This window comes from Kogia breviceps, chromosome 1 (assembly GCF_026419965.1).
Source record: "Kogia breviceps isolate mKogBre1 chromosome 1, mKogBre1 haplotype 1, whole genome shotgun sequence".
Taxonomy (NCBI): domain Eukaryota; kingdom Metazoa; phylum Chordata; class Mammalia; order Artiodactyla; family Physeteridae; genus Kogia; species Kogia breviceps.
In genome coordinates, this window is record NC_081310.1 from 86,070,853 (window position 1) to 86,315,365 (window position 244,513).

A 244,513-nucleotide genomic window follows, 5' to 3' on the forward strand; every position below is an offset into this window, starting at 1 on the left:
AAGGTAGAGAAGTCCAGGTGTGGTAAGTGAGGAACTATGAGTACATGATTAGTTGTGGCTGGAGTGGAGGATTCTGGCAGCAGTGTTAGGGAGGTTGATGGCTTCAGTAGGCCAGCTAAGAAACCTGTACATCACTCCAAGGCAGTGGGAGCCATTGAAGGGTCTGGTGATAATAGGCTTGCTTGTTTTAAATTTTAGACTTAAACAGCTCTCTGACTGCTGTTTGGAGAATGGAGCTGGAGAGGGTTGTCAAGATTCAGGCACACCAGTTAGATCATATGCCAGTGGTCCAGAGAAAGAGTATAGAGGCCTAAATGAGGACAATGGTAGTGGGGTTGAAGAGAAAGATAAGTGGAGTGGTGGGAGATACAAACACCAAACAGGTTTTGGTGATTGATTGGATGTAAAGGCTGAAACAGCCTGGATTTTGCCAGGAGCAACTGGGTGGAAGGTGATGCCATTTACCACTATAGCGGACACAAGGGGACTGGTTTGGAGGGTTAAGATGAGTCATTTAGTTTGCATATGTTGAATTTGAAGCACCAGAGAAGTGCAAATTGCATCAAATAAGCAGCTAAAGAGTGGATTTGGAGCTCAGGAGAGGGCTGGGGCCCCAAATAGAATCAATATGTTGATAGATGGTCCCCATGTCTCTTCCAGAGCCCAACTGATGTTTACTGAGCTGAACCAACAGGGACATACCATACAGTGGGAAGGTGAGGCTGGGGACAGCTGGGCATCCCTGCCTCACTTCAGCCCAGCATCTCCCTCTGGCTCCTCACAGGGCAGTCCGAGCTCTCTGTGACCACAATGCTGCCGGACCTGACCAGCTGAGCTTCCGGCATGGGGAAGTGCTGCGTGTCATCGCCACCGTGGATGAGGACTGGCTCCGCTGCAGGAAGGATGGAGTGGAGGGGCTGGTGCCTGTGGGGTACACCTCTCTTGTTCTCTAGGCCTAGGACCTTTTCCTTTCCTGCACCTCTCTCCCTTCTGTCACCTGGGAATGGGATGGCCTGTGAACACTCCTCCATATAAACTGATCATGCTCGAAGTACTTTCCCTGTCTACAAAATGACACTTTCCTCCCACATCCATTTCTGCTAACATGTAAAATAAACTTTCTCCTTCCCTCCCATACCCATCTATAAGGTGAAATCTGTTCTTCTTCCAAATGTATAAAAAGGCATTTCCCTCCATGCAATCTCTTTTCTCTTTCCAATCCGCAGTAGGGAATAGCTCCCTATCTGCAAAATGGAAATCTAGCCCTCCTCTATCTTTTTCATCTCTAAGTAGACTATGCCAGTACAGTATATGCCTCAGTTTCCAAGACTAGAAGGGCCTCTAGGCTTCTTCCTGTGTATGGAAACTTTCCCCACTTCACCCATCCCATGTTGCCTGTATTTATGATATACTCATGCTGTACTAGGTGCTGAAGTCTGGACACCCCTGGCGGGTGGGCCTGTGGTGTTGGTCTGCCTTCTTCCTTTGTCCCAATAAAGAGTGGGAGTTGAACGTGTCTGTCACTGTCGGTTTCAGGACATAGGCTAGGGGGGAGGGGAGGGAGGCCATGTTATGGGGGAGCCCAAGGGAGATGCTTCCTTCCTAGCCCAGGTCTAGTTCTTTCTGTTCCCTTAGGAATGGTGAAGTAGCCCCCGATTGGTGCCTGACTTGCAGGAAGTGCCTCTCTAGCCTGAGACTTGATATCTTTGGTGAGACTGATACGGTAGGAGCCTGAGGAGAAATGGGAGAGTTGGGAAGACTTAGTCCATGAAACTGTACTTATCAGACTCCTATCTGAGGTGATGGGAAGGATTAAAGGGTTTTAAGAAGGGACACATTTTTTTCTATTTAATATCACCATTCTGTGGTGCTATAATTTTAGGAAGGAAGCATAATAACTTGACATCTATTACTTTGTTAGGAGTTAATGAGTTTCAGGCTTTTGAAATGAGAATAGCTAAATGCTCTAGAGCTTGGAGGATGGGGCTGGAAATCACTATAAATGATTGCCTAGAGGAGAATCACTAAAAGGTTAGAATAGAAATCTGTAATTATAACCAGGCAACAGGAAAGTTAGGGAGAAGCTGAGAACTATGAGGTGAAACAGAGGAAAGAAATTTTAAGTTTTCCTTCATCTTTGGGAACTTGGTTAAAAGCACAATGGGCTGGTGTTAGGAGAAAGGACTTGAGGAAATAGAAATCTTAGATCCGAAGCTTTGGAAATAGAGGCAGGGTTGGTTAGAATCGGATGTCTCATACTTTTGCCTTTTTCTAAGATTTAATGCTCCCCATTCCTGGCCAATTTATGTTATTCATCTGGTCCTTGCTTTAATTTTGCTTTTTGTGTTTGGCGGCCCTCTCAGTTTTGGACCTCAGTTTGCATTTCAGGTGTTTTCTAGGGTGATGTTTTTCAAACTGGATTCTGAGAGCCTCTGGGAATAAATTATATTCTTAAGAGCAGGAATCCTCAGGTTTATGATGCTTCTTCAATTGCACATTACTCCTGCAAAAGAAGTTTTAGTTTTATAAAGTTTTAATTTATAAAAGAATAGATATAAAAGATGACTTTGGGACCAATATTTCTTAAAGTGAGATCTACAGAGTAATCTTTTGGGGGGGCATGATTCTAAAGTTTCAGAAATCCTTTACTGATATAGAGCTTTCATTTCCTGTGATTCAACTTGCCCTCTCCTTTTCCTGACTCCTATCCCTATGTGCCTGGTTTTATAGTGGGTAATCCTCAAAAGTGGGAGGAGTCCTAGAAAAATACTGTCAGAGCATCAGTGAGATATGGTGATATTGGCAGTTGGAGCCTAATGGTTCTCAGGTAACAGAACAGGGGACCTCCTTGCAGGACATCTTGAGATATGACAAACATAGATATGAAATTAGTTTTCTACTACTATCATTACATATTATCTAGAATAGAACAGCTGTAAGTAGGTATTAAAGGGATATTAAAGGTTAAAAAATTAAAGATTAAAAAAACTACTAATGTATTGTTTTTGCAGCCCTGAATAGACTGTGTAATAATGGGACGAACCCCAAGTACTTGTAGGAGTGGAGATTGAGCTCTTGCAGTCAACTGTCTTGATGCTTCTGAGCAACTATATTCTAGCTGACTCAAAGCCTAAATGTCTGACTCCTGTCTGGGGCAAGATTTTGTTAGGTCTTTCGGCTGTTGGTAGGAATGGATTTATCTTCCTTAGTAGGATCATGCTTTGGCTATTTCTGACACTTTCCGATTTGCAGATGAACATAAAGATTTTGGAGTTCTGGCTCCAACACTAGTTACTAGGTGATCTCTGGCAAGTTATACTTAACCTTCCAGAGCTTCTGTTTTTGCTTCTACAAAAATGGGTGTAACTACAGAGGGCTATTATGAGGATTAACTAGCTACAAGATCTTGCGTGAGTTACTTAACCTCTCTGTTGCTTCAGTTTCCTCATCCATAAAATTTGGTTTTGGTACCAACCAAAAAGGCTGTTGTGAAGACTAAATAAATGAATACATGTAAATTGCTTACAGTGGAAACGGTCTAACATAGTGGCCTAGAAAATGGAGCATAAACTTATGATGTCTTTGTGTTACAAGGGGTAGAGGTGTAGAAGATTATTATGTTGATTGGCTAGGCTGGGCCCAGACCAAAAATATTGTAATATTGAGGAAATGGCTTTATCCTATGGTCAACAGCAGTTAGCGTGCCCATGTGGGGCCCAGGATGCTGATGATGTGGTTTTAAACAGATCTCTTTGGAAACACGATGCAGAAGATCCTGAAAGACAAATGGAGAATAGGAAAGAGGGAAAAAATAGCAAGCTCACCACTCTGTAGTTAGGAAAAGTTTTTTCCATTTAATACTAGACTTTCAAGGATTGAGATGCAAGCTTTTTATGCAATTACATCCAATGTTAAAATTGGTAATACATAATTTACAAAGATTAACATCAAAACAATCATCTATTTAGATATGCTTTTGTAAAAAGGAAATATATTAGCAGCATTTATATTTTCCGCAATCACACAGCCTACAGACATGCAGACTAACTCTGTATCTATTTGCAGTGATGTAGTGCTTTGCCCCGCATTTCAAACACCAAAACCCGCCTGGCAGCTAGGGGGTTCTTTTTATTCGTTATTATAAAACAACCGAAAAATAAAAAAAGGCATTAATTTCTACACCAGTAAGAAAAAACAAGTTTTTGCACTTACCTAACATTTGATTGTCTAAAAAACATTTGTTTTTAGTCTTTCAACAAAAGAAAGATAAAATGACAGAGCGTAGTGTCTTTTGCTTCTGTTCTCGCATTTTACAAAGTTTTTTTTTCTTTTTTCGTCTTTTTTAAAATTTTAGTGTTTAACACTATTAAAGGAAATATTGAATTTTAATCTCTTTCTTGTCATTTTCCTGCTTTGACTAAAAGGAGACCCCCAAAGTGCCCCTATTCCCACCTCCCTCCCACCCGGCTCCCTGCAATGAAAACCAAAAGAAACCACTCAAACGGGCTTGGACATGCGATTTTCCCAGCTTCACACGTGAGTATCTTATACCCAGGTCTCTTAGTAATGTACAGTGCTTCTCTACAGTAAGAAAATACTCCAAACTATTTTCTTAATTCTCTTTTTTCTTTAATAAAATATTTATTCTGCTTTTTCTCTGCTCAAGGGGATCTTTGGCATCCCCTGTCTCTTTTGTTTTTTTTTTTTTTTTCCTCAAGATTGACACAGAAAGGAGAAAAAGAAAGATTCAATGGAATGGAAGGTGGTCAATGTTTCTACCTAAACAAGTCAGAGCGTCGTCATCATAAGAGAAAATGTACAATTAGGAGAGCATTGGTCCAATATTAGAAAAAAGTAATGGGAAAATGTTAACTATTGTATTGCTTACTAATCACGCAGCAGATATATATATATATATATACATACATATATATATACACACACAACTTGGCACATTTAAAAACCATCTTTTCTCTTATTAGAACACCTAAAACGTATATGCATATGTCTGTCTGAAAAGACAACAAAGCAAAGCTTTTTAAATTTTATTTTTAAAGAGACAGTATTATCTGGTAACTTCTGGTCAAGAGAATGGGAAGGAAGGTGACACCCTGGATATCCCTCCTGAAGATGAAGTCATCAGGAAGGTGGAGGAAAGATGGAACTAGGGGTGGGGAGAATACACTGTCTCTTTAAGAGATGGACATTGAAAACTGTACAAGTAAAACAAAAAGTAGTGTTTTCAATTGATAATCTACACTCACAACAAATACTCTGATAGGTGAATACTGCTCAACAGTTTATGTAGTGACTTTTGTTGGGGGGTGGTTAGAGTTCATTTTTATGTAGGTTTTAAAACGATTTTTCTTTGAAATGAATCTCCATTCCCACAGCACAGCAGACACACAAGAACCATAGCGCATAAACACGTGTGCTGGCGGGGGCCTGGGCTTCTCATTAGAAAAAAATATGTTCGGCAGATTATGAAGGTTAAAACAAAAATAGTTACAATAAGTACGGTGCCCTTCTGACCCCATGGGGGCCTTCCCTATTCCATGATTCCATTTGGGGGAGTAGAGGTAGGGAGAGGGGCAGCAGTTACAAGTGCTTTGAGTTGTCAACTCACATTTTACTTTGACCTGTTTGGGCAAAAGAGGAGAGAGACTTTTCCTAGTCAGGGATTTGGAACAAGGCCCAGCTACTGTTTCTGTTTTACGTCTCGGGTAGCTCTTGGAGCCTATAGAGAACAGACAGGGTAGGGGTGGGGATCCTGGCCCTATCCCTTTGGAGTTTGAGTTATACCTGGGTATAGGAAGCAGCTTCTTAGCAGTGCCTGCAGGATCAGAGGATGACACAGAAAAACCCAAGCTGTGGGGAGGGGCAAGTGCTGTAAAGTACCAAAAGATTCTGGTCATCCCCAATGTGCTCTGCCCTCCACCCTACATTATTAACCCTCAGGGTGAAGCAATGGAGAGGAAAACAAGTTAAACTGAACTGTTTAGACAGATCCCCTTCCTCTTCCTCTCCACTAGCTCCAAGGTTTACTAAGTACCTAATGTCAATGACATGGCCCCATTCCCCTTGCTGGACGGACCCTTCCCACCCCTGTCTACACTCAGAGAACAGGAGGCAGGACTGTAAGCTCCACTGGATCCCAGATACTTGACGTTCGCATTCTTTGAGGTTCACTTCCGAAAGCTGTTTTCTGGGATAAACAAAGTACGTCTTCGAAGTTTCCTGCCTGATCCTTCCTCCAGCAAGTAGGTCACATCGATGGCTGAAAACAGAACCAAGGAGGCTCATCAAATACTACCTTCCCACTCCTTATTCCAGATTTGAGCTCTCAGGAGATCACAGAAATTCAATGGTTCCGTTTCTGACCTATAAGCAATTTAGGCCTTCCTCCAGCCCCTAATGAAATAAGCTGGATCCTCTCACCTCCCAGTTTCATTCCCAAGATATAACTAAACACGGGTCCATGGAAGAACTATCATTTTTCTGGCCATGCTGGCAGCATGTGGGATTTTAGTTCCCTGACCAGGGATCAAACCCATGGCCCCTGCAGTGGAAGCGCTGAGCCCTAACCACTGGACTGCCAGGGAATTCCCAAGAACTGTTCCTTCTTTTTTTTTTTTTTTAAATTTATTTATTTTGGCTGAGCCGGGTCTTAGTTGCGGCATCCATGTGGGATCTAGTTCCCCAACCAGGGACTGAACCGATGCCCCTTGTACTGGGAGCACGTAGGCTTACCCACTGGACCATCAGGGAAGTCCCAGAACTGTACCATTTTTAAAGAATATTTTCCATTCTAAGCAAGTAATTAGAAGTTGCTCTTTTTCATTCTCTCTCTGCTGATTTCCCATTTATCTTAAACCCTAGAGATGAGCTTGATTCTCCTTACCATTTTTCCCAGGGATTTTTTCAAGGAGATTGAGCAAGATCTGGTTGAGTCGTTCCCGTTGACTATGCCGTCGTTCCTCAGGGGTACAAGCTGCTTGGGGTTCTTGCCTACTTTCCTCTGTTTTTTTTTCACCCTCACTGACTTCAGCAGTGGCCCCCTCCCGTTCTGGCTCCTCCAGGCTGGGCATCTCATTGGCTGCTTGCTCCTGACTGGCCAGAACCTCTTCAATCAAGGGCAGAGCATCATCGTCCTGGCCCAGGTCTTTTAGGGGTGGCTTTGAGCGCTCAGACTTCCAGGATGATCTGCCAGAAAGATATGTGAATTTAGAGAGGAAGGCTAAGCAGGGCACTTGGGGATGGAAGGGGAAGGAAGGGAAAAGACCTCGAGATGGCTTGAGATCCTGCAGTCTAGCTGTTAGAGCCTTGGCTCAAAAGGTAAGAAACTTGGCTATGGTCTTCACTTTATTATTTTTTGAAAAAAACCACTACCTTTCTCTGAAATTTAATTTATATTTACAAAATTCAATTTTTCTTCTTTCCTTCAGGAATCTACAAAATAGACCAGAGCTGGTAAAACATTTAGCCAGTTCTGATTGCTTCATGAGTACACAGAAGTATGGCACAACCTTGTGATACCAATAGTCCAACTAAAATGAGTATTTAAATAGAGTTTTTACTTTTCCTAAATTTCTTCTCACATCTATTATCTGGTATTTTCTTTTTCTAATATTGAAATACAGTTGATTTCCTTATGGTAAGCTATTGATGTAGGTAAAGTGATTGTTACGCTACCGTTCAACAGAAAAGGAAATTGAAGAAAAGCCTTCGGTACTTTCTCTAAGAATACACCTCTTGTGTACAAAATAGCACAAATAAAAACTATAAGCCCAAACTGCTCAGTTAAAACCGTGCACTTCTAGCTACTTCTTTTTTTTTTTTTTTTTTTTTTTTTTTTTTTTTTTTTTTTTTGCGTTACGTGGGCCTCTCACTGTCGTGGCCTCTCCCGTTGCGGAGCACAGGCTCCGGACGCGCAGGCTCAGCGACCATGGCTCACGGGCCCAGCAGCTGCTCCGCGGCATGTGGGATCTTCCCGGACCGGGGCACGAACCCGTGTCCTCTGCATTGGCAGGCGGACTCTCAACCACTGCGCCACCAGGGAAGCCCTCTAGCTACTTCTGTTCCTTGACAGAAGTCCTAAGAGCTGATACACCTTGGGGTAATAGGGAAAGCTTGCAGAAACCTAAAAAAGATTTTTCCAAATCTGTCTGGAGTTCTGTTCCAAATCCTTCCCTTTCTCTATCTGTAATCTTACAAATCTCCCTCCCTGCCCCAACTAAGGCTCCATAACGAGACCACACCTACTGAAGCCTAGTTCTTCTATATTACTGTTGGCACGATATTGGGCTACTTTGTCAGAGACTCCCCAATCCTAGGTGTGGGGCTGAGTGGGTAGGTGGTCATTCTCTTGCTCCATTCAAGTTATTGTTAATCCCTTAGGCTCCTTACATCCCCCATGGGACTCACCGCCCTCCGTTCCTCTTGTAGTTGTCTGGGACATAATGAGGCTGCAGAGAAGAAATGGAAGTGGTAAGTGTACTGCAGAAGCTGGCAAAGCTGATACAGATGATCTGGGGCAAACTCAGGATAAGGGAGGTTGGGAGGTGGGGCGGTAAGGAGATAAAGAAAGAAAACAACTGGGCTATTGGGCTAAAACCTTTGTTAAGTTGGGTGACTGTGTTAAAGTCAGAAGTTTAGTCCTAATAATCTGTAGGCCACAGTGTAAATTTTTACCATTTTTAAAGCCTAGAATGATAGTAGAAGGGATAGGCTCAAAATTCTTTTTGTCCCATCCCAGTTTTTAAGAAGTTAAGGTTGGGGTTTCAAAGCTGATTAGTGAGCTGCTGACTGAGCAAGCAAGATCAAAGAATTCTAGATGAGAGGCAGGGCTTGGTGGTGGGCAGAAAGAATATAAAATAAATATGATTTAGAGAAATCCAAAAATAATACTAGGAAAAATAGGAACATAAAGGTTTGCTTTCTGGTCAGACTATTTCTAAGCATTCCAGGATGACAGCTCTGAATCCTGACAGGCTCACTGAAAAAAGACTCATGGATGAGGAATTTAGTCCAGCGTTTCATTATAGCAAATACATGGATAACCAAAACCTTTATGAAATGATGACAAATGGCACAATATAACTGAAGGAATATGTTCACAATTTGAAAGAAAAAATAACACATAGGGAAAGGGCTGAAAATGAAAATGTTAAAACAGTGATTTTCTGTGTAGTAAGGTAAAAAACAATTTTTTCTTCTTAATGCTTCTGTACTTTTCAAATTTTATAAGATAATGTCTTATATTTTAAATCCAGATATAAAAAAGAAAAAGCACTGAATTATTTTCACCAAAGGTTTCTCAATGGTACTGATATTCTTTTTGTTTCTCAATATTATGGGTGTGAAAAACATAACAAAAAACTATGCTATGGGGATCAAGGGCAAAGACTGTAAAGAGGTGAGAGAGAAAAAAGAGGAAAACCTAACTGAAGTATAACAACAATTCCCTGAGGCACAGCCCATGCCAGGAAATGCAGAATAAATGCATTTTTGCTGCTCAAACATTTTCCAGTTTGGGATGGAAACAGGATGAAGAAGCAGAGAGCCACTTGAAAATTCTCACTCTGTGAATTCCATGCATGAACTAGATTGTCCTGACATGTACAGTGAAGAGAGGAAGGGGACTTACTGAAAAATCTCTTTTAGGAGTGAGCTTCTTGGGGAAGTGATCAAAGGCATAGGGTTTGGTGCAGACGGGATAGCGGTTCCGGTGGATCTTGTAAAACAGGTGTGCTGACTTGTCAAGCCGATAATCACAGATGTACACATCTTGCTCCTTCACTCCTTTGGGTCTCCCTATGAGTCCAAACACTGTTAAAGAACCCTCCCTACTTCCCCTTCCCTCACCCTGAGCTGCCCCTCACATACCATTGGGAGAGCAGTGAGACCCCTAAGAGGGAAACATGGTAGCTGTTTTGAGAGGTGGAACAACTAAGCATTTGGTGACTTCAGAAGAAAGGAGACATTAGTGTCAAAGAAAGGGGAAAGGGAATCTAAGAGTTGAAAGGCATTCTATAGGATGGAAAGAAACCAGAAACGTAGACTGAGTGCTGCAGGAATTTTTGAGAGAACATTTCGAAGGAAAAACAGAGCACATTTTGGGGAAGTTATCAGAAAAGAATAACTGTATAAATGAGGGAAGCACATTTGGTAATGAACACTTTATAGAGTAGGGGACTGAGGAGTCATCATGGGGCTTCAAGCAGTTAGTTTTTGCATGGAATATATATTCTCCTGGACTATTTTGTTGTGATACTAAGAGAAAGAGCTAGGCAACTGAACTTACTTATAATGATATCTAACACATACTGAGTTTTACTGTGAGCCATAAACTGCGCTTAGTGCTTTTGTAGATTATTTCATTTAATCCTTACAAAACTCTCTAAAATAGATACTAATCCCTATTTTTAGTAGGCTAAGTAACTTTCCCAAGGGCATACGGGTAAAAAGTGGTAGAGCTGGTATTTGAAATTAGATTGTCTGATTCCACTGTTAACCACAAACCTTATGAAACTATTGTTTTTGTTTGTTTGTTTGTTTAATGTAGAGAGTTGATGATGGTCGTAAGGATTTTGGAATGGGGAGGTGAAGTAACTTATCTTCCCACAAGTACTAATAGAGTGCTAATTACGTACTTTGAAAAAAAATGAATTAACAAAAAGAATTAACATTTATTAAGTAACAAAAGCACTATGTAAAAGAAAGAAAGAATATTATATAGCTCTCTGAAGCTTCATAGCTAACCTTGGATAACCTTTTATCAGAGAGAGACTACATGAACAGAGTGGGCAGTTGTAGATCAATGAATAGCAGACAGGAGGTTTTTTTTTTTTCTCACCGTACGAGGGCCTCTCACTGCTGTGGCCTTTCCCATTGCGGAGCACAGGCTCCGGACACACAGGCTCAGCGGCCATGGCTCACGGGCCTAGCCGCTCCGCGGCATGTGGGATCCTCCCATACTGGGGCACGAACCCGTGTCCCCTGCATCGGCAGGCAAACTCTCAACCATTGCGCCACCAGGGAAGCCCAGGAGGTCATTTTTTAAGTAGTCCACATCACTTACCTTTACAATATGTATACAGATCCAATACACAGCAGGTCCCCACTACAGCCTCCAAGGGAATGATCTCATAAAGTGGCACCCGAAATAGTTCATTGTGATAGAACCGACGGGATGGAGAGTGGTGGGTTTCATGGGGACGAAAATAATGGTGACCAAAGGCAAACCGTTCCTCTCTAAAAAAAGAAAAAAAGGAAAGGGAGAGGTTTAGTTAAGTAGCATGATCCTAGTGAATATTCAGCTCTGTGCTGGTAGGGTACAGCTGAAAGAATAGAGATAGGACCTCAACACATACTTTTCATTCTTCCAAAGCTTCTCAATGCGGAATATGTCAAGTTTATCTCGGTTAATGTGAGACAATAGTCGATAGGACTGACGGACTGGGTGGCCATCAGGGGTGCGCCGACTATCCCTCATCAGATATACACAGTCACCTAGGAAGGCACAGGAGAGGGTTAAGACACAGAAGGCACAGAACATAGGAGAAGGTTAAAATGATTCCTGCATAAATTCTGTTAGGTATCCCTTAGTCTGACCCAAGGTACATAGAAAGAAGTTAAAAACTAAAACAATAAAAATATAACTACACCAGCAGTCTAATGGTGATGACAATCAATTCTAGACTATGAGAATGACATGAGGGAGGTCCTCCACCTCTTGGAATCCTATATGTCTTTCCCAGTCTTAAAATTAGCTTTATAACACCCTGGTCTCTCTAATTTCATTTTATTTGGTGGAGGTAAATGTATGTAAGCCTAAGGACTTGAGGATATAAAAAAGGTATATTCTATTGCTGCTAAACGTCATATGGTGACAACCACTATTATGCAGACAGCAGATACCCTCTACTGTTCAGAATGGTCACCTTTGGCAAGTAGAGTAAGCTTCTGTGTACGCACCTTGACGAAGCAGCAAGTCATCTCGGAGCAAACAGATGAAGTAGACACAGCCAGGTTGGGCGTAGTGGGGCCGAGGGATCATGGGTACCTCCTGGTAAGAGCAGAAAGCCGATGGTAAGGGCTGGGACTATTGTATCCAGCCTCTCTATTCAAGAGAAAAAGAACTAAAACCTAGAATTCCCAACCAATTAAGACTTACTGTTTAGTCGTTTCAATACAGCACAGATATTAAAAAAAAGATGACAGCAACTAGAGCTGTTAAACTTGAAAAAGTGAACGTAGAGGACAAACCTGACAGGCTAAGTATCCCAAACTGTACTCTATGAAGCACTAATTGTGTGGTTGCTTTGTGCCATCTAAAGGGCATCTGAAAAGGTGTGAAGGGGGACTTAGTCACAATGACTGGAGGAGGCTACTAGCATTTAGTGCCCAACGGCTAAGAAAGCAAACATTCTGCAATGTATCCCTCACAACACTGAAGAACTGTCCACTCAAACTGACAACAGCACCACTGTTAAGAAATACTGCCTAAATACCTCCTTTTATAGAAGATCACACATATAAATATGGCAGAGCCAAGACAAAAACCCATTTAATAACCTGAGCAAGATACCCGACCTACCAGCTCTCCTAAAAAATGAGCCTAAGACTAACCTTTGTTGACTCCGAGTCCAGTGCTCTTTTCACTTAAACACTGCTTAACATAGGTGATATTTAGAGTACACAAGTTCTAAACTTTATAAGTTACTTCTGTCATGGATAGTAGTGTTTATAAAAACCATGGTTTTATAGAGTAGATTCTTTCTGTAGATTTCTAAGCATTCTCCCTTTGGTCTCAATCAAAAGGGAAAGGGAAGGGCAGAATTATTACCCTCAATGTAAAGTGTAAGAAACTGAGGCCTAGAGAGGTTGAATAACTTATCAAAGGAAATTCAGTGCATTAGGAGCAGGGCAGATAAAATACCATGTGCCACATCTCCTACTTTTAGATTAGACTGTTATCAGAGGGCAACTTACTCTGTCCACGGGCCTCGGGTCACACTGCTCACAAAGGTAGTGCTCCACGTCTGAGTTCACTCCCATGCAGTCACAGTGCTGCCACACCTGTAGAAAAAAAAAGTGTGTGTGTATGTAGGGGGTCAGACTTACTGAGAGAAGTCCTGGGGGCTAAGAATAAAAAAATGTGTGGGAGTTTCCTGGAGGTCCAGTGGTTAGGACTCGGCGCTTTCACTGCTGGGGCCTGGGTTCAATCCCCAGTCAGGGAACTAAGATCCCGCAAGCTGTGGCAAAAAAAAAAAAAAAAAAAAATAGAAGCAGTAGGACAGGGTAAAGTAAAACAGGAACTAAGGATGTTAAGGAGGTAAGTGAGAAATTAGAGATAAATGGTAAAGTAGGGGGAAAAAAGAATGAGGACTTATCTGAACATAAATATACAGATTGGTTCATAATACATAGATCTGGGCAAACAAAATAAGGAGGTGGATAGAGAACAGGAGGATGAATGAATACAGTACCAAGCTATTAATTACAAAGTAATATATATCAACAATATGGCCACTGTGAAAGGCTTTATAGTTATGTTTTGACTTATCCTTATCTAATTATATCCTCCCAACAATCCTATGTGTTACTCATAACTCTACTTTCCATAAGGTAATGAGTGCAGATGAATCAAATGGGGATACTAGGGCTCAAATACAGGCCTTGACTCCTTCATCAGGAGCTCCATATATTGCATTCCATCTGTATTAATGCTATATAGAGTGTAGTACCTCTAATGTTTTTCAGGTAAAGCACTATATTATCATTCTTCTTGATCCAGATTACATTAGAAGTGTGCAGTGGAAAGTGGGCAGAAAGAATGGGAGGTAGAAAAAAGAAGAGAAGGATAAAATAAAAGGGGGAGATATCAAAAAGGAGAAGGACAATTTGGTGAACAGTAAGGGATAACAGAAACCAAGGCAAAGTTAAGGTTTATAAAAAGCCCGTCAAGCCACGGCAAAAGAGGCAGGGGCTGCTGCTTTGAATATAGTCACCATGCTCATCAGGACTAGGCTTCTGCTTCACCTCCTGACCCTCACCATGCACTTCTCACATTGGATCATGAGGCCTTCGTCCTTGTAGAGGCCACAGATACAGCGGATAACATCATCGTCTTTCTCATGACCGTTCTCCTTCTCAGAGACTGAGGTCTCACTGCTGTCTGCCTCACTTGCTGTCTCTCCCACAATCTCATCAATCTGGGCTGATGCCTCGTGCCGGGCATTGTAATAGGCCTTCCGTAGGCGGCAAACATCTCTTCCAACTGGCGATTTACGTCCATAATACTTCTGAAGAAAGCAGAAGAAAGAAATCATGTTTGTCTTCTCAATATGGCTTAAAAATATACCTGAAGAGGTAGAAGGATTTTCTTTACCCTCCCATTTGGTTAGCCTATTTTTAATCCCAACAAATATAGGTGCCACAGTTGAAAACAACTTAAACTGAACTAAAATGAATTAAAATTAGAATCTGCATGGTAATTTTCCCATTTGCTCTGCTGCTCTGTTATTAGACTCCTATCATAAACCTTATTATCCATTAGGATCAAAAACACAGTGGCCATGGAACATGATTAAGTACTGCAAGCATAACATGGAGAATCTCTCCGTTTACCTTTGTCTTATAGTTACTAGGGACAAAGCTACAAGTTTAAATATATTTGAAAGCTGGGTTTCAGGAGAAAGCATGTTAAAATTCAAAATTGCTATAATTTTTCTCACACTTGTCTGTTTTTCTCTCATTTCTTGTTTTCAGTCTCAATTCCTCCCTTCATCTAGTAGTCTCTTTTGTCCTTCAAACACCTCTCCAAGGTATTTCAAAATCACTGAAGGATATCCTCTCTTCTACACATCATACCCATCCTCTCCTCTACACATCATACCCATCCTCTCCTTTAAATCAGTTCAAGACCACCTTCTCTCCAATGAGCTTCACCTATTCTGCAACCTATTAGTGTAATACCCCTCAATTCCATGCGTAAGATATATTTATTTGCCTATACATATTTCTGTGTATTTCACATATACTTATTGTCTCTAGTAAAGAAACTACAGATATGACTTAAATGTAGTAAAATGTCTATATTACATAAACATAAAGGTTCAGCACTAAATTAGGTTTTTACAGAAATTGTTTTGGGAGTATGATTTAACCTTCCATTCTGGTCGTATCACTGCCTTCATTTATTATATTTCCAATATTTAGTAAACTATAACCCTTATCATAAGGGTACTCAATAAAAATTGTTGTCTTTCTTAATCAGAAATATGAAGGTTGCTAGGAGAAGAGTGTGAAAATCTTAAACTTCTAGAATAGATCTCTTCAGAACAAACTTCTTAATCTGTGTTTGAAGTCAGTGAAAAATACCTCAGCATTCCGAAACACCTTGAGCATGTCAGCATCAAAAGCCTCCACTGTCTTATAATAACCAATGAGGATCTGCTTCTCTATGGTGGAAAGATCTAGGGGATCAGAGATCTTCTCATAATAATCAGCATTCCTGGAACATAAAGTCAGGGTGTCAATCTGGTACACTTAGGACTTTTCTAAAACTCAAATGATTCCCACATATGTAAACTTACTTTTTCTTTGGGGGTAGGTTCAAAAGTGGTGCTGCCAGTGACTGTCGGGAAGAATCTGCAAGAGAATGCAAGGTTTAGTAGAAGGCCTGACTATAAGAAACAAGGAAGGCAAGTATTAACTCCTAACTGAAAAAGTAGAATCCCTAAAATTTAAAGTTAGGAAAAAAAAAAATCTACGTTTTTTTTGAGGCCAGTGAAAAATGCAAGGACTTTTCAGAAATGTGGGCAGTCAAAGGCAGAGATCAGAAGATGCTTTCAGGATTACCTGGAATATGAAAGATACAGTGTATATAATTGAAATGTAAAATAGAACAGTGTTAGTTGGGTAATGAAAACTTTCTAAGAAGAATGAGAGATGGGAACTTACTGAAGTAGCTAGGGTGCTTAGGGCAAATTCCTACTCAACAAAATTTATTACATCAAAGATCATCTCATCCAAAAAATGTTTTCTAGTTCTCATTAATTGCCCATAGTTAATATTACTCTGTTGGTTTAGATTCAATTAAATTCAAGATAATGAATAATTCAGTACTCTAAATATTTTCTGGAATCCATCTTCTTATAACAGTTGCTCTGTATTATGAAAATAGAATTCATGGTGTGGGGCTGCTTCTCACTTGCTATCTTACTTTCTAACAACTCACTACACAGAGAGAAAAAGCCTATTGTTTCATGCCCAGAATTCAGTGACATATAGATACATCTACTGCAGTTTCACACTAGATCAGATGGGGCTGGTTGAGAATACAGAGTGTGATCTTTAGGGAATGTAAAGGGAGTAGGCGCCACAAAACTTTACGTATTAGGACAGGCTGGTCTCCCCTTTCTTCTTTCCATCCTTAGGTTAACAAAATGGCAAAAACCCACTAAAACATGACGATAAATAGTAGAGAAAGAAAACCAAATTCCTCAGAATTTAGGGAAAGGAAGGAAGCAAAAGTTGATGGCTGATTATAACAACAACAAAAAAGACTCATAGATATGGAGAACAAATTAATGGTTACCAGTAGGGAGAGGGAACTGGGGAGGGGCAAGATAGGGGTGGCAGATTAAGAGGTGCCAACTATTATGTATAAAATAAGCAACATGGATATATTACTGTACAACTCAAGGATATAGCCAATATTCTGTAATAACTATAAAAATTGTGATAACAAAAATTTATAACTTAAAAATTGTGAATCACTATACTGTATACCTGTAACATATAATACTGTAAATTATACCCTCAATTACAAAAAAATAAAACAGACAAAAAAGCTGATGAGAAAAGCTGTAATTCTTTGTTAAAATCTCTCATTTTAAATATCTACAAATTTCCTGGTCAGAAAAAGTCACGTACATTACCAAACTACCTACCTAAAATTAAAAATTCTCTCCTCCACCCTCACCCCCAATACAAATCCAAGAGATGTGTCTTAGAAGAGGAAAGGAGTGGGGTAAATATGTTTGCATGAAAATGCTTCGTAAGTAATTTTTTTGCAACTTTATATCCTTTTCCTTAATGTAGAAGTTAGGGCCTGTGAACCTTCCAAAATATATGCAAAATTATGTACATAATATTTTTCTGGGGTAAGAGTCCACAACTTTATTCTCAAAGATATCTGTCAATCAAAACAGGTTAAGAACCACTGATGTCATACATTCATAATACTTTTTTCTTAAATTGCTAATTCATTGCCTCATTCAGGAAAATTATATCCAAGGCAAAGACCTACTTCTTTCTATCCTACAGCTAAAAAATGTGATTTCTAAATAGTACTTAACTATGATAAAATTCCAATAAATACAAAAAATTAACCTAAAGACCCAGGGATTTAGAGACAATAATCCCCGAAGACTATAATCAGTCCTATAATTCTATACTCTGACAAAGGAAGAACTAAGTAAACCACCTAAATTCCTAGCCCTAAACTGTCATGTGTTCTTGGTCTTGGATATCTCAGGTGAGGTAAGTGATATAATTTTTAAAAAAGCTAAGGAAGAAGAATTTGGGGTAAATATGGTCACCTTTATAAGAGATTATGCCATCACAGATCTCTTTGAAGATCTGGGCTAGGCGGGCTGCCCGAGCTACTTCAATGTTTTCCTCTGCTGCTGCCAACCGTCTTGTTCGAACAGATCGAGCCGTCTGCAGGGCAGAGAACTGGGTCATGAAGACGTCTGGAAGGATAAAGTGAAAATTAGTTTCAGGAAAAGAGGAGCTCTTTCTCTTCTGTGATGGATTCCTGCGATTTTTGCTACTTTCCTTGAAGTGACTAAGTAATTAGTGGTTATGGAGTTGTTTCTCTCCTCCTTAAAGAAAAATCAGAAAACACTGGAGTTTACCAGAGAGACAAATCCTGCAATTTAAAGGGACTTACTAATGGCCAAATGCTATAGAGTAGTTGCAAGTCTGGGTTTCAAAACGAGTCTGTCTGCTTTTGAATTCTGATCTCACTGCTTACTAGCTGTCTGATTTTGGGAAAGTTACTTAAACTCTGTGTCTCAGCTTCTCAACAGTAAAATGGGAAGAGTGGTAGTACAGGCATACCACGGAGATATTGCAGGTTTGGTTCCAGAACACTGCAATAATGCGAATATTGCAAGAAAGGGAGTCACATGGAGGTCTTGGTTTCCCAGCACATGTGAAAGATATATTTACTTTATACTGTAGTCTATTAAGTGTGCAATGCATTATGTCTAAAAAAACAATGCACATACCTTAATTAAAAAATACTTTATTGGGCCTTCCCTGGTGGCGCAGTGGTTGGGGGTCTGCCTGCCGATGTGGGGGACATGAGTTCGTGCCTCGGTCCGGGAGGATCCCACATGCCACGGAGCGGCTAGGCCCATGAGCCATGGCCGCTGAGCCTGTGCATCCGGAGCCTGTGCTCCGCAATGTGAGAGGCCCGCGTACCAAAAAAACCACAAAACTTTACTGCCAAAAAGTGCTAACCATCATCTGAGTCTTCAGTGAGTTGTAATCTTTTTGCTGATAGAGGGCTTTGCCTCGATATCGATGGCTGCTGACTGATCAGGGTGGTGGTTGCTGAAGGCTGGGGTGGCTGAGGCAGTTTCTCAAGACAAGGCAGCAGTGCAGTTTGCTGCATCTCTGACTCCTCCTTTCATGAATGATTTCTCTGCAGCATGCAGTACTTTTTTTTTTTTCTCTCGTGCAATGATCTTTGATAGCATTTTACCCACAGAACTTTTTTCAAAATTGGACTCAATCCTCTCAAACCCTGTCACTGCCTTAGCAACTAAGTTTATGTAATATTCTAAATCTTTTGTTGCCATTTCAACAAAATCGTCACAGCGTCTTCACCAGGAGTAGATTCCATCTCAAGAAGCCACTTTCTTTGCTCATCCATATGAAGCAACTCCTCATCCTTGAAAATTTTACCACAACAGTGCAGCAGTTCAGTCTCACCTTCAGGCTCCCCTTCTATTTCTAGTTCTCTTGCTATTTCCACCACATCTGCAGTTACTTTCTACACTGAAGTCTTGAACCCCTCAAAGTCACCCATGAGGGTTGGAAACGACTTCCAAACTCCTGTTAATGTTGATATTTTGACCTCCTCCCGTGAACCACGAATGTTCTTAATGGCATCTAGAATCTTTTCCAGAAGGTTTTCAATTTCCTTTGCCCAGATCCATCAGAGGAATCATTATCTGTGGCAGCTGTAGCCTTAAGAAATGTATTTCTTAAATAATAAGACTTGAATGTGGAAATTACTCCTTGATCCATGGGCTGCAGAGTGGATGTTGTGCTAGCAGGCATGAAAACAACATTAATCTCATTGTATATCTCCATCAGAGCTCTTGGGTGACCAAGTGCATTATCCATGAGCAGTAATGTTTTGAAAGGAATCTTTTTTCCTGAGCAGTAGGTCTCAACAGTGGGCTTCGTCAACAGATGTGCTGTCGTCCAGGCTTTGCTGTTCCATTTGAAAGAGCAGAGGCAGAGTATATTTAGCATAATTTGAAAGGACCCTAGGATTTTTGGAATGGTAAATGAGCATTGGCTTCAACTTACAGTCATCGGCTGCATTAGCCTCTAACAAGAGAGAGTCAGCTTGTCCTTTGAACCTCTGAGCCAGGCACTGACTTATTCTCTCTAGCTATGAAGTCCTAGATGGCATCTTCTTCCAGTAAAAAGCTGTTTCACCTACATTGAAAATCTGTTGTTTAGTGGAGCCACCTTCATTAATGATCTTAGCTAGATCTTCTGGATAACCTGCTGTAGCTTGTACATCAGCACTCGCTGCTTCACCTTGTACTTCAATGTTAAACCTCATGAACCAACCTCTGCTAGCTTCAAATTTTTCTTCTGCAAGTTCTTCACATCTCTCAGCCTTCACAGAACTGAAGAGAGTTAGGGCCTTGCTCTGGATTAGACTTTGGCTTATGGGAATGTTGTGGCTGGTTTGACCTTCTATCCAGACCACTCAAACTTTCTCCATGTCAGCAATAGGGCTGTTTCACTTTCTTATCATTTGTGTGTTCACTGGAGTAGCACTTTTAATTTCCTTCAAGAACTTTTCCTTTTCATTCACAGCTTGGCTCAATAACTGTTTGGCACAAGAGGTCTAACTTTTGGCCTGTCTCGGCTTTAAAGCGCTGCCTTCCTCACTAAGCTTAATCATTTCTAGCTTTTGATTTAAAGTGAGAGACGTGCGACTCTTCCTTTCACTTGAACTCTTAGAGGCCACTGTAGGGTTATTAGGTGGCCTAATTTCAATATTGCTGTGTCTCAGGGATAGGGAGGCCTGAGGAAAGGGAGAGAGATGGGGCGTTGGGTGGGGGGTGGGATGGGAGACGGGGGGGCAGGGAATGGTTGGCTTGGTAGAGCAGTCAGAGCACACACAACATTTATTAAGTTCACCGTCTTATATGGGCATGGTTTGAGGCTCCCCCAAACAATTAAAAGAGTAACATCAACAATTACTGATCACAGATCACCATAACAAACATAATAATAATGAAAAAGTTTGAAATATTGTGAGAATTACCAAAATGTGACACAGAGACATGAAGTGAGAGAATGTCCTTGGAAAAATGGCGCGGCAGATTGCTCCAAGCAGGGATGCCACAAAACTTTCAATTTGTAGAAAACACACTATCTGCAAAGTGTAATAAAGTGAGCACAATAAAATGAGGTATGCCTGTACTTCCCTCAAGAGGTAATCTGTGTAGATCAAATGCGTTAATGCTTTAATGTGTTTTAGCTCGGTGTCTGACCTATAAAAATTACTCAGGAAATAATTATTGCTATTATCAGAAGATTTGAACTAAATGGAATATAAGATCAGAGAATTTATGCCAATCAAATCACTGAGAAGATATAAGATTCTGGGCAAATTTCTAAATAGATCTAGTCCTCACTCAGCATGTTGCCTCATACACCGTGCAGACTACTTCTACTTTTGTTTTGCCGCACCCCTCGGCTTGCAGGATCTTAGTTCCCCAACCGGGTATCGAACAAGGGCCCCGGCAGTGAAAGTGCCGAGTCCTAACCACTGGACCTCCAGGGAATTCCCCTCATGTTCTTCTTTTATCCTTTCCTATTTTCCCTCAAAAAGTAGAAGCAGGGAATTCCCTGGTGTAACACAGAGCACCCACTACCCATCTCATGTCTAGTAACTTTCAGGGTGTAGGTGATGTTTGGGAGGCTGATGGAAGGGGGTTTCTTCCTGTTCCTTAGAGTAGAGACAAGGAAGTTGAAGAGCTGGGATGGATAGGTTATTGCTGACTGATACTTGTATGTTTGGCTCTTAACTTTTTTGGTCCAGACTAAACGGAATCTTTGAATAGACCGTTTGAAAATAAGTAAAATAATCACTTTTGAGGCAACCTTATGGAATTAACAAGAATGTTTCTCAGTCCTTACCAGACTTAATGTTCCCGTCATCTCGGCAGATGCCATTCCAACGGGTATATAATGATGCTGAATGAATATTATCACTGGTGTGCTTTACTTCCTCCTGTTTCTGCCGAATCTTCTCCCAGTTTCGAACCAAGAACACATGATGCTTTAATACGAAGTTTCTGTAAGGAAGGAGGAAAGGAGCTCCTTTATTTATCAATTCAATAAGCATTTATTATCTACTAAGATAAATGCTTATCTACTATAAGCATTTATTTATCTACTCTATGTAAGCCACTGTTTTGATGACATATATGAATACTTATCAGTGAAATCAGCTATTATAAAGAGAATTACATATGGAGAAACATTATTCAGTTTTTAATCTTGATTTATTTCACATAACACAAAACATTTCTCTGTAATATTTACAAATATGTGACAAATACCACCTAAAAGCTGCAACAATTTTGGCAACTGAAATGGGCTGACTTGAAGGCAGAGCTTTATGGAGTATGTTTACAAATTCTAAAGGAAGTTGCCAAGATGAAGTATAGACTTAGGATCAGCTATAACAAGGAGAACTGGAGTGGCAGATAAAGGCATAGATATTTAAGATGGATATGCACTGGGCAAACCATGTTAGGTAAAGTGCCACCACATGGATCTCTAAAGTTAAATGAGTTATATGTAACTTGATTAACCCTACACAATTTTGATGATTCCATAATTTGATTTTCACCCTAGCACACATATAAACAGATGTGACCCTGAATAAGTCTCAAACTATGTGCCTCAGTAAATGGAGATTAGACTAATTTTATAGTTCCTGACTTTGGCTGCACATTGAGATCACTTGGGGAGCTTTATAAACTACTGATACCTGGGTTCCAACTCTGAAATTTCTGATGTGAGTGGTTTGGAGTGTGGCCTCGGCATCAGGAGTTTTAAAAAGCTCCCTAAGCCACTGTGGAGCCAAAGCAGAGAACCACTGGACTTCTCTGTTTTACTGAAGTTTAAAATTTCTATGATTCAAAGTGAAATAGAATGAAAAGGGTTAAAATTTAGGAAAGTTATAAGTAAGGATGAACTTTCTAAGATATTGGAGTGTGTAGTTAGGGAAGATGTAGGAAATGTCCCAAGACAATTTGAAAAATAGGACATACATATTTACTTCTCTTCTGACACGGACAAATATTATCTCAATATAGGGAAAAGCAAAGATGACCATTAAAGATCCTTTTTATTGCTCTGTTAATTTATCAACAAAACAGGGATTCTTAACCTTTTCTGTGGCATTCATTCCTTTGGCAGTTTGGTGAAGCCCATGTAACCCTCCTCTGAACAATGTTAATTAAAAGTGTTTAAAATTTTAAGTAACTTTAGGGACTTCCCTGGTGGTGCAGTGGTTAAGAATCCACCTGCCAATGCAAGGGACATGGGTTTGAGCCCTGGTCTGGGAAGATCCCACATGCCGTGGAGCAACTAAGCCTGTATGCCACAACTACTGAGCCTGTGCTCTAGAGCCCGCGAGCCACAACTACTGAGTCTGTGTGCCACAACTACTGAAGCCCATGTGCCTAGAGCCCATGCACTGCAACAAAGAGTAGCCCAAACTCGCTGCAACCAAAGAAAGCCTGCATGCAGCAACAAAGACCCAACGCAGCCAAAAATAAATAAATAAATATAGAAATATAGAAATAAATACATAAATGAATGTTAACTAACTTTTAGTACACAGGATTAAAAGGAAACTGAATAAACTGAAATACAGTTTTCAGAATATTAAACAAAAACCTTGAAATTGTGATATAGAGATGAACCTTTATTTTTAACACATGACAAGATCTAGTGCTGGGTTTTATAACCATAGTAATTTTAAAATGGAAGTGAGTGTAAATGATATTTTGGTATCTGTAATACCTATAACATGATATGAAAGTATAAATATTGGTGACAAACTCATGGAAACTGCAACTACTACACACACACACACACACTTATACACATCTTTTGCTTACAGTCACATTTGAAGGAAATGCTAAATTTCAGTTAGAAATTAGGGAAAAAATACTTTTTCCCCCCACTCAAGTTCACCCCTGAATCCTTGTTTAAAGCCTTCCTGCACAAAAGAAATGTCTCAACTATAAAGATGTTTAATAATTTTTAAATTGTCAAGCAAGTCACATAATTTAAAGAGTTTAGGTAAGCAAATCTCCTTTTTACCTCTCCCGATTGGACATTGGCTTCATTTGTAATTGGGGGGTCAATCTTGTTGGAGTGTTGATGTTTTCACTGGGTTCCTCAGAGAGGTGGCCTCTCTAAAAAACAGATGGATCAGATTGCAGGAAAAACAAGATAAATCATAAATCACCTCAAAGAATATTAAAACAGCTCTAAAGATGCCACCCTTTGGTATTTCCCTTATTTCAATAATTGCCTCTAAGCAGCTATTTGGGGAAAACCATGAGATTATTCACCCTTTTCTTCAGCTTGTGCTTAGACTTCCTCTTCTCTTTTGACCGTCCAGACTTTTTATGTGTGGTCACTGGCTGGCTACTTTTGTTGCTGGTGAGTCCATTCATGCGTTGACTCTTGCCTCCAATGATTCCTCGACATTTCTCAAAGCCGCACTTACACAGTTGCTTTGAAGGTAAAGAAAATAATGCTTTTAGCCTGCAGTCTCATCTAAAAGTTCAAATAGAATGCCTGAGCATCTGGACACCCAACAGTAAGTTTAAGTCAAGAAATTTTCATATAGAGGAACATAACTGATTGAGAATAAAATAAATATAAATGGGTTTCTACTGTAGTAGAAAGGAAAGATTAAATTTTGGGAAAACTTCACCAGAAAAATTAAGAACTGACTGGAGACAAAAGATGATTGAGCAGTCTCTTCTACACAGTTCTGAAAGAATAACTGTGACCTATGTATCCTAGATAACTGGAGTAAAGAGTGAAAAACTGTCTTCTCCAATGTGACTTCTCAGTGGCTACAAATCAGTAACGTTCACTGAAGGCCCATGTTATAAAGAGCACTGTGACAAAGGTCATACACTCTTTTCCATTTATCATTCTTACCTGTTTTTCAACATTGAAGGAATGAAAGTTGTAATCATAAGTGAGTTCAGTACCAGCTGGCATATCTTTAAGAGCATATAGTCCAATCCGGTATACTCCATTAACAGACCTATAGAGAAAGGAATGAGTTAAAGGCAGAGATTCATAATACCATGCCCCAAACCCAGAAAAGCTGGTATACGGATTTCAAATTTGCCTGTGTTTCTGTATCCAATTACTCAAGTCTCCTGGCCAATCACTCCGTCTTTAATCTCTCTTTTCTTCTATCTAGCCTATACAATACTGACAGACTAACAGTCCTAAATCAGTTTTCTGGAAAACATGTTTTATGTTGTCAAAGGTCTTAACTTTTCCTGCTTGGTATTCAAAGTCCTTCTAACACATGGCTTTATCTACTTACTAAACAAATTAAAATTATTTTCTATGAGCTACCTATAAAAATCTAGTTCTTACTAATCTCCATCTTTCTAACCTATACACAAGGGTCTCTTTTGTTCTATTTTACCTGTTATTAATGAGCGTTCATGTACTGTTTGTTCTAGATGCTTTATATAATAACATATAATTACAACTAACATTTATTGAGTGCCTTTTTTTCATATTCTTTTCCATTATAATTTATTACAGGATACTGAATATAGTCTCCTGTGCTATACAGTAGGACCTTGTTGTTTATCTATTTTATATATAGTAGTCTTTATCTGCTAATCCCCAAATCCTAATTTATCCCTCTCCCACCCCCTTTCCCCTCTGGAAACCGTAAGTTTTTCTGTCTGTCTGTTTCTGTTTTGTAAATAAGTTCATTTGTACATTTTAGATTCCACATATAAGTGATATCATATGGTATTTGTCTTTCTCTTTCTGACTTACTTCACTTAGTATGATAATCTCTAGGACCATCCATGTTGCTGCAAATGGCATTATTTCATTCTTTTTTGTGTCTGAGTAGTGTATATATATATACACCACATATTCTTTATCCATTCATCTCTTGATGGACACTTAGGTGGCTTCCATGTCTTGGCTACTATAAATAATGCTGTTATGAACATTAAGGTGCATGCATCTTTGATTTAGTGTTTTTTCCAGATATATGCCCAGGAGTGGGATTGTCGGATCACATCTAGTTTTTTAAGGAACCTCCATACCGTTTTCCACAGTGGCTGCATCAATTTACATTCCTACCAACAGTGTAAGAGGGTTCCCCTTTTGCCACACCCTGTCTAGCATTTGTTATTGGTAGACTTTTTAATGATGGCCATTCTGACCGGTGTGAGGTGATACCTTGTAATTTTGATTTGCATTTCTCTAGTAATTAGCAATGTTGAGCATCTTTTCATATGCCTATTGGCCATCTGTATGTCTTCTTTGGAGAAATGTCTGTTTAGGTCTTCTGCCCAATTTTTGATTGGGTTGTTTGTTTTTTTGTTACTGAGTTGTATGAGCTGTGTGTATATTATGGAAACGAAGCCCTTGTTGGTTGCATCGTTTGCAAATATTTTCTCCCAATCTGTAGTTTGTCTTTTCATTTTGTTTATGGTTTTCTTTGCTGTGCAAAAGCTTATAAGTCTGATTAGGTCCCATTTGTTTATTTTTGCTTTTATTTCTATTGCCTTGAGAGATTGACCTAAGAAAACACTGCTACAATTTGTGTCAGAGGATGTTTTGCCCCCGTTCTCTTTGAGGAGTTTTATGGTGTCATGTCTTATATTTGTCTTTCACAGTGCTTGTTATATTAGTTATAACTTACTTAGTCCTCCTAACAACTATATTGAAAAAGGTAGTATTATAAACCCCATTTTCTAAATGAAGAAGCTGATGAACAGTGAATGTAAGAAATTTGCCCAAAGTTACACAGCTAACAAGTGGGGGAATCAAGTTTCAAATTAAGGCAGTCTGGGGGCTTCCCTGGTGGCGCAGTGGTTGAGAGTCCGCCTGCCGATGCAGGGGACGCGGGTTCGTGCCCCGGTCTGGGAGGACCCCACATGCCGCGGAGCGGCTGGGACCGTGAGCCATGGCCGCCGAGCCTGCGCGTCCGGAGCCTGTGCTCCGCAGCAGGAGAGGCCACAGCAGTGAGAGGCCCACGTACCACAAAAGAAAAAAAAAAAATTGTAAGGCAGGCTGGCTTCAAAGTCTTTGAACCACTGTGCCACAATTGTAACAGGTTATCTCCTTAATTCTCAGAACAACCTTATGAGATAGGTATTATAATCCCTATTTATACATGAGGTAGTTGTGTATTACAGTTTGTTCACAGTCATATAGCAATTAAGTTGCATTAAAAATCAGGGGATTAAGGACTTCCCTGGTGGCGCAGTGGTTGAAAATCTGCCTGCCAATTCGGGGACATGGGTTCAAGCCCTGGTCCGGGAAGACCTCACGTGCTGCGGAACAACTAAGCCCATGCGCCACAACTACTGAGCCTCTGCTCTAGAGCCCGTGAGCCACAACTACCGAAGCCCATGCACCTGGAGCCCGTGGTCCGCCACAAGAGAAGCCACTGCGATGAGAAGCCTGCACACCTCAACGAAGAGTAGCCCCCATTCGCCACAACTAGAGAGAGCCTGTGTGCAGCAACGAAGACCCAACACAGCCAAAAAAAAAAAAAAAAAAATATATATATATATACCCTTATGCTCATAGCAGCACTATTAACAATGGCTAAGACATGGAAACAACCTAAATGTTCACTGACAGATGAATGGATAAAGAAGATGTGGTACATATATGCAATGAATTACTACTCAGCCATAAAAAAGAATGAAATAATGCCATTTGCAGCAACGTGGATGCAACTAGAGATTATCATACTAAGTGAAGTAAGTCAGAAAGAGAAAGACAAATACCATATGATATCACTTATATGTGGAATCTAAAATATGACACAAATGAACCTGTCTAAGAAATCTAGTCAGGGACACAGAGAATAGACTGATGGTTGCCAAGGGGGAAGGGAGTGGAAGAGGGTTGGAATGGGAGTTTGGGATGAGGAGATGCAAACTGGTATATATAGAATGGATAAACAATGAGGCCCTACTGTACAGCACAGGGAATTATATTCAATACACTGTCATAAACCATAACAAAAGAATATGAAAAAGAATGTATATATATATATATATATATATATGTATAACTGAGTCACTTTGCTGTACAGCAGTGTATAGGTAATTCAACTATCCTTCAATAAAAAATCGATAAAAAAAATATTCTGCCATTTTTCCATCTAGAAAGGTGATTGTTTCAATAGTGATATTTAGGTCTAAGATTCATCTTAGATTAATTTGTGTGTGTGGATTGATGTAGGAGCCTACTGACTCAGCACCACTTATTAAAAAACCATCCTTTCCTCATTTCTTTAAAAAAAAATTATTTATTTATTTGGCTATGTCGGGTCTTAGTTGCAGCAAGTGGGATCTTCGTTGCGGCATGTGGGAACTTTCATTGCAGCACGCGGGCTTCTCTCTAGTTGTGGCACATGGGCTCGAGTGCGCGGGCTCAGTAGTTGTGGCGCACTGGCTCAGTAATTGCAGCATGTGAGCTCTCTAGTTGTGGCGCACGGGCTCCTGAGTGCACGGGCTCAGCAGCTGCAGTATGTGGGCTTAGGTACCCTTGCAGCATGCAGGATCTTAGTTCCCTGACCAGGGATCGAACCCATATCCCCCGCATTGGAAGGTGGGTTCTTAACCACTGAACCACCATGGAAGTCCCCATCCTTTCCTCATTGACTCACAGTGAAACCTTAGTCATAAAATAAGGTGACAGTACATTTATGGGTCTTCGCCCGGACTCTCTATTCCATCTGTCTATTAATCTAGCCCAAGCAAATACGTACAGTTTTAATTAGTGTTCTTTACAGTAAGTCTTGAAATTGGTAGTTTAAGTCCTTAAATTTTGTTCTTCAGGATTATCTTACCTTTTTTAGGTCTTTTGCAATTAATTAGATATATGTTTCAGAATCAGCCAGTCAATTTCCATAAAAATTGGATTTTGATTGGATTTGAATTTATAGATCAAGTTGGTAAGATGTGACATCTCAAAAATATTGAGATTTCTAACCCATAAATATGGCATATTTCTCCATTAATTGTCCTTTTTCCCAATAATGTTTGGTGGTTTTCAGTATAGAGGTCTACAAACTTTCATTAAATCTATTCCTAGGTGACTAATGTTTCATGAAGTGAAACAGAAGTGGTGATAGTGGACACCCTTATAGAAAGTTGTTCATACTATTCTATTTTTCTTTAACTATGTTAAAAGACATGTAACAAAGTTTATAATCTTAACCATTTAAAAATGTACAGTTTAGTGGTATTAGGAACATCCACATTGGAATTCCCCGGTGGGCCAGTGGTCAAGATTCCGCACTTCCATTGCAGGGGGTCGAGAAACTAAGATCTCACATGCCACGTGCAGTGTGGCCAAAAAACAAACAAACAAACAAACAAAAAGAACATCCACATTGTTGTGTAGTTATCTCCACCATACAATCCCATAACTCTTTTCATCTTGTAAAACTGAAACTCTATACCTATTAAACAACAACTCCCAACCTCTCCTCCCTTCAGCCCCGTACAACCACCATTCTACTGTCTCTATGATTTTGACTACTTGTAAGTATCTCATATAAGTGGATACAGTAGTATGTTTCATTTTGTGACTGGATTATTTCACTTAGCATAATGTCCTCAAGGTTCATCCATGTTGTATCACACTGCAAAACTTCCTTTTAAAGGCTGAATGATAATTCCATTGTATGTAAAAACCACATTTTCCTCATCCCTTCATCTATTACGGACATCTGGGTTGCCTCCATATTTTAGCTATTATGAATAATGTTAATAAAATACGGGGGTGCAGAGACTACCCTAGTAGTTCAGTGGGTAAGACTCTGCACTTCCAATGCAGGGGACGCAGGTTCAATCACTGGTCAGGGAACTAGATCCCACATGCATTCTGCAACTAAGATCCCGCATGCTGCAACTAAATATGCCACAATGAAGATCCCACATGCTGCAACTAAGACCCGGTGTAGCCTAAATAAATAAATTATTATTATTATTTTTTTTAAAAAGGAGTTCCCTGGTGGTCCAGTGGTTGAGAATCTGCCTTCCAATGCAGGGGATGCAGGTTTGATCCCTGGTCAGCAGCCTAAATAAACAAACAAACAAACAAACAAATAAATATATATATATTTTTAAAAAAGGAGTTCTCTGGTGGTCCAGTGGTTGAGAATCTGCCTTCCAATGCAGGGGACGCAGGTATGATCCCTGGTCAGGGGACTAAGATCCCCACATGTCACAGGGCAACTAAGCCCATGAGCCACAACTGAAGAGCCTGTGTGCTGCAACTACAGAGCCACACACTCTGGAGCCCGCGTGCTGCAACTAGAGAGAAGCTTGTGCACCACAATGAAGAGCCTGCGTGCCGCAACAAAAGATCCCATGTGCAGCAACTAAGACCGACGCAACCAAAAATAAATAAAAATTAAAATATGGGGATGCAAATATCTCTTTGAGAACCTGCATTCAATTCTTTTGGGTATATACTCAGAAGCTGAATTGCTGGATCATAGGGTAATTTTATTTTTAATTTTTTGAGGAACCTCCTTACCCTTTTACACTGTGGCTACACCATTTTTAGATTCCCAAGAGAGCACAAGTGTTCCTCTTTCTCCACATCTTCGTCAACACTTATTGTTTTCTGTTATTTTCACAGTAGCCATTCTGAGGGTGTGAAGTGTTATCTCATAGTTTTGATTTGCATTTCCTTAATGATTAGTGATGTTGAGCATCTTTTCATTTGCTTATCGGCCATTTGTACAATCTTTGGAGAAATGTATATTCAAGTCCTTTGTCCATTCTGAATTGGGCTGTCTTTTTGTTGTTGAGTTTCAGGGATTCTCTATATATTCTGGATATTAATACCTTATAAGATATATGACTTGCAAATATTTTCTCCCATTCTGTGGGTTGCCTTTTTACTCTGGGAATAGTGTCTTTTTTTTTTTTTTTTCTTTTTGTGGTACGCGGGCCTCTCACTGTTGTGGTCTCTCCTGTTGTGGAGCACAGGCTCCGGACGCACAGGCTCAGTGGCCATGGCTCACGGGCCCAGCCGCTCCACAGCATGTGGGATCTTCCCGGACTGGGGCACGAACCCGTGTCCCCTGCATCAGCAGGCAGATTCTCAAAAACTGCACCACCAGGGAAGCCCAGTGTCTTCGTTTTATAAATAAATAAATAAACTTATTTATTTATTTATGACTGTGTTGGGTCTTCGTTGCTGTGTGCGGGCTTTTCTCTAGCTGGGGTGAGAGGGGGCTACTCTTCATTGCGGTGCGCGGGCTTCTCATTGTGGGGGCTTCTCTTGCTGCAGAGCATAGGCTCTAGGCACACGGGCTTCAGTAGTTGTGGCACGCGGGCTCTAGAGCTCGGGCTCAGTAGTTGTGGCGCACGGGCTTAGCTGCTCTGTGGCATGTGGGATCTTCCTGGACCAGGGCTTGAACCTGTGTCTCCTGCACTGGCAGGTGGATTCTTAACAACTGCACCACCAGGGAAGCCTGGAATAGTGTCTTTTGATTTAAAATTTTTTATGAAGTCCAATTTGTCTATTTTTGCTTTGGTTACTTGTGCCTTTGGTGTCATATCCAAGAAATTATTGCCAAGTCCACTGCTGTGAAACTTTTGTCCTATGTTTTCTTCTTCAACTTTTATTGGTTTAGGTCTTACATTTAGGTCCTTGACTGATTTGAATTAATTTTTGTATACGGTGTTTGGTAAGGGACCAACTTCACGCTTTTGCATGTGGATATTCAGTTTTCCTAGCACCATTTGCTGAAAAGACTATATCCCTTTTCCATTGAATGGTGTTGGCACACTTGTAAAAAAAATCATTTGACCAAATATGTGAAGGTTTATTTCAAGGTTCTCTACTCTATTTCATGGGTCTATGTGACTGTCTTTATGCCTATACCATACTGCTTTGATTACTATAACTTTGTAGTAAGTTTTGAAATAAAAAAGTGTGACTCCTCCAGTTTTGTTCTTTTTTAGGACTGTTTTGGTTATTTGTGTGTGGGGGGGGTCCCCTTGAGATTCTATATGAATTTTAAGATGGGTTTTCTATATCTGAAAAAAAAAAGTCTTTGGGATTTTGATAGGGATTGCATTGAATCTGTAGATCACTTTGGGCAATACTGACATTTTAGCAATATTAAATCTTCTAATCTATGAACATGGGATGTGTTACCATTCATTTATATCTTTAATTTCTTTTAGCAATGTTTTATAGCTTTCATTGTACAATTCTTTCACCTCATTGATTAATTCCTAAGTACTTCATTCTTTTTCATGATACTGCAAATGGAATTGGTTTCGTAATTTCCTTTTCAGATTGCCCACTATATATAGAAACGCAACTGCAAGAGACTGTACAGAGAAAATTTTATTCTTCTTTTCCAATTTGGATGCCTTTGATATCTCTCTTATCTAATTTTTCTGGCTAGAACTTCCAATATTATTTTGAATAGAAGTGAGGAAAGTGGGCATCCTTGTCTTGTCCCTGATCATAGAGGAAAAGCTTTCAGTCTTTCACCATTGAGTATTATGTTTGCCGTGGGTTTTCATATATGGCTTTTATTATGTTCAGGTAGTCCTTCTATTCCTATTTTGAGTACTTTAAAAAAATTTATTTATTTCATTTATATTTATTTTTGGCTGTGTTGGGTCTTCGTTGCTGTGCGTGGGCTTTCTCTAGTTGCAGTGAATGGGGGTTACTCTTTGTTGTGGCATATGGGCTTCTCATTGTGGTGGCTTCTCGTTGTGGAGCACGAGCTCTAGGCACGCGGGCTTCAGTAGTTGTGGCGTGTGGGCTCTAGAGCAGAGGCTCAGTAGTTGTGGCACACACACTTAGTTGCTCTGCGGCATGTGCAATCTTCCTGGACCAGGGCTCGATCCTGTGTCCCCTGAACTGGCAGGTGGATTCTTAACCACTGTGCCACCAGGGAAGCCCTTGTTGAGTACATTTATCATAAAAGGGTGTTGAATTTTGTCAAATGTTTTTTCTGCATCAATTGAGATGACCATGTGATTTCTTTTCCCCTTCATTTTATTGATGTAGTGTACCACACTGTCAATTTTCATATGCTGAACCATCTTTGCCTTCCAGGATTAAATCCCACCTGGTCATTGTGCATAATCCTTTTAATATGCTGTTGCATTCTGTTTGCTAGTATTTTGTTGAGGACTTTTGCATCAATGTTCATAAGAGGTATTGGTATCTAGTTTTCTTGTAGGGTCTTCACCAAACTTTGGTATCAGGGTTATGCTGGCTTCATACAGTGAGTAAGGAGGTGTTTCCTTCTCTTCAACTTTTTAGAAAAGTTTGAGATGGGTTGGTATTAATTTGGTAGAATTCACCAGTAAAACCATCAAGTCAAGGGCTTTTCTTTGTTGGGAGATTTCTGATTACTGATTCAATAACCTTACTAGTTATACGTCTATTCAGATTTTTTATTTCTTCATGATGTAGTTTTAGCAGGTTTTTTGTTTCTAGAAATTTGTCCATTTCAACAAGATTATCCAATTTTTTGGTGTACATCTGTTCATAGTACTCTCATAATCTTTTTCATTTCTGCAGAATTGGTAGTAATGTCCCCACTTTCATTTCATTTGTTTTTTTTAAAAAAACATTTATTTATTTATTTGGCTGCTCTGTGTCTTAGTTGCAGCACGTGGGATCTTTCAGTTGCAGCATGCGGGGATCCAGTTCCCCGACCATGGATAGAACCCAGGCCCTCTGCACTGGGAGCACCGAGTCTTACCCACTGCACCACCAGGGAAGTCCCTCATTTCATTTCTGAGTTTAGTAATTTGGGTGCTTTTTTCTTTGTCCATCTAGCTTTTTTTTTAAAAAAAATATTTTCTTTCTTGTTTATTTTTTTGGTTGAGTTGGGTCTTAGTTGCAGCACACATGGTCTTTGTTGTGGTACATGGGAGCTTAGTTCCCCAACCTGCATCTCCTGGATTGGAAGGTGGATTCTTTTCTTTTTTAATTAATTAATTTTTGGCTGCGTTGGGTCTTCGTTGCTGTGTGTGGGCTTTCTCTAGTTGTGGCGAATGGGGGCTACTCTTCGTTGCAGTGCATGGGCTTCAGTAGTTGTGGCTTGCGGGCTCTCGAGCACAGGCTCAGTAGTTGTGGTGCATGGGCTTAGCTGCTCTGTGGCGTGTGGGATCTTCCCAGACCTGGGCTCAAACCTGTGTCCCCTGCATTGGCAGGTGGATTCTTAACCACTGCACCACCAGGGAAGTCCCACAGTTTGTTGACTATGCTTATCTTTTTGAAGAACCAACTTTTGGTTTCACTGATTTTCTCTATTGTTTTTCTATTCTCTATTTCACTTATCTCTGCTCTATATTATTTCTTCCCTCCTTCTGTTAACTTTAGGTATAGTTTGTTCTTTTTCTAGGTCATTAAGTTGTAAAGTTAGGTTGCTGATTTGAGCTCCTTCTTGATTTTTAATGTAAGCATTTATAGCTATAAATTTCCTACTTACCACTGCTACTGCTGCATTCCATAAGTGTTGGTATATTGTGTTATCATTTTCATTCATATCTAAGTATTTTCTAATTTCCTTTGTGATTTTCTTTTCTGACCAACTGGTTGTTTTAAAAGTGTGTGAATTTCCAGTTTTGTAAAATTTCCAGTTTCCTTTATGTTACTGATTTCCAACTTCATCCACTGTGGACAGAAAAGTTACTTTCTATGATATCTTGGTTTTAAAATCTATTGAGACTGAATTTGTGCCTAACATATAGTCTACCCTGGAAAATGTCCCATGTGCACTTGAGAAGAATGTAAATGCTATTGTTGGGTGGAGTAGTCTGTAATATCTTTTAGGTCTAGTTGGTTTATTGTGCTAAGTCCTCTGTTCCTTACTTATCATCTTTCTCTTTGTTGTTTTCATTACTGAGTGGGGTGTTGAAGTCTCCAATTATTACTGCAGAATTGTTTATTTCTCCCTTCAATTCTGTCAGCTTTTGCTACATATATTTTGAGGTTCTGTCATTATGTGTGTAAATGCTTACAGTTTTTGGATCTTCTTGCCGAAGCTTTCTAAAAAACACATGTTCTTCTTTGTCTCTTGTAACCTTTTTGGGTTTAAAGTCTATTTTAGCCATTCCTGCTCTCTTTTGGTTACTATTTACATGGAATATCTTTTCCCATCCTTTCACTTTCAACCTGTTTGTGTCTTTGGATGTCAACTGAGTTTCTTATACACAGTATATAGTTGGATCATGTGTTTTTAATCTATTCTGCCAATCTTTTATAAAAATTGAGGTATAATTGACATAAAATATTATATTAGTTTTAGGTATAACATAATGATTCATTATACGTATATACTGCAAAATGATCACCACAATGAGTCTAGTTAACGTCCATTACCACACATGGTATCAAATTATTTTCTTGTGATGAGCTCTTTAAGATTCACTCTCTTGGGCTTCCCTGGTGGCGCAGTGGTTAAGAATCCGCCTGTCAATGCAGGGGACATGGGTTCAAGCCCTGGTCTGGGAAGATCCCACAGGCCATAGAGCAAAAAAGCCCATGGGCCACAACTACTGAAGCCCACATGCCTAGAGCCCATGCTCCACAAGAGAAGCCACCACAATGAGAAGCCCAAGCACCGCAATGAAGAGTAGCCCCCTGCTTGTCGCAACCAGAGAAAAGCCTGTGCGCAGCAACAAAGACCCAATGCAGCCAAAAATAAAATAAAAATAAATAAAATAAAATAAATTTATATATATATAAAAAGATTCACTCTCTTAGCAAGTTTCAACTATACAATGTATCATTATTAACAATAGCCACCATGCTGTACATTTCATCCTCATGTCTTATTTTATTTGGACCACCTTCACCCATTTTTCCAAGCCTCCAAACCCCTAACTCTGGCAACCACCAATTTGTATCTAACAGTTGTTTTTTTTTTAAGATTCTGCACGAGTGAGGTCATGTGGTACTAGTCTTCCTGTTTGATTTATCTTATTTAGCATAATGCCCTCAAGGCCCATTCATGTTGTTGCAAATGGCAGTATTTCCTTCATTTTTATGGCTGAATAATATTCCTTTGTAGATATACACATTTTCTTTATCCCTTCATCCACTGATGGATACTCAGGTTGTTTCCATGTCTTAGCTACTGTAAATAATCATGCAATGAACATGGGAGTACAGATATCTTTTTGAGTTAGTGTTTTCGGTTCCTTCAGATAAATACCCAGAAATAGAATTGCTGGACTGTATGGCAGTTCTATTTTTAAATTTCTGAGGAACCTCCAAACAGTTTTTTGATAGTGGCTGCACCAATTTACATTCCCACCAACAGTGCACAAGGGTTCCCTTTTTTTCACTTCCTAACACTTCCTACTTCTTATCTGTTTGATAATAGCCGTTCTAATAGGTGTGAGGTGATAGTGGTTTTGACCTGCATTTTCCTGATGATTAGTGACATTAAGCACATTTTAATGTACCTGTTAGCCACCTGTATGTCTTCTTTAAAAAGATATAAATTCAGGGACTTTCCTGATGGCCCAGTGGCTAAGACTCTGCATTCCCAATGCAGGGGGCCCAGGTTCAATTCCCAGTCAGGGAACTAGATCCCACATGCTGTAAGTAAGAGTTTGCCTGCCGCAACTAAAGATCCCACCTGCTGCAATTAAGACCTGGTGTAGCCAAATAAATAAATAAATATTGAATAAAAAAGATGTATATTCAGATTCTCTGCCTATATTTAATTGGATTTTCTTGCAACTGACTTGTATGATTTCCTTATATACTTTGAAGATTAACCCCTTATCAGATTTGCAAATATTTTCTCCCATTCTGTAGGTTGTCTTTTCATTTTGTTTATGGTTTTCACTGCTGTATAGGAACATTTTAGTTTGACTAGTCTCACTTGTTCATTTCTGCTTTTAGTGCCTTCCTCCTGGTGTTCAAACCAAAAAAATATCATTGCCAAGACTGACGTCAAGGAGCTTACCCTCTGTTTCCTTCTAGAAGTTTTATGGTTTTAGGTCTTACATTCAAGTCTTTAAGTTGATTTCTGTGTATGTTGAAAGATGGTGGTCTAGTTTCATTCTTTTGCATGTGGCTATCCAGTTTACCCACACCCTTTATTGAAGAGACTGCCCTTTCCCCATTGTATATTCTTGGCTCCTCTATAATAAATTGGCCATACACGCATGGGTTTATTTCTGGGCTCTCTATTCTGTTCCATTCATCTATGAATCTGTTTTTCTGCCAATATCATACTGTTTAGAGTATTACAGCTTTGTAATATAGTTTGAAATCAGGAAGTGTGATGCCTTCAACTTTGTTCTTTCTCAAGACTGCTTTGACTATTTGAGGTCTTTTGTGGTCTCACAAAAATTTTAGGATTATTTGTTCTATTTCTGTGAAAAATGCCACTGGAATTTAATTTTTATTGCACTGAATTTGTAGGATGCATTGGGTAGTATGGACATTTAAACAATATTAACTCTTCAAATACATGAGCACAGAATATCTTTTCATTTATTTGTGACTTCTGGAAGTTCTCTCATCAGTATCTTACAGTTGTCAGTGTACAGGTCTTTCACCTCCTTGGTTAAGTTTATTCCTAGGTATTTTATTCTTTTTGTGCTATTGCATACAGGATTTAAACAAATTTTTGATAGTTATTAGCGTATGGAAATGCAACTGATTTTTTAAAAAATATGCATTTTATTTTATTAACTATTTATTTATATTTTAATTAATTTATTTAATTTGGCTGCGCTGGGTCTTAGTTGTGTCATGCGGGATCTTTAGTTGTGGCATGTGGGATCTTTAGTCGGCAGCATATGGGGTCTTTAGTTGTGGCATGCGGGATTGTTAGTCGCAGCATGTGAACTTAGTTGCGGCATGTGGGGTATAGTTCCCAGACCAGGGACTGAACCCGGGCCCCCTGCATTGGGAACATGGAGTCTTAGCCACTGGACCACCAGGGGAGTCCCTGCAACTAATTTTTATATCTGACTTTGTCTTCTGAAACTTTACTGAATTCATTTATCAGTTTTAAAAGTTTTTTAGTGGAGTCTTTAGAGTTTTCTATATGTAATATTATGTCATCTGCAAATAGAGACAGTTTTACTTCTTTTTCAACTGGATGCCTTTTATTTATTTTTTCTTGCCTAACTGCTCTGGGTAGGACTTGCAGTATTATGTTGAATAGAGGTGGCAGTAGTGGGCATCGTTGTTTTCTTCTTGATCTTAAAAGAAAAGCTTTCAAACTTCCACCTGTTGGCTTGTCATATATGGCCTTGATTATGTTGAGGTACATTCCTTTACCCACTTTGCTGAAGAGTTTTTATTATAAATGATGTTGAATCCCATTCTCTTCTGGAGAGTTTAATCTATTTGCCTTTAAATTAATTATTGATAAGGAGGGAGTTATCTCTGTCATTGTGTAATTTGTTTTCAATATGCCCTATAGCTTTTTGTCCCTCATTGCCTGAATTCCTGTTTTCTATAGTATTTAGTTTTTTGGAGTGAAATGTTTAAATTCCTTCTTAATTTCCTTTTGTACACAGCTGTAACTATTGCATTTGTGGTTATCATGAGGCTTACACTGAACATCCTGAAGTTATAACACTATAATTTTAACACTATAATTTTATTTATAGCAGCTTAACTTCAATTAACATATAAAATCTCTGCTCCTTTACAGCTCTCTTTCTACTCCTTTCAGTATCACAAAATTACATCTTTATAACTGTGGGCGCAAAAAAATAAACTAATAATTCCTTTAAATGCATTAGTCTCCTAAATTATGTAGAAAACAAAAAGTACAGTTAGAAACCACTGTTAACAATTCTAGCTTTTATAATTGCCCATGTATTTACTTTTATTAAGATTTTTATTTATCCATATGGCATGGAAGTACTGTCTATAGTGTCCTTTCATTTCAACTTGCAGGAGACCCTTGAGCATTTTTGCAGGGTAGGTCTAGTACTTAAAAATTCCCTCATTTTTTGTTTATTTGGGAATGTTTTGATTTCTTCCTCACTTTTGAAGGACAGTTTTGCCACATACAGGAATCCTTTTAGCATGCTGCATACACTGGCAGTGCCCACTGACTTCTGGCCTCCAAAATTTCTGATAAGGAATCTGCGAACTTTCTTACTGAGGATCTACTGTATGTGATGATTTGCTTGTCTCGTGCTGCTTCCAAGATTTGCTCTTTGTCTTTTGAAAGTCTGATTATACTTGGTATGTGTCTCTTTGAGTTCCTCTTACTTGGAGTTTGGGAAGCTTCCTGGATATTTATATTCACATCTTTCACGAAATTTGGGAAATTTTCAACCATTATTTCTTTGAATATTCTCTCTGCCTCTTTGTATCTGTCTTCTCCGTCTGGAACATCCACAATGCGTAAGGTTGTTCTGCTTGATGGTGTCCCACGGGTCACTTAGGGCTCTCTTTTCTTCAATCTTTTTCTTATTCCTCAGGCTTGCTAATTTACATTGTCCTCATCTTCAAGTTCACTGTTTCTTTCTTCTGCCTGCTCAAACCTGCCTTTGAATCCATCTAGTGAGTTTTTCATTTCAATTACTGTACTTTTCAGCTCCAAAATTCCTTTTTGGTTTCTTTTTAGGCTTTCTATCTCTTTACTGATATTTCCATTTTGTTCCAACATCATTTTCATGACTTTCTCATGAAAGAAAGTTTTTTTCAAGACAATTTCCTTTAGTTCTTTGAGCATGATTAGGGCAGCTGTTTAAAAGTCTTTGTCTAATGTATCTGCCATTAAGTCTGTTTTAGGTTCAGATTCTACTGAATTATTTTTTTGCTTTGATTGGACAATACTTTCTTGTGTCTTTGTATTCCTTGTGATTTTTTTGTTGAACACTGGACATTTGAGTCGAATAATGTGGTAACTCTGGAAATTAAAGATTCTCCGTCCAGTTTGCTGTTGTTATTATTTTTGTTTTTTTTGATTGCTGTAGGCTGTCTCTGTGCCAAGGATCAGCCTTAGGTGTAAACTTAGTATCTTATGTCTTTTCCAATCCTTTTGTTGGATATGGGCAGTCACTGTCTATTCCCCCTTATATATGCAGTTGTTTTTTAACATCTTAGTCTTTAATTTCTGTCCCAAAAGGGGAAAAGCAAAAAATGAAGGTGGCAAAAAGAGGGCACCCGTAAAATCTCCTGGGAGTCACTTTAGCTGGAGGGAGAGGGACTTGCAACAATGGTGGAGGTACACAGTGGCTGCCTGCTTCTTTGCACCTCTGTGATCAGAAGAAGCAATTAGAGCATAGGTACCTAATATTTGGAGAACAGGGTCCTTTTTATCCATGCTAGTATCTGCAAGTTGTATGCAAGATATTTCAGGAACACTTGCACAGCTGCCTGCCATGTGGCTGTGGGTACGGATGAGTAGCTGCTACTATGCTAACACCTCAAATTGACTGAAATGATCCACAACTGACCATCTAAAACTTCCCCTGGACGTTACAAGCCTTCAACAGACCCCAAAGTTCCCAAAGAGCTTTATCAAACAGATTCTGCTAGTGCAATTGTCTAAAGGGAGACAGATTCCTTGTGCTTCCTACTCTATCATCTTCTCAGAATCCTCTCCTAACATGTTATCGTTTCTAAACTATTTTTTAGATGCATTTTTTCATTCTCAATTAGATTCTAATCTATTACTTTTATTTCTCATTGTGACAAATCCAGTGAGGATGTGATAAATATGCTAAATGCATGGATGTGAGAAGAACCATGTAACAGTGCTTGGCACATAGTAAGCAGTCAATAAATATTAGGTATTATCACACACACACACACACACACACACAAAATATTACATTCTTCTGGGAGTGAGTAGTTACGATGAAGTGTGAAGAAATAGTATGAGCTTACTCTCTACCTGGAGGATCTGGTAATAATAGGGAATTGCCTGAGCTGCTTTGTGTAAGCTGACTAAAATTGTGGAAAGATCAATCTCTGGATGTCCTCAAAGCTCTCTGCTCTGTTGGAGTCTTGTCTTCACCTTCCCCTGCTTTCTTACCATTTCTGCATTTCACAATTTGGGTCACAGCTGTGGTTGATGAATCGGGCCTCATTTCCCATGCGGTAACTGTCAATCACCATCCCACTATCCAGGTTCAGACAATAGTGATCACTGTGATTATGATACTGCTCAATCATCCTATTCCTAAAGAGAAGAGAAATGATTGAAAGTCAATTAATGATTAAGTTGAAAGTAAATTTCAAATATTTCATTTTCCATACTAATCTGGTAACTTTGCCATTTTACTGGAGTATCATTTACCACTGTACCTGAACTCCTGTTCACTGACAACCTCCCCTAGGTATTCAATGATGAACTGCCCAGCTTTTAGGGGTTCTTTGGTTCTGATTCCCCAACCTTTTTCCTCAGCTCGAAATCGTTCTAGACATTGCACCCACTCATGCCTCTGTATCCTCTGGTTACAGCACTGCTCACCACAGGGGCAAGTGTTGGGGGAACACTCAGCAAAGATCATTCTAGAAAGAAAAGGAATAATTGTATGTCAATTAACACTATATATAACCTTCATGAACCCATTCTTTACACAGGAATTTAAAAAATGAATGCATAAAATTAATTTTTATTTTAATAAGGTTAGATTGGTTAACAAAGTTAACAAGGTAATAATATCTAAGTTCAAAAATAATACTGAAAATTTCCAAGTCAAGTTGCAAACACTGATGCTTCTTATAAATTAATGAGTTAATTGTCCACTCAGCATCCTGGGTAAACACTATCATCTTTAGTTCTGGGCTAAGAATATATGAACTGTAACCCATAGAGGAATTAATAATCTGATGATTACACTGCACTATCGTTTTGAAGTAGCTCATAGCCATTTACAGATTTTTTAAAACATTGTGGTAAAATACACATAAAATTTACTATAACATTTATCATCATAACCATTTTATTTTTTAATAAATTTATTTATTTTTGGTTGCGTTGGGTCTTCGTTGCTGCGCGCAGGCTTCCTCTAGTTGTGGCAAGCAGGGACTACTTTTCATTGCAGTGTGCAGGCTTCTCATTGCATTGGCTTCTCTTTGTTGCGGAGCATGGGCTCTAGGCATGCGGGATCAGCAGTTGTAGCATGTGGGCTCAGTAGTTGTGGCTCACGAGCTCTAGAGCACAGGCTCAGTAGTTGTAGTGCATGTGGGATCTTCCTGGACCAGGGCTTGAACCCATGTCCCCTGCATTGGCAGGCGGATTTTTTTTCTAATTTAAAAAAAAATTATTTATTTATTTATCTTTGGCTGCATTGGGTCTTTGTTGCTGTGAGTGGGTTCTCTCGAGTTGCAAAGAGCAGGGGCTACTCTTAGTTGAGGTGCGTGGGCTTCTCTTGTTGCGGAGCATGGGCTCAGTAGTTGTGGCTTGTGGGCTTAGCTGTTCCATGGCATGTGGGATCTTCCCAGAACAGGGCTTGAACCCGTGTATCCTGCATTGGCAGGCAGATTCTTAACCATTGCGCCACCAGGAAAGCTCACAGTTTACAATTCAAAGTACTTTCAGAGCTGTCTGATTTATTCTTCAAAAAGATATTATCTTGGGCTTCCCTGGTGGCACAGTGGTTAACTATGGGCTGTTTGCCCTTTAGATAAAGATAATATTTTTAAAATAAATTTATTTGTTTTATTTTTATTTATTTTGGCTGCATTGGGTCTTTGCTGCCCACAGTGTCAAATCACATAAATGAGCAGTAAGCAGAGAAAGTATCCACTGGACTATTCTTTAAGACAATCAGGGAGTTCCCTAGTGGCTCAGTGGTTAAGAATCCACCTGCCAATGCAGGGGACACGGTTTCAAGCCCTGGTCCAGGAAGATCCCACATGCTGCGGAGCAGCTAAGCCCATGTGCCACAACTACTGAGCCTGTGCTCTAGAGCCTGCGAGCCACAACAACTGAGCTGGCATGCCACAACTACTGAAGCCCATGCGCTTATAGCCCATGCTCCACAACAAGAGAAGCCACTGCAATAAGAAGCCCGTTGGGCTTCCCTGGTGGCGCAGTGGTTGAGAGTCCACCTGCTAATGCAGGGGACGCGGGTTTGTGCCCCCGTCTGGGAGGATCCCACGTGCCGCAGAGCGGCTGGGCCCGTGAGCCATGGCCACTGAGCCTGCGCGTCCGGAGCCTGTGCTCCGCAACGGGAGAGGCCACAACAGTGAGAGGCCCGCGTACTGGGGAAAAAAAAAAAAAAAGAACCCCGTGCATAGCAATGAAGAGTAGCCCCCCTTGCCACAACTAGAAAAAGCCCACGTGCGGCAATGAGGACCCAACACAGCCATAAATAAACAAACAAATAAATAAAAGAATAAAAATATATTTAAAAGCTTTAAGACAATCAGTTTAACTTGTAAAGACACTGCCTTACTGTCAAATTCACCACAGTTTTTCTTTGTTTTGCTGATTTCTTTGCTGCATGGATATTGATGAACACCCCTCCTAGAACTGTCCTCCTATTTTGGGCTTTGTTGATCTTTTATGATAATGGACTTCCCACCTTTACAATAACAATTCCTGTCTTTTTTTTTTTTTTTTTTTTAAACAGGAATCCTTTTCTCCTCTCTACTTTCCATGGCATATTTATTGCTCCTCTTTTCTTCAAAAGGCTTATTCATTTTCATGGCTTTTAAAAATAATTAATTAATTTAGTTTTTGCTGCGTTGGGTCTTTGCTGCTGCTCTTCGTTGCGGTGCTCGGGCTTCTCATCGCGGTGGGTTCTTTTGTTGTGGAGCATGGGCTCTAGGTGCGTGAGCTTCAGTAATTGTGGCACATGGGCTCTAGAGCGTAGGCTCAGTAGTTGTGGTGCACAGGCTTGGTTGCTTTGGGCTCTAGAGCGTAGGTTCAGTAGTTGTGGCGCACGGGCCTAGTTGCTCCACAACATGTGGGATCTTCCTGGACCATGGCTCGAACCCGTGTCCTCTGCATTGGCAGGTGATTCTTAACCACTGCACCACCAGGGAAGTCCTATTCTGTTTGTTTTGATAAATGACCAAGACAAGCCCTTTAGCTGTATAAAAGTAAAACATGTTTCTATTCATTGTCTGGAAAACATAACTATAAACTTACCAAAATCTGAAAGTGGATGCTGCAAACTAAGATGGGAAGACTCTGATTTAGCAATGTAAATTGTCATTACCTGTAGTCATAATGCCCTTGAAAAATTAAGAGAATTTTTCCCCCCTCTAAATATAGATCATCTGATTGCTCTTTCTCTCACATGGTAAGATTTAAGGTTAAACAATCATTGAGAAATGTACTAATGTGATTGACTTCACTAGCTATGGAGGTCCGAATGGAAATGTGTAATGGAAATGTGTTTTCACTCAAATGAAATGAATGTTCCTACTATGAATCATGCTAGGTAGGAAGGAGTAACCCTTGGAGGCAGGGGAGAGGATCATTCAATCCCGACTTTTTAGGACCAAGAATTTGAGGAACAGGGTTCTTCTAGAGCAAAAGGTGAAGGCTCCTAGAGATTCTCATTGGTGGGCAAGTAGAAGTGAACTGCTCTCAACAAAGTAGCATAGACAGACTCTAATAGGGAGTTAGACAGGGGCCCTGATGTTCACTGCTGGTGGCATAAGTCTCACCAGTAATATACATTTATCTTCTAAGTATTCAGTTTTGTTACACACCATGTCTGTCCTTTTGGAGAGCTGAAGGAGTGGGTTCTGTATGTGCTATGAGCAAATGGGCACAGCATTAAAAAATAGCTTGAAATGAATGACAAGACTCTGTTCCAGGGAAAGAGGAATGTTCTGGAGCAGCAATGGGTTTGATATGGATGGTGTACAGAAACAAATATCCACCAAGGAAGATCTATAGTATTTATAAAGTGTTGGTGATTCCTAGAAATTGTTTGGAAGAAAGGAAAACAAGTGTTTAAAGTAATTGTAAAACCCCATTATTTCTTTTAAAAATAGTCCTGAGACTTCCCTGGTGGTACAGTGGTTAAGAATCCGCCTGCCGATGCGGGGGACATGGGTTCGATTCCCTGGTCTGGGAAGATCCCACATGTCGCGGAGCAACTAAGCCCATGCACCACAATTACTGAGCCTGCACTCTAGAGCCCTCGAGCCACAACTACTGAGCCCATGTGCCACAACTACTGAAGCCCGTGTGCCTAGAGCCCGTGCTTCGCAACAAGAGAAGCCACTGCAACGAGAAGAACGTGCACCGCGATGTAGGCCGGGCTTCATGCAACTAGAGAAAATCTGCACTCAGCAACGAAGACCCAATGCAACCAAAAATAAATAAATAAAAATTTAAAAAATATAGTCCTGAATCAAGTGTTCCCTCGGCTACTTACAAGTAAGTACAGTTCTACATATGAGTCTTGCATGGATGTGAAAGTGGATCCTGCCAATCCTTTAACTCCCCCACCCCCTTAAATATTTACAGAACTTTGAATACAAAGACAGGTAAGACAAAGCCACCCTACATTTTAGATAGCTCCATTTAACTGAATCTTTATGAGGGTTACTTTTAAATATACAAGGAAGCACCCACCGAATAACATATTTTAATTTTTCTTAGTTATACATTTATCACATTCATTAGACACATGATGATGTAGTGCTCATATTCTCATGACACAAAGTTGACAGTACTGTGTCTGAGTGTTTGTTTATTTCTTATTTAGGGGTAAGTTTTGGTTTTTTTGCGAACAATGACAACATAATGGGAAGGATAAATGTGACACCCATACTAAATGATGTAAGGCAACCAATGTTATTATGTAAAGGTAAATGTTCAAATTTCAATTTTTAAGAGATTAAAAGACTATCAATACGTATACAATAAGCAGTGTGGTACAGTGGAAAGAACATGACTTTTGAATCAAACACATGTGGGTTCAAATTCTGTCTGTCACTTGTCTTATGTAATGTGGAACAATTTACCATCCAAAAATCTAGGTTTCTTCATCTGTACAATGTAAAACTATCACCTACCTCTTTGGACTACTGTGAGAAAGAGAGAAAATAAGCAATGAGGCAGCTATATTGTAGTAACTTTCATAGACAATAAAATATCATACAAACAAGCACAGAAAGAGATGCACATTTAAACAACTTTAAGGACATACAATACTCTAAAATACTAAAGCACTAGAAATAAAGTTAGATGTTAATAACTAAAGGCGGTGGAACTATGGGGAAATAAATATATTTATATATTGGTGGTGATACCAAAAATTAACTCAATATTTCATGACAGCTATTGGATAGTATACAGTAAAAATTATATATATGTCCTTATAGTTTGTACAGGTATTTCTTCTTTTGAGAATACACTCTAAGGGTTAAAAAAGAAAGGAATCTACACAAAGAGTTTCATAGTAGTGCCATTTTAAATAGCAAAACATTAAAAATAACTTGAATAATGAACAACAGAAGGGCAAACTGTGACATACTAACCTAAAAAGGATGAGCTTGTGGATCACAATGATACATAAAAGTGCATATATAAAATATCTGTGAGTAAAAAAAATCAGCTATCTATAACACCAAGCTATTACTACTATGTACAACTGTATGTATGTATAATGACAAGATGTGAATTTACAGTGATGTACATAAGGGAGAATTCCCCAACTGGCATGCTAAAGCAGAAATGCTGATTCCCTCAGCCCGCAGGACAGTTGACTAGAGATGGAGACTGGGAAAGCAGCTGTCTTTTTCTAGGAAAGCTATCTAGAACAAGGAGCATTGATAGGAAGTTCATTAATTCCTTTTTTGCTATAAATATGCTTATGTTACTAAAAACCAACAAATTCTATCTCTACTCCTTTGTCTCAATTAGACATTTCCATTTTGAAATCTCAATGTCATTTAAAACTCAGTGGTCCCAAATCAAAATCATAATTTTTATCACCAAACCAGTTAGATTCCACCTTTCTATCTCTGACAATAGCATAACCATCTCTCATTAGCATCACTGACTCAATCATCATGTGTATATCTGCTATATGCTAATGGTTTATCAACCTAGTTTCCCCCCCGCCCAAATATATCATGGCCTCTTTCTTCTCTTTCACTGCCATCATCCTACTTTTACTCCCTCATTATGGCTACCATATACTGAGATCTAGGAAGGTTTCTAGAACCTGTGCTTAATGAATTATAAACATTGTTTCATATAATCCTCACAAACCTCTCCATAAAGATGGTACTATTTTTATTAGAGGGGTTAAATAACTTTCCTCAGGTCACTTAATTAGTAAGAGGATTTAAACCTGAGGACATAAGACTCTAGATCACATTGTTTTCTGTTACTCTATTTAGCCATGTTATGGGCTGAATGTGTCCCCTCAAAATTCATAGTTGAAGCTCTAGCCTCCAGGGAGACAGTATTTGGAAGTAGGGTCTTTGGGAGTCAAATAGGTTTATATTAGGTCAGAAGGGTGAGAACCTCCTAATGGGATTGGTGCCCTTCTAAGAAGAGGAAGAGAGAGAGAAATCTCTCTCTCTCTCTTTCTCTCTACCATGAGCATGCACTGAGGAAAGGCCATGTGAGCACACAGGGAGAAGGCAGCTGTCTATAAGCTAGGAAGTGGGTCCTCATCAGACACTGAATCTGCTGGCAATTTGTCCTTGGACTTCGCAGCTTCCAGAACTGTGAGAAATAAATTTCTGTTGTTTAAGTCTATGACATTTTGTTATAGAAGCCCAAGCAGACTGAGACAGCCCAACAATTAGGTTTTATATACTATCTTTGTGCAACTTCTTGCGGGGAAATCAAAGAGCCTATTTAACCTTTCCCTCTAAATGAAGTGACTTTTTTTTTTTTGGCCACGCCCCATGGCTTGTGGGATGTTAGTTCCCCAACCAGGGATTGAACCTGGGCCCTTGGCAGTGAAAGCACGGAGTCCTAACCACTGGACCGCCAGGGAATTCCCCTAAATGAAGTATCTTACAGATCGTAAAGCCTGTGCTTACAGAATCAGTTTAGTACAGTACCTATTGAGGCAGTCATCCACACAGCCCTTTTTGGTGTCATCATCCGGTTTCTTACAGTTACAAGTGGTAGCCTCATAACCAGAAAGGGGTTTGACATCAACGTAGACATCTTGAGAGAAGACAGCAAAGAATAGTTTGTGAATATATAGGATAATTTTTTAAGTACCAGGCTAAGAACACTGATTGTATGGAGGCAGAAAAAATAGCTCCCACGTTACTCACTTGAACGGATTTTTTTATATAGTGGGACATCTGGTTTCTTGTATAGCTAGAAGAAAAAACAGAAAAATCTTGATATAGCGTTCAACTTCAAATGCCAGAAAACAGTATCAATCACTAAAAATAGAGGAAATTATCCACGTACTCTACTCATATGGAAACACTTACAAGACTTTCTGGGTTGGATAATTTGAGGTAAACTTGGTGTGATCACTTTTTTACCCTGAAATAAAAGGTGACTTACTAGATCAGGGTTTAAGAGAGAACTAGATTCAACAGAAGCAATACTAAGTAGTTTAAAGAAAATACATTTTTTGTTAGATGTTTCTTCAGCAAGTTATTAGACAGACGTAAATGAAAATCACACTGCAGATCAAAGCTTTACATTTGGATAAATTAAGGTTGTATCTGCCGCTATGAAAAGAATGGAAAACTTGCACAGGGCTTGTTTAGATGGGCTGCGTAGGTATATGAAATGAAAAAGATGAGAACCCTTGGCTTTTTTAGGGTGAGTGTTGTAGGGAAACACATTTCACGTTTTAATTAAATCAATTAATTTAGTGAACAAAGGGGAGATGGCAGGCAGGATAATGGTGCTCTCATACTGCAATAAAGAATGCATTAGGAAGAAAATGTATTAGGTCAGTCGGTCAGTGTTTTGCCATAGAAGACAGTACCCCCCCAAAAAAGGCAACTTGGTTTAAGCTAGAGTGTACTAATCTATAAGAATAATCCCACCATCATTTTTCAGTCGGTATAGATTCAAAACACTATCTCCTTCATTGTTATGAACTCTCTGAGACAAATATCTAACATACTGATCCTCTTAGAATTCAAGAGAGGCCACCAGAGAAGAGAATGTAGACGGGAATGTTCACTGCTTTTGGCTTTTCAAAGTCAAACTTTGGTGGAATTCTGGCAAAACTCAGGAGCCTATTTACCTCATTTGCATGACTATTTCTCAATGGTTGTTCTCAATATGAATTCTGGGGGCTTTAGCTTAATATAAAAATAACTAGGGGAAACATTTCAATTAGGTAAGCAAGAGAGAAAACCAGCACCTTCCCATTTTTAGTTCCCAGTATATTTAAATATCTTTTAAAAGTACAGGAGTGTTAAATATTTTCCCTGTTTCCTTTGGTAGAAGACTCTCTTTTACATATGAAAAATAAATTCCAAACTGATGGGAAGGAGCCAACAAAAATAAAGCTTGAAATTTCTTAGCACTGCTGGCAGTACATCTAAATTCCCTTGAGACCTGCATCAAACAGGATTCTTACAGAACAGAATCTTTGCCACCAAAATAAAAGTCCAGAATAATAACAGAAGGTTTCCTAAGGAAGCAGGAACTTAATGCTATTTTGAAGTATGAGTAAAGGCAAAGAGGTCACATTAAATATGGATGCAAATTCATTTTTCTTAGTCTCTAACCTTCACAGGGACACTTCTCTATACTTCCTAAGATGAGAGCATAACAAGGAGGCAGAGAAAAGGACTTGCACCCCCCTTTCCCCCATTTACCACTTATGAATGAAACATGGTAAGATACGCTCATACCTGATTATGTTTCCACTGCCAAAGGATGTCATAGGGAAGCTGAAAATCAATTCTCTTTTGCCTTAGGTATTTTCCTGAAACAAAAAAATACTATCAATTTCAATATCTAATTTATACAATGGGTCAAATAGCCACAAGATTTAATATGCAGTGACTAAAAAAATAAAGATTTAATTTTTAATTTTATGAATTTTCCATCACTAATTCTTAAGTTTAGCTACTCTTTTCCACTGTGCACCATTTGGTATAAGCTAAAGATGTTTTAATAGTAGCTTATATAAAACAACTAGCATAGCAAATTTACTACCAAAAATAGGTCATTATGAAGCAAACTAAATACTAAGAATTGTTCAATCGTTAAAATTATTAACCAGAGCATCTGTCATCTACTCTCCTTCATTATGTACATAACCTTAGGTTGACTATAAAAAGAAGTATAAGAGTTTTCTAAAATAGGCAACCCTGAATTTATATAACTCGAGTATTTACATGCAAATTTATGATCTGTTAACATATTTTCCTACCTATTGAAATACTACTACTTTTTTTTTTTTTTTTGGCGGTACGCGGGCCTCTCACTGTTGTGGAGCACAGGCTCCGGACGTGCAGGTTCAGCGGCTATGGATCACGGGCCTAGCCGCTCCGCTGCATGTGGGATCCTCCCGGACTGGGGCATGAACCCATGTCCCCTGCATCGGCAGGAGGACTCTCAACCACTGCGCCACCAGGGAAGCCCACTATTACTTTTAAAAGCCAATTTTAGAGCCCCTTTCTACCTTAAAGAGGTCCTTTCAATTTCTTTACTCTGTATCTTTCTGTTAGTGAAGGACTATAATGCTCAACTCATTTCTTGCAGGACTTAGACTTTTCCTTGTTATCTGGATTTTTGCCCTATCATGGTCTCCAGACCAGCAGTTCTCAAAGTGTGCTCTGCTTACCCCAAGGGATCTAGGAGGTCAAAGCTATTTTAATAACACTCTATAAGATATTATATGCATTTTTGTTGTGCTGACATTTGTACTAATGGAGTAAAAGAATGGTGGGTAAAACTGCAGTTTTAGTATGAATCAAGGCAAGTGGCACAAAACTGTACTAGAATGAAACTAGTAGAAATGAACTATGCCAGCATCATCTAAGAATGCTCTTAATAAAGTAGTAAAAATATTAAATCTTGACCCACAAACCAAAATCTTTATTCTGCATGACACAATGGAAGTATGCAAAAAGCACTTCTGCTGCACACTGAGGTATGATGGTTATCTTAAGGGAATGCACTTGTGCAAATATTTGAATGGTGAGCTGAACTAGTTGCTTTTTTCATGGAACACCATTTTTACTTAAATGAACTGACAGACAATGGTTATTCTAACCTAGGAACTGAAAGTCAAGTGAACTTGTTACTTCAAGAAACCCAACTGAAAATATGTTTCCAATGACAAAATTTAAGTTTGAGTGAACACTGGAATTTTGGAAAACTTGTGTCCATTAACTACCATGAGATTTTCAGTTTTTTAATACTTGTTTTTCTCATGAAATAAGTGGCAATTAACAAATGTGAATTGTTTTGGATACATACAGAAAATGGAAGAGCAATATAATACAGTGAATTAATATTTTTCAATGACCAATGCAGGAAGTGATAAAATCATACATGGGTAAAAAATCCATTTAAATTGCAAGAGAGACCAATGGATTTTAATACTCCATTGATTTCATACTCCAACACTGCAGTGCTAAGGAACTATTACATTTATTAATTTATTTTGCTGCAGTATCAAAGAATATCTACAATTATCTGAAATTATTAAAATCTTCCTCTCTTTTACAACTTTTTACCTATGTGAGGTCAGATTTCTTCATGTATTTAAACCAGAATAACATCACAACAGATAGAAGGCAAAAATAGATGCAGCTGTCCTATACTTAAGCCAGACATTAAGGAGATTCACAAAAATGTAAAATAAAGTCACATTTCTCATTAAAAAAATTTGGGGGGAAAGTTATTACCACATCCAGACTAAAATGAAAGCATAATAAAGTTGCCCTCAAAAAAAAGGGGGGCTGTGTTATTTTTCATAAAAATGTGATTTGTTACATGCAATGAGTTTATTCATTTGACAAATCTGATGATACAGCAGCATGGATTACAGGTATATCTAAGGGGAAATAACTTATGGAGGTAGGGTAATATAACAAGTTTCTGTCTGGGGTTACATCTGGTAGAAGACTGGAGTCCACCTGTTGATAGGGAACCAAAGCTGAATGAATAACTACAAAGTCTGTAATGAAAAAGTGTAAACAACTTAAAGGTTTATCAACAAGGAAGTAAACTTTGGTACATTTAAATAATGAATATGCAGCTATTAAAACGAAATGAGGTATATACTTACTCATATGAAAACATATTCTCCAAGTTGCAGAATAGTATTATAGCAAGGGCTGATTTTTAAAAATACTTAAAAAAAAAACCATTAGGGCTTCCCTGGTGGCGCAGTGGTTGAGAGTCTGCCTGCCGATGCAGGGCACACGGGTTCGTGGCCCGGTCCGGGAAGATCCCACATGCCACGGAGCGGCTGGGCCCGTGAGCCATGTCTGCTGAGCCTGTGTGTCCAGAGCCTGTGCTCCGCAACAGCAGAGGCCACAACAGTGAGAGGCCTGCGTACCACAAAAAAACCCCACAAAAACAACAACACATTAAATAGCTATATATGGTGGGGGCTGTCTAGGAAAGGGCATGAGGGAACTTTCCGGGGTGATGATAATGTTCTTGAGAAGGGTCTGGGTTACAGAGATGTATGAAAATTTAAAAAAACTGAGCAAAAGTACATTTAAGATTTGTGCATTTTATTTTTTAAAAATTATATAACCTAACTAGCTATTGATGTTACTCTGAGAAGATTGATTGATTTATAATTTTTAAAATTAATTAATTAATTATATTTTAGGCTACGTTGGTTCTTTGTTGCTGCACGCGGGCCCTTCTCTGGTTGCGGCGAGCGGGGGCTACTCTTCATTGAGGTGCACAGGCTTCTCACTGTGGTGGTTTCTCTTGTTGCGGAGCACGGGCTCTAGGTGTGAGGGCTTCAGTAGTTGTGGCTCACGGGTGCTAGAGTGCAGGTTCAATAGTTGTGGTGCACGGGCTTAGTAGCTCTGCGGTATGTGGGATCTTCCCGGACCAGAGCTCGAACCCGTGTTCCCTGCATTGGCAGGCGGATTCTTTTCTTTTTTATTCACATACATTTTTAATTGTAGACTTCTTTTTATGCTTCTATGAGATCTTAGGAACAGAATTTCTCATCATTTTAAAAAACTTTTCTTACTAGAAGAATTATACGTTTGCTACAGAAAACAAGCAAATAACAGAGGACAAAAAAAGACTCTTAAGTCATCATGTTGCACCTATATTTTGTAATTTACCTTTTCCATTTAAATATCATAACGCACCTTTCATTCTAACAGATGCTCTCTTATATATAATGGTTACAGGAAATAGATGTACCCATAATTTACTTTTTGGTACAATGTTTGCAGAGTTCACTATTACAAACAGCACTCTGATAAACACCTTTGTTGCTAAATGTCTATGGGTCAGTTTTCATTACCTTGTTAGGATAAATTCCAGAATTGCTGTGTTGTAGGGCAAACAGATTTTAAAGATTTGTTGATACATACTGCCTTTTTGCACAGTGTAGGGAATCTCGAATACAAGAAGATTCTTCTCAACCATTGAAGAAGTTTTTCCTGGAAATGAATGAATTTTTCCTTTCTCGGCAATCTTCTTTATTGCTGTGCAGAATGTGTTCAGAGCACTGTCTCCAACATCCTTGAATATCTCATTCTTTCCATAACAGATGCTTTTCTTCTGGATTGGATTAAGAGTTCCTCAGTTGCAGATACTAATGTCTCTCGATTTTTTTTCCCTATGCCTGATGAAAAAGGGGAAACTTTGGGAGAAGATCCAGTCACTGACTTTATTGAGGGATGAATGTGATGCAGAAACAGAACGGCCAAAGATGGCTGCCAGTGAAGGGAACGTTCCACCTATGATCCCTGTAAATCTTCAAGAGATGGTCAGGGTGGTTTTCCATTGTGCAAACTCTTCACTTGTTAGTTGTTTCCTCATTTTGCCATGATGCTGGTCTTGGAGAGGGCAGGAGGATTCTTAACGACTGAGCCACCAGGGAAGCCCTATTTTATTTTATTTTTAAAATTACATAACCTAACTAGCTATTGATGTTACTCTGAGAAGACTGATTGATTGATTGATTGATGCATGCATGCTGCACTGGGTCTTCACTGCTGTGCCCAGGCTTTCTCTAGTTGTGGTGAGTGGGGGCTACTCTTTGTTGCAGTGCGTGGGCTTCTCATTGCGGTGGCTTCTCTTGTTGTGGAGCACGGGCTCTAGGCGCATGGGCTTCTGTAGTTGTGGTGCGTGGGCTCAGTAGTTGTGGCTCGCAGGCTCTAGAGCACAGGCTCAGTAGTTGTAGCGCATACGTTTAGTTGCTTCGTGGCATGTGGGATCTTCCTGGACCAGGGCTCAAACCCGTGTCCACTGCACTGGCAGGTGGATTCTTAACCGCTGCACCATCAGAGAAGCCCTGTGCGTTTTACTGATGGAAAATTCACCTCAAAAGAAAAACCCTATAAGCAAATACTGAGATCTTGATTCTGATATGATGAAATATTTATGGGGGAAGTATATCAATGCCTGCAATTTACTTAGCAGCAGCATGTCCAAAAATAGGATGGAATAAAAGATGGATAAATATATGATAAATCAGTCAAATATTAATGAAAAAATCTAGGTGATGGGATATTTTGTGTTTAGTTTTTCCAAACTTCTGTATGCTGAAAAATTTCATAATAAAGTGTTGGAAAAACCTGCTATATGTATATAGGAAAAAGTTTGAAAGGGTGTATGCTAAACTATTATATTTCCGGGAAGGGGAACTTTACCTTTTAATTCACATCTTTCTACATTAAAAGGAATATTTATGAGTATGTACTATTTCTAACAACAATAAAATAAATATAATTTTTTAAAAAGTCAAAATTGCTTCTCAGAAGACAGGACTCAACACTGCTAATTATGAGAGAAATGCAAATCAAGACTACAATGAGATATCACCTCACATGGTCAGAATGGCCATCATCAAAAAATCTACAAACAATAAATGCTGGAGAGGGCGTGGAGAAAAGGGAACCCTCCCACACTGTTGGTGGGAATGTAAATTGGTACAGCCACTATGAACAGTGTGGAGGTTCCTTAAGAAAACTAAAAATAGAGCTACCATATGATCCAGCAGTCCCACTCCTGGGCATATATCTGGTGAAAAAAAACATGGTTTGAAAGGATACACGCACCCCAATGTTCACTGCAGCACTGTTTACAGTAGCTGACACATGAAAGCAACCTAAATGTCCATCGACAGATGAATGGATAAAGAAGATGTGGTACATATGTATAATGGAATATTAGTCATTAAAAAGAATAATGCCACTTGCAGCAACATGGATGGACCTGGAGATTATCATACTAAGTGAAGTGAGTCAGACAGAGAAAGAGAAATATCATATGATATCGCTTACATGCAGAATCTAAAAAAAAAAAAAAAAAACCAATACAAATGAACTTACTTACAAAACAGAAACAGACTCAAAAACTCAGAGAGTAAACTTACGGTTACCAGGGGAGAAGCATGGAGGGGAGGGATAGATTGGGAATTTGGGATTGACATGTACACACTGCTATATTTAAAATAGATAACCAAAAAGGACCTACTGTTAAAAAAAAAAAAAGACAAGGACTTGAGTAGACATTTCAGTAAAGAAGATATACAAATGGCCAGTAAGTACATAAAGAGATGCTCAACATCACTAATCATTAGGAAAATGAAAATCAAAACCACAACAAGATTCTGCTTCACACCTGTTAGGATGGCTATTATGGAAAAAAACAGAAAATGACAAGTATTACCAAGGATGTGGAGAAACTGAACTCTTAAGATTTGCTGGTGGGGACGCAAAATGGTATAGTCTGTAGATGTACCATATGATAAAGCAATTACACTTCTGGGTACACACATAAAAGAAGTGAAAGTGGGGGTCCTCAACAGAGAATTCTGTAAGCCAATGTTTAGAGCAGTATTATTCACAATTGCAGAGAAGTGAAAACATTAGAAATTGTCCATTGACAGATGAATGGATAAACAAAATGTGTGCGTATGCATACATACACACAAAGGAATACTATCCACCATTAAAAAGAAATGAAATTCTCATATATGCTGCAAAATGGAAGAACCTTATGTTAACATAAAAACATTATGTTAAGTGAAATCAGGAAGACACAAAAGGACAAATATTTTAAGATCTCGCCTATATGAGGTACCTAAAATATTCAAATCATAGAGCTAGAAAGAACAGTGGTTTTCAGAGGCTGTGGGAAGGGGAGAATAGGAAATTGTTATTTAATGGGTACAGAGTTTCAGTTTGGGATGATGAAAAAGTTCTAGAAATGCACAGGGGTGATGGTTGCACAACAGCATGAATGTACTTAGTGACACTGAACCTTATACTTAAAAATGGTCAAAATGCAAAATTTAAGTTATGCATATTTTACCTCAAGTTAAAATTAATAATGTAATATACCAAAACCACTGTGTGCTTTAAAATGGGTGAATTGTGCCTCAATAAGCTGTTAAAAAAAGTACAACTGTGTTAAAATTTTTTGCTTCATCCATTAAACAATTACTTAGAAGACTCAAAAGGAGAAGGAAAGCCTATTGTAAATGCCCATATTTTTGCTTACTGTATTCTTTCTGCATTCCTGATGTTCCAAGGTTCCTTCTTTTATTTCTTTCTGTTTAGAGAACTTCCTTTACCCATAGGATAGATTTGCTGGCAATAAACCTAAGAATCCTTTGCTCCTCTCAATTCCTGAAAGAAGGGTATTTTCATTGGGTATAGGATTCTGGTTTGACAGTTCTTCATTCAGTACTTGAAAAATGTGCCACTTACATGAATTCTCAGACGTGAAATCCACTGTCATTTGATTTGTTTTACCCCTATGGATATGGAGTCATTTCTCTCTCATTGTTTTAAAATTGTTTTGTCTTTAGTATGCTGAAGTTTGATCATGTGTCTCAGCATGGATTTCTTTGACTATACCCTGTTCCGGGTTTGCTCATCTTCTTGTATCAGAAGGTTTATGTCTTCTGCCAAATTTGGTAAGTTTTCAAGCCATTATTTACTCAAGTACTTTTTTTAATCTCTACCTTCTTTCTTTTCTCCTTCCAGGACACCAAGAACATAAATATTAGCTCTTTTGTTATGGTCCCATAGCCTCTGTTTTTTTTTTTTTTTAATGTCTATTTTCTCTTTTGTTCAGATTGGGTAATACTCGTAACACTCCATCACCTAGTTCACTGATTCTTTCCTGTATATCTTTCATTCTGCTATTGAGTCTATCCCTGAGCTTTTAATTTCAGCTACTGCATCTTTCAATTCTAAAAATTATGTTTGCTTTTCCCTATTTTTCATTTCCTTGCCAAGGCTTTCTATCTTTTTTTGTTTTAAGCATGTTTATAACTGCTTGTTGAAGTGTTTTTAAAAAATCATAACTGCTGTAAAATCTTTGTCAGCTAATTCTAATATCTTGGTGTTGGCATACATTGATGCCTTTTAAAATTCAGTTTGAGATCTCCCAGGTTCTTGGTATGACACGATTTTCAATTCAAACCTAGACATTTTTGTATTATGTTATGAGATTTGGGGATTTTATATACACCTCCTGCCCCTAAACATGCATAGCCTACCCCATTATCAACATCTTCCACCAGAGCTGTACATTTGTTAACAACTGAAGAACATATACTGACATATCATTATCACTCAAAGTCCATAGTTTACATTAGTATCTTAGCATTGCATATTCTATGGCTTTGGACAAATGTATAATGATATGTATTCACCATTAAGGTATCATAATGAATAGTTTCATTGCCCTATAAATCCTCTGCGCTCTGTAGATTCATCCTTCCTTCCCCTCAAATCACTGGCAATCACTGATCTTATTAATGCCTCCACAGTTTTGCCTTCTAGAATGTCATTTAGTGGGAATCACACAGTATGTAGCCTTTTCAGATTGGCTTCTTTCATTCAGTACTATGAATTTAAAATTCTTCAATGTCTTTCCATGGCTTGATAGCTATTTCTTTTCAGTGCTGAATAATATTCCACTGGCTGGATGTACCACAGTTTATCCATTCACTTACTGAAAGACGTCTTGGTTGCTTTCAAGTTTTGGCAATTATGAATAAAGCTACTTTAAACATCTGTGTGCAGGTTACTGCAGACTTAAGTTTTCAACTTCTTTGGGTAAATACCAAGGAGTTCAATTGTTGGATTGTATGGTAGGAGTATGTTTAGTTTTTTAATACTTTTTATTTTTGGTGGTACACAAGCCTCTCACTGTTGTGGGCTCTCCCATCGCGGAGCACAGGCTCCGGACGCGCAGGTTCAGCAGCCATGGCTCACGGGCGCAGCTGCCCTGCAGCATGTGGGATCTTCCTGGACTGGGGCACGAACCCGTGTCCCCTGCATTGGCAGGTGGACTCTCAACCACTGCGCCACCAGGGAAGCCCTACGATTGATTTTTATATACTGATATTTTTTCCCCAATAGCCTTGCTACTAGTTGTAGTAACTTTTTAGTGAATCTCTTTGGATTTTCTACATACACAATCATGTTATTTGCAAACAGAAAGTTTTACTTTTTCCTTCCTCATCTTTATGACTTTTATTCATCTTCTTGCCTTACTGCACTGGTAGAACATCCAGAATAATGCTGAAAAGAAGTAAATAGAGTGAACATTTTTACCTTCTTTCCAATTTTAGAAGGAAGCATTCAATATCCTATCATTAAGTATGATCTGCTTTTTATTCAATATAACACTAAGGAAATTCCTTTCTAGTTCTAAGAGTTTATAATCAATTTTGTTCTGTAGTTGTTTTTTTCAACTAAAGTCTTTGTCAGGTTTTCTATCAGGGTTACACTAAGCTTATGAAATGAGTTGGGAATTGTTTCTCCACTACTTTCACAAAGTGTTTGTGTTAAGACTGGTGTTATTTGTTTCTCAAATATATATAAGAATTCACAAGGGAAAACCGTTTAGTTCTGGAATTTTTTTTTTTTTTTTGGCTGCATTGGGTGTTTGTTGCTTTGCTTGGGCTTTCTCTAGTTTGGAGAGTGGGGGCTACTCTTCCTTGCAGTACGCAGGCTTCTCATTGCAGTGGCTTCTCCTGTTGCACAGCACAGGCTTTAGGCACACAGGCTTCAGTAGTTGTGGCACGCAGGCTCAGGAGTTGTGGTTTGTGGGCTCTAGAGCGCAGGCTCAGTAGTTGTGGTGTGCAGGCTTAGCTGCTCCGCGGCATGTGAGATCTTCCTGGACCAGGGCTTGAACCCATGTACCCTACATTGGCAGGCAGATTCTTAACCACTGCACCACCAGGGAAGCCCCAGTTCTGGAATTTTTCATGTGAAAGATTTAGTAAGGAACTCAATTTGTTTAAACAATTATAGGATATTCAGATGTTTAATTTCATTTATAAATTGTATTTTATAAGGAATTTGCCCATTTCATATATTGTTAAATGTACCGGAGTAAAGTTATTTATATTATTAGCCTCTTAATGACTGTAGGACCATTATTATGGATACCAGTAAACTGTGTTACCTCTTCCTTTGTCTTGATCAGTGCAGTGAGAGGTTATTAATTTTGTTGCTGTTTTCAAACCTTTGTTCCCTTATTGTCTGTTTAATATTTTACTGATTTCTGTTCATTATTATCTACCAGTTTTCTAGAAATAGTGGGATGGCTTTACTCTTCTCACTGACATTGAGTACGGTCAGTCCTCCATATCTGTGGGGTTCTAAGCATCTGTGGATTCAACCAAACTTGGATCAAAAATAAATTTTAAAAAAATTCCAGAAAATTCCCAAAAGCAAAACTTGAATTTGCCCAGTGCTGGTAACTATATACACAGCATTATAAGTAATCTAGAGATGATTAAATGTCTACAGGAGGATGTGTGTAGGTTATATGCAAATACTATACCATTTTATATAAGGGACTTGAACATCCTTGGATTTTAATATCTGAGGAGGCTCCTGGAACCAATACCCCACGGATACAGAGGGACAACTTTACTTGGTCACAGTAAACCAAGGAGAGGGGGTATCCACTCTGTGTTAATTATTTCAAAATAAATATCATTTAATCCTCACAACTCAGGTTGGAAACAGTCTCAATATATAGGTGAAGATGCTGAGATGTAGAGTAGATAATTAACTTGTTCAAGATCACCTAGCTACAAGAGTGTGAAATAAAAAGAGGAGTCTCTTGTGTTTGAGTCCAAGGTGTGTCGAGGGTCCCCAAGACCACCTTCAGGTCTGGTGACTCACAGGACTCAGCATACAGTCAGACTCATGGCTATACTTTAGTATAGCAAAAAGACACAAAGCAAAATCCATAAAGAGAAAAAATACATTGGGCAAAATCTGGAGGAAACCAGGCACAAGTTTATAAAAGTTCTCTCCCAGTAGAGTCATGCAAGATGCAATCTTTGGCAATGTACTGTGACAATACGTGTAAAATGTTGGCTATGAAGAGAGCTCATTAGAAACTCAGCACCCAAGGTTTTAATTGTTGGCTGGTCATTTAGGTACCCTTTGCCTAGGATGTACCAAAATTCCATTCTCTTAGAATGAAACCAAGTGCTCAGCAGAAACCATACAGTTTATACATGGTAGGCACAGTAAGACTCTCTTACCATTTAGGGAAAGTTTTATAATAGAGGGAACTGTTTATTATTCAAGTTTCCAGATGCCAGCTAATGGTCTACCTTGTAAGCAGGACTTTCTAAGAATATAAGTCTTAGGTCTGCTATTTTAATTCTTTCCTGCACATAAGGCCTATGTTCTTTCCACTGTATCAGGAAAAGCAATCAAGATTTGGCCTAAGTCTGAATGACTTGTAGGGGCAAATGACAAAAGCTATGTTGAGAAGGATTCTGAATTCTTTTCTGAGGTCAGCAGAAAAGGGTATCACGATATATTTCACAACAACTGTCAAAGTAAAAAGGAGGAGGGCCTAGGTACTAAGTAATGGATTCTTGCTGACTGATAGTCTACTGAAAAAACAGCTTCAATTCAGTAATTACCAGTTATTGAATGATTACTGGCGTTAGGTACTATGCTAAGTATTTTACATGCATTATTTTATTTAATATTCATACTAATTTCTATTTTACACTAAAGAATTTGAGGCCTTGAGATGTGTCAAGTTGCCCAGGGTCACACAGCTAGTAATTGTTGGAGGTGAATTTGACTCAAGCCCTAACTAATGCCAGAAGCCAAATGTGAAAGCCTATGTCTTCACTTTTTTTGCTCTCATACTCCCCAGAAGATTTTTGAAAAACTATGAATCTCCTCATGCATTTTTAAATGTAAAGTTTAAACAGTTGCAAATGATGTAATATTTGGTTATAGCATTTAAAAATGATGAACCTGCATACCATAGGGATTTAATACTTATCACTATTCATTAAAAAAGGAATACTCCCTTCTTTAACATTTAGAAAATTAAATCATTTCTTTTTAATCCTTGAACATTATTTCTATTTCACTTATGCTGGGGAATTTTATCTTAATATTATATGTTTTTTATGCTTGAAATTCTTTTATTGAACAATCATCCTCCTACTCTAAAAAAAAGTGTTTAAATTAACATTAAAAGTAGCTGTGAACGTAAAGCTCAAAGCATTAAAATTTTTCTTTTGCATTGTATAATCACTGTAATTTTTATAAATATATGCCTGACCAAACCAATATAAATAATATATATTTTCAAAATTACAGCTTTATTGGGGCAAAATTCACATACCATAAAATTCAACTTTTTAAAATGTACTATTCAGTGTGTTTTAGTATATGGAGTGTGTAGCCATCACTACAGGATGGTTAATTTTATGTGTCAACTTGGCTGGGTCACAGTACCCAGATATTTGGTTAAACATGATTCTAGATGTGTTTGTCAAAGTATTTTTTAGATGAGATTAACATGCAAATCAAAAGATTCCAAGGAAAGCAGATTACTCTCCATAATGTGGGTAGAATTCATCCAATCAGCTGAAGGCCTCAAAAGAATAAAGACTGACCTCCACAGAGTGAATTCTGTCAGTAGACTGCCTTCAGACTCCTTGAGCTGCAAGATCAACTTTTTCCTGGGTCTCCATGCTGCCAGCCTACCCTGCAGATTTTGGACTTGTTAGCCTCCACAACTGCATAAGCCAAGTCCTTAAAATAAACCTTTCTCCCTATATATCTTATTGGTTGTTTCCTTAGAGACCTCTGACTAACATAATCAACATTATTTGGGAACATTTTCGTCATCCCCCAAAGAAACCTTGTACCCATTAGCAGTCACTCCACATTCTCCCCTACCTCCAGTCCCTGGAAACCATTCATCTACTCTGTGTTTCTATGTATTTGCCTATTCTGGACATTTCATATAAATGGAATCATAAAACACGTGGTGTTTTGTGACTGTCTTCTTTCACAAAGCATAATGTTTTCACGGTTCACCCATGTTGTCGCATGTCTCAGTACTTAATTTCTTGTTATTGCCCAATAACATTCCATTGTGCAGATATATCACATTTTGTTTACGCACAGCATGTGGGATTCCAGTTCCCTGACCAGGGATCATACACACCCTCCCCCTGCCCCAAGTGGAAGCGCAGAGTCCTAACCACTGGACCACTAGGGAAGTCCTTTGGATGTATGTTTTCAATTCTTTTGGGTATGTATCTAAGCAGCAGTATTGCTAGGTCTTATATTAAATCTGTGATTAACTTGTTGAGGAACTACTAAAATGTTTCCCAAAGAGGTTTACACCACTTCACATTCTTACCAGCAATGTATGAGGGTTCCAGTTTCCTCACACTGTCATTAATCCTTTAATTAAAGCCATCCCAGTGGGTGTGAAGTGATAATCTCATTATGGTTTTGATTTCCATTTCCCTAATGACTAATGATGTTGAGCATCTTTTCATGTGCTTATTTATTTATTTAATTTATTTATTTTTGGCTGTGTTGGGTCTTCGTTGCTGAACGCGGGCTTTCTCTAGTTGTGGTGAGCAGGGGCTACTCTTTATTGTGGTGCGTGGGCTTCTCATTGTAGGGCTTCTCTTGTTGCAGAGCACAGGCTCTAGGCACACGGGCTTCAGTAGTTGTGGCACGTGGGCTCAGTAGTTGTGGCTCGCGGGCTCTAGAGTGCAGGCTCAGTAGTTGTGGCGCATGGGCTTAGTTGCTCCGCGGCATGCGGGATCTTCCTGGACCAGGGCTCGAACCAGTGTTCCCTGCATTGGCAGGCAGATTCTTAACCACTGCACCACCAGGGAAGCCCTTCATGTGCTTATTGACCATTTCTATATCTTTTTTTGGAGAAAGATTAATTCAAATCATTTACTCATTGAAAAGATTCTGTTGTTTGTCTTTTTTTTTTTTTTTTTTTGTGGTACGCAGGCCTCTCACCCATGGCTCAAGGACCTAGCCGCTCCGCGGCATGTGGGATCCTCCCAGACCCGGGCATGAACCCGTGTCCCCTGCATTGGCAGGCGGACTCCCAACCACTGCACCACCAGGGAAGCCCTGTTGTTTATCTTTTTATTATTGAATTCTAACAGTTCTGTATATATATGGGTTTCTGGATACAAGTCTCTTATTTGATATATGATTTGAAAATGCTTCTCCCTTTCTGTGGGTTGTTTCAGCTTCTTGATGGTGTTCTTTGAAGCACAGAAGTTTTAAATATTGATGAAGTTCAATTTGTCTCTTTTTTGTTGTTGTACATGATTTTGGTGTCAGACATCTAAGAAATTATTACCTAATCCAAGGTCACAAAGATTTACTCTTATGCTTTCTTCTAAGAGTTTTATAATTTTAGCTTTTATATTTAGGTTGATGATCCATTTTGAGTTACTTTATCCTTTTGTATGTACATATCCAGCTATCACAGTAACCGTCTGTTGAAAAGACCATGCTTTCCTCATTGAACTGTTGTGGCACTGTTGTAAAAAATCAATTGACTAAAAATGTAAAGGTATAATATACAGTTTGATAAATGAGTATTTATCATAAAAAGTAAATTTTTTTGAAGTGCATTTCTCTAAAGAGATAAAGAAACCTGATTTCATTAAAAATTAAAAAATAAATGTTACCTTCCATTTATTGAATGACTCCATTGATGATAAGATGCATTATTATTTTATCTGTATAACTGTTTTATTCACATAACTAGTATCACAAAGACAGAGATGAACCTAGGTCTGGCTGACTCAAAGTCATGCTCTTTGTTTACATGATACTGGAAGTGACCTGTTTGAAACAGCTGACTGGTCTCCCTCCCTATCCTAATCATAAATTATTATCTGAACAACAAAACAGCACTGTCCAGAAAAAAAATTTTTATCCTGTAACAGCTGATGTTATGTCTCGTTTCACAGGAAAAAAGGCCCACTACTTGGATAGGTTTTTCCATTATTTACTTAATTTGCAGACCACTGAGTACAGATTAGTCTTAGTAAGAGACTAAAGTGGGGATTTAGAGAGAGAAAATCTTTATTTAAATTAAGGGATTTCCATTCTGGACCTCTTAACCACTATTCATGCCAGATATGTGACAGAAATATTGGCCTATCCATTATTCATCTCACCTCCCTTGGAATTAACTGACTCTATCACCCCCTTGAATAGTCAGCGCTTCTTTCCAAAATTTGAGTTATGAATTAGCCAATTTCCCATCCAGAGCAAAACCAGTGAGACCAAAATGGTCATGTTTTCCTTTACACAGAACTTTTAAAATTACCTCTTATTTTCAAAGCCTATTTATCATTAGCATGTTCTAGGAAATAGCTAAATCTGCTGAGAATCTTCTTCTACTGCTATGACCTCACTACTAAAAACAAAAGGCTCTTTCAAAAGAACTTTGGCACTAAGCCCAGAGAATACGGAACTTACTTTTACCTTTCTTAAGTAAGCAAAAGTACAGTTATCTAACTGAGAATAACCTTGTAATGCTATGTTGTACTTAAACTATTCTCTAGCCACCCAATACAGAATAATTAAAGCAAACAAATCTTTATTGCAGAACTTGTCTACCCCTGTTGCTTTAAATACATTGCTGGTGCTGGGCCCTCTGGGGAGAAAAAAGGAACTAGATAATCATAACACACAGAAAAGCCCCATAGTCAAGAGAGTCAAGAGAGTCATAGTTGAAGAGAACACTAGAAGCACCGGATCAGCATCACTACATAAGTAAGTTGTTCCTGGAAAAAAAAAAATCTCATCCTATATTCAATTATGTATTCTAATTTTTCCTTTTCTTTCATTGTATAACCAGTATTTGTTAAACTTCTATTATGTACGAAGCACGGGGAAATCAAAGGAGAATAAGAAAGACAAATGATCCTGTGCTCCTAGAGCTTATTATAATCTGGTGGAGGAGACATTACTAAATGAGTAAACAAGTACAGTAATTATAGATTATAGAAAGAAGTAAACAGGGTGCTGTGATACAGACTTGATATAGAGGGAGGAACCCTCTTTGGTAGGATAATCAGGAAAAAAGTTTTAAAGAAAATAATATTTAAGCTGGTACTGACACTTAGCTCATCCTCAAAGGATGAGAAGAAATCCACCATGGGAAGTTTGAAGAAGAGCTTTGCAGGCAATGATAGTAATAAGCATAATGATTTTTTGGTTGGAAAGAGTTTGGTATGGTCTAGAATCTGAAAGAAGGCCAGCATGGCACACAATACAGTGATTAAGGGAAATATGGGAAACAGAGGCAGAAAAATGAGGTAGTCAGGAACCAGATCATTCCCAAGATTTGGGGTAAGGAGTTTATAGTTTAATGGTGAGCCACTGAAAGGTTTTAAGTACGATTTAGTTTAAGTCATTTCCCTTTTTACTGTGTGGAGAGCAGATTGGAAGGGAGCAAGAATGGAAGTGGACAGATCTGTTAGAAGGCTATTGCAATGGCCTGAGCAAAAGATAATAGTGGCATGGACTTGAATAATGGCAATGGAATTTGAAGAGAAGTAGGATATATTTCAAGGATGAAAATAACAGAACTTGGAGATGGATTGGATGAGGCCAATCCAGGAAATCCAGGTTGTCTTCTAGGTACACTTTACTTACCTGATAAGCTCAATAGTATGATCCTGGAAGATATTATTATTGAAATGCTAAACAAAGACTTGAATTTTCTCCAAAAATAAATAGAGAGATAAATCTTGATCAATTTTCAAGCATATAAACAATCAGAAAAAGCAGTGGGTCCTTTTCCTTTGATTATTACATATCCACAAATCATCTCCCTTTGAAAACAGAAAACACTTGAAACTGAAGTCATGAATAGTTGGGTTTTCCTAGATGACTTACTTAGAGAATGAAATGTTACAGATATAGTGTTGTTTATTGAAACTCCAGTGGATAAGATTTACGTCATTTTGACCCCCAGACGGCAAAAGGGTTTGCAAAATTCTTCAGAATAACTATAATTAAATGGTAAAGACCTGACCTCACTGGAGATGTAGAAATAATAAGAACACAAAGACATTTCACCCAAACTCAAGAAATACCATTTATTCTCAGTAATATATTGTGTATATGGGGTACTCACCGACATGAATGGGGGCTGGGAATAATCCATATTCATGCTCTCCTGGAGTGTATTCCAGCTTCTCTTTCTTTAATTGGATCAATCGGCTCTTTGGGCTGTGATTAGAAAAGAATAGAAAACAGTGAGAGGAATGAAATTTCCTTTTGCGGTAAAATAGAAAAAAAAAAATCACTCTATTGAATATTTGTTTTAGTGGTGATCATTTTGTAATGTATAGAAATATCGAGTCACTATGTTGTACCTCTGGAACTATATTAATTATACTCAATTTAAGAGAATGCGATATTATTTTGAGTTAAAAGTCACCTTTATAAATATAATAAGGAATGAACTTGGCTTCACAGTAATTTATTCAAAAATACTGGGGGGCTTTAATTAATTACAAAATGTTTATGTAATCCAATTGAGCTATAGATAAGATTTCATAAAGTAGCAAAATTCCAAATTCACAATTTAGAGTGATAATTTTTTTAAAGTGTAGCTACAAAAGTATGTTATTTTTCTATAATTCTGATCCCAAACTAGTCATTTCATGTGACACTCATAAAAAAGGACAAAGAAAATTAATAATAACAAATGGTTTATGTGCATGAACTATTTCATGTGACTTGTTCTACATGTCAAAAAGAGTTGACTTATATACATATCTGGTTTGTAAATAAAATTGTGAATGGGGAAAAAAAGTATTCGTTTTAACAGTGGCTTAAATCTTAAACCCATTTTTTTGGGCGGGAGGGATACTAAGTATTTTCATATATTTTTAAATCTGAATTTCTGGAATTGCCTTTTAGGAATTATACATAAGATGCATTCTCCAATGCATCTCCAATGCACTAGCATTCTCCAACAGTTTTGCAGAAGGAACCTAAATTTCAGATCTGATCATAATGACTGCCTTATATTTGGTTAATGATTTATAGTTTATAATGTACTTTCACATATTATCATTTATGTCAATCCCGTGAAATAGGTAAGAAATGTTAACTCTAGTTTACAGATTTGAAAACTGATGCTCTCTCTACAAGGCTAACTGACTTGCTTTAATTTTTGTAGCTGGCAAGGAGATTCAAGATGAAAACCTTAGTTTCTTGCTAAACTCCTATTCATTTACTATTCTTTTTATTTTATTCCACCATGTCCCATCAGCTTTTACCTCTTCCACTCATCTTACTGGGTCTGTGTTCCTAATGTTTGTTATAAGATCAAAACCTGAAGAGATTTCACAGATACATAAAAGGAAGGGAAGAAAAGAAGGGAGGAAAAAGGAAATGAGAAAAAGAGGAGAGACTCATTCAGTCGACTCTGATTTTATTTTGGCTTAAAGTTCCAGTAAACAAAGCAAGGTGGATATATTTCTTTCATGAATTATGACATACTGCCTTTCAAAAAACAAGTCTAGTCTATTATATCTTGTAACAAGTAGGTATGTTAATACACACTTTGCAGATGAGAAAATTGAGACCCAAAGAAGTAAGTTATTTGTAGAACCTTTAGTTCTTATTTGAAGACTGGTTCTTTGTAGTGGATCATTCATTTATTTATTCAACAATTACTGAGCACTCATTAAGTCCAGGCCCTATTCCAAGTACTAAGAAACAGTGGGGAAAACGTTAGTTTACTTGGGTAGATATACAATAAGGAAATAAGAAAAACTAAGAAAATGAAAAAAAACCCAGAAAATAATAAATGCTAGGCAAATAATTAAAATGTGATGAATAGCAAGTAATTTGGGAAGGCTGTTCTAAGGAAGTGACATTAAGCTAAAATGTAAATGTTACTGATACTCAGGAGAGGATCTGGGAAATGGAGGAAGATCAGGCAGAGGAAATAGCTGGTTTAAAGACAAAAGTTTAAATGAGATTGGAGAATTAGAAGAAATGAAAGGAGGCTGAAGCAGTCCAGGTAAAGTTAGAAACTAAGTCATGTAAAAGTTTAAAGGCAGTGGTAAGTAGTTTGGGGGACAGTTACAAAGAAGGAAAGGAAAGATGCTAGACTGTTCTACTTATATCTAAAGACCACTTTTCTCAGTTTAAAAAAATGGCCCCCCAAAATGATTGTGAACACAAAGATGAATTTTTTAACCAACTAAAAACTGTATTTCTTCATCATCAAAGTCCAATAGATTAAGAAAACAACTGTGTATAGAACCAAGCACTCGGCATGAAAGAAAATTTGGTCTACACCTTACTAGATTCAAGACATATCCAAACTACTTCAAGAAATAACATAAAAGTTTTCATTTAGCTAACATAGGAATGGAAGCAAAACTGGTATTTTACCCTGGTGCCAACAGGGTAAGCAAGCATATAGGGGGCAGTAGTCGCAAAAGAAAATACCTGGCGCCCTGAGGTGAACAGACAAGCAAAACCACAAAAAAATTCAGGGTCACCTGCATAGTTTTATGCCCTCAAGTAAATGAAACCTTGAATATCTCCTATCAATTACCGACTAATTCCCTAAAAAACTCAAATTTATCCTTGATTTTGCAATGCTGATACTTAAGACGCATGACATCATTATGGATATGATAATCATGTGAGAAACTGTTTTCCTAGTTCTTAGCCAAGTCTGACTTTGGTTCTAATTTAGACATAACCATTTATTTCCCTGTTGGTTACAACAACATGGAAAGCTCTCTCATTGTTTTAAATACTCCATTCTGTGTGAGCTATGAGGAGTGGTATATTAAGAGAGAGAATTTGGTTGTCTCTGTCAGTTTGTCTTGGAGATTCTTTTTTTTTTTTTTTTTTTTTTTGCGATACGCGGGCCTCTCACTGTTGTGGCCTCTCCCGTTGCGGAGAACAGGCTCCAGACGCGCAGGCTCAGCGGCCATGGCTCACGGGCCCAGCCGCTCCGCGGCATGTGGGATCTTCCCAGACCGGGGCACGAACCCGTGACCCCTGCATCAGCAGGCGGATTCTCAACCACTGCGCCACCAGGGAAGCCCATGTCTTGGAGATTCTGAACATTCCTGGCATTTTCTGTGGTATTCATTTGTGTGCCACTATCAGTTCAAATCACAGGAGAAAATCTTTATACCTGTAAGAATGAAGAGTAGCCATTTCAGATACAAAATTGCCATAACTTACAGTAGGCTGGACAGTAAAAAAAAAAAAAAAAAAAAAAAAAGTTGCTGTGACAGGTGTTTACTCTGGCCTATGGTTGAAGTTGCAAAAATGAGACTACTAGTACTATATATAAGTGTGTAAATGAAAAAAACTCTTTTGCCTTTATTGTCAAAAGAAGTGGGCTTCCCTGGTGGTGCAGTAGTTGAGAATCTGCCTGCCAATTCAGGGGACACGGGTTTGAGCCCTGGTCTGGGAGGATCCCACATGCAACGGAGCAACTGGGCCAGTGAGCCATAATTACTGAGCCTGCGCTCTGCAACAACAGAGGTCGTGATAGTCAGAGGCCCGCACACCGCGATGAAGAGTGGCCCCCACTTGTCGCAACTGGAGAAAGGCCTCGTGCAGAAAAGGGGACCCAACACAGCCATAAATAAATAAATTAATTAATTTTTAAAAAATGCTGTCTTCTGTTAAAAAAAAAGTTAGTTTGCCTTTCACAATGTTCTATTTATAAATGTAACCAATTCAGTATTTGTGGTCAACTTTCTCTTTGGTAGATTATTAGTTTTAAAGATTTATCATTGGGATGGGAGGATATCTAATTAAAACAGGCAAATCCACCATCATATGGGAGAAAAATATATGATTATTTAAGGAAAAATATAAAAAGTTAGTGTTCCTAATAATCATTAATTGCTATTATGCAATTAATGCTATTATGTTTATCTTAAATATTGTCTACAGTCATTTCTTGGCTTTAGGTATTGACCATCTTATTTTCAAATCTTGTCAACTCTAATCTAGGCCCAAAACTCAACATAATAAAACTATTAAAATGTCTTTTATACTCAAACTATCTTAGAAGTTTCCCAGACAGCTGGTAAGTCACACCAAGGACTTACTCCCACACTTGGTTTTTTTAATTTATTTTTTTTGCCACACTGTGTGGCTTGCAGAACTTCCCTGACCAGTGATAGAAGCTTCACCCACTGCAGTGGCATTGTGGAATCTTAACCACTGGACCACCAGGGAAGTCCCTGACATTTTTTTTTTTTTTTTAAATAAAGTGAATGCTGTTTTTTTAAAAAAATTTATTTATTTTATTTTCGGCTGCATTGGGTCTTTGCTGCTGTGCATGGGCTTTTCTCTAGTTGTGACAAGCAGGGGCTACTCTTCTGTGCGGTGCACGGGCTTCTCACTGTGGTGGCTTCTCTTGTTGCGGAGCACAGGCTCTAGGTGTGTAGGCTTCAGTAGTTATGGCACATTGGCTCAGTAGTTATGGCTCAAGGGCCCTAGAGCACAGGCTCAGTAGTTGTGGCATACAGGCTTAGTTGCTCCGCGGTATGTGGGATCTTCTTGGACCAAGGCTCGAACCCGTGTCCCCTGCAATGGCAGGTGGATTCTTAACCATTGTGTCACCAGGGAAGTCCCACTGTGTACTTTTAAGACTGGAGAAAAGTACACTAATGTTCTTATACTTGATTGGAACAGTAACTGTCAAAAACTTTATCCTCTTTATCAAGAACTTTTTTTTTCTAGGTTTGAAATCCTTGTCAGTTAGTGACAATCATAACATACATTTTATTGGATGCATTAGAAGAGTATGGAGAATTGTCAGTGTCTTACCTTTCTATAATGTTTTCATTCTCTGAGCAATTTTTTGTTAAATCTTTATGACTAAGACTGCTGGAAGAAGTATCAAAAAACCCTCAGTAAATGATAATCTCAGTTATTTTTGACTAATGATACTAGTGGCAATAAGATTATGGGTACAGATTTCCCTGTACGTTATAACTCATAGCATCACCTTAAACAGATACTTGTTAGACTGTAAAAGGGACAGAGCTAGAACTTCCAGGAAATTTTTAACTAGGAAACAAATGATTTTGTGAAAGCAGACTGTTTAACTCAAGATCAGCAAAATAAGAATTACCTAGGACTATAAAATTGATTTAACTGTAGTAAATATTATACATTAATGAGTGTATAATAAAGACCTTTTCTTTCTTCTTAATCTTTCTATATAACCCTGAAGTTATTAGGTGATCACTGTACACACTGGAATTAAATACCTTTTAACTGGTATACTGTTCCAAAGCCTTAAATAAAGAAAAAAAAATCCTGTAAATGTTCTTAATATAAATTATAAGCCTACATGAGAACTTAATAAAATTTCTGTTTAAAAAAAAAGATACATGCTGATTGGTCTAACCTAAAAAACTGTTCACAATATTATATACACAGTCACACCTTACCTTATTTTACTGCACTTTGCAGGTACTGTGGTGTTTTTTTTTTAACAAATTGAAAGTATTGTGGCAACCCTGCTTGGAGCAAGTCTACAGTGCCATTTTTCCAAGGGCATTCCCCTTACTTCATGTCTCTGTGTCACATTTTGGTAATTCTCACAATATTTCAAACTTTTTCATTATTATTATGTTTGTTATGGTGATCTGTGATCATTGATGTTACTCTTTTAATTGTTTGGGGGAGCCTCAAACCATGCCCATCTAAGACGGTGAACTTAATAAATGCTGTATGTGCTCTGACTGCTCTACCAGCTACCCAATCCCCGCCCCCCATCTCCCATCCCCCCCACACAACGCCCTGTCTCTCTCCCTTTCCTCAGGCCTCCCTATCCCTTGAGACACAGCAATATTGAAATTAGGCCAACTAATAACCCTACAGTGGCCTCTAAGAGTTCAAGTGAAAGGAAGAGTCGCACGTCTCTCACTTTAAATCAAAAGCTAGAAATGATTAAGCTTAGTGAGGAAGGCAACACTTTAAGCCGAGACAGGCCAAAAGTTAGACCTCTTGTGCCAAACAGTTATTGAGCCAAGCTGTGAATGAAAAGGAAAAGTTCTTGAAGGAAATTAAAAGTGCTACTCCAGTGAACACACAAATGATAAGAAAGTGAAACAGCCCTATTGCTGACATGGAGAAAGTTTGAGTGGTCTGGATAGAAGGTCAAACCAGCCACAACATTCCCATAAGCCAAAGTCTAATCCAGAGCAAGGCCCTAACTCTCTTCAGTTCTGTGAAGGCTGAGAGATGTGAAGAACTTGCAGAAGAAAAATTTGAAGCTAGCAGAGGTTGGTTCATGAGGTTTAACATTGAAGTACAAGGTGAAGCAGCGAGTGCTGATGTACAAGCTACAGCAGGTTATCCAGAAGATCTAGCTAAGATCATTAATGAAGGTGGCTCCACTAAACAACAGATTTTCAATGTAGGTGAAATAGCTTTATACTGGAAGAAGATGCCATCTAGGACTTCATAGCTAGAGAGAATAAGTCAGTGCCTGGCTCAGAGGTTCAAAGGACAAGCTGACTCTCTCTTGTTAGAGGCTAATGCAGCCGGTGACTGTAAGTTGAAGCCAATGCTCATTTACCATTCCAAAAATCCTAGGGTCCTTTCAAATTATGCTAAATATACTCTGCCTCTGCTCTTTCAAATGGAACAGCAAAGCCTGGACGACAGCACATCTGTTGACGAAGCCCACTGTTGAGACCTACTGCTCAGGAAAAAAGATTCCTTTCAAAACATTACTGCTCATGGACAATGCACCTGGTCACCCAAGAGCTCTGATGGAGATGTACAACGAGATTAATGTTGTTTTCATGCCTGCTAGCACAACATCCACTCTGCAGCCCATGGATCAAGGAGTAATTTCCACATTCAAGTCTTATTATTTAAGAAATACATTTCATAAGGCTACAGCTGCCACAGATAATGATTCCTCTGATGGATCTGGGCAAAGGAAATTGAAAACCTTCTGGAAAAGATTCTAGATGCCATTAAGAACATTCGCGGTTCACGGGAGGAGGTCAAAATATCAACATTAACAGGAGTTTGGAAGTCGTTTCCAACCCTCATGGGTGACTTTGAGGGGTTCAAGACTTCAGTGTAGAAAGTAACTGCAGATGTGGTGGAAATAGCAAGAGAACTAGAAATAGAAGGGGAGCCTGAAGGTGAGACTGAACTGCTGCACTGTTGTGGTAAAATTTTCAAGGATGAGGAGTTGCTTCATATGGTTGAGCAAAGAAAGTGGCTTCTTGAGATGGAATCTACTCCTGGTGAAGACGCTGTGACGATTTTGTTGAAATGGCAACAAAAGATTTAGAATATTACATAAACTTAGTTGCTAAGGCAGTGACAGGGTTTGAGAGGATTGAGTCCAATTTTGAAAAAAGTTCTGTGGGTAAAATGCTATCAAAGATCATTGCACGAGAGAAAAAAAAAAAAAGTACTGCATGTTGCAGAGAAATCATTCATGAAAGGAGGAGTCAGAGATGCAGCAAACTGCACTGCTGCCTTGTCTTGAGAAACTGTCTCAGCCACCCCAGCCTTCAGCAACCACCACCCTGATCAGTCAGCAGCCATCAACATCGAGGCAAGGCCCTCTATCAGCAAAAAGATTATAAGTCGCTGAAGACTCAGATGATGGTTAGCACTTTTTGGCTATAAAGTATTTTTTAATTAAGGTATGTACATTGTTGTTTTAGACATAATGCTATTGCACACTTAATAGACTACAGTATAGTGTAAATATATCTTTCACATGCGCTGGGAAACCAAGACCTCCGTGTGACTCCTTTTCTTGCAATATTCACTTTATTGCAGTGGTCTGGTACTGAAGCTGCAGTGTCTCTGAGGTATGCCTGTGTACATATAATGTAAACTGCTTTTTATGCCCCTGTTTCGAAAAACCCATTTTCCTTCCTATGTGCAAAACACCCAGTTCTTCCCTACTGTGAGTTTCTTTCCTGTGTATCACCTTACTTTTACACAGAACACCTGACTTCTGACACTTCTGCTCATAAAATGTGTGGAAGTTTTTTACTACGTCAACCAATTCTCTTCACACCAGCTAGGTGTCCTAAAATTTAACTCAAGTCTAACACTACCTACCTGGAGACACTGTCAGATCCCACAGGTTAAGGGCTCAGTCTCACAAGACTGCCTCCACTCTACCTCAGATGTCAACTGAAAACAGTAAGTCCCCAATTTATCCACAACTTATGTCCTACAAATTGGAGGTTCCCATTACCCCCTCTCTCAGGTCTGATTAATTTGCTATAGCTGGTCACCAGTCACAGAACTCAGGGAAACACTTACTTACGTTTACCAGCTTATTAAAGGATATGATAAAGGATACAGGTGAATATCCAGATAGAAGAGATGCATAGGCAAAGTATGTGGGAAGAGGTGTAGAGCTTCCATTACCTCTCTGGGTGTGTCACTCTCCTTGTACCTCCAATTGTTCACCAACCTGGAAGATCTCTGAACTCTGTACTACTGGAATTTTATACAGGCTTTCTAACATAGGTATGATCAATTATTAACTCAAATTTCCAGGCCCTCTCCCTTTTCTGGAGGATGGCAGGATGGGGCTGAAAATTCCAAACTTCTAATCATGGTTTGGACTTTCTGATGACCAAGGGCCATCCAGGAGCCCACCCAGAGATGCCTTTTGAAAAAAAAAAAAAGATGCTCATAGAGCTCTTATCACTTAGGAATTTACAAGGGTTTTAGGAGCCTTGTGTCCGGGATAGAGTCAAAGACAAATATTAGAACAACAGACACTCCTACATTTTCCTATCCCTTAGGAAATTATAAGGATTTTAGGAGTCCTGTATCAGAACCTGGGGGCAAAGACCAACAAATACATTTTCTATTACCTAACGGTTTCCATGCTTTTTATGACCATGTAGTTATATTATGTAGGTTCAGTATGATATATAATTGGATAAACCAAATTTGTAACCATGAAAATCTTATTTAATTTTATATGACAAGATCACTAATAAGGACAAGATGTACACTTCATAAGCGTAAATGATACCTATACAGTCCTCTCAGGAAACTGGCCTGCTATTTATTCTATGGCTTATGGAATCCCATAGTTTAAAGGGAGTAAGAAATGTCACTCTTGGCAGGTCAGGAACACTGACAAACATGGGGATTTAGAGTAAGAGGATTTTCCTACAGGGACTTCCCTGGTGGTCCAGTGGTTAAGAATCTGCCTTCCAATTCAGGAGACACGGGTCTGATCCTTGGTCGGGGAACTAAGATCCCACATGCTGCGGGGCAACTAAGCCTGCACACCACACCTAGAAAACCCGTGTGCCACAACTACTGAGCCTGTGTGCTCTGGAGCCTGCACGCCGCAGCTAGACAGCCGGGGTGCCACAACTAGACAAGTCCGAGCGCCGCAACGAAGACCCAGCGCAGCCACATAAAATAAAACAAAATGAAATAAAATAAAATAAAATAGGACTTTCCTACAGTTATAGGTCTCCCATGTGAAATTTGATAGAGGAGAGTTGGAAGGTTCCTCATCTTTGTAGGTGAGTTGATAAGGGCAATAAAATACTTCTGACAGAAAAGTAAATTAAAACTTTTATAAAGGTTTCCAACCAGCAGCTGATTCTGAACCCTTAGAAAAATGTTGCTCTAGTTGCTATAATCATATTACAAGGAGATTTTTGTATGTTAATTAATATTATACTGTATATATCAATATATGTAAATACAATGGGCCTTATTTTACATCAAATTAATGATACTTAATCAGAAATCACTAAACAAATGTATGTGGTAAGAGATATACACCATGACCAAGTTGGATTCATTCCAGAGTCACAAGAATGGTTCAACATACTCAAATCAACCAATGTGATACACCACATCAACAAAAGAAAAGATAAAAACCACATGATCAACTCAATAGATGCAGAAAAAGCATTCAGTAAAGTTCAACACCCACTCATGATAAACACTCTTACCAAACTGGGTACAGAGGGAATATATCAACATAATAAAAGTTATTTATGACAATCTCAGAGTCAATATAATACTCAACAGTGAAAAGCTGAAAGCTTCCCACTAAAATCTGTAACAAGACAAGGAAGCCCACTCTTACCACTTCTCTTAACATAGTATTGGAAGTCTTAGCCACAGCAATCAGACAAGAAAAAGAAACAAAAGGTATTCAAATTGGTAAAATTGTCCTTAGATGCACATGACATGATACTATATACAGAAAATCCTAGGACTTCCCTGGTGATGCAGTGGTTAAGAATCCGCCTGCCAATGCGGGGGACACAGATTCGAGCCCTGATCTGGGAAGATCCCACATGCCGTGGAGCAACTAAGCCCATGTGCCACAACTACTGAGCCTGCGTTCTAAAGCATGAGAGACACAACTACTGAGCCTGCATGCCACAACTACTAAAGCCTGCGTGCCTAGAGCCCATGCTCCGCAGCAAGAGAAGCTACCACAATGAGAAGCTCATGCACCGCAACGAAGAGTAGCCCCCGGTTGCTGCAACTAGAGAAAGCCCGCGCACTGCAAAGAAGACCCAATGCAGCCAATAAATAAATTTATATTAAAAAAAAAAGAAAACCCTAGAGGCTCCCCACAAAAACTACTAAAACTGGTAAACAAATTCAGCAAGGTGGCAGGATACAAGAATTTCCAAAATATACAAACAGCTCATACAACGCAGTAACAAAAAAACCAAACAACCCAATTGAAAAATGGGCAGAAGACCCAAATAGACATTTTTCCAAAGAAGACATACAGATGGCAATAGGCAGACAAAAGATGCTTATCATCACTAATTATTAGAGAAATGGAAATCAAAACTACAACGAGGTACCACCTCACACCAGTCAGAATGGCCATAAATAAAAAGTGTACAAACAATAAATGTTGGGGAGGGTGTGGTGAAAAGGGAACCCTCTTACACTGTTGGTGGGAAGGTAAACTGGTGCAGCCATTATGGAAAACAGTATGGAGGTTCCTTAAAAAACTAAAAACAGAGTTGCCACAGGATCCAGCAATCCCACTCCTGGGCATATATCCATACAAAACTATAATCTGAAAAGATACATGCACCGCCTATGTTCATAACAGCACCACTGACAATAGCCAAGACATGGAAACAACCTAAAGGTCCACAACCTAAATGTCCACTGACAGATGAATGGATAAGGAAGATGGGGTGTGTGTGTGTGTGTATATCTATCTATCTACACACACAATGGAATACTACTCAGCCATAAAAAAGAATGAAATAATGCCATTTGCAGCAACATGGATGCAACTAGAGATTATCATACTAAGTGAGTAAGTCAGAAAGAGAAAGACAAATACCATATGATAAAAACTTATATGTGGAATCTAAAATACAACACAAATTAACATATCTAAGTAACAGAAACAGACTCACAGACATACAGAACAGACTTGCGGTTGCCAAGGGGGTGGGGGTCGGGGAGGGAAGGATTGAGAGTTTGGGATTAGCAGATGCAAACTAGTATATATAGGATGGATAAACAACAAGGTCCTACTGTATAGCACAGGGAACTATATTTAATACGCTGTGATAAACCATAATGGAAAAAAATATGAAAAAGTATATATATAACTGAGTCACTTTGCATACAGCAGAAATTAACACAACTGTGTAAATCAAGTGTTTATATTTCTATAAAATTTTTAAAAATTTATGTGGTAAAATCTCCATCTTAGAGTGGTGACTTAACTACAAAGAGGAACTGAGAAAGTAAAACTGATACCTTGCACAACAATCATTTTGGATAAGTTATTGAATCTGTAACAGCTGTTCCCCTAATTTTTGCAATGCTGATGTTTGAAGAGATGTAATGTTATGATCTCTGTGAATATGATAATCATGTGAGAAAACTGCTAGATTTTCCTGCCAAGAACAGAAAACTGTATACTTAGTACTCTTATGTATGGATTTCACTGAAAAACCTATTGCATTTTTCATATGAAGAATACTTAAAAAAATTTTTTTTAAATTGGGGTATAGTTGACTTACATGAGTAGAGTTCTCTGTGCTATACAGTAGGTCCTTATTAGTTATCTACTTTATATATAGTAGTGTGTGTGTCAATCCCAATCTTCCAATTTATCCCCCTCCTCCCTTACCCCCCTGTAGCCATAAGTTTATTTTCTACAGGTGTAACTCTATTTCTGTTTTGCAGATAAGTTCATTTGTAGCCTTCTTTTAGATTTCACATATAAGTGATATCATATGATATTGTCTTTCTCTGTCTAACTTACTTCACTTAGTATGACAATGCCTAGGTCCATCCATGTTGCTGTAAATGGTATTGTTTCATTCTTTTTTATGGCTGAGTAATATTCCTTTGTATATATGTGCCACATCTTCTTTATCCATTCCTCTGTTAATGGACATTGAGGCTGCCTCCAACTCCTGGCTGTTGTAAAAAGTGCTGCAATGCACACTGGGGTGCATGTATCTTTTCTTTTCTCTACTTTTGAATTTTATTCTCTTATACAGCAGGTTCTTATTCGTCATCAATTTTATACACATCAGTGTACACATGTCAATCCCAATCGCCCAATTAATCACAACCCCCGCCCCCCACAGCTTTCCCCCCTTGGTGTCCATACGTTTGTTCTCTACATCTGTGTCTCAACTTCTGCCCTGGAAACCAGATCATCTGTATAATTTTTCTAGGTTCCACATACATGCATTAGTATATGATATTTGTTTTTCTCTTTCTGACTTACTTCACTCTGTATGACAGTCTCTAGATCCATCAACGTCTCAACAAATGACCCAATTTCGTTCTTTTTTATGGCCGAGTAATATTCCATTGTGTATATGTACTACATCTTCTTCCATTCATCTGTCGATGGGCATTTAGGTTGCTTCCATGACCTGGCTATTGTAAATAGTGCTGCAATGAACAATGGGATGCATGTGTCTTTTTTTTTTTTTTTTTTTTGCATGTGTCTTTTTGAATTATGGTTTTCGCTGGGTATATGCCCAGTAGTGGGATTGCTGGATCATATGGTAATTCTATTTTTAGTTTTTTTGTTTTTTCTTTTTTTTTTGTGTGTGTGTGTGTGGTATGCAGGCCTCTCACTGTTGTGGCCTCTCCTGTTGGGGAGCACAGGCTCTGGACGCACAGGCCCAGCGGCCATGGCTCACGGGCCCAGCGGCCATGGCTCACGGGCCCAGCCACTCCACGGCATGTGGGATCTTCCCGGACCGAGGCATGAATCTGTGTCCCCCGCGTTGGCAGGCGGACTCCCAACCACTGTGCCACCAGGGAAGCCCTATTTTTAGTTTTTTAAGGAACCTCCATACTGTTCTCCATAGTGGCTGTATCAATTTACATTCCCACCAACAGTGCAAAAAGGTTCCCTTTCCTCCACCCCTCTCCAGCATTTGTTGTTTGTAAATTTTCTGATGATGCCCATTCTAACCGGTGTGAGGTGATACCTCATTGTAGTTTTGATTTGAATTTCTCTAATAATTAGTGATGTTGAGTAGCTTTTCATGTGCTTCTTGGCCATCTGTATGTCTTCTTTGGAGAAATGTCTGCTTAGGTCTTCTGACCATTTTTTGATTGGGTGTTTTGTTTCTTTAATATTGAGCCACATGAGCTGTTTATATATTTTGGAGATTAATCCTTTGTCCGTTGATTCACTTGCAAATATTTTCTCCCATTTTGAGGGCTGCCTTTTCGTCTTGTTTATGGTTTCCTTTGCTGTGCAAAAGCTTTGAAGTTTCATTAGGTCCCATTTGTTTATTTTTGTTTTTATTTCCATTACTCTAGGAGGTGGATCAAAAAAGATCTTGCTGTGATTTATGTCAAAGAGTGTTCTTCCTATGTTTTCCTCTAAGAGTTTCATAGTGTCCAGTCTTAAATTTAGGTCTCAAATCCATTTTGAGTTTATTTTTGTGTATGGTGTTAGGGAGTGTTCTAATTTCATTCTTTTACATGTAGCTGTCCAGTTTTCCCAGCACCACGTATTGAAGAGCCTATCTTTCCTTCATTGTGCATCTTTGCCTCCTTTGTCATAGATTAGTTGACCATAGGTGCGTGGGTTTATCTCTGGGTTTTCTATCTTGTTCCATCGATCTATGTTTCTGCTTTTGTGCCAGTATCATATTGTCTTGATTAATGTAGCTTTGGGGCTTCCCTGGTGGCGCAGTGGTTGAGAATCCGCCTGCCGATGCAGGAGACACGGGTTCGTGCCCTGGTCCGAGAAGATCCCACATGCCGCGGAGCAACTAAGCCCGTGAGCCATGGCCGCTGAGCCTGCACGTCCGGAGCCTGTGCTCCGCAACGGGAGAGGCCACAACAGTGAGAGGCCCGCATACCGCAAAAAAAACCAAAACAAAACAAAAAAAACAAAATGTAGCTTTGTAGTATAGTCTGAAGTCAGGGAGTCTGATTCCTCCAGCTCTGTTTTTTTCCCTCAAAACTGCTTTGCCTATTTGGGGCCTTTTGTGTCTCCATACAAATTTTAAGATTTTTTTTCTGGTTCCGTAAAAAAAGCCATTGGTAATTTGATAGGGATTGCATTGAATCTATAGATTGCTTTAGGTAGTATCGTCATTTTCACAGTATTGATTCTTCCAATCCAAAAACATGGTATATCTCTCCATCTCAGTGTCTTATAGTTTTCTGCATACAGGACTTTTGTCTCCCTAGGTAGGTTTATTCCTAGGTATTTTATTCTTTTTGTTGCAATGGTAAATGGGAGTGTTTCCTTAATTTCGCTTTCAGATTTTTCATCATTAGTGTATAGGAATGTAATAGATTTCTGTGCATTAATTTTGTATCCTGCAACTTTACCAAATTCATCGATTAGCTCTAGTAGTTTTCCGGTGGCATTTTTAGGATTCTCTATGTATAGTATCATGTCATCTGCAAACAGTGACAGTTTTACTTCTTCTCTTCCAATTTGTATTCCTTTTATTTCTTTTTCTTCTCTGATTGCCATGGCTAGGACTTCCAAAACTATGTTGAATAATACTGGTGAGAGTGGACATCCTTGTCTTGTTCCTGATCTTAGAGGAAATGCTTTCAGTTTTTCACCATTGAGAATGACATTTGCTGGGGGTTTGTCATATATGGCCTTTATTTTGTTGAGGTAGGTTCCCTCTATGCACACTTTTGGAGAGTTTTTATCATAAATGGGTGTTGAATTTTGTCAAAAACTTTTTCTGCATCTATTGAGATGATCATATGGTTTTTATCCTTCAATTTGTTAACATGGTGTATCACACTGATTGATTTGCATATATTGAAGAATCCTTGCATCCCTGGGATAAATTCCACTTGATCATGGTGTATGATCCTTTTAATGTGTTGTTGGATTCTTTTTGCTAGTATTTTGTTGAGGATTTTTGCATCTATATTCGTCAGTGATACTGGTCTGTAATTTTCTTTTTTTGTAGTATCTTTGTGTAGTTTTGGTATCAGCGTGATGGTGGCCTCACAGAATGAGTTTGGGAGTGTTTCTTCCTCTGCAATTTTTTGGAAGAGTTTGAGAAGAATGGGTGTTAGCTCTTCGCTAAATGTTTGATAGAATTCACCTGCGAAGCCATCTGGTTCTGGAGTTTTGTTTGTTGGAAGATTTTTTTTGTGTGTGTGTGTGGTACACGGGCCTCTAACTGTTGCGGCCTCTCTTGTTGCGGAGCACAGGCTCCGGACGCACAGGCTCAGTGGCCATGGCTCACGGGCCCAGCCGCTCCGCGGCATATGGGATCTTCCCAGACCGGGGCACGAACCCGTGTTCCCTGCATCTGCAGGCGGACTCCCAACCACTGTGCCACCAGGGAAGCCCTGTTGGAAGATTTTAAATCACAGTTTCAATTTCATTACTTGTAATTGGTCTGTTCATATTTTCTATTTCTTCCTGGTTCAGTCTTGGAAGGTTATACCTTTCTAAGAATTTGTCCATTTCTTCCAGGTTGTTCATTTTATTGGCATAGTGTTGCTTGTAGTAGTCTCTTAGGATGCTTTGTATTTCTGCAGTGTCTGTTGTAACTTCTCCTTTTTCATTTCTAATTTTATTGATTTGAGTCCTCTCCCTCTTTTTCTTGATGAGTCTGGCTAGTGGTTTATCAATTTTATCTTCTCAAAGAACCAGCTTTTAGTTTTATTGATCTTTGCAACTGTTTTCTTTGTTTCTATTTCATTTATTTCTGCTCTGACCTTTATGATTTCTTTCCTTCTGCTAACTTTGGGTTTTGTTTGTTCTTCTTTCTCTAGTTCCTTTAGGTGCAAGGTTAGATTGTTTATTTGAGATTTTTCTTGTTTCTTGAGGTAGGCTTGTATATCTATAAGCTTCCCTCTTAGAACTGCTCTTTGCTGCATCCCACAGGTTTTGGATCATCGTGTTTTCATTGTCATTTGTCTCTAGGTATTTTTTGATTTCCTCTTTGATTTCTTCAGTGATCTCTTGGTTATTTAGTAGCGTATTGTTTAGCCTCCACGTGTTGGTGTTTTCTATGTTTTTTTCCCTGTAATTCATTTCTAATCTCATAGTGTTATGGTCAGAAAAGATGCTTGATATGATTTCAATTTTCTTAAATTTACTGAGGCTTGATTTTTGATCCAAGATGTGATCTATCCTGGAGAATGTTCCATGCACACTTGAGAAGAAAATGTAATCTGCTGTTTTTGGATGGAATGTCTTATAAGTATCAATTAAATCTATGTGGTCTATTGTGTCATTTAAAGCTCTGTTTCCTTATTTATTTTCATTTTGGATGATCTGCCCATTGGTGTAAGTGAGGTGTTAAAGTCCTCCACTATTATTGTGTTACTGTTGATTTCCTCTTTTATAGCTGTTAGCACTTGCCTTATGTATTGAGTTGCTCCTATGTTGGGTGCATATATAATTGTTATATCTTCTGATTGGATTGATCCCTTGATCATTATGTAGTGGCCTTCCTTGTCTCTTGTAACATTCTTTCTTTTAAAGTCTATTTTATCTGATATGAGTATTGCCACTCCAGCTTTCTTTTGATTTCCATTTGCATGGAATATCTTTTTCCATCCCCTCACTTTCAGTCTATATGTGTCCCTAGGTCTGAAGTCGGTCTCTTGTAGACAGCATATATATGGGTCTTGTTTGTGTAACCATTCAGTAAGCCTGTGTCTTCTGGTTGGAGCATTTAATCCATTCACATTTGAGGTAATTGTTGATATGTATGTTCCTATGACCATTTTCTTAATTGTTTTGGGTTTGTTTTTGTAGGTCTTTTCTTCTCTTGTTTCCCACTTAGAGTAGTTCCTTTAGCATTTGTTGTAGAGTTGGTTTGGTGGTGCTGAATTCTCTTAGCTTTTGCTTGTCTGTAAAGCTTTTGATTTCTCCATCGAAATCTGAATGAGATCCTTGCCCGGTAGAGTAATCTTGGTTGTAGGTTCTTTCCTTTCATCACTTTATCTTGCCACTCCCTCTGGCTCGTAGAGTTTCTGCTGTGAAATCTGCTGTTAACCTTATGGGAGTTCCCTTGTATGTTATTTGTCATTTTTCCCTTGCTGCTTTCAATAATTTTTCTTTGTCTTTAATTTTTGCCAATTTGTTTACTATGTGTCTCAGAGTGTTTTTCCTTGGGTTTATCCTGTATGGGACTTGCTGTGCTTCCTGGACTTGGGTGGCTATTTCCTTTCCCGTGTTAGGGAAGTTTTCGGCTATAGTCTCTTCAAATATTTTCTGAGGTCCTTTCTCTCTCTCTTCTCCTTCTGGGACCCCTATAATGCGAATGTTGTTGCGTTTAATGTTGTCCCAGACGTCCCTTAGGCTGTCCTCATTTCTTTTCATTCCTTTTTCTTTATTCTGTTCTGCAGCAGTGAATTCCACCATTCTGTCTTCCAGGTCACTTATCCATTCTTCTGCCTCAGTCATTCTGCTATTGATTCCTTCTAGTGTAGTTTTCATTTCATTTATTGTATTGTTCATCTCTTGTTTGTTTGCCCTTTAATTCTTGTAGGTCTTTCTTCAACATTTCTTGTATCTTCTCGATCTTTGCCTCCATTCTTTTTCCGAGGTCCTGGATCATCTTCACTATCATTATTCTGAATTCTTTTTCTGGAAGGTTGCCTATCTCCACTTCATTTAGTTGTTTTTCTGGGGTTTTATCTTGTTCCTTCATCTGGTACATAGCCCTCTGCCTTTTCATCTTGACTTTCTGTGAATGTGGTTTTTGTTCCTCAGGCTGCAGGATTGTAGTTCTTCTTGCTTCTGCTGTCTGCCCTCTGGTGGATGAGGCTATCTAAGAGGCTTGTGTAAGTTTCCTGATGGGAGGGACTGGTGGTGGGTAGAGCCGACTGTTGCTCTGGTGGGCAGAGCTCAGTAAAACTTTAATCCGCTTGACTGCTGATGGGTGGGGCTGGGTTCCCTCTCTGTTGGTTGTTTGGCCTGAGGCAACCCAACACTGGAGCCTACCTGGGCTCTTTGGTGGGGCTAATGACAGACTGTGGGACGGCTCACGCCAAGGAGTACTTCCCAGAACTTCTGCTGCCTGTGCCCTGTCCCCAAGGTGAGGCACAGCCACCCCTAACCTCTGCAGGAGACCCTCTAACACTAGCAGGTAGGTCTGGTTCAGTCTCCCAGGGGAAGGAGCAGGGGTTACTGCTCCTTCCCCTGGGTCCTGATGCACACACTACTTTGTGTGTGCCCTCCAAGTGGAGTCTCTGTTTCCCCCAGTCCTGTCGAAGTCCTGCAGTCAAATCCCACTAGGCTTTTAAGTCTGATTCTCCAGGAATTCCTCCTCCCGTTGCCAGACCCCCAGGTTGGGAAGCCTGATGTGGGGCTCAGAACCTTCACTCCAGTGGGTGCACTTCTGTGGTATAAGTGTTTTCCAGTCTATGAGTCACCCACTCAGCAGCTATGGGATTTGACTTTACTGTGATTGCGCCCCTCCTACCATCTCATTGTGGCTTCTCCTTTGTCTTTGGATGTGGGGTATCTTTTTTGGTGAGTTCCCATGTCTTCCTGTTGATGATTGTCCAGCAGCTAGTTGTGATTCTCGTGTTCTCACAAGAGGGAGTGAGAGCACGTCCTTCTACTCTGCCACCTTGGTTCCTCTTCGTCGCATGTATTTTTTTTTGAATTATGGTTTTCACCGGATATGTGCCCAGGAGTGGGACTGCTGGATCATATGGCAGTTCTATTTTTAGTTTTTAAAGGAAACTCCATAGTGTCTGTATCAGTTTACATTCCCACCAACAGTGTAATCACTTGCTTTCTCTTGCATTCCTATACACTAAAAACAAAAGATTAGAAAGAGAAATCAAGGAAACAATCCCATTTACCATCGCGTGGAAAAGAATAAAATAGGGACTATCCTGGTGGCGCAGTAGTTAAGAATCTGCCTGCCAATGCAGGGGACACGGGTTCGAGCCCTGGTCCAAGAAGATCCCACATGCTGTGCAACAACTAAGCCCGTGTGCCACAACTACTGAGCCTACGTTCTAGAGCCCACATGCCACAACTACCTAGCCTGCAAGCCACAACTACTGAAGCCCACGTGCCTAGAGCCTGTGCTCCACAGAACAAGAGAAGCCACTGTGATGAGAAGCCCATGCACCGCAAGGAAGAGTAGCCCCCACTAGCTGCAACTAGGGAAAGCCGGTGTGCAGCAAAACAAAGACCTAACGCAGCCAGAAATAAATGAATAAATTTATTTTTTTAAAAAAAGAATGAAATACCTAGCAATAAACCTACCTAAGGAGGTAAAAGACCTGTACTCAGAAAACTACAATATACTGATGAAAGAAATAAAAGATGACACAAACAGATACAGAGATAGACCATGTTCTTGAACCGGAAGCTCAATATTGTGAAAATGACTACACTACCCAAAGCAATCTACAAGATTCAACGCAATCTCTATCAAATTACCAATGGCATTCTTCACAGAATTAGAAGAAAAAATTTTACAATTTGTATGGAAACACAAAAGATCACAAATAGCCAAAGCAATCTTGAGAAAGAATAATGGAGCTAGAGAAATCAGGCTCCCTGACTTTAGACTATACTACAAAGCCACAGTCATCAAAAGAGTATGGTACTGGCACAAGAATACTTCTTTTAAAGCCTTGATTTGCTTATAAAACTTTTAATGGAATTATATAAATATATATATTTGTCTCTAGTCTTCCTTTAACAAAGATAAGCTTCATTAAGCTTAGTTTTGTTGTAGTTGTTGTTGGTTGATTATAGAAATGACTCATAGAACAAGTTCTAAATGCTCATGGATTAGGTAGATATTGTTCATAGCAAACAGCTGAGAAACAACTTGGGAACAAACTCACAGATTAGAACATGCACTTAAAGTTTTAAGTCACTTTAGTAGCAAAGGGAGCTTCCACAGTGTAGCTGGAATTCCAAAAGGAAATGAAAGCTCTTCCTAGCAACTGCACTGTATTTTCAGTGAAAAGTCAGCCACTAAAATTCTGAATACGATTGTACAATCTTTGTTACATTAGCTAAAGATAGTATTACTAAAACATTAAAACACAAAACAAAGTCAAGCAGAGTAGACTTTTCATTGAAGACAAAATGGACGAAGATTAAACGTGGTAAATCTATTGTAAATTCCTAAATATAAACACTGGAGAGCTAAGAAATCAAAAGCTATGCTTGTCATAACACTATTCACAAATTTACCTACCCATATTAATAGTCACTGACATATAAAAACTATGAACAAATCACTCATATATGAGAACTATAAACTAAAAGGCAATGAATGCTATGTTACAGAGTTGCTGGGAAGAAAAAAAGTAGCTGGATTTATAGGTGATCTTTAAGAAATAAAATATTGTTCTTGTAAATTCTTTCACTTGGATTCAAGGAGGAAAAGAAACTTAGCATGGTATACATCACAAAATCAGAATCCATGTTAATTTGGCTATTTCTCATTTCAGTCAAACATTTTTCCCATACTAACTTGCAACAAAATTGGTATAAACATGATGCTTCAGGCTCATCTTGTGCATTCCCTGATCCACCCCGAATAAGCCATTTCTCCAAGGAGCATTACTTCCTCTCAGTGGGAAATGGTATTTAAAAACCAAACTCTAGGGAATTCCCTGGTGGCACAGTGGTTAAGAGTCCTCCTGCTAATGCAGGGGACACAGGTTTGAGCCCTGGTTCGGGAAGATCCCACATATCGTGGAGCAACTAAGCTCATGCTCCACAACTGCTGAGCCTGTGCTCTGGAGTCCACAAGCCATAACTACTGAGCCCGTGAGCTGCAACTACTGAGGCCCGTGCACCTAGAGTCCATGCTCCACAACAGGAGAAGCCACCTCAGTGGGAAGCCTGCGCACCGCAACGAAGACCAACGCAGCCAAAAAATAAATAAATAAAAAATAAATGTTTAAAAATAAATAAATAAAAATAACCAAACTCTATACACTAAGTGTGCTCACCACTGGTGGGATATCACTGTTTCTAGGCGCTTTCAGGTAACAGAGTTGGAGAAAAATGGGAATTTCAAAGGTTCAACAATAAACAAACAATGTATGTAGGCTTCTGTTCAAGATGGAGATGAAGGAAGATCTTGAACTCACCTCCTCCCAGAGACACTGTGAACCTACAAGTTACATGCAGAACAATTTCCTCTGAAAGAACCCTATAAGTAGCTGGGTGACTCGTACACATTGGGCTAACAAGAAAAAAACCATATCGAAACTGTTAGGAGAGGCTGAGATCAGTCTCACTGCAAACCTCATCCATGGAACAGCAATCCACAATCAGGAAGGCCCTCACAACTCCAAGCTTCTCCCTGAGGAGCAAAGGCTTTGAACCCCACATCTGGTACTCCAACTTTTAAGACCTCCAGCTGCGATATGGGCCCCCAAAACATCTAGCTCTAAAAGCCAATGGGGCTTGTGTCCACGAGACCCAAAAGACTATACAGCAAACTGAGAAACAGTTCTGAAAGGGCTTGAATGAATTCACTGTGGCTAACCTCCCAGCACACAGTGCAGAGGGAGGTGACTGAAACACACCCAGTCTTTCTGTGAAAGAGGCCATTTGATTATCTTAAATCTCTGACCTGAGGGGCAGGTATCTAACATAACACACATCTAGGGGGGCAGACTAAGATATTCTCCAAAGACTGCGGAGGCTGGTAGATGACAGCCTCTGCACCTACCAGCCTCCAAGTCTTTGTATTATCCCTCTGCCTCACTCCAGGTCAATGGTATTGCCTACAAAGGAGCTTGTGCACATGTCTGGAGCCCTGGTTTTTGCAGCTGCCAACCTGAGGACATCCCTTGATCACCTGGCTCCGGTGAGCAGCGGGGCTTAGGATCATAGGCCCCATAGCACTGTACAAACAGAGAAACAGTTCTTAACTAGCTACCTCCCACCCCCACCTCAGGGCACAAAGAAGAGGCAGCAGACAGAAATGCCCAGTCTTTCTATGAAAGAGGCTTATTAGCTTATTATCTTCGTAGCTGGCCTCAAGGGGCAGGCTTCTAATTAAACACACCGAAGTGGACTTAACAGATATATACAAAATATTCCATCCCAAAGAAACAAAATACATATTATTCTCAAGTGCACGTGGAACATTCTCCAGGACGGATCATATGTTAGGTCACACAAAAAAAATCTTAATAAATTTAGGAAGACTGAAGTCTTACCAACCATTTTTTCCACCATAATAGTATAAAAGTACAAGTTAATTACAAGAAGGAAACTAGAAAATTCACAAATATGTGAAGATTAAACAACAATGCTACTCAACAACCAGAGGGTCAATGAAGAGAGATATAAAGCAAGTCTTAAAACAAATGAAAATGCAACATACCAAAATTTATGGGATGCCACAAAAGCAGTTCTAAGAGGGAAGTTCATAGCGATAAATTAAGAAACCAAAAAAAATCTCAAATAAACAACCTAACTGTACAACTCAAGGAACCAGATAAGGAACATACTAAGGCCAAGGAAGGAAAGAAATAACAAAGATCAGAGTGGAAATAAATGAAATAGAGACTAAAAAGACAAAAGATCAATGAAACTAAGAACTGCTTTTTTGAAAAGATAAACAAAATAGACAAAGCTTTAGCTAGACTCACCCAGAAAAAGATAAGACTCAAATAAACAAAATTAAATGAAAGAGGAGACATTACAACTGATAACTCAGAAAAACAAAAGATCATAAGATACGACTGCAAACAATTATATGCCAATAAACTGGACAACCTAGAAGAAATCGATGAATTCCTAGAAACATACAACCTAACAAGACTGAATTGTGAAAAAAATAGAAAATCTGAGCAGCCAGATAACTAGTAAGGAGATTGAATCAGTACTCAAAACCTCCCAACAACAAAAATCCAGGAACAGAGGGCTTCACTGGTGAATTATACCAAACAATAAAGAAGAATTAATATAAATCCTTCTCAAACACTTGCAAAAAACAGAAGAGAAGGAAACATTTCTTGACGCATTTTATGAGGTCAGCAACACCCTGATACCAAAACAACATAAGCACACTACAACAACAAAAAAAATTACAGACTAGTAACCTTGATGAAAACACATGCAACAATCCTCAACAAAACAGTAGCAAACTAAATTCAACAATATATTAAAAGGATTGTACTTTATGATCAAGTGGAATTTATTCTAGGGATGCAAGGATGGTCTAACATCTGCAAAATCAATGTGATATACCGGAACAACAAGATAAAGGATAAAAATCATATGATTATCTCTTAGTTTTTAATTTTATTTTTAATTTTTTAAAATAAATAAATCTATTTATTTATTTATTTTTGGCTGTGTTGGGTCTTCGTTGCTGCACGTGGGCTTTCTCTGGTTGCAGCGAGCAGGGGCTACTCTTTGTTGCAGTGCACGGGCTTCTCATTGCAGTGGCTTCTCTTGTTGTGGAGCACGGGCTCTAGGCACGTGAGTTTCAGTAGTTGCAGCACATGGGCTCAGTAGTTGTGGCTTGTGGGCTCTAGAGTGCAGAGTCAGTAGTTGTGGCACATGGGCTTAGTTGCTCCACAGCATGTGGGATCTTCCCAGACCAGGAATCAAACCCATGTCCCCTGCACTGGCAGGCAGATTCTTAAACACTGCGTCACCAGGAAAATCCCATGATTATCTCTTTAGATGGAGAAAAACCATTTGACAAAATTCAACATCCATTTATAATAAAAATGCTAAACAAAGGGACTCCCCTGGTGGTACAGTGGTAAAGAATCCGCCTTCCAATGCAGGGGATATGGGTTCAACCCCTGGTCAGGGAATTGAGATCCCATATGCTACGGGGCAACTACCCTGCGTGCCACATATGCTGAGCTTGCGCACCTCAATGAGAGAGACCACGTGCTGCAAACTACAGAGCTCAAGCTCTGGAGCCCATGTACCACAACTACAGAGAGAAAAACCCACATGCCACAACTAGACAGAAACCCGTGAGCTGCAACGAAAGATCCCAAGATCCTGTGTGCCGCAGCTACGATCTGATGCAGCCAAAAAAAAAAAAATTAGGAAAAAAAAAAAAAGCTCAACAAAGTGGGTAAAGGAATGTTCCTCAACATAATAAAGGTCATTTATGACAAGCCCACAACTAACATCATACTCAATGATGAAAGAATGAAAGCTTTTACTCTAAGATCAGTAACAAGACAAGAATGCCCACACTCACCGTTTTAATTCAACATAGTACTGGAGATTATAAGCAGAGCAATTAGTCAAGAAAAAGAAATAAAAGGCATCCAAATATAAAAGGAAGAAGTGAAACTGTCTCTATTTGTAGATGATATGATATGATACAAAACCCCAAAGACTCCACCAAAAAACTGTTAGAACTGATAAACAAATTTAGTAAAATCAAAGTTCAAAAATCAGTTGTGGGCTTCCCTGGTGGCACAGTGGTTGAGAGTCTGCCTGCCAATGCAGGGGACACGGGTTTGTGCCCTGGTCCAGGAGGATCCCACATGCCGCGGAGCGGCTGGGCCCATGAGCCATGGTCGCTAAGCCTGTGTGTCTGGAGCCTGTGCTCCGCAACGGTGGAGGCCACAGCAGTGAGAGGCCCGCATACCACACACACACACACACACACACACAAAATCAGTTGTGTATCTATACATTAATAACTATCAGAAAAAGAAATTAGGGACTTCCCTGGTGGTGCAGTGGTTAAAACTCCGCAGTCCCAATGCAGGGGGCCTGGGGTCGATCCCTGGCCATGGAACTAGATCTCACATGCATGCTGCAACTAAGAGTTCATGTGCCACAACTAAGGAGCCTGTGTGCTGCAACTAAGGAGCCAGTGAGCCACAAATAAGGAGCCCACGAGCCGCAACTAAGAAGCCCACCTGCTGCAACGAAGACCCAGTGCAACCAAATAAATAAAGAGAAACTAAGAAAACCATTGCATTTGTAATAGCATTGAAAATAATAAAATACCTAGGAATAAATTTAACCAAGGAGGTAAAAGACCTGTATGCTGAAAACTATAAGATGCTGTTGAAAGAAATAGAAAAAAATACAAATAAATGAGAAGATATTTCATGCTCATGGACTGGAAGAATTAATATTGTTAAAATACCCATAACTGTGCAAAGCAATCTACAGATTCAATGCAATAATAAAAAAAAAATCCCAATGGCATTTTTCACAGAAAAAGAACAGACAATCCTAAAATTTGTATGGAACCACAGAAGACCCCGAATAGCCAAAGCAATCTTGAGAAAGAAGAACAAAGCTGAAGGCATCACACTTCCTGATTACAAACTGTATTACAAAGCTAAAGTAATCAGAACAGTATGGTGTTGTCACAAAAAACAGACACACAGATGAATGGAATATTACTTAGCCATTAAAAAGAAGGAAATCCTGTTATTGAGACAATACAAATGGACCCTGAGGGCATGATGATAAATAAATAAGTCAGATAGAGAAAGACAAACACCGTATGATCTCACTTATATGTGGACTTTATTTTTAAAAAAAAGACCAAAATAAAAACAACATCAAACTCATTGACACAGAGAATAGATTTGATGGTTGCCAGAAGTGGGGGGGGTGGGGAGGGATGAAATGGTTAAGGTGGTCAAAAGGTACAAACTTCTAATTATAAAATAAATAATTCCTGTAGATGTAATATATAGTATGGTGACTATAGTTAATGATATTATATTGCATATTTGAATGTTGCTGTGGTTGACATCACAGTGACTGAATGATCACAGTTAATATTATCAACTACACAATGATATCATGTGCTTCCTGATTTGATTCACTGAGAAGAAAACATTACTTTTGTGGTATTCCTGACAATCTTAATCTATTCGTGAAGAAACATCAAACTCAAATTTACGAACTTTCTATGAAACAACTCCTCTGTACTCTTAAAGAAATGTCAGTATGATGAAAGACAAAGGCTGGAGAAGTGTTCCAAATTAAAGGAGAATAAAGAGACATGGCACCTAAATGCAATGCATAATTATATATTGGATCCTGAATCACTGCAGAAAAAAAATGTTATAAAGGACATAATTGACACAATTAGTGAAATTTGATTATTAACTGTGTATTAGATAATAGTATTGTAGTGATGTTAAGATTCTGAAGAAAATGTCCTGGTTCATAGGAAATACATGCTGATATATTTCTGAGTCACTGGTTAAAATGTCTGTAACTTTTTATCAAAAAACTGAGAAAAAAAATGTCTGTGTGTATAAGAGAAAGAGAGCAGGCAGGAAGGGAGTACAGAAAGAAATGTGGCAGAAATCAACATTTGATGAATCTGGGTGAAAGGTATATAATGCTTCTGTAAAATCTTGCAATCTTCTTTAGGTTATCACCCACCATACATAAAAATAAATAATAAATATATGATATGCTTTGGGAAAATATTAAACCAAGTTTTTGCAATAAATTAATTTACTTTGATAGTAAAAACTTATTTAGATTAATGTTTAAATAAGAATAAATTTCTTTAGCACCAAATAACCACAGGGAAAATAGGACCAAAATCATACTGAAAGGTAAGAAAAACTGAATTGGAGGAGTTAAAACACTGTTCTACTGGAAAACATAGTAGAACATATTTGTAAAGACTGTTGTGATTTTAATCTCTAAGAGTTTAGGACTATGACTTAGTTGTGCTTAAATATAAATGACAAATAAAAACTATGTAAAAGATCTTGGTAAATGTCAAGGGAGTATACAAATTATCATGTAATAATAGTTGATCACAGAAACAATGTTTTTCATACACATACACAACAAACTTTTTAAGGATAAATTTGGCATTTACTATATTTTGGAATGTCTTTCTTGGGTGAAAATGAAAAGGATAGACAAATAATAATTTCCTCACATATTTGTTACCAAATAAGAGGGCAGACGCTGCTCTTAGCATTTAAAATTTTTCTAAGGAAAATTTAAGTCACACATTTTTTAGAAATTCAGGCAGTTGGTTACTTCTTTTTCATAATATAGAAAATGGACTGATAGTTTCAAGACACATGGGAGGAACAAAGCATACTCATTGCCAAAAGAAGCTTACAGTCTGGTGGAGGAACAAACATGTATGCCTATATGCCTAGTTTAAATATTAGAATGTGATGAAACTCTTAAGGTGCTACTAAGCTTTACAAAAGGGAAAAGAAAAGTAAAATTAATCTCAACTACAGGAGAATTAAGGCAACTTTTATTTAATGAGGGAGTATTTCATATCTTGAGTAAAGTCTGAATGGCCATTTGGCAAGTAAAAGGCTAGTGGGCAGGTAGTTTATACCACTTAGAGCAAACACCTAGGACAAGCACCAAGAGTAAAGTGGAGGATGGAGAAACTGGGGGAAATTATCAGATGCTGTAGTTAAAGGAATGAGTATTTCAGGAGTGTAACTGGAGATAAGACTAGAAAAACAGGTTATACTAGATCATGGTGGGTCTTAAATATTATTGAAGAATTTTGGATTCTATAATGTAGGAAATAAGTGTACAGTTGGCCCTCCCTATTTGTGGATGCAGAACCTGCAGATATACAGGGCAGACTGACTGTACTATACCGTTTTACATAAAGGAACTGAGCCTCTGTGCATTTTCGTATCTGTGGGGTGGGGTCTGGAAGCAATTCCCCACAGATACCATGAGACAACTGTATCTCAAAGAAAATCTGAGTAGAGGAATAACAATCCTGAGGATATCATATTACTGTATTCAAGAGAAAGTCAGTCTTATAAGGGTTAATCATTTAACCCACAAACTCTATGAAGTAGGTACTTTTCATCACGCCATTTTTTTAGATGAGGACACTGAGGACATAGGTTCAGTAATATGCCCCAATTCATGTAACTAGTAAGTGAAGGAGTAAGGATTTGAGTTCTATAACCACAACTTGATGCATTACCCTTACTGGATTTAAGAATCACTTGAATCTAGCCTCTTTCTCCTTAGACAATCTATTCTGTATTCCACTGGTAGTTAAACTTCTGAAAATAGTATTTTCATAAACTACCTTGCTGAAGATGTTAACGTTTCTCTCAACACACTTTACCAACCTACACTATTTTCTGTAACAGATTTATTTTATTAATTTTATTTAGATTAACACAAATTTACATGATCTTAGCACAACCAACTATCCATAGGGAGAAATGGCCCAGAATCATATTGAAAGGTAATTAAGATCATACCAGGGTTAAAATATTCTGAACACCATCTACAGACAACCGGAGCATAAACCCCTTCAATGTTCCTTCATGAACATCATGGCAGAACTTTTGTCCTGGGGATGTGAAATTTATAGAGGGAGGATATAAAAGCATGTTTTTTTGTAATGTCAAAATGTAATGTAATTTCCCTAACCCTCCAATTGAAACTAGTTTACCTCACAATTTAAAACCTTTGAGGAGCATGACATTTTTAGATAAAACAGAAGTTAAAATTATATTTCCAGATTACTAAACTTTATCAGCCCTAATGTCTTCTCTCATAAAGTATGTAATGTAAAATATACATGCTTATCTAGAGTGAACATTCCATCTAAAGTAGAAATTAATGAAATGTTCCAGACAAGTCAATTTTTTTTTTTAACAATCAAACAGTATTTAAGTTAGGGGCAAAGTGGCAACAGGTTTAAGTGTTGCAGCTAATTATTGCCCAGATACAAATATTAGCTATGTCACCTACTAGCTGTGTAACACTGGACAAATTACTTACTCTCTCTAAGGCTTAGCTTCTTCAATAACAGTATCTGGTCTTTCACAAGATTAAATGAGATAATATATGTAAAGTGCTTAACACAGCAACTGGCACATAGTGGGCACTCAATATGGACTAACTCTCTTCAGTTTACCCAATGAGTACAGCCTAGCCTAATACTATATACCAGAAATATTCCAAATAGATCTGGGAACTAGATGTAAAAATCAAACTTAAACAATTACTAGAAGAAAATAAGGCTGAATTTCTTAGTTCTTTTAAAACCTGGGTGTAGGGAAGCTTTTCTAATAATGATCCAAAATCCAGAAGCACAATACAAACAAAAACAAAACAAAAATTTGACTACATGAAAATATGGACCTTTGTATGATAAAAATCATCATCATATGCAAAGTCCAGAGTCAAGCTACAGAATCCATTAAAATACTATTAGGACTATTAATTGAGTTCAGCAAGGCTTGCAGGATATAAAATCAAAATACAAAAATCAAGTGTATTTCTATATACTAGCAATAAACATATAAAATGGAATTTTAAAATTCCATTTACAATAACATCAAAAGAATAAAATTCTCAGGAGTATGTTTAACAAAAGTACTTACGAGACTTACATACTGAAAACTAAAAAATACTGTTAAAAGAAATTTTAAAAGAAATGAATAACTAGAAAGACATCTCATGTTCATGGATCAAAATACTTAATATTGGTAAGATCTAAAACTCTCCAATTAATCTACTTTTTTTTTTTTTCAAAATCCCAGCTGGTTTTTTTTGCAGAAATCAACAAGTTGATCCTGAAATTCACATGGAAACAGCAAGGGACCCAGAATTAGCCAAACAAAGTTGGAAGAAGCCAGAATAGCCAAAGTTAGAGGCATCATATTTCAGTATTCAACGCAGTATGCTACTGGGATAACAAAAGACATATAGCCAATAAGCACAAAAGACAAATAACAAACTGACAAAAAAACAGTTGCAATTTATATCACAGAGAAAGGGCAAATCTCCTTAATATATAAGGAACTCTTAAAAATCAAGGGAAAAAAAAAGACTAACAACCTGATAGAAAAATGGTGGGAAAAACACTGAAGGCTAAGGCTTGCCTTGAGCTTAGAGACTTAAAGAAGCAGACTCTCTTTCTTAGTAGCTTAGAAGAAGCAAGACACCACTGAGTTCTACAACTCCAATAAAATGAATATGAGCATGGATAAGACCTCAAGTCTCAGATGAGATCACAGATTTGGCTGCTACCTTGATTCCAGCCTTGTGAGACACAGAGCAGAAATGTCTAGACTCCTAAAATTCCAGGGAATCCGTGAGATAATAAATGGGTAATGTTTTAAGCTGCTAAAATTGTGGTAATTGTTACACAGTAATAGAAAATTAATACATGTATGTGTGTGCATATATATACTTATTTATTTCCTCGTTCTGAAAGAGCCTAAAAGCATTGCTACACCTCAGGAACAATGATAACCTAGTAGCAGACAGCATATCAAGTACCCAGATTTTGATTTCTAAATAATTCCCATTAAAAGAAACCAGGGACTTCACTGGTGGCACAGTGGTTAAGACTCCATGCTCCCAATGCAGGGGGCCTGGGTTCAATCTTTGGTCAGGAACTGCATGCTACATGCACGCCGCAACTAAGAGTTTGCATGCCACAACTAAGGAGATGGTGGGCCACAACTAAGGACCCCCCTGCCACAAGTAAGACGCGGTGTAACCAAATAAATAAATAAATATTTTAAAAAACAAACCAAAAAAAAAAAAACAAAAAAAAAAGAAAAGAAAAAGAAACCAAAACTTCTTGAGTGAAATAACTGATTCCTGATCTGAGGCAAGGAAAGAACAAGGTAAATCTGATAAACAACAGCAAAGAAATAAAAATAAATACCAAAACAAAACAACCAGGATGAATGATACCTTTCTACGACAGAAAGCAGGGAAATACTCAAAGATGAATGAGGTTATGTCTAAAAGAAACAGGACCCAGCTTAAAGTGTCTTCTGTGATTAAAATTTGGGAAATCTGAGCAGATCTCCACAAAACGATGGTACTGGATTATGATATATTAAAATTTTTTATGAGTCCATACGATACTCAAAAGAAATGAAAAATTCTGAGTGTGTAAAGGGAAGAAAAGTCAAAGCTCATCTTCCCAGAGAAATATCAGCTAATAAATGTTGAAGAAATGACAGAATTAGAAAATTACCAGTTTGCAACTAACAATGTACTCACCAGTTTAGTCAAAGATCATAATGGATGCTAAAATATTAGATTAAAAAAAAAGACTACTAGAGAAGAAGCCACAGCCTCAACCATCACCCCATGATTTACTAATTTACGATAGTAAAAATGTATCTTTACATTGGAGAGAGCTGGTGGATACCACATCTTAACCAAGTGATCAAACATGGCATAACCAACAGTGAAACAGTAAGCGGGATGCAATTAGAAGTACGAAATATCACATATGTAATACTCCCGCCAAGATTTAACCTAAATCTAATCATGAAGAAATAATTTAAAAATTGTGGAATGTAGCAAAACAAGCTTAAGTTCCTCAAAAAGGATCAATCTCATAAAAAACAAAAGATAGGGAATATTCTAGATTAAAATAATACACATAGCTAGCAATCAGGTGCTAACACATGTTATCTGTTTGGATTCTACATTAAAAGAAAACAAAATAAATTGAAATAAAAGATAATTTTAGGACAACAGGGAAAATATAAGTATGGGCTGTATATTAATGATATTACTGATATACTGCTTTTAAAAAAATAAATTTATTTATTTATTTTATTTTTGGCTCTGTTGGGTCTTCGTTGCTCTGTGTGTGAGCTTTTTCTAGTTGCGGCAAGCAGGGGCTACTCTTCGTTGCAGTGCATGGGCGTCTCATTGTGGTGGCTTCTCTTGTGGCGGAGCATGGGCTCTAGGCGCACAGCCTTCAGTAGTTGTGGCACGCAGGCTCAGTATTTGTGGCTCGCGGGCTCTAGAGCACAGGCTCAGTAGTTGTGGCACACAGGCTTAGTTGCCCCGCAGCATGTGGGATCATTCCAGACCAGGGGTCGAACCCGTGTCCTCGGGCAGGAGGACTCCTAACCACTGCACACCAGGGAAGTCCTACTTAGTTTCTTAGATATGATAATGGTATTAAGATTAGGTAGGAGAGTATCCTAGTTCTAAGGTGATAACTTCTGAAATGCATAGGGGTGAATGTCTGCAACTTACTTTCAAAATTTTCACTGGACAAAAATTTTTTCCCATGCAAAAATGTAAATGTGTGTATAGAGAATTAAAGCAAATGTGGCAAAATGTTAATAAATTTAGGTAGGGTATATGGGTGTTAATTTTGCCAGAGATTTGAGTATTTTCAAATAAACAAACAAAAAAACAAAAACATTGTGAAAAAAATAAAAGTTTAATCTGGTAAGGTAGTCCCATTGTATGCAAATGCAAGATTTATTGATCTAGGGCTTAAGAGAGGTGAATTATGTAATTTCTAAGATATGTTCAGGTTGGAAAGTGCTAAGACTGTGTTTTTACAGAGAAAACATGACTACGTGTCTATTAAAAAGTATTTTAAAGAAGTATTATTTCACTTCCCTAATTTCTAGTTTACAATAATACCATCATTACTATAGCAATTATGATGTCATTTGTAATTTCTACACTTTAAGATATGTTAATTCTCAATTTTCATCACAAAATTGTATTTTCCTAACCTCTTCCTTGAACTCTGATAGTATTTACAGTTTGAGACACACATTTCCTAAGGGAAGGCTGTATCATTTTCCACTCTCAATAACAGAACAGAGGGATATCTCAGAACTTGAGGTAACAGATCTCCTGCAAACTTTTCCTGGTAAATATATATAACATACAATTTCCCATTTTAACCAATCTTAAGTGTGCAGCTCAGTGGTATTAAGTACATTCACACTGTTATACAACCATCACTATCAGCCATCTAGGAACACTTCACCTTGTAAGACTGAAACTCTGAATCCATTAAACAATAACTGCCACCAGCCCCTGGCAACCACCATTCTCCATTCTCTCTCCATGCATTTGACTACTCTAGGTACCTCTTATAAGTGGAATCAAACAGTATTTGTCTTTTTCTGACTGGTTCATTTCACTTAGCATAATATTTTCAAGGTTCATCCATATTGTAGGAGGTGTCCAAATTCTTTCTTTTTTAACGCTGAATAATATTCCACTGTATGAATGAGATATAATTTTTGAAGTATCTTAAATCTTGTTATTTATTAAAATATATTAAATCTTGTTATTAAAAGTCCATCAGGCCTGTATTAAAGAACAGTCAAGGGGCTTCCCTGGTGGCGCAGTGGTTGAGAGTCCGCCTGCCGATGCAAGAGACACGGGTTTGTGCCCTAGTCTGGGAAGATCCCACATGCCGCGGAGCAGCTGAGCCCATGAGCCATGGCCGCTGGGCCTGCGCGTCCAGAGCCTGTGCTCCGCAACGGGAGAGGCCACAACGGTGAGAGGCCCGCATACCGCAAAAAAAAAAAAAAAAAAAAAAAAAAAAAAAAAAAAAAAAAAAGAACAGTCAAGTGAGAAATAGTAATTGCTACTGAAGCCATTTTATTATCACTAGAGGGAGCTAGAGCAAGAGCTGCTGCCAGATACAAACATTTTCCTTAGCCATAAGACTGGACATAACCAAGCTTCTATAAAAAATAGAACGGAATGTAAATGTTGTTATGGATTCCCTCCCAATGCTTCTCCATTTCTAAGTGGCAAACTGAACTTTCACTGAACTTTCATAAATCATGATTTATAATTCCTGACAATATACAGTGATGGCCTGATATGTTCTACTCCACATTAGGAGCCAACTTACATGTGGAAAGTTCTTTAATCATCTCAGTTAATGCAATCTTTATTTTTTATTATTATTAAAAAATCACTTTTGGGACTTCCCTGGAGGTCCAGCGGTTAAGACTGCGCTTCCACTGCGGGGGCCACTGGTTCAATCCCTGGTCGGGGAATTAAAATCCCACATGCCGTGGGGCCAAAAAACAAAACAAAACAAAAAGACTTTTATTTTTTTCTAGGAAAAAAACAGGCAAGAGGCTCTTAGTTTAATCATGATGGGTGACTGCAGAGAAAAGAGTATAGAAAACAGGATTTAAAAGACAAATGCAGTAACTTCCCTGGTGGCACAGTGGTTAAGAATCTGCCTGCCACTGCAGGGGACACGGGTTTGATTCCCAGTCTGGGAAGATCCCACATGCTGCGGAGCAACTAAGCCCATGCGCCACAACTACTGAGCCTGTGTGCCACAACTACTGTAGCCCATGTACCTAGAGCCTGTGCTCTGCAACAAGAGAAGCCAGCACAATGAGAAGCATGTGCACCACAATGAAGAACTGCCCCCACTCACCACAACTAGAGAAAGCCTGAGCACAGCAATGAAGACCCAACGCAGCCAAAAATTAAAAAATTTTAAAAAAGACAAATGCATAAAAAATAATTATAAATATATGTTTTAGGGCACAAAATGAAAAAAGATGTAATTTGTAATATCAATAATATAAAAGGAAGGCATGGAGCTTTACAGGAATAGCATTTTTCTATGCGACTGAAGGTAAGTTGGTATCAATTCAAATTACAGAGTTAGGGCTTCCCTGGTGGCGCGGTGGTTGAGAGTCCGTCTGCCGATGCAGGGGACACGGGTTCGTGCCCCGGTCCGGGAGGATCCCACATGCCGCAGAGTGGCTGGGCCTGTGAGCCATGGCCGCTGGGCCTGCGTGTCCGGAGCCTGTGCTCTGCAATGGGAGAGGCCATAACAGTGAGAGGCCCGCATACCACACACACACACAAAAATTACAGAGTTATATCTTTAGGAAGTTATATGTAATCTCCATGGTAACCACAGAAAAAATAGCTATAGAATATACACAAAAGGGAATGAGAAGGGAATCAAACAGGTAACTACAAGAAGATCAGCTAAGTACAAAAGAAGGCAGTAAGGAGGAAATGAGGGACAAAAAGCTATAACACACATGGAAAACTAAATGGCAAGCATAAATCCTTTCTTATTAGTAATTACTATAAATGTAAATAGATGAGACTTTCCAATCAAAAGATAGAGAGGAGCAAAATTAATACAAAACATGATCTAACTACATACATGCCGTCTACAAGAGATTCACTTTAGATCCAAAGATGGGAACTGGATGAACATGAAAGGATGGAAAAAGATATTCCATGCAAATAGTAACCAAAAGAGAGATAAGGAGAGTATACTAATATCAGAAAAGGAGACTTTAAGTAAAAAACTGTTACAAGAGACAAACATTAAAAATTGACAAGACAGTCCATTCACCATAAAGCTATAACAATTATAAAAAAATATTCACCAAACATCAGAGGACCCAAAATATATGAAGGAAACACTGACAGAATTTAAGAGAGAAATAGACAGTTGTACAATAACAGTTGGCAGAACAACCACACAGAAGATCAGTAAGTATTAGAACAACATTATAAACCAATCAGATCTAACAGAAGTAGAAACAACACTCTACCCAACAACAGCAGATTACATAGTTTTCTCCAGTGCACATGGAACATTCTTTAGGATAGACCATATGTTAGGCTACAAAAGAAGTCAATAAATTAAAAAGGATTGAAACCATACAGAATATCTTTTCTGATCACAAAGGAATGTAACTAGACATGAAGGAAAACTGAAAAATTCACTTATGTGTGGAAATTAAACAACATACTCTACTCTTTTTTTTTTTTTTTTTTTTTTTTTTGCGGTATGCAGGCCTCTCACTGTTGTGGCCTCTCCCGTTGCGGAGCACAGGCTCTAGACGCGCAGGCTCAGCGGCCATGGCTCACGGGCCCAGCCACTCCACGGCATGTGGGATCTTCCTGGACCGGGGTACGAACCCGTGTCCCCCACACCGGCAGGCGGACTTTCAACCACTGCACCACCAGGGAAGCCCAGAGGAAAATTTTTATGTGAAAACACATAAATTAAAAGAGAAGAAAGATCCCAAATCAGTAACTAACTGTACAATGAACACTCAGTGGTACAGCCACTGTGGAAAAGTTTGGTGGTTCTTTTAAAAGCTAAATGTATACTCATGCTTCTCTTTATAATCTAATGAATATTTTGGCTTTTACTAAAGATTCATCTGGGGAGGGAAAGGCATACTGCTGCTACAATTTTTTGAGGCCTTGTGGGGATAAACAAAAGAAATAAAAAATAAAATAAATAAATAAATAAAAGCTAAATGTAGAATTTCTATACGGTCTAGCAATTTCACCTGTAAGTTTATACACAAAGGACTGAAAACAGGAACCTAAACAGATAAATATATGCCAGTGTTCACCGCAGCATTGTTCACAATACCCAAAGGCAGAAACAACCAAAGTGCCTGTTAACAGAGGAACAAAATGTGCTATGTACTACAATGGAATATTACTCAGCCAGAAAAAGGAATGAAGTTCTGATACATGCTACAACATGAATGAAAGTTAAAGAGATGTTAAATAAAATAATCCAGACCAAGAAACACAAATACTGTGTATGCTTTCATTTACATGGGGTATCCAGAAGAGGCAAATTATAGAGACTGAAAGTACATTAGACCTTATTATGTGCTGTGGAGAGTTTTAGAAGGAGTGGGGAGTTTTTGCTTAATTATTATAGAGTTTCGGAGTGGGGAGTTTTTGCTTAATTATTATAGAGTTTCTATTTGAGGTAATGAAAACATTTTGGAAATAGTGGTAAATGTTGTACAACACTGTGAATATAATTAACGCCACTGAAGTGTAACCTTAAAAATAGCTAAAATGGCAAATTTTATAAGTATTTTACAATTAAAAAAATTAATAATGTAATATAAGAAAAACTATTGACTTGTACACTTGAAATAGGTTAACTGTATGATATGTAAATTATATCTCAATAAAACTATTTATTTAAAAAAAGAGGATAGGGGCGTCTCTGGTGGCGCAGTGGTTGAGAGTCCGCCTGCCGATGCAGGGGACACGGGTTCGTGCCCCGGTCCGGGAGGATTCCACATGCCGCAGAGCGGCTGGGCCTGGGAGCCATGGCCGCTGAGCCTGTGCTCCGCAACGGGAGAGGCCACAACAGTGAGAGACCCGCATACTGCAAAAAAAAAAAAAAAAAAAAGGTATAAAAAAAAAAGAGGGTAGGAAACATCTTTTAGGAGACAGGAAACAACTCTTTCGGAGAGTGAGACGCAGAAGAAACAACTAAGATTTACTCTGAGTGCCTATTGTATGCCAGTGGTTTTACATATGTCATCACACTTGCATAGCGAGGATGCGATACCAGAATTCATACTTTAGAAACAAAACAATGCATTTTGAGATGACGAAAAAGTTCTGGAGGTGGACAGTGGTGATGTCTGCACAACAAGGTAATGTACTTAATGCTACCGAATGGTGCACTTAAAATGATTAAAATAGTAAATTTTATGCCATGTATATTTAACCACAATATAGTTAATTAATTAAAAATTTAAAACATGAAGCTACTCTTGTTTTAAAAAATGTTACTCTGGACATTGGTCCTGGCAATGATTTTTTTGGATATGATACCAAAAGCAAAGGCATCAAAAGCAAAGATAAGCAAACTAAAAAGCTTCTGCACAGCACAGGAAACCATCAACAAAACGAAAAGGAAACTTACTTAACAGGAGAAAATATCTGCAAATTATATCTGACAAGGGGTTAATATCCAAAATTTATAAAGGACTCATACAACTCAAGAGCCAAAAACCCAAACAATCTGATTAAAAAATGGGCAAATGCTCTAAATAGACACTTTTCCAAAGAAGACATACAGAAGACCAACAGGTACATGAAAATATGTTCAATATCACTAATTATCAGGCAAATGTGAATCAAAACCACAATGAGCTATCACCTCACACCTGTCAGAATGGCTATTATCAAAAAGACAAATAACAAGTGTTGGTGAGGCTTGGAGAAAAGGGAACCCTTGTGGGCACTGCTGGTGGGGATGTAAACTGGCACAGCCACTATGGAAAGCACTATGGAGGTTCCCCCAAAATTAAAACTAGAACTACCATACGATCTAACAATTCCACTTCTGGATATTTATCTGAAGAAAACAAAAAAACTACCTTCAAAAGATATCTGCACCTTCATGTTCACTGCAGCGTTATTTACAATAGCCAAGATAGGGAAACAACCTAAGTGTCCACTGAGAGATGAATGGATAAAGAAAATACTATGTATGTAAGTATATACACACAAATACACAAATACACAATGGACTATTATTCAGTCATACAAAGAATGAAATCTTGCCATTTGTGAGAATATAGATGGACCTTGAGGGCATTACGCTAAGTGAAGTAAGTCAGACAGAGAAAGACAAATACAGAATGATCTCACCTGTATGTGGAACAAACAAATGAGGGACTTCCCTGGTGGTCCAGTGGTTAAGAATCTGCCTTCCAATGCAGGGGATGCGGGTTCGATCCCTGGTCAGGGAACTAAGATCCCACATGCCGTGCGGTAACTAAGCCCACGCGCCACAACTAAAGAGAAGCCTGCATGCCGCAATGAAGAGCCCACATGCTGCAACGAAAGATCCTGCATGCCGCAACAAAGATCCCTCATGTTGCAACTAAGACCCGATGCAGCCAAAAATAAATAAGTAAATATTAAACAAATAAACAAAAAGCAAAGAACAAACAAACAAATGAACACCCCCCCCCCTACACACACACGCGCGCGCACACACACACACACGCACACACCGGCAACCAAGCTCACAGATACAGAGAACAGACTGGTGGTCGCCAGAGGCAAGAGGTACAAAATGGGTGAATGGAGTCAAAAGCTACAAACTTCCAGTTATAAAAGAAGTAAGTCATGGTAATAGAATATACAGCATGGTAACTATAGTTAATAATGCTGTATTGCATATATGAAAGTTGCTAAGAGAGTATACTGCAAAAGTTATCATCACAAGAAAAAAAGTTTTGTAACTATGCATAGTGACATAGTTTAACTAGACTTACTGTGGTGATTATTTTGCAATATTCACAAATACCTAATCATTATGTTGTACATCTGAAGCCACTATAATTTTGTATGTTAATTATACTGCAATAAATAAATAAATAAATAAATACTTCACTCAAGTTATTTTCATCATTTTCTTGGTGATTGAGATAAAAGCAGATAAACTGAAATTTTCACCTTGTTTTGCTAAAAATGATCTGTGTGACTTGAGCAAGTTATTTAACCTTTTATTAGCTTCAGTTTTCTCATCTGTCAAATAAAGGGTTAGGTCTAGCTGAAATGAGGGAGGCTGAGTGTGGATGGGGACAAGGGACATATGGGAATCCCTGAACTTTCTGCTCCACTTTGCCTAAAACTGCTCTAAAAAATAAGAGTTTATTAATTAACAAATAAAAATTCAAAACTACTTCATACAAGGAATGGTGTGAGGTTCAGCATTCATCCAGTCCACACTCCTATATTTAAATTGAATTTAGAACTTAGAATGTTCCTAAAGCATTTCAGGGGAAAATTAACCATATTCTGGTGTTTAATACAACCTTAACCACTAGATTATCTATAACAAAGAAATTTTAATCCACTACCCTTTGAGCCTCAGTTTCTGACAAGCAGCATGATTCAGTGGTAAAACGAGTGGTGAGACCTCTAAGTGTTCAAAACCCCAGTAATGATTTCGATGATAAATTTTATAAACTTAATAAGATCCTTAACTTTTCTGTGTCAATTTCTTAAACAGTAGATAGTAACCCTTACTTTACCATTTCCCACAGATTTAATATGAAAGCATTCTGAAAATTTAAATAATATATCATATGTAAGATGGCATCATGCTTTCTTTTTATTTCCAAAGATACATACTATTTTGAGGAAATGACAGCTAAGTGTAAACATTATGTGTTATACATGTAATATAAATAATAATATAGTGTTATATAACATATAATACATCTATATTTTACATATATAATTCTCATGCAAACAAGCAATATTCTGTAAGCTTGAAAATTACAGTTATCCCATTTCCTGTAATAGATTTAGTGCTCAAAAGTAGCCTATAAATCAAAGGAAGTATATGAGGAGAGTTTCTTATTTTAAAAAACTTAGAAGTCACAGTATCTGAGAGCCAGGATAATCTTAAGATATGAACTGTTCAACAGCTTCACTTTTTATACATAAAGCTTCATTTTTACCACTCCCAGAGAAACTAAGTAATTTGCCCAAAACATTACACGACAGTGGCAGTACTTTTAGGAGTACTAAAAGTAGAAACCTTCCCCCACAAACATAGAACTAAAAGCTCCCTTCAAAGTACTGTTAATTTTTCAATATTTCGCTATTCACCATAATGTATACTCTAAAGTCTGAAGTTCACTCTCCAATTCACCTGATTTATATCTGATATTTCATATTCTTTAAAACTCCTATTAGATAAAATTTAAATTCCAAAAGTAATATAGCATTTTTATAACTTCACGCAATAAAGACACACAGAAAATAAGAAGTAAAAACCTCATTACCCCATTCCAAACCCTATAACCTAGAAGGGTATAGCAGGCACAGTAATATGCAACCCCCTCCCCAAATCAAAATCCCCAGAAGCTAGGAATATGTAGAAGAAATTAAGGTTTCTAATCTGTTCATTCTGAGATACGGAGATTATTCTGGATTATCTGGCTGGGCCCAACTTAATCACAAGGGTCCTTATAAATGGAAGAGGAACAAAAATGAGGCAGTCAGTGGAAAAACAAAAAGTGAAAACAGAACCAATGTTGAAGTGATTTGATGTGAAGATTCAACTTGTCACTGCTGGTTCTGAAGACAGAAGGGGCCCCAAGCCAAGGAATGCAAGTAGCCTCTTGATTCTGGAAAGGCAAGAAAAAGAATTCTACCCTAGAGCCTCCAGAAGGAACACAGCTATGTTAACACCTTGATTTTAGCCTAGAGAGATCGATTTTGACTATAAAATAAATTTGACTTGCTTTAAGCAACTTAAATAATTTATTACAGCAGGCATAGAAAACTAATACACAGGTTAATAGTTTGATGACTATAGTACTAAGACATTCTTTGGTGCCTATATACATGTACATAGTAACAGAGGTTTTCTTAAACCAAGGAGTACTGGCTGTACCACTTTTATCTGGTATATTAGTTAATGACATCATCATACACCTAGGAATACAAAACAAAACATCAGGATCATCACTGACTCTAACCCAATCCTTTACTCCGTACCATCCAATCAGTCTTTAATTCATTTCAATTTTAATGTAAAAAATGTTCAAGAGTCCACCCTTTCCAACATCCAGCCACCTTAGCTATAACCTCAGCTCACAACATGACTTCTATCCTGGAAAACCACAAAAGTGTCCTGCTTCCTAACTGGTCTTCTAACTTCTAATATTTCCTCATCTAATTAATTTCCCATACTGATACTGCAGTCTAATCTTGATCCAATTTTAACTGAATCACACATTCCCCTCACAGTTTTTTAAAACCTATAATGATTTATATAAAAAAGAGTAAACTTGCAATGTCTTTGTACCATTCTGTGACCCAAAAAACAAATTTCCCTAGCATGGAGGACTTTTAGGGCAATGAAACTATTCTGTGACACTACAGTGGTAGATACATGTCATTATACATTTACCAAAACCCATAGAATGCACAGCACCAAGAGTGAACCCTAATGCCTACTACGAACTTTGGGTGACACTGTGTCAATACAGGTTCATTGATTGTAATAAAGGTACCACTGTGGTGCAGGATGTCCATAGTAGGGGATGTTGTGCATGAATAAGGACGGGGTATATGCAAAATCTCTATACTTTCCAACAATTCTGTTGTGAACCTACAACTGCTCTGAATAATTGTTTATTAATTAAAAAAACAAAACAAACAATCCCCAACCCAATTGCTACCAACAAAAACCAGCCAGCCCACAAAAATATATTGGCTTCACAGTTTGTAAGAATGCACACGTGTATTATTTGATTTATGTTTAAAAAAATATTCCAAAATAAACCATTTTCTTATTTATTTCTATGAGATGAAGAGCTAGTTCTAACATAAACAAGGTCCTTTTCAGAGTGAAAGACTTTTATCTGACTAGAGACATTTTAAAACACTAATGTAGTTGATGATACTGATCTTCTGAGGCACAGTCTGATTTTATTATTAATCTCTCATTTTTAGGAATTTAATCCAGAAGAAGTACATTAGTCAAAAAGTAGAAGTAAAACTTTAACTACAGTGAGTTCCCTGGTGGTCCAGTGGCTAAGACTCTACACTCCCAATGCAGGGAGCACGGGTTCGATTGCTGGTCAGGGAACTAGATCCCACATGCCGCAACAAAGATCCCGCACTTGGCAACGAAGAACCCACACGCCGCAACTAAGACCCGGCATAACCAAATAAAAAAAAGAAAAACACCCCAAAAACAAAAACTTGAAATATAGTTTTTAGCAGAGAACTTTATACCTGCTTTTCTATTCAGCAAAAACATTCCTTTAAAATCGTAACTGTATTAGATCTTCCCAAATTTTCTCATTTGTAGTGACAATGTTAATTTTTTTTCAGGCATTGTCACCTGGAATAATGGCCATTATTTCTCAGCCTTCCCTGTGGCTGAAGTATGATGATTACACGACTATGCTTCAGTCAGTAACTGTAAATGAGGTTTTGAAGTTTCCTTTCTTAGTCAGATTAGCTGCTATAATTAATTACCATAGACTTGGTGGTCTAAGTAACAAAATTTTATTTCTCACTGTTCTGGAGGCTGGGAAGTCCAAGATTAGGGTTGGGTTCTAAGTGAGAGCCCTCTTCCTGGCTTGCAGATACTGCTTTCTTGTTGTATACTCACATGGTAGAGAGAGAAATCATCTCTCTCTGTGTCTCTCTTTACAAGGATGTTAATCTCATTCAGGAGGGCTCCACCCAAATAACCTATAATTATTCAATACTTCCCAAAGGCCCCATCTCCAAATATCATCACACTGGGGATTAGGGGTTCAATATATGAAATTTCAGGGGAACACATTCACTCCACAATGCTTCCTTACAAAGAAGGTACAATGCTTGTTTTTTACTCCCTTTTCCTCTTTTATCCTCTCTGTAATGAAGACCTTATGGCAGTTATGTTGGAACAAAAGGTAACGATAGGAACGCAAGCTTAGTGTTCAAATGGAAGAACAGAAAAAAAGGAGTCTAGGTCCCTGAAGACACTGTGAAGATACCATGTTAACTCTGAACTGTGTACTTCACAACGTTTTTTAAATTAAAGGAAAATAAATGTGGTGTGTGTGTGTGTGTGTGGGGGGGGGGGGGGGTATGCGGGCCTCTCACTGTTGTGGCCTCTCCTGTTGCGGAGCACGGGCTCCGGACGCGTAGGCTCAGCGGCCATGGCTCACGGGCCCAGCCGCTCCGCGGCAGGTGGGATCCTCCCGGACCGGGGCACGAATCCGTGTCCCCTGCATCGACAGGTGGACTCCCAACCACTGCGCCACCAGGGAATCCCTAAATGTTTATCTTTAAAAAGTCTTGGTTATTTGAGAGGATTTCCTATCATTGGCAGCTGAAACTAAGTCTAACTAATAAAATATTTTCATGACCCAAGAAGCAGAAATGGAGTACAAAGAGTTTATGTGATACCTACCTCAGTGGCAAATTAATGAAAGATCTTTTCAATGCAAAATAAAGTGTTGTGGTTTATATGGTGATCACTTTAACCATACCAATGCAGATGTATCTCTAAAACGTAACTGTTCCTCTTTCAATTTCATTCTTTTCTTGCCTAAATTCAAGAATTCCTCATGACCTTTTGATAGATACTGTGAATTTCTGCCATTAGTACCTTCTCTTATTCATTTTCCACTCTGTTGCCAGAGTTACCTTAAAACACAAAATTGTACTTTGCACTTCCTTTTCTAAAAATAGTATTTTAAATTTCCTATAGCTTAGTGGGATAAATATCTTAAGAGTCAGTAAAGTCCACGGTCCCTATTACACAATGCTTATTTTCCACAACACCACTACATTTCAAAAAAAAGTGAACTTCTGAGTTGTTCTAATATATGAAAAGTCTTTGCATCCTACTATGTGCCTTGGTACATGCTATCCTAACTGGAATGCCCTTCTCCATCTTGCAAACTACTGCTGAATGTCCAAAACCTAACTCAACTATACTCTGTGAACTACTTCTTACTGAATGATATAGTGAGTTGATAGCTCTCTGGGGTTTTAAAATGTTTCCATCAGAGGACTTATCAAGCTGAACTTTCCCAAGGGAATATGAAGTTCTTAAAAATAAGAAGTATTTTACTCATCTGGCAAAGTTTGGAACACAGCATTTAACAAATGAGGAATGAATGTAGAAAACCATCAAGATCATTTTAGATACAAGCAGAATGTCCCTTTTCTTATTTTCAATTAACAAAACAGGTATCATTAGAATCCAAACTACAGAAATATAATCTAGAAAGGCAGAGAGAAGATAATTAGGGAAAATAATTAGCCCCAAACAACATATCATGAGTACAGTGAACACTGAGGTGTTTGTGATGAGATTTGTATTTGCACATATTACATTTGTATTGTTTTTTTTCATAGTCAAAGTATTATTTAAAACATGGAAGAATGACAGGTCTTTAAAGGATGTCAGCTGATCGGTACCACTACTTACTCTGTAGTTTTGTAAACATCAGAATACAGCCCTGCTTTCTGATACTTCTTCTTTGGGGGACGTGGGGCCTTCTTTTCTCTTGGGATGAGAGAAAGCACAGGCTGCAAGGTACTTTCAGGTTCGGGAGGTTTGGCTGGGGTTTCAGGAGGACTGGGAATCTCAACTGCTGCTTCAGTAAAGCTAGAAAGAGAAGTTTAAAGATAATTTTATGGTGAAATTTTTTTCCTACAAATAATTATCTACTTATAAAAACATCAGAGCAATTATAAAAAGAGACATGTGGACTTCCTCATCTGGTCATGCTGAGTAACAGATACCAGATTTGTCCTCCTGACAGAAACTAATAGAAACATGGCAAAGTACAATAAACTTGGAGTAAGTTTATGAAACAATTATCAGACACTGGACAACAGTGACTGTAGCTATGTGATCCCTGAGAAAATTGGAAATAAAATAGAAAGAGATGATTCCTATAACCACTTTGCCTTTACAAGAAGGACTGAGGTGGAGGGAGAAGAACCAAAGCAGAGAATGGCCAACTTAATGAGATGAAAAGAGAGATCAGAATATGGAGAGGCTGAGGTCATTAGAATTTGTGAGGCAGAGTACTGGAGTGGAGAAAGCTATGGAGAAAAATAACTCTAGAAATCTGTGTAAGGGTCTCCCCTTCAGTACATTGCTAAATACTAAGGTTTGTGTATGTGCAAGGTGAAATTCCATAAGGCTGGACAAAGAACCACCAGAGTATTATAACCTAAACAATTTCCAGAGCTCCCACATGATGACAGATACTCAGATTTCACTAGAGAGAGTGAAAGACACTGCCCAACACTGTGGGCATTCAATAGAGATCCCAGAGGGTAACATTATCCATTTTTGTAGGGCTCAACTATCTCTGGAATAAAAGCCAGCTCTAATAAAGCTTAAAAACTATCTTCAAAAGAATCCAAACCAATCCACAAGTAACTTAACTGCCTACCAAAATAAAATCGAACATATAGAAAAGAACAAAAAACATACACACAATAATGTGACATTTACAGTATTAAAAAATTCAAAATGAAAGAAAAAAAGCAATGACCAAAATTTTTCTAAATTTGATAAAAAGTATAAACCCAAAGTTCCAAGAAGCTAAACAAACCAGAAGCAATATAAACTAAAAAAAAAAAATCAAGTATGGCATATCATAATAAACTTTCTGAAAACTACTGATGAAGAAAATAAAAAGAGCCAGAGAAAAAATACAGTCTATACAGGAGTACAAAAATAAGAATGAATGCAGATTTCATGTCTGAAATAATAAAAGCCAGAAGGCAATGAAAAGACATCTGGAAGTGCTAAAAGGAAGGGGAGGGGAGGAGCCTGTCAGAAGAGAATTCTAAATCAATCAAAAACATCTTTAAAAATTAAGGTGAATATAGTTCCAGGCAAAGGTGGAATAGACACTTCTACCTATCCTCCAGTACAACTAAAAACCCTTGAAGTTATATATAAAATAAACATAAGCATACAGATTGGCTAGGTACCTTGGGACCTAAGCAATGACATAACAGGGAATTTCCTAGATTTTCTTTTTGCCTCATACTTAATAGTGAAAGACTGAATAGTTTCCCTAATATCAATGATAAGACAAATGTCTGCTCTCATAACTTAAATTCAACGTCAGAGTTAAAGGTCGTAGCTAGTGCAAAAGGACAATAAAAAGAAAAATACAGAAGTGTGAGTCCTCCAATTTTGTTCTTTTTCTTCAAGATTGTTTTGGCTATTTGGAATCCCTTGAGATTCCTCATGAATTTTAGGATGGATTTTTCTATTTCACAGAAAACATCACTGGGATTTTAATAGGGATTGCACTGAATCTGCAGATCACTTTGGGTAGTACTGATATCTTAAGTCTTCCACCCCATAAACACAGGCTTTTCATTTTCTTGCCTAACTGCTCTGGTTAGGAATTTCAATACAAAATTGAACTGAAGCGGCAAAAGTGGGCATCCTTTCCTAGTTTCTGCTAATAGTGGAAAGCCTCTGTCTTTCACCACTGAAGTTGTCAGCTGTGGGTTTTTTACATATAGCTTTTATTAGGTTGAGGTAGTTTCTTTTTATTCCTAGATTGCTAGCTCTTTATCATGAACATGTGTTAGATTTTTAAAAATTTATTTATTTATTTATTTATTTTTGACTGTGTTGGGTCTTCATTTCTGCGCGAGGGCTTTCTCTAGTTGTGGCGAGTGGGGGCCATTTCTCATCGCGGTGCGCAGGCCTCTCACTGTCATGGCCTCTCTTGTTCCGGAGCACAGGCTCCAGATGTGCAGGCTCCGTAGTTGTGGCTCACGGGCCCAGCTGCTCCGCGGCATGTGGGATCTTCCCAGACCAGGGCTCGAACCTGTATCCCCTGCATTGGCAGGCAGATTCTCAACCACTGCGCCACCAGGGAAGCCCCTGTGTTAGATTTTTGTCAAAAAATTTTCTGCATTTACTGATATGACCATGTGATTATTTCTTCTTTAGCCTGTTAATGTGATGGATTACATTAACTGATTTTCAAATGCTGAACAAGTTTTGTATAACTGGGATAAATCTTACTTGGTAATGAGATGGATGGATTGGTTTCATATTTTATTATTTTTTTCCTATTCTCCTTATAGACAAATTCATTTTTTCTGTGCCTTCCCTTATATTTCTTCCTCCTACAATCACAAATGTTTTCTGCTTTCCTGCTTATATGTGTATGTATATATTCTACATATATAAACCCTTCAAGTACCATGTTTCTCCAAGTTCTGTCTATAGACCATATATATCAGAATCACCTTGGGGGCTTATAAAGAAAATACAAATGCCTACTCACAGAATTTTTAAAATTCCTATTAAGGAGATCTGAGATGGACACTTCCTAACCTTGCTGGTCCCTAACATCCCACACTGTGCACTCTCATTACAAGAGCATCCTTCTTATCCCACTCGGGCTCTGACACCGTAGGCGGGGTTAACATTCCCTCACCCTCATCCCATAACTGAACTCTTCACCTCATTAAGCCTCCAACACCCAGCTCAGGGTCACCATCCCATACAGATACCTACCAAATGGCTTTAAGATTGAATTCTTCAGGAAAGAAAAGAGAAAGAAGAAGAGGTAAGGTATTTTAAAATATGGCTTTATGGGAATTCCCTGGCAGTCCAGTGGTTAGGACTCAGCACTTTCACTGCCATGGCCCAGGTTCAATCCCTGGTCAGGGAACTAAGATCTCGCAAGCCACGTGGCGCAGCCAAAAAAAATTAAAAATTAATAAATAAAATAAAATATGGCTTATGATATATTTATCTACATTTTTTGGTGGCTTTTTTTTGCTTTATAAAAACAAAATCAGTTAGTGTATCATTTTTAGGGTCTTGTTTCTTTCACTTAATCTTGTCTCTAAGACTCATTCATTATATGTCAGTTATAATTCATTAATTTTTATTACCATATCATATTCCATTGTACAAAAATCTACAATATACTTACTCCTCTTCCTGTTAATCTGGGATATTTCCAGTTTTTATATATTATAGTCAATCTTGCTACTACCTTTCCAAAAAATGCTTTCTGGTGATCACTGGGCAGGAGTTTTCCTAAGCTATGTGAAAGGTAAATGCTGGATCATACTGGGTTGTTTTGAAATACTTTTTTGGTTACATACTCTGGATACCAAAAATGTATAAATTATATCTTATAAATTTCTTCTCCGAGTTTGCAGCAAGTCTTCATACATTTATTTGGATGATGTTTGATAGACGGAAATTCTTAGTTTTAATGATAATGCAGTATTATCAATCTTTACCTGTATGCTTACTGCTTTTGATATCTTGTTTATGAACTCCTTTCTGAGAAACAAGGTCATAAAGTTTTGCTCCTCTGTATTAGCCTTTAAAAGTTTGAAGGTTTGCTTTTTACACTTATGTATTTATTTAACCAACTGGGAACTGATTTTTTTTTTTTTTGCGGTACCCGGGCTTCTCACTGTTGTGGCCTCTCCCGTTTCGGAGCACAGGCTCCGGATGCACAGGATCAGCAGCCACAGCTCAAGGGGCCCAGCCACTCCACGGCATGTGGGATCCTCCCGGACCGGGGCACGAACCTGTGTCCCCTGCATCGGCAGGCGGACTCTCAACCACTGCGCCACCAGGGAAGCCCTGGGAACTGATTTTTATACATGGATTAAGACAGAATCCAATTTCATTCCCATTCCTATGCAATATCAACTTCTGGGGCACCATTTATCGAATATAATTTTATTTCCTTATTGATATGTAGTGTCACCTCCATCATATAGCAAGCTTGCATGTATGGATCCGTTTCTCTTATCCAATTCTATATTCAGTTCCATGCTAGCTCAATATACCATAGCTTCAAATTAAGTCTTCGGGCAAATCCATTGTTTCATTCAGTGATTCCATTCCTAGGTATATAGCCTAGAGGAATTTGCGTCCATATCCACCAGTGAACATTAGAGGAATGTTAAGAGCAGCATTTTTGGGTAACAGTGTCAAAATGAAAATAACCCAACAGTAAAACAGAAAAACTCTATATCTGCATCAACATGGATGGATCTAGAGATTATCATACTCATCAAAGTAAGTCAGAAAGAGAAAGACAAATACCATATGATATCACTTACATGTGGAATCTAAAATATGACACAAATGAACCTACCTACAAAACTGAAACAGACTCACAGACATAGAGAACAGACTTGTGGTTGCCAAGGGGGAGGAGAGGTGGGGAAGGAAAGGATTGGGAGTTTGGGATTAGCAAGTGCAAACTAGTAAATATAGGATGGATAAACAAGGTCCTACTGTATAGCACAGGGAACTATATTCAATATCCTGTGATAAACCATAAATAGAAAAGAAAATGAAAAAGAATATATATATGTATAACTGAGTCACTTTGCTGTACAGCAGAAATTAACACATCGTAAATCAACTATACTTCAAAAAAAATTAAAAAAAAATAAAAACTATTACATACAATGGATAACTATAAAATAACAAAAAGGAGGTAACTACAGTAACATGCAACAACAGAGATGGTTTTACATTTATATGCTGAGCAAAAAAGGTGAGGCACAAAAGCATATGTCCTGTATAATTCCATTTCAGTGAAGTTCAAAAAGGATAAACTAAACTATATTGTCTACATTGAATACTTAAATGGTATGAAAAAAGGTAAAAGTCAGGAGATTGATTATAGCTACTGGCAAGGAAGTGGTGTATGACTGGGAAAGAACATGGGATGCTACCAATGTTCTGTATGTTCACATATTCTGTATCTACGTGGGTGTTAACTTTATAAGCCCCAAAATGTAAAGGGCTTACAAAGTTAAGGGCTTCCCTGGTTAAGAATCCCTGGATTCTTAACCACTGTGCCACCAGGGAAGTCCCACCGTTTTTAAAATTTCTTAATTGGACTCTTTGCAACCAACGAGGGCCCTATGGGGTCTTCCCAGGACAGACCCCTCCCCTATATCCTCTGCTTTAGTTCCTCTCTGAAGTACCTAGATAATAGAATCTGATGCACATTTCCTGAAGTTGCTTTACAGATGCTAAAACCAAATGGAAGAAATTAATTACTTAATGATCATAAGCAACACAGACCTACTGGCACCTAAGGATTGATAATCTTAACCTCTGTGACACCACCCTGTTACCTCACCATCAACCAATCGCAGATTTGTGCATGAGCTGATCATATACCTGGGACGCCCCTCCCTCACCTTGCCTTTAAAAATGCTTTCATAAGCCCAGAGATAAACCCATGCACTTACGGTCACCTAATCTATGACAAAGGAGGCAAGAATATACAATGGAGAAAAGACAGCTTATTCAATAAGTGCTGCTGGGAAAACTGGACAGCTACATGTAAAAGAATGAAATTAGAACACTCCCTAACACCACACACAAAAATAAACTCAAAATGGATAAAAGACTTGAATGTAAGGCAGACACTATAAAACTTTTAGAGGAAAACATAGACAGAACAGTCTTTGACATAAATTACAGTAAGATCTTTTTAGACCCACTTCCTAGAGTAATGAAAATAAAAACAAAAATGAACAAAAGGGACCTAATTAAACTTAAAAGTTTTTGCACAGCAAAGGAAGCCATAAACAAGACGTAAAGACAGCCGTGAGAATGGGAAAAAATATTTGCAAATGAAGCAGGTGACAAAAGATTAACCTCCAAATTATACAAACAGCTCATGCAGCTCAATATGAGAAAAACAAACAATCCAATCAAAAAATGGGCAGAAGACCTAAATAGACATTTCTCCAAAGAAGACATACAGATGGCCAACAAACACATGAAAGGATGCTCAACATCACTAATCATTAGAGAAATGCAAATAAAAACTACAACGAGGTATCACCTCACACTGGTCAGAATGGCCATCATCAAAAAATCTACAAACAGGGCTTCCCTGGTGGTGGAGTGGTTGAGAGTCCACCTGCTAATGCAGGGGACACAGGTTCGTGCCCCGGTCTGGGAAGATCCCAAATGCCGCGGAGCGGCTAGGCTCGTGAGCCATGGCTGCTGAGCCTTCAAGTCCAGAGCCTGTGCTCCACAACAGGACAGGCCACAACAGTGAGAGGCCCGCGTACTGCAAAAAAAAAAAAAAAAAAATCGACAAACAATAAATGCTGGAGAGGGTGTGGAGAAAAGGGAATCCTCTTGCAATGTTGGGAATGTAAATTGATACGGCCACCTATGGAGAACAGTATGGTGGGTTCCTTAAAAAACTATATATAGAACTACCATATGACCCAGCAACCATAACTGAAAAAGACACATGTACCCCAAAGTTCACTGCAGCACTATTTACAATAGCCAGGATATGGAAGCAACCTAAATGTCCATCAACAGAAGAATGGATAAAGAAGATGTGGTACATATATACAATGGAATACTACTCAGCCATAAAAAGGAACAAACTGGGTCATTTGTAGAGAAGTGGATGGACCTAGAGACTGTCATAGAGTGAAGTAAACTCAGAAAGAGAAAAACAAATACCGTATATTAACGCACATATGTGGAGTCTAGAAAAATGGTACAGATGATCTTATTTGCACAGCAGAAACAGAGACAAAGACGTAGAGAACAAACGAATGGATACCAAGAGCGAAAGGAGGGAGCTGGGATGAATTGGGAGATTGGGATTGACATATATACACTATCAATATCATGTATAAAATAGATAACTAATGACAACCTACTGTATATAGCTCAGGGAACTCTACTCAGTGCTCTCTGGTGATCTAAATGGGAAGGAAATCCAAAAAAGAGGGGATATATGTATATGTACAGCTGATTCACTTTGCTGTACAGCAGAAATTAACACAACATAGTACAGAACTATACTCCACTAAAGATTAATTTTAGAAATTAAAGATAAAAATGTTTTCCTAAAACCCATCAGGGAGTTTGGGCTTTTCAAGCACTACCTGTCCTGAACTCCTTGCTTGGCATCCTGTAATAAATGCTGCACTTTCCCTCTCCACAACCTGGTGTCATTAGTTTGGCTTTACTGTGTACCGGGGAGCAGACACAAGTTTTGGTTGGTAATATCTTCATTCAGGGCTTCCCTGGTGGCGCAGTGGTTGAAAATCTGCCTGCCGATGCAGGTGACACGGGTTCGTGCCCCGGTCCAGGAAGATCCCACATGCTGCGGAGTGGCTGGGCGCATGAGCCATGGCCGCTGAGCCTGCGCGTCTGGAGCCTGTGCTCCGCAATGGGAGAGGCCACAACAGTGAGGGGCCCGCGTACCGCAAAAAAAAATATAATAATAATAAAATAAAATATCTTCATTCATAAATTTTCAGCATTCTTGAAAATAATATAAGAATTAATGGCTATGAATCTCCCTCTAGGTACCTCTTTATATACATCCCACAAATTTCAATATGTAGCACAGTATTTACTCAGTTCTAAATATTTTTAATATTTTAATTGTAATTTTATTTTTTTACATGAGTTAAAAAAAATTTTTTTTTCCTTTTAGATCTAGGATTTGAACCTAGGTTTTTCTGAGTCTAGAACCCAGCTCATAATCATTACAATATTCTTTTGCATTCTGGTTTGTTATTAATCAATGAATAGTGATCAAACTCTTTAACATGTTGTACAAGGACCTCTGCAAGATCTGGTCCCTACCACCTTTTCTCTAGACTCATTTGACACCATACTACTCTAATTAACGTGTTTTGGCCACAAAATGTTTCTTTCATTTCCCTGAACCTGCCATGCCTTTTCATACTTACCAGTCTAAAATGTATGCTCTGGCGTTGCTCCTCTAAATAACAAATAAAGTCTGCTCTTAAGATTTTACCTTAGTCATTACTTCCACAAAACAACTGAGTCAATTACCTCCAATATAAGCTCATAAACCTAAATAATTCTTCATAATAGTTAGAATGTAAGAACCATGAGGATAGGGAATATTTCTATATTTGCTTACAACTGTATTTACATTCAGCACATGAAATAATTTTGCAATAAATACTTAATTTAGAAATAAATGAAGAGGGACTTCCCTGGTGGTGCAGTGGTTAAGAATCCACCTACCAATGCAGGTGACATGGGTCTGAGCCCTGGTCCAGGAAGATCCCACATGCTGCGGAGCAACTAAGCCCGTGTGCCGCAAATACTGCGCTGTGCTCTAGAGCCTGAGAGCCACAACTACTGAGTCCATGTGCCACAACTAGCCTGCATGCCTGGAGCTCATGCTCCGCAACAAGAGAAGCCACTGCAGTGAGAAGCCCGTGCACTGCAACGAAGAGTGGCCCCTGCTCACTGCAAGTAGAGAAAGTGCGCAGCAACGAAGACCCAACGCAGCCAAAAATAAATAAATAAATTTATTTTAAAAATAAAATAAAATAAAGAAATAAATCAACAAACTCCTGCTATATAACAACTGCTACAGTAGGTTCCAGTTCGAGAAAGGTGAAAAGCTGTTGCTATCTCTGGGAACTGACTGTGCCATGTCCTTACCTACACAATCTCTTGAGGGTGGAAACTGTATCTTTCTCTTTATAATCTCCTCAAATTCCAGAATATAATTTTGTGGAAAATAAGTGTTTCTGACTAATGCTACTAGAACTTGTTGGAACAGAAGGGCTTATCTGAAATAAAGCCTTTTCTCTGAGGCGCATTTTTAACATGACCCTTCCTAAAGTGAATGGTTAAGATGTCTCAAATTGTCACTTTCTTACTATAGCGAAGGCAAAAGTCATTCTCTTTGTAGATATTTTTAAAGCCTCAGTAATTAAAACAGAAATAACAGACTGATAACAAAACAGACTGATGGGAAGAGAATATAAAAATATAAAAGAAGACCCCCTAAGACCCAAAGATATTTAAGAATTTATTATATGATAAAGGTATCATTTCAAACAAGTAGGGAAATGACGATCAATTAATAGTGGTAAGACGACCATTTAAAAATTCAAAAAATTTAAATCTCTTAATTAAATTTTTTCCCCTTTCAAAAAAAACCACAAAACTTCACAAAAATCCAATGGGAATATAAATTATAGACACTACATATAAAACAAAAATGCTTACAAATCTACAACCTTGATAAATAATTGGGAATAAACATAGCACTAACTCATACCTTATACAAGAGTAAATTTCAGCTGATTTAAGACCTATATGTAAAAAAGTAATATGTAACCCTTTGAAGGAGAATAATTAAATTATGATATATTCTTAACATGCAATAAGGTAATTCTATATGTACTAAATGACAAGATCGCCAAGATATATAAAGAGAAAAACTGTTACAAAATTAAGTATAATATGTATGTTACCACTTATATAAAATAACACCTTTGCATATGCATGTATCTGTAAATGCATAAGAAAAGTATCAAAGGATACACAATATATTGTTAACAGTCTTACCCATGAAAATAGGATTTGAGAAGAAATGAGATCATGTGAAGAGACTTTAACTCCTGAATCAATAAACTTCTAGTTTCACTGATTTATTTATGAGCGTGTATTCTCAGGAAAAAAATTTAAATCCCATACATTCTCTATTTAAAAAGTATTTTTTCATAGATGTATGCATAGAGAGCTACAAAAAACTTCTATAAACAGAGGTGGTCCAGTGGTTAAGACTGTGTGCTTCCACAGCAGGGGACATGGGTTCCATCCTTGGTCAGGGAACTAGGATCCCATATGACACATGGAGAGGTCAATAAATAAATAAATAAATAAAATAAAAATCAAATATTCCTTCAGGGAAAGAATCTGGTTGGATATATAACAAAAGGATTAAATGGTCTTCTCGGGGGTGGGGGTGGGGGGTGATTTTTGACTTCTGCCCTACACCTTTTGGTGAAAAGTAAAAATATAAAAAAAGAAACTATTCAAAAACAATCTAGGGCTTCCCTGGTGGTGCAGTGGTTGAGAGTCCACCTGCCGATGCAGGAGACGTGGGTTCGTGCCTCGGTCTGGGAGGATCCCACATGCCGCAGAGCAGCCGGGTCCATGGGCCATGTCCACTGAGCCTGCACATCCGGAGCCTGTGCTCCGCAACGGGAGAGGCCACAACAGTGAGAGGCCCGCGTACCGCAAAAACAAAACAATCTAGGGGCTTCTCTGGTAGTGCACTAATTAAGCATCTGCCTGCCAATGCAGAGGACAAGGGTTCGAGCCTTGGTATGGGAAGATCTCACATGCCGCAGAGCAACTAAGCTCGTGCACCACAATTGCTGAGTCTGCATTCCAGAGCTGGCGAGCCACAACTACTGAAGCCCAAGCGCCTAGTGCCCGTGCTCTGCAACGAGAAGCCACGACAATGAGAAGCCACGCACTGCAACAAAGAATAGCCCCTGCTCGCTGCAACTAAAGAAAGTCCACGCGCAGCAAAGACCCAACGCAGCCATACATTAATTATTTAATTAATTAAGAAAAAAAAATCTAACACGCAGAAAGACTTAAAAAATGTATTTGATGACAGGGATGAAAAGTTTTAGAGCACAAAGGAGGTAAGATAGTGTGACAGTAAAAATAATTCCACTCATATTTATACACTGGATAAAACACACAATCTCTCTGGGTCTTGATTTCCTCATCTGTATAGTAAGGGCCTTGTGTTAGATTGTTACATTCCCCCTTGCTTCTTAATTATTTATAATTTTGGACAGTCATAAGTAAGAACACTTAGAACAGGTCTTACATAGTAAAAGGTTGTTAGATTAAATGAACAATTCAGCTGCACAGATATGCTACATTTGTACATAAGCTAGTTTCCTCTACTCAAAACATTAAAACAAGAAATTACCTTTTAGTATTTTCTTGTTGTTCTTCTTCTGGGAATGGCTTCTGCTTTTTCTTGGTCTGTTCTTCCAACAGCCAACTTTTCCTCTTCAATCCCTTTTTATGTTCTGAGTTCAGGTTTACACTCTGAACAACAGCTTCAATGACATCTGTAACTGTATCAGGGCCAAGGTGCAGTGCTGTTCCTTCTTCACCTTCATTTAATTCTGGGCCAACAAATTGGGCAGCTTGGAATGCTTGCATTGATACCACAGCCTGGAGGGGACATTTCCGAGGTCGACCTGGTCTGCGTTTCACAAAGTTATTCCCTGTCCTGGCCTGTCTTTGAAGTTTTTTGGCTTTTAAAATTTTATTGACGTGGTCTAGGTTTTTCTTGGTGGCCAAGATTTTGTCATAATTGCACATTTTCCGAGCTTGGCGCTGCATAGCTTCTACTACACTTCTCTTGATATGATGGGGGGAATGGCTGCTGGGCAACTTTTCAGAAAGGAGTGAGATGTTGCTACTGCAAGAGTCACTGGGGACTGCAGGCACTAGAAGGCTGTCTGGTTTTCCCAGGGTTCGGTCCTTGCTGTGGCTATGGACTGGACTGGAGGAAGGTGGCACAGAGGCAGATGCAATCACAGCATCAATATTTTTCTCCAGGGGCTCTTGGTCCTCATGTTGTACCAACCGCTGCAGCAGACTATCCACAGAGTCATCCCCAGAAGAAACCAATCTTGGACTTCGAGACGGAACTCCATTCACTAAATAAGACACAAATCACACACGATAAAAACTGAACACAACTGGTTATTTAAATAACTTTACAAAGGATAAAAGACAAGGAATACCACTCTATTTTTCATAGCAAGATTAAATATCATAATATTGGGTTGGCCAAAAAAGTGCCTTCGGTTTTTCAGTAAAAATAAAAGACACATTTTTCATTTTCACAAAGAACTTTATTGAACAATGTATTCACCCTTTTGTTCCACTACCTTCTGCCATTTTTCAGGCAACTTCATAATTCCATCTTCCCAAAACTTTTTATCTTTTTGAGCAAAGAACTGTTCCAGGTGCCTTTTACAGCCTTCCAGGGAATAGAAATTTTTTCCATTAAGAGAATTTTGTAAAGACCTAAATAAATGGAAATCCGAAGCTGCAATGTCTGGTGAATACGGAGGATGAATCAGAACTTCCCAGACAAGCTGTTAACAGTTTTTGCCTGGTCATCAAAGAAACATGTGGTCTTGCATTATCCTGATGGAAGATTATGTGTTTTCTGCTGACTAATTCTGGATCATCAACTGCTGCTTTCAGTTGGTCTAACTGGGAGAAGTATTTGTTGGAATTACTCATTTTGTTTTCCAGAAGGAGTTCATAATAGAGGACTCCCTTCCAATCCCACCATATATATAACATCACCTTCTTTGGATGAAGACCGGCCTTAGATGTGGTTGTTGGTGGTTCATTTCGCTTGCCCCATGATCTCTTCCATTACACATTATTGTTCAGTATCCACTTTTCGTCGTCCATCACAATTTGTTTTGAAAATGGAACACTTTCGTTATGTTCAGTAGAGATTCGCATATGGAAATACGGTCAAAAAGGTTCTTTTTCACTTAACTTATGTGGAACCCAAACATCGCAGTGATTCATATAACCAAGCTGATGCGAATGATTTTCAACACTTGATTTAGATATTTAGAGTATGGCGGCTACCTCCCACATGGTATAATGTTGACTGTTTTCAATTAATGTCTCGATTTGATCACTATCAACTTCAACTGGTCTACCCGACTGTGGAGCATCATCCAGTGAGAAATCTCCAGCATGAAACTTCATAAACCATTTCTGACACGTTTGATCAGTCACAGCACCTTCTCCAACCATTGCACAAATCTTTTTTTGCATTTCAGTTGTTTTTACCTTTCTTGAAATAATAAAGCATAATATGTGGAAAATGTTGCTTTTTTCCTTTCATCTTCAATATTAAAATGGCTACACAAAAATTCACCAATTTTGATAAGTCTTTTTAAATTTTTTAAAGAATTTATTTATTTTTGGCTGTGTAGGGTCTGCGTTACTACATGCAGTCTTTCTCTAGTCGCGGCAAGAGGGGGGCTACTCTTCATTGAGGTGTGTGGGTTTCTTATCGCGGTAGCTTCTCTTGCTGCAGAGCACGGGCTTTAGGCACACAGGCTTCAGTAGTTGTTGCACACAGGCTCAGTAGTTGTGGCTCGTGGGCTCTAGAGCACAGGCTCAGTAGTTGCAGCGCACGGGTTCAGTTGCTCTGTGGCATGTGGGATCTTCCCGGACCAGGGATTGAACCCATGTCCCCTGCATTGGCAGGTGGATTCTTAACTACTGCACCACAAGGGAAGTCCAGATAAGTCATTTTTAAATGTACGCTGATATGACAACTGTCACATACAATCTAACAAAATTGTTTTGAATGAAGTTAAAGACAACTAAGTGCTACTAGAGCCATCTTGCAGAAAAAACCAAACGAACCTTTTGGCCAGCCCAATACCATATGCGTTTGTCTTTCACAGGCAAGTTGATAGTTTCCTTAATAAGGTACATTACAGTACCCACAATAAATTCAAAGTTGGCCCATGTTTTCCTAATAATACATGGTGGGTCAAAAAAACAATTCTCACTCTCTGAGGAGCAGAAAGAATAGAGCTTACTTCTTTAAAAATGAAGGTCCAGTTAAGAGACTCAACAGCTAAATACTGAATAAAGAACTAAACTTTAAATACATATATTTCTAGTCCAGTGTTTTTTCTGACAATGTTTTAAGCGCAAAGGAATAAAAGTGAAATTCTCACCAGGGAAGCCCAGTTCAGTGGTTAATTTTGACAGATTTCTTAGGAATTTTTCTATAGATCATATCATCTGTAAACAGATATTATTTTCTTCTTCCTTTCCTATCTGTATGCCTTTTATTTCTAAAAATCAGGTTTTTAAAAAAATAAAAAATGGATGTTAGATTTTGGCAAATGTTTTCTCTTTACCTAGTTAGATGATTATGATTTTCTCACTGTTAATTTTGTAAAATACACTAATTGATTTTCCAATGTTAATCCAACCTTGCATTCCTGAAATAAACCCATGTGGTCATGGTATGCTATACATTCAACATACTGGATTCAATCTGATAATATTTTGTACCGTTTGCATTCATGCTTAATAGTGCATAGTTTTCTGGTAATGTGTTGCTTGGTTTCAGAATCAGGGTAATGCTGGCCTTCATAAAATGAGTTGGGAAAATGCTCCTACTTTCTGGAATAGTTTTTATATACTTAGTATTATTTTTTCCTTAAATAGTCATGATTGAAGCTATTTGGGCTTTGAGTTTTCACTGCAGAATGGTTTTAAACTGCAAGTTGAATTTCTTAAACAGATATAGCACTCTTTAGGCTATTTATTCTTGAGTTTTAGTAGCTGGTGTTTTTCAAAGAATGTGCTCTTTTTTATCAAATTTATTGGCATAAAACTGTTCATTATGCTCCCTTATTGTCCTGTTATGGTATGTAGCAATTGCACAATCCTCTCTCTTTCATTCCTGATACTGCTAATTCAATTTCTTTTTTCTTAATCCTTTCAGCTATAGTTCTCCTTTAAAAAATTTTTTTTTCGATAAACCAGTATAAGCTTTCATTGATTTCTCTATGTTTTCTGTTTATTTTTGCTCTTATATTTATCATTTTTCTTCCATCTAATTTGGCTTTCATTTTTTCTACTGTCTTTAGCTTCCTAAAGGTGAGAATTTGGGCTTAGACCTTTTGTGTTTAATAATGTAACTCTGTAAAGCTAAAAACACAGACTTAGCTATACTCCATAAAATTTTTATGTGTTTTCATTTTTATTCAATTTAAAAAATTTTCTAATTTTGTCTGTGATTTCCTCTTAGACTTATGTGCTATTTAGAAGTGTGTTGTTAACTTTTCACTTACTTGGGGAATGTCAAGATATCGTGTGTTACTGAATTCTAATTCAATTCCATTGTGTTCTTAAAATATATTCTGTTATGATTTCAAGTCCAGAATATGATGTTATCTTGATATAATTCCACATGAACTTCAAAAGAATATAAGAAAAGGGTGTTTTACATTTATTTACTGAAAATTTCTGGAACTCTTCATTCCTTTGGTAGAGCCATGTTTCCATCTACTATGATTTTCTGTTTGAAGAACATTTCTACTACTGTAAACCTGCTGGCAACCAATTCTTTTTTTTTTTTTTTTTTTTGTGGTACGTGGGCCTCTCACTGTTGTGGCCTCTCCCGTTGCGGAGCACAGGCTCCGGATGCACAGGCTCAGCGGCCATGGCTCACGGGCCCAGCCGCTCCGCGGCATGTGGGATCTTCCCGGACCGGGGCACGAACCCGTGTTCCCCGTATTGGCAGGCGGATTCTCAACCACTGCGCCACCAGGGAAGCCCCAACCAATTCTTTAAGCTTGTTTTTCTGATGTTTATTTTGCCTTCATTTCTGAAGGGTATTTCACTGGTTATAGAATATTAAATTGGTAGGGTTTTTTTCCCCTTCCAGCATTTTAAAGACATTATTTTTATCGTCTTCTGTCTTACAACATCTCTGACAATCCATCTGCTGTGATTCGTTCCAGTGTTCCTCTGTATACTACGTGTTTTCTTGTCTCTTTGCTTTTGCTGGTTAATTTTTTTTTTTTTTTTTTTTTTTTGTGGTACACGGGCCTCTCACTGTTGTGGCCTCTCCTGTTGCAGAGCACAGGCTCTGAACGCACAGGCTCAGCGGCCATGGCTCACAGGCCCAGCCACTCCACAGCATGTGGGATCTTCCTGGACCGGGGCACAAACCTGTGTCCCCTGCATCAGCGGCGGATTCTCAACCACTGTGCCACCAGGGAAGCCCCTTGCCGGTTAATTTTAAGATTTTCTCTTAACCACCAGTTTTAGGAAATTTGATAATGATGTCCCTTGATTTCTGTATGTTTGTGTATCCTGCTTGGGATTTGTGGGACTTCATGGATCTATGGGTTGACAACTTTCATTAAGTGTGAAAAAGTTCTGAGGATTATTTCTTCAAATATTTTTTATTCCTCCTTAGAAGACTCAGATCCTATGTATGTTGGCCCTGCTGATACTGTATCACAGGTCACTGAAATTCCATTCATTTTATATCAGTCTTTTTTCCCCACCTCTACACTTCATTTTAGATAGATTTTATTAGTATTTCTGCAAGTTCAAAGATCTTTTCTTCTGTAGTGTCTAATCTGCTGTTACCTCATTCAGTGAAATATTCATTTCAGATATTTATCACCTAAAGAAGTTAACATTAGATTTTAAAAATATCTTCCATTTTTACTATTCGATATACTCATGTTTTCCTTTAAATTTTCAAAGATAGCTGTTTTAATGTACTTGTCTGTTAATTCCATCACATGTTATTTCTGTGGCAGTTCCCACTGACTGATTTTTATTCCACTAAGTCATACTTTCTTGCTTCTTGGCATGTCTATTAATTTTTGATTGGATGCTGGACACTGTAATGATACACTGTTAAATGCTCAGATTTTGCTGTCTTCCTTTTTAACATGTTAAGTTGGAGAAACTGAATATACATAGTTTCTGGTTGATTTATTTGCCTTTCAATTGTAAAATAAAGGCTGCCATTCCTTGGCTGCTGGAGTAAATGAGAATGCTAGGTCAACCAAGATGGAGGATACATTGATCAAGAAAAACTTAGCTTTATACTGAACAGAAATTAAGCTCGCCTTTGGCTCTGCAAGGCAACTGGGGGCACGACCAACCTAAAACAAATTTTAATTAATTTTTTTCTTTGTCTCACAGGCAATATAAATCTGCATGAGATACAGAAGGTGAGTATGAGCTTGTGTTCAGAAACTCTTTTTTCTGCTCCACCCAAAGCTAAAACTGACACAAGGATCTAGCTTATGTGATAGATTTGTTTCTATTTGCTCTTACACTGGTGTCACCATTAAGGAGTTACACATTTATGCAGGGAAATCTGATGTGAACTTCTGTCTGCTGGAGTTCTAGGCTTTGTCCGTTGTCTCTTATACCTGTATGTGTTCCAATAACCAAGCTCTATACCACCAGGACTCAAGCAGATGTCAAGTAGCTCTAATGTTCTTTATTTGTGTTGAATCAAGCTTTCTGAAAGTTTCTGGTTTTCTATTTACGTATTTCAAAGTTCAGCAAATGTTTTAAGAAATGTTTTGCACATTTTATCTAGTATTTTTAGTTCTTGGTACCAAGAAGTTTTTTTCCTCTGCACATCTAATCTACCACACTGCTGGAAATAAAGAGGTCTAATCTAGTCCAATGGTACCTAAATTCTAACAGTCCCCTTTCCTCATCTCAAGCTCCAAATTGCTCTAACTTTACCTCTACCTGCAAACTGTTTTAAAAAATCTTTTCCCCGGGACTTCCCTGGTGGCGCAGTGGTTAAGAATCCGCCTGCCAATGCAGGCGACACGGGTTTGAGTCCTGGTCCGAGAAGATCCCACATGCTGTGGAGCAACTAAGCCTGTGAGCCACAACTACTGAGCCTGCACTCTAGAGCCCATGAGCCACAACTACTGAAGCCTGCATGCCTAGAGCCCGTGCTCTGCAAGAAGAGAAGCCACCGCAATGAGAAGCCCGTACTCCACAACAAAGAATAGCTCCTGCTTGCCACAACTAGAGAAAGCCCGCGTGCAGCAACTAAGACTCAATGCAGCCAAAAAAGCCAAAAACCACTTTTCCCCAATCATTTCACACTTTCTATCCAAATCTTTCTTGACCTCTTTATGACGTCTGGCATTAAGAGACTTCTATGACATGTACTCTTTACTTTTTTTTATTAAAAAACTATTTAAAAATTTTATGTCATTCACTGACATCTTTTCATCCACTTCCCTCTCAAATCTAATGCATCTTAAATCTCCAACTCTGTCATCTTTTCAAATTACACTTTCTCCCTGGGCAACCTCATTCACTGCCAAATTCAAGTTTATCTACATACTGCTAGATCAGTATCTCTACCATAGGTGTCATAAACTATAAACCACACCGTCCAAATGGCTATCTAATACCTCTACCTCAATAGCCCAAAGACAGCTCAAATTTAATATATCCAAACCTGAAGCCATTATCTACTGTCTTCACGCATTTCTCTTGCCACAGTCCATTCTCCATATTGTAATGTCCTGCATTTTTCTAAAATGCCTATGTGGCAGACTATATTATTATTCATAAATATTTGCTGCTCCTCCCTTGATAGGATTATACTTCCCATACTTCCTTGATATAAGACTTAACCATGTGACTTGCTTTGGCACTGAAATGTGAGAAGTAACATATGTTACTTCTGGTAAGAAATTTTAAGAGCTATTTAGTGCTTTACTGTGGCCTTTTACTCTCTTTCATAAGACAAACAACATTCCAGATAGATAGAGGCTGCTCCATCAGACAGGATACTAGAGGGAAGACAACATGGAGCAGATCCGTCATGGTCATATAGCATGAATAAAAAATAAGCCTTTGCTGTTTTCAGTCACTGAAATATTGGGATTTTTTTTAGCACTGCAAAATCTAGCCTATCCTCATTGATACAATATATGAAATAACTTTCATCTTCCCTGTTCAAAATCCTTCACTAGCTCCCAACTGCATCTACAATAAAGTTTCAATTCTCTCAAATAAAAAAATACACCATATCTGATATAGTCCATTATTACTTTTACAACTTCATGTCCTTGGTCCCACTTGTCTACTCAAATTATAGTAGTATATATATCACATTTTCAGTATGTCAGTGGTTAGTGCTTGAGTTCCTCTGTGTGTCATAACATTCTGTATACTGGCCTGTTATAGAATTTAACACCCTTTTTAATTGGTGAATATGCCCAAATTCTTGAGGACAGGAACCTTATCTTATTCATATTTGTATCCCCAGTGCTCTGTATATACAGTAACTCTAAATAAATAGTTTACTAAAGTAAAACATTTTGGTGATTTTTCTTCATAGATATGTCTGTTATTGAAATCTCATTCATTTTTTTCGGGGCTTGGCAAACTTCTTCTATAAGAAGAGAGATAGTAAATGTTTTAGGCTTTTGAGGACACACACAATTTCTCGCATATAATTTTTTCTTTCCCTTTAAAAAAACAGAAACAAAAAATAACCCTTTAAAAATGTAAAATCAATTCTTAGCTTGAAGGCTGCACAAAAAAGAGGCCTTGGACAACATTTAGTCCACAGGCTATGGTTTGCTGAACCCTGGTCTAGGCTGACACCATCAAAATTAGTCAGTCATTGCATTAGTCAGTGTAAAGACAAAGTACTATGAGAGACAAAACTACCATTGCTGTTTGAATTCCACTGTACCTTTGGCACAATGGTACTAATAAAAAGCTTCAAATATGGTGAAGATAATCATCATATAAAAATTAAACAAATTTACCATACTGATACAATCTGACAGTGAGCCCTTGAATACTGACGAAGAAATTAAATTTTCTGACCGTAAGTCATAAGTGATCTCCTAATTAAAACCACATGGACAGAAAGCTAAGAAGTGATATGTGACTTCCTTGCTAAAACTTTCAAAGGCTTCTAAGTGTTATCAATAAGGCTCTACATGACTGGTCCCTACCTGCCCTTCCAGCCTCATATTCAGTCACTGCCTTTACTCCAACCACACTGGCTCTTTTATTTAATTTCTTGAACTCACTATTCTCCTCTTTACATATATTACTCCCACTACTGGGAATGAAACTACCGCTCCCCATTTCTCCTGATGATACTGATAAATTAAAAATAATTTCCTACTCTCTAATCCCCGGTAAAGGCAGAAGATATATATCATTATTATTACTATTTTTTTCTTTGGTAAACACATATACTATCAGTAAAAAGAAAACTGAGGGTATAACCTAAAGCTAAATATAAAGTATACAGATATGTTATACTGTATGAAGAGGTTATATATATTTAAAATATGTAAACATTACAAATTTTAAAAGTTGATTAGAAAATAAATTTTAATAGAGGTTCTTCTTACAACCTCAAATTGTTTTACATATCTCAAAGATTTGTAAATGCTACTGGAAACTATCACTTTACTAAATAATTTTATATATATCTAAGTCTTTATTAAATAGCTCTAATCTACACTCCCCTATTACACTACACACCCCATTACCTCAATTCGCTTTCAAAATCTGTATTTTTGTGTGTGCCTACCCTTATACCTATTCATTTTGAATTATCCCTTCTGAACTATATTAAAATCACTATACCTCTACAAACTTTCAGTTATAGGATAAATTAAGTACTAGCGATGTAAGTACAACATGATAAGTAAAATTAACACTGCTGTATATTATATATTAAAGTTGTTAAGAGAGTAAATCCTAAGAGTTCTCATCACAAGGAAAAAAATGTTTTTCTTTTATTTTATATCTATATGAGATGATGGATGTTCAGTAAACTTATCGTGGTAACAATTTCACGATATAAGTCAAATCATTATGTTGTACACCTTATACAGTGCTGTATGTCAATTGTATCTCAATTAAAACTGGAAGAAAAAAAAATCACTACACCTCATAGAGTATGCTTAACTGGACATGAAAGGGGTAAAAGGTGAACACTATTTTATTGTTTCAATATACATTATTATTCTCACATTACACGACCACTTTTGTTTGTTTTTTCTAAATATTATACTGTAAGCTAATAAATTGTAATCTATAGTGTAAAGCTATTATAAGGGAGTTCCCTGGTGGTCTAGAGGTTAGGATTTGGTGTTTTCACTGCCATGGCCCAGGTTTAATCCCTAGTCGGGGAACTGAGATCTCGCAAGCCATGCGGCACGGCCAAAGAAAAAAATCTGTTTTCAGTCTGTTCACAAGTAATAGTTGGGAAATTATCTTCAAAGTCTGTTAAAACAAAGAGCACTTGCCTGTCGAAGAAGTACTCTCAGATGAAGACCTCTTTCGTGTAGGGCTACAGTTTGTGCTCTCTGATGGTCGCTGGGAAGACTTATCTGAAGTTGGCTGGGAACCTGGAGAGACAGGAAAAGACAGAAATCATAGGAAAACCAAGTCTAAAAATAAAGTTAAACCATTCTGTGTTAGAACTGTAATATTTTAGCTGTTGTCACTGCCATTCTCTGTAATAATATGACTTTCAAGCTGACAATAAGAGGACATTAAGCGAAGGACAAATGACACTAGATGATGCGGACAGAATTCCACAGGTCTCATACATAATTTCTCCTGTTACATTAATAGAGGAAAAACTAGTTTTAGTGGAAGAATGAAAAAAATATATGATTTAGTTTTTATGTATTGCACTATGAAACATATTATTAAGATATTTATTGATAAAAATTACTAGCAATAATCTAATCAAATCTGTTCTTGACTACTGACTCAAATTCATCATATAAACTGACAAAACCTACAATGCAATTAATTAGGAACAACTGATATGAGAAAAGCAGGTCCAACCTGCGCATTTTATTTAATAGAATCAGAGGTGAAAATTAAAAGAGGTGAAACTTAAATCCATACATTCCATATAATCCAGAGAAGACTCTGAAAGAATTTGTTATTAATTTATACATGGAATAGAATAAGCCTCCTTTAACGCTTACTTAAAGTTCCTTGGTTGTATACACAGAAGTTCATGAAGACAAAGAAACTCAATTTCCTTTAAAAAAAAAAAAGTCTCATACTCTTACCAAAACCCCAAATAAATGCAGCATAATTTAACACAACTCTTACTCAAGGGAAAAGTATGTTGTTCAGGAAAGACTATTTCCTGAATAAAATATACTTGGCTCTGATATTAGACTCCTTATACCCTAAAAAGCCAGCTGTTGAGAATACATAATGAATGTCAACCTGTTTGTCAAAAAACTAGTAGCACTCTGAAATGTTCACTCTTTACTTGAAAAACATAACAAATAAAAAGCCTTACATATAAACTGGAGGCCCAAAAGGTACCATAAATCAAATACTTGAAGATGAGATTTTTTAAAGTTCTGCCTCTAAATGAGAGTTAACTCCTTAATGAACGGACTGAATGAAGGACAACTTGGGGACAGAAGAACTCAGTGGAGCTAAGTTTCTAATATTTCCCTTAATAGTAAACCATGAGCTTTGTTTTAATCATGCAGTATCTTAAATCACATCACTGTAAATACTCTTTTAGCAGGCTCTTTTAGTGTTGATCAGGTGAGATATAAGACTATGTGTTGCCATTCAAGAATAACAAATTAGATTTTGGGGAAATTGATGTGATAGTACCTCCTACTTTGGAAACACAGTGATGACTACAGTAAGATATAATTAAGAAGCAAGACTGTTTATTGTTGAATCTTAAAAACAGATACAAAAGGGATTTTAAAAACAATAAATCCCCCTAGAGTGTGGTTCAGATAAGATTTCCATTAAAGAGCTAAATACCACAATAAAATATCTAAGAAGTAAAAGTCCAGGCATCAGTGAAGACATAACTTTAAGTATTAATATTGAAAAATTCATATACCGAACAGATAAATATTTCCTACTCAGACACACAGCCAAGACAGAAGACAACAGTGGCCAAGAAGCTTGAGACATCACTGAACTCCCTTTATCATGACTCTCCTGACGAATGGACAAACAATCTTAGATTAAGAACTAGGGAAAGAAGGGGTTGGAGAGCACTTTTTATAAAGTCTTCTCTCTCAGCCATAAACTAACATTTATTGACTACAGTTTATATGTTTGGCACTATGCTAGAGAATGTGGAGGTGGGGGGGGGGAGAGACATAAAAACAGTATAATAGTTTCTGCCCTCAAGGAGCTTATTTAGGGTCTTGTATGTTATCATGTATTACACTTCAGGTGGCATTTGTGCCATCCATTCTTGAGCTCCATCTTCAGTTTCTAGGCTATCTGGCAACGTTTCCCAAATTTCTTGGTCATCTTCAAGAAAGTCTTGATGAAGGCTTCAACTATACCTTTGATCATCAGGATATCCTGAGAATCACCCTGCCTGGCCTCACCCACCTCAGGGTAAAAGAGGGTACAGGCACTTTCTTCAAAGCTCCTTCTTTTGGTGGCATCTGGAGCTGCAGAGGAGGCAGTGGGAGGTGGAATGGGGGTCAGATCCCCGGAGATCGTTATTGGCAGCTTTGTACAGCAATTCCTGAGAAACTGAAACAATTGAGAGAGAGATGGCTTAGCTCACTTAGCTTCTGAGCCATTTTTCATTTCCTGAAAGTAATGGAGGCCAGCAGCCTATTCTTAGGATGTAATAGGAAACTGGAATAAAACTTCATTCAGGAGGGTTCTCCTTTTTCATTTCAAAAAGTCTGTTTGAATTCCCTGTTCATACAGAGCAGAGCTGTTCTTAACAATTTTCCATATTTAAGGGGGAATAAAGTTGTATCCCTAAGATACAGATCTCTAGGGCTTGATAATCAGCAGATCTAGACCTTTATTTCACTTAAAAACATTGCTTATAGGAACAGTAAGAGGATGAGAGAACACCTGAAAAAAAACATTAACTAATGATGTAAAGCAACCAAGTTTAAGACTGGAAAATGATGATATAAACTCATATGCAAGAGGTAATAACCTGTTAAAGATGTTCAAAAGTATGTTAAAACTGGCCTAATAGCTGAAATCATATGAAATCGGCAAACACCATCTCTAATACTGCCAGAAACATACTGTTTTATAAGTGCCATTATGCAACTGGGTGGATGGGGAAGAACAAGATATTGCCCAGAGAACTATCATGTCCATTTCAAAAGAGACCAATATATTTATGCTTCAAAACCTAAAACAGAATGCAATGCAGAGTTGAGTGTAGTAATGTTAAGTACATGAACTATGGAGTAAGGTATCCTGAATTTGATTCCTGGCTCTGCTATGAAACATATTCGAATGTATATAAGTAAACATATTCGAATGTTGGTTTAATAAAGGACTCTTAACTAACACGGTTGTTGTGAGTTCTGAAATAAGGTAATATAAAAAATTCAAAAGGTTTTCATAAATGTTATACTATTATACATAAATTGGCTCCTTAGGTTTATCATAGAATTTTTAGACCCTAAATACTTAATCATGTCACTGACATGCATAGGCAACCATTCAATATTAAAATAGAAATTTAAAAAGGACAGGGACTGGAACTAATCTAGAATATCAAGCATTTATCTTAAACATAAAGAAGTACTAGTAAAGTAAGTACCTCTAATTAAGAAGTACTATTAAGATAGGTACCTCCAAGGCTGGTAGGTAACTGCAAAGGTTGGAAAAAACTCCTCTAAAGTGAATCTTTTAATCCATTGACTCTTCATCATAGCTTCTCCAGGGTTGGGATTATGCTCTGGATTATATCAATAAAATAAGATGTGCCCCAATGATGAGTCAGAACCAGAAAGTGTTTAGTTCTCTGTTCAGCTCTGTACCAGGGCAAAAAGTAGTTTTCTGCTTCCACTGTTTGGCTCTTTGGTTCTTCTAAATCATGGTTGATTGTTTAAGGGAGTTACTGCTTTGTTACTGTCTCCATCATATGATGTTTGTTCATGTGTAATCAGTGGTCATTTTATGATGAGACGAGATCGGGCTCATTCAGGGTGGTATGGCCGCAGCATCAGTGGTCCATTTAGATCTGCCTGGAGGGATATGTGAAGACTCTCCACTCCTTGTAAGACAGGAAGTTTGTATGTATTCCAATTCAAGAAAATCTGATACTTCCTCAAAGAATATACACAGAGAACACATACAATTCTAAGTATCAGAGTTCCCATTGAAATGAGTTTCCATTTCTCATTTTAATACAGTATAAAGCTGAATAATTAAGTACTCCAGAATAAACAGAGAATATTAATGGGAATCCCTCCATTCAATATTTGGTAGAAATCCTACTGCGTGTCTGATCACACAGATGACAGCTTCAGAAACAAGTTTAGAAATTCTATACATATAAATGAAGGAAACAAAACTTAAAGATAAGTCACAAAAGAACTATCTAAATAAAACTGGACTTTAACATAAATGTAAGGTAATTACCACAAGTAAATTCTTTTTCTTCAGTTGAGGCCTTCATGTAAAAAAGAAGGCAGACTACTCCAAAGGAGGGAAACTGAAAAAAGAGAATACCATTAATTGGGACAATAAAGAGGGAATTAAGAATTTAAAAAAAACCTTGGAAATGTGAGGGAGCCTTGGAAGTGGTTTTGATTGTAGGATCTCTGCGTTTTTATTGGATGAGCTTTTAAAGAGAAAGACAGGTTTTAGGGAAACATTTGTGTCAAATTAGACAAAAAGGAGGAAAGATGGTACTTTTAGAGCAAAACCATAAGATGAAACCATGGATAAGAGTGTCAGAAAGTTGAGAAAACAAAAAAGAACATAACTAGGTTTAAAAGAGATAAGAATCTGGAAATCTTTATATTATACACAAAAATGGGTGGAAACCAAAAAGCTCTTCTGAAGTTGATTTGTCACAAGAGATGTTGACTGATATCTATAGAGGAGGAAATGAAACAAATCTAAGATAAAAAAGAAATAGTACATTTACAGATGCCTGGGTGTGAGGACAGTCATATGGGCAAAGCTATCAGCGTAAATAGAGAAAATTCCCACTGATAATAGTGTGGGGGAGAGGTGGAAGGCATCGCAAAGAAAACACTGGAAAAGATTCAACCTAACTACTTCACTGAAGCCCTGAGTATCCTAGGCTAAAAAATGAGGAATTTCCAAATGTAAATTAGCAAAAGAACATAGCGAATGAAACCAACAACTGGTTGGATAAAACATGCATTTCTTTAGTCTAAATCCACTATTAAAACTTTAATAACAATATAGTTACGAGTTTTGGTTACACCCTGCTGGGAGTTCAACACTGAAGACCCAAGGAACTAGGGAATGGTTTGAATGAGCAAATTGTCTGATGTTTCTAATGCTATAAATATAAGCTATGGAGAAACAGATTAAGTATGCTAGACATGGAAAGACACTGTTAATCAGTTCATAGATGATATAAATTTATTTTAAAATAACACATTTAAAACTAATTTCTAACATTTAAATTGCTCCTTCCCACCAAAACTAAAGCATGTTACAAAATTTTAAGAAATTCCTCTTCTTTTATTATTTATAAGTCAAGACTATTGGCAATGTTTGTTAAACAGTGACTGAATCAAAACTGGTTACAATTAAAATGGATACCATAGTAAAATAATGTGAACGTAAAACATCAACTACGTGGAAATCTCTGATCAAGTTGTTTTGTTTCCAGATCTAAGTTCTGAATCCTCTGCTATAGTTCACAGATCATAAGAGCTCTGGAAGCTTCTTCTGAATGAGCTGAATGCTGAGATAAAAACTGGTTCCTCGATAAAAACAGCTGTTTCCAATTGTGGGAAATATATTTACTGAAAGCAATACATTTCATCTGACTCACCAATTAAATGCAGTACAAGAATGATTCAGAGACTGCGCTGGTGATTTTGAAGCTAAGAAGTCTGTGTTTTTCTCCTTCCAATCAGGGTATTTCTCATACTGCCCAAATCAGATAATTCGCTGAAATGGAATTCCTCTGGAAATTCCCAGAACTGTACTAACTACCACAATAAATTTTCTGATTTCATCTCCACACGGTCACACTTCACTTATGGGTGTATCTTATACACCACCCTAGAGAAACTGTCAGAAATCAGAAAATTCTTTTTTTTTTTTTTTTTTTTTTTCGGTACGCGGGCCTCTCACTGTTGTGGCCTCTCCCGTTGCGGAGCACAGGCTCCGGAAGCGTAGGCTCAGCGGCCATGGCTCACGGGCCCAGCCGCTCCGCGGCACGTGGGATCCTCCCGGACCGGGGCACAAACCCGTGTCCCCTGCATCGGCAGGCGGACTCTCAACCACTGCGCCACCAGGGAAGCCCAGAAATCAGAAAATTCTGATCAATGCTTATATTCTTCAGTTAAAAAGGAAATAAGACTCAGATACTGTGCTTCAACCATTATGCTTCTACTATAGTGAATAAACTTTTTCCAAACAAAAAAGATTTAGCCCTAATTTATTCTTGGGGGACAAGATAACTATTTATATATAGATATATAACTTTTTTTCATTCTATAATTTGTAAGTTATAAATGCAAAATAATCCATGTGACTGCTCTCCCTATTTCTGAAATCAGGTTGCAGGTTCTGGCACATGCAGCTAGCCATGAATTGAAAATGCTGAAAAGCAGGGATGGAGAATCTGACACTCCAGGTCAGAAACTCTTCCTCACCGGTCCTATTACATGTCTACTTAACAAAGATACTTAAATAAACAGAATTAGTTATCAGAACTGGGTGAAACCAGAAAACCTGGCCTCATTTAACAGTATAATTTTATTACAATTTTATTAGCATCAAGCTGATTTTAGACTGTTAGTATGTAACAGTATAGAAGAGTATATAAGTTAAAAAATAAGCTATCACTTATAAAATGATAAAATGCACAACTACTTATAAAATGACTAGACCAGTTTTCTTTTTAAAGCTTTATGAGATTTAATTCAAAACTGCTGAAGTGATTAAGTCAGTTTGATTTCCCCACCTATGAAACAAGGAAAGGTTAAATGCCCTGTTCCGGACTACATATCTATCATTTCTGCCTGTGCCCCTGATCTAGCTTCCTCAAATTTACATCAACATAATTTATCAAACATGCCTGTTTTATTCCAACTAACACTTATGATAAATCTACTCAATGCAAACAGTAAAGAATATTTTTTATTTTTTCCTTCATCAGTTATCAGTTTGAGATTGGTTTCACTTGACAATGAGTACTCTGCTTTTTAAAAAAAACTAACCTGATCGTTTTGGAATAATTTTAAATTTACAGAAAAGTTGCAAAGACAATACAGAGCAAAAATTCTCATATACCCTTTACCCAACTTTCCTTAATGTTAATGTCTTACTTAACTATGGTACATTTGTCAAAACTATGAAATTAACATCAGTATAATTTTTTTTACTTATGTCCTTTTCCTGTTCCAGGTTACAATCTGGATATCACATTGTATTTAGTTGTCAAGTCTCCTTAATTTTCTCTGATCTGTGATGGTTTCTCAAGCTTTCCTTGTTTTTCCATGTCTTTGATACTCTTGAGGAGTATTGGCCAGGTATTTTATACAATGTTCTGTCCACATTGGCTAGGTATTTTATACCATGTTCTGTCCACTCCCCTTTTTTTGATGTTTTCTTATGATTACACTGGGGTTATGGGTTTTTGGAAAGAACACCACAGGAATGAAGTTCCCTTCTAATCACATTATATCAGAGGGTACATACTATCACCGTGATTCATCACTGGTGAAATTATACTTTCACTTGGTTTAAGGTGCTGTCTGCTAGGCCTCTTCACTGTAAAGTTAGTACTTTTCCCATTCCATACTCTGTTCTTTGGAATTAGGTCACTAAGTCCAGCCCATATTCAGGAAAAGGGGAATTAAGTTCCACTTCCTTGAAGGGGATAGTCTACATACATTGTTTGGAATTCTTCTGTAAGGATGATTTGTCCCTTTCCTCTATTTATTTATTTAATCAATCATTTATATCAGCATGGACTCATGGATATTTACCTTATTATTTAGGTTATAATCCAATACTGTCATTATTTATTTTGTTGCTTAAACTGTTCCAGCTTTGGCCACTGGCCAGCTGTTTCAGGATAATACTGTCCCGAAGGTAACTGACAATTTTGGAGTACATGGTATACTAAATAGTTTTTTGGACATTTTAACAGGAAAGCAATTTATGTAAAATGAATCTATCTCCAAGTTATGTATGGAAAAATTCACAACTGAAGACTGAGAAGGTCAATTTAAGATAACATTAAGTTCAGTTATGCTTTTTATACTTTAAGATGGAAAACTATGTGACACTGAAACAATTACAGATGGAGAAGATGCAGTTATTTCCTTGACAGAATACAAAATTATAAGGAAAGAGTACATAATAAACCAGTCAGAAATGCTACAAAATTTAAAGCTGTAAGAATTTTAATCACCTGCATTTCCTTATTATTTCCCATTCATTCCTTAACCTCCAGAAATCTAACAATTGCCACTGTAGCAATCGCTCTTAGATCACAAAAGATAATCTGCTAAAGCAAACTGTCTACTTTCAGTCCTTATCTAAATGATCTCTGTACACCTGACACTCTTGACTACAAACTCCCTTAGGAAACCCAGTGTGTTTACCCTACATATTATCATTCCTTCTCTTAATTCCTTCGCTTAAACAACCACTTATCTAAAACTTTTACCTGCAGATTTGATTTCTCTTTTGAGCTACAGATCCATATATCCGCATATCCCACTAAACAGCATGAAACTCCATTTTCCATCTCCAGTCGCCACCTTTCACTTAATCACATCACCATTCAACCAACTGCCCAAGAGAGGTATCTTGGAGACATACTAAAATCTTCCCTCTTTCTTCACCTCTTTAAAAAATCTATTTATTTGGAATATTGTTTTCTCTATCACTACCTTAGTTCAGGCCCCCATATATTCTGCTGAGACAACATCCAAACTGGTCCACCTGATCTTTCTCTAATCCATCTATCATAGTGCTATCCATATAATCTTAGCAAATCATTCTGCTTTAAAACCCTTAACTTCCCACTGCCTATAGGGTAAACTCCAAACTCCTTGGTATCCTATATAAACAAGAGGCTTTATGATCTGTCCCCTGACTATCTTTCCAACCTCATCTCCTGGTCCTATATCAGGCTATTTACAGTTACCTAAGTATAGTATCATGTCTCCAAAACCCTAAAAAGCTTATTTCTCTATAAGAAATAGTCTTCACCCTTTATTCTTTGCACACTAAACTCAAAACATCTTCCTGGCTCCTTTAAAGTGAGTCCCTCTCTTCTCTGTTCCTCAAAACACACTGCATCTCAATTTTAGGAGCTATCTATCAATAACTATTTGGATACATATTTAAGTACTCCACTGAACTATAAATTCCTTGAAGGCAGAAATTATATTTTATTCCTTTTGCTTGTATTCCTTGTACCTGGCAAACAAGATACAAAATAACTAAAGGGACAGCTACCATCATAATAGTTAAGATTAAAAAATCAAGTTCATGGGCTTCCCTGGTGGCACAGTGGTTGAGAGTCCGCCTGCCGATGCAGGGGACACGGGTTTGTGCCCCAGTCCGGGAGGATCCCACATGCCACGGAGCAGCTAGGCTCGTGAGCCGTGGCCGCCAAGCCTGCGAGACTGGAGCCTGTGCTCCGCAACGGGAGAGGCCACAACAGTGAGAGGCCTGCGTACCGGGAAAAAAAAAAAAAAAAAAAAAAATCAAGTTCATAAAGCTTTGCCTAAACAAAACAAATTCTGATCTTGAAAGTGACCAAATTAGAAGATATCCCATGATTTAGCACTATTTTCTTATTATTTTCCTTAACTAAAAATCTTTTTCTCAACTGGTTTTATGTGGATAAGTAAGCCAATTTTCATGTCTACCTGAAAAAAATTCCTATTAGAAAATCAAGATACATTTCTACCTACTTATCAAAAGAGTAACTGTGAAGAAGACAGAGAGATTCCAAGGTACAGATCAATTAACAAAACAAGTTAAATTAGACTTGTGATATAATGAAGAATATATCTGATCTTTGATTCCTGGCACAGAACTTCAAAAACCTTGAAATTTCCTGATAGTAGTATCTTTGTTATGCCAAAGAGGTGACTTAAGGTGGAGGCTGGTCACTAGAGACCAACCACATGATTAGAGAGTTGAAAATTTGGGTGAGCCCGATCTACAGAGGGTGGAGATGGACCTGAGATTGAATTCAATCACATGGCCAATGATTTAATCAATCACACCTATATAGTGAAGCCCCAATCAAAATTCTGGACACAGTGGCCTGGTGAAGCTTCTTGGTTGGTGAACACAATGATGTGCTGGGAGGATGACACATCCAGATTCCACAGAGAGGGTATGATAGCTCTGTGTCCCCTTTCCCGCCCCAGCTATTGCCCTATGCATCTCTTCAATTCCTGATCTGTGTCCTTTATAATAAAACTGTAATTGTAATTATAGTGGTTTCAGTAAGTTCTATGAGCCATTCTACCAAATTATCAAAACTGAGGGGTTGTGGTAGGCCCTAAACTTGTAGCAGGCTGGGCAGAAGTGTGGGTGGATTGGGGACACTGAAACTTGCAGCTGGCATCTTAAGTGGGGGCAGTCTTCAAAAGACTTTGCTCTTTTTATTTATTTATTTATTTATTTTTGCTGTGTTGGGTCTTCATTTCTGTGCAAGGGATTTCTCCAGTTGCGGCGAGTGGGGGCCACTCTTCACTGCAGTGCACGGGCCTCCTACTGTCGTGGCCTCTCTTGTTGCGGAGCACAGGCTCCAAATGCGCAGGCTCAGTAATTGTGGCTCACGGGCCCAGTTGCTCCCCGGCATGTGGGATCTTCCCGGACCAGGGCTCGAACCCGTGTCCCTCCCAACCACTGCACCACCAGGGAAGCCCAAGACTTTGCTCTTAACTTGTAGGGTCTTCTCCAACTCCAGGTGGTTAGTATCAGAATTGATCTAAATTGTAGGAAACTCGGTTGGTGGCAAAGGATTGGTGTCAGAACAGTGACTTCAGAGAGGTCTTAATGTTTTTGTATGTTATATTTTTAAAGGAAGGGGGAAAAAAAAGGTTCTTATTCATACAGCAGGTATTTCTGCATATGTTAGCTTTCCCTGCTATCTCATTCTCCAAGATCCCTGAAACCAGATTCAGATTCATCCTTTCCACTCTGACTCCCATAAATGGCCTCTTGGGTGACGTTAATGTCCATGTAGATGATACATTCAACAACCTAAGCTGTCATTTCACTTTACCTTCACCTCAATTCCCCCACTTCTTTTAAGCGCCTTCCCACAACTCTTAAATTAGGGGCCTCAGGGTCAATATTCCTTGGAGCCAGATAAATCTCTTAAATAGTTGAACTGGGCCAGATGTAACATACAACAGGACACTGTGAGGACTGAGGAAAACTGAAGAATGTATGTCCCAACTAAAGATTTGGGGAAGGGGGAGGGGCGGCCACTATTGAGACCTAACCTTGATGTCATCCAGGAAATACGGATTAACTGTTGTCAGATGTTCTGATTTCTTTTCAAAGAAAAGCAGAATTCTGCATGTTTATGTAAAATCTCCAGATTTTGAAATTTTAGCAATTAAAAAACAAACAAGCTGTAGAAATCATCACAAAGGGTCATATATAAACCAAAGCCTGATGGTTTTTAATCACTACTTTAAATACTGAAATTCCTCAAAGCTGTCCAAGGCTCTTTTCTTTTCTCACTCTATAGTCTCTGTAGGGAAATATCATCTCTCTCACAACGATAGGTAGATAGATAAACAGATGATTCATAGATGTATAGTCTATTTTGTTAGAATGTTTCTGTAGAGTGAAACAGCTCACATACAATTGATAAACAGAATATCAGAATGACATGGAGTTCAAACGTGATTTTTCAGAGTACATTAATGTTTTGAAGCACCAAGTTAGCAGCTAAACAAAGAATACTCTAACACAAACTAAATGCAGTAAACCATTGAACAATGTAGTTCTGTTCAGAATGCCCATTCACCCTCTTGGCTACAACTGGTCACAGATTTTCCTACAAGTGCTTATTGTGTGGTTCCCCCAACCTTCATGAGAAAGAGACAAATAAGGACAATAAACCAGAACCAGCTATATCTGGCATCACTTTATATTTATGATATGCTTTGTGTCTACAACTGAGCAGCTTCAACCCTTCTTTATATCTGTTTCTATCCAGCTACCTTCATCTTCTCCTAAAGAGTCCTATGTTTATTGTAGTATTTCTTTACTTATTAAACAATTTAACATGTATTTTTACCTCCTGCTGGTATTTTCTAGAATGACTTTTTCTTGGTGCTCTGGTTACAAAGTTTCATAGGTTTTGAGAGCCTGTTCCCAAATCTATCTTTTCCAGACATCCTTTTATTTTTAGTGAATAATATCACCAGTTTTTCAAAACCTCATAGTGAAATGCCCTTATCTCTAGCCCAAATATCTCTCTCGAGCTCCAGAACTAGATACCCAAATGTCTGCTCAACATCACCACCTGAAGTTTTTAAAGGCATCTCAAGGTTTATATATAATAAAAAGCAAACTTGTACTCTCCCCAAATTTCTCCTCCTCTAGTCTTCTCTGTATCAGGACACTGCACCAATGAACCTCTCAAATATTCATGAAGGAGTCTGCCAACACCCTTAAGTATCATCATTTTATCTAGACTACTGCAATTGTCTACTAATTGGTTTCCCTGTAGCTATTTTTGTCCTCTACAATTCAATGTTCACACATGAGCTAGAACAATCTTTTAAAAATGTAAATTTAAAATAAATACTTCTGTCTTTTTGCTTAGTATAAAATCCAAAATCTTTAACATATGGTCTGACTTCTTTCTTTCACCACAAGTCTCTCACCATTCTCTCTTTTGTATTCCCTCTCCTACCACAATGAACCTTCTGAGCGCTCTCCCGCTTTTCTAACATCTAAGCTCCCTTCCAGTTCAGGATCTTCAAAAGTGCTCTTCACCCAATCCTCAACTTGAGAAGCTTGGTGGTTTCACATCCTCAAATTGCAACTTTTTATTCTTGGGCCATAACTAATAACTCTATCAAAATAGGCACCCCTCTCCCCTTAGTTATGTACCCTAACACTTATATTAATTTGATAGCATTTTTATCAATTATGCCATTATTTATGTGCTTACCACTCTATAGTTTGTCTTCCTTCACCAACCTGAAAGTTAATGAGGCCAGATATCATGTCTTTACTCTCTACTATATACCAGTGACTAGAAGAATGCTACATGTTTTGGAATTCAATAAATAAATGAATGAGTGAATGAATGAATAAATGAGTAAGTGGAATTCTGTTCACCTAGCTAACTAAGGCTCATCCTTCATTCAAGTAACAGTCTAGGGTCACTTTCTCAGGGAAGCCTTCCTGAGTTAGGCCCTCATTTCATACTCACATAGAACCCTGGACTTTAAAAATATATATATATTTATATACCATTTGTCACAATTTTTATGACATTTAATGTGCAATTTTTTTTATTTCCCATCTTCTCCAATATTCAGATCCATGAGAACAATGAACCTGTGTGCCTTGTTCCCTATTATATCACAAGGGCCCACAAAGTACAATGTCTGGCTGACAGGAGATATTCAATAACTGTTGATTAAATTTTTGTCAAAAAATTTGCTGAATGAACCTAATTAGAGTTTAGGATTTTTTCCCTCTTTATTACATTGTTAAAAACTAAAGAATGCTCAGCTTCTCCACCAAGATAGCTTTTATTTTTCAAAAGTTCACAAATAATTAAACTCAGGAAAAAACACTCTTCTCTTTGAGGGGTTTATCATTTCCTCTAATGCACAAGTTTTTAATATTTGGGGGGAATAATATCAATTAACATTTGTGTGCTTACTATGTGCAAATCATTTTAATAAACACTAAAATCTCATTTACTGTTTATAATAACCCTACTCATCCCATTTTATAGGAAGAGATATTGAGGCTTACAGAGTTCACTTGGAGAATCTGAAAAAATATTATGGATTTTCTCCTGAAAAATACACACAAGCATACATACACATAATTTTACTCACAACATCAGAGGTTTTATAGACTTTCTAGAGTTAATTTACAAACCCGTAGGGTTGAGATCTCTGATTAAGAACTTCTGACTTAGCGATATCTTATACATAAATAGGTAATGCTTCCTTTTTGTTTTCTATCTTCTTTTCAATTCTTAAAAGACACTTTCTAGACATTACAAACGCATTACCTAAATTTGCTTCATGTCATTTTATTCAACCTAAGCAGCTTTTATGAAGATACCTACAGGTACTCTGAAAAATGAAGTCCCACTAAATACTGAGTTAAATTTTACAAAGTTGATAATTTTGTTTGGTTTTGGCTGCACCACATGGCTTGTGGGATCTTAGTTTCCCAACCAGGGATTGAACTCGGGCCTGCAGCAGTGAAGTCGTAGAGTCCTAACCACTGGACCGCCAGGGAATTCCCCAAAGTTGATAGTTTTGACTGTTTTGATTTTTATTATGAGACACACAGTTAACAACATATTCTTCCTGTAACACAGAAACACTTATAAACTGGATCAGTATATATTAAAAATCCTGCATAGCTATTAACAGATACCCACAACACTGTAAATCAACTATACTTCAATAAAATAAAAAGAAAACCCAGATATCTATGAGTCATTTCTCACTAAAGAAACTGTGTTAATAGCCTTTTTGCATAAGAAAATAATTTTTCCTGATTTCCAAAAAGTTGAGTATTATGTTTGTTTTGATAATGATATCTCTTCTCAAAATTCAAAATTAATGCAAAGACATGCCTTATCTTACTTCTCACATCTACTGAAAATAAAAACTTGGAAGATAACATTTTAAAATACATTTATAAAAACAAAAACACTAGAGCTATTAAAAGTTCATGTACACGTATCAGGCAACCAGTAGGCAAAATACACCATTTCTCTAACACAAAACAATAGACAACAAAATAACCCTCTTACCTGTCAAGGTCTGTACTGCCCTTTCGCTGGAAGGCAGCGGCTCCTTTCTGTGAGGCCGATTTAATGAAGTGTCCTGTGCAGAAAACAGTCCAGGGCTGTCAGTTAATTTCTTTCGGCCACTGGAGTTAGGGTTTGAAACTCTGCAGCTCCCTATTGCACTTGTGAAAAGGTTTGTATGTTCATCACTGCTGGCCAGATCAGAGTTGGGAGTGAATCCCCCAAGGGATAAACTTGGAGAACTTTCTGAACAGTCAATCTGTAAAGGTGTCTGCAATCCCAAGGCCAATGGACTAGATTCTGAAGGCTCTCGGTGGACCCACTGCTCTTCTCTGTTTATTAAGCTTTTTGAAGGAGAGAGATGAGGGCAGGACATATGACACCGGTGCTTTTCCTTATGTTTATAGCGCTCTCCAACAGTATCCTTTCCAAATCGATAGCGCTTCAAAGATTCTAGGACGGATCTGGAAGAGCCAGTGTCCATGGAAACCTGTGGTTGCTCAGAAGAACGGTGTTCTCTGTGTTTGTGACGGTGCCTGTGTTTGTGCTCGACCATCCAACCATAGGCCATCTCCGGAGGGACGCTAGGGTAGGTACTCATAGAAAGAAGGGGAGTCCTGCTGGTTGTAAGAAAGGCTTCCTGTCGAAGTAGCTTATGCTTTTTCTTATGGTATTTGGTGGGATTGAGAAGTAAATGACCAGCATGCATATAGGAAGGAGGTGGAAGTGGAGTGGTGAAAGATGGAGATGGAGGAGGTGGATAAAGAGTTGGGGGATACCTTCCATAGTAACCTAATCCTATGGGAGCAGCTGTAAGGGGTGAGGGAGAGTAAGGCATGCCATAAGAAGGATAGAATCCAGTACTAGAAAGAGGAAAACTAAGGCTGTGCATAAAAGGCATTTCAGCCATTGCCTCCCTCATCTTAGGGGGTCTCCCTCTCTTCTTTTTTAAGTCAGGTTTTCGAATGTAGTGCAAAGGGTCTAAGGGGAAAGAAGGATGTGTATAGAAACTATTAAAGTTGATTCGAAAAATAGTTGGCAGAAGGTCTCGGGGGATAAAATGATGACTTCGATGAGTGATTCGAATTTCACTTAGGCGACTTATTAATTCCTCCAGATCTGCAATAAAATCTGGATCCTGTCTATTTCGGAGTTGGGGATATTTCTTTTTCCGTTTTCGTTTTTGCCTTTTCATCTTGTCGTAGCTGAGGTAATCATGATTCCTGCGCTTACATTTATGTTTATGTTTTTCTTTAAGACTGCTTAAGACTGTAGAGGTTTCAGGGGGAATCAGAGAAACATGCTCAAAAGAATGCCTCCTCTTTTTTTGCCCACAAAATTTCTCTGCCCTGTCTGATGTGCTGTTATTATCTGTTCCAATTCCACTATCACTGGGAATGGTCTCATCACTATGAGACTCACTAATAGGAGAAGGAGTAGCTTCTTTCAGAGATGTGAGTTCACTCAAGTGAGAAGGAGAATTTGGCAACAAAGTAGGAGGAGATAACCGCCTCCTCCCCTTTGAGGCCTTCTTCATTGCAAGAGTCTGAATCATACTGCCCTGTCTGGAGTGTAAATGCAAATATGGCACTGAACTGGGTTCAACAAAGCCTGCATCACTACTTACAGGGCTCTGACCTCCACTAGTCCCAGAAGACTGAGAGCAAATAGGTGATGGAAGAATCTCAGAACTACTAGCAGATGAAGGCAGTAAAGGTGGAAGAATCTGTCCTAATGCTGACCCAGCTGCCTGCTGAGCTGTTTGTTCAAGAACAGCAAGGCTGGTAGGGCTACCAGAAAGAATGCCATTTAAGACAGTTTTTGGTTTTCGACCCCTCCTTTTTCCTATGTAAATGGTTCCTTTCTTGCTGACATTTATCTGTTGGCCCAATTTAGAGCCAAATGTGGCGGCAAGACTTGACACTGTATTATGGAGTTTGGATTGCACTTTCCCTTTATTACTTGATTCTACAGAGCTTGAAAGAATCTGATTCAACAGTTTCTTTCTCTTTAAAGTCTTCATTTTATTTATTTTGCGGATAATTGTTTTCATTAACTGTCCATTGTTTCTCTTCGTAATTTTTTTATCTGGTTCCATCTCAAGGTCACTCATACTACAGACAGTTGGCCTGTGACTGTCATCTAGATCATCTGGATCCTGAAGCTGATCCTCACTCTCAAAGAAATCACTGCTACTTCTATGGTTGTCACTTTCAGACTCAAGCTTGCTTGGACTTTCAGTGGCAACAAATGGAGCCACTGATAGTACAGGTGGCTTCATCTTGACTGGTGACCTCATTTGCCTCTTAGGTCTGCCTCTCTTTTTTGGAAAAGGAGACACAGATAGACTTTGTTTGAAGGAAGGAATTTCAATTTCTGGCTGTAAAATTGGGGGTTCTTGTTCTTCCTTAGACTGCAAAGAGAAAACTTTAGAGGCAGGAATTTTTAAAGTCCTTTTAGGTGGACCTTCCAGTTGAGGCATCTCCTTAGATTTAGGTCTTCCTCTTTTGGGTTTATAAATATCAGACAAAAGATCACTAGACACACACATACCGGAGGATAGTTTGTGAGTAGCAAAAGACTTATGAGATGGTTTTTCACTATCAGTTAAGAGAGCAAGAGATGGAGTTGTAGATTTGCTCAACTTTGGTAATCGGCGTTTAAGGAAGTCATGATCTACAAATGAAGATGGTCCAATGTTTTTCATAAACTTGGCTGGCTCGGAATTACTATTTGATAGTGAACTACAAGAAACATTTTTAAAAAGCTCTGATCTTTCTAATTCTAGCCCTTTTGGAGACCGGCATGTGCTTCTTGCCACCACTTTAGTCCACCGAGGTTTTCTTCCTTTCCTTTTTTTTAATGGTTTGGACTGCAAAGTAGTGCTTAGGCTTTCAGTAACTTGGCAGTGTTTGTCGGATGCAGTTACTGCACCAAGTTTTAGAAAGGGCTTGTTACTAAATAAACTAGTGAAGTTAACAACTGAAGGCGTAATTGTATGAATACTGGATTCAGAAGTCAAACTTGGCTTTTTTCCCAGAGAAGAGCTTATTCTTGGAATATCTATATGTGTAGTTTTGGAATCATTTACCTCTTTATCAATCCCTTTGCATTCAATATTCATGCTATGACCCACAGACCTATGACCAATGTTCAAGTGGGTACTTTCAGAAGTAAATTGGTTCTTTCCAACAGATTCAGAAATTTCTTCCATTAGTTCTGTGGTAGGACTTAAAAGTAACGGATTAGGAGCCATCTGTGAAGACGTTTCAGGGGGACTTCTGGTTAAAGGATTAACAGATACAGTAGGTGACGGGGAAGGGAGATTGCTTTCTCCTACTGCACTAAAAGGGGATTTTGCTGTAGATGCATCAGAAGCAACTCCCATTTGAAAGTCCGGAGAAGTGCAATATACGGGAGGTTGCTTTTCATGCTTTGAGGTTTCATAAGACCCCCTTTCACTGGATGAGAAACTGTCTTGCTGAATGCATGTTCCTTCATTAAACATTTCTTTCTCCAAATTAATGATTTCCTTTCGAACTGAGAACTTTTCCAATATGCTTTCTTTACTCTGTCGTATAACGTTCTTCTCAAAAGTTTTGCTGGTGGCACTGTCTTTCAGGGATTCAGAAAGTTCCTGACTTTCACGACTATTGATGTTTGTACTACAAGAAGCCTTAAGTGGTTCCTGAGTGGGGAGCAGTGCTTCCGCTTTAAGGTTTATGGCATCTTTACTGACCAGTCCTGCCATAGGACAACTCACTAGTTTCTTTCCAATGTCCTTATTAACTAATCCCATTGTTGAATTTGCTATAATCTTCTTCGCACAGTCCTTGGCCACTAGGCCAACAGTAGAACCCAATTTCTTTCCCAAGTCTTTATTAACTAGTCCAACCACAGTGCCAAGTCCTAGCTTCTTTCCAGGTTCCTTATTCACCAAACCTGGAACAATACCAATTCCTAGCTTCTTTCCTGAATCTTTGCTCAGCAGTCCTACTGTAGTGATATTCCCTGGCTTTTTGCCTAAGTCTTTATTAATGAATACCGCTGTAGTGCCAGTTCCTAGTTTTTTCACAGAGTCCTTATTGACCAATCCTACTGTTGCATTAAACACTGGCTTTTTCCCAGGATCTTTAGTTACCAATCCAACCGCTGTGCTGATAGTTGGTTTTTTTATTAAGTCCTTATGTATTATTCCAGCTACAGAGCCAACGCCTGCTTTCCTGATCAAATCCTTGTTAACCAATCCCGCAGTAGTGCCAGTTCCTAACTTCTTAGGTTTTGTCTTGGAAGACTTGGAGGGAGGACAAGTTGCAATGAGCTGTGCCAACTTTTCCGTTACACTCGTTCCTCCATTAAGTAATGCCCTGTCCTTTAAATCAGGATCCTGGCTACCAACAAGAGTAGATGATGCTGCATTAATGTAATCTGTCATTTCTGAGTGTACTGGAGAAAGCTTCTTAGACAAAGGATTGTTTTCTCCCTGTGAATGAAGATGGATGCTCTCCTCAGACTGGCATTCAATGGCTGCAACATCACCTGATTTCTTGTACAACTTTGAAGGATCCTAAAATTTGAACAAGAAAAGGGTTTCAGAGAGAGTAAAGCTTATATACCATTTCAGTTTAGCATTACAATCAAACAAACTAAATGATGACAAATGAGATATAAGATAGGCAACAGTGTTTTAAAAAACCTAACTAATGTTATACTGTCACAGTATGTTAGTTCCTCTACTGCTATGTCAGAGGCTATCAAGATGTAAACTTTGTTGACTTTCAACCATATGAACATACATATTATTGAGTATTTAGAAATATCCCTATGGCATTTTTTGACATTGTTTTAAAAAGGCAAATTAATAGTCTACTTTCTCCTTACATGGACTAAATATACATTAGCATATGAATGCACTATTTTTGAAAAGATATTGTTAGTTATAATATCCCATGGTCCTCATTTAAAATAATGGTTCTTTGCCTACCACCTTATTTGATTTCAATGATTTCAAACCAATGCAGGACAATTCCTGACCAACTTTTACTTCTTTAACACATTCTTAATTATAATCTTGAATGAGCAGTCAAGTTCTCTCTTCATGTGAGAAGAATAGAAAAGACAATAAAATATGTTCATATTTTCTTTAGAATGTGTTTTTATATAAAATCTTAGAGTTGGAAGTAACTTTTAAGTCACAATATAAATTGCTATCTAATGTATGAATCCTCATTATATACTTTACAAATGAATTTATCATTTCACACAACAGTCCGTTTTACTTTTAGATAACAAAGATTTTTTTCTTCTTCAAGTTTCAGCAAAGTTTTTTTTTTAAGGTATAACTGACATAAAGAGTCTTTCTTAACTATAAAATACAAATGAAAGACTTGAACAAATGTAAAGACATACTGTGTTTGTGGATAGGAAGACATGAAGCTGACAATTTCCCCTAAGCAAATTTATAAATTTAATGTGATCCTAATAAAAATAACAAGATTCTCTCAGGAATAAGAAAAGTTATAACATTCACTGGGAAAAATATATAAGCAAAAATACCTAGCAAAATCTAAAAAGAAGGGGATAACTATTAAATATTAAATTAATTTTTAAAGCCTCTATCACGAAAACAGTATAGCACATGAAAAGACAAAAGATCCAATGGGCCAGGATACAAAACCCAAAACCAAATTCATGCATATATGGAAGTTTTGTACGTAAAATGGTATAATCCCTACAAAATAGGAATTGGCAATAACTAGAAAAATACCACATGCATTTATTCCTTCGACCAATTTTAGGGGATCTACCCCAACACACATGGGCAAAAAATCTAATGTTTGCAAAACGCTAAAAATGTACCACCATTTTAATAGCAAAACCCTAAAACAGTCTAAATGATTATCTACAGGGGATTGGCTGAATAAATCAAAGTATATCTGTACAATGGACTGCCATAAAACTGGAAAAAAAAGAGAAGATATCAATATATTGCTATCGAATGCTCTTTAATATGTATTATTAAATGAAAAAAGCAAGAATTTGGACAGTGGTTATAATATGCTATCTTCTGTATAAGAAGACAGGAATATGAATATATATACATATCTGGTTATATTAAAAATGGAAGAATAAACAGAAGATTAATGAAAATAGTAACCTATGAGGGAGGAAACACAATACAACCAATATTTGATTGACTCAAAATTAAGGGGACTATCTCTTCTTTTGGACTGGACCCTTACAATTTTGCCCAAGAGGAAACTGGCTTTTCTGACAGTCTCATATTCAACTGACATATATTAAGCTTGCGATTAAAGAAACACATTTTCTTCCCATATTGTTAAAGAAACAATATTCCCGTTTTGTATTTTTACAGTTACTTTTCAAACTTAAAAATTAAAAGGCTTTATTAAGTATTTTAAAATATATTTATAACTGTAAATTGTGACACTTCCATTTTAAAACTTACCTTTAAAAATCTGTCTGAACAAACTATGACTATGTACCATAGCATAGATAATGCTCACAAACAAGACTAAGTGAAAGGATACAGAATAAAAGTGTGTACTATATAACTCCATTTATATTAACTTCACAAACAGGCACAACTAATTATGATATTTAAAGTCAGGAAAATGGTTACCCCTGGTGTAGGGCAGTGATGAGAAAGGAGCACAAGATCTTGGTGGGTGCTGGTAATGTTCCATTTCTTAAATTGAATGCTGGCTACATGAGGTGGTTGAGTTTGTGAAAATTCACCGAGTTGTTACATTTATATTTATGTTATACTTCAATAAAAGTTATTTTAAAAATTCTGTCTGAAAGAAAAGTAGAAACATCCAGCTCCCTTAACATGCTTAAAAGACTGTACTGAAATCTGGTTTTTCACCTTTGACGAAAATGAATATCTCAGGTTAATTAAAATCATCCTAAAATAGTTAGTATCCCACAGTAAATGGTCTATGATTAAAGAAGGAAAAAATAAAAATAAAACAAAAAAACGCAGATAATTTGATTTTGGTTTCAAAGATTTTTTTCTTCCAAATCCTGACACTGAATAAACTGAGTAAATGAGATAATATTAATAAGATGTTGAAAGCTACACTTGGTACTGGTAATATTATTCTCTTACCTTTCTAAGAACCTCTTAAAATAACAACCAGTAATAAGAGGTATCATTTTTAAGAGTTTATTAGTTAGTCAATGAAAAAGATATTGTATCAAAACATCATTTTAGGCATATAATTTTCTTCAACTTGAAAACAAAGATGAAAGTATGCTCATTAGAAAACAGGGAAGGTATAAACACTACCATCCATAAATAAACAATTTTACATTTCAGATACTTCACCATATACTCAAATACACGGACATTCTTTCATAAAAATGGGGCCAAAAATGCTTGCTGTTTCATAGCCCACTTAATACAAGGAAGACACCTTTTTCCACAAATAAATCGAATCAGACTATCAATTCAATGGTTTCATAATAGTTCAAAATTCATAAAATCAACCTCATACTGGTTGCTTTTTAAACAGTGCTGTGAGGCATGCAGGATCCTAGTTCTCCGACCAGGGATCGAACCTGTGCCCCCTGCAGTCTTTAACGACTGGACAGCCAGGGAAGTCCCAGTTTTTGGCTATTTCTTCCTGTAAGGAATATAATGATGAACATCCAATTATATAAATCTTTGCCTATTTGTCCAATTATTTCCTTCAGATCAACTTCTAAAAGTGGAATTGCTTGATCAAAGGGTATATACAATAGGGACTTCCCAGGTGGTCCAGTGGTAAGAATATGCCTTTCAATGCGGGGTACGTGGGTTTGATCCCTGGTTGGGGAACTAAGATCCCACATGCTGCGGTGCAACTACTGAGCCTGCATGCACGCCGCAACTACTGAGCCTGCGTGCTCCGGAGCCCACGTGTCACAACGAAGAGCCTGCACACCACAACTAAGACCTGATGCAGCCAAATAAATAAATAAATTTTTTTAAAAGGGTATGTATAATAAGTAGTTACACACGTAGGAAAGCTCTGCATCAAGAAAGACATTTTTAATGGAAAAAAGTTCATTATAAAAATTCAGAGTTTATAAACAACACTACATTTCTGTAACCCAAGGTAATACCTTGTGACTTGTGATATTCTACATTTTTAGGCAATGATATTCTTATGGCAGAAACAGTAACTGACAACCTTGCTTCTGACAATTTTGAAATGAAACATCAGACTAACAGTATTCATGTCAATCTTAATGTTCCCAAACCTTGACAATTGGGTGATTTGATTATAGTTATCTTCAGAAAATACGCTCTCTCATTTACTGTTCCAATAAACTCATTGAGTTTTCATTTCAAATGCCATTATTTCTAGGATTAATTACTATTTGGTTCATTTTCAAATCCACTTGTTATCGTCCTCTTTTTATCAAATGGTTATCTTTTTGCCCATTTTAACCATTTCAAAATCTTTCAGATGGTTTCAATATTTCCAGATCTTTGGTAGTGAAGTCTATGCTCATCTGTTGACTCTTTCCCTCCTGTTGGTCTGTGTTATACGGCTTGTAATGTTTTCTCATTATGCTATGTGAGTTTTATTTTTGTGAATGTCAACGTTCTAAATGTGAAGAAAATTTTTTTTTTTTTTTGTGGTACGCGGGCCTCTCACTGTTGTGGCCTCTCCCGTTGCGGAGCACAGGCTCCGGATGCACAGGCTCAGCAGCCATGGCTCACGGGCCCAGCTGCTCCGCGGTATGTGGGATCTTCCCGGACCAGGGCACGAACCCGTGTCCCCTGCAACAGCAGGCGGATTCTCAACCACTGCACCACCAGGGAAGCCCAGGAAAATATTTTTTATTCCCATTGTCAGTGTTTAAGACTTCACAACCTATAGATACACTTTTGGGGCATTTCTATTTACATTTCACTTACTGCCTGGTATTATGAACAAGACATCCTGTCACATGATTTTACAGGCCTTGTATATTTTTTCAACAGTGTAATAGCTGTTTGAGGTCCATGTCATTTTTCTGAATTGTGGAGTTTATCATTTCTTATTTAGAAGAGCCCTTAATATTTTTGAAATAATATTTATTTCTCTCATGTTGCACATCTGTCTCCCAATTTACTGGCTGTCCTTCTACTTCCTATTATTTTTCTTAAAAAGAAGTTAAATGTACTCAGAAACATATGAAAAACTGTACTAAGTACCACACATATTCTGTGATTTGATCCTCACAACAACCATATGATGTGGTTAATGTAATTATCCTCATTAAATTTATTTTTTTTTAAATAGGAATAGTTTAGATACTAGATTGCCTGGTCAAGGTCACTTAACCATTAGGTGATTGAAAGTATGCTTTAAACATAGTCTGATTTCATAGCTAAAGCTCAACCATTATACTAGATAAAATAATCTCTTTAGTTTTATAGTTGTTTTCATAGCATAATTGGAAGGATCACATCCTCCTAAAGATGACAATCTTCACCACATTTTCAATGAATGTTTTTATGGTCTCATTCTTACTTTTAAATTATTTATCTATTTTGAATTTTTAAAACATAATCTGTGGGTAGAGAAGCAGCTTTTACCTGAAAAGGTTTTGTCCGTTGTTCTAAGAGTTTTTCCATTTCTCATTTCACATTCACTGATTTGAAATACATTTCTCACGTATTTTTATTGATATTTGGGTCTAAGCTCTCCATTTTGCTTCACGTACATTTATGTTTATTCCTGAGCCACTAATAATATATGGACACCTTACAGTATGTTTTAATACTTAAAAAGGCTATTTTTTCCTTTTTGTAATCCTATAGAAATTCCTTATTTTATTTATAACAACTTTATTGAGATATAATTCACATAACCATAAAATTTACCCTTTCTGAGCACAAGTTCAATGGTTTTTAGTATATTCACAGAGTTGTGCAACCATAACCATTAACTTTAGAACATTTTCGTAAGGCTCCCTGGTTGTTTTTGCGTATGTATACTTCTAGATGACTTTAAGGTTCATATAAAGTTTTGAAAAACTCCACATGGCATTAACTTTATATATTAAAATAGGAAAAAAATATATCACAACATTAACTTTAGCTCCACAATAACAAAGCAAATGTTATCTACTTAGTCAAGCTTTTTGGTGTTACTATTTATAATTTTATCCATATAGATCCTAAACACTTGCTGTCAAGTTTATTTTTAAATATTTCATAAATACTATTACTTTTGTGAATAATTTTTTGCTACATTTTCTAACTCTAAACTGATGGTATTCAAGAACACTACTGATTTAATTTACTTTATAATCTTGAATTCTTGCTTCGTCAGGAATTCATTTTTTCAACAAATAGTTTTAAGTACCGATTGTTTAAGTGCTAGGAATAACAGTAATGGGAAAAAAAATCTCCTTCACTGCCGAGATTTTATTCTAATGCATGATAGGGGTAGAGGCAATAAAATGATAGGTGAAACATTCAGTGTATCAGATGGTGAAATAGGCTATGGAGAAAATCAGAGAGCATAGAAGAAGGGGAAAGACTAGGATTGGAAAGGATTTACAATATTAAAACAGGTTGTCAGGGGCCTTCCCTGGTGGTGTAGGGATTAAGAATCCGCCGGCCAATGCAGGGCACACGGGTTAGAGCCCTGGTCCGGGAAGATCTCACATGCCGTGGAGCCCGTGCACCACAACTACTGATACTGCGCTCTAGAGCCCGCAAGCCACAACTACTGAAGCCCATGTGCCTAGAGCCCGTGCTCTGTAACAAGAGAAACCACCGCAATGAGAAGCCCACGCACTGCAACAAAGAGAAGCCCCCACTCACCGCAACTAGAGAAAGCCCACGCACAGCAACGAAGACCCAACGCAGCCAAACAAAAATAAAAATTAAAAAAAAATTAAAAAACAGGTTGTGAGGAAAGTCCTGATTGAGGTTACATTTGTGCAGAACCCCAAAGTCTATGTAGCTGCCTGAGAAAAAGAACAATACTAAAAAGAGGAAACAGCAGGAGCAAAAGTCCTGAGGCAGGAACTTACCTCATATTGATAAATTCAAGGAATCCAGGTTTGCCAGAGTAATCAAGGGAAGAGTGGTCAGGCAGAAGGTAGGGGGACTTTTTTTTTAATCCAAGAGAGGGGAAGCCATTGGAAGGTTTTATGTAGAGGAGGTATGTGACCTAATTATTCATTCAACAAATATTTATTGGGTGCCCACTCACTGTTGGAAATAAAACAAAGAACAATAAAGACAAAAATCTCTACTCTCACAAAGCTTACGTTTTAGTGGGAAAGACAATAAAGAAAAACAATAAACTTTTAAAATATTACTTGTTGGAAGGTGTTAATTGCTATGGGAAAAAGAAAAGCCAATTGAGAGCACTGTGAAAGAGTTTGCAAAATTGAGTTAGGTGACTGGACTAGGCCTCAATGATCAGGTAACATCTGAGCAGACATGAAGTGAGAAAGTTATCTACAGGAACATCAAGAATGCTAATGTGGCAGGACTGAAGCAACTGACTCAGGGAGAATAGAATATGTGATCAGAAAGAGCTATTATTATCATGGAGGGCTTTTAGGCCATTATAAAGGCTTGAGCTTTTACTCTGAATAAAATGGGAAAGCACTAAAAGATTCTGAACAGAAGAGTGATATTTCATTTACATCTTCAAATATTCCCTCCCTCTAGCTGCTCTCTTCATAAAGCTATCAGGATTTAAGGGTAATAGCATGGAGTCTTGTTAGCAATCTATTACAGTTTTCTAGACAAGAGATGATAGTGACTTGAACTAGGGTAGAAACAGTGGAAGTGCTGAAAAGGTAGCAAAGACTGTAGTTGGAGGACAGTTGAAAATGACTATGAGGTGTTCTTTTGGACATGTTAAAACTGAAATGTGTTCTAAACATCCGAATAAAGAGGTCTGAACAGGAAGATTCAAATTTGAAAGACAACAGCTTATATAGATATTTAAAACCTTGAGCCTGGTTCACATAACCAGGTGAGGGTTGATCAATGGAATACTTATAAATGGAGTATTTCCTGTCATATCAATAAACAAAGGATGTCACAGTCACCAATGACTGCAGCCCTCCAACGTGAGCTGGTGAGCCCTGAGGAGACTCAGGGCTGAAAAGAATACCTGCCATCTAGAGCCACCAGACTGCAGCCACTGCCTGTGGTGAGCCCTGAGGAAACTCAGGTTGTGAAAATACAGGCCCCAGATAGCTCAGGTGCTATCAAAGGAATGATTTTAGTGAGCCCAGACTCTTGCATCTTCCCATATATAGAAAAGCACTAAATTCCTTAACTTGAGATATCTGGTTTTAACAATTATCTTTTGACATTCCCAATTACCTGCTCTTTGTTGCAAAACTCCTATATATCCTGGCTCCTCCCATCACCTCCTTGGAGCAGTAGTTTCTCAGTTATCTGAAACGCTGCAGTCCTTGTTTTGCCCCAAATAAAACTTAACTCTCACGTTGTGTATATATTAACTCTCACATTGTGTATATATATTTTTTAAGTCAACAGGGTGAATATAAACAGAAGAGTAGAGGACTAAAGACTAACTAACATTGAGGCATTACAACATTAAAAGATCAAGAAGATGAAGAACTAGCAAGACTGAGGAGGCCAGAAGGTAGCAACAAGAGGGGGGGTAAAAAGGCAGAGTGAGTGAACGTGTGGTACCTTGGAAATGAAGTAAAAAAAGTTATTTCCAAGAGTGATGACTGCCAACTGCCGCTGACAGATCAAACAAATGAAAACACATATGTTTGTTGGATTTAGCATTGTGGCATGGGGATGGTCACTGGTAACCATGCAAAGGCAGTTTCTATAAAGTACAAGAGCAAAAACATGGGAATTCCCTGGCTGTCCAGTGGTTAGGACTCCACACTTCCACTGCTGGGGACCTGGGTTCAATCCCTGGTCGGGGAACTAAGATCCCACAATAACGTGATTGGAATGGGTTTAAAAGAGAATGGGCAGAGAGAAATCTAAAGAACAGCAAGGAAACAGAGAAATAAGGAGGCAGAGCTAGAAGATAAAGTGGAATTAAAGTAGTTGGGTTTTTTTTTTTTTTGCGGTACGCGGGCCTCTCACTATTGTGGTCTCTCCCGTTGCGGAGCACAGGCTCCGGACACACAGGCTCAGCGGCCATGGCTCACAGGCCCAGCCGCTCCGCGGCATGTGGGATCTTCCCGGACCGGGGCATGAACCCGTGTCCCTTGCATCAGAAAGCGGACTCTCAACCACTGTGCCACCAGGGAAGCCCAGTTGTTTTTTTTTTTTAACGTGGAAAATAATGGCATCTTTTTATTCTCAAATGAAATATAGCAGTGAAAAAGAAATGAAAAGCCATACAGCCTTTAAGTTTAATACATATGTGTGTATGTATATACATGAAATCATTTCATCATTCATCCTCTGATACAAAATACACTTCTCGTACTAAATTCTCGTACACACTTGGTTCTATTGCTAGATACTCCATTCTGGGTCATTAATTTTCTCTGTATCCATGCATCAATACCACAATGTTCTAACCATTTTAACTTTAATTATCTGCTAAGTCTTATTCCTACATGTTACTGTTCTTTTCATAAGTGTCTTGACTACTCTTGCTTATTTTTCCATATAAATTTTATAAGCAACTTACCTGGTGCCAAAAAGTATGTATTACTTTAATTTTGACTGTTAAATTTGCAAACACCCTGAAGAAGTGAAAGGCGGGACTTGAACAGATATTTGTACACTGATGTTCACAGCAGCATTACTCACAAACATCCAAAAGGTGGAAGCAATGCCATTGACAGATAAATGATAACATGTGGTATATATATGTACAATGGAATATTATTCAACTTTAAAAAGTAAGGAAATTTTGACACATGCTACAACAGGGATGAACCTCAAGGACATTATGCTCAATGAACTAAGACAGTCACAAAAATTCAAATACTGTAAGATTCCACTTGTATGAGATACCTAGAGTATTAAGTCAAATTCAAAGAGTCAGGAAGTAAAACAGCTGTTACCAGGGGCTATGGGATGGGGGAAATAGGGAGTCACTATTTAACAGGAATTAACAGAATTTCAGTTGGGGAAGACTGAAAAAGTTCTGGAGATGGATGGTGATGATGGTTTTCACAACAATGTGAATGTACTTAGTGCTCACAGAACTGTACATGTAAAAAAGGTAAATTTGATGTTATGTATATTTTACCACAATAAAAAAAAGTGCAACTAAATTTTGGGACAATGGACATCTTTATGATTTTTTTTACATAACATTTTAAGCTTTTCTATTTGTTCAAAATTCTCTAGTGTTTTGAAGCTTTCTTCCTTTAAATATTAAACCCTGATAGTTAAGTTTATTCCTAGATATTTCATCTCTTTCCTAATGGAATCTCTTCTTCTCTTTCAACTTCTGTTTATTTGTATGAAGGCTACTGATTTCTCATTTATTTCTCTATTAGTCAATTACCTCACTGAATTCTCTTATCATTTTTTTTGACTGATTCTCTTGCGATTTCAAGGTATGTAACATCACTTGCAAGTAACAGTAATTTTACCTTTTCTATTTTTATCCTTCTAATTCCTATTTTCTAATTTTATTAACTAGTATCTCATTAACATTATTCAATACCAGTGACAAAAACGGGCATTCTTTTCATCGACAGTCCATTGAGAATGCCCTGGTGTCCCCTCATTAAGCATTATACCTATGTGTATACATATATATGTGTACATATATATATTTCTATTTTTACATACATTATACAGTTTTACATATTTCTATTTAACACATTAAGGAAATATCCATTTTATTTTTTAACTATTAATATAATTAATTATAGTAACACATCTCCTAGTATTGTACTACTTTGGATTCCTGGGGGAAAAACACAGTTCATAATGGTATATAGCTCTATTGTAGATTCACATGTAATTATATGAAACAGAGGTCCAGTATACCCTTTACCCAATTCCAAAAGGATTGCTTGTGTTGTCCCTTTATAATGCATAGCTCTTTTAATGTGCTGCTGAAATTGTATGCTGATAGTTTACTTAGCATTTTGCATCATTATGCCTACATATGAGGAAAACAAAATTTTAAGCCCATATTCTTTAACTCAAAGAAGTATAACTGAAGTCAAAGATTGTCAGCCTTAGCTATCAGTTGTTAATGACATGGAATGCCTTAAGAAGACAAGCACAGAGATACCACAACACTCAGTAAAGTGAATATTTATGAACTTGTTTCTATAAAATGTAAAGCAAATCTATTCTGTATCTTCCCAAATTGAGATATGCTTAATTAAGCTTTTTTGGTAAGACAGGCAAAAGACTTTGCTCTGACATTTAAAGATTTAAAGTTCCAAGGAACTATTTGTAACCTTGAGACTAAAATGAAGTCATTATAGAACTATACAGACTGTTTACTATAAAAAATATTTTTATCACTAAAAATTATCGATGTATATTCTTAAACAGTGGTATAATTAAATAACACAGTAATATACCTTCAATTAATTCAACAAATATAAAAGGGACTGTGTGTAGTCCTCCTTGTGTATGTATTTAAAAGTAAGCTAGGGGCTTCCCTGGTGGCACAGTGGTTGAGAGTCCGCCTGCCGATGCAGGAGACACGGGTTCGTGCCCCGGTCCGGGAAGATCCCACATGCCGCGGAGCAACTAAGCCCGTGAGCCATGGCCGCTGGGCCTGCGCGTCCGGAGCCTGTGCTCCGCAATGGGAGAGGCCACAACAGTGAGAGGCCCGCATACTGAAAAAAAAATAAAAATAAAAATAAAAAATAAAAGTAAGCTAAAGTGAACCTTACCCGTATTCAGAAGAACCTGAATTTTTGTTTAAGCAAGGTTATTTTGTAGTTTCCCTTTTTGTGCTATCTTTGTAAATTTTTAGGATTAATTTTATACTCACTTTCCTTCCTTTTGTATGCTCTGAAACATTTAAATCATTTTGAAATTCTCTCTCCCTGAAGTTTAACAGAATTAAACTAAAGCCATCTAAGACCAGCATTTTTTGACAACAGCAGTAGCTTTTTGAGGGACTTCTCTATTATATTTATGGTGATTGGTCAGTTAAAATTTTCTGATTTCTGAACTCAGATTCAGTAAATTATTTTTTAAAAAATCATTTTCACTTTTCACATTTATTTGCATATAATTAAAAGCAGACAAATTTCTTATAGTTTCCTTTTTTTTTTTTTTGGCGATACACGGGCCTCTCACTGTTGTGGCCTCTCCCGTTGCAGAGCACCGGCTCCGGACGCGCAGGCTCAGCGGCCATGGGTCACGGACCTAACTGCCCCGCGGCATGTGGGATCTTCCCGGACCAGGGCATGAGCCCGTATCCCCTGCATTGGCAGGCAGACTCTCAACCACTGCACCACCAGGGAGGCCCTATAGTTTCCTTTTAACTTCTACTGTATCTGGAATTATTTGCCCTTTAGCACTACTTATTTTACATATTGTTTTCCCTCATTTTTCTTTATTTCCAGGTTAGACTTGCTAAATATGTTTCATTTCCCCCCAAAGGAACCACTATTTGGAGAGTTACTGCCTTTGTTTTCTAGTTCACTTCTGCCTTCAGTTTTTTCAGTCTCCTTTTCTTAGAATTATTTTGTTCTCTTGGTAACTACTGAGTTGAATGATTTATTGCATTTATTTGTATTATTTTCCTTTTAATTAATATTTAAAGGTATCTTCCCTTTAAATACAGCTTTCCATGAAAATCAAAAGTTTTGTTTATTTTCTACAAATTCTGAGATCTGGTAATTTCCAGACCATAGTTTTTACTATGTTTTTTTATTAATTTCTAGTTTTTCTGCATTGTAATCAGAAAATATTATTTTTACTTCTTGTGGTAGCTTACTGTATGTATGTTCAGTTTTTGTGAGTGTCCACCTGTTATGGACTGAACTGCATAACCCCAAATTCAAATGTAGAAGCCCTAATGCCCATGTGACTGTATTTGGAGAGAGGGCCTTTAAGGAGGCCTTTACTTAAGGTTAAATGAGGTCATAAAGGTGGGGCCTTACTCCAATAAAAATGGTGTCCTTATAAGAAGAGTGAGAGAGCTCAGGTATCTCTTGTTACACTTGGCCATGGGAGGAAACAGTGAGAAAGTGGCTGTCTCTAAGCCAGGAAGAGAGCCCTCATCAGAAACCAATGCTGATGGCAAACTGATCTTGGACTTCCAGACTCCAGAACTGTGAGTTCCGTTTCCTGTTTTTAACTACCTGGTCTGTGATATTTTGTTATGACAACCCTAGCAGACTAATAGTACACTGTCATATTTTGTTACTTTAAAAAAAAATTTTATTGCAGTATAGTTGATTTACAATGTTGTGTTAGTTTCTGCTGTATAGCAAAGTGAATCAGTTATACCATATTTTGTTACTTTGACCTTTCATAGCCTGAACATTTTTTTAACTAAGTGGAATGTGCTTATTTTTTTGCTGCATTAAAAAATCTGGAACATGTATATTTCTGTTCTAGAGAAGTTCAAAAGACTTATAATATACTTAGCCTTCAATATTTGCTGACTCTACTATTAGCAGTGATTAAATTACCATATTCTTCCTGTTGCTGCCTCACTATCCAATTAGACATATTCTTTTTACTGTATCATTTTACTGTATCAGTTTTATCAACTTCAAATGACACTGACTCCTACTATAATAAATTAAGAAATCAGTATATACTTAAATGACTTGATTTTCTCTCTCATTTCCACATTGTTTATTAATTTACAAACCAACAGCAGTCCCTTTGTTTAGCCTTTCCATTCCTCTGTGGCGAATAAAAAGATTAAAGGTTATTTTCTAGAGTTTCTTGAAGAATGAGAAAAACATTCCCTGATTTCAAGTGTTCAAAAATGTTTGTCACTATCATTTTGGTATAGATGAACTGTCCAATTTGAGGACATTATGGATTTTGCTCCACCGTTCTTTGGTTCTGGATTTTGATGTTTGAGAACATCTTGAATTTTATCCTTACGAAGTAATTTGATCCTTTGACCTGGCTCACAAAGAGATTCTTAGCTTTACTGATAAAGTCTAATAATACAATAATTGTTTCCATGAATTTTGATATTTGTGAAAAATGCCCTTACAATATGGCTTTAAGACTGATCTAAATCAAAATTTCTGCCTTCTTCTTTAAAGATATCAATTATGCATATGTTGTAGTTTCTTTTTTTTCCCCCCATATATATCACACTTCTCCCACCCTTTTGAACTTTGGTCATTTCCATTTTGTTCCTTCTTTCTCACTGTTTTCACATGTGCTGCTTCTAATTTTACTTTTATATAATTGATTTTTTTCCCTCTATGTCTCCTTGGGTGCCTTTAGAGGTCTCTCCTGTTTCCTAAGCTCTTGTATTGTTGTTTTACCCTTCATCCTTTTCAAGAAGGTGACTTTATGTTTTTATAATTCCCAGCAAAATATCTGGAAACAGTATCTTACTAAATCTGTAATCTATTCTGCTAAAACATGTTGAGGAAGCTCTATTATGAATTGGCAGTTATTTCCTCTCAGTATTTGAAGATATAATTGATTTCCTACTTTCCTTTAATCGATGTTTGAAGGCCTAATATTGGCTTAACTGTCATTCCTTTATCTAATTCTCATTTTGGGGGGATTTTTTGTCTTTGATACTCTACAGACTCACTAAGATGTGTCTCAGTGTACATATAGCTTTATTAATCCTTTTCAGAACTTGTCCTTCATGAATAATCAATTCTGGAAAATTACCTGGCAAATATTACATCCCATCAATTATTCTTCAGGACTCCATTAGAACGTACTGGACTTCCTATTACCATCCTTTATCTTCTCTTTATTCTTCCTATCAAATTTGACATCTCTGGATCGGCTACATTCTAGGTAATTTTCTCAATGCCATTTTCTAGTTCACTATTCTCTCCATAGCTGTGTCTAAATTGGATGCTTAAACTAATTATTCACTGTTTTTTAAATGTCAATGAATGCATTTTTCATCAAGAAAACATAGTTTTCACATCTAGAATACATATTTCATTGGCTTCTTTTTGAAAATCTGCCTGGACATTTGTGTGTGTGTGTGTGTGGCTGTGTTGGGTCTTCGTTGCTATGAGTGGCCTTCTCTCTGGTTGCAGGGAGTGGGGGCTACTCTTCGTTGCAGTTTGCAGGCTATCCATTGCAGTGACTTCTCTTGTTCCGGAGCACAGGCTCAGCAGTTGTTGTACACAGGCTCAGTAATTGTGGCTTGCGGGCTCTAGAGTGTGGGCTCAGTAGTTATGGCACACAGGCTTAGTTGCTCTGCAGCATGTGGGATCTTCCCGGACCAGGGCTCGAACCTGTGTCCCCTGCACTGGCAGGCAGATTCTTAACCACTGCGCCATCAGGGAAGTCCCTCCATAACTTTCTTGTTTTTTCATTTCGAATTGTGAGCTCTTCTTAAGAGGTGGCTCACTGAGGGTATAGACCCTGAAGGATCCTAGTCCCAAATGCCCACCTTGAATAGGCTTAGAATAAACTGGAGGTAAATTTTTAGTTCTTCTCTAGGTAGGGGTAATTTTTCCGGGAGAAAGGTAACAAGAAATATATAAAGGAAAAGACTGAGATGTAGTTTTTTAAAAAAATAACAACAAAAAAAACCCTCCAATATCTCAAAAATAAAAGAGCAAATATACGGGCAGATAATTCAAAGCAAAGAACTGAATAGTAGAACAAGATAAAAAAGTTCAAACTCACTAGCAAGGGAAAATATATGTATTTTAAAAATAGGGATTTCAATATTTTGCCATTATTATGAGTGACTGACAAGAAAAATAAGAAAATAAATGAGACCTCTATAAATATATTCACAGAATCTAATTAAAAGGTAAGCTACAAACACGGAGACAGAAAAAAATAACAAGTAGAAAAATATTGTAAAATGTCTCCTTTTAAAAGATATTATGGGGGCTTCCCTGGTGGCGTAGTGGTTGAGAGTCCGCCTGCCGATGCAGGGGACACGGGTTCGTGACCCGGTCCAGGAAGATCCCACATGCCGCAGAGCGGCTGGGCCCGTGAGCCATGGCCGCTGAGCCTGCGCGTCCGGAGCCTGTGCTCCACAATGGGAGAGGCCACAACAGTGAGAGGCCCGCGTATCACAAAAAAAATAAAATAAATAAATAAATTTAAAAAAAAAAAGATATTATGGGGACTTCCCTGGCAGTCCAGTGGTTAAGATCCACTCTTCCACTGCAAGGAGAATGGGTTTGATCCCTGGTTGGGGAACTAAGATCCTGCATACCACATGATGTGGTCAAAAAATAAATTTAAAAAAGATATTATGAATTAATACTTGAAGGCAGATTTTTTTACCAAGTTCAGCTTCAGTCTCAGGAAAGCCAAACCACCAAATACTTATTCCTGGGAATTCGCTGGCAGTCCAGTGGTTAGAACTCCATGCTATCACCGCCAAGGGCCACGTGGCATGGCCAGAAAAATAAAATAAGTAAATGCTTATTCCCATGTTATTTCTGGCATCACAAAACTTGTGAATAATCAACATGATAGAATAGATCACTACCAATTATAATTAGTTTAACATTGTTAGTAATACAAACAAGGCATGCCACTCAGATTTATGGTATTATTTGAATTTTCACTTTCAAATACAGGTGAGCATTCTATTTGAAACATGGAGTGAAGAATTTCCTTACGGTTATCATGTGGTAACATTTAATAAAGAAGTTGAGGTATAGGTGTTACTGCAAAACTATAACTAGTACTGAAATACTTATGATTATAAAGGCTGTTAATTTCATGGTCTAAAATTAAAACTATCACATAGTTAAATAAACACAGAAACTGACTGGCAATATAAATATTAAGAGTGTGTTATCTAGATGTGTATAAACATTTTCTTAAGAGTAAGTAAATATATGCTGCCGTGAAGCAACTAAGCCCGTGTGCCACAACTACTGAGCCTGCGCTCTAGAGCCTGTGAACCACAACTAATGAAGGCCACGCACCTAGAGCCCGTACTCTGCAACAAGAGAAGCCACCACAGTGAGAAGCCCACGTACCACAAAAAGAGTAGCCTCCGCTCGCCACAACTGGAGAAAGCTCACATGCAGCAATGCCAAAAATAAATAAATATATTAAATAAGTAAATAAATGCTAATAAAATTTAAATAATCATATAAGACAGGATAATAAGAACTGCATTTATATCATAATTTTTATGATTTATTATTATTATTTTATCTGTGTCAGGTCTTAGTTGCAGCACGTGGGATCTTTTTATTGAGGAACGTGGGATCTTTCATTGAGGTGCGTGAGCTCAGCAGTTGTGGCGTGAGGGCTTAGTTGCCCCATGGCATGTGCAATCTTAGTTCCCCAACCAGGGATCGAACCCGTGCCCCCTGCATTGGAAGACAGATTCTTTACCCCTGGACCACCAGGGAAGTCCTCTATATCATAATTCTAATCTTCCTAAACTTTTAGTATACTAAGCTAAATAACATTATATGTATTAACCTTTAAGTGAAGTATTTTACTCTCAGCAATTCTTGAGTCTTTCAAGAAAATTCCTATTGGGGAATTATTCACATTGTGTGAAAATTAAATAAAAGCAAAATGTCAATTTAGCTCAAAATTTCACAAGAGAAACTCCAAAATAAATCATCTTTATCCATTATAATTCAACTTTAATCTGGACATAATAAGAAATAGTACAAAAAAGAAGAAAATGTTAAAGGAGAACAAAACATCTAAAACAAGGGTTATTCTCATTCCATACAAAAAAAATTAAACGCCTTAAAATGTCTTTATGGAGACGATTCATGAGGTGTAAAATTTGAATAAGCTTTTTGAAGTGTTTCTACAGACCGCCAATCATCCTCTGTAGTAGATGACGAAAAAAATTTGAGATTTGCTCAAGTTGCAAAGTTCTTTTGAGAAAACATTTTGTTGAAAAACTTGTTCCTACTATCTCACTCTGCTGTGAACAAAATGTTAATGATATAATTAAATATGCTACTTCTATATCTCACACATCAGACATGCATGCTTGACAGCAAGGGATGATAAAATTAAAATTCTGTTTTGATTGTTTGCTGAAAGATATCTGCAACTCACATGCCATAACAAGAGAATGAATCTGACTGAAAAAAAAATTTGTATAGAATAGGAAAATCAGTTTTAAAAAAAGGAAAAATAATTTAAATTATTATTTGATACTAAGAACAATCATAGTGAAGTTTATGAGCTCCTAACTTATGATTTGGGAATTAAGAATAGGATGTTTTGCTCACGTCCTCAAGTTGTGTGTTTACAGAATTATAGCATAGAATTTCAGTTACAGAATTAGTCTGTAAACAGAAATACAGTAGGCTTGTTATACTAAGAGATTCTGAAATTAACTTGCCATGTACTTAAATTAATGAAACAGGAAGGGACAGCCTTATTACATGTTAAAAAAGATCACTTGAACACAGGAAAGCTTTAAAGTTACACTATAGATAACAATATCAACACAGAAAACTTATTCAAAGTAGTTTGTTTACTGGAACCCACTAAAACAGTGATGTGCCTTATATATTTGTTTTTACATGATATGTGCTGGAAAGTTCCTCTTATCATTGTATTATTACGTGGAAGATTTTGAAACTAGTCTGCATGCAATGAAAGCTGAGATATAGATGGAAATTCACAATTTCGTCCTCTTGTAAACCAATTATATACAATTCTATTGCAATGTTTGTTGATTACAAGTTTATGGAGAAGCTTGGGAGGTTACCATTCTGTCCTAACAACAAGTGAAAAGTTAAACAAACTGAAAAATCAACCATTTATATCCATAATAGAAGTGAGGTCACAGGGCAAAATACTGCCACCCAAACTGCAGTGAGTAACAGAGAATCATCATTTACCAGAGCAGAAACCCATGAGCTGAGACCCTGATGGAATGGAGTGAGTGCTAGGGTAGGGAAACCTGAACTCTGACAAACTGCTGGAGGCTCAATGTAGACAAGTTTGAGAGTCGAAAACTCCAGGAGGACTCAGTTATTGTGATTCCCCCACAGTTTTATGAGTTTTATCTCCTGGATCTCTAAGAGGTTCACAAAATGAGAAATGTCCCCTCTTAATTCCCACTGTGGGAGGGGAAAACCAACCACTTTGAAATATGCCAGGCCATCTGGTTCCCAACAAGGTCTGCCCTCAGGAGAAACTACTAACCAGAGCCTAACCTGCTGGGATTTAACAAAGCCTAACTGATCTGGGGGGAGGAAATGATCCAACTCTAGCCCACTCTAGCTATCCTGTCCTACCTAAAAGGGGAGGGGGCACCGAGAAGTATCTGTGAAGTTTATAGTCTAGAGGTACAGGCTAACCAAAAGACTGAGACCTAATCATAGGACTAAAGACTGTCCTCTTAGGTACAAATGAGCAAAACTAAGAATTACATCCAACTTCTCCTCGGAAACCATGCAAGCAAGAAGAGAGTGGAGTGAAATATTTAAAGTGTTGGAAGAAAAAAAAAATACTAGAATTCTGTAACCTGGGAAATTATCCTTTACAAGTGAAGAAGAAACAAAGACTTTCTCTGACAAACAAAAATTGAGGGCATTTGTTGCCAGTAGACTTGTCTTGCAAGGTATTAAAAGAAGTTCTTTAGAGAGAAGGAAAATGACATAGGTCAGAAACTTGGATCTACATAAAGAAAAAAAGACCACTGGAGAAGAAAAAGTGAAGGTAAAATAGAAACTTTTATTTTTCTTATTCCCTTTTTTTGGCCGCACCGCGTGGCATGTGGGATCTTAGTTCCCCCACCAGGGAATGAACCCACGCCCCCTGCACTAGAAGCACAGAGTCCTAACCACTAGACTAGACCACCAGCTAATTCCCTACTTTTCTAATTCTTAATTGATCTAACAGAAAACAGTGTATTTAAAATAATAATAGCAACAACATATTCAATAATGTATGATGGGGCTTCCCTGGTGGCGCAGTGGTTGAGAGTCCGCCTGCCGATGCAGGAGACACGGGTTCGTGCCCTGGTCCGGGAGGATCCCACATGCCGCGGAGCAACTAAGCCCGTGAGCCATGGCCGCTGGGCCTGCGTGTCCGGAGCCCGTGCTCCGCAACGGGAGAGGCCACAACAGTGAGAGGCCCGCATACCGCAAAAAAAAAAAAAAAAAAGTATGATGTATATGTATATCCCTGTGTATAACTGAAATGAATGACAATAATGATATAAGAGACAAGGAAGGAAAGGGAGGAATTTGTGTTATTATTAATCAGGTATCTGTGAAGCAATAGTGTTATTTTAAAGTGGACTTAGATTAGTTGTAAATGTATACTGCAAACTCTAGACAAGCACTAAAAAATGTAAAGAAAAATGCTTATGGACAAATTTTTCCCAAGTGACTGTATGGAACATAAATTACTTGCAAAACTATGTTAAAAATTAGAACTATAAGTAAGGTAAGAATCTTAAGTCTACTTATGAAAATATTCAGAAAACATCTTTAAGAAATGTGCAAAGGTTCAGTTTGTGACATACAATCAAAGAGAGAACCAAAACATCTGAGAATGGGGGTTGGGGGAGGAGTCCCAAAATAAATTATTAAAGAAAATTTAACATATAGATAATTAAGTATTTTAGTATAAAATCACAAAATTTTTCTTTTCAAAAGCAGACCACTATGGGCTTTTTTAAATTACAAAATCATTAATTAGGTGCTGCACTTGAACTCTATATTCTGGACTGAAGCCCAAAATCAAGCTCATTCTTATTATATCACCCCTATTACAATCAAGAGTCAACCAAAACATATTACTACAGGAAGTTTAATTCCTTCAGAAAATATTATAGTAAAAGAATAGTAATAATAATATGGTGTAGCTCTTCTTGCTACTGAATATAATTTAAGGAACATTAGATGCCAATCTGTCCCAGGTATCAACAGCAGAGGAAACAAAGTCTTTAAATTCTTCTTTACACCTAGTTTATTCCTAAAGTGTAAAATCACCACCATAGCACATATCTAAATTAATCTATACTCTTTCTCTCAGGATTTTGCCCCCAAATCCCTATCTACTAATTGGGAAAGAGGGGCAATTTAGAATAATGTCTTCAGTGGTTTAGACTCACAAAGTGAGGTCAGGCAGGAAAAAACATCTCTTTCATCATGTGTTCAACCTTTTGTCCCTATTCATGAAGTTTCATAAAAGCTCCGGGTTTGTTATCTCATCATATAGGGCCTTTAATTCTGATGTCTCCCCAAAACTCTTCATTCATTTCTATGCAGCTGTACCTCAGAATTTATTAGCAATGTGCACATATGGAGCAGTCTATATGTGAGCATCTCTGGAATGATTTACAGTCATTAAAATGAAATAAAGATATGAACAGACAACCATAAAAGAGCAGCATGTGAATTAGTGAGTCAACGTGATGATACTAGGCTTAATTCTCTGGTACTAAGGAAGTTATGCCTTCTATTAATTTGTTTCAATAATGACTTTTTCCATTAGCAAGATCAACAATGAAATGAGAAACATTCACATTTACCATACCTCATTATGTACACCATTAAAACAAACCATAATACAGACTCAAGCACATATTCCTAACATGCTACACTTTAAAAGAAAGTGAACTGCTCAATCAGCCAGAAGCAGCACTGATTAGAGAAGTTTCTACTACAAAATGAAAGCAAGAATTGAGGCTGAACCTGATGAAACTAATTATGGTACTTTTAATCTTCCTGGTACATTTATAACAGAAGCCATACAGTGCAAAAGAAGGGATCTACTCTTCCCCTCCATTTATGGAAGCATATGCTTCTACAATTGATGGTACTTTGGGAAAAGAGTGGCACCTTCCTTGTTTTGTCTCCAAAGCTTAGGGCAGATCGTGGCTGCCCCCTTAGCAGTCTGTTTTGTGTGTTGTTAAAAGGAGAAAAGAAGGCTTTACTGAAATGTGAAGATCTGTGAGAATTTGCATAATAGCCTCTGCCCTGGAGAAGCTGGGCTCTATGCCAACCGTTCTCTTCTTCTCTACTACAAAATAATTCTAGCTCAAGCAGCTTCCAAAGCAAACAATCAGTATGAAGGTAAGACAACAGAATTCCAGTGGGATAATGTGGACTTATATTCTGGACATTTTCATAAGTTGGTATAAGAAAGACTACACTCATAGATGGCACTCAGCTCAAAAGTTACAGGTAAGAAGAATGTGACCATCTTCTATTTAGCAAGTCTCAAATTCACTGATAAGAGCTAAGGAGCCTAAACACAAAGAAAACTGGTTGAAAAAAAAAAAGGCACTGAAAAACATAAACCAGATAGCAGTAAGAATAAAACAGTTTCACGTGGGCTCATCTGGAGACAAAGTCTCCCTAAAACCAAGTTCATACTGAGTTTATGACTAATCTCTCTATCCAAAACTTTATTCCCTTTCTTGTCCTGCCCCTGTTCCCCTCAGGACTGAGGAGTACCAAAGAAAAGGGGATACTGAAACCAAGCAAGACCCTGTGGAGCCCTCCTGGGTACAAAAGCACCTCCGTGTCCCTGTTTCTTGTTTGTAGGAAAAAAAAGTCTCCTAGGCTTCCAGGAGTTCCAAAGAGTAGGCTCAAGCAGTTAACGATTAGGGGAATAGGGTCACAGGATTCCTAGTTCCTCCTGAAGGGACAGAGATAACAATCTGGTGTATATCTTTGAGTTGTTCTTTAGAGAAACTAAGACGCCCCACCCAGGTGGAAGATGGTTGACTACCTGTTGACCACAAGCATACAGACCCCCCAGATTGGTTGGAAAAAGAAGGCTGGGATTCCCGAACATCACCCTGTTACCTTATCACCAACCAATCAGAAGTCCGTGAGCTGCTCATTCTCCTTGCTTGGGGCCCTGCAAATAAACCCTTACTTTGTTGCAAACACCTGCTGTCAGAGTTTGGTTTCCTCTGTGGGCACAAGAGTCCTTGCTTGGTAACAATCTGGTATCATCTTTAAGTGGATGAGTCACTAAGATGTGCTAAATGCATTCAAAAGGTATTTGAGGACTAAAAATGTTTTCTTAAACTAAGAGCCTAATGTGGGGTTGTTTTTAAATGAAGATAACATAGACAACTCAGTTCAACACTCTGTGTTGTGACAAAATACTTAAAGAAAAGTTTTTGTTTGACCTATTATAAGGGTAGTAACCAAAGTTGTGCCTTACCAGGAAATTCATGAAACAGCCACAAGTCATAGCATTACTACCAATAATACTTACTTCTTAAAATTAACCATAGGTTGTTTTGAAAAGACCTAAAAGTTTTAACATACACTTTCAGTAAACGAAAGAAGAGAAAACATTTATGAGTAGTCCAGTTATGAAAGTTATGTATACAAGCACCATCTTAGGACTAGGCAAACAAATTCTCTTATCCCCAAGCTATATTTTAAGGGCAGTATTTTTGGTGGTGGTGGTAGTATTTGTTTTATACTTACAGATATAAACCCACAGTCCATAATCTTACTGAACTTTTTTTTTTTTTTGGCTGCGTTGGGTCGTTGTGGCACGCAGACTTTCTCTAGTTGCAGCAAGTGGGGGCTACTCTTCGTTGCGGTGCGCGGGCTTCTCATTGCGGTGGCTTCTCATTGCAGAGCACAGGCTCTAGGCGTGCAGGCTTCAGGCTTCAGTAGTTGCAGCACACGGGCTCAGCAGTTGCGGCACGTGGGCCCCAGAGCACACAGGCTCAGTAGTTGTGGTGCACGGGCTTAGCTGCTCTGTGGCATGTGGGATCTTCCCGGACTAGGGCTCGAACCCATGTCTCCTCCATTGGCAGGCAGATTCTTAACCACTGCCCCACCAGGGAAGTCCCTTATTGAACCATTTTAAAAGCATGTTCTGTGTTGATCATGAAATGCAAAAACTAAAAAGGTCACCTTGACATTTAAGGAGCATTCACTAGTCAAAGAAAGACAAATTAATAATTACAATATAATGTGATATGTGTTAAAAACAGAGAAATATATGCAATGGAAGCACAGAGGTTAGAGTAACTCTGCCTGCGAGGATTCAGGAAACATGTCAAAGAACTGGGTGACATCTGAGCTAACTCTTTCCACTCCCTCATCCTACTTCCTCTCTCTACTGTATACTGAAACTTCTTTCTTTTTGCTTGTTATTTAGGAACTTAGTAACCTTAAATTTATTCTTCTAATTTCTCATCTTTATCTTCGAAGCTGCAACAGAAGAAAAATATGTCACCAAGTATGCCTAGGAAAATTTCCACTTGTTTGAGAATTCCTAACGGTCATAATTACCAAACAAGAGAAGTTACCAAGCTCCCCTGCCTTTGGCTTGTAATTTTCAGTATCTACCTGTGATTTCTTCAGCAGTCTTCTGTAGCTCCCTACCCATGCAATCAAGGGCTAGACAAGGAACTACAAGATAATCACAGTCAGCAATTTTGCCAAAAACTGAAAAGGTGGGGTTCAGAAGCAGATTCCACTTGTTTCACTGTTTTTACTGTGAAAGTTACTACTGAATCCTGCAGTTATTAGGATCGTCTTTTTGCCTTCACATATATACTCAGATGTTAGTAATTCTATGTAGCTTGGCTTAATACAGCTAAAATATTCTAGTATATATATTTACCATCTGTGAATTTTTGTCAAAATGCTTTTGTGCACCTCCTAAACTCTGACTTCCTAATATAGTAGCAGAACTTTATTGCAAGCATGTATACTTGACTTTGAAATGTTTTCCAAAAATGAAGGTAAAATATACATAGCAGATCAGGACTTGGCTATTAAAAAATAAAGAGCAGAAAAAGACCAAATTTAACAGTTCAAAACCTATTTTGTTTAAAGAGTGAGTTCTCATCACTATTTCGCATTAACATTACTTATTTCTGACATCTTTGAGACATTACCTTCTTTTACTGATTGGTAATCCCTCAATTTAGCTAACAGATTTTGGAGAAACCAAAGCCTTTAGGAACACCATAAATCCAGCTTGGAGAAAGAGTCATATTTATATTAAGGGGTTCCAAGGAAGCCACAGTTAATATGCAAACTATTGCCCCTTTCCCTGGTAGGTCTTTACCCAATCATATATACATACCTCTCTTAACATATAACATTAGGCACTTGCTGGTGCAAAGTGATACTTATTTATAATGAAGAAGCAAAGGCTATATTAAATAGATCTTGTATGACACCTTCATATTTTTCTAGCTTTTAGGTGGGGGAGGGAAGAAGGAGTTATCAGGCATACAACAAAAGTTTCCCTTTCTTCTTGGAAGAGAATTCTTAATTGCTAGATTTTGAAATAGTTGGTTTCAAAAAAAAATACACATATACCTTTAAACAGACCAACAACACCCAAGGATCATTATGAGCTTTGCCAGCTGCACCCTGAATCCTCAATGTACCTCACTTCCCTTCCCCCCTTAACAGTTAAATCCCTGCAACTCATCCTTAAACCTGATCTCTAATGCCATCTGCTGTTGCAGTTCTGTGTCCTCAAAAAGCTCTACCAATCTGCTCCAATATTATTCCTGCTTGACTTTCACTACTGTATGAAGACCAAGGTAGTTCACTATTAACAGATTTATAAAATAAAATTCAGGTACTATAACTTTGGTAATATTTAACATTACAGTTATAAATGATAGGGTTCCTACTTAGTACAAGTAATCCTAAATTTCTCAAACAGAAAAACTTTCCCCAAAATCAATTTTAACTTTAAAATGTTTCCTCTTTCTAAGAGGAATACTAATATAAAACAGGATCACAAAACTTTAAAAAAAAAAAAAATCCCATGAACAAATCGGTATGGTCATGCAATTTCTGCTTTAAAAACTTATAGCATTGGGCTTCCCTGGGAGCAGTGGTTAAGGATCCGCCTGCCAATGCAACGGACACGGTTTCGAGCCCTGGTCCAGGAAGAACCCACATGCCGAAGAGCAACTAAGCCTGTGCGCTACAACTACTGAGCCTGCACTCTAGAGCCCGTGAGCCACAACTGCCGGAGCCCGCACGCCTACAGCCCGTGCTCCGCAACAAGAGAAGCCACCGCAATGAGAAGCCTGTGCACCACAAGGAAGAGTAGCCCCCACTCGCTGCAACTAGAGAAAGCCCGCGCCCAGCAACAAAGACCCAACTGAGCCATAAATAAATAAATAAATAGACAGATAGATAGATAAAATCTTATAGCATTAAAAGCAACACTTTATGATTTTAAGATTAAAACTTACATTGTAAGTCAGATCAGAGAAAAAAACTTCAACCAAAGATCTGATACAAAGAAAAAGTAGACAAAAAGTGAAGTGGAGGTTCCCTAAATTTTTGAGTGCAATACGAAGAGGTGATAAGTTCCCCACCTATCTTCCATCCTTTATTATTTTCTTAGTACTCACCTACACTAAAGGGTTGTCAAATTCTTGTTTTACAGCACAACTGACAAACATCTAGGAGACATGCTAAAACCGCCTTTGCCCTTTACTATTTACTTTGCCCCCAGAGTCCTTCTCTTTCTAGCAATTTCTAACAAAGATGTCAACATCTAATTTTAAATATGAGTTCCTCTGTAAAGCTTTCCATGCATATTCTCCTGCTCATCACCTTCTCCTAACAATTCTGATTCCATAAACACTCCATATGTATTTCTATTATGGAAGTTATCATATTACATCATAGTTATTCATTTACTGCACATGACAGGCACTCAAATATTTTATGGAAGAATAAATAAATAAAAGAATGTTATGAGTCTAGACAAGAGATTATGTTCAAAATTAAGTGATACAAAATTTGACCCTCCTTTGTGAAAAGTACGAAGTAAAATATTAGTCCTAGGATTAGTTTTCTAAAGTGTAACAGACAAAATAAAAATACACATTTAAGGTAATGAAAATGTTCTGAAATTAGTGCACACCTCTGTATGTAGCTAATATACTGAATATACTAAAAACCTCTCAACTGTACACTTTAAAAGAGTGAATTTTATGGTATTTGAATTGTATCTCAATTAAAATTATATATTTCATCTAAAACCAGGCTAATCTAATATAGGGCACAATTTAAAGGAACTACTATATGCAGAAAACCTAATAAATTACTGCTGTTTAACAGATATGCCAAGGAAAGAAAAGCCAAAACCTAAGTAATATCAAACCCATTTTTTTCCTCAACATTTCATTTCAAAACAGTTGTAATTTGTGTGAAACAATTTAAAGACTGCTAGGCAAATTAACCATACTGAGCAAGAACAGAGATAACTGTTATTATCTGTATATTTTCTTACTAAAGAATCTATATTAATCTATCAGTTCTGTAATTTAATAAAAACTTAGGCCAACAGACCTTAATTAGAACACTTGGATTCACTGAGGGTTTTAATAATGCTCCATAAAAATCACTTCACTGAAACTCAAAATTACATCTCCAAAGGACTGTTTCTTAAATAATCTATTAAGTCAGCACACTCATTTCTTTCCTACACAGAAAACTATCTTTCGGCAGGGAAATTATAATTACAGCTGTAAATTTTAACACTGCCTCTTCTCCTTTTAAGTTGGTGTGTGATAAATACAAGTAAATATAGTGACTTCCACCCCTACTTTCACTTTCTAAAATACTGCAGTAGATGAACGACTAGACCATTCTGACAACTTATGAAATGACACAGACACAACATGAAGTTGCAAGACAGCCAAACCCAAATTTTTACAGGAAATTTAAAAGAAAATATGCATTTCCACCGTAGACAAACAAAAACGAGACAGGAAAATCTATTTTAAAATTAATAATGAACGTATTTCTTATAAAACAATCAGGTGATTTCTACTCTAGCCGTAAGACAGGCTAAATAGCATAAAGGTCCGTCTACTACAATAAAATAACTCAATCCAGCATAAGATGCCAAGTTTGTTGCACTGTGGCCTCATAGGAAGTAAGAAAAATCTCCAAGGGTACCAAAAGAAAAAGTACCAAAAGTAGGCGTAGTTGCCCAGAGGGTAAATGTACCAATCCATGGCCTAGGAGTAAAATGGGGCTCTCCCCCAGGAAAGGTGTTACTAACACACCCTAATTCCTGGCAAAGCTAATTCAGAGCTTCTGAAGGAGAACCAATTAGGTTCCAAGTTTAACCACAGATAAAGATGAACAAAATATGAACTTTATAATCAATTGGACAAGTTTTGGAAAAAAGTTCTATTTTTATTAAAAATCACATAAAGCTTATAAACTAATAGACAATAATGCAAGGAACACTCTTAAATATGAGTAATGAGGAAGGATTAACCCTACCAGATATAAAACATAATAATTAAAACTATCATGCTGGCAAATAGAGACCAATGACACAAAGTGGGAAATCAGACCAGACTCAAGTACACATGGAAATTCAGTGTATGGTAAAGGTAGGGTCTCAAATCTGAGGAATAAAAAAAAATTCTTAATAAAAGGGTTGAGGGGGCTTCCCTGGTGGTGCAGTGGTTGAGAGTCTGCCTGCTGATGCAGGGGACACGGGTTCGTGCCCAGGTCCGGGAGGATCTCACATGCCGCGGAGCGGCTGGGCCCGTGAGCCATGGCTGCTGAGCCTGCGCGTCCGGAGCCTGTGCTCCGCAACGGGAGAGGCCACAACAGTGAGAGGCCCACGTACCGCAAAGAAAAAAAAAAAAAAAGAAGAAGGGTTGAGACAACTTGCAGCTACTTGGAAAAAGATAAACTTGGATCCACAACTCATATCACACATCATGATAAACACCAAATGGATCAAATATTTATATATTTAAAATGAAACACCAGGGAATTCCCTAGCAGTCCAGTGGTTACAACTTGAGCTTTCACTGCTGTGGACCTGGGTTCAATCCCTAGCCAGGGAACTAAGATCCGCGGCCAAAAATAATAATAATAAAAAAGTGAAACGTTTAAAAAGTCCTATTAAAAAATATAAGGAGATCTTTTATAAACTTAGAGTGAAGGCCCTTCTAGTTATATGTCAAATTCTAGATGCCATAAAAGGAAAGATTTATTAATTAAATTCAGTAAAAAACTAAAGACTTCTGCATGGCAAAATAAAAAATAAGCAAGGTCTAAAAACAAATGACAAACTGGAAAAAAAAATATTCGTCACCCATATTTCAAAGGGCTAAAGAAGCTCTCTTAGTTTCGTAAAGGAAAATCCTCCACAATACACTAACACACTATTTAAGTGGAAAAAACAATGACACAAAACAGTGTATAGTACCATTTATATTTTTAAATTGGGGGGGTTGATTACTTGCATTTGCTTGTATATATATATATAATATATTTCTGGGAGATATCAAAGGCACTGATGTTGTAGTTATGTTCCTGGAAGCTTCTTTGCACCAATTTTGGTTCCAAACAACTTGCTCTTATTTATTTTCCAAGTAAGACAATTTCAATACAGAGAACAGTTTTTCTTCATTTTGGTTGAGAAATGGTTGTTCTGCTTAGCTAGTTATCATAGTTAGCATGGGGCTGTCACATGATTGCCTAAAAGGAGACTCCAAAATGGATTTGAGGGGAGAGAAGGATAATGATGGTAACAATGTTTCACTGTTTCCTTTTTTATCTTTTAAATTTGGAATCATAGGAGTGTATTACCTAATCAAAATAACAGTTGCTAGTCCAATATCCATACTCTTATACATTAAATTTTTTATATAAGTTTCCCATGTCCAAAGTATCTCTTGTTATCTTAATCAGTTTCTGAATTCAGAGAGCAAGTTCAGGGTGAGAGGGATACCTGAAAATCTCTCAAAGACCTAAACGTAAGAGCCAGGACTGTAAAACCCTTAAAAGACAACATAGGGGAAATCTTCATGATGTTAGATTTGGCAGTGATATCTTGGCTATGACACCAAAGCACTGGCAATAGAAAAAAAAAAAAAAAAACACAGACAAATTGGAGTTCATCAAAACTGAAAACGTCTATGCATCAGGACACTATCAAGAGAGAGGAAAAAGGCAACCCACAGAATGGGAAAAAAATATTAGCAACTCATATATCTAGACTATATCTAAAACCCTGAAAACTCAGCAACAACAAAAAATCCACAATTCAAAAGTAGTCGAAAGATTTAAACAGACATTTCTCCAAGGAAGATATACAAATAGTCAATAAGCTCAAGAAAAGATGCTCAACACCATTAGTCATCAGAGAAACGCAAAGCAAAACCACAGTGAGATACAACTTCATACCCCTTAGGATGGCTATTATTTAAAATACACATACATACACAAATATACACAGAGAGAGAGAGAGAAAATAAAAAGCAGTGATGAGGATTTGGAGTAACTGAAACCCCCATGCATTGCTGGTGGGAATATGAAATGGTATAGCTGCTATGGAAAACAGTTTGGCAGTTCCTCAAAAAGATACAGACTTATCACAGTATCCAGCAATACTACTCCTAAGTATATCACCCAAAGGAATAGAATGCAGGAATTCAAACAGATGTCTGTACACCAATGTTCACTGCAGCATATTTTCCAACAGCCAAAATGTGGAAGCAATCCAAGTGTCCAGAGATGATGAATGGATAAACAGAAAGTGGTATAAACATACAATGGAAAATTATTCAGCCATAAAAAGGAAGTAGTTCTGGTACATGCTACAACATGGATGAACTTGAAGACATTATGCTAAGTGAAATAAGCCAGACACAAAAGGACAAATATTGTAGGATTCCACTTATATGAGGTACCTAGAATAGACAATTTCATACAGACAGAAAGTAGATTATAGGTTACCAGAGGCTTAGTGGAGGGGCAATACAGAGTTATCGTTTAATGGTTACAGAATTTCTGTTTAGGGTGATGAGAAGGTTTTGGAAACAGATAGTGGGGATGGTTGCACAACACTGTGAATGGAATTAGCAACACTGAATTTACACTTAAAAATGACCAAATTGGCAAATTCTGTATTAATATATTTTACAACAATTTTTTAAAATTAATAATTTAATATATCAAAAATCACTGAATTGTACAGTTTAAATGGGTGGATGGTATGATATGTGAGTTATATCTCAATAAAGATATTTTTAAAAATACCCAGACATACTGAGTCAGAACGAACAAGAACGTATCAGGAATCTATACTTCTAATAAATATCTTACACATATATCTTGGTATATACTTGCAAGTATTCTGTAAGATAGTTTCTTAGAAGTGACACTGCAGAATCAAGGAATTGTCCGTTTTTAATTATGACAGATACAAGCAAACTACTCTCAAAAAGTACCGCATCCGGGACTTCCCTGGTGGCACAGTGGTTAAGAATCCGCCTGCCAATGCAGGAGACATGGGTTCGAGCCCTGATCCGGGAAGATCCCACATGCCATGGAGCAACTAAGCCCGTGTACCACAACTACCGAGCCTGTGCTCTAGAGCCCGTGAGCCACAATTACTGAGCCCACATGCCACAACTACTGAAGCCCACGTGCCTAGAGCCCGTGGCTCCACAACAAAGACAAGCCACCACAATGAGAAGCCCCTGCACTGCAACAAAGAGTAGCCCCTGCTCACTGCAACTAGAGAAAGCCTGTGCACGGCAACGAAGACCCAACACAGCCAAAAGTAAAAAAATAAAAAAATAAAAAATAAAAAACGTATGGTATCGGGACTTCCCTGGTGGTCCAATGGGTAAGACTCTGTGCTCCCAATGCAGGGCGCCCAGGTTCAATCCCTGGTCGGGGAACTAGATCCCACATGCATGGCACACTAAGAGTCTGCATGGCACAACTAAGAAGTCCACATGCCGCAACTAAAAAAGACCCAACATGCTGCAACTAAGACCAGGCGTGGAATGAATGAATACATTTTTTTTAAAGTACAGTATCAATATACTCTCCAGCAACAGGGCATGAGAGTGGTTGTTTCCCCTATATTCTTGACAACATTGAATGTTATGAAATTTTTTAGTTTTGCCAAAATGTAATACAGAAAGATAAATCTCAAAAGTAATTAAAAATAAACCAAATACATCTTAAACAGTGCTGTATGTCAATGATATCACAATAAAACTAGGGGAAAATACATTAAAAAAAACCCAAAAATCAGACCCTTAAAATTGATAACTTATATGACATGAAGAGCATCTAATACTTCTCAAAAGAATAAACTAAACTTTAAACTTTAGTTATTAACATGCCAGTTACTAAACTGTGGATCGAAATTTTTAAAAAATAAATGACATATTTGAATCACTCTAAATAACAGAATCCATAAGTAAACGACTATAAATTTAACAATATGTCACATAATTAAAGAAATGGAAAATTTCACTTTTGAAACTGAACTTGAGTTTTGTCATTAAAAATTACATCAACAGTTAACAATGAGTTAGTACTAACCAGGATAGCAAATTATTTTTTCAGAGGGTCTTGTTTTTGCCCTCTGAACATTGCTGAAAGAAAAGTTCAATTAAGAAATAAAATATATGATCTATATTTCTATGTTTTTACTAGAAATTTAAGGCTTAATATTTGCTTTAAAAGCAGCACTGACAGACTTCGCTGGTGGTGCAGTGGTTAAGAATCCGCCTGCCAATGCATGGGACATGGGTTCAAGCCCTGGTATGGGAAGATCCCACATGCTGCGGAGCAACTGAGCCCACAAGCCACAACTACTGAGCCCGCGAGCCACAACTACTGAAGCTTGCATGCCTAGAGCACGTGCTCCGCAACAAGAGAAGCCACCACAATGAAAAGCCCATGCACCGCAAGAAGAGTAGCCCCTGCTCGCCACAACTAGAGAAAGCCAGCGCACAGCAACAAAGACCCGACATAGCCATAAATAAATAAATAAATAAATAAATAAATAAATGCACGGACAAAACCCAACACTTTTTGAAGCACTGGGGGAAAATGTTTTGGTTGCTTTAAAATAAATAAAACAAAACTCCCAAGCTTTCCTCATAACAGTGCATCTTTCCCTCCTTAGCCACTGATGCTTAATCTTTTTGGAGTCATGAACCCTTTAGAGAAGCTGGTAATAAGAACTATGTAAAAACGCATGCAAACAAACACAAAATTCCTCACAGACCATATATGCTGAAAGCAAGCACAGATAACCAAACCCTTCCAGAGATCCCTTGTAAAGCAATACCTTAGGCTGTAAAAAGAACATTCACAAGAATCTACCACATGCTAAATACTATATATAAATTCAATTCTTTTTTTAAATTGAAGTACAGTTGACTTACAATATTGTGTTCATTTCAGGTATACAGCAAACTGATTCAGGGTTTTTTTTCGTATTATATTCCATTATAGGTTATTACAAGATATTGAATATAATTCCCTGCTCTATATAGTAAATCCTTATTGCTTATCTGCTTCATGTATAGTAGTTTATATCTGTTAATCCCATACTCCTAATTTGTCCCTCTGTCCCTCTCTCTCCCCTTTGGTAACCATAAATTTGTCTTCTACGTCTATGAGTCTGTTTCTGTTTATATAAAGATTCATTTATATTATTTTTAGATTCCACATATAAGTCATACCAAATAATATTTGTCTTTCTCTGTCTGACTTACTTCACTAAGTATAATATTGTCTAGGTCTATCCATGTTGCTGCAAATGGCAATATTTATTTCTTTTTTATGGCTGAGTAATATTCCCCTGTGTATGTATGTATGTATGTATGTATGTATGTATGTATATATATAAAAGCATATATGTATATATGCATATATATATACACACACACACATCTACCTACATACATACGTACACACCACATCTTCTTAAGCTAATCATCTGTTGATTGGTACTTGGGTTGTATGTCTTGGCTACTGAAATTTAATTCTTTATATACCCATTTAATACAGGCATTAATAGTCCCATGTTATAAATGAGGAAACCACAGCTCAGTTAAGATAAACCAAATTGCCTGTATACAGTTATTAAGCCAGGATTTGAATTTGGTTCTGACTCTGTAATTCATGCTCTTTCCATCATTTATGAAGAACTAATTAAGAGGGCAGTAATATAGTCAACATCCTATGCTAAAGTAACTGTTGGAAAAATAAACACCTAACCCATTACCAACAATTTTGTAAGTATACAGATAGCTTTCCCCAGGAACCACAAACTATATTCTGCTACAAATAATATAAGTGGGATATAAACTACTTATATATTAAGAATAAGTATGTATTGTGGGTGAAATCCTTTCAGTACAAAACCTCATTATTAGCAGTATTAAAAAAATACTATAGAAAGATTACTAAAGACAATCATCTCAAAGCCCTTTAAAAATTAGCTGTGTAAGACAAGCTCTAACATTGTCTCAAGTAAAAAGGTCTAGATAAAAATTTTTTAATCCACCTTTCGAAAATTCTTGAGGTCAGCAGGAATAGAACCATCCTGAAAGGTAGGTGGTTTTGTAATCATTTAACATCTTTAAGCCTCAGTTTCTTCTCTATTAGTTTGTCTGTAGTCACATTGTTAGTAAACAGGAGCGGCAAGATTCAACTCTAGGTTTCCTAACTAAAAATCCAATCAATATTCTTTCCACTAGGCCATGTAGGAGCAGCAATCTGGATATACCCCATTTAAAATATTTGCCGTAATTTTACAAGTACATACATGATTATACCATCATTCACATCTCTGACAAGCCTCAAAGCCTGTTTTGGCTCACAAAACAGACTATCTGGAAATAACATAAAAAGATTAAAATCAAAATTCCTAAAATATGTACGTAGGTTCGATAAAAATTAATAGAGAAATCCAAATATTGTAAATGATTACATACTGTTGGGAATTCTACTTACCCGCTTTGAAGGACAGTGCTCATTCTTTTCATCTGTCATCTTCCCACTTTTAAGTGCTTTCCTTGGGTGCTTGATAGTTGTTTTTATGGCAGGTCGACATACATAGTTCTCCAAGTTCTTTGGAGGTTTTTTAGTTCTCTTAGCCTGAAGGCCAATTTTCAATTTTAAATTTCCCTCTGAAAAGTTTGTTTCTTTCACTGAAAACTGTTGCTGTGCATCAGTCAAACCATCATCCTTCCCTGCTTCGATGGTTCTTTCCCGATTCCACTTGCGAAGGTCCTCTTCCTCCTTTGTGTTGTTCTCTAGCTCTACTTCTCTCTTGCTGACCAGTGTACCAGTACTGATGGCAGAGGAACTCTTTCTTGAAAATCCTTCGGAATCAGAACCCAATCCTAACATAGCAGTATTTCTAGGGTCCATCACAAGTGTATGTTATTGCCAAGGAATCTTATGAAAATTTTACAGAACTGTGTTCCATAAAAAACAGGGATCTCCAAAACTGGCAACCAGCATCTCTTTCTCTGCAGGATAGACCATAACAAAAAATTTATCAGAACAGAGGCAATTATTAGCATGAGAAATGGGTATAGGGGGAGGAGAACCAGAAGATCAGGAAGAACCGAAAATCAGTTAAAATGAATCAAAATGCAGTTCAAAACGGATTTAAATTCATTTAGTTATAAATAAATGTAAATTTCAAAATAAGTTTATTATTCTCCAGATATCATAAATAAGCTGTAGTGGTATGGGGCAAATCAATGTTTAAGATCCACTGTTCTAACTCAATCAACAAGCTTCTGCAACTGACAGTAAAGCAAACACAGTCTAAGATAAAAATAATATCGTATATTTTAACACTCCTCAGTTTCAAAGGAATATATTTCTTACATGTAAGAAATATATTTCTTACAAATAAAATGAATTTCATTGAAGGTAAAGAACCATGTTTTGGGCTGGTTTCAGCACTCCAATATTATTTATAAGAGGTGGTAGACTTTGTTTTTTTGCAGTACGCGGGCCTCTCACTGTTGGTGGCCTCTCCCGTTGCGGAGCACAGGCTCCGGACGCGCAGGCTCAGCGGCCACAGCTCACGGGCCCAGCCGCTCTGCGGCATGTGGGATCTTCCCGGACCGGGGCACGAACCCGTGTCCCCTGCATCGGCAGGCGGACTCTCAACCACTGTGCCACCAGGGAAGCCCCGAGGTGGTAGACTTTTTAGGTTAGGATTCTCAGGCTGGAATTATCTCTATTGCTGGTTTACAATTCAACTCTGAATTCCTTTACTCATTCATTCATTAAAAAATATTTCTAAACACCTATCATGTGCCAGGCATTGTGCAACACCCTGGAAATACAGTATTCAACAAAACAGATCCAGTTCCTAAACTTACAAGCCTTATACTCTAGTGAGAAAGACAAACATTAAATAATTATATAAATGATTTAGAAAAACAATGATTTTATTGTTATAAAAACTCTAAAAACCAGAAATATATTTTCACAAGTTTTCCCAATAGCAAATAGTCAGCTGTTATGCTTCAATCCTCCAAATCTATAAATTATTTTAAAACCAGAACGTAGATTTATTATTTTACAATAGTTGGTACACCTTAACAGAGAATCTGAACAATCCACACAGGGCAACCCCTTTCTCATAAATAAAGATCCTCAGGAAACCATATAGGATTGGCATATAATCTAGTGACTAGAAAATATAAAACAAAACCAAAATTATTCACTATTCTTGAGGACTGAAAGACTAGTCTTATTTCAAGCATATATCCGAATCAAGATCCAGGACCAGTATCTGGAAAAAAAAGAACATCCTATCCCTTAGAAAGTTCCATTTATGCAGTAGAATATTTTATAGTTTAAACTATGTACCTTAAGACTTTTCTTTCCAACAAGATAATAAGAGTTACAAAGGCAAAGATCATATGATACAACGTTTACAACTCCTACAAGAAATCTAAGTAGAATGCATAGCCCAATGACTGGCACACAGCAAGGCTCAATAGAAGGTGCCGACAATTTTACTAGCAGTGCTAGCAGCATTTTAAGTAGTTACTCAACAAATACTGGCCAACTGACTAAACTAAAGTGTATTCCTATTCTATTCATTCACACAAACAGCTGAAAGAGTAATTTTCAAATCAACTGCATATGACAATTATTCTTGCTGTCTACCACTTCATATATTAACACTTCACAATGGCATTCAAGGCTCTTCATAATATGGCTCTAACTTCTCAAACTTGTCTTTCCTTACTTCCCAACACACATCCCCTATGATTTAGTCAATTCAGTTTTCTTCAACTTCCCTGGTGCTCCAGTGGAGTGGCTAAGACTCCAAGCTCCCAATGCAGGGGGCTCCAGGTTTGATCCCTGGTCAGGGAAGTAGATCCCACATGCTGCAACTAAGAGTTTGCATACCTCAACAAAGATCCCGCGTGCCACAACTAAGACCCCAGAGAGCAAAATAAATAAATAAATAAATAAATAAATTTTTTTTAACATTCTGTTTTCTTTACTGTCCCTAACAAATCATGTTCATTTCTGCTCTGTGCCATGTGCTTTCTTTCCTTTAAAAGTACAAAGTCCTATCTTCCCCATGATGTGTGCACATCCTGAAATTCAAAACTCTGAAAATCAAAAGTTTTCTCGTAACACCCTAGCGACAAAATGTGACCTGACCTGATCTGGATCTATTTTGGTCTTAATTATCACAATTTCTATGAACAGTCATACACTTCAAGTCAAACACTTGCAGAAGTACTAAAGTGTTTGATTAAGGAGTCTTTTTTGCCAGTTCTTCTTTTTCTCCCTTAACTCTAAACACTGGAGTGCCCCCAGGGCATGCTCTTTCCTTTTCTATCTACACTAACTTCCTAAATGACCAGATCCAGTCTTTTGAATTTAAATGCCATCTAACACAGATGATTCAAAAATTTCTATCTCCAGAGACAGCTGAGACCCCTCCTGGAACTCCAGATTCATATATTTAAATGCCTACTTGACACACTGACTAGATAGTTAATAATTAGGCACTTCAAGCTTAACATGTCCAAAGTCAATTCACCTTCGCCAAGCTCCCCAAATCTGTTCTTCCCACAGGCTTACTCATCTCAATAAATGAAACTCCAACCAGAAATATTTAGATCAAAAATTTTGAATCATCTGTGATTCCTTTCTTTTTCTAATGTCCCATATGTCCACTCGGTCAGAAAAGTCTTCTTTACCTTCAAAATATATGTGGAACCTATTTCTCACTAATTTGACAGCTACCAATCAGATCCAACTGATAATATCTGCCCTGTACTATTTATTTCAATAACCTCCTAACTGGTTCCTCGTCTCAGCCTTTGTATCTATAGTCTTCTCAACTCAACAGCAGGGTAATCCTATTAAAGCCTGTATCATATCATGTCACTCCTCTGCTCAAAAACCCTTTCAATGGCTTCCCATCTCACTCAAAGTAAAAGCCAGTCTTTACAATGGTCTAAACTCCCTACAATCCCCTCTACTTCTCTTCCATCTCCTACCAGTCTCCCCACTTAGTTCCAAGAAGGGGGGGGCGGGCACAGGTATTCTCCTTCTGTTTTTCAAATTCAACAAAAATACTCCTACCTAAGGGCCTTTGCACTTATTATTCTACCTGACTAGAACACCCTTTCCCCAGATCACTGCATGGTTTGCTCTGTCACTTCCATCATGTCTTTGCCTAAATATAACTTATAGAAGAGGCATTCCCTTTACAAAATAGAAAAACACCCATCCCACCTCTTCTCACACTCTATCCTGTTTTATTTCTCCTGTGCTCTTTTCACCATCTGGTGTACAATATATTTATTTATTGTCTACACACTTCCACTGGAATGTAAAGTCCACATGGAAGTGGATTTTTGTCAATTTGGTTCAATGTACTATTCCAGCATCAAGAATGGTACCTGGCACATAGGTGGTAGTCAATAAATATTTAAATTAACTCCATGCCTTATGTGGGTTACATGTTATTGGCTTCAATTTGTTCCTTGTCTAGTTTTTTCCCTCCTCTTTCTTTCTTGTTTCTTAAATTCAAATGCCCATCCAGGGTTTTGCGTTACTAATGGTGAACTGATGGACCTGCCAAATATCTTATTGGTTAGTTATTAAAAGAAATCCTTTTTGGAATAAAAAACAAATAATAATTTATACAAAAACAACTACTTTTACATACACTACTCACAAGTACACACATTTTAAAATTTCCCTATAATTTTTGATTTTCATAATGAAAGAACTACAGAAGTCTTAATGTATATTTATAAATATTTAAAGTAGAATTTCCATATTTCTTCCAAAGGACTCAAAGCGTTTTTTACCAGCACTTACTCACTCTTAAAACATTACAGAGAAGGGTTTGGAGAGCATGATTCTCTTCATTTTAAAAATGGAAAAAACTGAAACCAAGTGACACAGATTATTAAATAATAGCAGAGTATCAATAAACTGAAAAGGAAATTAATTTGAAAATACTGATCACTACCCTAGACATGTATGTAGGAATAGAGAAATATAACGTTTCCTTAACTTGATCAAGGAGAAAAAAGAATAGTATTCTTAGGGCATATTCTGTGAATCCACTTAGGCAGTAAGACTGGAAAATCATGATTGGCAAACTCCACATACCAAATTTAAGTGTTTCTAGTAAAGATAAATCCAAGTTCTGAAGATACTTCACAACAAAGAATGCTTTTATCTGCTAAATGTAAACTGCCTGAAAAGCAGTCCGTAGAGCAGCTGCCAGACGTTGTTTTTGAATTTTCAAAGCAATGTTCTCTGTGAATGATATTCTTTCAGCTTTTGGAAAGATGTATCTATACAATCTAGGTTTTCCATCCAGGAGCAAGGATGCTATGTTGTTACACAACTTATTCTGGTTCCTACTATAATACATTCAATTTAAAACACAGTTGCAAGGAGAAACACAGAACTAAGAATGCTAGAATCTCTTCATTCACACTCAAAGAGGCAAATTCAACATTCATCTCACGTGCAACTTTGGGATTCACATTTTCAAAGCATTGAAACAATCCAAAACAGTCTAGTCCAAATTCAAGGGAAACTAACATTAATCTACAGCATGAAGCCCTTTTTCCCAGATCATTTTTGTTACGAACAAACTTTTTAGAAAATTGCTAATTACAGTTGACCCTTGAGCAACAAGGGTTTGAACCGCACAGGTCCACTTAAATGAAGATTTCTTCGATAGTAAACACTACAGTACTACATGATTTGCAGTTGGTTGAATCCACAGACGTGGAGGAACTGCATAGTCTGACTGTGGGTTTTCGACGGCTTGGAGGGTCTGCGCCCCCAACCCCTGTTTTGTTCAAGGGTCAACTGTATATATTTTCTAAGTACTACAAATATTGAGTCCTTACAGTGGGTTTAGCATTAGCAATTTAAAAATAACAAAGGGCTTCCCTGGTGGCGCAGTGGTTGAGAATCCACCTGCCGATGCAGGGGACATGGGTTCGTGCCCCTGTCCGGGAAGATCCCACATGCCGCGGAGCAGCTGGGCCCGTGAGCCATGGCCGCTGAGCCTGCACGTCTGGAGCCTGTGCTCCACAACGGGAGAGGCCACAAACAGTGAGTGGCCCGCGTACCGCAAAAAAAATAAATAAATAAAATAAAAAATAAAAATAATAAAAATACCAAAGTTTAACTGAGCTCTTAATATGTGCAAAGCTGTATGCTAAAAGTTTTATACAGATTATCTCATTTAAGCCTCACAATCACCATGAGGTAGTTACTATTCCTTCTTCTCTTTTTAGAGATGAAAAGACAAGTTAACAACCAATAAAAGGTAGAGTCTAGGTCTGCCTGGCTCCTCTTAAACACTATGTTATTCTGCCTCCCAAAGATCATTTTTAGTCCTGATCTTATTACTCCTCTCTGCTACATTTGGCATATTTGATATTTGAAACTCTCACCTGGCTGCTATGATCACACATTCTACTGGCTCTCCAACTACCTCTCTAACCAGTCCACCACTTCCTTTATGGATTCATCATTCTTAATCTATCCCCTTCATCCATTCAATAAATATTTTCAGTCTCTAAATATGTTTTGAGAATTGTGATACCCACGGTAGATATAGTCATAAGTAATACAAATATAGTCCTTGGTGTCATGAACTTTAAATTTAGCGGGGGAGACGAATGACTGATCATACAAATATATATAACTTCTAATAAATGTGAAGGTACTACTATGTGAGGTAGTATATCAAGGAAACTTGGAGGGACGGGGAACATATCTTAGAAAAACATGTTAACTATAAGCTGAGACCCAGTATGAGCAGGCAATAGCCAGGCAAAAATGTGGAGGTGAAAATGATCCAAAAATAGGGAACAGTGGGTGTAAAAACTCCCTGAGACTGTAAAGGTTAACAGTAGGTAAACCAAATGGAGAACAGCACAATACAAAAATGGAATGTTAAACGAAAATAGCTTGCAGAAGGCCTTGTTGGCCTACATGAAAGATATGGAATTCAAAAAGAAGCTCTGAAAAGGAAAGTAATGATACAATTTACATTTTAAGAAAACTTCTCTGGTTGCTGTGGAAGAATGATTAGAAATATAGTAAAAGTTGATTCTGGAATAACATAAGATCGACAGATTAGGGTAGTAGCACTGGAAATTTTTTAAGAATGGATGGATTAAGAGATATTTTAGAGGTATAATAGATATGATTTGTCAATAAGAAGTAGGAGGGGAGGGAAATAAAATATGAAGACTTGAGCAATCATAGAATTGTACGGTGGTACCATTTAGACACTCCTTAAACAAATATTTACTAAGTGCCCATTATGTAACAGAAACTTACATAGCACTGCAAAAAAACACAAAAATCCTGCCCTCATGGGGCTAGCATCCTATAAGTTGTCTGCCAGAATGACACAGAAGGGGAGATCAAGAGTTCAGTAATAAACTTGTTTAATTTTAGATGCCTGTGAAACATTTAAGTAGAAAGGTCAAGTAGACAGATGGAAATATAGGCACATGATATATACAGAGGGAGGCAGTATGACAATTTATGAACATAAAAGGAGTTTTATAAGTTTTAGTTTTAACAGGGTAAGAAAGGTAATTTATCTTATTAACTTTCCCTAATATGTAAAAGTAACATTTTTTTTTTCTTTTTGGATAAGTACATATCTAAAATTACCACAATGCAGACTGAACAATGTTTGCAGATTTTTAGCTTAAAATAAGTAAAATCTAGCTTGACTCATCTATGATAAATTTTCATTTTCCTTTGTTGTCTTTATTAAACATAGTTAGAGACTGTAATCATTGCTGTATTTCTCAACATTCAAAACCAGATATAAATTAACTATACAAAACTTTTAAAAATTCATAGCTCATTATGCATTTTAATTTGTCCTGGGTTTCATGCTCTTTAAAATTCTTATAAATGACCATAATATTTCTTAGAACATATCATATTAGCTAAGTAATCACAGTATCACCAGTAAGTCAGAAATGTGGGGATCATCCTTGACTTCTCAACCTAACACCAAAACCTGTGAAAACCATGTAAACAATTTTTGATTACACACCGTTCCAATTCCACTGCCACTGAGTTGTCCAAAAAAACAATTCTTACCCAGAATATAGTAGTGGCCTTCTAACTCCTTTGTATATCCACCTTGCTCTCCTCCAGTCCCTTCCTCCAGCCAGAAAGATGATTTTTAAAATAATCTAATTATGTCATTTTTCCACTTAGAATCTTTGGATGCTTTCATACTGACATTTGGATATAAAAGTCCCCTATCCTAACAATAATTTATAACTTAAATTTTCACTATGGTACAGTAGTTAAAGACACAAACTCTGGATCCAGAATGCATAGGCTCAGATCCCAGTTCTGGTATATTAATTTTGGGCAAGGCACTCTATGCCTTGTTCTCTCATCCGTGAATAGAAACTGTTGTTAGGGTTCAATGAACTAATACATTAGTACTTACAAAAGTACTTCACACACACACACACAGACACACACACTAGTGTTTACGTTTACTTTTTGTTATTATCAGCCCCTACCTAACTCTAGCCACATCATTTCCCACTCTTCTATAAGCATAGCAGGGGTAAATAAAACCCCAAAAAAGCAATAACATATGTGTGACATACAAGTGTTCTAAGTACTTTTCAGTTACCCAAACGTCTCTGTCTTCCTCCCTCTAGGAGAACATAGTTACTTCTCTCTGCCTAGTACTCTTTTCTACCTGCTTCTTTGATGACTTCTACTCATCCTTTCCATCTCAGCTTAAAGGTCACTTTATCAGGGAGACATTTCCTAACCCCCTAGACCAGGGGAGATCTCCCTGTTAGGGGGTCATATAGTATACTGTAAGTCCCTTAAAACTTATCATACCAGTAAGCTATATGCTTAATATCCATATTTTACACTAGACCATTTGTTTCATGAGAATAAGAATCCTATCTGCCTTATCACTGATATATATATCCTTAGTAAAGTTCCTGGACCATAAAAGGTATTCAATAAATATCTACTGACTGAATAAGCCAACATGCATATTACTATATTTTTAATCATGTATATAGAGAATAGACAAAATGCAAATTGAAATGTTAAAGAACTGATATTTTAATTGTCTTTAAACACTATTTAATCTTATACTGTTTTTACAACTTAAAAAATAAGCTCTATGTATATCACCAGTAAAAGAGTAAGCAGTGTCCTAACTGGTTTAAGATGTTTTACATTAAACCACTGAATCACTGATGTTACATAAGTCACTGAAATCAGAAAAAGCTAAAATATCTTCATGAAGATACCAAAAAAATTTGAACTATGTCCCTAAATGACTTATACAACATAAACTACACTTAAAAAGCTGGACAAATTAAGCTTTTTTACTCAGCTACAGAACAACCCTTCATTTAAAAGATAGGGACAATCACCAACAATTCCTAACTTTCAAAGTACTCATCACCAGTAAATCTAGTTATTTTTATATTTATGTATTGTATATATTTCTTAAATTCCAAGATGCCACTGATTTTAAGAGGCTTCATGAATCAATGACCGCATTTTCAGGGGGAAATATTTTTATAAACCACTACCACATTAAATGTAATTATCAATTGTATTATTTCCTAATTTCAGAAACATTAAACTGGGAGTAAAGAATGTGTCTCATGACCAAAGAAATACTGTATTATACCAACAAAGAACTTCAGAAACTCAGAACAGGAAAGTGAAATAGCAGACATAAATTATAACTAGTAAGCCACAAGAGGAAAATATACACAGAAAGAATTCCCAAAGCTAATCCTGAGGAAAAAATTATACTCATCGACTGTCAGACAGATAATCTAATCAAAGCTTACTTAATTCTTCCTGACAAGCAAAGTTAACACAAATCGAATATATATAACTTCAATTGTTTTTGAAAAAAGGAAGGATGGGAGGGCTTCCCTGGTGGCGTAGTGGTTGAGAGTCCACCTGCTGATGCAGGGGACACGGGTTCGTGCCCCGGTCCGGGAAGATTCCCACATGCCGCGGAGCAGCTAGGCCCGTGAGCCATGGCCGCTGAGCCTGCATGTCCAGAGCCAGTGCTCTGCAACGGGAGAGGCCACAACAGTAAGAGGCCCGCGTACCACAAAAAAAAAAAAAAAAAAAAAGGAAGGATGGGGACTTCCCTGGTGGTCCAGTGGGTAAGAAAGAGTCCTCGCTCCCAATGCTGGAGGCCCAGGTTCAACCCCGGTCAGGGAACTAGATCCCGCATGCATGCCACAACTAAGACCCAGAACAGCCAAAATAAATAAACAAACAAATATATTTTTAAAATAAATTAAAATAAATTTAAAAGGAAGGATGGGTCCATGGTTGCAAGGAATATGTAGGGACACTGAACTCTATCCCTAGGGAATTCTAAAATGGCAAAAGGAGGGAAGCAGAAGTTAACAACAGAAAGGTTTTCTCATTAGTGAATTATTACACTTTGACCAGGATTAAGGGCTGTCAACTCAGGGCCAATCCACTTGGTTATACACTAAACAAGAGAGTCGTTTCCAAGAGGGTACCATTTACTTTGTAAATACATTATATTTAGTTTTCATAAAACTTTTCTGTGGAAAAATTGGAGTTGGAATGTAAAATGGTGCAGCTGCTTTGGAAAACAGTCTGGCAGTTACTCAAAAGGCTAAACAGAGTTACCACATAACCTTGCAATTTCACTCCTAGGCATATACCCAAGAGAAATGAAAACATTTATCTTGGACTTCCCCTGGTGGCACAGTGGTTAAGAATCCACCTGCCAATGCAGGGGACACAGGTTCGAGACCTGCTCCGGGAAGATCCCACATGCCGCGGAGCAACTAAGCCCGTGCGCCACAACTACTGAGCCCACATGCCACAACTACTGAAGCTGTGCACCTAGAGCCCATGCTCCGCAACAAGAAAAGCCACCACAATGATAAGCCCGTGCATCGCAGCGAAGAGTAGCCCCCACTCACTGCAACTAGAGAAAGCCCAGGCACAGCAATGAAGACCCAATGCAACCTAATTAATTAATTAATTAATTAAAGAATAATTGGATTTAAGAGCTATATGTACAAATAAAAGCACTTGAAGAGTACTGGTGAATATTTCTATAGCCTATGATTAAGAAACCTTATGCAAATCAGGAAACTAGAAACCATAAAGGAAAAAAGTGACCAATTTGATTACATAAAAGCATTACATACTATAATGTAAGATGTAAACAAAATCAAGGACAAACAATAGATTGGGAGAAAATATAATGAACATGAAAAAGGATTAATATCTCTAACATACAAAGTTATTCTATAAACTAGTACATAAGAAAAGACATACAGGAGATATACACAGGAAATTACAGAAGAGACAGAAATAATTAGAAACATAAAAAGATGATCTACCTCACTGGTAGGGAGGTGTGAATTAAGATATTTTTCACTTATCACTTTGGTTGAAATTTAAGACTGATAACAACTAATACTGGCAAGGTGGGAAAGAGGGCACTAGTGGCCACCATCATTTTGGAAAGTAATCTTTTCTATTATAGAAAAATAAAAGCACCAATAAAAGGATACTTATTATAGCAGTCCTTGAGGTGCTGCATACACAAAAACAGTTAAATATATATATACTCACACACACATGTATGCTATTTTTAAGTAAAAGTGCAAGCATGATTTCATATTTGTAAAGAGTAGAAAAAAAACATGTATTTGTATGCACAAAGAAATAAATATGGATGATTATACATCAACTGATAGCACTGGTTACTTTAGGGGAAAAGGTTTGGAAGTAAACGGGAAAAATCTTGTTTATAAATATTTTTTTCCTTGACCTGTTATAGAATTTGTGTAAGTTTTATAATTAAACACAAATCCAATAAAAACATATTTTTAAAAGATTTGAAATATACACAGGTACTATATGCACACACCTCTGAAGTCTTATTCATATATACATGAAATTGAGAAAACTAACCCAATAGCTTTTGGATGTACTTTTTAACTCCATTATCTTAATACTGACTAGCTATTTTCTTAATATATTCCTCTCCTTTTTGTTTCCATTCAATAGACTGCCACCTCTTTATCTTTTATTTGTGTCTTTATCTTTTTTATTATTTTGTTTTATTGTGGTAAGAACACTAAACGAGATCTACCAAATTTTCAAGTGTACAATATACTATCGTTGACTATACATACAATGCTGTACAATAAATCTCTAGAGCTTATTCATCTTGCTTGACTGAAACTTTATGCCTATTAATAAGTAATTCTCCATTTCCTCCTACCCACAACTACATGCCTCTTCAAACTAGATCAGGGGAAAAAAAAAGACAAATGGGACTTTATGAAAAATGAGAACTTCTGTTCATCAAAAGACACCACCTAGAGAGTGAAAAGGGAAGCCATACATTGGATGACGATATTTGCAACGCGTATATTTGAGAAAGGAATTGCATTCAGAATATATATTAAGAGCAGGTTCTTCACAAGAGGATGTCCAAACATCCAACGCACACATGAAAAGTTACTTAAACTCACCAGTCATCAGTGAAATGCAAATCAATACCAATGAAATACTATTACCCACCAAAATGGCTAAAATTAAAAAGAATGGCAACACCAAAAGCTGGGGAAGATGTGGAGCCTGATAAAGTTATAAAGTCATAAAATCAACTTGGAAAACCGTTTGACAGTATTTACTAAAGATAAAAATATGCTTACCCCGTGGCCCAGCAATTCCACTCCTAGGTATATGCCAAAGACAAATGAGTGCATACTGTTCACCAAAAGAGGGGAGGTGGCCAGGTAAGGCTTCACAGCATCAACTTGAACTTTGTCTCAGAAGTTGGGTAGGTGTTCTCTAAGCAGCCAGGCACTGGGAGGAACATGAAAGTCATGGAGATATAAACGAACCGTGTATGGGAATGATGACAGTTCCAAACAGCTGAACCACAAGGGTAGGAGGCCCAGTGAGACACAAAGCTAAAGAGGTAGGCAGGATCTTGAAGAGTGCTAAAGAGTGTGTCCTACCAAGGCACATGGTCAGGTTCAGGTTTGGATTCAGAAATCGCATGCATTTCAGAGACGTGTGTGGGATATAGCTAGGGAGGCTTGGTAACTGTATGCTGGAAGCCAATCAGGGTGGGTCTCAGATAGATGATAATCACTTTGCTGCCATTTTACTGATTTTGGAGAATTACTTTTCTTATACCCAGAGTCTGCCATTCTAACGTTGGTATGTTGCTTTAACTAATGATTCTCCAGAAATTACTGCATTATCAAAATGGTGAAGGGAAAAAGAAGGTGGACAGGTAACAGACAGTATAACAAAGATTTACTTAAATCACCATTTAACCACCACCATCCCATGTGAGTTTATGTCCATTTTTAAATGCAGTCCCTGTTGAAGAACAGGTAAATAATGCAACTGTCATTCCATAATATTCATAATTAAGATGCTTATGAAACAAGAAACTTGGAGGTGGCCACTTTTAATCACCTAGTTCTAAGTCTCAGTAAATAGTTTCCAGATTTGTGTGGAACAGATTCATCTAGAAATATTTTTCGAGGCCTATCTGAATCCCAAATTATACTACTTTCTTAAACATCTCAATTCTACTTAAGAAGATAGCCTCTAACTATCTGGAATTTTTTGTTAATATTTTCTTAAGGACACCATTTACATGGAAGAGAACAGACTCTCTAATACATACAAATGATAATTCTGACTTAGACTTAGGAAAAAGAAATCATATAGGGGCTTCCCTGGTGGCGCAGTGGTTGAGAGTCCGCCTGCCGATGCAGGGGTCACGGGTTCGTGCCCTGGTCCGGGAAGATCCCACATGCCGCGGAGCGGCTGGGCCCGTGAGCCATGGCCGCTAGGCCTGCGCGTCCGGAGCCTGTGCTCTGCAATGGGAGAGGCCACAGCAGTGAGAGGCCCGCATACCACAAAAAAAAAAAAAAAAAAAAAAAAAAAAAGAAATCATACATGATATGGATCCTTAATTCTCTGGTGATTTCTGTAAAACAGCAACAAGAGATCAGAAAAACTTTAGGGAATATGTTGTTACTAGAAAAGTTTCCCCTCAATGTTCTGGAATTAATTCCTTTTCCTGAACTGACGAAGTCCGAAACTACCAGCCTTTTGGGCACAGTGCCAATTCAACAGATGGGCCCTACATTTTCCTAATGGTAGAGGTGGATCAGCAAATGTGAACTCATGTGTTCAAGCAAGAGGATATGTTTCATGCATTAGCTAAGAGGGTTCCTGATAGGTTTTAAAATCAACAACAGCAAAAAACCTAGGCACCTCCCTGGAGGCGCAGTGGTTAAGGATCCCCCTGCCAATGCAGGGGACACAGGTTCGAGCCCTGCTCTGGGAAGATCCCACATGCCGTGGAGCAGCTAAGACCATGCGCCACAACTACTGAGCCTGCGCTCTAGAGCTCGCAAGCCACAACTACTGAGCCTGTGTGCCCAGAGCCTGTGCTCCGCAACGAGAAGCCACAGCAATGAGAAGCCCGCACACCACAACGAAGAGTAGCCCCCGTTCACTGCAACTAGAGAAAGCTTACGCACAGCAGCGAAGACCCAATACAGCCAAAAAAAAAAAAACCCTATATACTGTGATTGCTTTTATTGTCTATTATTTCTATTCCTTCCAATTTCTGACACCTTAAATATATTTACATAGATCCTTACCCACATCCAGAAAAACATGTCCTGCAAAATGCAGTAAGTCAACCTAAATGATATTAAGCCCCTAAGAGTTACTATTAGTTACATCTTACAAATGTATTCTAGGAGGTTAGGTATGTTGACTAATTAAGTCCACAGATGAAAAATCAGCTTAATAAAAGAAAGGTATAACAATGCCCAATGATAGGCTACACAAGAAATTAGGAGACAGCTTGATCTCATTCTTACTCTAAATTTTCAAAGCTAGAAATGGTTATCATGTTAATGAGTAAGCAGCTTCACGTCTTTTGACACCTCATTCATTACTTTATAAACTTGTATTTATTTGTTTTACCTTACGTTGCCCTCCACAACAGATATCTAGGAAGCTAATGACCATTCTGGCCATCTTTTCAGAGTAACCAAGTAGAAATAGGTACTCTGGTTCTTAATTTCACATAAAATGAGTGTTCTGAGCTCTGCGACACAAAGAGCTATTTAACAGATAAAAGAATAGCAATTTGTTCCTCAACCATTTTATTTTTGTCTCTATGTCTTGACTAGTTTAGTACTTGCTAGGTTTTCTTACTCAGCGAAGTATTATCCCTAAAATTATCAAAAGATTCTTTCAACCCTGGAATTTTAGTAAGTGTCAAGAATACTCCACAACTCAGTCCAAGAACTTCATCTCTTCTCTACATTGACTATGCAGGTAATCTCATGAAGTCCCATGGCTCTAAACAGCATCTCTACACTGATCAACTCCCAAATTTACATTTGCCCCAACCTCGAGACTTACATATCCAACTGTCCTGTCCTACTCAATATCTCAATCAGAAACATTTAATAGAAAACTTAAAGTCAGTATATCCAAACCAAACATATCTGCATTCCCGCAACCCGTTTCTCCTAGTGTTCGTCATCTCAGTAACTAGCATCCAAATGTGAAGGCCATCACTGGAATCATTCTTGACTTACTCTTTTACTCAGACCACACATCCAATCCAGGTTATCCTCCCTACTACCTTCAAAATATATCCCCCAATCCATCTCCCTGATAACACTTCAGGTTCAACTCATAATCATCTCTTGCCTCAAATATCACAACCTCCTACTAACTGATCACTCTGGTTGCATTACCCTTGTCTTCCAAAGTGTATATATTAGACCAAGTCATTTCCCTGCTCAAAACCTCCCAATAGCTTCCTATCAAGTCCAGAATAAAACCTAGAAACTTAGTCAAGTCTTAAAAGTCCCTACAGTAGCTAGGCCCTGGCTACCTCTTCTCCCTATTTTTTTTTTTTTTTTTTGTGTGTGTGTGTGTGTGGTACGCGGGCCTCTCACTGTTGTGGCCTCTCCCGCTGCGGAGCACAGGCTCCGGACGCGCAGGCTCAGTGGCCATGGCTCACGGGCCCAGCCACTCCACGGCATGTGGGATCCTCCCAGACCAGGGCACGAACCCACATCCCCTGCATTGGCTGGCTGACCCTCAACCACTGCGCCACCAGGGAAGCCCCTCCCTATTTTCTATTATTCTTCCCCACATTACTCTGTTCCAGCTCTTTCCCATTTCTGAAATACACCACACTACTGCCTCAGCACTTATGCTTATGCCCCATATAGATTCATGGGGTCCTTCGTATCATTCAGATTTCTGCTCAACTACTACTGCCTCAAAGGACTTCCCTAACTACCTAATATCCCCTTACCTTGTTTACATTTCCTTTACAACACTTATCACTGAAGGACATCCCTGGTGGTCCAGTGGTTAAGACTCCGTGCTGCCAACGCAGGGGGCCTGGGTTCGATCCCTGGTCAGGGAAATAGATCCCACATGCCGTAACTAAAAGCCCACATGCCGCAACTAAAAGATCCTGCATGCCACAACGAAGACCCCGCTTGCTGCAAGTAAGACCCCACACAGCCAAATAAATAAATAGTAAAAAAACAAAACACTTATCACTGGAATGCTATGACATCATATCCATGTATACAATATCTATCTTAGCACTCACCAGAAAGTGAGTACCATGATGGCAGTGATTCTTGACTATCATTATTCACTGCTCTATCCCCCGGGCTTAGCACAGTACTTGGCATAAAGTACAGTTCTCCCTCGGTATCTGCAGGTGGTTGGTTCCAAGACCCCTGACAGATACCAAAACCCATGGGATGCTCAAGTCCCTTATACAAAATGGCATAGTATTTCCATATAACCTAAGCACATCCTCCTCTATACTTTAAACCAAGTGTCCTCAAACCCCAGGCTGCAGACCCGTAGTGGTCCGCAGCCTGTTAGGAACCGGGCCACACAGCAGGAGGTGAGCAGCGGGTGAGTGAGCAAAGCTTAATCTGCCACTCCCCATCGCTCACATTACCACCTGAACCATCCCCAGCCCGTCCATGGAAAAATCGTCTTCCACGAAAGCAGCCCCTGGTGCCAAAAAGGTGGGGGACTGCTGCTTTAAACCATCTCTAGATTTCTTATAATATCTAATGCAATGTGTATGCTACATAAATAGTCGTAAATACTACAATGTAAATGCTATATAGTTGACGGCATGAGGCAAATTCACGTTTGCATTTTGGAACTTTCTGGAATTTCTTTTCCCCCAAATATTTCTGATCTGTGGTCGGTTGAATCTGCAGACACAGAACCCATGGATACGGAGGGCCAACTGTATACAATCAATACTTGTTGAATGCCTTCTGTTGGAAGGCAGAGGAGGCAGAATGCTGGTTTTTATCTGACTCTGAACAGAGGACTTAACCCACTGATACCCCAAAGGCCTAACTGTCCAATGGACTGCCTTGATAAAACATAGGCACACAATAAAGATTCCTCAAGAGTTAGAGATTTTTTCCTAGAATTGATTTGCTCTGGCAGAAAATAACATATCCCAAGAAATCTTTACTATACCTTAAGAACGAGTTTTGCTTGAACCACATGTAATATGATGGTAGCAATATGTTAAATCAATACTGAAAGATTTTGTCCTGGCGAAGGAAAAGGAAAATGCCCAAGGACCTTATTTGTTCGTGACTGTATCCTAGTGCCTGGCACATAATAATCACTCAGTGAATACATGTTGGTCTTTTTTCTCAATCAAATGAGGTGGTTTAATAAAAGAGATGGGTTCTGCTTTAGAAGACTACACTGGGCTCCTAAAGATCAAAGGAAATACTAATCAGCTTTTTTTAAAAAAAAATAAATTTATTTATTTTTGGCTGAGTTGGGTCTTCGTTGCGGTGCACGGGCTTATTGCTGTGGCTTCTCTTGTTGCAGAGCACGAGCTCTAGGCGTGTGGGCTTCAGTAGTTGTGGCACATGAGCTCAGTAGTTGTGGTTCGCAGGCTCTAGAGTGCAGGCTCAGTAGTTGTGGCACGCGGGCTCAGTTGCTCCACGGCACTTGGGATCTTCCCAGAGCAGAGCGAGAACCCGTGGCCCCTGCATTGGCAGGCAGATTCTTAACCACTGCGCCACCAGGGAAGTCCTGGGATCAGCTTTAAAAAGAGAACTGTCATAACTAAACTCAATTCTGTTCAAAGACTTAAGGTTCTCCACCCCAAAATATTCACACAGTGAGATATATTCCTGTTCACTTTGGAGACAAATCCTTGATTTGGTTAAGAAGGTAAAATGAAGCCAAACACAAACACCTAACCTGGAGTTAAGTGGAAAAAAAACAAAAGTAGAATTCACATGTGAGGCAAATAAGATAAACCAAGAATCAGGAAAAAACATGTATACATGTAAATAAGTTGTTTATACACACTTTCACAAATGTATTTTACATATTCTTACCTCATATATATAAGGGAGGTCATTTGCTTTCCTTAAAAAATTTCTCTTTTCAGGAAATGAAATAACAGCAAATCTGTACTATGCACTTGCTACATGACATAAATTATGCTAAGAACTTACACATATTATCTCATACAATCCTCCTAAAATCCTTTGCTATAAGTATTATCATTTTACAGTCAAGGAAACTAAAGACCATAAGTATTTTAGTATTTTGCTAAAGGTTACACAGTAAGTAGCAAAACTGGAATCTGAGCTTACTCAATTTGATTTTTTTTTGGTCCACACTGCGTGGCTTGCTGGATCTTAGTTCACCAACCAGGGATTGAACCCGTGCCCCCTGCAGTGGAAGTGCAGAGTCTTAACCACTGGACCACCAGGAAAGTCCCTCAATCAGATTTTAGAGTCCACAGTCTTAATCACTATTTGAAATTTGCAACAAATTGAGGAGAAATATACCAATGTGGAGGCTGGGAGATTTTTCATTATTAATAAAAGCAATTATATGTCATTTTATTTGGCTGGGTAACTATTGTAGACAAGCCCCGATTAACTAAAATGCTGAAGGAGTGTATTCTAGTAAAAATTTTCTGAGTAACTAAAAGAGAACCAATTATTTTCTTGATTTGAATCTTTGTTAAAATTACCTTTAACTATAAGAATATACTATTTTGTGTAAGTAGAGTGTACTGAACATAGTTCCATCTTTATTTTTTTGATGATCTCTAAGCACAAAGGCCAACCTTATATAGCACTGAAGACACAGGAAATCATAGGGGAATGGGTGGAAAGTTCTATAGTGATTCAAATTACAGTCCCTTGAACTCATTCTGCTATGTTATATTCACTTTCATACCCTTGCAGATGATCTTCTTCTACCTAGAATGCTCTTGCTATACCTTACTGAATAACTCATATTTATCCTTTAAAACCTGTCTCTTCCCATTGGTCAGAAGCCATCCCTAACCTTTCCTTTCTCCCCACAGACTTAATAACTTTCTCCCCTCTCTACCTGGGAGAAATGTATTACATCATATATTAAGTTTGTTAACATGATGTTTCTCTTACTAGATTCACAACTCGCTTCAGGCAAAAAAAACCAACCAAAAAAAAAAAAAATCCTAATTTTTTCCCAACACCTAAGCACAGAAATGCAAATGGAGTAAGTACTGAAAAAATGTTCGGTGGTTGAATGATGAATGAATCAATGAACAAACAGAAGAATTACTGTTCAGAAGAAATAAAACCCTGATTTGCTCTACATCTGAGGGGTTTTTTCCCCCTTAAACACACACTCAGAATTATTTTTATAATTAACTTAAATCTCTAATTACATTTTTAAGGTGATTGCTCTTTTTTCTTTGATATGCTTCTGCATCTAAACTTTAACTTTCCAACTTGGGTTATCATTTAGTTATCAATCATATACATGGACTCTCTACTTGTTTGAGATTCTTATTCTCCAATCTTTGTATCCTCATATATATATATAATATATATATAATATATATAAAATATTGTTCAACCCATAATGATTATACATGATTAATTCACTCCATTTTTTCAAATGTCAGAATTAGTAGTTTTTCTTTCAAAGACAATCTTTTAAATTCTCTCCATTAAGCCCTGTTAAGCTTTAAATGTTACTATTTAAACTCTAGGGCTTTCATTTTCAGCAGTGCTGAATTTAAGAAACCTTATCATAAGGAATGTCTCTACCACATTCTCAATGTCATTTACACCTAGAAGCCATGATATAGCTCCTTTATAATCTGACACACTGTCCACCTGTGGTCTTAGGACAAATAAAACTGAATGAGAGGAGTGAGTTGGTATCAAGTGTAGAAAAGATAGAACAAAATGTAAAACAAGAAGATTAAGTCAAAGATTCATGATTTATTTACTGTGGGACTATAACATAAGATATAACAAAAGATAAGTTGACCAAACTTTCATTAGTGATGGAATTCACATTCATCTGTCAGCCTTTTCTGGAAGGAAAGGATATACATCTATATTCTACTTTACTGGCAACCACTTCAAATCTCTATACTGTTTCATTTTCATAACTCAATAGGAATATTTACTTTCTTTTTCTACAGTATTTCTACTCATCATAACCATGCTCTGTAACATGGTTCATATTTAGCAGTTTAAGCAATGAAATGTATTTAGGGTTTTTTTGATATGTATTTTCAAACATCCACAAACAGAATTTAAAAACTCAAAACAAGGTGTATTTCATTCTCTTTAAAAAGCAAGTTGATTTTAGACCAATTTCCCCTCCTATTCAACATCACCAGTATCATCTGATTTCTTTGTGGTAACTGGATCCAGTTAGAAAATCAAGAGGAACCAAGAGTAACCAGGAAATGTTTTTAGCATCTTGTCACTATGACTAAAAACACAAAACAAACGAAAGAACTAAAAGACATTATTTCTCACTTGTGTGTTTGAAAAAAGCTGATAAACTTTTCTAGGAAACATAGCAACTAACTGCATTTTTCAATGCAAACATCTAAAGGCAGTGAGGTAAATTTCTATTCAGCTCATTTCTTTTAGTTTGCAGAGGGAATTCCTATTGACAGGTAATACAGATTGGAAGTATTTGGTATGAGCAGTGTAGTTCCAACTATCATTAGTTTATTTTAAAAGTTATATAAACCTAACTATGGGGAAATAATTCCCCACTTAAGAATGAAAAGAATGTACACACTGAATTTATGGATGAAATGATATAACATCTGGAAGATTCACTTCCAAATAAGCAAAGCGAGGGAGGAGGAAGAGAGGCTAGTAGATTGGATATAGTGTGATAACTTGGGTGTGAATAACTGTTGAAGTTGGATGTTAAGTACATGAGAACTCTATACTATTCTCTTCATTTCTGTATATGTTAGAAATTTTCCACACTCACTTAAAAAAAGGAACAGAATTAAATGAAAAAAAAAAGTATACACTCCTGTCATCAACTTGCGTATGTCTGTGAGCAAATGACTAAAAACTATGGAAAGCAAAAACTATTAATGCTAAAAATAAAATTTTATATACTACTCAAGCATAAAAAAGTTAGATGCTCAATGAAGGAAACAGAACTCTGAAATAGCAATAAGATTATTAGTTAAATTTCATCATTACTTGAAGCCATAATTTATTATATTGTGTCAACATCACACTGCCGGGACTTCCTGATGGTCCAGTGGTTAAGACACGGAACTTCCACTGCAGGGGGCAAGGATTCAATCCCTGGTTGGGGGATTAATATCTCTCAAGCTGGGTGGCGTGGCCAAAAAATAGAAGGGAAAAAAAAAATCACACTGCCACCAACACCCCCAATGAGACAGTCACTGAGAAAGTGATTTTTTTTTTAAGAAAGTGATTTCTAAACCATGAAATGACAGTTATCATTAACTAAGACGGCAAATCATAAGTATGAAAATCTAACCTCTCCAAAGGAAAGAATATAAACCAAATAAATTACAAGTAATTTAAAGAAGGATGATTTTTTTTAAAAGACTAGCAATATAGCTCAAAACAAAAACTACTTTCGTTTCCCTCTCTTATGATAGCCAGGGTTAAGATATCTCATGCTTCTGGAAAGGCTGGCACAAAGCAGACCTCACAGTGGATTATAATATAAGGTAATATAAGGTGTTATGTTACCTTTAAAAGACTCAGATCAACATGCATAACTCAAGAATATGAAATTATTTAATGGAGACGCACCACCTACACATATGGTAAAACTTTTCCACTGTGTGCAGGTAGATCACTTTAGGCAGGACTGAATGTGTCCAAATTCTTTATTTGTAAGGCATGGAAGACTTAGAATAAAGCTTCAAGTGGTATTGCTAATACTATAAAGACACAGTGCTTAGCAAGATAAAGGGAAGTTATACTCCATGTTTTAGAATACAACTCAAGAATAAGACATCAAAATCACTTTCTATTCCCGATCCTTAAAGATCCTGTGTATTTTTTGTAATTATTGCAAGCACTGTTTTTTTAAATTGTGAAGTATCTCATACATTATAGGAGACTACATACATTATGTTATCCATTCGCACAGATATAGACACACTACACACACATATGACATGCTATTAAAAAAACCCCAAAAACCATGAACCTACTACCCAAGTTAAAAATTACATAAAGTATTAAACTTTTCACAAATTTACATGACATTCTTACACAGAGGACATGACAATAAAGAGACAATCAGACCATTTTTCTTAAGATATCTCCATTATCTTACTGAATCCTATAATCTGTACTATTAAAACACCTTTCTGAATTTCTTTTCTTTAAAAATTCAGGGGGCTTCCCTGGTGGCGCAGTGGTTGAGAATCTGCCTTCTAATGCAGGGGACACGGGTTCGAGCCCTGGTCTGGGAGGATCCCACACACCGTGAAGCAACTAGGCCCGTGAGCCACAACTACTGAGCCTGTGCGTCTGGAGCCTGTGCTCCGCAACAAGAGAGGCCGCAATAGTGAGAGGCCCGTGCACCGCGATGAAGAGTGGCCCCCGCTTGCCACAACTAGAGAAAGCCCTCGCACAGAAACAAAGACCCAACACAGCAAAAATAAATTAATTAATTAATAAACTCCTACCCCCAACATCTTCTTAAAAAAAAAAAATTCAGTAATTACTTTTAATTTTCAGTACTAGATTCATGGGTAGTCTGTCAAATAGCTACTGGATTTCTTCCCAGAAGTGTTGTCTAGATACATGCATATCCAAAATGACATTAAGACCTTTTCACATAAACTCACTATAGAAATACATCCCAGACAAGATCAGGAATGCTACCGACATTTGCCTCCTTTTCAAACCAGAGTTTCTTCATCCCAAAATATCAAATGATATTAAAACACATTTTTTAAGCTACAAAGTTGCATACAGAATGTGAAGACTTTGTAACTTCCTAAGAATAGCAAAACCTCTCTGCAATTAAGTCATGAAATCTCAACTTCTAGGAACATGCTTCAATCCACCTTGCCCTTTAGAAAGCCCCCACTATCATGCAATTCATAGCTTCAACACGATTAGAATAGCTTCAAGGACAGAAGCCATATATTATTCATCTTTGTGTCCCTTGCATAAAAATAACTCAATAACATTTGTTATAACTAAGATAAATGCCAGGAAATGAGCTTCAAAACACCTCAGTCCCAATGCAAAACTGGAAACCGATGAGTTTGAGAATACAAATTATTATTATAATGAAAAAGAATAAAGCTATAAACATTTGTGTTATATTCTCTTATCAACTAATTCAGAATCATGTATTAACACTGGAGAAATCAATCTGCAAAGAATAAAGAATAAAAAACAAAGATCTTAAAGTTCTCCTTATCGTCAGCATGCTCACTGTCAAAGAACCTTTCACCTGAAACTCGTACCAACATCTCTACCCCCAAACAAAACTATTTTTTTTAAAAAAGGCTTTTAAATGAGACCTGAATATAAATTGGTTCTGTCAATACTTCACTACAATTTAAGTTTCTGAAATTTGTATGCATAATTTGTGCGACTGTGCTCATGCTCATTTTCTATAATGAGGGTTTTTCCATCAGATTCTCAGAAGAATAAGTGACCCAAAAAAACTTTTAAGAACCGCTAATCTAGCAAATCAAAAACATTCCATTTTCCAAGAAATAGTTAAGTTGGCTTAATTCAAGTATTCTTCCCTCATATTCATAGAGGGGATTCTTAGTACAAAATTAGCCTCTGGAAGAATTTCTTCAGCCAAGCCAAAAAGTTCCAATATCCACTGGCACATATATTAACAATTCCAGATCCCCAAAGCAGTTTACTCGGAAATGCCAAAAGAAAATGCAAAAGGCAGCACACTGTACCACAAACTGGCCACCCTATTAGATGCTTAAATACACTTGTATCCTTCCGTAGTAAAATGTCTGGAAGATCTAAATTCCCTCCAAACTGAATAGGCTTTTTAGGAAGGTTTTCTAGTTTCAACTCCACACTGACCTGTGAGCCTCACTCGACTCGATATGTATCACTGTCTCAGTATTTATCGCTGTCAAGACAAATCCCCTCATATGTACCCAGGCTGTTTCAAAAGGGTCACCTTGATTATTCCCACCCCAAGGCAGGGAGCATTTATTGAAGACTTATTCAACGAATATTTGTTGAATGAATCTAAGAAGATCCTTCCTCCCTTAAAGTTAAGCTGTCAGCCCCCATGCAGCTGCTATGGTACAAATTAAACATGGCTCCCTCAAACATACAAGCTAAAGTGTCAGAAATGCTATGCTATGCTTCCTCCATAAACAGAAAGTAATACAGTCATGGAATACCCATTTCTCACAGGCTAACCTGGCAAGGACAACCTAAGTTCTGTCTGACACAACTGATCTCTACCAAATACCATCCAACCAGTCAATATAACCCTATCTTTCCAATAAACTCAGAACTGCCTGACACAGACCTCCTGAGACGCCATGGTATGGTGAATATACTACTGAACTAGTAGTCAAAATATCTGTTATAGACCCAAGTTTGTCACCAATTTAACACATGACCTTGGAAAAATTATCTCTTTATGCCTCAATTTGCTATTTTGTAAAATGGGAGGGAACACCCATCCCACCATTTTCAGAGATTTATTTAGGATCACAAACAAACTGCAAGAGCATTCTGAACAATAAAAATGTTTTATTCCATTATAAAGTGTTAATATAAACTCAGATCAACAAGAAGGCCATTCATTCTTTATACCCTCATAGTAATTGTTCAAGTAAAAATGTTCTGGGCCTTACATCTACAGTTCACTCTATCCTGAGGAACAAACTATTCTTAAGAATAACTGGCTATGACAAGTCTCTCCCATCCCTGACCCCACATTTACATGCTGTATTTCTAAAACACTGCCATGACTCCTCTTTCCCAGCAAATATTAAGGCACTCCCAAACCCTAAAATACACATACATATCAACCAGCAGGGAACACCCCAAGTTTTATTTTTAAAATAAGCTAACTTGTAAGTAGAACTCCATTACACTTATACAAATACAAGCAAACTCTTCCGAACACTTTCCTTCTTCGCATACACACACAAACACAGCCGCTATACACCAACATACCATCTATCTTCCAGACCAAAACCATGTCTTTCAATGCACAAATTAGCCAGTAACCTTTATTAAACTTGTAACACTGAGATCATTCTATCCTTCCTACATACAGTTCAGCGTGTCAGGGACACCACAGATCTGATCGTACAGGTAAACTACGCTCAGAAGATCTTTCCTCCTGCCGCTCTTATCCCTTAAACGAAACAAACAGGACTATGGGGGATGCCCCAATCCTACCTCCACAACAAACTAACCTGTCAGGGGCACAGCCGACTCCGCCTCCACGCGCTTACTTTCCCGCCCCCTCCCCCAAGCCAGGAGTCCGCCTGTCAGGGACACCCCTTCACCCCCGCCAGGAGGGACTTCCCGGTAAGCTCAGGATCCCCTTCCCTACTCTCCCCTCCCCCATCCTTACCACCGCTCTCCCGGAGGTCCAGGTCCGGGAGATGACAGTAGCTCCCAGGAAACCAAGGACTAAGTCGCTGAGGGAGTACCTAGGCCCAAAGGCCTCCCCAGGCGATTCTACTCACCGTGTCAGAGGCCGAGGCCGAGAGAGATGAGAGTGCAGGGAAGTGGGGAAGAGGGGGCGGCCGCCACCAGGCTCCTCCGCTTCCCTTGGTCCACAGCGGATCCCTCCCGCTTGTCAGGAGGCGGCCAGCGGGTGAGCGGACTGGCGGAAATGCGAGAGAGGAGAGGGGAAAGGCGTGGGGCTAAGCGGGGGAAACTGAGGGGAGGCGGGTCCCGCAACCGAGACGAGGATCGTCTCCCCCTCCGCAAAGCGAACCCAAAATGGCGGCGGGAGCGGCGGCGGCAGAGCGGCGGCGGCGGCAGCTCCTCGGGAGGGAGGGAGCGAAGGGCGCCTCGTGCCCCCCCACCTCCCACTCCTCCCTCCTCGCGTTTTCCCCCTTCGTCCTCCCCCCTCACCCGACTCGGGCGGCGGAGCGCGCACGGCCGCCCGCACGCGCCAGAGTATATCTGGGCTCGTCGCTCGCTGCTCCCACCAACCACCGCCTTCGGCCGCCTTGCGCGCCCGCCAGCCAGTACGCACTCGCTCTGGGGCGCCTCCTCGCACAGTCCCCCACTTCCCCTTGGCCCCTGTCAAGCCAGTTCTACCGCGGGCCCTCACGCGTACCTTCGACAGCGAGAGCCCAAGCCTCCTCCTCCACCTCCTCTCCTCTCCTCCCCCCCTTCCCCGCCCCCACTGCCACCAACCGCCGCCACTGCCGCCGCCGCCTCCTCCTCCGCCGGCCCCCCCCTCCACAAACCCTCCACACCTCGCGCGTGCGCCTCCCACAATCCCCTCGCGGGACTGTTCCATTCCTGTCGGCTGCAGAAGCGGGGGTGAAAACGACAGGCGAAGCCGGCAGAGCTTGCCGTTAGGAAAGGCGGAACCCCGAGTGGCGGATAGACACTTAGGACTACTTACCTCGCTGGCAGCGGCGCCGCGACGTCGCGGCTCCCTTTCCCTGCCTCGTCCCGGCCGCAGTGAGCTGGTTGGGGGCGGCCTAGCGCCCCTCCGCTGGCCGGTGGTTGGAGGCCGCGGCGGCTGCGCGTTGAGCAGCTTCCTGCCGTACGACCCGAGCTTGAGTCTCTGCTGCAGGACGATCGCTGAGGAGCTAGCGCTTAACAGCGTCTGCGGTTTACCGGTTTGGGGGAGCTGGTCCGCGACTCTCGGTGAGGAAGTGAACCGGCACGGGGGTTGTACCCATGAGGGAAAGGAGCGGGACTCCGAACCTCCAAGAGGTAGGGAGTGAGGACCGTAGGGCCGGCTACCTTCCTAGGGGGCTTCCCTCCAGGCTCTGTGTTGCGGACCTAGGACCCAAGAAGGAACCGGCTCAGTGGTCGGCATTTTCTTTCTTCCTTTTTTTTTTTTTTTAAACCCAGCTTAGATTTTCGAATTTCACACCACTGTCTATACGCGATGATGTTTTTGTGCACTTTTACACAAACCTCGTAGCTGGATGATGCATTTTCAACCTCATTAAGCAGCCTTATGTTAGAGGATAAGGACACCATATATTTCAAGTTCAGGTCTGGACTCGATCTCCCGTGTCTTGTGTGTCTTTCAAAAAGTTATTCTTCTTAGTTCCTTATCAACAAGAAACGAAAAACTGAACATAAAAATTAGTTAACAAAAAAATAAATAAATAAAATAAAAATTAGTTAACTCCAAATCTGCCTTCAGGGTTGGTGTGTGGTAAAATAATAAAATATGTGTAAAGTAGAATTAGCTCCTAGGCACAGGGAAAGTGCAGAGAGTTAATGTTATCGTTCACAGTACTCTTGATAAGTTTGTGGGTGTAATTGGTAGTTTGTGTCCTGTTCTTCCAAATCGTTGGTAAACAGTGCAAGACTAGGTCTGTCAGATTTCCGTGGTTACTAATACTTGTTTCGCAAAACTCTGCATGAACATTTACTTTTTCTTGATGATTGAATTCAGGAGAACTATGGACTATTAAAATCCACAGGTAATTCCAAAGCTTTCTTCTATCCTAGTAATCGTTAGTTTCACCCAGTGGATAAAGCCGAATAAATTAGGTGAGGGATCCACATGGGTTTCCCTTTTCCCTTTTCCTTCCTAGTTTGAAAATCATTGTACTAGATTAATCTCAAAGGCCTATTCAAGCTCTAAAGTTCAAGTAGACACTCTTAAATTTCCCCCTTAACATATTATATTTCAAAATATGGATCAGATTTTATTTGTTTGCTTTTTATTTTTAAGGGAAATCCACCTTAATTACCTCACTATATATATTTTTTCCTAACCTTAAGTCCCAACTTTTTCATGGAGCCATTTTGGAGCCATTGATCTTTTTTTTATTGTGTCATGTATGCAGGTGTGTTACCCTACCAAGAACATTTTTAATTTGAGGGCAGGGACTATGTGTAACGTTTCTTTTATATTCTTTTGTAGTCTAGTGCAAAGCAGGTCATGGAAATGTTGAAATGAATGTTAGATACTTAAAATATGAGAAGAGAAAGAGAATTAACATTTGTGGAATACCATGCCAAGAGAACTTGTGTTCCTGTTTAATCCTTATACAACACTTTGAAATAGATCATCTTACCCCATTTTACAGATGAGAAGCCTGAGGCTCAAAGAAGTCCGGTAACTGTCTTTAGACTTCAATTTGCCTATGTCTTAAAAACTTAACTTTTTTCACTATACCACATTGCCTTCATAGTAAATTTCTCATTAGCAACATAATTGCATATGCTAGAAAGAAAAAACACCTTTAATGGAATTCCACTACACTTGTATATAAAGAAAGTTACTTACAGTCTCTGCTTTTAACTAGCCTTGGATAACTGCACTGATTCATGAATTGTCAGTTAAGTATAGACAAATAAGATCGTATTCAATTCTTTTATGCTCCAGTGCCTACCAGAGACTAAAATACATTAAGTGCTCAATAAAATGACCTCGTTGGATGAATGAACCCTGAATTATTTGAACCGAGGAAGGTATGGAAAACAGAATAATGGTTCCCCCCGAAGATGTCCGTGTCCTAATTCCTGGAACCAGTAAACACATTATGTTACATGGCAGAAGGAAATTAAGGGTACTAATTAGCTAACCTGAAAATACGGAGATTATCCTGAATTATCTGGTAGACCCACTGTAATTACAAGAGTTCTTTAAAGGTGGAAGAGGGAGACCAGAGACTCTGTCAGAGTGAGGCAGTAGGACATAGACTTGACCAACTGTTGTAGGCTTTGAAGATGAAAGGGCAACCTCTAAAACCTAGAGAAGTCAAGAAAACAGATTTTCTATTAGAGCATCCATAAAGAACACTGTCCTGCTGACAATTTGATTTTGGACTTCTAAACCACAGAACTCTAAGATGACAAATTTGTGTTGTTTTATGACACCAAGTTTGTGGTAATTTGTTACAGCAACAGTACATGTTGGATCTGTTTCTTTTACTTTAACCTTTGCTTTCCACTGTTGTTGTTCACTAAAAGGATACTGTCTATACATAATGGCCTGCCTCGGGGAACCGGCCGCTCTGCCTGAATTTAGTTAAACCAAAGTGCCTTTATTCAGGGAAACATCCGGACCCTGTCCACCTGTGGATGGCTATGAGAAAGAAGAAATTAACACCTCCCCTTCCCGAGGCTGGCCATTCCAGGTGATATTTGCAAAACTTATGGCCTTTTTACTTCCTCATCTCTTCCCCTTCTCTGTGCTATAAAAGAAACTGGCATCCAAACCCGGATAAGATAGTTATTTTGAGACTTTAGTCTGCCATCTTCTTGGTCTGCCGACTTTCGGAATAGTCATATTCCTTGCCTCAACACCTTGTCTCCGACTGGTTGACCTGTCGTGCAGCGAGCAGAGCGAGCTTGAACTCGGTAACAGAATTGCTGGGTCATTTGGTAAATCCACATTTAAACTTTTCAGGAAATGCCAAACAGTTTATCAAAGTGACTGCACCATTTTACAATTCCAGCAGCAATGTATGAGGATTCCAGTTTTTCTACATCCTCCCCATTACTTGTTATTGTCTGTTCTTTTGGATTTTAGTTATCCTTGTGAGTGTGAAGTGGTATCACATTGTGTTTTTGATTTGCATTTTCCTAATGACTAATGGTGTCGAGCATCTTCATGTGCTTATTGGCCATTGTATACCTTCTTTGGAGAAACTTTAAGTTCTTTGCCCATTTTTGAGTTACATTTTCTTTTTATTGTTGAGTTGTAAAGAGTTCTTTATATAATATATTATGGATATAAGTCCTTTATTAGATATATAACTTGCAAATCTTTTCTGCCATTCTGTGGGTTGTCTTTTACTTTTTTTTTTGGCTACTCTGCGAGGCTTGCTGGATCTTAGTTCCTCCACCAGGGATTGAACCCAGCCCTAGCTATGAAAGCTCCGAGTCCTAACCACTGGACTGCCAGGGGATTTCCTGTCTTACCTTCTTGAAGATATCCTCTGAAGCAGAAATTTTTAATTTCGATGAAGTCCAAGTATCTATTTTTTTTAATTTTTGTTACTTCCGGCATCATTAAGAAACCATTGCCTAATCCAAGGTCGTGGAGATTTACTCCTATATGTCTTCGAAGACTTTCATAGTTTTAGCACTTTCATTTAGGTCTGTGATGTATTTTGAGTCAATTTTTGTGTGTGATATGAGGTAGGGGCCCAATTTCATTCTTTTACATGTGGATGTTCTGCTGTCCCAGCACCATTTCTTGAAAAGAAATGTGCTTTCGCCCGTTGAATTTTCTTGGCACCCATGTTAAAAATCAACTGACTGTGATATAAGAGTTTATTACTGAATTTTCAACTCTGTTCCATTGATCTGTAGACATAGGGGTCAGACATATATGATCTATAGGCATATGCTAATATCACACTGTCTTGATTTCTGTAGCTTTGTAGTAACTTTTGAAATCAGGAATGTGAGCCCTCCAACCTTGTTCTTTATTTTTCAAGGTTTTATACACTCTTCTGAGTCCATTGCATTTTCATACGAATTTTGAGATCAGCTTGACAATTTCCATTAAAAGGGCTGCTGCGATTTTGTTAGATAATAATATTTGTTTAAAAAAGAAAGAACTAGGGCTTCCCTGGTGGCGCAGTGGTTGAGAATCTGCCTGCTAATGCAGGGGACACAGGTTCGAGCCCTGCCCTGGTCTGGGAGGATCCCACATGCCGCGGAGCAACTAGGCCCATGAGCCACAACTACTGAGCCTGCACTGTAGAGCCCGCGAGCCACAACTACTGAAGCCCACGCGCCTAGAGCCCGTGCTCCGCAACAAGAGAAGCCGCCACAGTGAGAAGCCCGCACACCACAACAAAGAGTAGCCCCCGCTCTCAGCAACTAGAGAAAACCCACATGCAGCAGTGAAGACACAATGCAGCCAAAAATTAAATAAGTGAATAAATAAATAAGTTTATTTTTTAAAAAGATAGATGATAGCTGAAGAGTATTGATGAGTAATATAAAGGACTTGTATGATGATTGCTTTGAGAAACTGAAGACATTTACCCTGGAAAAGAAAAAACAGGGGATATAACTACCTTCAATTTATCACATGGAAGGTAGCTTGTAAAACTAAAGAGAAAGGCTGGGATAGTGAATGGAAGCTACAAGGAGACATTTCACCTCAGATTGTGAAAGAACTTTCCATAAAAGCAGGACTGCTTTGTGAGTTCCCCATCAGTGGAAATGTTCAGGCACTTGATAATTGATAATACAATATACACAGTGACTAATGGCAAAGGCTGCAGAGTCGAACATAGGTTTGAATTCCAGAACTGTCACTTTTAGGCTATATACCCTCAGGCAAGTTAGTCTATCCATCCCTATTTTCACATGGATGTAATATCTACTTCATAGGATTGTGTTGTGAGACAGTGCCTATAAATTGCTTAATATAGAGCCTATTTCTGAAAAATACTATTATTATTATTCAGATCATTGTAGCATTAATTCAGTTCTTGAACTAGATCACCTTAACCTGAAGAATTTGATTCTCTTCACACAATCTGTACACAAATGTTTCATTGCAGCTTATTCGTAATAGCCAAAACCTGGAAACAGCCCAGATGTCCTTCAATGGATGAATGGTTAAACAAACAGACACATTCATACCATGGAATAGTACTCAGGATTAAAAGAAAAACCATTGATGCATGTAACACACAACCTAGATGAATTTCCAGAAAATTATGATGAATGGAAAAAGCCGATATTAAAAGGTTGCATACAGTATGATTTCATTTATATAACATGCTTGAAATGAAAAAATTACAGAAATAGAGAACAGATTAGTGGTTGTCATGGGTTAAGGAATGGGAGGAGGGTTGTGGGAGGGAAGTGCAGGAGGCTGTAGAAGGGCAACATGAGGGATCCTTAAAGTGATGGAAATGTTCTGTATTTTGACTGTATCAAGGTCAATATCCTGGTTGTGATATTGTACTATAGTTTTGCAAGATGTTACCATTGGAGGAAACTGGGCAAAGGATACATGGAACATGTATTATTTCTTTCACTTGCCTGTGACTATATAAATATCTCAATAGTAAATGTTTAATTTAAAAAATAATCTATGATTTTTGTGACCACTGAAGTGTTAGCATATAGCCTTTGGGATACCTTTCTAAGTTTGGTACAGGCTTTTTCTGACTTCCTTTTCAGTGTACACTTGGCCTATGTGACAATACTTTTTTTTTTCTTTTTTTCTGACTTCCTTTTCAGTGTACACTTGGCCTATATGACAATACTTTTTTTTTTCTTTTTAAAGAAAGAGGGCTCTAACGCTAGCCAGAAAGTTTCGTCAGAAGAGTGACAGAACTTTAAATACAATAGTGAGTAAATGTCCCTTACAAGTGTAACTGAAAACACTTCAAAGGGTTTAAAGACTAAGGAATTATTTGTCTCTGGGATTTGTTTTATCCACACTTTATTTATTTATTTTTTTAAGATGTATTTTTTATTTATTTTTGGCTGCGTTGGGTCTTAGTTGTGGCATGAGGGATCTTCATTGCAGCCTGCAAGCTTCTCTCTAGTTGTGGCATGCAGGTTTTCTCTCTCTAGTTGTGACGTGCGGGTTCCAGAGCGCATGCGCTCTGTAATTTGCGGCTCGCAGACTCTAGTTGAGGCACATGGCATTAGTTGCCCCGCAGCACGTGGGATCCCTGACCAGGGATCATACCCGCATCCCCTACCTTGTAAGGCGGATTCTTTACCACTGGACCACCAGGGAAGTCCCTATCCACACTTTAAACAAAGAATGACTGGAATTGGAGGGAGGACTCTTCTTCCTTGAAATAGTAAAAATAGACAACAGGTAGATTCTCAGAATGATGGCAGTTGAACAATATTAGAGAAGTTGTGGGTTGTTTTTTTTTTTTTGCGGTACGCGGGCCTCTCACTGTTGTGGCCTCTCCTGTTGCGGAGCACAGGCTCCGGACACACAGGCTCAGCAGCCATGGCTCATGGGCCCAGCCGCTCCGTGGCATGTAGGATCTTCCCGGACAGGGGCACGAACCCGTCCTCTGCCTCAGCAGGTGGACTCTCAACCACTGTGCCACCAGGGAAGCCCTAAAGAAGTATTTTAATTATATCTTTGAGAATTTTTTTTCCTCATCTTCCTAGAAGGCTTCAGAAAATTATTTATCTTTAATTTTAACCATCAGTCTTATTTTGGTTTGTTTTTTCCCTTTTTTTATGGTGGTAAAATATACATAATATAAAATATACCATCTTAACCATTTTTAAGTGTATAGTTCCATGATATTATACATTCACATTATTGTGTAGCCATCACACCATCCATTTCCATAACTCTTTTCATCTTGTACCATCAGTCAGTTTTAATAGGAAACCTGTCCTTTATCTGCCTTCCAGTTACAATGTGGTTAACCTATACTCTGCAAATCAACATTCAAAGGATATGAAAAAACCAAAAGCAGAAATCATTACTCAATTTTTTCATAGTATTAGTGGCTTTGAACCTTTTTCTTGCAGTGTCCTGATTTGTATATGTCTTGGAATGTAGAATGAGCAAATGTTCCATTCTTCTGCTTTCATTTGGCCTGTCAACAGGATTTTTTTCTACTTACAGATATTTTAAAGAACATGGAAAATGTGGTTTAAGTCTGGATTGTCTGCTTTGAGATCAGACTTTTGAGATTCACCCCCCCCTTTTTTCTTAAAGTATCTTCTGTTATTCTTTTTTTGTGTGTGTGGTACACGGGCCTCTCACTGTTGTGGCCTCTCCCGTTGCGGAGCACAGGCTCCGGACGCACAGGCTCAGCGGGCATGGCTCACAGGCCCAGCTGCTCCATGGCATGTGGGATCTTCCCGGACCGGGGCATGAACCCGTGTCCCCTGCATCGGCAGGTGGATTCTCAACCACTGCCCCAACCAGGGAAGCCCTGTTATTCTTATATAAGCCGTGTGTGTGTGTGTGTGTGTGTGTGTGTGTGTGTGTGTGTGTGTGTGTGTGTGTGTGTGTAATTTACCTTTAAAAGCAGTAGGAAAATATTGAAGGGTTTTAAGAGCCAGCCTTCAGTGGAAAGGATGGATTGGAGAAGTTCAAGGATGGAGGCTGGTAGACCCAATGTTGTAATATGGATACAAGATGACAGGATACAAGATGGAAAGCTGGTCACATTTTCCTGACCAGCATTTCCCATAATCATAATGGCCTCAATGACCACAGGCATACCTGGAGGAAGAACTAGTGACCTCAGGACCATGTCACCCACTCTTTCTAGGACACTACCTCCCTCCAGAGCTGCAGCCCACAGCTGTCTCATAATAGTGGTTGTACCAGGGCACATTGGGAAGATCTGGGGAGCAGGGTTGGGTAGGCCAGATCCTGTTGGAGTGGCATTGGGGTCCTGAGTAGTTTGGGAGTTGGGAAACTTGAGGTTAGGTAGAGGGCTTAGGGTTGGAAATCAGCTGATAACAGAGGGTTAGAATTGGTATGGGAGTTAGTTGGTCACGGATCGGGGAGGACAGTGTTGGAGGCAGGGAGTTGAGGTAATTGAAATAGGGGAGGATTGAGAAGAACTGGGGTTAAGAAAATTGAGCTGGTCAAAGATGGTGGTGGTGTTGGGTGCCAGGTTATGGTGGGTATAAGGTAGAGATCGATGCTGGGTAGTGTTGGGCACTGGGTGGTTGTGTCAGTGGTTGCCAAAACTACCTCCAGGTTCTGTGATTCCCTAGGAGGACTCAGGTCAGCACATAGTCGTACTTACAGCTATGATTTATTACAGCAAAAGGATACAGAGCAAAATCAGCACAGGGAAAAGGCACATTGGGCAAAATCTGGAGGAAACCAGGTATAAGTTTCCAAGAGTCCTTTCCCAGTAGGATCACATTAGACACACTTGATTCCTTCAGCAAAAAATTGTGACAAAACATGAAATGTTGCCACCTAGGGAAACTATCAACAGAGTCTCAGTGCCCACGGTTTCTATTGGGGCTGGTCATATAGTCATTATCAGCCTCACATGTAGTAAATTTCCAGACTCCCAGAAGGAAAGTAGGTGTTTAATGTAAACCATGTTGTTTGTATAAATAGTTGAGGCACAGTGACCCACTCTTACCAGTTCTGGGAATGGTGCGAACTCTCCTGAAATCCAAGTTCCCAGACACCAGCTAAGGGGCAAACTTGCAAGCAGGCCTTTCTAAGGACAACAGTCTTAGACTTGCTCTGTTAGCTCTTCTCTGCACAGTTGGATTAGGCAGCAGGTGGTGGTGGTGGGTGGTGGACAGTGGTGGACAGCAGTAGAGGCAGTGTAAGGCAGAACTAAGGAGAACCGTTGAAGAACAGGGAACAGAGGGGACCTCAACCCTGCCTGTGGCCTAGTAGAATTCATCCTCATGCCTGGGCACATGCTCACAGCCACTACCTTACTCCACAGCAGCAGCCCTTCCACTAGCAGCCAGGAGAATGTTATTAATAGTATTTTGCAACAAGGGGAGTTCCAAGGGTTCCAAGGCAAAGTAAATTTGGAATAAAATGAAGTCTCTTAACTATAGTTTTCCCCATAGCCTTTAAATGTGTGAATATGTGCATGCATTATAATTATTCAAGAAAATAACTTTATAGCATTTTCAAATTTCTTTGGCCAGAGAACAGTGGCGCATTTTATGACTAGTTAGTATTCACCAAACTCATTTTGGGAACTGCTGCTCTAGAACTTTCGGTTTTCAAACACAGCAAAGGAGCCCTGCAGTCCCACATGTAAATGTGAGGCAGGCCAGTAGAGACCATGCCAGTCTTGTTCACCACTGTGTAATCTGTATAGTGTGGGCATGTGAAAGCACAAAACACATTTTTGAATGACTGAATTAAGGAATGATTTGGCATCTTTATTAAAAAGTAAACTTGCCTTTTCTGCGCTACCCAGACGGATCCATACAGCGTTGTTCTGGATTCCCATTGTAAGTTAAAGGGAAACTTTCACAATGTCCAGAGCCCTTGATGTCCTGCAAATGAAGGAGAAGGATGTCTTCAAATTTCTTGCAGCTGGAACCCACTTAGGTGGCACCAAACTTGACTTCCAAATGGAACAGTACATCTACAAAAGGAACAGTGATGGCATCTACATCATAAATCTGAAGAGAACCTGAGAGAAGCTTCTCTTGGCAGCTGGTGCCATTGTTGCCATTGAAAACCCAGCTGATGTCAGTGTCATATTCTCCAGCAAGCTGTGCTGAAGTTTGCTGCTGCCACTGGAGCTACTCCTATTGCTGGCCGCTTCACTCCTGGAGGCCTCACTAACCAGATCCAGGCAGCCTTCCGGGAGCTGAGACTTCTGGTGGTTACTGATTCCAGGGCTGACCAGTCTCTCACAGAAGCCTTTTACATTAACCTGCCCACCATTACTCTGTGTAACACAGACTCTCCTCTGCGTTATGTGGACATCGCCATCCCATGCAACAACAAGGGAGCTCACTCAGTGAGTCTGATGTGAAGTTCTGTGCATGTGGCACCATCTCCCATGAACACGCCTGGGAGGTCATGCCTGATCTCTGCTTCTACAGAGATTCTGAAGAGATTGAAAAGGAAGAGCAGGCGGCAGCTGAGAAGACTGTGACCAAGGAGGAATTTCAGGGTGAATTGTGCTGCTCCAGGTCTTGAGTTCACTGCTGCTCAACCTGAGGCGGCAGACTGGTCCAAAGGTGTGCAGGTGCTCCCTGTGCCTATTCAGCAGTTCTCTGCCGAAGACCGGAGTGCGCAGCCTGCCACTGAAGACTGGTTTGCAGCTCCCACTGCTCAGGCCACTGAATGAGTAGGAACAACCACTGAGTGGTCTTAAGCTGTTCTTCCACAAACTCTTAAAATGGAAAGAGGTTGATGGCAAAATAAGCAGTTTCTAAAAGAGAAATAGTAAACTTGAAAACTAAAAGGAGATAGAATTCAGAGGAGTTTGTGTCATTTCTTAACCATACTATAAGCTCTGTTGGGTCAGGGACTGAACAGCTTTGTTCACCATCTTATTCACAGGCCCTGGCACATAATAGGTGCTCAGTAACTGTTGAATAAATGGGTGCGACTCTGTTGTTGTTACTGTTGAATAAATGGGTGTAACACTGTTGTTGCTGCTGCTTTAAAGATTTTGGATGTAAGAAAGGTGAAAATTATTAGCCAAAATGAAGTAGGTGATTACCTGGAGATTTGATTTAGTTATGCTATCTACTAGTGAATATTGAGAGTTGCATTTAAGTATTTTAAACATTTTTTAGCTCCCATATGATTAGGGTTTTTTAGTTAAATACTTCCAACATACAAATGAATAAATATAACACACACGGTATAAAAATAATAAAGCAAATACTCATATCTATTATCCATCATTTGAAATAGATCATTACAATTCCTTTGTGTGCCCTGCCCCAATCTTGTACCTTTACGTCTTCCCTAAGGGTAAGGATTCTAAATGTGTGCTTATCATTCTCTTGCCTTTCTCCTTCAGTTTTATTACATATGTGTATTCTCCAGATAATTAGGATTTATGTTTTTGAGTTTCATATAAATTATATCATTCTGTATATTATAGTTTTCACTCAGTATTAGTTTTTGAGATCCATCTATGTAACTGCAGTTTATTCTTTTTATTTTTGTATGGCATTCCATTGCGTGACCATATATCCATTTATTTACTCTTCTATCAATGGACATTTGGGCTTTTTACAGTTTTTGATAATTCATATTCTACTACTATGAACATTGTGATACATATTTCCCAGTGTACATGTGTATGTGTTTTTCTAAAATAAATACGAAGGAGTAGAATACCTGGGTCATAGACATGTACATTTTCAACTTTACAGATAATGTCAAATTTGTTTTCCAAGATATTTATATTTATAATTCCATTAACAGTATAGGAAACATCCCAGTGCTTCACAGCCTCTTTAACATTTGCTGTTGTCTTTTTCATTTTTCTCAATATGATGATTGTGGATGGTATCTCATTGTGGTGGTTTTAATTTACATTTCCCTGATTTGTCATAAGGGTCGAACTCTTTCCATGGGTTTACTAGCTAGCCATTTGTATTCCCTATTCTGTGAAATATCTGTTCGTGTCTTTTGCTCATTTTTTAAATCAATTTAAAGGCATTATTTATTCTAGATACTTATCCATTGTGCAAATATCTTTTCCCAGTTGTGGCTTACCTTTTCACTTTTTTTTAAAAGTACAGGGATAATGCTGAAAGGAATGACAAGGCTTATCTCCAGCGTCCATAAGGTGAGTCCTGACTGACCTAAGTGCTTTGTGCAAACTCTCTTTAGGTGGATTTCTTTTCTGGATTGATTGTATCCAGAATAAAATGCTCTAGAGAACTTCAGCTGACTAGTTTTGCTCAAAAGAACAGTCACAATTCGATTTCTCTGCCCATAAACTACACTCCCAACTGCCCTAAAAATCCAATAACAGGTCTCAGTAGAATAGTTGCACTTGGGAATTTACCCTATCATAGGAGAACTAACAATTTTTAAAGGAGATAAATAAGCTTAAGTGCAGTTATCTTTATTAACTTTTATTATTCTCCAGTTGGGTCAATGATTATCATCCCATCATGAAATATTTAAAAAAATAAGTTGCCGATTTCTGATAGTTGATTAAAATAATAAAATCATATGTAAGAAAGACTATTCTGTTGCTTTAATTCATTCTCTCATTTGTTTAGCAAATAGTTTTTCAGCACCTTCCTTATGGCAGATACTCAGGATTCTAAGATGACTCATTTCACTAATGGTTACTATTTGGTTTTTTTGTTGTTGTTTTTTAATTTTATTTATTTATTTTTGGCTGCATTGGGTCTTCGTTGCTGTGCTTGGGCTTTCTCTAGTTGCGGTGAGCAGGCGCTACTCTTCCTTGCAGTACGTGGGCTTGTTGCGGAGCACGGGCTCTAGGCACGTGGGCTTCAGTAGTTGTGGCACACGGGCTCAGTACTTGTGGCTCACGGGCTCTAGAGCATGGGCTCAGTAGTTGTGGCGCACAGGCTTAGTTGCTCTGCAGCATGTGGGATCTTCCTGGAGCAGGACTCGAACCCGTGTCCCCTGCATTGGCAGGCGGATTCTTAACCACTGTGCCACCAGGGAAGTCCCAGTGGTTACTATTTGTTGGGCATTCATTATGTGCCAGGCACTATGCTAAGTGCTTTATTTCTCTTAATCTTCATGATCAAACCCCTGAGGTAGATAATATCTTTGTTTTAACAGATGCAGAAATTTAGGATTAGAAAGGCTAAGTAGGGCTTCCCTGGTGGCGCAGTGGTTGAGAGTCCACCTGCCAATGCAGGGGACACGGGTTCGTGCCCTGGTCCGGGAGGATCCCACATGCCGAGGAGCGGCTAGGCCTGTGAGCCATGGCCGCTGAGCTGAGCCTGCACGTCCGGAGCCTGTGCTCCGCAACGGGAGAGGCCACAACAGTGAGAGGGACGCGTACCGCAAAAAAAAAAAAAATGAAAGGCTAAGTAATGTGCCTGAAGTAACACACTGTGAAGTTGTCTAACCCAGAGTAGATACCAGGCCTGTCTGACTTCAAAGCCTGTGGCCTTAACCACGGTGCTGTATTGCATTTTATGGTCCATGTTTTCTTCAGGACCTCGAAGTCCAGTAGTGGGATCATGAATAAATGATTGTCATAGCATGGTGAAGCACCTAACCTGGATTAGTAGGGTCCAGAGGAAATCCTCCCAGAGTTATGTCCTACAGGATGAGAACTGAGCTGGAAGGGCTTAGTCACTTCTATCTGATCATTTAATTACAGATTAGATTTCCTTTAAAAGGAGCCCTTCCTCTTATAGGATTCACCTTTCTTCCAGGGATTCATGACAAACCTATGTACATAAAATAACGCATTTTTATAAAACAATATGAAAAAGAAAAGATCAACAAAGGAATGGATTCTGGCCCCAACTTATTATATTAAAAGGCTATAATTTCTTCTTCCTTTATAGCAGACAAGAAAGACCTGAGTCCAAAGTACAGAGGAATGTCAGTGAGAAGATTTTATGCTTTTTGTAGATTAGTTTAGAGTAACCTTCTTTATTGGCTCATGAATGCCCTTCTTTGAAGAACTGCATGATTTTCATTCTGGAACGATGCAGAGGCAGTTGTACATATGGTTGTTTTCCCTGGAGACGAGACTAGCTGGGTGATGCCATACATAACACGAAGAAGTAAGGAATCCATTTTGCTAGCTTTTAATTTGCTGCAAAAAAACATTTAACTAGAAAGTCATAGGTTTCTTGTAGAAATAGCACCACCCTGTGGTCCTTGAATATCTTTAATTTTCCACTTGACTGCTACTTTATTTAGAGACATGATGCTTTCTCTCCAGTAGAATTGAGAACATTGTAGGGTGTATTGTTCAGATCCTGTGGAGGTAACAGGCCTTGAATTCTCATTGGCTTAACTCAACACATGATATTGTTTGTGTTGTGTGTATATGTTTTGTTTTGCTCTTGATGTTGCTATATTTCCAAAATGGTTTACAGGGAGGGAATTCCATTTCGGTCCAGTGGTTAAGAATCTGCACTTCTACTGCAGGAGGCATGGGTTCGATCCCTGGTCGGGGAAATAAGATCTCACGTGCTGTGCAGTGCTGCCAGAAAAAATGGTTTACAGGCAAATATGGGAGGGGGTAGACATAGGGATGCAGTTTTGTCATCTTGGGATGCCATCTCAGCATGTAGGTTTTAAGGTTGCCACAGCAGGAGAAAAAAGAGAATTTATACCTACTCTTAACTGGCTCTGACTAGAATTGACCGAAGTTATTTCTGTTGATAGCTCATTAGCCAGAACTAATCATGTGACCCCAATCTTTCTGCAAGGGAGGCTGGGAGGTATAGAGTACATGTGATATACGTTGCTGTCTCTGCATTCGCAGACAATATTGGAGCAACTGTATTACTTTACCCTACTACTTTACATTAAATATGCAAATTCTGGTTCAGAGGTTTATATGTGCAGTTCACTGAGTTGCAGTGTAGTACAGTTTACTCTCACTTAGCTAGATGCTTTACAAACTCCCCCATCTCATCCTGTCTCTAAGAAAGATTTTTTTATTCCAGGGCACAAGTATGAAGTATTTGTGGTGCATTAAGTACTTGGAGAAGGAGATACAAAAATGAATAAAACCTGATCCCTTCTCTTTCAAGTATGTGTGGCCTAAAATGTGAGACAAACTTGTGTGTAAGATAACATGATACAATAAAAAGGATAAAGATTTTGGAGTCAGACAAACTTGGATTTGAATTCTGGTTTCATCACCTACCAACTCTGTGACTTTAGACAAAGTTATTTAACTTCCCTGAACTTTGATTTCCCTCATAATAAAAGAGCATAATATTCTACCTATCTTCTAGGATTCTTGGCTCAAAAATAATGTGTGTATAACACTGTTGCCTAGCATTTTATAGGTACTCAGTTAACAAAAGCCATGAATGTAATTCAAGGCAGAGTAAAAATGCATGCAATACAAAGAAAGTGCTATCTATAGAGAGGGAAAGATAATTGCTTTTGCCTGGAGGTGTCTGGCAAATCCTCACAGAGGATATGACATTTGATGTGAGTCTTAAATGATGAGTAAGATTTAAATAGGGAGAGAGGGAAGCTGAAGTAGAATGAGCAGAAATATAAAGGCATGAAAGTGAATAACATGTTTTAGCATGGTTGGCTGGCTGGAGTATAGAGTTTATAAAGGAATGGGACTAGAAAAGTAGGTTGAACTTACAGCAGTGGCCTTAATTATCATGCTGAGGACTTTGAGACTTATTTTGACATTAATAGGGAACCATCTAAACTTTTTGATTAGCTGAAGGTTAAACCTATTTGGGAGGACAGATCTTCTGGACTGTGAAAGATGAAGAGTCAAAGATTTAAAGATACCAGTTAAAAAGTTGTCAGGGAGTCAAAGGTCTTGTTAAATGGGTGTAAGTGTTATGAGAGGTAGTACAAAAATAATATACATTTTCTGCACTCATGAAGCTGCTTGGTGAGACTAAATATAAATACAGGCAGCTTTCATACTATCTATTGACCTAGCGAGTAGCTCCCTTTCTACAGCCATCTCTCACAACCCTGTTTTCCTCATTCTACTGGATTCATACTCTAATCTTTCTCTTGTAACTGGCATCTTTTCACTTATACACAAGGCCTGTTATCCTTAAACTCAGCTTGGGAGTTCTCCAGTTAGCATTTTCTCAGATTTATCTCCTGAAATCTCATCCTCTTCCCCAAACCTTTCCCAGTTCTGAGGTTTCCATGTGCAGTTCACTGACTTGCCTGTAGAGCAGTTTATTTTCACTTTGCTGGATGCTTTACTCACTCCCTCATTACACGTCCTTAATGAAAGATTCTTTATTTCAGGACACAGCTAGCAAGAAAATTGTTGCAAGGAGTGTAATTATACCTATCAAATAGGAACATTGCACTAATCCCCTAATAACTGAGGTGACTAGGATTACTAGACAGCTGGGAATTGTACAATACTGGCCACCATTCATCACTGTAGGCAAGAGCATTAAATGAAGTTTCCTGAGTTAGGTTGTTAATGGCTGAGCTATGCTCCTGAACAATCTCTAACGGAATTGTTTCCATATGGGACAGAGCCCAGACATAGCAACACAAGCTGGAACAGATTCAGATTATGAATAATGGGATTGGACTTAGAGAATTATAAATAATAACAAGGATCTGTTTTACATAAAACTAAAATGCATGTTAGTGATATTTTTCCCTGTTGCAGATATGGCTTAAAACCTCAGTGTTGTAGCAAGCATAAAAAGCCTATTAATTGTAAAACACTAAAATGGTTTCTTTTATAGTTGGACCCTGGACGTTTTTTGCACATAGGGACCCAGGCACCCCAATGCCTTGCTGCTCACCTGGATAACCAGGTTGCAATTGAGAGTCCCAGACCTATTTCCCGCACCAGTGAGAATGATCCGGTGAGTTGCTAATGTGTATATGGGGTTTTTTCAGGGCTTATAATTTGTATTGCCATCATTTTACACATAAGAAAAACTGAAACTGAAGGAAGCTAAGCAGATTTTTACATATAGTCAGACAGTACCTGAGACAGCATTCTGGAACCCTGATCTTCCCCATCCCTATCTGATACTATGGTAACATAGCTCAGACAGGTCAGTCCATATCTGTTTTGGTTTAATTCCTACCATTGAACTCACTTTGTGCCAAGGGTTTTGTTGGGTATAGAGTAGGTACCTAGTAAATACTTAACTACTCAATTCCTTAGAAGTTAAATTTAGTAGTTATTATTGATCTTAGTGTAGGATTGGTTGGCAAACTTTTCCTATAGGAACCATATAGTAAATATTCTAGGCATATGAGCCAAAGTGATCTCTGTCACAACTACTTAGCTCTGCCATAAACAAATGGGCCTGGCTATGTTCCAGTAAAACTTTATTTACAAAAATGGGTAGCCAGCCATAGTTTACCAACCCTGGTATGGAGAATCCTAACGAAACCAACTTACTTGCCTGGGACCACATAGTTTTCCTAATAACCAATCTGGTACTATCTTCCACCTTTCTAAGTGGATTTCCTAGTGTCTGGAGAGGGAACTAACTTGATTTGTTGAGAAGAGCAGCATTTAAAGTGAAGTTTATCAGCAGAAACCAGGATTCCAGCAGTATCTAGTGTTGCATTTTCTATTTCAGGTCCCATTAGGCTAAATGCTGATTTCTCCTTCCTCAGTATTATTGTTGCCTCTTCTTATAAATGAAATTAGTTGTATGGTCTGTGCTTAAATGTGAAGGGAACCAATAGCTTTTCTCTCCCTTTTTGTCCCTACCCCTGCCCTCTGAGTTGCCCCATCTTAACATATGCTGTGCTTGTGGAAGGGAAAAAAATAACTCATTACCCAAAACGCCATCTCAGCAGGGTGTGTTTTATTTATGTCTCTAGCGTTCATCTACTTTCACAAGCACAAAATGAAATAGAATAAGTGAATGAAGTCATTGAATTGCCTTTCAGCTTTTCCCTGTAATTGTAGTCCCTTTATCTGCCAGTTCCTCCGAGGTTTCTATGGCAACAGTGGCATGCAGATGATCTTGTCACATGACTGGATCATCTCTATGCACAGCACAGAAGAATCCAGATGGCAAGAATTGTCTCTGCTCCTTCCACATCTAGGGTTTATGTTGCCGAGCAACTGGCTTCATCATTCAGGCCAACATCAGCTTTATATATACACTGTGGATTTGGGGACAACAGTGAGCATTTTTTGTCTAAGAAATGGAAGAATATCTTTTCCAGCTCTGAGAGAGAAGTGTTTCCTCACTACAGTCTAGAAGGCCCTTGACACTTTTTCAAAGTCTTTGTCACTCTATCCATTATACCTGTTTGCATTTTTATTTCCTAGGCCAAGCATGGGGAGCAGCATGAGGGTCAGCACTACAACATACCCTTCCAAGATCTGAAGACTGTATTCTCCCATGGCCTGCCTCCTCGCTTTGTAATGCAGGTGCTCAAAACAGGGGAGGGAATTGGAGGGAGCTTATAACACAAGCTGTTGATAGCAGAGGGGTGGAATTAAATGAGTAGAAGACTATAAAAGATTTAATTTGAATCTTAAAAACAAAACAGATAAATTGAGCTATTGATTATCTTTTGTGAATAGTGCTGTTGTTATAATTACTTTAAGCAAATGCTTATCTGCAGTTAACCTCTTTAAATCCTTTTTGGAGCCAGGCAAAATGTTCTTAAGTAAATAAATAATATTCCACTCTTTTCCTTGTGTTACCCAACAGATTTCTAGAAACTTTAAACTTCAGATAATTGTTAAAAATGAATTTAATATCTGCCTTAGCAAAATATCATGAAAATAGTTTATATGTATAGAAAAGCAAAAACATAATATATTTTTGAGCCAAATAGAAATGATATTTAGATTAGATGCATCATTCATTGTTCTTCTTCAGTCTCGTGGGTTTTCAGAAAATGTAGTTTTGTGGTCATAAATTCAACCCAAAGAATGTAATCTTGGGTTGCTTTATAGCCATTGAAAGAATCCATAGTTAACTGCAAGCAGAGTTTATTGGCAAAATTTGTTTTTTTTTTTAACACTTTTAATAAACATTTATTTATTTATTGGGCTGTGCCAGGTCTTAGTTACGTCTTGTAGACTCTTAGTTGTGGCATGCATGCAGGATCTAGTTCCCCAACCAGGGATCGAACCCAGGCCCCCTGCATTGGGAACATGGAGTCTTACCCACTAGACCACCAAGGAAGTCCCTGGGAAAAGTGGTTCTTTTGGCTAATTCCTGCTCAATTAGTTTCAGCCTCAGAAATTATTCCTTCTTATTGAAATATCAAACTTGACTGTGCAGATGATTTTTAGCTTAGAAACCAGAGGATGTCATTTCTTCAATGTGTTTTATTTCAAGAAGTTAGATGAGACACCAGTAAAGGGGCTAATTCTAGGCCATAGACAGCTTTTCATCAAAAATTTTGTTACAAAAAAAAAAAAAAAAAAAAAAAAAAAAAAAATTTTGTTACGTTTGGAAATAGGACACGGTCAGAAGAAATCCTCACTTTAAACTGTCCCAAGACATTCATAGTACAATCTCTAACATGGTTCTGAGGGCCTAACTTTTAACTATTGCAGGTTGCTTTCAGAATGGTTAACTACCAGTGCTTTGGAGGGAATTACTCATACATTCTTTCCATAACTTACATTTATGTAAAGGCCAACTCCCTCACCATTGTTTGTGTATTTTAGTACTGTCATATTGCCTAATATGGCATTTCTGTTTTAATATCTGTATCATGTTTTTGAAGGTTTCACTTTCCATTAAGTTTGAACGTACCTGTCGAAGTCCCTCTCCAATTCAATTATTTGGTTAGGATTTCTTTAAAAAATACCAACACTGGGCTTCCCTGGTGGCGCAGTGGTTGAGAGTCCGCCTGCTGATGCAGGGGACACAGGTTCGTGCCCCGGTCCGGGAAGATCCCACATGCCACGGAGTGGCTGGGCCTGTGAGCCATGCCCACTGAGCCTGTGCTCCGCAATGGGAGAGGCCACAACAGTTGAGAGGCCCTCGTACCGGGCGGGGGGTGGGACGGGACGGGACCAACACTATCTTAATCCTTACCTGATATACTTGTGAATAGTATTTGTTAGGTATTTATTTTTATCAGTAGACATTATTAAATACTTTATTTGCAAATTATTTTCACACATATCACTGCTTCACAAATTTTTCCACCAAATTATTCCTGGTGGCAAAAAGGGAATGAATTTTGTGTGTCAGTTCTCTGGTGTATCTGTATACTGGTGGTGTCAGGTATGGCCTCATAGCTGTGGGGCAGTTGGTCACACCTGCTCCTGAGCTGGTATGTATATAAGTTCTAGAGAAAAGTCTAGGTGGTTACAGTAATAAGAATTAGCTAAAGGGACTTCCCAGGTGGTCCAGTGGTTAAGAACCTGCCTTCCAATGCAGGGAACGCGGGGAACTAAGATCCCACACGCCATGGGGCAACTAAGCCCACGCGTCGCAACTACTGAGCCTCTGCACCACAACTAGAGAGCCCATTTGCCGCAACTACAGAGCCCAAGCACTCTGGAGCCCACGAGCCACAACTAGAGAGAAGCCCGCATGCCACAACAAAAGATCCTGCATGCTGCAACTAAAACTCGATGCAACCAAAGATAAATTAATTAAATTAAATTTAAAAAAGAATTAGCTAAAAATAAATTTAAAAGAATTAACATTTATTTGATGCTTACCATGTGTCAGATGCTTTGTTAAGCATTTTACACGCTTTTAATATTTATATCAACCTTAAGTAGTTTACATAGTTATGTCTGGATTATTTGTAAATTTCAATTAACTGATGTAGTATCTGTGCTTCATTTACAGAAATAATCAAAAGCTGACTGTTACACACTTGCTGCGGGATAATGTGTTTCAATTTTTAGCTAAATTACGTGACTAAATTTTCAAATTCAATACCAACCTCTCCTAACTGAATAAATGAAAAACAGGCAATTTGATGCTATGGTTGCTATGTTGGACTCAGTGTATATTACCAAGAACTGGCTAGAAGTTCCACACCCCACCCTCTCCTTCCTCTTTCCCTGTTTTGTTAGGTGAAGACATTCAATGAAGCTTGCCTGATGGTAAGAAGACCAGCCCTAGAGCTTCTGCATTACCTGAAAAACACCAATTTTACTCATCCAGCTGTACGATATGTTTTCTGTATCCTTTCCTGCTTGCCTGGGCTGTCTTAGCCAATGCTTTCCTCCCTCAAATGTGGGAAAAGAAGAAATGCTTTATTTGTTAACAGTCGAAGTGTCCCTTTTGGTGGTGTTTTCTTTTCTTTTTCTTTTTTCTTTTTTTTTTTTTTTTTTTTTTTTTATTAAGAAAATACCTTTGGGCTAACCTGGTGGTGCAGTGGTTGAGAGTCCGCCTGCCAATGCAGGGGACTCGGGTTCGTGCCCGGGTCCGGGAGGATCCCACATGCCGCGGAGCGGCTGGGCCCGTGAGCCATGGCCGCTGAGCCTGTGCGTCCGGAGCCTGTGCTCCGCAACGGGAGAGGCCACAACAGTAAGAGGCCTGCGTACTGCAAAAAAAAAGAAAAAAAAAGAAAATACCTTTATTTTTAGCCAGAAGGGGTTAAGTCTGAATTGACACTCCTGTAATAAGAGTGCATGAAAATTCTAATATTTTGAAAATTGACAAAATTTATTTTCTTCAGGAACTTGTTTCTTTTACTCCTTGCTCTAATTGGAGATTTTTGCAGTCCTAAATTTAAAAGACATAAGTAATCTATTTTAGTGTACTGTCAAAACAGTGTTTTTTTAAAGAATTAGGTATGAACATATTAAATAGCATATTAACATACTCCAACTTTTGGTGGCTCATCTCTAAAATGACCCAATTCTTCATCTCATGTTGTGTTTCTCCTGTTTTAGTTTATCACTTAAGATGCTTCATTTGCAGTTGAGTAAGAAGAAAGTCCAACTCAAAATGGCTTAGGTAATAAATGATTTTTGCCTAAGGAACAGGAACATCAGGTTTAGGCTCAGGTTTGGTTATTTCAGCAGTTCATTGAGGTCATCAAGAACTCAGATTCCGGGACTTCCCTGGTGGTCCTGCGGGTAAGATTCTGCTCTCCCAATGAGGGGGGCCCAGGCTTGATCCCCAGTCGGGGAACCAGACCCTGCAGGCATGCCAAAACTAAAGACTCCGCACGCTGTAACCAGGACCGGGCACAGCCAAAACAAACCAATGAATATTCTTTTAAAAAAGAGAGAACTCAGATTCCTTTAATCTTTCTGCTGTCATCCTCACCATATTAGGTTTTTGTCTCCAGGTTGATTTCTTCATGTTGACAAAATGGTTGCAGCAGCTCGAAACATCTCATCTTCACAGAGCCATGTCCAAAGGCCAGAAAAGTAAACATTCCTTTCTTGAATTCTTTTTTTTTAAAACAAAGAAAAATTTCCCAGAAGCTTCCATCAGATATCCCTCATTTCATATTGCCCAGAATTACGTCACACATCCATTCCTAAATCAATTCCTGATTTAGAAAAATGAAACTACTATTCCTTTCTCTTTTTAAATAAATTTATTATTTTAAGAAAATATTTATTTATTTATTTGGCTGTGCCAGGTCCTAGCTGCAGCACACGTGATCTTTTTTGCGGCATGCAAGATCTTCAGTTCTGGCATGTGGGATCTTTTGGTTGCAGCATGCGGGATCTAGTTCCCCGACCAGGGATGGAACCCGGGCCCCCCACATTGGGAGCGTGTAGTCTCAACTGCTGGAAGGTGGTGTTTTCTTTAACAGCAAGTGCTTTAGATGGCGAGAAGGGAACAGGAAAAACCCTCAGCCTTTGCCATGGTATTCATTTCTGTGCAAAACAGGATTGGCTGATACTCCATATTCCAGATGGTAAGAACTTCCCTCACTATGTTGGGGTTATTCTGTTACTGTGGTAACATTGTGGCTTCAGTTTTCTTCTGACAGGGCTCTGACAACTAAGGGAGAGGTCTTTGCTCCAGGTACAGGCTGGTCTGAGTTAGTTTTGGAACCTTTTGATAATTAGAATGAAGTATTTTTTGGCGCAGCAATCCTCACTTAGATAGATAATGCCCAAGAGCATAAACTCCCACCTTAGTGTCCACCACAAGCTTTATTGCCATCAGCCAACATCTTTGAGTACCCATAGAGCCTTTGACATGGTACTGTTTGTCAGCATTCTTGGTTGTCAGCATGGATCTTAAAAACTTAAACTCTCATACTTGGCATATATCCCTCCTTGTTTTATTCAGTGTTGTTTTGCATCCACATTTTCTGTCTTTAAAAACTGCCAGGAAGCTGAGGTGACCTTTAATCCATTTATTTGTGGATTGTGTGTAATGATAATACTTAATCTAAGATGGACCAGACCAAAAAGTAAACCTCTGAAGCAAGAAGGCTTTAAGAAATATATATGGGAAACTAAAGTCATCTCCCATAACTTAAAGAAGCATAGAGTATTTTGAGTTGAATACAGTCAGTTCCTGCCTAGTTTGTTTTCTTTTGCCTTTTGATTAGCTCATCTTTGGGTGAAAAACTGCCGGGATCTTCTGCAGTCCACCTACAACAAACAGCGCTTTGATCAACCTTTAGAGGCTTCAACCTGGCTGAAGAATTTCAAAACTACAAATGAGCATTTCTTGAGTCAGGTGACTAGACTCCCAGAAGTTTGGTGCTGGACAATCTTTTAAGATTTTTATCTTCTTTGTGCCCTGAGTACCAGTAGACTGTGGAGAACTAATATTGTAGTTGGGATAACTATACCATTTTGTATTTCTTTCATACATTTTATTCACAGTGAGTTTACACGCTGAAACTCATTTATCCATGTAAAATGAAGAGGCAGCAGTAAGCTGGTCGCATCTGGTGGGTAGCAAAGTGAAGTCCAGATTGCTTCATTGACTTTTCCAAGGTGACAGCCTAAAATCCTCTAACACACATTTCAACTACATAATTTTCTCCAGATTAGATCTTTTAGGTAGCAGAAACATATTCGTAAAATTATTCTCTAGTGATTCTTGGATACAGTCTCTAGGCCAGGGATTTTAAACTCTGGATGTAAGTCAGAGTCACCTAGGAGCTTGTTAAAAATGCAGGTGCCAAGGCTTCATCCTGGGCCTTTTTAGTCAGAATCCCTTACTTTTGTGTGTGTGTTTCTTTAAGCTCCAGGCAAAAATGGGCTAGAAAGCATTCACTTCCCTGCTGAGCTCTCTTACAAGGCTTGAAAGATAGATGAAAATAGACTCCTAATAACCTTAGCCTCCTACCCTACCTTCTTAGGTAGGGATGGGTTCATCCTTAGGCTAAGTGGCCTTTTTTGGTCTTTGTTTTATTTTTAGATAAAAGTTCAAGAGAAGTATGTCTGGAATAAGCGAGAAAGCACTGAGAAAGGCAGTCCTCTGGGAGAAGTAGTTGAACAGGTATAAAAAAAGACACTGAACATGTACTATGTCTAACCAGAGACAGCCTCTTATAGGACTGCAAGCCACTGTCTCTCTTTCCCTACAGGGCATAATGCGGGTGAGGAATGCCACGGATGCAGTTGGGATTGTGCTCAAAGAGCTAAAGAGGCAAAGTTCTCTGGGTATTTTTCGCCTCCTGGTGGCAGTGGATGGAGTCAATGCTCTCTGGGGAAGGACCACACTGAAAAGAGAAGATAAAAGCCCGGTAGGAAAACTGAGTTTCTCTATTTTGGTTTCTCTGATTTCAGAAACCATCATATACGTAGGCTGAGACATAGCCTTCTAGACCATGCAGTATATTTTCTTGCCTTGGAATATTTGAAATAAGATGTATAGTGAAAATAGTATAAGGAGATGATGCCACATTACATCATCCACTGAATACCAAGAGCATGACAACAAAAGCTGTGTTTTCTTTGTCAATTTTTTTCTTTCTATTCTCTTTTCAAAATGATGTTCTCTGGTCTAAGCAGAGACAATGATCAGAAGCATCAAGGAAGGGGGTGGTTGGGGGAGTGGGTATTTTCTCCCTTGATAACTGTCTTTTAATCTCCAGAAGCATGGCAGTTTGAAGAGCAATGGCCATGTAGCTTATTCCAGAGGTACCTTCAGGTACTGTGGTTATGTAGTAGTTGAGGATATTTTTTTTCTTTTTCTTTTTTTTTTTTGGCCTCACAGCACAGCTTGTGGGGTCTCAGTTCCCTGACCAGGAATTGAACCCGGGCCCTCAGCAGTGAGAGTGCAAAGTCCTGACCAATGGACCTCCAGGGATTTCCCAGTTGAGGATTTTCTAGTTGTTTTCAGTGCAGATATCTCGGAAGCATCCAGGCAGAGCAAGTAATGTTCTTTTCTCTCCCTCTTTTCTCCCTTTCTCCTCCCTCTCACCTCTGTCTCACACATTGACCAATGTGCAGATTGCCCCAGAAGAACTAGCATTTATTTACAACCTGAGGAAAATGGTGAAAAATGATTGGGTGAGTGCATATGATACCTAACAGATTTCAGAAAGAAATGTATTTTCATCTTAAAGATGTTCAGCTGCCTCATTGCTAATACTTACTGGACTCTAATTTTATGGACAGAAAGTTCTTATATCTTATTTAATTCACATAACTCTACCAAGTTTTTATTGTTGTTGTTGTTGTTTGCAGTACATGGGCCTCTCACTGTTGTGGCCTCTCCCGTTGCGGAGCACAGGCTCCAGATGCACAGGCTCAGTGGCCATGGCTCACGGGCCTAGCCGCTCCACGGCATGTGGGATCTTTCCGGACCGGGGCACAAACCCGCGTTCCCTGCATCGGCAGGCGGACTCTCAACCACTGTGCCACCAGGGAAGCCCCTGTACCAAGTTTTAAATCTATATATTTGGTTTCTTATCTTTCCACTTGACTGGAATACACTTATTCAAAACCATTTTTTTGAAATATTGGCACAATTTCACTTTGCTGCAGTTGTTCAAGGTGTTTTTATTTATTATCAACTTTGGAAAGGATTTTGATAAATTTAAGATCATGTAGCAATTTATTGTCAGAGTCAAATTGAAAATTAATAATCAACTTAGCTGTCATTTAACTGTGCTAGATCACACTGCCATACCACCATATGGCAAAAAAACAAAAAACTGCAGATGATTAAAACGCATTTTTCTGTCTTTTTCAAATTTAGCTTTTTCTCCTTTCTTTCAGCAAGGAGGCGCCATTGTGTTGACTGTGAGCCAGACTGGGTCTCTCTTTAAGCCCCGGAAAGCCTATCTGCCCCAGGAGTTGCTGGGAAAGGTCAAATCACTGGAAAAATTGTTTACCTTTAGATAGATAGTCATTCTGTCTAAGTATACATAGATATATATATATATATATATTTTGGGGGGGGACATAATTTCAGACTTGGAGAAAAATGATATTCCTCTGTGACTTCAACTAGATCTCTAAAATGTTATCACTTTACCATGTTTGCTTTACTCTTTCTTTCTGTCTGTTTTTTTTTCCTGAATTATGTGACAGTAACCTGAGATATTGATGCCCTCTTTTATCTCTAAATAATGCATATTTCCTAAAATCAAAGATATTCTAATGTATAACCACAGCACAATTATAAAAATCAGAAATTTAACATTGATTGTTATCTAATATATAGAATATATTCTGATTTTGCCAGTTATCCCAGCATCCTTTACAGGAAAAGGAAGTCCTGGATAATGCACTGCACTCAACTGTCAAGTGTCTTTAGTCTCCTTTAATCTGGGACAGATCCTCACTTTGTCTTTTATAACCTTAATATTTATATCTCTGTTTTTGAAGAGTACATGCTAGTTATCTGATGGGTTATTTTATGGGGTTGTCTGATGTTTTTTCCTGATTCTATGTGATGTTAGAAGTTATATTGTGTCTTCTCAGTGCATAATATCAGAAAGCACAAGGAACTTATTTCTCCTGTTACTGGCAATATAAACTTTGAACACTTAGTTAAGGTGCTCTCCACCTGATTTCTCCTCAGTAAAGTTACTCTTTTCCTTTTGTAATGAATAAGTATCTTGTGGAGATATACTGAGACTAGGTAAATAACCTTTTACTTCTCAGACGTCCCCTTACTAGTTTTAGTTTCCATCAGTGATTCTTCCCTAAATCAGTTATCATGATAATTGCAAGATGGATATTTTCTAGCTCCACCATTACTTCTAAATGTATCAGTTGGCCCTCTCTTATATTTAAGAATTTTCCTTTCTCCCTTATGTATTTGTTTCAACATAGACACGTGGATTCTTATTTATTGGGTTTAGAACCCATTAAATAATTACTATAATTATTTATTTTGCTGCTTAAGTTATCCCAGATTTGGCCAGGAGGAGCCCTTCAAGCTGGCTTCTATGTCCCTTTAACATGTCCCCATCATTTTTCTCCCTACCTTTCCTCCTCTGTCCCCATCATTTCTAAGCACTTCTTTACTTTTGGCACAAGAATATGTTCCAGGGCTTCCCTGGTGGCGCAGTGGTTAAGAATCCGCCTGCCAATGCAGGGGACACGGGTTCGAGCCCTGCTCCGGGAAGATCCCACACGCCACGGAGCAGCTAAGCCCGTGTGCCACAACTACTGAGCCTGTGCTCTAGAGCCTGTGCTCCACAACAAGAGAAGCCACCGCAGTGAGAAACCCACGCACCACAACTAGAGAAAGCCCGTGCGCAGCAATGAAGACCCAACGCAGCCAAAAATAAATAAATAAATTTATTTTTTTAAAAAAAGAATATGTTCCGGACTCATCTTGTACTTTCCATGCCCCAGCCCTAAAATCAGCCATTTCTTCAAGGAGCTTTGGTTCATTTTAGAGGAGAATGGTATTTAGAAACCAAGACCTGAGTGCTAGGTATACTTATTGCTACTGGGATGTGGTGTCAATTCTTCTAGGCCCTCCAGCAGAGTTAGTAAGTAGATATATGCACTATTCATATATACAGAAATACATGTATATGTGCTATATACGTATATGTGCTATATGCATATATGTGTTTATATATACACATCCACACACATCTGTATCTGTTTCTCTATATTAAAAAACCATGAATCTGATACCTCTAGTTCCAGGCTAGCATCCCAGCATTCACTGTATCCTTCACCCTTTCCATATTTGTAACCCTCTTCTCCAACGATAATCTCTCATTCACAGTGTATTTACATATTAGCTCAATCTTAGATTATAGTAAAAGTAGTTTCAGAATTGCTAACCCTTGCCTCTATATAAATAAGCTGCGAACTAGAGGGCAAATTTTTTTTTTTTTTACTTCTGTTTTATTTAGGCTCAGTATCTTTTAGAGCAGTTTTTTATCTTTAGCCTAAGGGTCTTTCCTTCAAATATTCTGTTCAGAAGTTAGTTTCGGTTAGTTTCCCTGCTCCCTTCAGTGTTATGTTTGAACTTTGAAATAACAGTTTGATTCATTTGTTTTAGTTTATGTTCTATATAGGATCTTTTCCCCCATCCTTGTCATTTTGTTTAATTTTTTTGAGTATATGAACTATCAAAACTGTTGTTGACTACTGAAGTTAGAACTGTAAAAAAATTTAAACACGTATACGATTATGTGTGTACACTCTAAGATGAATGGCATTCCGCACCCCTGCCCCCGCCTCCACCACCCCTGGCCTCAAGCATTATCTCTTTTTTAAGTATATTTGTGGCCATGTAGAGCAAGGGTAGCCAGCCCCAGAGAATGTGGAGTAGAGGAGAATAGAACAAAATCAAAGACCTTATCCTCGAAGTATTTAAATAAACACTGATTTGTCACTTAATGAATACTGTATCTTTATCCTTTTTCTTCTCCAGGAAGGATTTGATGCCCTGGATCCCTTTATTCCCATCCTGGTTTCCAACTATAACCCAAAGGAATTTGAAAGTTGTATTCACTATTATTTGGAGAACAATTGGCTTCAACATGAGAAAGGTCGGTTGCTTAGCTTTTTCCTCTCACAGAAGAATCCCACTGAGGCAGAGTCTTGATCTCTTCTTCCTTCAGCAGCAGCCTGTAATTTGTACTTCATCTTTTTTCCCTTTATCTTGACTTTTTTCTGGCTGATTAGATGGTACAGAAGGTGTGGGGTTGGTTAAAGTTTGATTTACAAGACACATTATATCTCTCCCTAAAATTCTCACATTAGTCTAGAATAAGATGCTCATGCTAACAGAGGAGGTGAGACCGAACCCAGCCACTGGCACTTTCCAGGTGATTGGGTTGCTGCCACACTCTCATTGTCACATCTGTTCATCATTCAACACACTTGGATTGAGAGGCTTATATGCTAGGACATCCCCAGAACAACTGATGCTGTGTGAGAGGCTACTCCAGCACCCAACCAAATCCTTGCTATACCTGTCCTAGTATTTGTAGATGAAAGTGTTCCAGCTGCTCATTTAACCCTTGCCCTCAGTTCTGGGTGGGTGTGGCTATGTTGGGGGGCAGGGTGTAGAGGAAAAATAAAGGTGGTTCTGTCACTAGATAATAGAGAATTAGCTGCAGTTGGAATAGGTTATTAAAAGAATAGGGGGAAGAGTATAAAGCAGCTGCAGCATGATGAGTTAGGAGGCACAATGGAGAGATTTCTAAAAGGGGGTTGAGATTTGACAGTCCTTAAAGTCCAGGGGATAGTCTTGAAACAGAGGGAGAGATAGAGGCTGGTTGGAGGAATAGAGACAGAAAAGGAAATTATGGGGCTTTCCTGGTGGCGCAGTGGTTGAGAGTCCGCCTGCCGATTCAGGGGACACGGGTTCGTGCCCCGGTCCGGGAGGATCCCACATGCCGCGGAGCGGCTGGGCCCGTGAGCCATGGCCGCTGGGCCTGCGCATCCAGAGCCTGTGCTCCGTGGCGGGAGAGGCCATGGCGGTGAGAGGCCCGTGTACCACAAAAAAAAAAAAGAAGGAAATTATGCAAAGAAAAAATAATACTGGGGGGTGGAATAAAGGGCCTAGAAGTGAGGTTTTGGGAGTGCTCATTATATCAGAACATAATCCGGATAACATAGGCTTTGACTACAGAATTTGCTAATAAGTAACACAATGCTACCTGCTAGTTATCTGTGTTTGACTCCATTTTAGCTCATACAGAAGAAGGGAAAAAGGAGCTGCTGTTCCTAAGTAATAGGAATCCCGGGCAGCTGGAGCGGCTCTGTGCCTACCTCTAAGCCATGGTCACAAGGTACGTGGAAGACAATGGACATTTCTTCTAATGGACCCAATCAGATGGGGGAGTCCTGCAGGACACAAGAAGAGCAGCCAGGCACGTGCACTTATGGGATCGGACAGGACTGCAGTCAGCTCCCAACCTTCGTTGCAGTGGGTTCCTTGTGATGTGACTGTGGTGGCAATAAGATGTCCTGAAACTAACATCAGTTTATTAGTTGTGGTTTTTTCACATTTTAAATAATCATGTAGCTTTTTCTAAAAAATTAAGTATCTTTCTTAAAGTGTGTTATATTTAAAAGATGGAAAGAGCCTTCAGATTGGCCAAATTGAATTTCTTTGGCATTCTGCTTGTTGAGACTAAATTCTACAGAAATTCTCCAGACTTTATTCTATATAGGAGACTGAGACTCACAGCTTAACTTCTCCCTCCCAGACCATTCACTTCCTATTTACTCTTTTATCAGTGGTCCCTGAGAACTTTCCTCAAACTCCAGCTGAGTCTGGCAACTTTGTATAATACAGCCCCTTTCTACAGGTTCCTGAAAGAAGTAAGTTCTAAACCCCTACAGCATACATTGTATGTAGTGAATTAACATCTTTTTAGTCCATGTAGAATAGTACTATCTGTGTACCATCTTTCTGAGATTTGAGAAAATAGTGACTCATCAATTTCAAAAGTCTGATTCTCTCACCATACCCAGGTTGTTGGTTCTAAAGAGTGAGAAGTTTGATTCCCAGATCTGCTGCTTATTAGCTGTGTTAGCCTGTTTCCTTCTCTAATTTTACCTTATCTCTGTTTCACCTTATGTAAAGGTAATAATAATGCCAAACTTTCAGGGATTTTGTGAGAATTAAATCACATAATAAATGTCAAGTGCCTCACACATAGTAGGCCCCCATTAAATGATAGGTAGCTACTATTTAAAACTTGGATTTTATTAATGCTTTATTTGAACAATTACTATGAGAAGAGAGTCTGAATGTATATCAGCATTTTTCACTAGAGAGCCAGCTGCCCCTACCCTCAAACCACCTCCTCAGGGATTCCCTGTCAAAAATAAAACCTCCATCCCTGACCCAATCCCCAGACACTTTAGCTAGACTGATGTTCTAGCATCAGACTCAAAAGATAACAGCCTTATAGAGACTGCTTAACCAGCTCCCACAGCTGGAAGGCTTGAATCCATTTAACAAATCCCTTTTAATATAGTTCTGCTTCTCTGACTGAACCCTGACTGATACGCCTCCCAATACAGATAGTCAAACCTTGAGATCTATCTTTTCAATAGCTCAAACTCACTTCCTCCTCTCCATCCTTACTACCACTGCCTTTCTTAACCCCATCGCTTCTTGTTTGAGTTACTATAATCATTTGCTAATTTGTTTCTCTGCCAACTACCCTTGGCTCCTCCCTCCAGTCTGTCTTTCACTGGGCTGCCTGATTGAGTTCTCTAAGCACAGCACATCATGCAATTCCCTTAATGTCATTCAGTGGCTTCACTATGCCTTTATTTTTGCCATGTATGGGTTACAAAGTTCAAACCATACAAAAACATTTCACGGAAAATCAGGCTCCTTTCCTCTCAGCTCCCTTTTCTAGAGGCAGTCAAATTATAGAGACAAAATTCTAAAAAAATATGCATTTTTTTAAACACAATAGTGTACTTACTCTTCTATACCTTGGTGTTTCCAGGTATCTTGGAAATTGTACCTGTCAGGAGTTTTTCTTATAAATCAAGTGCCTGCTCTAAGGAATTTAAAAAGAAAAGGAAATAGGTAGCACACAGAACCTCCAAGAGGGACACTGTCACAAGCTCAGCAGCCACGGACAACATCCTAAACACAACAGGGGAGGGTCTGCTGTGATAAAGTCACCAGTGCTACTATGAACATTGACACTGCAGCCTATACTAATGATAATGACAGCTAGCCCCCAGAAACTGCAGTGCTGCTGCCTCCCCAAAAAAGCAAGATGCCACTGCTCTTACCCTTACCAGATACTTACTGGACAGGACCTGAATCTGATTGACAAGCCTGATCCTTAACTGTAAATGAGGCTGGGAAATAGGCTTCCATCTTTGGAAGGCCAGGCTCATAATCAATATGCCTTATTCTCTTTCATGAATGTGGAATAGTAAGCTGTATGACTATACTATCATTTATGTACAAAATCCTTACTGAAGAATTGCCTCATTACTTTTGCAATTTGCTAAATATGGATTCTTAATTTTTTTCCAAATACTCTATCATAATCTACCCTATCCAGTCCCCTTTTTTTCTTAAGATCCTTCTACTTTTTTCTCTCCATGCTAAGCCTGCTGCACAGCTGGTGTCTTGGGGCTTTTCTTCATCACTCAGGTGGACTGAATTCAGAATGAAAAGTAAGAAGCAAAACTGTCCTCATTTTCAGATGACATATTCTTGTATATAGAAAACCTTAGGAAATCTCAAAATAATCTACTAGAACTAAAAACAAGTTC

At 38.3% G+C, this 244,513-nt stretch overlaps 3 protein-coding genes, 1 long non-coding RNA gene, 1 other non-coding gene and 1 pseudogene across 32 annotated transcripts in view; 4 read left to right on the forward strand and 2 right to left on the reverse strand.

Annotated features, from left to right (window-relative positions):
- The window catches only part of RUSC1 (RUN and SH3 domain containing 1), a 9,428-nt gene extending 7,916 nt beyond the window's left edge, over positions 1-1,512 (forward strand). For 12 of the 15 annotated variants that reach the window (XM_067037731.1, XM_067037742.1, XM_067037756.1 and 9 more), the window contains one exon: positions 785-1,512. In XM_067037731.1, the coding sequence (XP_066893832.1) occupies positions 785-953 (169 nt within the window). In that variant the 3' untranslated portion in view covers positions 954-1,512. Of the gene's footprint in view, positions 1-660 lie in introns of all 15 variants that reach the window. The other 3 variants (XM_067037749.1, XM_067037712.1, XM_067037709.1) reach the window with 2 other exon arrangements.
- Positions 1,513-5,030: 3,518 nt separating this feature from the next.
- Positions 5,031-212,365, reverse strand: ASH1L (ASH1 like histone lysine methyltransferase). 9 transcript variants are annotated; one of them, XM_067037648.1, is made up of 30 exons: positions 212,082-212,137; positions 211,400-211,539; positions 198,009-198,162; positions 185,725-186,245; positions 146,908-151,471; positions 132,209-132,310; positions 122,272-123,013; positions 110,943-111,122; positions 66,107-66,201; positions 49,360-49,433; positions 47,806-47,851; positions 47,584-47,692; positions 40,894-41,100; positions 40,622-40,768; positions 24,529-24,637; positions 23,928-24,092; positions 23,674-23,768; positions 21,472-21,629; positions 17,610-17,762; positions 15,600-15,654; positions 15,385-15,517; positions 14,058-14,306; positions 12,994-13,080; positions 11,977-12,067; positions 11,373-11,511; positions 11,081-11,253; positions 9,647-9,813; positions 8,425-8,465; positions 6,902-7,203; positions 5,031-6,277 (listed from the first exon to the last, which is right to left on the reverse strand). In XM_067037648.1, the coding sequence occupies exons 4-30, from the start codon at positions 186,142-186,144 to the stop codon at positions 6,186-6,188; spliced, it is 8,895 nt and encodes a 2,964-aa protein (XP_066893749.1). In that variant the 5' UTR covers positions 186,145-186,245; positions 198,009-198,162; positions 211,400-211,539; positions 212,082-212,137; the 3' UTR covers positions 5,031-6,185. The 9 variants fall into 9 exon arrangements, with proteins under 9 accessions (XP_066893749.1, XP_066893738.1, XP_066893784.1 ...); XM_067037637.1 differs by having other exon boundaries at positions 212,002-212,107; XM_067037683.1 differs by lacking the exons at positions 198,009-198,162; positions 212,082-212,137 and adding an exon at positions 212,296-212,365.
- On the forward strand, positions 201,715-201,787 carry TRNAG-GCC (transfer RNA glycine (anticodon GCC)). The gene has a single exon. It is a non-coding gene; the product is annotated as a tRNA-Gly (tRNA).
- Positions 211,277-242,234, forward strand: DAP3 (death associated protein 3). 6 transcript variants are annotated; one of them, XM_067037834.1, is made up of 13 exons: positions 211,277-211,530; positions 224,041-224,092; positions 228,681-228,803; positions 230,240-230,341; positions 232,970-233,078; positions 234,685-234,777; positions 235,423-235,553; positions 236,244-236,324; positions 236,413-236,571; positions 237,281-237,340; positions 238,052-238,141; positions 240,681-240,798; positions 241,947-242,234. In XM_067037834.1, exons 2-13 carry the CDS (start codon positions 224,051-224,053, stop codon positions 242,030-242,032), a joined length of 1,194 nt encoding a protein of 397 aa, XP_066893935.1. In that variant the 5' UTR covers positions 211,277-211,530; positions 224,041-224,050; the 3' UTR covers positions 242,033-242,234. The 6 variants fall into 6 exon arrangements, with proteins under 6 accessions (XP_066893935.1, XP_058911267.1, XP_066893954.1 ...); XM_059055284.2 differs by lacking the exon at positions 211,277-211,530 and adding an exon at positions 212,453-212,543; XM_059055276.2 differs by lacking the exon at positions 211,277-211,530 and adding an exon at positions 212,523-212,612.
- Positions 212,469-222,737, forward strand: LOC131751535 (small ribosomal subunit protein uS2 pseudogene; annotated as a pseudogene).
- On the reverse strand, positions 216,751-218,641 carry LOC136794117 (uncharacterized). Its single transcript, XR_010840479.1, has 2 exons — positions 218,549-218,641; positions 216,751-216,867 (listed from the first exon to the last, which is right to left on the reverse strand). It is a non-coding gene; the product is annotated as an uncharacterized lncRNA (long non-coding RNA).
- Positions 242,235-244,513: the final 2,279 nt, after the last annotated feature.

Bases quoted from the DNA above. Each gene is read 5' to 3' on its own strand.
- DAP3 (XM_067037834.1), top strand. From the start codon at position 224,051: ATGCTGAAAGGAATGACAAGGCTTATCTCCAGCGTCCATAAG. The intron at 235,554-236,243 runs GTGACTAGACTC...TTTTATTTTTAG, and splicing joins ATGAGCATTTCTTGAGTCAG to ATAAAAGTTCAAGAGAAGTA. The intron at 240,799-241,946 runs GTCGGTTGCTTA...ACTCCATTTTAG, and splicing joins TTGGCTTCAACATGAGAAAG to CTCATACAGAAGAAGGGAAA.
- ASH1L (XM_067037683.1), bottom strand. From the start codon at position 186,144: ATGGACCCTAGAAATACTGCTATGTTAGGATTGGGTTCTGATTCCGAA. The intron at 111,123-122,271 runs GTAATTTCTTGT...TTCTCTTTCTAG, and splicing joins CAACAAGAAAATACTAAAAG to CTTTACTGAAGCAGCAGTTG. The intron at 15,518-15,599 runs GTAAGTTTACAT...TTTATGTTCCAG, and splicing joins AACCTACCCCCAAAGAAAAA to GAATGCTGATTATTATGAGA.